Genomic DNA, 280,051 nt, shown 5'->3' on the forward strand with positions numbered 1-280,051 from the left:
GACACACACAGGTGTATGCTGTCACTGGCAACCAAGAAGACAAGCAGGGGCACATACAAAGAAATGGACAGATAGATATGGGATGTGACAACCACACACACGAGTCAGGAAAAGGACCGGGTGCTGAGAGGATAAGACAGAAGCAGAGACACCCAGGGAGACAGGCAGGAGGCAGAGACACCCAGGGAGACAGGCAGAAGCCAGGAGGCAGGAACCTGGGTGCCAGGGTGGGAGTGGAGAGGAGAGGCAGGAAGGGGCAGAAGTCTTCAGAGAGGCAGGAAGGGACAGAAGGTCCTTCTGGCCTTGAGCCAGAACCCTGAGCCCAGGTTCCAACAAGGGGGCTGCTTCAGTAGTGGGTGGGAGCAGTGGGCACACCCAGGCCTAGGCTGTCCAGGACAGAAGCCCATTACCAGGGTCCTGGTCTTCTGGGGGCCCAACCCACAACATCTCTCCTCCTTTAGCTACAGTCACAGGCCACCTGTTCTCTCTCCAGTTACACACACATACGTGTGCGTGCTCGCACAAACACAAGTGCAAACACTCACATGCACACTACTCGCCCTGTCTCTGGGTCTTTGCCTCTGTCCCCCTGTCTCTCCACCTCTGGGTCTCTGCCTCTCATTCGGTATCAGCCTCTGTCCCTGGTTCTCAGCCCCTGTCCCTGGTTCTTCATATCTCTCAGGCCGACGTGAGGGCTTCCCACCTGCCTCCCAGGTGGGTAGTTTGAGAAACTGCCTCCTGGTGGACCCTCTCCTAGCAGGTCCTGATGGGCGGAGGAGGGATGCTGACTGGAGGGGTGTGCCTTCCAAGCTGCAGCAGGGGTCCTTTGTCACTCTGCCCAGGATCTTGAGGTGACAGGCAGAGAATCAGTGGTTCCCGTGGGGGGCGGGGGCGCCAGATGCGTGGCTGGCAGAGGGGCTGGGGTGGGGCTGGTGGTGGTGGGAGCGGGCAGGCACTGGGGGAAGGAGGGGAGCCAGCTGGCAGAGGGTGGAGGGGTGTGGCAAAATAGCCGGAGGGAAGGAAACCAGAGGCTGGGCTGGGGTCCCAGGTGCATAATGAGGGCTGAGGCGGGGGCTGTGTGGGCCTTCAGGATAGGCAGTGCTGTAGGAGTACAGACACCACCTGGTGGCCAGATTGGGACACAGACCTCCCAGTTGGAAAACACGGATTCTGTTTCCCCGCAGAGTTGCCCATCCAGGGCCCTTGGGTAGGCAGGGGAGGATCTCAGAGTTGGCTTGGAGGATGAGGTTGGAGAGGGCTTCTCAAGGCTAAGAGGGAAGGGGAGGGCTCCTGTTTCCACAGGTGCCTAGACTTGTAGCTTCCCCAAGTCAGAAAGAAGCCTGGGAGGAATCTCCTGGATTTTTTTTTTTTTTTTTTTGAGATGGAGTCTCGCTCTGTCACCCAAGCTGGAGTGCAGTGGCCGGATCTCAGCTCACTGCAAGCTCCGCCTCCCAGGTTCACGCCGTTCTCCTGCCTCAGCCTCCCGAGTAGCTGGGACTACAGGCGCCCGCCACCTCGCCCGGCTAGTTTTTTGTACTTTTTAGTAGAGACGGGGTTTCACCGTGTTAGCCAGGATGGTCTCGATCTCCTGACCTTGTGATCCGCCCGTCTCGGCCTCCCAAAGTGCTGGGATTACAGGCTTGAGCCACCGCGCCCGGCCGGAATCTCCTGGATTTGAACCAGTGAGAGAGGAGGAATGAAACGCAGTACTCCCCCGTTGGGAGTTGGGTAAAGGATCTTCAGGCGTTTGCACCCACCCTCCCTGAGCTCATATTTGCTGTCCTGGGACTCAAACCCTCTCTCAGTCCTGGGCAGTGTAAACTGTGCAACTTTCTGCAAGAAGTTTCCCCCTCTAGCAGGGGTTGAAATGAACCTGGACGCCTTTGATTGACAGTTTTTTCCTGTTACCCCCTGGAATGACTGAAATGATTGGTGAGCTGGAGCTGCTGGGGGCCTAGGGGGCCTGGCAAACTGGTCTCACCAGCTCTCCTTCACCGCAGAAGACACCCCGCTCTGGAATGCAGCATTTTACTTCGCATTTCATTCATTAGCCTCCACAAAGTGAGATGTCAATGCTTCAAGAGCAAACTCAGGCAGACAGAACCGCATGGGAGCACCCTGAAGGATGGGAAAGCCTACAAAGCGTCAGTGTATTAACTTCTTACAGTGGGGCTTCTCACTGTGGGAGATCATTTTGGGTAGGGGGGTGGTGTCCGGTAGAAGTGAACGCAGATAAACAGATCTGAGTTAGTGTCCTAGAGCCAGAAGGAACACAAAATCCGGAGACACGAAGTCACGGCTGAAGGTCACACAGCCAGGAGAAGCAGATCTTCCATGTCAGGTCCAGTGCCACCCGCTTCCCGGGCGCAACAAGATGGAGAGAGGGAGAGGGCCCTGGGAGAAGGGCACTGAAAACCACGAGCCAGCCTGCCTCCAGCACGGGGCAGGTCTCCCTCTGGTGGCCGAAGCAGGAAAGCGCAGCCCCAGGTCCCAGCGTCTCTCACACACAGGCAGACACCAGCGGCTTTTTTTCTTTCTTTCTTTCTTTCTTTTTTTTTTTTTTTGACTTTTTTTTTTTTTTACAATTTTATTTATAACAATATCTGTGTTATTTAGTTGTAAAGGAATTCAGCAAAAATTATTAAAACGTTCACATCCCCAAAACGGGGCTGCCCACTTGCCCTTCCTGGGTGTGGCCCACCTCCTCGATGTCCCCAGGGGAGGGGAGGCTGGGGGAATGTTTACCAGAGGAAGTCTCCAGCCCTGGAAACCTCGGTGGGGGCCCTGGAGACGGGAAGGGCCTGTCTGGGAGGGGGATTCAGCATGGCCATCTCATAGGTGCCCCTGGAGTCGGGGCTGGGCTTTGGGGTGGCCTCCCCCAAGAACTAAAACACTCCATCCTTTCCTGCCTACCTCACCCAGAGCCACATCTTCCAGACAGGGGCAGCAAAGAACTCTCCCTCCCCAGAATTAGCCCTCCGGGAGCTGTGGGAGCGGGCAAGCAGGGGTAGGGTGGAGAAGGGAGAGCCTTGGCAAAGTGTCTTATACAGGGAGGGGGAGGCTGCACCACCAGCTCTCCCGGTGGGGTGTGTTCTGGTGGGAGAGTAGGAAGTGCAGCCCCAAGCCCTCCCTGCCTGCCTCCCTGAAGGCAGCATGGGGGTGCCGAAGAGCAGGCAGGGAGGGCATGGAGAAATAATACTGTGCTCGCTTGCTGGCTTGCTCGCTCACATATAAAACGTAATTCCTTCATTTTTACATTTATACATCCGGCGGGGCCAGGGAAGGGCTGGCTGGGGAGGGGCTCACTGAAGGACTTCACTGGCAGGGGGCAGGAGGCTTTCTGGGGGAAGTGCGACGGGGCAGGGCCCTATGCCAAGGGGTCCCCTATCTCGTCCTCAGGGCCCCGGCCCAGGAGTTCTCGCTTCTCGTCCGTGCTGGCCAGGGAGTGGCGACTGCCGTGGCCCCCCATGTAGAGTGTGGCATACACGGGGTTGGTGAAGTTGGTGGGCTGCAGGGTGACAGAGGGTTCAGGTAGGGCTCAGGAGCTGGGCCTGTGGCCCAGGTCACCCCACCCCCACCTCCGTCCCTCACCTAACCCAACACCTTTGGTTAGGCCACCCACAGCCTCTTGGCCCTCCACCCTGCCCGCCTTCCAGCCCACCTTGTCAGGGTCCAGGGCAAAGTCGGCGTCCAGTAGGCCTCCCACATCATCAGGCTCTCCGCCTTCGTACATCTTGTAGGTGGGGTTCCCAATCTCCACATTCATGGCCCCGTTGGTCATCCGCTGGTGCTGGAAGCCCTTAGCCCTGGGGAGAGGCAGGAATATAAGGAGGCAGAGATTATTGGGGGGAAGGTTAGGATGGCAAAATAATGGCCAGAATGTTCCAGATTCCCTGTGACTCACCCTTGGACTCGCCGCTTATACCAGAATACCACTCCGGCCACCAGAAGCACCAGCAGCAGCAACAGCAGAGGGATTAGGATGGAGGCTATATCTGGAGGGAAGAGGTGGGACACTGAGTCACCAAGGCTCAGGGAAGCAGGAGGCACACGGTCCCCCTGCTCTAGGTCCTGGTGGCCCTGCCTGCCCCACCCCCTGCCACCTACGTCCTGGCTGCTGCTGGCTGAAGACGTGCTCCTCACACCGGGGCCCTGTCATGTGGGGTGGGCACCTGCAGAAAGGAGGGACACAGCTGAGTAGGCATAACCTCCATAGCCACTGCTGCCAGGGAAACGGGGTGGCGGGGGGTGGGCGCTGACGCCTGACGGTCCTCCTGCTCAGGGAAGGGAGGGATGATCTATGCCTGGGTGAAGCCCGGGCCCAACTCACTGGCACTCAGGCATCATTTTGCTGTTCATGGTGCAGGAGCCGCCATTGCTGCAGTGGCCGATGCAGGTCAGACAGCTGGGGGCCACCCGGCCGTCCGTGCAGCTGCGGGAAGGAATCAGAGGCTGGGGCTGGCAGAGGTGTGTCTGGGATGCTGAGGAAGGGGCAGGGCAGGGCTAGGACAGGGCAGGGGCTGGGCTGAGTGGAACTGTGGAGGAGGGCTCCACTCACTTGCAGGTGACATCCCCACTCTGCTTGTTGACCACACAGACCCCTTCGAGACAGCGGCTGCACTTGTTCACCTCACACCTCAGTCCCTCAAAGTAAGCAGTGCAGCGACATTGTCGGGAGCCATCAGCGGCCATCTGGCATGTACCAAAGTTCTCACAGTAGCCAGAGCACTGCCCTGTGTTTGGGGAGGGAGAGAAGTGCCTCAAGCCCCACCCTCATGAGGGCTCTCCAAAGGTTGAACAGAGCTTTTCTGTTTGCATAATCTTGGTGCCGTGGGTGCACTGCCTCGGAGGAAGTGTGCCAGCACCTTTGTGGGGAAGCGCCAGCAGCTTGGGTCTGGCTCAACTGCTTAAGGCCTCTTTTTCTGAACTTGACCCTGTGCGTCCCAGGCACAGGTTGAACATCACCCCATGCTCTGGGGTCCCCCATCACCCGTCACCCTCCTGCCTGCCCTGGGGCCCAGGGAAGTCTCACTCACGGTACTGGCAGCGGTCGCCCAGGAAGCCGGGTAGGCATCGGCACTGGGGCTGGTTGCCCTGGTTGACAGTGCAGGTGCTGTTGTTGGCACAGTAGCCTGCACACACCTGCTGGGTGCATTTGGGGCCCGTGAAGCCCGTGGGGCACCGGCACGTGGGCATGCCTGGTGGGAGAGGATGTGTGAGCGGGACTGTGGCCCTTGGGACCACCTGGCCCTATAGCAGAGGAATGGGCTGGGGGGACCTGGGCGAGAGTCAGAGACTGGAGTGACTGGATGCTGGGTAATGGAAAGGAGGCTGGAGGCGAGGCAGGGGTGGCCATCTGCCTAAGGTGGGGTGGTGGGTGGTGGGGCTGGGACCCGGGGCAAGGAGCAGGCGTTGCAGGATGAGGGGGCATACCAGAGGGGGAGGCAGCACAGGTGCCCCCATTGCGACAGTGCTCCCAGCATTGGTCCAGTTCACACTTGTCACCCGTGTAGCGGGGCTGGCAGCGGCACTTAGGCTGCCTCCGTGCATTGAGGAAACAGCTGCCACCGTTGAAGCACTGCAGGTTACAGGTTCCAGGCCGGGGAGCTGCAGGAAGGGCCCGTCAAGGGGCAGAGCCAGGGGAATAGGAGGAGAGGTACAGGCAACAAGGTCAGGGGAAGTCAGGAGCCACAGGAAGGAGAGGGTCCTGAGGCATGGCTGGGATTGGGAGGGCATGAGCGTACCATCTGGGGGTGGTGTTGGAGAGGGCACAGGCACGCATGTGCCGTTGTCCAGCCGCTTCCCATTGGGACAGGTGCAGACAGGCCCACTGGGGCTCAGCAGGCAGAGCCACTCACATTTCTTGCGGTCACATGGGTTGGTCACTGCAGGTATGGGTGGGGTGGGGAGGATGCTGAGCAGGACCCTCCTCTGAGCCCTATGAGCCCAAGGTGACCCCCTCTCCACCAGGTCCTAAGGCCACAGCTTGGAGACTCAATGCCCACAGGCCTCCCTTCCCCAACCCAGGCTCCCCTCCGCCCCCACCTTCGGGCTGCTTGTGCTGATGGTACAGGACCACATCAGAGGCGTGGCTCAGGCCCCCTGTCAGGTTGACCAAGGGGCTATGGCCAAACTTATGGATCTTGAAGACACGATTATTGATGTAGGTGACACCATAGATGTAATCCTCAAAGACGTCGATGCTGAAGGGGTGACTTAGGCCTGGAGGAGGAGGTGGAGTCAGAGGGGACCTGAGGGGCACTCAGGCCCTGGCCACGCTGTCCAAGACACTGGCACCCATGGCTCCCAGACACCTCAAACTCAACACATCCAGACCAAATTCCCCTCCCCACGCCTGTTCCTCTTCCTGTGGCCACTACTGGCAAAAGGTCCCATCACCCCCAGACTTCCGGGGTCATTCATGGCTGACCTCTGTTCCTTCTCCCCCCATTTGCTACGTTCCTAATGTACCTATGCCGCCTCCATGAAACCTAACCAATGAATGGACAAGTAGGCCAGAGGGTCAGGGTGGGCCTCACGCCTGCAGGGCAGGTTCAAGGGGAGGCCAGCTGGAGAGGCCTGGAAGGTGCTACCGCATTGCTGGGGGTCAGTGACAAAGGATGGGAGGCATCGAAGTGAGGCCTCTGGCTTAGTAGGGAGGATGTCAGGGTTGGACAGGGCTGGGGACTGCGACTGCTACGGGGCTCTGACCTCGTTTGCTATCAGCAGCCACAATGGGGTCCGTGCCATTGAGCCGGATGCTGCCGATGACTGAAAGCTTGGCATCTGCCCAGTACAACCGCTCATTGTGATAATCCACGGCCAGGCCTGGGGAGAGAGAGAGCACTGTGAGGGCTTGGCCTCCCCAACCCAGCCTTGGGGTGGAAAGAATTGCCTCCATGCCTGGGACAGTTCCACCTGGACAGTTCTCCATGCCTGGGACAGTTCCACCCTGTTCTCATGCCACTCACAGTCGCCTCTTCTGGGAAAAGCCTCCACGGCCAATCCGCCCCGTCCCAGTCCAAGCCCCATCCCATCCTTCGCATCCTTTTGTGTGACTTCAGCAGTAGCTGGGCTCTGTGAGCCGGGCCCCCTCCACACCCCGTCCCTCCCGCCCCCCGCCCCATGAACCTGTGGGCCACTGAATGTTGTCCTGCACCAGTGTCTCCCGAAGGGTCCCATCCATTGCTGCCGTCTCAATCTTGGGGTGGTTGCCCCAGTCTGACCAGTACATGGTGCTGGGGAGGGAGAAGGGGTGAGTGTGGGCAGGCCGGAGGGCCAGAGGAGGCAGGCCCAGGCAGGACACCAGCTTCTTGGTCTGGGCACAGGGACTGCTGGGGACTGGGAGGAGGGCGTTCTGTCCTTCTACAGAGAAGCAGGAGGGAGTCCGCTTCTGAGCAGGTTGAGGGGCTTTTCCTCTAAAGCCACAGTGTGCTCATTCAGAGCCACCGACACTGGCAGAGCTGTTCCCTGGGGCAGAGTGTGGCTGTGCATGACAGCCGGCCGAGCAGAGGTCAGGCCCCTGCCCGAGCAGGCCCAGCTGGGGGCCCTGGGCAGAGGCAGCATGGGGAGGGCCAGGCAGGGGTGGCCAAGAAGGCCCAAGGGCCTGAGAAGGACTCTGTCCTCAGGCTGGCCAGGGAGGAAAGGGCACGCCTGTGGGTGCAGCCCCCAACCCTGTCCCCAGGGCTTCCTACCACCAGCCCAGAGGCCTCCCCCCAGGGCCCCTGCCCACCCCCTCAGTGGGTCCACCACAATGGCGTGGGGCTCATCAATCATGCCCGAGATGAGTGTCTTGCGGTTCTCGCCCTTCATCTGTGCCACCTCAATCACATCTCGGCCCGAGTCGGTCCAGTACACGTTTCCGGCCACCCAGTCGATGGCAATGCCTCTGGGCATCTTCAGGCCTGAAATCTGAATGGAAGCCACAGGTTCAGGGGCCACCGCTTTGTCTTCCTGCCATTATCCCCTCATCACCACTCTGCCAGCCTGTCCCTGCTGGGACACCACCCCAGGCTCACAGCCAAGCCCCTGGCTTTAAAGAGATTCAAGTAGCATGGAGCTTATGCACCAGACTTGCAGCTCTCACACGGGGCTGGTGAGCCCTCCCTGAAGCCTGCACGATGGCGATGATCACCTAATTTTATTGATAAACAAAGTGAAACCCAAAGAGGTTAAGTGAGGCAGCTAAGACGTACACAGTGAGTGGTGGCAACGATGGGGGACTGGTGCCGGAGGGCTGTCTGCCTGCCCATCGTGCCCTGCACCCTGGGCTGCCTACAGCACAGCCAGCTGCTGACCATTCCCACTGCTCTGTCTTCCCGCCGGCCATGCCGCAGAACACAATCCTAAGACTGCCCCCTGCCCCACTCTCACCCTTGGCCCCTCACACTGCCCTTTTCTTTTCTTTTTATCTTTTTTTTTTTTTGAGACGGAGTCTCACTCTGTCACCCAGGCTGGAGTGCAGTGGTACTCTGCAACCTCAGTGCCACTGCAACCAAGCGGCACTCGGCTCACTGCAAGCTCTACCTTCCAGGTTCAAGGGATTCTCCTGCCTCAGCCTCCTGAGTAGCTGCGATTACAGGCGCCCGCCACCATGCCTGGCTAATTTTTGTATTTTTCGTAGAGACAAGGTTTCACCATGTTGCCACGCTGGTCTCAAACTCCTGACCTCAGGTGATCTGCCCGCCTTGGCCTCCCAAAGTGCTGGGATTGGAGGCGTGAGCCACTGTGCCCAGCCAGCACTGCTCCTCAAATTCTGCTCTGAACCGCTTGCTTTATGGAGCTCTTCCACTCCCTCCACGCCAGTGTGGGCACTCACATTGAGGTGGGTGACACCCCGGTCAATCTGTCGCCGGTGGCGGTTGGAAGTGGTAGGAGGCGCAGCAGGTGGCAGGCTGCGGTAGGAGATGGTGCCCGTGTGCCAGTTGGTCCAATAGACACGGCCAGCCTTGACATGGACATCCATGGCATCAATGCGGACGCTCTCGTCGCCCTGGAATGCCTGCTCGTAAGCCGAATGGGGGTGCCCAGGGAACAGGCTGCGGATCTCATTGTCATCAGCAATGTACAGGACCTGGTACTCAGAGCCTGGAGAAACAAGAGGTCAGGGCTGGGGCTGTGGGATGGAGATGTGCACCCCACCCAGCTCAGCTCCTTTCACATGAACGGTGTCCTCTTTCCTAGTAGAACAATCTGCTCTGGCCAGAAGCTGCTGCTTACCCTCCCTGCTCAGGGTTGCAGGCTCCAATCTCAGCCTCTGGAACTCCTCCTCTCCTCCCCTGAGCTGATCCACTGTGACCTGCTCCTTTCAGCCAAAAAGCTGTCCCTGCCCCTCCAGACCCAGAGACTTCTGCCTCCTCAAGGCTGCTGGATGGCATCACTATGCTCTCTGCTACAAACTGCCTGGCACATGCTCGGGGGTGCATAGGCACATGGGGTGTGTTTGCTTGGCATGGAGCATGTGGGTGTGCATGGCAGTGCATGGTGGGGGTGTGTGTTCCAGGGGTGTGTGTGAATGTGCACAGGCATGAGGAAGGCACAGGTGGGCATCAAAGTGTGTGGGGAATGTACAGGTGAGGCCCCCATGACTGTGAGTGTGCACTGCGTGTCTAAGTGTGCTCTTGTCCTGGCAGCGGTGGGTGAGGAGGCGTGTGTGCAATTCAGAGCACTGCTGCATCCCAGACTCCTTCAATGAGCCAGCCCCAGGACCTGCTCCCTCTGCTTGGGCCAGCCCTTTGCTCAGGCAGCTGCACCTATGAGTATGGGGCTTCCTGTCCGGGCAAGATGTCCACAGGAAGACATTCCATTCCAAGTCAGCCCCGTTTGATAACCCCATCGCCCTGCCCCATCCAGCCTTTCTGCCCTCTGGCGGCTCCGGCACCTTCGGCCTTGCAGGTGTTGTGCGTCTTCATGAAGTTCCGAGCGCAGCTGCAGAGATGGCCGCCCTTGGTGTTGTTGCAGAGCTGGGAGCAGGTGCCGAAGCGCAGGCACTCGTTGATGTCTAGGGGTTACAGGGAGGGTCATGGGGGTCCACAGCTGGGGTGTCTGCCCCTGCTCTGCCCCGCTTTCCTACCTTGGCATCCGGGCTGGCCGGGCACGGTGTGGAAGCCTGAGCGGCAGGCACAGTAGGCTGCTTTCTCGGTGCGCACGCAGCGTGCCTCGTCCCCACAGATGCTGGCGTTGGTGGCGCAGCTGGTCAGCTTGGGGTCTGTGGGGGACAGAGAGTGGATGCCCTCCCTTGAGCCACCCCAGGCTGGGGCTCGGCTCTCCCTGCTCCCCACCAGCATCCGGTCTGCTGCTGGGCCTCACCGATGCTGCAGTCCTCCTCGTCAGAGCCATCCCCGCAGTCGTCGAACATGTTGCAGCGCAGGGAGGAGGAGAGGCAGTGCTGGTTCCGGCACAGGAACTCCTTCTTGTCTTTGCAGTGGGTGGTCTGGGCCGTGGGGTGCTCTGAGGAGGGCAGAGGCTTTAGACCCTGGGTATTCACCCCTGCCCCCTCCTCCCACAGTGACCCCATAGATACCAGTGGCTCCCAATTCCTAACTGACAAGGCTTGCGGGGGGGGCAAGTCAAACTTTTGGGTTCCCAGCCCCACCTCCAAGACCTAACGCATCAGGCAGCCCCCAGAGCCTTCCGCAGGGGCTCTCTTGAAAGAGCCTCCAGACTCCTAGCAATGGATCCTCCCCTTCCTGGGCCAGTCCTCCTGGTTAACCCTAACCCCAATGCAGCTCCCACAAGGCTCACACTCACCCCACTGTGCACTATCCGCCCCCTGCAGGCCTTTGTCGGCCTCCTACTCACCACAGTCCTCTTCATCAGTCCCATCCCCACAGTTGTCCGTGCCATCGCATTGGCGCCCGATCCACAGACAGACACGGTCATTCTTGCAACGGAAGGGCCGGTTGGGAGGGCACACGAACCGGGCTGCGACAGCCAGGGGAACACAGAGCTGGAATTAGTCTTGCGGGTGGGGTGGCTGCTGGCCACTGGGGAGCCCGGGAACCCCGCCCCAAATCTCACCACACTCCTCAGGGTTCTCATCTGAGTTGTCCCCACAGTCATCCTCGCCATCGCACTTCCAGGCCAGCGGCTTGCACAAGGTGTTGTTGCACTGGAACTCGTCCAGGGGGCAGGTTCGCACTGGTGCCAGGGGGAGCCAAGAGAGAGAATGAGCCATGAGCCCACCCAGACCCCTCTCTCCACAGGTGGGGGTTCCAGGCTCAGAGAGGTCACCAGGCAAGCAGTGGCACAGCCAAATTGGAACCAGGTCTCTTAATTTTCTACTTGGTGGGGCCAAACTGCCTTTTCTGGTATTCAGGGGAGAAGAGGTCATTTTTCAGGGGTGTCTGGAGGAGTTCAGAGGGCACTCCTTCTCTGGTATGTGGCAGGGCATGGGGCTGTGTAGTTCCACAGCAGGGACGTGGGAATGGAAGACCAGGGCTGGGAATGGAAGACCAGGTTCCCATCCCTGTGCGTAGCCTACCAAGGCAGAGCCAAGACATCTGCCCACACAGTTGGGATTTCCGCTCCAAGTCCCAGTCTTTTCTCACCCTGGGCTTCACCTGCCCCCTCTGTGCTGCCGAGCCCAGGCAGGTCAACAAGGGACAGGCACTGTCTCACTGCCCCAGAAAGGGAAAATAGCAGGGCTTTTCCTCTTGGGGCAGCAGACTGTCTTGGAGGAATTTGTGGGGTGGGGCCTAGACAGGTACAGCCCTCAGGGTTTGCAGGATTTCAGCTCAACTGGTCCCCTAGACTAGGGGGCACTGAGCTGGGCACAACCCGCACAAAAATGTGTATTCAGGGGTCCTGTGTCTTGTTTACTACTATGTCCCTAACACCTATGGCAGTGCCTGGTACATGGTAAATGCTCAATAAATATTTGTTGCATGAAGAATGAATACAGAAGAGAAAGATCGAGTGAATGACTGGGCCACGTGACAGGGTGGGCAGCAGAGGGAGGACCCAGGGAGACCAAGCCAAGGGGCGCACCGCCAGTGCCGCAGGCCTCCTCGTCGCTGCCGTCCATGCAGTCAGCGTCTGCGTCACAGCGCCAGCGCAGGGGGATGCAGTGGCCGCTCTTGCACTGGAACTGGTCCATGTCACAGCGGGGGGTGCAGTCTTTCTGTGGGCATGGGCACAGGCAGCCGGTCAGCTCTTGGCACCCCTAAGCCCTGCCTGAACTCCTCTGAGGCCACCTCTTTCCTTCTCATCTCCCTGCCCACCTCGTCTGAGCCGTCCGCGCAGTCGTGGTCTCCATCGCATTTCCAGCGCCCCGCGATGCAGCGGCCGTTGGCACAGGAGAACTCACTCTCGGAGCAGGGTCGAGGGGCTGGGAAGGACAGGGGGAGACAGGCCCAGGAGGGTGGGCACAAGGACTCCAGGCCTCAGCAGTGCCACAGTCCTGAGCCCAAGGCCCATCCCCATGTCTCTGAAGACCACAGCTGACTGACCCAGAGGCCGGGCCAGTCCTGGCAGAGCCCACTGGCTGCCCCTATGGAACAGCTTGGCACAGGCAGGCTCACACTTACCCCATGGGACAGACACCAGAGAGGGCACAGGTCCCTGGCCTTGCCCTCAGGACAGACTGTGTTTGGGGAGGGGAGCAGGGACAAGACCACTGAGACAAGCACCAGGGTTTGGGGAGAGGTCAGTCAAGGATGATGGGTAGAGGCACGGCACAGGGATGGGGGGCTCTGGGGCAGAGGTGGGGGTGTGGTGGGAGCACGGGCACATCAGAGACACCTACCTCTGCAACCCCGAGAGGACAGTGTGAAAATGGAGAGAAACATGAGATGAGGTGAAATGGCACAAACTCAAGTACACAACATGGAGTGGGGTGGGTGAGGAGGGCGGCTCCTGCCCCCGCCCTGGGAGGTGGCTGCCAGCTCTGGCGCGGCCTGTGGCAGGAGGGCGGCGCGGCAAGGGCCAGGCCTGGGAGGGGCTCCCGTGGGGCTGGCGGGTGGGACGTACTGCAGCTCTCCTCGTCTGAGTTGTCGCCACAATCGTTGTCGTAGTCGCACTGCCAGCGGCCGGGCACGCAGCGGTTGTTCTTGCAGCGGAACTGGTATGGCTCACAGGTGCGCTCATCTGGAGGAGGCAAGTGTCAGGGCAGTCAGGGACAGGGCTGGGGCAGACATTAGGATCCAGGCAGGCATGGTCAGGCTGGCCTGGTGGGGAGGGTGGGCATCCTGGCTTGGGAAGTGTCAGCCGCGGGGAGCCCAGGCAGTGTTTTGAGATGTGGGGTCTATAAGGAGGTTTGGGGACAGGAGACATGATTGGGGGTGTGTGTGTGGGCAGCTGCCTTGGGGAGGAGATGAACAGGTCCCATAGGGTGGGCAAGGAAAACTCCACACAGGTATGCGCAGATGAGGCGTGGGCAGGGGCAGGGATAGGGAAACAGGGAGGCATGGGGCACAGGTGGATGTGGGGAAGCGAGCTCCAGCCAGGCCTCCTTCCCCAGCCCTACAGCAGGCCCAGGAAGCCCAGCACCAGGGCCACACTGAGAACGGTAAGCAGGCGGCCCCCAGTCCTCCACCTGCCAGGGGCACCATGCCTCCCACCCAGGTAGACCGTCTTCCTCCTGGAGTGGGGTCTCGGCTTACCACACTCTTCCTTGGGCTCATCTGAGCCATCCCCGCAGTCATCCTCTCCGTCACACTTCCAGCGCGCTGGGATGCATCGGCCCGAATCCTTGCAGCGGAACTCATCCACGCCACAGGTCATCTGGGCTGCAAGTGGGTGGGCATGCGGTGAGGATGAGACTCCTTCCAGGAGGGTGGGGAAGGCCTGGGAGTGGCCACTGAGGGGGTCACATGTTGGGGTGGTGTGAGCAGCAGACACTGGGGAGGGAAGCTGGGCTCCAGGCCAGGCAACTCACTGCAGTTGGCAGGCTCGTCACTGCCATCCACACAGTCATTGTCCCGGTCGCAGACCCAGACCCGGGGGATGCACCGTTTGGTAATGGAGCACTGGAACTGGTTGGGGGCGCAGGTCACTTCGGCTGCGGGGTGGGCAAGAGAATGAGGGCCCTCCCTTACACCTGCCACTCCAGTTCACCATCACCATCTTCTCCCTCTTCCAAGCCCTGGCCTTAGTCCTGCCAGCAACTTCTTGGGAGGAAGGAACAGTTTACCCCCCGTTTTGGTGCTTTTTGTTTTCTGGATCTCTATGTCCCTATATCACGCGTGGTGATTTTTATGAGCAAAGCAAGTTACACCCAATATAATTTGTGTTGCCCATCTACTAAAGCTATTTGAGAGCCTCTCAAAGCTGTGGGGGGGATTCCGCCTGCCCTGCTTCCGTGTCATCTCCCACCGCTGCCCCCCCACCACCTCTGGCACTCACGGCAGTCCCTCTCGTCCTCCCCGTCTCCGCAGTTGTCCTGCCCGTTGCAGCGGAAGATGCCGGGAATACAGCGGTTGGTGTTGGTACATTTGAACTGACTGGGCAAGCAGACGTGGATGTCTGTGGGGGGAGGAGGGGGTGACTCGTGGCAAAGGGAGGACTCAGGGGCAGGGAGAGGGTACCCATCCCTCAGCAGGGAGGGCAAAGGCTTGAGCCGCAGGAATCCAGCCTGGAGAGCAAGCTGCAATGGGCTGCAGCTTCCCTGCCCTTGAAAGCCCCAAATCCTGGGGCGGGGAAGATGCTGGGGAAGGAGGGAGGGTGGCCAGGCAGCGCTTTACCACAGTTGGCCTCGTCACTGTTGTCCTGGCAGTCATTGTCGCCATCGCAGATGAAGGCAGGGTTTGTGCAGATGCCTGTGGAGCACTGGAACTGTCCGGGCCGGCACTTGAACTCGGCTGCCAGAAAGGGAGGCTCAGGGTCAGAGCGGCTGGGGTGGACACAGCCAGGTCCACTTGCAGCCTCCAGCCTCTCCAGTGGCCATTCAAAGCCTCAGGAGTCAGGCCACCTCCGACACAGCTGGGGACCCTTGTGTCACCCCCAGCAGGCACTCACGGCAGTCCGGGGGCTCATCTGAGTGGTCCCCGCAGTCGTCCTCGGTGTCACACTTCCACCAGAAGGGGATGCACTTGTCGTTCTTGCACACAAACTGGAGGGCAGGCGGGGGCAAGAGGGGTTGGTGGGGATCTGGGAGACTCAGAAGTCCTTCTTTTGAGGGGGTTGGATGTTTCAAAGAAGTTGAGGCAGGGGTCAGGGTATTCTGGGGCAGGTTGGGCTATAGTCAGTGCAGAAAGGCCAAGTGTGGCGCTGCGTGGGGTAGGGTGGGGAAGGCAGCACTGGAGCATGGCGAGGAGGGTCAAGGTTAGGGTGTGGAGGTGTCTGTGTGAGGTGACGGGGGTAAAAGTATTGCTGTGGGGAGACAAGAGGTAGGCAAGAAATGTGGGGGTGTTAGCATGGGAAAACCGGATGCGTGAGGACATTAGGACAGAGCAGGTGTTGGGGTCCAAGGAGGACTGGGGGGTCAGGGAGCGGGCACTGGTGATGGGATCTGGGGGACAGCCTCACCTGGCTCGCTGTGCAGTTGGACACACAGGTACGCCCATCGCTGCCCAGGTAGAAGTTGGTAGGGCAGGCACATTTGTGCCCTCCCCCGGGGGACAGCAGGCACAGGTTGCTGCAGCCACCATTGTTGACCTTGCAGGGGTGATTGGGCACTGCCAGAGAAAACGTCGTGAAATGTGGTGACATTTTCTGCCTTACCAAAGGCTGCCTCACTCACTCCATCCTGGACAGAGGTGAGTGGCCTAAACCCTGCCTCTTTTAGGAGGGAGTTGAAGCCAGAGACAGGAGAGGATTCTCTCAAGGTCCCAGGATCAGGCCAGGCCTGAAGGCCAGCTCCCCACCTCCTCTGTGCTTACCCCCCAGGGGCCTGTCTTCCTTCTGGGGGCCCGGCACCCAGACCCCCACTTGATCGGCCTCAGGGCCTTGCTGCTGCCAGATTCCAGGACTGGATCCAGGCTTGGCTGAAGGTTCCGGGAGCCAAACCATCCCCTGTCTAGACCCTCCTGGAGTCTCCCAGTGTCTGGCCAGGAGAGGGCTTGGTCAGTGCTGGAGAAGGGATAAGCAGGAATTCCCAGGGACCCCGGTGCCCAGCTCACCCTTCACCTGCTCCCACCCCTTGCCTGCTCACCGTCCGGCTGGCGCAGGGCGTGGAAGACGTGCAGGTCCATGGGCCGGTGCAGTGTGCTGATGAGGAGCGTTTTGTTGGTGCCCGTGGTCTTGTGGGCTCGGTTGATGGACTTTGTTTCCCAGTCGGTCCAGTAGACGTAGTCCTCAAACAGGGTCAGTGCAAAGATGTGCGGGATGTCCTGGCTCAGCACTGTGGGGCCGAGGGGCAGGCACGGTGCCAGTCAGCCCGAGCTCGGACAGGGTGCCAGCCCACTCCACCTCCTCAAGCCCCACCACCGCCCTGTGAGGTGGGTGTCAGCCCCAGTTCCAGATGGTTCAGGGGCCCCCCATGGTCTCACAGTTAACAAGTGTCAGAGCTGGAGTTCAAACCTAGACTGCCTCATGGCAAGTTCCTGCCCTGCCAGTATATGGTTCCCCTCGGGAAGTGGGGAGCACTGCAGTTCCCAATCGCAGGCCTCCCACCCCCACCCTCCTCGAGGCCAGTCCTCCAGAACTGTGTATATAAGGGAAGGGCCTCTCCTCTTCCTTCCCAAGGGAGCTGGGTGGTGGCCAGGCTGGGGAAGCCCCTGGGTGCTCTGAACCTCACACCCCAGCGAGTGGTGTCCTGAGGCCATGTCCTCTGCTTTTTATGTCCACTCTTGCCCCCAAAACTTGATCCCCTGTCGCTTCAGACTTCCATCCCCACCGAGTCTGCTGTGCCTGGACAGCCTCACTGGCACACTGACCAACGTGGCGATTGGAGCCATCCAGGCTGGCAAACTCAATGTAGTCCTCGCGGGCATCAGCCCAGTAGATGCGCTCAGTGACATAGTCCAGCGTCAGGCCGTTGGGCCATGTGATCTTGGTGTCCACGATGACGCTGCGACTGGACCCATCCATGCCGATGCGGCCAATCAGTGAGTGGTCACCCCAGTCTGTCCAGTACAGGTACCTGGTGATGGGTAGGCAGTGAGCCCCGGGAGATCCCATAACCCATCCCACCAGTGGCCTGCAGGGAGGCTGGGCTTGGATGCTGCTTTCAAGGGCTTCCCCAACCCTCCTCAGCCACATACCCATTCTGCACATCCACTACCAGAGCCCTGGGCTCGCGGAGGCCAGAGCTGACCAGCACCGTCCGATAGGCCCCATTGAGCTTGGACACCTCAATGGTGTCCCGGCCTTTGTCGCACCAGTACAGGTTGCCACCCACCCAGTCCACAGCCAGCCCGTCGGGGTTGCTGAGGCCTGTACGGTGTAGGACCTGCAGGAAGAGGCAGGGGAGGGAGAGCTCTGGGTGACCTGGGGGAAGACCTGCAAGCCTCTGTGAGGCTCAGCCTCCCCATGTGTAAAATGGGGTAGAGCTCCCTCTGCCAGCTCTGGTGGGAGAACCATGGAAGTAAAATGCCCAGTCCTGGGCCTGACACTATGTACGTGTCAGCAGAGCCTCTAGGAGAGGGGGCTCTAGGTGGTGAATGGGACCACACTCCAAGCCTCACAGTGCTTGGCCAGACCTCAGGGGGAACTTCCTGATAATTAGGGAGACGTAGGGCTGGCAGTGAGGGGAAGAGCAAGAGAAATCTCCCGGTCCTTGCTGTCTGGGCCCAGAGGAGAGTAAGCAGCCAGAACAAGCAGTCACACAGTGACTAGTGGAGTGAGAAGGAAGCAATTTGGGTTGGTGGGACGGGAAGGAGAGACGATCTGAAAACAGCCATCTGGGGTGGGCCAGTGTCGGTCGCTGAGGGCCGCCCGCCTCACCTGCACATTGCTCCCGTTAAGGTGCATCCTTCGGATCATGCTGCCCTGGGTCGTCACATCCGTCCAGTAGATCATTTGCTCTCGGTAGTCAAAGTCCAAGGCAACGGCATTGTTCAGGCCCTGGATTAGGGGAGTGAGGGAGAACAGAAATCTGTTGTGGCAGCAGGGGCCACATTTACATCTGGGGGAGGGATGGTTGGATCTAAGTGGGGAGACTTGCAGGAGACGCTGTGCTGGGTCTGGGAGATGGGCAAAGGGGAGGAAGGCCTGGGTTTGGTACCTGCTTAAGTAACGTGTAGTTGGACCCATCCAGGTTGAGCTTGCGTAGGTAGTACCGGTTGGCAAAGATCAGAAACGGTTCCTCGTCTGCAGACAGAGGATCTCGCCTCAGCTCCTGGCACATTCTAGTGGCCCTGGTCTCCTGCCTGTCTGGAGCTCTGCCACCCGGGCGGTCCCACACAGCCCCCAGCTGCCTGGGTCACCTCATGCCCTCCAAGCGTGAATCTCACCAGTCACAGCCTTGCAGCTGTGGGGGTCGCCGCCGCGGGGTGCGTAGCCCTCCACACACAGACACTTATAGCTGCCATGGGTGTTGATGCAGCGCTGGCTGCAGGGGAAGGTGGTGCTGCACTCATCCACATCAGCACATGTCCGGCCGTCGTCCTTCAGCCGGAAGCCAGGGCGACAGCGGCACTGCAGGCACAGGGAGCCTTGGGCTGGGCGTGTGGCAGGGTCTGGGCCTCCCACCCTGGAGACCTGGCTCAGAGACTCCAATTCCTTCTACCCGGCCTCATTAGGGGCAGCAGCACATGGGTACTAAGTCCACCCAGCTGCCTGTCTGGCCTTCGCAGTCCAGGCCTCCTTCTGTGTGCCCCCGAGTGTCATTTGACAGAGCTGCGTGTGCCCTCCCCCTGGAAACGCTTTCTTCTCATGGCTGTTCTCCTGCCTCAGCAGCTGCTCCTTCTCAGGCTCTTCTGTTGGTCCCCTCACCTCCCTGCTCCTGGCTGTTGCTCAGCTTGGGGCTCAGACTTTGGACTCCTCTCTTCTCCACCTACACTGCTCCCTTGGGAATCATATCCAGGCTGATAGATTCAAATAGCACCTCTATGGTGATAACTCCCAGACTTCCCTCTCCAACCTGGGCCTCTCCTTGAACTCCAGACCAGTGTATCTCTTGCCTACTTGACGCCTCACTCCTCCTTTCCTCTCACACTCCGTATCTCATCTGTCAGCAAATCTGCTGGCTCTCTACCTGCCAGATAGAGGCAGATCCCAACCAAGCAGATTTCCGTCTCATTCACTGCTGTATCCCCAGTGTCTAGGGGATGAATGAATGAATGAGGCAGTGGAAAAAGGCGCTCCTGGCACGTGTGGGGTGTGGAAGCTCCTCCCCAGGGCTGGGCATACCTTGAAGCCGATCTTGAGGTCCTCACAGTCCTGGCTGCAGCCACTGAGCTTGTGGCTGAGACACTCGTTGATGTGGCAGCCACGCTCATCCGAGCCGTCACCACAGTCATCCTGGCCATTGCAGAGCAGTACCTCAGCCACACAGCGCCCGCTGCTGCACAGGAACTGAGACGAGGCATTGCACTTGTGCTCTGCAGAGGGGCGGAGGCAGCAGGTCAGCAGGGTCTCAGGCAGTCTGGGGAGGGGGCAGAGGGGAGCCGGGTCTGGGGCCCACCTGGGCTGGTGCAGTGTGGGTTCTTGGGAGCCTCGTCACTCTGGTCGTGGCAGTCATTCTCACCATCGCACTCCCACTGGCGGGAGCTCAGACAGCGCCCATTGGCACAGCGGAACTCGCTGGGGCCGCAGGTCGGGTACTCTGGGGGAGGAAGGGACCTGTGAGGCTGATGCCCTGGCCCAGCGGAGGGCAGGGCCTCCTCCCACCACCGCCGAGGGCTCACCACACTCGGGGGACTCGTCGGAGCCATCTGCACAGTCACGGTCATGGTCACACACGAAGTGCTTGGGGATGCACTGGCGGTTCTGGCACATGAACTCACGGTCGTCACAGGTGCTGTTGTACACTGTGGACAGAGGTGGACACAGCCCTTCAGCCCTGCTCAGCCAGCAGCTGACCGTCCCCCACCCTGACCTCCTGTGGTTCTCCTGGTAGAGTGGGCAGGGCACTTGATGAGGAGTCTGGACACCTGGACTACAGCTATGGCTCCACCCCAGCGGACCCCGCTGAGGCATTTCCTCTCCTGCACCCCAGCTTCCCCATCTGCAAAGTGAGACTGGGGTCATTTGCTGTCCACCCGGTCCACACAGCCCCGCCACTCACAGCAACCAGCTGCGATGCTCTCGTCTGCACCATCAGCACAGTCTTTGTCACCGTCACAGAGCCAGCGCTCGGGGACGCACACGTGGGTGCCAGGGCAGGAGAAGGAGGAGGGGCCACACGTCTTGCCTTCTGTGGGGGGAGAGGGGGCCACCAAGAGACTCAGGAGGGGTGGATGAGGGCCAGCAGCGGAGGTGATGCACTCGCTGCTTCGCCGTCGTCTGCAGGGGTGTCTGAGTGTGGGGTGGAATTGGGTGGAGTCTGTCTTTCCCTGGAGAAACCTCCCCCAGCTGAATCCCAGCTTCCTCACCACAGTGAGCAGCCTCGTCTGAGCCGTCCCCACAGTCATCGCTGCCGTCACACAGCCACTGCTTGGAGATGCAGCGATGGTTCTGGCACTCAAACTGGGCCTCTGAGCAGAACTTGTCTGGGGCAGTCGGAAGCCACAGTTAGATGGGGAAGGGCGGGGGTCACCCACCTGGGGAGGCTGATGCCATGGGAAGGACAGGAGAAATGCCCACAGCAATCCTCTGTTGGGGGGCTGAGCAGCAGCTAGAGGCAGAGTCTCTGAGTCTAACCTCAAGAGTTGGGGTGTGGGGCAGGGGGTGAAGGCCCTGGGTGCCCTTTTCCAAGGGGGCATTTCCTGGGGGTGACTAAGAAGTGGGGCCCAGCAGGTTCTTGGAGCACTGAGTAGGTGCTGTGGTCACTCACTGCAGTGGGTCTCGTCCTCGCCGTGTTCACAGTCATCCTCCTTGTCACACGTCCAGCTCATGGGGATGCAGCGCCCACTAGGGCAGGCGAAGTAATTCAGGGGGCATCTGGGGCGTTTCACACCTGGGGGGCGAGGCAGGTGTGAAGGCCCTGCTCACCGCAGGCCACCGCCCACCACACACCTGCCCCTGCCCACCTGGGCAGTCACGCTCATCACTGTAGTCCCCGCAGTCGTTGGCGCCGTCACACACCCAGCTGGGTGCGTAGCAGAGCGAGGTCCGCTCACAGGGCTGGAAGAGCACGCCCTTCACGCCCAGGCGGAAGTAGCTGCTGCAGTCGGTGGCACCTGGTGGGGGCAGGGGTGAGGGTGATTCCTGGTTCCCCCCGATCATCCCCCACTGGGGCAGCTGCTAGCCCTACGGTGCCTTCATGCTTTTCCAAAAGTTGAACAATGCCCTTCCAGTGGGGTGCTGTCTGCATCATCTGCTCACTGCCCCCTCTCGGAACCCCATGGGAGCCCAGGAGCAGAGGCAGGATGGGGACAGGGCCTCAGGGAGATGGAGGCTATCAGTGGGGACGAGGCAAGGCGGAGAGGAATGTGGGCAGGTAGGTGCAGGAGGGCCTGAAGGCGGCAGATGCAGTGAGCGATGGGGAGGAGCCTAGGAGGTGCCAGCAAAGGGTGTCACTCACTGCAGTTCATCTCATCTGAGGCATCCTCACAATCCACAAACTGGTTGCAGCGGCTGGAGTTCCCGATGCAGGTCCCGTCCCGGCAGCGGAACTCGCCCACACCACAGGCTGTCTCTAGAACAGTGCCCGCCCCGTACCGTCAGGCCAGAGTTTTCTCTGTGTGGGCCAGGAGGACGCAGGACAGAGCTCCTGGCCCACAGCACCTGCCCTGGCCTGTCACAGAGTGCCTTAAACCAGACACCACGGGGCCCAGGGACAAAGCTCGGCCAGGGAAGGGTGGGGCAGGAACTGAGGTATAGATGGGTTATGCCATTGCGCCTCACTCACTGTTGCAGGGGATCTCATCAGAACCATCCCCACAGTCATCCGCCCCGTTGCACCACAGCATGTTGGACACACAGCGCCCGTTGCTGCACTGGCGGAAAGTCTTCTTGCAGCGGCGGGAGTCTGCAGATGGAGGAGTAGGCTGCACATCAGCCACAGGCACAGGGAAAGGGCTGCCTCCCTGAGACGTCATGCACCTGTCCAGCTGGCCGCCCCCCAACCCAAAGGCCCAGTATAGGCTAACAGTGGTTCTGCCCTTCATGAGCTCCCAAAACTCATGGTCAGGAAGCTGGGTCCCGATCCTGCTCCATCCTGCAGGGGCTGAGGCTGTTGCCAGAGGGCCAGGGACCTGGGGGAGGAGGACCTGGGCTTTGGACCTAGAAGAGGCAGGGGCTGCAGAGGGCTCCTTACTGCAGTAGGATGGCTTCTCATCGGACTTGTCCTTGCAGTGGGGGACGCCGTCGCAGGTCAGGCTGAAGTTGATGCACTCACCATTGGCACACTCAAACTCATCTTGTGCTCGGCAAGAGGAATTCACCGCTGGGGAGGGAGGTGGAGGGAGCTTTCTGAGCCAGGGTTGTGGGCCCCAGTGCCCACGCCTCCTCCCCCCTGGAGCTGAGGTCATCAGCAGCTTCTTCTTGGCAAAAGGCTTTGAGGAGCTGGGCTGGAGCGCGTTGGGGAGATGGTCACCATCCCCCGTGTGTGCTTGGGTTCCCTGCCAGCCCCTCCCCCGCCGCCTGTCTCACCTCGGCAGGTGAGGTCATCCTGGAGGATTCGGCCCCCTCGGCACGAGCAGTTGACATGGCCCTGGTGAGTGAGCAGACACAGGTCCTGGCAGCCACCATTGTTGATTCGGCATGGAGAGAGTTCACCTGAGCAGGGACAGGGCGGGCGCAGGGCTGCAGAGTGTTTGCTATTGTGCATGTACCCAGAGTGCCCACCCCACTCACTGACTTCACGGAGCTCCCAAGCCTCTGCTCAGCCATGGCAGGCACAGCGGCTTGCAGCCAGTGGGAAGGGCATGGGGATGGCTGCTGTGGAAGGGCCAGGTGCATGGGGTTTTTGGCAGCTGTGCTGTTGAGGATGTGTATGCTTTTAGGCAGGGCACGGTGGGCTTTGAGTGTTTCTGAGAGATTCCAGTCTGAGGGCCCTGAGATTATGGGTGCAGTAGTGAGCCCCAGGGCGCATGAGAGATGCCTGGGAAAGCTGCAGGTCTGTTGTGGGGGGTGGTGGGGCATGTACTTGTGCCCACTGAGGGCACATGCACCCAGGCTCTCAGGTGTCTGTGTTGCTCCAAGTGAGGAGAGTGACCAGGGTGGGGGTGGGGGCACCAAGGGCGTGGATGAGCCCTGAGGGGCGGGGGTGACATGAATGTGTGTGTGCAATGTGGAGGAGACGCCAGGCATGTGCAGAGTCCATCTGTGTGCATAGATTGTCTTGGGGGGAAGGGGTACAGGAGCACTGAGGGTTTTGCAGTTTCAAAGGTGTGTACAGCTGTGTGTGTCTGTGTAACGGAGGCTCAGGGACAGCAGGACCAGGCAAGTGTGTGTGAGGTGTTTATAGTATGTCTGTATGATGTGTGTGTGTGTGTACTATGTGGTGTGTAATATGTGTTGTGGGTGGTAGGTATGTGGCGTGTGTATGTAAGTCCTATGTGTGGTGTGTATGTGTCATGTGTGGTGTGTATGTGGTATGTGTGTGTTGGTGTGTGGTGTGTGGTGTGTGTGTGGTGTGTTGTATGGTGTGGTGTGTGTCTTGTGTGTGCTGCAGTGTGTGTGGTATGTGTGTATGTGGTGTGTGTGTGTGGTATGGTGTGTGTGCTGTGTGTATGTGGTACAGTATGTGTGGTGTATGTGTATATATGTTGTGGTGTGCGTGTGTGTTGGCTGGGTGTGGTGTGTCCTGTGTGGTGTGTATGGTGTGTTGTATGGTGTGGTGTGTGTCTTGTGTGTGCTGCAGTGTATGTGGTATGTGGTGTATGTGTGGTGGTGTGTGTATGTGGTATGTGTGGTGTGTGTGGGGAATGTGTGTATGTGGTGTGGTGTGTGGGGGTGTGTGTGGGGTGTGCAGTGTGTGTGATATGTGTGGTGCGTGTGGTGGTGTGTGTATGTGATATGTGTGGGGTGTGTGGTGTGTGGTGTGTGTGTGTGAGGGGGGTGTATGTGTGGTGTGTGTGGTGCGTTTGTGGGGGTGTGTGTGTATGTGGTGTGTGGGATATGTGTGGTATATGTGGTGTGAGGTGTGTGTGTGTGGTATGTGTGGTGTGTGTGGTTTGTGTGTGGGGTGTGTATGTGTGTGTACATGTTGGGGGTGTGTGTATGTGGTGTGTGGTGTGGGGGGGTGTATGGTGTGGTGTGTGTGTTGTGTGTGTGGGAAGAGTGTGGTATATGTGGTGTGGTGTAGTATAGTATGTGTGGGATGTGTGTGTGGTATCTGTGTGTATGTGGCGTGTGTGTGTGGTGTGTGTGTATGTGGTGTGTGTGTGGTGTGGTATATGTGGGGTGTGTATGATATGTGTGGTGTGTGTATGTGGTGTGCAGTGTATGTGTGGTGTGGTGTGTGTGTGTGATATATGTGGTGTGTGTATGTGGTGTGCAGTGTATGTGTGGTGTGGGGGGTGTGTGTGGTATGTGTGTGGTGTGTGTGTGGGGGTGTGTGTTTATGTGGTGTATGGAATGTGTGTGTGGTATGTGTGGTTTGGTGTGTGTGTGTGGGGTGTGTGTGTGGGGGGGTGTGGTATATGTTGTGTGGTGTGTGTAGTATAGTATGTGTGGGATGTGTGTGTGGTATGTGTGTGGGGTGTGTGTGGTATGTGTGGGGGGGGTGTGGGGTGTGTGTTTGTATGTCCAGGCAGGATAGGCAGGAGGGCGAGGCAGGTGGCGGCAGCTCCACTCACAGCTGTTGGTGTCGTTGGCCACGGCGATGATGCCCATGGGCTGCTGGGGGATGTCCACGCGTAGCAGCTTCATGTTGCTGCCCACGTGCTTGTTGGCCCGCTGCACTGCCCGCCGCACCCAGTCGGTCCAGAAAATATGCTCCCCATACACGGCCAGCCCGAAGGGGTGGACAGGCTCTGACTTTAGGATCACCTGTGGAGACAGCGCCATCACTGTTACAGCATCTCTTGGGCCTCTCGCCCAGTCTCCACTGGACCACAGCCTGGCCTGGCCTCTGACAGCCACAGAATGAGGGCCCGCAGAGTCATCCTGCCATCTCCCTCATCTAGCTGATGAGGAGCAAGCTGGACAGGGTGGGGTTGCCCGAGGCTGGGGCCTGGAAGGACTCACCTCCTCCCAGCTGCTCCCACCATGTCTGTGCCTGGATGGTCTCAGCTGATGGGGCTGACCCTGGCCCTGGCCTCCCCTCAGCCGCCCGCCAGCTCACCCACCCCGCAGACTCACATAGCGGTGGGAGCCGTCATACTCGCACCGCTCAATCTTGTCCAGGGTGGCGTCAGAGAAGTAGAGCTTCTCAGCACGGTGGTCGATGGCCAGGCCGTTGGGGGTGCGGATATCCTTCTCGATGAGGGTCAGGACATTGGCTCCCGAGAGTGCTGCCCGCATGATGCTGGGATGCTGCTCATTCCAGTTGGTCCAGAACATGAGGCTGGGGGAAGAGGGTCCAGGGATCAGGAGGCAAAGCCTGAGAGTCTACCACAGAGGATACAGGCCAGGACACGTAGGCACCTGGAACCTGGAGGCCCGCCAAGGCAAAGCAACCTCAGAGTCATCGAGGCCAACAGTGCCCCGATGCCCATGAAGGGCCCCGCTATTGCACAGACATTTCTCACACGAGGTGGCTGAGTGTGAGGGGATGAGGGCCAAGTGTGAGATATTCACATTGCAGTATCTGGGCAGTGACCGTCTACTTCCTAAGAAGTGAGCCAAGTGAGACAGGCTCTGGGGTTCCAGCCCTGGCTACGCCACCCACCAACTAGGTGCCCTTAGGTAACTTGCTCAACAGCCCTGTCCCTCAGTTTCCTCCTCTATGAGGTGGGGATGGTAGCACCACCTGCCTTGCAGGGTGGTTGTGAGAGTGGAAGAAGTTAATCTCCATCTTAAGGACAGATGGCACACGCTATGTGAGTATTTCCCAGGAGTTTATTCTTAACTGCTCTCTTCTGTGCAGGGAGGCTGGCTGTCTTCCAGACCATTCAGGAAGCCCTTGTGGAGCTGAGTGTGGCGTGTGTCCCTGGTCCTGGGGTATGTGGGTCCTATCCTCAAGGAATTCTCAAGAGTCCCCTTCTCCGTACTTTGAGGCCTTTGCATGTTTGGGGTTGGAGCCACCGTTCTGCCTCATAATGGCTCTGACCTCGAACGAGCCTGTCACCCCTCTCAGCCTTGGTTTCCTCTCAGTAAAGGAGGCAATGGGAACAGCCAGCCCCCAGTTATGCTGTGCTCCTTGTGGGGTGGTACTGAGGCTGGAGGAAGGCCTCAAGGCTGGTCAAGCACTACCCTGGGTGTGACAGAGTGGTCCTCGGACCACCGGCATTGGATGGTGAGCCCTGGGCCCTCAGTCCCAGAGCTTGTCACTCAGCTAGGACCAAGGCAGGGCAGAGGACTCCAAATTCTCTTGCTCCCAGGCGATCCTTACGCACAGTGGAGTCTGAGACCACCAAGCCACACGAAAGCCAGCTCCGTTCTCCAGTTCCCTAACAGGACCTGCCCCTGCCCCCACCCCAGTGCCTCTGGCCCCCTCCCACCTCCGCCCCTCACCGTTCTGCCCACAGATCTCTCCTCTGGCCTGTGAACTTGTCTCCTCAGACCTCTCCAGGTCACACCCTTCTTGTCCACCCCCAGCGTCTCCAGCACCATTGAACTACCGCGCCTTCTGCTGGGCTCACGTAGGAAAATGGTGCTGCTCTGCCCCTCGGGAGACATTGGCTGCCCTGAGCCTCCACGAGCTCATGAGAAGCTCTGACCTTAAGGGCCTCATCCTGGAGGAGAGCAGGGGTGTGTGATGGCTCTGGAATCAGGATGTAAGTTGGGAGGGAGGCGGCGTGTCCCTCTAGCCTCCACAAGGGAGAATGGGTGTCCTGGGGCAGCGACCGGTCATCTTCCTGGCTTGTCAGGATTCGACTTGGCCTGTCAGTCCCCACCAGGGACTCCCACACCTCAGGTGAAACCACTCACACCTGCGGTGAGAAGTGGTTTTCCTCCTGGCGTCAACAAACTCCTCCATGTGACACAACTGTGGTCTGGGTGAACCTGCTTCCCAGGAATGTGGCGGGAGGGAAGAGAGAGGCTTTCCTGGGGCAGGTGCTCAGTGTCCAGCAACATGGCAGACCTTCTAACTATCCGACTGTGACTCCACAGGGTCATCAGTGCCCCAGGGCCGACTGCAGGGAGGGCTCAGGGGGAGGCTGGGTTGTTGGAGTCTCCACTGGCCCCTGCCCCCTCCATTGGGGTCCACATCGCCTCCTTCCTATTCCCTGAAAGTGCCTGCTCCTTCTGACCAGGGAGAGGGCCCCTCCTGCTGGCTCAGCTCTTTCTCCTGGGCGCTGGGACCATGCTCCCATTCAGCCACTCCTGCCATCCTCAGATGTCGGCTCACATGCCTCCTCTTCAAGGACATGTTCCCTGACTTCCAGGCAGGGCCAGTCCTCAGCACACAGCCACGAAGCTCTTCATGACGCCCCTCACGCTCCCCACTGGGTCCTCTGCACCTTCTTTGCTCTCAAAAGCCACTCGCTGAATGTGCAACGGAATCCCCTTGGCTCATAGGAAAGGAGCTTGGTGGGCAGCCAGGAGGACATGTCCTCTGGGACGAGGGCATGGCAGCCCTGCTGGACCCTCCATGGAGGCTCCAGACTCATGAGGGACAGGCCCTGAGGCCATCCCCAGACAGGTGAGGCAGCCAAGGTTTATGGAAGCGGGGACTGGACCTTCGTCATCAGCTGCAGACGTGCCAGACAACAGAGGCAGGAGGAAACAGAGGGCCCTTGAACCAGGCTGGATGTGACTGACACTGGGGTACAGGTGGGGGGAATCTGGGTTCGGGACGCTCACATATCTGTACAGCTGCTTTGGGTTGTGTTTACTAGTTTCCTAGTAAAGCTTTTGAAAAACATTCCAAGCACTGCTGAATTGGCAAAAAAAATGTTGCTCACATGTGGGCCAGGATCCCTAAGGCGAGGGGGTGGCTCACTAGAGGCCCAAACAGCCAGGATGAGGGCTGCCCTTGTGGGAGAACAGAGCAGGCCGACTGCGGGTGAACCCTCCAGGGGGAGTACCCACCGCCAGGTGCTTCCTGCCACCTGTCCTGGCTTGTGCTCCTAACTCCTCCGCACCCTGACCTCACTTCCCGGCTGGGTTCAGGCCTGCCTACGTCCCATGGCGTGCAGAGGTCCCCTTCTGTTCTCCCTGTCTTGAATTTGCCTTTCTTCAGGCTTTTGCTCAAAGCACTTGCCCTGTCCAAGCTGGCCTTCCTTGTCTTTCCACTTCCAGGCTCTGGGCCAATCTACTGCCTTCTTGAGACCTGTGGTCACCCGTATACAGCCCTGTGCCAGTTACCATTGCTTCCCACAAGTATGACTTCTCAGCCCAGGTAGGTGGCTTGATAGGCCCAGCCTGAGGCTTCCATACGACAGGTTCAACAGACATTCTTTGCCTGAAGCTTTGGATCCCAGAGCTAGAGGCCCTACCCTGTGCCTCCAACATGGTGTTCTGATGAATGAATCAACCACAGAGGCAGAGCGTCCCCCACACTCCTAATGCTCCCCTTGGTGCAGGCAGCTGAAATCTTAGCCAGCTTGTACCACAGAAGAGGAACCTGAAGCTTAGGAAGCTTTTGCAACTCCCCCCAGATCACACAGCAGGGAAGGGTGGAGCTCAAGTGAGGGCTTGCCTCTCCTGCACCCCCACCTGGGTCTGCCTGGGGAGTTTCTGCGGCCCCAAGTCCCACCTCTCCCCACTATCCCCATCCCCAGGCAGCAGCTCACTTCTGGCACTCGTCCAACACGAAGGCCCGTGGGTGGTCATCTCCAGACATAGTGATGACGGTCTCACGCTCAAAGGCCCCCGGGCGGGTCTGGTCCACTGTGTGGCGCGTGATGGTGGATGTCGTGTAGCTTGTCCAATAGAGAGTGTCCCAGCCACGGTGATAGGCCAGGCCTTCCACGGAGCCCACATCTGTGAAGAGACAGGAGCAGCCATTGGGCGGGAGGGAGCCAGAGGGCAGCCTGCACAGGAGCAATGGGGGACAGCCTGGGACACGTGCTGTCCTGGCTGGAAGGGGAAGTGTGGCGCATGGGAGTGCATGAGGTGCAGCAGAGGGGGCTCGGGGGCACCAGGGTCTGACTCAGTGCCCCCAACCTCTGCTGTCCTCACCCAAATGACCCGTGGTCACCTCCCAACCCTCTCCCTCGGTCTTCCCAGTCAGGGCGATCGGGCTTCCTGGTGTGGTTGCACTTTCCTGGAGCTGTAGTTCCGCTGAGTTGAGTGCAATATAGATTCCAGTAAATCAAAGCCTACTTGGGCTGTACCGGGGAGCCCCCGACTTAAAAAGACCCTGAGCTGGATTGATTATTTTATAAAGCAGACATCTTAAACTCAGGTTAAAGAACCAAGGCACAGTGAGAGACACAGCTGAACAGCAGTGTAAGAGAAAAGACGTTAGTGGCTAAAAGCGATGTGGCTGCCAAAAGGCCATGCTGTGGTATGGTCTGCAAACAGCCAGAGGGGAGGGGACATCCCTTCCAGGGGACTGGGGATTGATCTGCCAGTCTGTCCTGATCAAGCTGCGAGCATGGAGTACCGGGTTTAGCTTCAGATGCTACATTTTTAGACAGACATGTGGGCTGGACTAAGTTGCAGCAGAAAATGTCCCAGAGAAGGCTGAAAGGACAGGTCTGAACATGCAGCACCTAGTTCGGTGCCTGGCAGGTCTTTATGGACCAGCTGAATGAATAAATGAGCAAATGAATGAGTCAAAGGACCTGGTGGTAACCAGGCTGAAGAAGAAAAAATGTAGTGGGATGCAGTTTTCAAAGAGCTGAAAGGCTGTCCTATGATGACAGCCCTGACACTGTAACTGCTCTTTCCAGAGCACACACTCCATCCCCAGCATCACTGAGCTAGGCCTTCATGTGCAGCAGCTCAAGGAATTCTGTCTCACCATGCAGATGGGAAGGCTTAGGTTTGGCAAGAGCAGGAAACTGACCCAAGTTACTGAAACCCCAAATGACTGGAGCTCAGCCCCGTGTCTGCAGCCTGGGTTTGTGAGCGCTGGGCTCCACAGTGACCTCTGGCTTGTTCTGTGCAGCCCGGAAGGCAGAACTAGGACCAGTGGCAGGAGGAAGATGGGAGCCGACACTGACTCCAAATCAGGAGTCATGTAACTGCGGGGGTGCAGTGGGATTTGGCTGAGTTGCGGCTGCTGGGATTCAGGGTAGAGTGCCTGGTTGGGGTCTGAGAGTCTGTGCTGCTCCCCGCCCCACGTCCCACTTCCTGGGAAGACTTGGGGTCTGGGCTCACTCTCCACAATGGTGATCCTCCTGGAGCCATCATCGTTGATCTGCTGAATGTTCCCAAAGTGGATGTCGCTGAAGAAGATGCGATTGGGGGTGCCCGGAGAGGTGCCTGCCCGGTAGTCAAAGGCCAGGGCAATGACGTTCTTCATGTGCTCAGGGTCCTCGAAGGGCTGCACGGGCGCATTGAGGTTGCGCTCATCGGACAGGTGGATGCTCTTGAGAATGGTGCGCTCCGAGTAGAGCAGGTAGCCGGCGTACTCGCGGCACGATGCTCCGTCTTCAGCCAGCATCCCGTGGGCACAGGCGCAGGCCCGCTGCCCACGGCCCCGGTACAGACACAGCTGCTGGCACCCACCATTGGCCACCGCGCACACGTTGGTGCCTGGGGGAGGGGAGGGTACAGAGGGCAGGGCCTGCCTTGGGAAAGGCTCGCTAGTGCCTTTGTCATCCAGGCTTTGGCAAAAGTGCTGCCCTCTGCCTCGGTATTCCCAGCTTGGACGACCTTCCAGGGCCCAGAGCCCAAAATCTAGATCTGTCCCGGGGCACCTCAGGCTTTCCTCCCCATCCCTGGGTCTCTTGGGCCATCGGAAGGTGCCCCATGGGTCTAACTTGTCTCCTGGCCCTCTCACGCTGGGTTCCCTGGGGAGCGCCCTCCCAGGCCAGAGTCCCCCTCACCTCTCCACCTCAGCCCAGAGCCCCGGCCTCACCTTTCTGCCGGTCCCGGTTGAAGACTTTGATATCTTTAAGCTGGACGCCGATGCCGGTTCGCAGGGGCACGGAGTCTGTGGCATTGTCTTTGCTTCCGCGCTTGATGGAGCCGTTGGCGTGAGTCCTGAGGGAAGGACAGGTCACAAGCAGAGCATCAGTGGAGCGGGGAAGGAAGGAACAGATCAGCTGAGGAGGCCAGGACAGAAGCCCTCACCTGTCACTCCAGTAGATGAAATCCTCAAACACAGACACTGAAAACATGTCCATGTTGTTGCTGGACAGAACCACCTCGCGGTTCTCACCCGTCTCCAGGTCGATTCGTTCAATCTTGTCTGTCCGTGCATCACACCAGTACAGCTTCCCATCCTACAGGCCAGAGGCACCCACCTCACCTCCAGAGCTGAACCCACTGCCAGCCCCATGTCCGGGGCAGCAGGGAGTGCGTGGGCCAGAGTGGGGCCCTCAGTTCAGCCTCCCCCCTCACTCCTGCCTCCTGCACACACTCCTGCCCTCTGCCCTGCTGATAAGGCAACATCCAGGCATCCCTCCCCTCCCCTACTCCCCACTTCTGAGCGATCCCTGCCCATCATCTCTGTGGTAGCAGGAGTCCTACTCTGGGTGCAGGGCTGGGCCGGGAGACCCCGTGACCTCCCTTGGGCTTCATGTCATCCCAGAATGGGCTCATCACAGGGAGGAGGGGTCTGGGTCAGGGGTCTACCATCGGCTCCAGGGCCAAGTTGGCGTGCGAACCTGGTAGTCCACTGAGATGCCATTGGGCCAGCTGATGCTGACATTGACCAGCACCACACGCTCCGTGCCATCTAGCCGAGACCGCTCAATACGCGGATACTGACCCCACTCAGTCCAGAACAGGTACCTGTGGGGTAAGGGGGAAGTGGGGGTCAGTCCCCAGACCCTGGAGGAGACAGGGCCTCATCAGCATGGGCCATGGGCAGAATGACAAGGCCAGACCGGAGCCAGTCTGTCCAGCTCCTCACCCTTTCTCTGGGTGGACGGTGATGGCCCGGGGCTTGTCTAGACCCTGGGAGATCACCACGTAGCGGAAGGAGCCATTGAGCCGGGCGACCTCGATGACATCGAAGCCCTGGTCCGTCCAGTAGATGTTGCCTAAGGAGGAAGTTGGTGGGGCTCAGGGAGGTTGGGTGAGGACAGGTGGACCTGTTGTCCTCCAAGCCCCCAGGCACCTCTGCAGCTCCTCTTCCTGCTCCCACCAACTCCTCCTCCCCCCACATCCCCCAGTCCTCTGCCACACCTCAAGCCCCACAAACCCACCCACTGCTCACCTGCGATCCAGTCCACTGCGATGCCCTCCACGCGGCCAATGCCATTGGTCACCACGTCTTCACGCCACGTCTGGTCCCGCTTGGCCCGGCTGATCGTGCTCAGGCCCATGTCCACCCAGTAGATGGTGTCATTTTCTGGAGTTGGAGGAGGTGACATGGGGATGACCAGTAAGGCAGGGGTAAGGCGAGGGGTCAAAATCTCACAAGGCTCAGGACAGGTGAGAGAGTGCGGGAGGGGTCAGGTGCTTGGAAGGGGAGGTGGAGTCGGGGTGGCAGCTGTAGCAAGTGCCCCACCTAGGGCCGATTCAGGCAGCCTCTCACTGGACCCTCAGGGCACACCACACTACCCCTAAAGCTCCCACACCACGCCCAACTCCCTCCACCACGCCCAACTCCCTCCACCACTAAATGGCTCACCAGCATGGAAGTCGATGCCGACAGCCAGTGAGGTCCCGGACACTGGGACCAGGGCATCTGACTTGTCATTGGGATCCAGAGGAATTCCCCTGATTCCTTCGTGCACAGAGTACAGGAGAAAGGAACCCACGCCTGAAACGCAAGGACACTTAAGGCATGGGTATGGCCAACACTCTCCCCTTAAACTTGGTTGCTGTCACCCTCCAACCGTTCTCTGCTTCTCCTTTGATGTCTTCCCCCGCCATCATCCCTATCCTCCACCCAGCACACACACCCTAGTCTGAGGTCGGAGCATGGACCGGGAGGAAGCTCACCTGGCTGGTAGCTCTGGGGAACCACCTGCAGGACTCCTAGCCACCATGAGAGGGCAGCAGAGACCCAGATTTCTTGCCTTGTGCTCTGCCCTCCTCCACCCAGCACAACCCAATCTGCACCCTGCAAGTCCCTTAGGGAAAGTCTGGGAATTCAGACCATACAATCAGGACTAGGTGATTCCAAAATCTAGACTTCCAGTTTGGCGCTCAGCCTGATTCTAGTTTCCTCTTTGTCCTCCCTCTGTCTGGTCCATGCCACACCCTCTCTCCAACACTTAAAACTCAACCCTATAAGGTCACTCCTAGGCCAGTCTCATTATCAGTTATCCCATTTCTTTTTCTTTTCTTTCTTTCTTTCTTTCTTTTTTTTTTTTTTTTTTTTTTTTGTCTTTTTGAGACGAAGTTTTGCTCTTGTTGCCCAGGCTGAAGTGCAATGACGCAATCTTGGCTCACCGCAACCTCCGCGTCCTGGGTTCAAGTGATTCTCCTGCCTCAGTCTCCCGAGTAGCTGGGATTACAGGCATGTACCACCACGCCCGGCTAATTTTGTATTTTTAGTAGAGACAGGGTTTCTCCATGTTGGTCAGGCTGGTCTCGAACCCCAGCTTCAAGGTAATCTGCCCGCTTCCGCCCCCCAAAGTGCTGGGATTACAGGGGTGAGCCACCACGCTAGGTTCTTTTTTTTTTTTTTTTTTTTTTTTTTATTAAGGTGGAGTCTTGATCTGTTGCCCAGGCTGGAGTGCAGTGGCGCAATATTGGCCCACTGCAACCTCTGCCTCCCCAGTTCAAGCAATTCTCCTGCCTCAGTCTTCTGAGTAGCTGGGATTACAGGTGCCCGCCACCACACCCAGCTAATTTCTGTGGTTTTAGTAGAGACAGAGTTTTGCCATGTTGGCCAGGCTAGACTCAAACTCCTGACCTCAAGTGATTGGCCTGCCTCGGCCTCCCAAAGTGCTGGGATTACAGGCATGAGCCACCGTGCCTGGCCCAGTTTTCCCATGTCTTGAGGCACCACTACCCATGCATCTCAGAATCCTCCCTTGCCTTTATCCCTTTGATACAGCATGTCCCAAAGTGAATCCCCAAATGGGCCCTGGTTGCTCAGACTCCATGAAAAAAAGAATGAAGGTCAAGTGAGTTTTGGAAAACCCCAAACACTTGAAAAATTCTTAGCACACATAAACATATTCAAGGCTCTGAGAAGTTCTGCAGCACAAAACACTCTTAAACTTTGTTCAACTCAGAATTTCTTTTGGTAAAATCTACCCACATAAAAGAGGGAGGCTCCTAGGAATGCACATTTGGGAAATGCTGTCCCCGCCCCCCCCACCCCCCCACCCCGCAAGCTCATAAATCAGTTAGCAGGTTCTTGTGAAATGCGTCTGAGTTTCATTCCTTTTCTTCAACCCTTGCTGAGCCCAGCCCAGGCCCATCATCTCCTTACACTCCGATTACTCCTAATAGCCTCCTAACTGGTTTAACTGCCTCTGTTTCTTCCCCATCACCAATGTGGTCAGGTTGATCTTCCCCAAACATCACTTTCCAGGCACTCCTGGCTGAGAACACAGGAGCCCCGCCTAGCTCACAGCCTTATCTCCGGGACTTCCCCACACTTTGCCCACCACTCTTGGCTGGGGCCCCCACACACACCTTACATTGTGTATAGTTCCCTCTTCTTTGAGCCATGCATCCAAATCCTACTTGCCCTATAAAACCCAGCTCAGCCGGGCGCGGTGGCTCAAGCCTGTAATCCCAGCACTTTGGGAGGCCGAGGCGGGCGGATCACAAGGTCAGGAGATCGAGACCCTCCTGGCTAACACGGTGAAACCCCGTCTCTACTAAAAATACAAAAAACTAGCCGGGCGTGGTGGCGGCGCCTGTAGTCCCAGCTACTCGGAGGCTGAGGCGGGAGAATGGCGGGAACCCGGGAGGCGGAGCTTGCAGTGAGCTGAGATCCGGCCACTGCACTCCAGCCTGGGCGACACAGCGAGACTCCGTCTCAAAAAAAAAAAAAAAAAAAAAAAGGCCGGGCGCGGTGGCTCAAGCCTGTAATCCCAGCACTTTGGGAGGCCGAGACGGGCGGATCACGAGGTCAGGAGATCGAGACCATCCTGGCTAACACGGTGAAACCCCGTCTCTACTAAAAATACAAAAACTAGCCGGGCGAGGTGGCGGGCGCCTGTAGTCCCAGCTACTCGGGAGGCTGAGCCAGGAGAATGGCGTGAACCCGGGAGGCGGAGCTTGCAGTGAGCTGAGATCCGGCCACTGCACTCCAGTCCCGGGGACAGAGCGAGACTCCGCCTCAAAAAAAAAAAAAAAAAAAAAAAAAAAAAAAAAAAAAAAAAAAAAAACCCAGCTCAGAGCATGCCTCTTCCATGCAGCTGCCAGTGATCTGCCTGCTGACATCTATTTTTCCAAAATCCTACTGGAGGCACTGGAAACTCATAGCCACTTCATGGTCCAGTGTCCCCTACACCATGAATGTAGTCTTGTCCCCAAGGTAAGAAGAGGAAGGTGGGGCTGTAGGGTAGGAGGGGTCAGGGTTGGGGAGCTGGGACAAGGCTGGGAGGAGAGCCAGGCACTGACCCTCACAGGCCTGCTGGCCACTCCGGAGGCTATAGCCGGCTGTGCACATGCAGGAGCGGGTCGTCTCTGACGTGGGCAGGCAGAGCTGGGAGCAGTCACCGTTGTTGACACTGCAGGGGTTGGTGCCCTTATGGTCTGGGGGCAGGTGGGAGGCAGAGGGAAAGGGTTAGGTGGCCCTCCTTGGGACCTCAGGGTCAGGCTTGGGCTGCTCAGAAACAGAATGGTCACTGCCTTTACCCTGGACCTAATGGGAGTCACCACCCCACCCGGCTCTCAGGTTTTCTGTCCTCCTGGGCCCCTGGCCTTATGAATAGGGCTGCTGGAAGCCTATAAGGTGCCTTTGTGAGAAGGAAACAAGGAATCCCTTTGGGTGGTGGGTGCAGCCTAACCTACTTACTCCCTTGCCCCGTGCAGCCTAACCTACTTACTCCCTTGCCCCATGGACCTGCAGCCTGCAGCTCTGGAGCCTCCCCTGTTACCCCTGAGACCCCAGCGGCCGCCCGGCCTCACACTTACCCAGCTGGATGCTCTCATCATAGACCTTCATGTGCATCACCAGGGTGGTGCTGTTCCGCAGGACGACGGAGCCCAAGCCGTCGGCCTTGCTGCATGTGCCCATCTTCTCCGACACCTGATCTGCCCACCACAGCTTGTCCCCTGGGGCAGTAGGAGGGGATGAGACCCTTGGGAAGGCCCCACACCCAGCTCTCCTGAAGGGCCCATTGGCTCTAAGTCATCAGGCCCCCCCACATGGTGAGATTCTGACCCAAGCCAGCCCATCTCCCAGTAGGTCTGGCCTGGCCTGCTCTGTGTCATCTCTGCTTCACCCAGCAGCCCTCACCCATGATGGCCAGGGCGGTGGCCTTGCCCAGCTGGCTCCGCATGGCATCGATGACCTCCAGCCCACTCCCATCCAGGTTGCAGCGGTTGATGGTGTGGTTCCCGGAGCTGATCCAGTAGAGTTTGCTTTCAGGGAAGTCAATAGCCAGACCTGGAAAAGGGGGTGTCACTGCCAGGGAGTCTAGCCCAGGGCTGGGGATCCAGGGATGGGAGCAGAGGATGTGTGTAAGGATGTGTGGCTGTGCGTGGGGGGGAGGTGAGGGGGCAGGTGGTGAGAACAGGCACTAAGCTGTGGCTCTGGGGAGGCTGAGGGGCACCTGAGAGACCCTGCGAGCACCTCCTGGTCAAGGAAGTAGGGAAAGGCTGTGGGGGTGGGCAGGGAAGCTCGTACCCACGGGGCCCTTCTGGCCACTGAAGAGCAGGGTGCGATTGCTGCCGTCCATGTTGGCCATGCTGATGTTGTCACCATCGGTCCAGTAGAGCTTCCTGGGGGGAGAGTACCAAGAGGGAAAGGTCAGGGTCCTCTTCTTCCCAGCCCCACACCCCATGCTCCCTGGCCCTGGGCCCTAGACTGACCCACGCAGAGGGTGGACGACAAGGCCATGGGGCTGCTCCAGGCCCTGCACCACTGCGTTCTTGAAGGAGCCATCCAGCCGGGCCACATTGATCTGCTTCTTATTGGTGTCATAGCTTGTCCAGAACAGGTTTCGGGAGACCCAGTCCACAGCCAGCCCATGGGCATTTGGCAAGTCTGAGGGCACAAGCAGGGAGTCGGTTGTTGGGTGTCTGCAGGGCAGTGGGTCAGGAGGGGAGCCAGTGTGCTTTCTGGAGAAAAGGGATCAGGAAACCAGGCTGGAGAACTGAGGGGCAACAGGACTGGGAGAAGGACCACTCGGATCAAGGAGACCAGGGTTGGGAGCAAGGGGTGGGTGGGGGTGCCCATGTCCACTGGTGGGCATCCAGGGCCAGGAAGAACCTGCAGAGACGACCGTCTCCACGCCTGTGCCGTTGATGAAGGCCCGCTTGATGGCCTGTGTCCGCACATCAGACCAGTACACACGCTGCTCACGGGCATCGTAGTCTAGCACTGTGACGTTGTCGATGTCGGGCACCGTGAAGGAAATGATGTAGTTGTAGTAGGGGGCATCCAGGTCCACACCTCGGATCTCCATCTGACGTGCGTACAGCAGGAACTTCTTAAACTCTGTGGGGCACGGGCTGGTCACTGAAGGCAGTCCCTGCCTCTGTGCTTCCCACCCACCTGGTTTCAGGCCCTGCCTTCTTCTGGATCTGTCTGTTTGCTACTGGCCCTTGGTTCCATGGACACACCCCACTGGGTGCAGCCTCCCTGGCAGACCTGTAGCCCCTTCTCACAGTGGCTGTCTCTGGAGCCTCTCCTATTGGGACCCTCCTGACTGGGACTCTGCCTTCGGTGACAACCAGGAGCCTGGGGCCTGCAGCCTTCCCTCCAGCCTCAGTTGCTCACTGGCTCTGGAGGGAGGGGCTCCTACCATAGCAAGTAGTTTTGTCCTTGTGGAGCTTCATGAGGTGGGGGCAGGCACAGGACACGGTCCGGTTGTAGTTGATGAGACACAGGTGGGAGCAGGGGCCCCGGCCCCCATTGGCCTCACAGGGATTGGGAGCTGGGGGCAGGGTGGAGAAGAGAAGAAGCCAGACAATCCTGTGACTTGCTGCTCCCTACATGGACCACCCCTCCCTCACCCACTCTCCTCCCCCTGTTCCAGCAGCCACTACTGCTAGACCCTCCTCTGCTGCTAGACAGTGCCTCTGTCAACAGCCGGCCCACCCCTGCCGTCCCAGCACACTTGCTCCTGTTCTCACTGCCCTCTCCTCTCCTAAGAGCTTCTAGAGCTTCTGAAGAGGCTGCTGGCTCCCTTCCGGCTGCTCGAGGCCCTGAGCCCCTTACCCATGGGCTGGCGGGAAGGGTGGTACACCTGCAGGTCAAAGGGCTGGGTGTTGGTCCTCTGTACCACGGTGACATTGTGGCCGGTCCACTTGTTGGCCTTAGCCAGCGTGTTTGTTCGCCAGTCAGTCCAGTAGACCTCCCCCCCGTACAGCGTCACTGCAAACGGGTGTGACAGGAACTCATGTCCCCGAAGCACCTCCATGTGGCCAGAGCCGTCGTAACGGGCTGAGTAAATGGCATCTGACCTGAGAGCATGATGGAGCAGAATGAGGATGCCAGCCGGGAACTCAGCCCTCAGAGCTCTGCCCAGGCGCCCATCCTCTGGGCCCTGGCCACAGCCCTCCCAACGAAGAGCACAGGACCGTTCCCTCCCCTAAGCCCTGCTGGCCAGAGCAGATAGACAGAATGACCAAGGTGTGAGAACCCAACAGGTCCAGGTTTCAGCTCTCAGGCCCCAATTCCCAAGCCCCGAGGGAATCTTTCAGTCACTTCTCCCCAGGGCTGCTGTCAGCACTAAGGGCTTTGATGAAAGTCAGAAAAATGCACCCTCCCAGGGCAGACCAATTAGAAAGAAGTTTCCCCTCCCTCTGGGCAGACACAGCCCCAGCAGAGGGAACACAGGGAGAGGACAGGTAAGTGGAGAGGACGGTACAGTGTGAATAACCACAGCTGAGGGCCCTGCTTCCGCCTCCTCTACCCGCCCCCTCCCCTCAGCCCCGGTCTCCCCACGCCCCTCTGTCCTTCTCCTGTGCCCAATCCTTTGCCACTGTTCCTAGTTCTAGATCCCTTGGGCCTTCTCACCATCCTTGTGACCACAGTTCCCTCCCCACCCTGTCCTGGTGCCACAGACTTGGGCCTCCCCAGGGCATAGAGGGCACTGACCTGGCATCAATCCAAAGGATGCGCTTCTCCAGGTAGTCCACAGTGAGCCCGTTGGGCCAGCCCCCGGAGCCGGTCTCCCGGTGCACGGTGCGGCGCCCGGCCCCACTCATGGAGGCTGCCTCGATGCGGGGCAGGCTGGCGTCCCAGTCTGTCCAAAACAGGATCCTGGGGAGTGGGGAGGGGTCAGGAGGGCTAAAGTTGGGGCCCTCGGGGAAGGACTGTGGTGGGATCCTAGGTAGAAAGTAGGAGGAGACAAAGGGCACTGAGAAGTAAGGTGTCCCTGGCCAACCTGAATGGGACTTCAGGTGGGCCATGGGGCCAGGAGAGGGCTGGGCAGGGTCCTCACCCATCCCGGGGATCCAGTGCGATTGCCCTTGGGTGCTCAATGTCACCGGCCAGCAGAGTGGTCCGGAGGGTCCCATCCAGCTTGGCCACCTCGATCTGGTCCAGGTTACTCTCCACCCAGTAGATGTTGCCTGCAATCCAGTCTACAGCCAGGCCCTCGGGTGTGGCCAGGCCGTACTGAATCACCACCTCAAAACTAGTCAGGGCTGGAGAAGAGAGGGCAGTGAAAGGTTAGCCTCTCCTGGGGAGCTGTGCATGAATGTGTGAAATCCTGGGAGCCCTCAATGACCCACCCTCAATCCTGGAACCTCTGCCAAAGTTTCTGATGTGCCCATATTCAAGAGTAGGACTCCTATTGTCTCCCTAACCTTTTTTTTTTTTTTGAGACAGGGTCTTTTGTCACCAAGGCTGGATACAGTGGCATGATCATGGCTCACGGCAGCCTCAACTGCCTGAGCTCAAGTGACTGCCATAAAGATTTTTCCACCCTAACACATTATTCGTGTGCCTCATTGTTTTAGAGACTGTTGCACAGTGTGAATATCATCACAGTTTCCTTAGCCTCCTCTTGTTGATGGAAATTTGTAATGGTTTCAAGTTTTCCTTATTACAAACAATACAAACTTCTCTAGTAAAACGTGCCTCTTCCAAGTCTTTGCTCAGATGTCACCTTCTCAGAGGACCTTCCTTGACCACACAACTGAAAACAGCCTGTTTTGATCACTGCTTCATGCCCACTGCCCAGTGTGTACAGTGGGCACTCACTATCGTGTATGACTGAAGGAAGTCTGGAAGTCTGGGGTGCGCCAAGCTGCCTGGGACAGAAGGCAGGGTTCAGGTACGCCTCTCCTAAGTGGCTTTTTTCTTTCAAGCCTGCAATTCCAGATCTGGGGAGCAGAGCTCCAGGCCATTCCAAGGTAAGGGTGATCATTTTGTTAATTATCAGGCTGGCAGTTCTGCTGACGATAATTACGGGGCGTCAGGCATGGAGACCTACAGCAAAATCTAACCCAATTAACAGAAGTGTGGGGGATGGGGGAGCTAAGCCTCTGCTTTGGGGCCACTTGGATGGGACCTGTGCCCCTAGCGCCTAAGTGCTCCGCCTGCGTGCATCCCGCCGGGCAGCAATCGGTAGTCAGCAATGGGTAGTCACCTCCGTTGTCCAGCAGCTTCCCGCGATAGATCTTGTCCTCCACCACGTCGGTCCAGTAGAGGGCGCTCTGGCTGAGGTGAAAGTCCAGGGCGATGGTGTTGCGCAGGCCGGGCACCAGGACGCTATAGTCTCCTTTGTGAAGATCGATGCGCCGGATCTCATGCCGGTTGGAGAAGATGATGAACGGCTTGAAGGGGTCTGGGGTGGGAGGGATGTGACGGGGTCAGCAGGGGGCTAGCTGCCTGCGTGCCACCCGTTCGGGCGCAGGCAGGTCTCTGCTGGTCCCGGCACTGGGGGCTAGGGTGGAAAACTCAGCCTTTGGCACCTGGCCACCAAGCCCAACCCACTGCAGCTCAGAGGCCTGCCTGCCTCGGCCTGCCCCGCCACACCTCACTGTTGTCTCACCCAGGCTGCGGCAGCTCTCCCCATCAGGTTCCAGGACCCAGCCCTCGTAGCAGGAGCACTTCACGCTGAACTTGTTCTGGTCGCACTTTTGGCTGCATTTGAGATGCTTGGCACAGTAGCTCTGGATCTGGCAGGTGTGGTTGTCGGGCCCCAGCTCCATGCCCAGAGGGCAGGAACACACAATGCCTTCGCCAGGTGCCACTGAGCAGTTGTGGCTGCAGCCACCGTTATTCAGAGAGCACTGGTCTGGGGGAGGGGCAGGCAGGGAACAGACCCAGGGTCAGAAGCTGAGACGAGGCAAGACCGCAGCCCTGCTGGGCCAAGTTCTGGGCAGCCTGGACCGAGTCCTCGTGCCCTGCCCACGGCCCCATTTGTCTCCATTCCTGCTGAGCTTCAGCCCAAGACTTCCTGGGCTCCCTCAGGACCAGAATTGGGACCCCTGCACCCACCAGCTGGCACCATACCTCCGCTTCCCACAGGGAGCACCCCTCAATAGCTCTGTCTGGTCTCAATATGTCCCCCCCTTCTTGGGCCCAAGGCGGGGGACCCCAGCTTTTTGTCTCCCTGGGAGGGACCCTGGGAGGTCCTTAGGTCCAGTCTCCTTGTGCTGATCTCTCCTGATCTGGAGGGGTTTGGGGTGGGGTGCAGTAGGGCCTATCCTGCCCTGGGTCCTCTGGCACACCCTGGAACCTGCCAGCCTGACAGATGGCCTGTAGGCAGTTCTCCCAGTCAGTCCCTGTGGCCTTATCTTCCACTCCTCCCTTCCAAGGAACTGGGGGCTCTGCCTAGCTAAGAGGACCAGATAAAGCTGCTCTGCTCCTTATCCCCAAGTCACATCACATCGTCCTCCCTGACTCCTGGACTCCCCCAACCTCATTTCTTTTGGTCTTGAATGGGCACCCTCCTCCCCTTGCCTTTGTTTGTTTGACACAGGGTCTCGCTCTGTCGCCCAGGCTGGAGTACAGTGGCAGGATGTTGGCTCACTGCAACCTCTGCCTCCCAGGTTCAGGTGATTCTCCTGCCTCCTCTGCCTCCCAAGTAGCTGGGACTACAGATATGTCCAGCTAATTTTTGTATTTTTAGTAGAGACAGGGTTTCGCCATGTTGGCCAGGCTGGTCTCGAATTCCTGAGCTCAAGTGATCTGCCTGCCTCAGCCTCCCAAAGTGCTGGAATGCCAGGCATGAAGCCACCGCACCTGCCCCCATGCCTTCTCACTCACTCTGCAAGTTCTGCCTGTCCTTGGGAACCCCATGCAATCCCCACATCCTCCAGGAAGCCTGCCCTGACCATCAGCACTCAATCCTGGTGTCTTTGTCTCCAAAAGACCACTCCACACCTCTCTGTGGTATGTATGTGGGCGAGGGGTCCATGTCTCCACAGCAGTTTAGGAGCTGTGCGACCTTGGCCCAGGTCTGGGGGACCACTGTGGAACCCCTCTATGCCTCAGTGCTCCCATCTGTAAAATGGAGAGAACAGAGCTCCTGGCCCTCAGGGATACCTTGGGAATAAACTGCTCTAATGGTGTGGCTCGCTCAGCACAGCGCCATGGGGAGTGCCAGGTCCACACAGGCTGCTGGTGACCACTCTGGGTGCTGCTTGCCTGCCCGGCTACCAGAGCTGCTCTCTCCTAGACTCAGGTACCCCCCAAGACTGGCCTTGGCCCAGACTCCTACCCAGCCACCCTCCCCACCCTTCTCCTGGGACCAGGTCTCACCGCAGAGCTCGCCCTCATCTGAGCCGTCGCCGCAGTCGTCGTTGCCATCACACAGCTTGTCAGGGGGCAGGCAGACTGAGGTGTTGTTGGCACAGGGGTGTGAGGGTGGCCTGCAGGCCAGGGACTCGCAGTTCTCCTCATCTGAGTTATCCTCACAGTCGTTGTCGCCATCACACACCCACGCTTTGCTGATGCACCGAGCTGAGGGACAGGTGCATTATGAGGGCCCAGGCCTGGGGACTGGGGCTCCCCCTGCCCTTCCTTCCAGGCCCCATGGGCTTCTCTAATAGGGTCAGGATTGCAATGCTGTGGGGTCCACGAGGAACCCTGAGGCTTTTTGGGTCAAATTCACATAGGCAACAAAGAAGGCAGGAATCTACAGCAGGAGGTGCTGAAGCTCAACTCTGGCAAGGGTTTTGGCTCCTGGGGTCCTCTGTGCGGGCCCTGGCCCTTCATGCCCTCCCCCACCCATGATACACAAGCTTCCTCTGGACTGCCTTTTGCCTTGCACTGTCCCCAGCCCCATGCCACACAGCACAGTGCCATCCCCCTTGCCGCTACTCTGCTCTCAACAGGGTCTCCTCCTGCCCACATTGTGCTGTTCCAGATGCCCTCCAACCCTCCTCTTCACCTGAGTCCTTGCAGCCAAACTTGACACTGGGGTCGCAGACGTGGGTCACTCCCTCACAGCTCTTCTCGTCGCTGGAGTCCATGCAGTCAGTGTCCCCATCGCAGCGCCACCGCAGGGGGATGCACAGTCCATCCAGCCGGCACTGGAACTCATCAGTGTGGCAGCCACCAGGGGGCCTCGTGGCTGCAGAGGGACAGTAGAGGGCCTCAGGAGGGAGGGGTTGCCCAGGTCAGCCCTCCTCATCCCTGCGCCCTGCAACCCGCCCTGCAACCCCGGTATGCCCAGCCTGGGGCTATGAGCAGAGGCAGGCCTGGAGAGTCTGCTGAGTTTTGCTGACACTCCTTGGAAGCACCAACTCGGTAGTAGATTCAGGAGGCTTCACACCTCCAAGGGCCCACAATCATCTCATCTAATCCCCCCATTGACACAGGAGATCTCGACTGGAGAAGCAATTCACTAAGGCCTGAGCCCAAATGCCCACCACCTTAGCCTCTATTTCATTCGTTCATGCCACAAATGTTTACTGAGTGCCTCTTGTGTGCCAGGCACTGTCCTGGGGCCAGCACTGAACCAGACAAAGTCCTTACCCTCACGGAGCTTAGGTTCTAATGGGGAACAGAGACAAGATATAACCTATAAATCTCGACTGTAATTTCAGGTATTGATAAAGCTATGGAGATAAAGCTGGGTAAAGGCTGAGAGCGATGGGGGTGATCCGTCAGGTAAGATGGTCAGGGAAGGCCTCTGGGCAGAAGGCATCTGAGCAGAGGCCTGCATGAAGAGTGAGTGAGCCCAGAGGATCCCTGGAGGCACACTCCAGGCAAAGAGAACAGCCGCTGCAAAGTCTCATCTCTGAGACAGGACTATGCTGGCACTTCAGAAAACGCTACACAGGCCAGGCGCAGTGGCTTACGCCTGTAATCCCAGCACTTTGGTAGGCCAAGGCAGGCGGATCACGAGGTCAGGAGATCGAGACCATCCTGGCTAACACGGTGAAACTCCATCTCTACTAAAAATACAAAAAATTAGCCGGGCGTGGAGGCAGGCGCCTGTAGTCCCAGCTACCCCGGAGGCTGAGGCAGGAGAATGGCATGAACCCGGGAGGCAGAGCTTGCAGTGAGCCGAGATCGCGCCACCGGACTCCAGCCTGGGCAACAGAGTGAGACTCCATCTCAAAAAAAAAAAACAAAACACCACGGCTGGAGTAGAGCGCAGGGGAGGGGAGGGCAGGAATGCAGGTCAGAAGGGTAGGGTAGGGGGCCCTGCAGGCCATGCAGAGGGGCTTGGCATTCGTTCCAAGGGTGCAGTACAGGCTCGAGGGTAGGGCTGGGGCATGATCTGACTTATGTTGTCAGGATCACTCTGGCTGCTGTCCTGAGATCTGACTCAGGAGGCCTGGAGAAGAGCAGGAGCACTGCCTGGTGGAGTCTCACACTCATACACTCATGCTGCCACAGGCACCCCGCTCCTCCCCCTTCCCTACCCTGGACCTGGCTGATGCTCTCATCTCATGCCGGGACTTTCAGCAACAGTCTCTGAACTGATTTTCCTTTCTTGGGGCCCCTGAACCTCTTCTCAATCTAATCTTCCTGCAGGGCTGTGTTCCGAAATCACCTCCTACATCGCAGCACCTTCCAGCTTGGAAATCCTTCAAAGGTTCCCTGTGCCTCCCAAATCAAGCCTCTTACTGATTTACACCTGCTGTCATCATCTGCCCCCTTTGAGGACAGCCTCATTCCCCACTGTCCCTGCATTAGCCTTTCCTTCGGTTTGAACGGCCCCACTTGGCACCACTGTCACCCTACAGAAGTGCTCAATTTCACCCTGTAAGTCTTGACAACAGCATTCTCCAGACCATGCCATCCCCACTGGAAGACCCTCCCTCCTGTCCATTTACCTGCAGTCTAAACACAACTCCTCCTGAATGGTCCCAGATCATCCAGCTCATACCATAGTTAACAACTGCTACCAGTAGTGACATCCTGCTCCCCCACGCCAGGCCTCACATACCTCAGCTCATTTCATACAGGAGGATGCCCAGGCTCAGGGGAAGCAACTTGTCCAAATTTGCCCAGCTTATCTGGGAGGGGCAGGGAGCTCTTCTCACCATACCACGCAGCCTCCAGAGGCCCCTTCTCAGAACCCCAAGGGATATCACCTGTGCCCCTTACCCTCCCCTTCACAGAGATGGCCCTGGAGACTATTTCCTGAGCTTCCTGTAGACTTAGCTGTCCTCCCTCTCAGGGCGGGGCTCAAGGTGGGCACTCAAAGCTGTCCAGTCTTCTCCTACTAGGGTGGGAATGTGCCCTAACTCTGTAAGGCAGAGGCTGTAATCTGATGATCCATGGGTCAGATAAGGCCTGCAGGAAGAGTTTGGTCTGTAGTTTTTTTTAAACTTTTTTTTTCTTTTGAGACAAGGTCTGATTCTGTCACCCAGCTTACAGCTCACTGCAGCCTCAACCTCCTGGGCTCAAGTGATCCTCTCACCTCAGCCTTCTGAGTAGCTGGGACTACAGGCATGTGCTAATTTTGTTTATTTTTTATAGAGAAAGGGGTCTCACTATGTTGCCCGGGCTGGTCTTAAACTCCTAGAAACAAGTGATCCTCCTGCCTTGCCTCCCAAAGTGCTGGGATTACAGGTGTGAATCACCACACCCAACTCTTTTTTTTTTTTCAAGATGAGGTCTCGCTATGTTGACCAGGCTGGTCTTGAACCCCTGGCCTCAAGTGATCCTCCCACCTCACCCTCCAAAAGTGCTGGGATTATAGGCATGAGCCACCATGCCTGGCCTGCACCCAGCCTTTTAAAATTTCTAAAATCAACTGCCAGTTGGTATGGCTTGAATTGTATTCCCTAAAAAGATATTAGTCCTACCCCATAATACCTGTGAATATGACTTTATTTGGAAATAGTGTCTTTGCAGACGCTCAACTTAAGATGAGGTCATAAGGGTGCATCCTAATCCAATATGACAGGTGTCCTCACAGAAAGGGGAAATGGGGATCTGGTGACAGACATGCCCACAGGGAGGACACCGTGTGAAGATGAAGGCAGAGATCGGGTTAAGTTTCAACAAGCCAAGGAGCTGCAAAGATTGCCAGCAAACCACGGAGGCTGGGGAGAGGCCTGGCACAGAATCTCCCACACGGCCTCAGAAGGAACCCACCCTGCCAACAGTTGGGTCGGGGACTTCAAGCCTCCAGAACTGTGAGACGAGAGAAACTAATACTGTAGTGTTAAAAGTTTGGTAGTTTTCACATAAAAATCTGCACATCTGATTTCTCCTGAAGTCAAGGCAAACCTGGGTTTACATTCCTCCATGGTAATAATAGGCCAGAGCTAGAAAGCCAGCATCCCTTGAGAGGAAAACATCCCATCCCTCCAGAAAACTAGGCCTCCACCACCCCCGAGGCTGGGCTCCAGAGGCCGGGGCACTGGGAGCCTGTGGAGCCAGCCCCTCTCTCCTCTGTCTCCTCATGCTCATTCATCCCTGCCTGCAGCATCCTTTTCTCAAGCTACTATTTACCAAACACAGGCTGTGTGCTGAGCACTCTTCGTGCATGATCTCACTAAACCCCCACATCAACGCTGTGATGTTGGTGCTATTATTACCCCACTTTGCAGACAAAACTCACAGAGGCCCATGGAGATTAAGTAACTTGCTCAAGGCCACCCAGATAATAAGCTGCAGAGCTGGAGCTCAAACCCAAGGCCACCAACTGCAAAGCGCATGATATTAACAGTGTGTGACAATGATTTTTTGGCAACCTCCCTCTCCCACAGGACCGGGAGCTCCTGAAGGACAAGAGCCATGCCTAGGCTACCTCTGGCTCCCAGATGGTGGCCGACACACCGTGGGTCTGAAAGATGGATGGGCTGGGTGTCTGACGCAGGGGGCTTGATCTCATCCCCGCCCCATGGGCCCCCGGTGCCCACCCTGGTTGGTGCAGTTGGCATGTGTCTCATCACTATAATCTCCGCAGTCATTGTCCCCATCGCAGGTCCAGTGCTCAGGGATGCAGCGCCCGCTGTTGCACTTGAACTGGGTACTAGAGCAGGAGTGGCTGCAGCCGGCTTCGTCACTGTTGTCCCCACAGTCATTGTCTGGGGGGAGGGAAGAAGGGGACAGGCAAAGAGGGAGTTGGTGGAGCAGCCTTCTCTGTGATCCCAGCTTGGGCCCCCTGCCCAGAACCCACCCTCGGCCCACCCCAACCCCCCCGCTGGGAAAATAACAAACAGAAAAGACACAGAAACTGCATAGACTGCAGCATGCACCATGGCCCACGTGGTCGGAATGGGGAGGAGGAGAAGGCTCCTGGAGGGCCCCTCACTGAAGCTCAGAAAGGCTGGGTGTAGGGAACATTAAACATTCCTTTCCCCTTTCTGGCAGGTGTGGGAACAGGGGTCTGCTTGCTTTTGGGGAAAAGGCAGGGGTTTCTCTAGTTTTGGAGGGAGAGAGGTAGGTGGGGTACAGGTAAGGCCTCTCTAATGGGGTGAGACGAGCTTTACAGGCCTGCCCTGAGCCTGGCACTGCTGAGTACCATGCTCTGGGTGCCTGGCTCACAGGGGCCCTGCCTGTGGTTGGCAAGGGTGGGGGCCACTTCTGGACCAAGCTTACTGAGGCTGACTGAAGGAAGCTCCTGCTTTCTCAGCCTTGGGTGGGGGCTGCTCAACTTCACCCTCCACATTTATGGGACACATGGTAGAGACTGCGGTTTGGATTATGTTCCTGCCTCTTTTCCAACTAGATTTGCTTCTCTAACTCTCTCCTCCCCCTACATCTTGGCCTTCTTGTCACCATCTCTCTGTTATCTCCTTTCCTGAGAGGCTCCCTCTGCCCTCTCTGCTTCTTTCCTGTCCACTATTTGCTTTCTCCCTGTTTTCTGCTCTCCCTCCTCTCTGTTGCTTTTTCTTCACATCCTAGCAGCTCTGGAATGGGGGCCTGGAGAACCTGCAGGGGGCTGGGGCCAGCTGGGCTCTGGGTGATGGTGCATGTGCTTCTATGCACTGACCGGCAGGCTCAGGACAGGTCTGTTCGTCAGAGCCGTCCCCACAATCCTTCTCTGAAACACAGAAACCGCCGGGGCAACCATTGGCACGCGAGACACAGCAAACGTGAGGGGCAACGTGGCACTGACCCAACACATCCGCTCACACATCAGCTGGGACAGGAACCAATGGGGCAGCACGTCACAACACAACGCAGACCCAACAGAGCCCTGAGACACCACACATGGCGGTCACCTGCCCGCACATTTACACACACAATAGCCCCAGTGGCTCGAGGTTGACATCACCTGGTCCATGGCTAACTGCCAGGTGGGCTTCCGAGCCTCAAGCCCAGAGCCTGAGGGGTGCACCAAGGACTCCAGGAGATGGGGGTTTGCAGGGAGAAAGGAATCAGGCACTAGTTTCTCCTCACTCTGCCTCTCTGGCCCATCTCACTCGTCTCTCCCTGGCCCCCGAGCCCTACTAGAGGGTGGGCAGCTCAGGCCCTGCCTGGGGTAGGAACAACACTAAAAGGTGATGGCTGGGGTCTCCCCTGGGTCCATCGTGACTCCTCCTGGCATTTCTGACTTCTATTTTCTCCCAGGCAACCCAGCAGGGCTTCAGTGTCCTGGAGGGAGGCCCCGCTGGATTCTGAAGCCCTTTGCCTTCCCTGAAGGGCCTGGCTGTAGCCTCCAGCTGTCTTAGGAATTGGCAGGTGAAGAGAGCAAGCTCTTACCATTGTCGCATCGCCAGTTGATGTTGATACATCTGCCATTGTTGCAGGTAAACTGAGTCAGGGGGAAGCAGGTGGGATAGGCTGTGAGGAAGAAAGTAGCTGAGTAGGGCCTTCAAGATTACACAGCACCACAATACTGGGCAGGTGAGTGCAGGGGCCCTCCCATAACCAGCAGCCCTTAGCCCAGTCAGGAAGGGTGGGGAAGGCCCCACAGCAGTGCCTCTGCTGGAAACTCCACTCACTCACTCATCCCCATGAGTCAGCAGACACAGGACCTGTGCTGAGTGCTTTTCCTGCATGAGTTTGCTGAGACACAATGCTGTGATGATGGGGCTCTCCTCTCACAGAGGCCACCGAGATTAACTTGCTCAAGGCCACCCAAGTACTGAGTCGCAGGTGTCTCGGGCACCCCCAAGTGGCATACTCTCAGGATGCCCCTTCCCCAGGCCCAGCCTGACTCCCTCTGCCCATCCCTCTTACCACACGAGGCGGACTCGTCAGAGCGGTCCCCACAGTCGTCATCCAGATCACACGTCCAGGAGATGGGGATGCAGCGGCCACTAGCACAGGAGAACTGGTTGGGGGGGCAGGTGCGGGCTGGGGGGCAGGGATGGGCGTGAGTACTCGTTGTCCTGACCCTCTCTTCACTGCCTCTTCTTCCCTATTATTCTCTGCCTTTGGTGTCCCTTATTTCCAAGGATCCAAAACCATTTCTCTTAGAGAATTCAAAACCGTCTCTGGTCTTACTGGATGCTTTACTCTTTCTCTCAAGGGGTCTCTGGTATCCTCCCAGGAGGAGATCTACCCTGCCTTGTTCCTGCTCTCCAGTCTAGAGCTGTGCTCCATCCCCTGTAAGCTCAGCCCTCTCAGTTTCCCAGGCTGGGAAGGGGATAGCAGACCCCCCTCCTGCTCAGGGCTCCATCCCCTCTGCCCTAAATTCTTTTCCTCCTTTATTTTATTTTATTTTTAGAGACAGGTCTCGCTCTTGTCTAGGCTGGAGTGCAGTGACATGACCATGGCTCACTGCAGCCTCAACCTCCCAGGCTCAAGTGATCCTCCCACCTCAGCCTCTCAAGTAGCTGGGACTAGAGGTACACGCCACCAGGCCTGGCAAATTTTTTAAATTTTTTGTAGAGAGTGGGAGGTCTCACTATGTTGGCCAGGCTGGTCTTGAGCTCCTGGGCTCAAGTGATCCTCTCACCTCAGCCTCCTAAAGTGCTGAGATTATAGGCATGAGCCACCGAACCTGGCCCCTGGGTTCTTTTCTCTCTTTCCCAGGCCTGACCCCTCGTCTCCCCTGCCTCCTTGACTGAGGGGTGCCTAGTGTGGTCTGAGCCCCATTCCACACCTGAACAAGTGGCATTGGACTCATCTTCACTGTTCCCACAGTCATTGTCCCCGTCGCAGAGCCAGCGGTTGGGGATGCACCGGTTGTTCTCGCACTTGAATCGGTCCGAGGGGCAGGTGTGCTGATCTGGGGAGGGAATGAGTCAGGGGTCAGCGAGAGGTTGGGTGCCCCCAGCTTCCTGCTCGCTCTGGGATAGGCACTGCCAGAGCTGAGCTGCCCTGCAGGTCTGCCATCCAACAGGGTGGGGCAGGGCAGGTGACTCACGGCAGAGGGCTGGGGCCTCATCACTGTTGTCCAGGCAGTCGTTGTCTCCATCACACTTCCAGCGCTCCTGGATGCAGCGGCTGTTGGCACAGGCAAACTCGCCCGGCTGGCACTGGGGTGGAGGCACGTAGGATGGGTTCGCTGTGGGCACCACAGGAGCATGAGGGGGAAAGTCAGACCCCAGTTGTGGGACAAGTGCTAAGCCCTTTGTACCATTTTTGTTTGTTTTACTATTTTTTTTTTTTTTTTTTTTTTTGAGACGGAGTCTCGCTCTATCGCCCAGGCTGGAGTGCAGTGGCCGGATCTCAGCTCACTGCAAGCTCCGCCTCCCGGGTTTATGCCATTCTCCTGCCTCAGCCTCCCGAGTAGCTGGGACTACAGGCGCCCGCCACCTCGCCCAGCTAGTTTTTTGTATTTTTTTAGTAAAGACGGGGTTTCACTGTGTTAGCCAGGCTGGTCTCGATCTCCTGACCTCGTGATCCGCCCGTCTCGGCCTCCCAAAGTGCTGGGATTACAGGCTTGAGCCACCGCGCCTGGCTGTTTTACTATTTTTTAATAATACAAAGTAATTTTTTCTAGTACAAAATTCTTCATGAACAAATTATCTGGATGGAAACTGCAATTCTTTCCCAAGCAATAATAGTAATGTTTACTCTACTTAATACTTGCTGTACTTCAGTGTGACCTGAGAATCAAATGGTGTCCAAGAGAGCCCACCGCCTCTATACTGCTGTCACCACCAAACAGGCTCTCCCCACTCCTTCCCTGCCTTCTCCATGAACTGCCCCTTGGAAGTCATCTCCGGGAACCCCAGGGCCCTGCCCCGGTCCCTGGACTTTTTCTTTCACAGTTTCATCGACCCCACCAGCAGGAGTGAAGACAGGCACCAGAACCGCACAGGCTCCACCCCTCCTGTCCCCAGCATGTACACCTCACCATCACTATCTGTCTTGGCCCATTAGCAGCTAAATCACGACATCCTTTGTCTGTGCCTTGGTAACCTCCACAAGTGCAGGCTCCTGTGTGAGCCCGGTCTCCAGAAATCATAGCTGTGCGCTTGCCTGGTCTGACTCATCTCTCACTCCTCTCTAATCTCTTAAAATTCCCATGGCCCCATGGGTGGCGATTTCCCCTCCCGTATCCAGTGGACAATGGGTCTGGAGGCTGGTATGTGTCCTCCTTGCTCCTCACTGCTGTTCCCTGGACTGTTCTTACCCTTACATCATGCTTCTATACCAACCTCTACTTCTGGAAGGCTCCCAGGCCACACCCTGTCATCTGTAAGGGTTTTTAGCTCCTGGCTCACCAGCACTTTCTCCAGAATCACTCCTGGTTCAATTCTTGGTGATTTCAACTTCCATGTGGATGATCCTCCCATTACCTTGGCCCCTCCATTCCTTAACCCCCTCAGCCAATGCCCTCTCCTGACCCCAGCCACTCCCTCTTAGCTGTACACTATGGCTGCAATGACCCATTTTCACTTCCGGGATTCTATCCTAAGGAAACCATCCAGAATATGGGCAGGCATGATGATGTGAGAAATAGCAGAGGTATGATTACAAAACAGGCTCTGGGTCAAACTTCCTGGGTTTAAATCCTGCTCTAACTTTGGGCCTCAGTTTTCTGTAAAATGGGGATAATAAAACCACCTTTCCCACCAGGATGTTTTTAGGGGTAAACAAATTACTGCGAGGGAAATGTCTATGACAGTGCTGAGCACATAGTCCATGCTCAACAAGTGTGGGTTGGGATTATATCAAAAAACTGGAAACAACCTAAACATCCAACAGTAGAGAAACAGTTGAGTAAATTACATTATATTTACCAAATGAAAGATATTTTAGCCATTAAGAATGCTGCTTACATACTCGTTACATACTGTCAAGTGACAAAAGCAGGAAACAGAACAGTATGTGCAGCGCCCGCCTCGGCCTCCCAAAGTGCTGGGATTACATACAGGTGTGAGCCACTGTGCCCGGCCTTACTTATTTAGTTTTACAATGAACACAACCCACTTTTATAAAAAACAAGGCTTATTAAAATCATGCAATAATAACACAGAAAATGCGGTGACACTTGAACCAAAAAGGGCAGAAGACATTTTATAAACAGATGATTATAGCTATGTAAAAAACAACATAATCCCCCTGAGGAAAAAAGAATGGTGTTCACTTTACCACAGTGCCAACAATGTAGTGCTGCTCACTGGTGGGATTTGGGCTTTTTTCTCCTCTCTAATTTCCAACATATATATTATATATATTTTTTAAATTTAATTTAATTTAATTTTTTTTGAGATAAAGTCTCCCTCTGTCGCATAGGCTGGAGTGCAGTGGCATGATCTCGGCCCACTGCAACTTTCGCCTCCTGGCTTCAAGTGATTCTCCTGCCTCGGCCTCCCGAGTAGCTAGGATTACAGGCGCCTGCCACCACGCTTGGCTAATGTTTGTATTTTTAGTAGAGACGGAGTTTTGCCTTGTTGACCAGGCTGGTCTTAAACTCCTGACCTCAAGTGATCCGCCTGCCTTGGCCTCCCAAAGTAATTTCCAATATTTGGAACTATTATTATTTTACTTGAGTAATGGAGAAATACATTTAAAAGAAGTAAAGGATAATTTCCTGCTTCCATCCATAGCTGTCCATTCTTCACTCAGTTTCCCCTAATCCCCATCCCCTCGCAAGTCCCTCCCAGCCTCCCATCTTCCCTCTACTCCCTCCTAGCCCCCAGAGCCTTTGCTCACCCCCTCCCTTGATTCCTGTTGGCCCCCTCAGGGCCCCTCATTGCCTCCTTAATTTCTGACTGGGACCCTGGAGCCTCCCCACCCCTCTCTGCGGCATCCACCTGCTGGGGTCTGCTTCCCACTCCCACCTGGCCAGGCCCCTCATACCCAAACAAGTGACGCCGTCTGCGTCCAACACCTGGTCCTCAGCACAGGCGCACTGGCGGCTCCCAGGGGTGGCCAAGCACAGGCTGCTGCAGCCGCCATTGTTCACCCGGCATTTGTTGGTGCCAACTGTGGGGAGGGGCCATGGAGAAGGGCAAGGGGAGGAGGAGGTCAGGAGAGGCCAGAGAAGGGATAGGGGAGGAGACACATTAAGATACGGGGACAGAAAGAGGAAATATGGAGAGGAAGAAGATCATGTTGAAGAACAGGAGACACAGACATGGGGCAGGAAGGGAAATGGGGAACAGAGAATCAGATTGTGTTGGGGGAGTTCTCTTCTCAGGATCCTCAAAAGTCAGAGCCTAGGATCCCTGGGAAGTGCCTTCACCCACAGGGAAGTCTCAAATCCCTGCCTAGGTCCCACCACCCCTTCCAGGTCCCACGCTGCCCCTAGCCCCAAGGGGGTACCTTGCTGCTGCTGGGCATCATACATTCGGATCTCAAAGATGGGGGGCCGCTCACTGCGCAGAAGGGTCACAGTGGGGGGTGCACCTCCTACACCCCGTTCCAAGCGGTAGACACTGCCACTCCGATACTCAGTCCAGAAGAGGTAGTTGCCATGGTGACACAGGCCAAAGGCGTGGTTCAGCTCAGGACCTTCATACACAATCTAGGGATGGAGAGGATGTTACTAAGGAGTTGGAAGAAAATTGAGGGAGGCCTGTGAGATCACTGTTTTGTACATTCATTTGTCTATGTCCTGGGCATGGGTTTTGCTTTGTTTCCCCCATTAGCCTGGGAGCCCCTGGGGGTGATAGCTTTGCACACAGTAGGATGGTAGAACCTGAAGCCAGCAGATGATCAAGTGATCCAGCAATGATGCTGATGGTGAGGTTGGTCACCATCCTCACCATCCTCTCCTGGGCTCATTCATATTCATTCATAGTCCCCAAACACACACACGCACACACACGTGCACACACACACACATACAAATGAGCAGATGGTCAGTATTCATCTATTCATTTCTTCAACATTTACCAGGATCTATTATGGGCTGAGCTGTAGTAGGTATTAAGAGGTGAAAACGACATGGTCTCTGCCTGTGAGCTGCCCACTGTCTCATGCAGGGCACATACGGGTGATTCAGTGTGAAGAGGGGTCTGGGGATGACATCCTAGAGGAGGTGGCCCCTGAGCACTCTGCCAGGGGAAGAGGAGCTGGGGTGAACATTCCATGTGGAATGAACTGCATGAGTAATGGCACAGAGGGCAGATGCTCTGTGACGTGTGCTGGGAGGAACAATCTGCCTAGTGCTGCTTGTTCAAAGAGTGTTGGGATGCAGGAAGTGGGCGGGGGGGAAGAGACCAGAGAGGGGGTCAGGGGCCATATCATGAAGGGCCTTATATACTAGAACATGTACATGACTCATGAAGCACATGACAACCCAAATGACCAAGTGTAGAGATATGCCGCCCCTAGGCACTCACACTTGCAGAGAGTGCAGACACACACCAAGGCAGACCGTGTATCTATGCACATACGAGGAGGCGCACATGATGTGTATGCAGAGACTGGCACGTGGACAGTCAACTTCACAGACAACACAAATAGACACAAAGAGACACAAATGGAGGCAATCCTCAAACAAATAACACAATATATAAGATATGCAAGCACACAGATGTACACATCTATAGACGCACAGATAAACATACACAAGGCACACAGGCCTGGACACACACAGATACCCACATCCTCACACAGAACCTCAACCATGCACAAGCATGGTCTAGCAACGCACACGGACTTCCACACACAGGCACATGCCTGCCCACCTTCCGGTCTGTGCCATTGAGCAGTATCGTCTCAATGCGGTCGTAGAAGGCATCCACCCAGTAAAGGCGCCCAGCCGGGATGTCCAGGCTTAGCCCATTGGGCCAAAGCACTGTCTTGGAGGTGACAAAAATGTCTCGGTGTGAGCCGTCCATCCAGGCCCTCTCCAGCCGCCCACGCCGACTGTCCTTGGGGTCCTCCTCCCAGTCTGTCCAGTACATCCACCTGTGGGCAGTGACTGGTCAGCACCACGTGGGCCCACCCTCCCATCAACAGCCTCCCCTGTGATCCCAATCCATGAGTGCTGTCCCAGAGCTCCTCAAAGGGGTCTCCTGTCCTGCTCATCCCTGGACCACACATTTCATTCATTCACTCCATTCAACAAATATTCGTTGAGTGTCTATAAGTTGGGCACAGTTTTGGCATTCAGGGATGCAGTGGAGACCAAGGCAGCCAAGGTCCCCGCTCCCATGGAGCTCCCATCCCACAAGAAACAGGTCAATCAAGGTTACATGGAGAGCAATAAAGGCCAAGAGGGAAATAAAGCAGGGTGATGGGGTGGAGAGTGACCGGGCTGCAGGTGGGGGTGAGTGTGAGCAGAGTGATGGAGAAGGCCACCATGAGGAGGTGGCATGAGTGAGACTTGATGTAGAGAAGGAGCCAGTCCTGCAAATATCTGGGAGTTCTAGGCCGAGGAACTCCAAGAGCAAAAGCCCTGAGACAGGAGGAGCTGGGGTGCTTGTTTGAGAAAGAGACAGCAGGCAGTGGGGACAGAACTTCAAGTGTGGGAAGTGAGATGCAGATGAGGTCAGACAAGGGCCAGGCAGACGCTGTGGGGCTGTGCAAGCCTGATGAAAACGTGGGCCTCATTCTCAGGGTAAGGGGAGCTGGTGGAAGGCTCTGAGCTGGGAGTGACAGGATCAGATTTCTTCTATGTTTAAGGAATTACTCCTATTTCCCTGAAGACAGGGACTCCTTCTCCCCTTGCAGCCTCCCGTTCCTGCTCAAGTATCCTGCCTCAGCTGCCTTCTCCTGCTTCCCTGTCCATTTCATCTTCTAGTTCTCTGAGGCCCACACACTCCCGGCTCCTCCCACCCCCAAGGCCTGGGAGGACTCACCCATTGAGCGGATCCACCACAATAGCCCTGGGGTGTGTCATTTTGCCCTCGATTAAAGTCTTGCGGGTCTGAGCAGCTTTCTCCAGCCTGGCCACGCTGATTGTCTTTTTGGGCCCATCGTCTGTCCAGTACAGATTGTCCCCCATCCAGTCCACAGCCACACCCTCCACATTGTGGATGCCTGTTGGGGGAAGAGGGACCAGTGATGAACAGCTTCAAAGGAAGTTCAAAGCTGCCTGCCTCTGGCCCTCCCGGACTCAGGTACCTTTGAGCAGCCTGGGCTACATAGGGGTGTAGAGACCCTCTGGGGCCCTAGACAGGTGGGTGGGGGCAGGAACACGAGGCTGGAAGAGGAATAGGGGAAGGCCCTGTGTGCTGCCATTTGTATTGGGGCCAGCCTCTCAAAACCACCCATTGCAGACAGTAAACTACATGGCTAATGTGGGCTCTTGCATGAGGGCATCTGGCCTGTGCCTGAGTGGAGAGCTGAAACAACGGGTATGTGGCTCTGGGCACAAGTGTGACATCATATCCTAGGCCTAAAAATCCTGAACTAACAAAATGAATAAATTAGGAAGTGATTTTTCACTTAGCCAAAGGCTTCACTCCAAGTGTCCTTTAAATAGCAGTTCCCTTGGTATAGGGATCCCCAATCTTTTCCTGATGAGTTACTTTTGATTTCCCCAAAGTCTTATGATATGATTGCTGACTGTTGGGTTTTCTCTGAACTGCAGTGTGGATGGGGTGCAGGGCAAAGGTTATAACTGGCATCCGCCAGATTGATGAGGAGGTGGCCTGATCCTGGGGCCCAAGTGCAGATTTGGGGCAGAACTCGTACAGCTCAGAATCCTTCACATAGACATTAAAAAGACGATGCACTGTGAACCTGCCCAAGCAGCTAAGAGGGAAGACCTGGATGCAATTCACAAAACACAATTTTCTCAGGACACAATAGCATGCAGTTTTTGGCAGCTGTAAGGTCAGCTGCACAGACCCTGTGTGTGCACATACGTGTGGGTGTGCCCTGTTTTGATCTGGCAGGCCTGTCTCCAATTCAAGACCTCAGTTGTCTCCTGGCTGTCTGCTGTGTGCAGCTCCAGGGCTCTGAGCCAATGCAGAGAGACCCTGAGTTTTCCCAAGGGCTGGCAAGGACGGCCCATGCTGCCTAACCCATCCATCCTCCTGCCTCTTCAGCTCAGCCAAGAAGGGGGTCACACAGGGGTCAATCTGTCTATCCCCTCATCTCCATGCCAACCAGTGCAGCCAGCCGGTCATCAGGGGACCATCCTGCTGAGAGGGCACCGAGAAACAGATGTCTGGGCCCCAGCCCCTTTCCATCCCCATAGGCCACATCCCTAGGAGCCTGTACCGTCCTTCAGGATGGTCTCCCGCTCAGTGCCATCGATCTTCTGGCGGCCAATGAGGTAGCTGGTGGTGTCAGCAAAGTAGATGAAGCCGGTCTCAGCGTGGAAGTCCAGGGCTCGGGGGTTCATGAGGTTTTCAATGGGGATCATGTGCTCGTCCGGGACCTTGGCCCCCATATCCATGCCCCGGATGATGCCTGGCCGGCCCTTGCCATACACGAGGAACAGCTCGTGCTCCGGCTCTAGAGCAGGCACAAGCCAGGGTACAGTTAGACACACACACGACCATCATCCCCACCCAGGGGCTGCCGCCAAGGGGCTGCAATGCCCTAGCTGTGATGGGTCAGGAGATGTTGGGGAGGTGAGACTCTGGGTCAGACGGACTGACCACACACACACTAACATGCAGGACACTGGGTCTTGGCCGCAACACACCAGGGTCTGACCTCTGCACTCCAAGGGTAGGAAATGAGTGAAGAATATCAGGTTTTCAGCTAAGTGCCACCGATCAGTCATGAAATCAGTGGTATAAAAGGAATACCTTCAAAATATGTTGGAGTCACATCATTGTTTACCACTTCCTCTGCTGCCATCCTAGTGCAAACCACATCACTTCTTGCCCACTACACTGAAACAGTCTCCTGGCTACTTCCCTACTGCCCATCCCCACCCAGCAGCTACGTGACTTTTATACAAATGTGAATCCAATCATGTCACTTCCATTCTCAAAAGTGACCATGAGCTTCCTATCCCAGTTATTATAAAATCCAACCCCTCCCTCCTTCTCTGCCCTCACACTACTCAGTCCCGCTGGCCATCATGCTGTCCCTCTGGCTTGCCACGCTCACGCTGGCCTCGGGGCCTTTGCACTGTTGATTCCCTCTGCCGGACATGCTCCTCCCTCAGGGAGTTACATGGTTGCCCTCTTCATTTCACAGAGAGCTTGGCTCAAATGCCACATCCTCAGAGAGGCCCTCGCTGTCCTCATTAACTTTATTATCTGCTTTATTTATTCATTTATTTTTAATTTTTGAGATGGAGTCTCGCTCTGTTACCCAGGCTGGAGTGTGGTAGTGCCATTTCAGCTCACTGCAACCTCCACCTCCCAGGTTCAAGTGATTCTCCTGCCTCAGCCTCCCGAGTAGCTGGGATTATAGGCATGCACCACCACACCCAGCTAATTTTTGTATTTTCAGTAGAGACGGGGTTTCACCATGTTGGCCAGGCTGGTCTGGAACGCCTCACCTCAAGTGATCTGCCTGCCTCGGCCTCCCAAAGTGCTGGAATTATAGGCATGAGCCACCACGCCTGACTATTCTCCGTTTTATTGTCTTCATAACCACTTATTACCCGTAAAGTTACATATTTATTTGTTTCCCCAACTAGACTATAAGCTCCATGAGGCCACGGACAACATCTGTCTCGTTCACTGCTTAATCCTGGTGACCAGAACAGTGCCAAACACGTAGTGAGTGCTCACTGCTCACTAGACACTTGCTGAATGAATCAGTTTAGTTTTCTGCAGAGTCCAGTGGGCGAGTGAGAAAAGCACGTTTTTCAAATGTGGATTCGAGTCCCATCTCTGCCCTCACTAGCAGGTACACTCTGGGACACTTCCTTCATCTCCCTGCATGTCAGACAGAGGTAGCCAGGCTGTGGGGGACACCTGAGGATAGCCTCCTGCCGCCTCCCAACGGGCACAAACCCCCTTCCCTGTCACTCACTCTTGCATGACTTCCCATCACTGCCCAGGCTGAAGCCGGAGCGGCAGCGGCAGGTCCGCGCCTTGTGACTGTTGGCCAGCAGGCAGATGTCAGAGCAGCCACCCGGCTTCCCGTACTGGTCGTTTTCACAGGCATGGCTCCTCACTGGGGACAGGGTGAAGAGCTGTCAGGACCCCTCAGAGCCCCTGTGCCAGGCCTTGAGAAGGCTTCCTGAATCTGACCACACCCCCTGCTGCTGTGGTCTTTGTGCTTGCCATCCCATTTTAGAATTTGGAAGCCACAGGGGTGGAAATCCTCTGACCCCTCCCCCAACAACCCAGCCTTCAGACTCTTGGGTGGGGGCTTCAGTAGTCAGGGGAGAGAGTTCCAGGGTTGTCCATGGCCAGGTTCTCCTGCTCCAGACTGGCAAGGGGAATGGGAGGGACAGAGTGGGATCTAGAGGCTGAGTGGGTAGACGGGGGCTGGCAGCGGAAGCTGGGGGGCCAGGGCAGGTAGCCCGAGTGGATGGCTAGGAGAATCAGCCATGACACGAAAGAAGCCAGGGTCCCCACAGGAGGGCCCATAGAGGGGCTGTGATCCCAAGGGCCCAGAGCCGTCGTGGGGTAAAGCCAGCTTTGGAGAGGCCATGGAGCCCTGCTCACCTCGGGGCTGACGCCGCTGGTGGTAGATGTGGAGGGCACCACCCTTGTCCACCCGGGTGACAACCTGGTACTCGGTGCTATTAAAGCGGTTCACACGGATCACACTCGTCTTCTGCTGGGCATTGGCATTGTCCGAGTTGGTGGCATAGAGGTAATTCTCAAACACGGTCAGGCCATACAGGTGCTCGATCTGAGATGGGTGGGCAAGAATGGACAGCATGAGATGACAGGGGTTCCTCCCTCTGCCCTGGAGATCCCCTCAGCTTCCTCCAGACTTCATGACCTGCATTCCCGAATTCATCCTGTAGTTTTTAATTTTTATTTATTTATTTTGAGGCAGGACCTCACTCTGTCACCCAGGCTGAAGTACAGTGGCACGATCATGGCTCATTGCAGTCTCCACCTCCTGGGCTTAAGCGATCCTCCTGCTTTAGCCTCTTGAGTAGTCGGGACTACAGGCACATACCACCACACCTGGCTAATTAAAAAAATTTTTTGTGTAGAGATGGGGTTTCCCTATGTTGCTCAGGCTGGTCTCGACTTCCAAGGCTCAAGCAATTCTCCTGCCTCAGCCTCCCAAAGTGCTGGGATTACAGGTGCAGGCTACCATACCTGGCCCCATCATTTTTTAACTCCATGCTTTACTCCTGTCTCCTCTGGTTGGACTAACCTATTCTGAAGATTTTTGCTTGCCCAGATCCCACTCATCCTCTACAGAGCATGTCTTTGAAGAGTTTCTGGGATCTTCTAACCAGAGATGTTTTCTCCTTCTATACGTCCTCCGTGACACTGCTATCTATCCATGTCTGGCACGGTGATTTGTGGACTTATCTCACCCACTCTACTCAGACCCCTTGAGGGCAGAAACCCTGTCCTTCACAGAATTAGGAACTCGGTAGACACTTTAGTGATTTTAGATTGAATTAAAGTTGGGCTCTAAACTCTGTCCACAGAGGACATTCTTAGCCTGTTATGAGGGCTAAGAGGACACGCTTGCCCCAAGCAAGCCCTGTAACACCCTGACTACCCATATAGCTTATCTGTGGTGGCCAACTGTCCTAGTTTGCCTAAGACAAAGGTAAGGGTTTGCTGGCTTACCAGACTTTCAGGGCTAAAACTGGGATAGTCCTAGGCAAACTGGGCTGGTTGCTCACCCTAATTATCCCAGAATGGAGATGCTACCTCCGAGCCAGCAAGGCTTCTAGACCAGGTTCCAGTGCTATCACCTGGCTTTGCAAACACAGGCAGATCACCTAACCTCTTTGATCCTGCTTTTTCATCTGCTGAAAGGGAACTGAACCACCTCCCTGTTCATCAACTAGGGGTTATTATAAGGGTCAAATGAGAAAAAGGAAGTAAACAGAAGTGGTGTCTCTAAAATGACTGTTCCCATCACAGTGGAAGACATATCTTGTCCTTTCTCTGCAGTATTCACGCCCACCCTACTCCCACTAGAGGCCTGGGTCATCCACACACTTTACCAGGAGACTCAGAGAACGGTTCCCCTACAGAGGCTTCCCCCTCACCAGAAGGCCCTGGATCACGGTTCCCCCACAAAAGCCTCAGACAGCAGCTCCCTCACCAGGATGCCCTGGATGATGGTCTGGCGGCCCTTGCCCTCATAGTCCACCACTTCAATATAGTCCAGGTAGGCATCTGCCCAGTAGACAAGGCGGCTGACCAGGTCCAGCGTGATGCCGTGAGGAAACACAATCTTGCTGTCGACAAGCTTGGTGCGGTTCTGCCCATCCATGTCACAACGTTCCACCTTTGGGATCTGCCCATAGTCAGTGAAAAACACCTTCCTGTGGGAAGATGCGTGTTAAATGGGGTCTGGACATTGGGCACCCTCCTTACCACTGTAGCCTCAGCCTCCCACCTTCCAGGGCCAGAACCCCGCCTGCCACTCTCACCCCATGGCAGGATCCAGGGCAATGCCCTTGGGGTTGTAGAGTTCCAGGTCTAGCAATGTGACACATGTGTCCCCATTTCTGTTGCAGACAAAGATCCTATCATCGATGTCATCCACAAAGTAGAAGTTGCCTGTCAGCCAGTCGATGGCCATCTGTTCCACGTCTGGAGAGTATGAATGAAAGAGCCATGGGGTGGGGTAGGCCCTCTTGCAGAGATGCCCACCCTTTGCTGGTGAGAACCCACACCTGGAAGCCCACCTTCTCTGGATGACCTCCCACCCAACACCCCCATGCTGAGCTCAGGGTGGATATACAGGAGGCCTTGCATAAATGCTGGCTGGCCGGTTGACTGACAGGCTTCCCAATTCTAGCCCATCCTTGAAAAGGGACCATCTTCTCAGGGCACCAAAAGGTAGAGAGCACAGGTCCACTAGCTCAGTCCAGTATTCTTTTTTAACTTTGCTTTTACTTGGGATAAGAGCATTCAGGCTACCAAAACATTACACATCTTTGCTTTTCACTGGACTTTTATCTACTTTCTTTCTTTTTTTTTTTTTTAGAGACAGAGTCTCGCTCTGTCGCCCAGGCTGGAGTGCAGTGGCAGGATCTCGGCTCACCGCAAGGTCCGCCTCCTGGGTTCATGCCATTCTCCTGCCTCAGCCTCAAGGGTAGCTGGGACTACAGGCGCCCGCCACCACGCCCAGCTAATTTTTTTGTGTTTTTAGTGGAGACAGGGTTTCACTGTGTTAGCCAGGATGGTCTCAATCTCCTGACCTTGTGATCCGCCCGCCTCAGCCTCCCAAAGCGCTGGGATTACAGGGGTAAGCCACTGAACCCAGCCCTTTTATCTGCTTTTTATGATAAATCTAGTTATCTCATGCTAAGCAGAAGCACTGACTGGAAGCTGGACATAAGGCATAAATTTTTGAAGTGGAAAAGCAGGGTACATGCTAATAAATCCAGTTTGAGAGAAAAGTATTTTAAAATATGAGCTCTACAGAGATGCAAAAGGGAAGATCCATGGGGGCAAAAGGTTGGGCACCAGTGACACGGACCAAACTTCCTCTACTCAGTCCCAGTCCCCTGTTCCTGCAATGTCTTTATTGCTCAATGTCCTCATGTCCTGGGGAGGGTCAGAAGAGGTGGGGAGTAAGTCACAGGGCAGGAGGAGAGAGAGTCTAAGAGGAGGGCCATGAAAGAACCCTCAGGGTAAACTGAGGTATGGCTCAGAAAAAGGTGGGCTTAAGGAGGATGGGAGTTGGGGAAGAAGATGGAGCCCTGCTGCCTAGACTCAGTTTCAGGCATGGTTCTGGAGGAGATGGAAGAGTCCAAGAAGGGCCAAAGGAAAGAGAGGCAGGGCAAGGGTGGCTGGAATTCAGGGAGGCAGGAAGTCTGGGGACAGGGACACCTGCTGGCCTCCTCTGGGCTCCTCCTCTCCAGGACCACTGGCTTCCTTCCATCTACTCACTGCCCACTTTAACTACCACCATCAGAGATGATGCCTCTTGCAAACTGGGAAACTCCTAAGGCAGTGACTTTCTGGGACCCCTGCCTGGAACTCCACTTCCACTAGTTTCCCTAACAGCTAAAGAAATCGTTGGGCTACCTGCTTTGGGCTGAAACTCATCCTCCATTACCCATACTCAACCCAACAGGGATTCTTCTGCCCCCACACAGCTACAGGTATAATGACTTGCTGTTCTGCTTGACTGCTCCCTAATTTCCCCCTCCTCCCCACAGGAATTCAGGGGCTGCTCCCTAACAGTGGGTGGGGGTGGGGTGGGGGCAACAAGAACAGGAACACAGCTCTCAAGGAACTTGGCTAGGCCCTGAAACTGACTCAGAGTCACAGGACAGGAAGGGAAGGAGCCAACTGAGGGCTTCACCAAACTAGTTTCTTCTTCAGGTCCCCTCTACTAAATCCCACCCCAATGCCTGGAGAACAAGGCCACAGAGTCGATATATTACCCCCGTAAGCATTCATGCATCCCCAAGCCCAGCCACTCTTTCCTCTGGGCCCCCAATACTGTCCCATCCTCACAAGATTAGAGAAAGGGGGACGAGTAGCTTGAGGAGGCCAAGGCCCTGTAGGAAGAGGGCCCAGTGCAGGGGTAAGGCAACCAAATTCTTTGCCCCACACGCTGTAACCACAGAGAAAACAGATTCAAATGAATGCTGCTGGGCTGTCTCCAAAGGAAATCGAAGTCTCAAAGCGGGGACCTGCCTGCAGCCCCTGGCAGCCAGCAGGGTGGCTGGAAGTCAAACAGGGCGGCGTGCCCTTTACTTGGTGGGCACGGCAGGGGTCTGGGGGCTGCTGGCATGTATATGAACTTTATCAGTGAAAGCTGTTTTCCCAGCACCAGCTGGCGCAGCTACGGCCGGCCTTCTCTCCGACTTCCTGAGGCTTCCCTGAGTCACTGCCCAGCCCTAGGGCTGGCAATAACCTGCCCCTGCTCCCCCTATCCACCCTTGGCAAGAGGGAGGAGGAAGAAACCTGCAGAGATCTGATGCCACCATCCCAGGTGCAGCTCCACAATCAGCCCCCCCAGCCTCAGGATGTGGCCTGGATTCCCTCCCAATTCCGGGAAGGAAGGCAGAGAGATCATCCCTGCTCTCAGATATTTACCCTTGGCCGGTCTCCCTTCCACCTCCCCAAAGGCCAGGCAGGGCCCCACTCAGCAGGCCGGTGAGGAGTTGGCAAGAATTGGAGTCCTCAGCCTGCCTGGCCTCCCCTTTGGTATTTTTGCAGCTGGAGACTATTAGTTGCAAGCAAAAATCCTTTGTTATCCAACCCCCTGCACCACATTATTTTTCTCTCTCTTAAAGTTCAGATTCCTCTGCCTGCCCCACCACACACGCACATATGCACACACACACATGCATACACAGTCACCCGCACACATACACTTGGCCACCATGCCAAGGCCAGTGTAGAGAGATGGGCTCGAATTGAGAGGAGGAACCTTGCCTCCAGGGCTGCCCTATAGGCAGTATCTGGGCCACCCCTCTCTGTCTTATGAATTGGGGTCCAGGTGGAGTCCTGGGCTTCAGCCCAGAGATGCTGATCATTCTGGCTCCACCAACCCTGAGGGGAGCCATCCCCTTGCGGCCCAGCCTTCTAAGGGCCAACTCACCCCAGCGCACCTTCTGAAAGGGGCTCTGGCCAAAGACCGAAAATCCTGAAAACGGGAGAATCTCAAATAAACCCAAGGGGAGAGAGGGAGGCTGTGTTGTGGGAGGAGCTGGGGACGGTCTAGGGGCAGAAGGGCAGGGGATTCCAGCTTCAAGAGGGAGGCTAGGAAGCAGGGAAGAGGTGCAGGAGTCAGACGAGAGACCGCAGCTGCCCGTGATGTCACAGAGGACTTTCAGTTCCAGGCCCCAGAATAGACCTGGTGTCCTTGCACCCCATCCCACTGCTCAGCATCTGCACTCACTACAACTCCAGCTTTTCTCAACTTCTTCATTGCCATTGTTCAAGAGGCATTTCCGTACATGGTGGCTGCTTTCTCAAACACACAGGCCCCACCCCATGCCCAAGAAGACTCTAGCTTCAGCTGTAGGATTCTAGTCATCTGCTCTAAAATAAGGAAATCTGAAGGAAGAAGCCTTTATGCCCTGAGAAAATGTCACCCAACACATCTACACACCCAGAGAGTGTATACACATCCAAAGAGGTCCCTGGACCTCTAACCACATCCCCAGGGAGCACACTAGATTCTGGCCCTTGTTCCAGGAGCCTCCCCACCTCTCCTCCTATCATTCTGCTCTGCCCTGGGTCCAGCTGGGCCCTAGACACTCACAGCCTGAGTTTGAATTCTGGTTCCGTCACCTTCCAACTGAGGCTATAGGCAAGTTACTTAATGTCTCTGAGTCTCTGTTTCCTCATCTGTAAAACTGGATGGTGGACTAACAGCACTTAGCACTGGGCCTGGTGCATGATAAACACTCCCCACATGGGGGCTGCGGTTCCCACCATGTCCTCCCCTCCCCAAGCCCATCCTTTCCCATCTTTTCCACCAAGTCGCCCTCTGTGCCTCCAGCCAGAGCCCTGTGGTCTCCTGACTCTGGATGGGCCCTCCAGGTGGGCCATTTGGGGCTAACACCTACTATTCATCAAGACTCAGCTCAGGCTCCCAGAAGGAAGCTTGCCCTATTAGAAGGACATTTTCGAGGCCAGGCGCAGTGGCTCATGCCTGTAATCCCAACACTTTGAGAGGCCGAGGCGGGTGGATCACGAGGTCAGGAGATCGAGACTATCCTGGCTAACACAATGAAACCCCGACTCTCCTAAAAATACAAAAAAATTAGCTGGGTGAGGTGGCGGGCACCTGTAGTCCCAGCTACTCAGGAGGCTGAGGTAGGAGAATGGCGTGAACCCAGGAGGCGAAGCTTGGAGTGAGCCGAGATCACGCCACTGCACTCCAGCCTGGCCAACAGAGCAAGACTCTGTCTCAAAAAACAAACAAACAAACAAACAAAAAAAACAGAAGGAAGTTTTCCTGTTACAGGCTCCATAGGCCTCTGGAGCTTATTTGATCATGGCCTCTTCACCTGACTACAAATACTGAAAGGAGGGCGCTGCCTTTTGTCTCTGTCCCAGGCGCCTGACACACATGTATTGATCCGTTGAACAAATATTTACTGAAGACTGAGTCCCCCAGTCTGTTGTTCTAGAGCTGGGACATCATTTCCCCCCTCTCTTCTACTGCCAGGATCCTCCCTCTCTGGCCTTGGGACACTCCAAGACAGTGGGAGAGGACAGTCTGTCTGGTAATCCCACTCAGGGATCTTGCCTGGGGGCTGGGAGAGATGGCGGAGAGTCTGAGGACTTCGAAGGTGGAAAGGAGGCCTCGTGGTGAGCCTGGCAGCTCTGCTAAATGACGTGGCCTCATGCTCCTTGTTTCCTGCTGGGTCCCGACTTCAGCTCTTCCTCCTTCCACCAGCCAGTCTGGAGCTTAGCCGTGTTGTGTCACCTCCTTCCCCTGGGCTCCCTTCCTACTCCTGCCTGTGATTTCAGTCTGAAGTTATGTACCGCTACCTTCCCCTGCCTGGCTTAGGTCCCCAAGAGGCATTTCAACCTAGATCCCAGGGATGACGCCTGGATTCCGCTCAGCCCATCCTAGGGTCTTCCCTCTATTGAGAAATCCTTGCCGGGCTCTAAAACACATCTTTCTTGCTTAAGTTACTTCCTTTGGCTGGAAAACAGCGAGGGGAGTGCTGGGAGCAGTCTGGGTGGAGAGGCAACTTCAAGGAGACAGCGGGGGAGGAGAGGACAGGGCTGGATCTGGGCCGGGAGACACAGGGCTGGCCCTGGCCAGGAGAGAGGAGGAGCAAGAGTGAGCTGTTAAATGATTAGGAAACTCAGAACAGGAATGGGAAGCAAAAGTGCCAGGATGCAGGGGGCCCAAGGCCAAAGAGTGAGGTGGCTAGAGCCACCCCTTCCCAAACAGCCTGTCATCCTGTGGGTCAGAAAGGGAAAGGAAGGGCATGGTTAGCTTTCACATGTGAAGTCTGGAAGTGCTCTGTAGGCACGGGTGGGAGGCTGAGAGGGTCCAGGGGTGCCCAGCACAGTGAGGAGGTAGCACCCCTTCCAGTAGCAGCAGCCAGTTCATTAGACTCAGAGGGGCAGCTGTCTGCCCCTTCTTTGCCTCCCCTCTAGACAAATCACTACCCCATTTCCTGTTGTGATTTCGAAAACACACACACTAAAAAAATAAATAAAAGAAAGAGAGAGGAAGGGAAAAGTGAAGTTGGCCAGCTGGACTTGGGGACCCATTTCGCAACCTTGCTGCCTGCAGCCTAGGGGGCCTTTGCTGAGCTCCCCAGCCACCTCCTTCTTCCCCATGCAGCATGGTGCAGGGAGCGGAACCCTGAGACCTCTGAGGGCCCCTTCAGACCATCCTTTCACACACAGTCCAAACTCCTGAGTGACTTCAGCAAACCCGATTTCCTTTAAGGCCTCTATTTACAACCTCAGAACCTCCCCTCACCATACACACACATGTTCCCAGGGCCCTACTCTTGCAGTCTGCCTCATTCTTTCTACAGTGGTGGCATCCTCCAAGGTGAAGGGAATACAGATCAGAGGAGCTCAGCTTAGGAAATGCAGGGCTCGGCTGGGGTGGGTAGACTGCACTACCAGCCCTGCCCAGGGGCAGCCTGGCAGGAGGCTGGACAAAGCTGGGGTTACAGGCTCCATAGGCCTCTGGAGCTGAGAGACTGGTCAGAGGTGGGGGCGAGAGTGCGCAGGCCTGGTTCCTGACTCAGGGACTATCAGGCCTGTTGATCCCTCTGGGTCTCAATTTTCAGAATTTTAGTCTTTTGTGTATCACTTTCAAAATGTCTGCCATGCTTATGTACAGCTTGTGCTACTGTTTATTGCCAGTTATTTCAATTAACTTACTTTTCTTATTTCACTGCATCCTAAACAATTGCTGAAATAACAGATTTGATGTGCTAGTTACAGGAGTTTCCTAATGTATATCAAATAAAAACGTAACAGTTAAAAAAAAAAACAAAAAAAAAAAAAACTTGTGCAGGTACCACCTACAATCAAATCAATGCATAGCCCCTTTGAGAAAGCAGTAGTGAAAGCCAGGGCTGCTCTTGGTGCTGGCCAAGGGTCTTCCCTCCTCTTCCAGCTTTCACCATCGAGTTCTCTGGTCTTGGAATTCGAGCCTCATAGACCTCCCCAAACCACTGGGCCAGTGGCAGAGGGAAAGGGGAGGTAATCTCAGGTGGGAGGAAAAGAGATGATCCACCCCATCCAGGGGGATGACACTGGGCCTGGGGCAGGAGGGTCAGCAGCCCTGGGGTGTTGAAGAGGAACGTGCACACGCTGCAGGGCCTCGGGGGGGCCCTCGGGGGCTCTCAGGACTCCACAGCAGGTCTGACTCACATGGCCCAGGACACATGTGAACCAGGCTCATTTCCTGGCCTCCTTCCTTCTTTCTATTCTATTTCTGCTTCCAGAGTTTTCTCTGGGGCAGGCTCCCTCTTCTGCCTGCACCAGCGGGCTGGTCTCGCTGGTTCAAACACCCCTCAATTGTTAGAGACTCCTCCCTCTGTGTGCACCCCTGCTGCATAAGGCTCAGCCCCAGGGATCCAACAGAGGTCACAGTCACATCACAGAATGGAAGGCTTGCAGGGAGGGCTGCCCCAGAGGGCAGAGTGAAAGCAGGAGAAAGCTGTAGCCTTTCTTTGTCATCCTCCTTGGGGAGCTAATTACAGGCCAGCAGCTGCTGTGCAGGTGAGTGCCTGGGACCAGCCACCCCACACACCAGGACAGGCCAGTCAGCGTCTCCTGGGGAGGGGGATGACCCGGGAACTGGGGGAGGGGCCAGGGGAGAGACACTGACATCCTCAGTTTGGGACCCATAATTAGTTTGTGGGAGAGAGCAAAACAACCATCCTCAGGGTGACAGCCAGACATTCAGGCGGCAGGGGTGTGGAGCAGGGGGAGGGCAAGGAGGAAGGGACAGAAGCTGGGACAAGAGAAACCCACTCATTTACCCCACAAGCATTTCCCCTTGGACTCCTCTAGCCTCCTGGACTCTGCCCCTGAGAGGCCCAATGAGTTTAGCAGACTGGGAGGCAAGGCAAATCTGTTTGCCAAGGGAGGGGTACCGGCTTCTCCTGGGGAGGAAGTCAGATAAGGAGACGAGGCCAGAGTAGAAGTTGAGAAGGTTCCCTCCAGGACACCCCATAGCCACTTACCCATAAGCTCACTGTATGGCACAGATGCAGGGCTGGGGAGGGAATTGACAGGCTGTCTGCCCAGACAGGCCTGTTAAGTAGGGCAGTAGACATGGAACAGGGGGAGGGCAGCTGCACAAGAGGGTCTAGTGCCAATCCCACCCTATCGGCCACGGGGTTCCCTGAGCCACCCACTTGTTAAGAGCTCAGCCAACTAGGCTTGAAACCCCCAGCTCAGCACCCCAAGGAGGACACATGTCTGATCACAGGTGAGCTGTGGACACCAGCAGCCCAAGTACGCTATCGGGGATGCTCTGGAGGAGCCAAAGGCCGAAATGTGTACCTTAAGCTGAGGCCACAGAGAGTGAGGGCTCTCAAAGGGACCCCTGCTCTCCACCATCCCAGGGAGGGGCCTTTCTCTCTCCCAGAATGAATCCTTTGTAATCTCCTGGGATCTTTCTTTTCATCACAAGAACCAAATAAAGAAACTTGAAGATCTTCTAGAGAGGCCCAAGGTTCACAATCCTCAATTCAAAGCGTGCTGTCCTTTACCACTGGCTTTCACTCTAGTTAATCTGATCTGGACAGATAAGCTCAAACCCATTATGCAGATTAGGAAACCAAGGCAGAGATGGGAATTCTGGTTTACTAAACAGTCATGGATCAAGTTAGTCTCCCTCAGGGGGTCAGATCAACCATAGGCCAGATTCTTCCTCTCAGCCCTGTGGTGCATTTTGTTGGAAATGTGATGCTGCCAGATGTTGACTGTAAGGCTGCTGGTGTAACAGCATCTGAGATGGGCAGGGCTGTTCCTGGCAGTGGGTCTACACTCAGCTATGCTCGCGCCCCTTCCTGTGACACCCCTTCTTCCACAACTAGGACAGCAAAGTGTAGCCTAGGGAGGAGCCTGAATGGAAGCATCCAGGATATTCTAAAATCTCATGTGGCTCACACTCCTCTCCCAGCCTCATTCACTGCCACAAAGCCACAGAGAAATAACCTCAGTACTGCCCTCCCCCGATGGCAGCAGAGAGTCCATTGGCAATGGTCCCCGAGGGAAACGATGGCCCGTGGAGACAGAGCAGCTGGGCCCCAGCTCCTTTACCCTCAGCTGCAGCCTAACAGGGCACCTCAGGCTTCCGCTCCTTCTTTCCCTAGCCTTGGCTCCCACCGCACCGGAAAGTCCCTCTGCAGTCTAGTCAACACTCCCCTCTCAGAGAAGGGACAGTCCCTGGTCTCTGGAGATTGACCATTCATTGCCTCCTTAGCCCTTGGCCAGAAATGCAGGGACCATCCAGACACTTGCTCAGAGAGCTGGGAGGGAGCTCTGCCCCTGCCTCAAACACACACCATTGTATCCAGCCTCCTGCTTCTCCTGCCCCAGACAGGAGCCATCCTGTGTAACTCCCGGCCTCTGTTCCAGACAGCGTCCAGCTTTCCTGTCTCCCCTACCCTCCCCAGCCCTCCAAGCTGACAGCAGGTGACTCACGGTGCAGACTGAGGGAGATGTTGATGGTGTGCTCATCCACGAAGCCCTTTAGGCCAGGCATGCGGGCACACTTGAGCTGCGTCTGGGCAGCATTGTCCCCAACATGCACCCAGCATACGGTCTCATTGGCGTAGCTGAAGTCCATGGCTGTGGTCTGCCGCGTGCTCGTAGGCGTGATGGTAGACACCTGGGCCCCACTCAGGTACGTGGCCAAGATGTTCTGGGAGTTGGCTATCAACAGCACAGGGGGCCGGTCTACTGGCTCTGGGAATGGGAAAGAGAAGAGTCAGTGTAGCCAGGGCTCTAGGACCACCTCTCAGGCCACCACCCGTCAGGGAATAGCGTTGAGGGGGCTTAGTTAGCACTGTGGCCACAGGCAACCCCACCCACCATTCTTGGCCTTGCAGGAGCGGTTATCCGGCTGCAGCAGGTATCCTTCGACACAGCCACATATGAAGGAGCCGTCTGTGTTGGTGCATAGCTGGCTGCAGGTGCCGTACACTGAACACTCATCAAAATCTGCCGGGGAAAGGACAAGAATGTGGTCATTTCCAGTGTGACAAGGGCAGTGAAGTGGGTGATCATCAGACATGACCAACGTGTCCATCCTTACAGCCACCTTAAAGGACAGTTCGGCAGAATCTATTACAGCATGAAATGTGCAAATCTTATCACCCAGCAAGTCTAGTCTTGGAATCCACTCTAGAGAAACACACATGTACATATCATTCATTCATGCAGGGAAGATTTATTGAGTCCCCACTATGGGTCAGGTGCCAGGGGTACATCAGTGAACTTTAAAATAGACCCACATTGCTATCCTCATGAAACTTACATTCAGATAATAAATGAAATATAGTTATTATAATAACAAATGAAACAAAGTAAATAAAGTATATGTTAGAGGTGCTAGTGCCATGGGAAGAGAACAGGGATAGAGAATGCAGATGGCAGGGGTGTGATTTCAGAGGAGTCGGGGGACAGCTTCACTGAGAAGGTGGCATTTGCGCAAAGACCCGAGGGAGGCAAATTTAAAACAGAAAAGTTTGCATTGCTTGTAGCAGTGAAAAATTGGGAACATCTTACTCATCAACAGGGAGGTGACCAAGTAAACTGTGGTAAAAGTCATACGTCACAGTGGTTTCTAAAAGAATGATGTAGATCTCTACATATTAACACAGAAAGAAATTGTGGAACATACTGATGCGTGAAAAACATTGAAAATAATACATACAGTATAGTATCATTTACGCAAAAAAGAGCACACAGTACTCTTGAGCAGTACTTCCAATTAGATTTTCTGTGAATACACATAGACAAATGCACAAAAAAGGGCCTGAAAGAGAGAGAGCAAACTAATAATAGAGTTGAACTCCAGGGAGAAGGAAAGGGGACCGGAATTGAGGGGGATTTGTGAAAGGGGACTTTGGTTTTATCTGTTAATGCTTCAATTTTTTACAACAGAAAAATTTACAAATAAACTACAATTTTAAGGTGAATTTTTAAAAGTCTGGTGGAAGCAAATGGTTAGAGCTCACAGTCATGCCCTGGAGTGGTGGCACCCCCTCTCTTGCACCTTCCTTCTAGTTTCTTATTCCAGCCAGGCTGCCTACCCCTCTCTGCCCCTCCCTGCCCACCTCAACTGGCCACTGGCACACACACATGCACACAGGCATATGCACTCACATACCTTTGCAGGTCTTGCTGTCTGCCTGAAGCTGAAAGCTGCTGTTGCAGTAGCAGGTGGGCCCATCGAGTGTGGGGACACAATGGTGCTGGCAGCCCAGGCGAGAGCAGTTGCCTCGCAGCTCTGTGTGGGGGCAGGAGAGACACATTCAGGTCACCAGATCTGGCACCCGCACACAGGCCTAAACCCAGTCAACCTTCAGAAACCACTTCTAAGGGCTGCAGTGTCAGAGATGGAAGGGGCCTTAGGAAGCATCTACCGTATTTCACAAGTGAAGAAACTGATGCCCAGAGAGGCTATAAGAAAAGCCTAAGGTCACACAGCAAGTGATGGCTTAGAACCCACATGTCCCTGTTCTGGATGTTCTGGGCTACCTCTGTCCCCATGGAGAGGGGTTCTGGCACTTTGTTGGGGTCAACAGGAAGAGGGGACGGTGAGTCTTATCCCTCTCATATGCCTCTTGTCCACACTGCCTGGGGATTACAATGTTGGCTTCAGCTGGGGCTGAAGATTGGGCATGGAATTGTGTCTGTCCCCACAGGATCCCAGCTCTGGCCTGGAAGCACCCGTCTAACTCATCCCCGGAGCCCTAGAGGCCTCAGAGAGAAGACCTAAGGCCCAGGTAGAGGACGGGAAGGAGGAGCAAAACTGGTTCCCTCTGGATTCTTTTCTAATCTTTCTCCTGCCACTGACCCACTTCCACAGGGGAGACAGAAGGGAATGAGACAGGAGGGGGGAGAGGTGGGAGAGCAGTTGCCCCCCCTAGACCAGCGACCCAGTTAATGGCCTTGCGTGGGGCCAGGCAGCCTGGCCACAAAGACCCCTTTGTCCAGCGGCCTCACACCCTGGCTTCCCCCTCCACCCCCACCTAGGAGAGAGAGCCGCCCAAGATGCTAAGACGTTTAGAGGCACTAAGCCTGCCAGGAAGAGTTGGGATGGGGGGCCAAACCCCAGCAATTCTTTCTCCTCCCCACTTCCACCCGAGAGCCATTCGTGCTGCCTGCCCAGCCTTTCTCCACAGAGGAGGAAAATATCATTTGCTCTCGAAAACCTAGAAAAGAGTAACTTTTCTGGGTATAGGGTGAGGGGATAAGGAGGCCAATTTCTGTAATATCAGAGAAGGAGGTTCAGATCTGAGGTTTTTGAAGTTCTCTGTTGTTTTAGAGACTGTAAAGGTACTCAAAAGGAAGCAAACTTGAACACACACCACCCGAGAGGAAGGGGTGCGCGTTGTCATTTAAGTCAGCCCCCAGGCCCACATTCTGCATCCTGTCCCAGGAGCTTCAGATGAAAACATGCAAAAACAACCAAAGAAAGGGAGAAAAATCTTCCACAAACTCCCTTGCTCCATCCTCCCTGCTCCTAGTGAACAGGATCCAGACGAGTCTCCTCCCACAGACAGATGTTTTCTCGGGCACACAGCACAGGACGCTGCCCCCACACCCAAGCACAGCCCCTCCCCTAGGGCCACGCTCATGGCCTCTCAAAGCTGGCCTCTTGCTCTGGGCCCAGACCCCAAGGACAAGAAAAGGGAAAAGTCACTATTCCCCAACACGCAGGCTTGAGGTTCTTCCTTCCCCCACGCAGGCTTGAGGTTCTTCCTTCCCCGACACGACTCTCAAATGCTCACGCTGTGACCAGACTCTCCATGGCCCACAGGGCCCTTTGCGGTAAAGACTATAGAGCTGGTGACCTGAGCCACAGGCTGGAAGCAGTCTGACTTATCATCCTAATGTTCCCACCTCAGCCTGAATGGTTTTCCTATCAACCACCTCAGACAGTCCAGACTGTCAGAGAGGGAGGGACCAAGGCAGCTTTAGGGCCCCCCAAAGATCTGCAGCTCCTGGGGGATGCCTTCTAGGGCACCCACAGGGGTGGCAGGTAGACTAAACTAGATTGCTAAGCTTTAGTCACAGCACCTCTGCTCCTCCCTGTGTTCACACTCAGGCTTCATGCAGAAAACCTTTTGAGGAAAGGATCATACTATTTTAAAAAATGTATGAAAACACTGATCTCTCATCTCACAGAAGAAAAACTGCAACCTGGAGAGAGGTAGTGACTAGTCCAAGAACACAGAGCCAGAGGGAAGTGCCCAGGCTAGGGCCCACGGCTGAGGCCCACAGGGCTGTCTGACCAAGCTCCAGGCCCACGGGGCACATCAATTTCATCTGCTCTCTGAAGGCACATCTAGGCAGGGGACCAGGACAAGGCCTCATCCCCACTGAAGGTGCCAGGACAGTCCTTGGAAGGTGGGCTGGCAACATGCTGCATCCACACAGGAGAGTAGAGAGTGGAAAAGTCCTTACCTCGGCAGTGGGGCCCCTCATCTGAGCCATCCATGCAGTCCTGGACTCCATTGCAGAGGCGAGACATGGGAACACACAGCTCGGTACCCAGGCAGTTATGCTCGTTTGGCTGGCATCGCTGGGCCTTACTCTGTGGACCTGAGGGCAGACAGAAGGGTGGGTATGAACAAGCTGGCTATGGTAGCTCTCTGGCCAGCTGTTCTCTGGGGATGAGGGGAGATAAAACTGGGGTTTCAGATCTCAGGAGGTCTCAGGGCTAGTTAGACTCTTCCACCTAGAACTCTGTTACAGCATTCCCCACAGTAGCCACACACCTGTAGGCAAACAGGCGGAGGTAGAAACCAGGCCTTCAGCAAAGAGTCCACCCCCCAAATGTCCCATACCTATGGACCCCAATGCCTCAACATTCTATGCTCAGGAGACAGGCTGAGGACAGCCTGGTTTATGATGACTAAGGTCAGTAAAAGGTTTTGATGATGCCGGGAATGATGGCTCCTGCCTGTAATCCTAGCACTTTGGGAGGATGAGGTGGGCAGATCACTTGAGGTCAGGAGTTCAAGATGAGCCTGGCCAACATGGTGAAACCCCGTCTCTACTAAAAATGCAAAAAATTAGCCAGGCATGGTGGCATGCACCTGTAGTCCCAGCTACTCGGGAGGCTGAGGCATGAGAATCGCTTGAACCCAGGAGGCAGAAGTTGCAGTGAGCTGAGATTGCACCACTGCACTCCAGCCTGGATGACAAAGCGAGATCTGTCTCAAAACAAACAAAAACAGATTTTGATGAGCTGAGGGAAGCAGAGTCCATGGCAGAGAAACTCCAATGATAAAGAAAAACTCCTTCCTGTAGCTCCCAGTTTGCAGAACCCAGAGCCAAGAGTGGTACCAAATCTTGTAGACCTTCACTGTCCAATACGTAGCCCAATCACATGTGGCTATCAAGCACTGGAAAGGCAACAAGTTCAAATTGTAAGTATAAAATGTACACTGGATTTTGATGATTTACCAGAAAAATGCAAAAGATCACTAATGATTTTATATGAATATACTGTACTAAAGAGATAATAGTTTGGATCCATTGGATGAAATATTCAAATTAATTTCATCTGTTCATTTTTACCTTTTTTATGTGGCTACTAGAAAATTTCAAAATAGCACATATGGTTTTTAATACATTTCTGTTGGACAGCACTATTCTAGACTTCCAACCCCACAGCAACAGGCCTGATAGAAGGATTTGGGAAGAATCAAAGGTTGTGGTCTGGCCAGGCATGGTGGCTCACGCCTATAGTCCCAGAACTCTGGGAAGCTGTGTCAGGAGGATCAGAGGATCACCTGAGGTCAGGAGTTTGAGATCAGCCAAGGCAACATAGTGAGACCCCACCTCTTAAAGAAAAAAAAAAAAAAAAGGTTGTGAAGCCCGGACGTGGTGTGTGAGTGACAGTGTCTATGATCCATGTGTGCCTGGACAGGAGTCCACGTACACAACTGAGGGTGTGGCTGTATAGCATGCAGGGGTGTGTAGTGGGAGTGTATCTGTGTGTCTTTCTGTATGCTGGTGTTTCTGGCCTCGTATGTGAGTTTCCGTGTGAATCAATCTGGGTTTGTGTGTCTGGGGACATCTGTCTGAGTATACAGTGTGTTTCTGCATCCACATTTGAGTGTGACTCTGTGTTACTGGGAGAATGTGTTTGTGCCTTTGGGTGGGAGGTGGGCTCATCAGTGCCAGGTGGGCCTGTGTGTGACGTCATGAGTCCAGGGGGTATGAGCGTGAACAGAGTGGTAATGCATATAAGGTGAGGTTTACAGCAAACTGAAGGAAGAATGAACAAAAAGAGCCAGATCTGGCCCTTCTGCATGACTTTCTTTACTTCTAATGCCCAAGAATCAGGGTCAAAAGTGTGGGGGAGCAGGTGGCATCAGACAAGAAGAGACTCCAGGCTGAAGCACCCCGCCATACATATACTCGCTGAATACCCCTGGCCCCCACTCTCCAGGGCAGAGTGTAGGGGTGAGGCAGAGCCCACTTGTGGCTCCCTTTCCAGCCCTAAAATTACCCCTGATAATTATGGGTGGGGGTGTGGGGACAGGACACCAGATAGGACTGGAGCAGGATAAAGCCCATGAGAGAGAACAGAGACAGACCTAGGAATGCAGGGTCGCTTTGACCCTGGCCCAGATTAACCAAGCAGGGGAGGGGCTAAAGGTGGAGCCACCAGGACTGTGCCAGCTATCCAGGACTCTGGGGTCCCACCAACAAGTTCTCCACCTCCCTTGGCAGGGCAAAAGCTGGGCGGGGACCTTTCTCCCAGTTAAAACAGCTGCCTCTGATTACACCACTTATTGGGGGCAGGGGAAGGCGGAGGTGGCGGGAAACGCACAGGGGTGGGGCTTCTGGTATGGGGCTGAGCAAGTGCCAGTGGCCTCTGGCCTAGGAGCCAAAGGACAGAGGAAGATCTGAGGATCCGACAAGACCTGGGGACAATCATCAAGGGTCAGGGAGGATGAGAGGGGGAACCAGTGAAGAGCTGGAAGGAAAGGGAGGCCAGGCCATCTTCTAGCAAAGCTGTCAGCCCAGAGAACACTGTCTTGGGGTGCAGCACCTGAGGGAGAAATCTCAGGCGCCATTTCTAAGCCCAAAAGGCACCACGCCAAGCATTCTGAAGGGGGTAAAGGACAGTTTTAGCTGTGTCATGGACAAATACAATCACCGTGCAAGGTCCATGCCAGGCTAGGGATCAGCTGTCCTCCTCCGAAACATCTGCCAAAGGAAGAGAGATAAGTTAAGGGTTTGGGGAGAAGAATCCAGAAAAGGTACTTACAAATCTCAGGGGCCTCGTCAGATCCGTCTGGGCAGTCCCTCTCACCATCACACCGCCAGCCCTTTGAGATACAGGTGATTTGATCTCTGCAGGCAAACTGCTTGGGGCTGCAAGTCTTAGGGGCTAGGGCAAGGAAAGAAAGGGTATATAAATGAAGGGTGGAGGCCGACTCTGTGGCCCTAAAGTTCCTTAGGACTCCTCTTCCTTCCCTAGCATCAGTTTCCATCTGGCCCAGACCCTGAGCCATGCATGGTCTATGTGCCTGGGGGTGTCAGGGGGTGGCTTTGGGTAGTTCCTACACACTGTGTATCTGTGGTGGGGGTGGGAGGATCCAGAAGCACATTTTACTGCACCCCTCCAAGTCCTCTAGGCTGCCTCTTCCTAGGAGTCAGGGTCAACCGCTATTCTCGGTTACTGTGATCAGACATCAGCACCCCCTGGCTTTGATGACAGAGTGATGGTGAAGGGGGGTACATTTAGGCCTTGACATGTTTTCTCTTTATCTTCCTCTAACTACTACTACAGGTCCAGAGCTGGTCTTATCTAACCTCTCTGCTTCTCTGCCTTCTGGGACGCTCCTGGTCCCCTGACCCATCACCCCATACTTCCCAACCCCTAATAACTAGGCCCCCAGCTGGGAGCAGTGTGGAGGGATGCCCTTGGCACATACAGTAGTTGGAGATGGTATTAGCAGAGGCACAGGAGGGCAAGGCTGGGCAGGAATGGGCAGGATGGAGAGCCCTGCTTCCATCTCCGTTTCCTAATTTCTTTCTTTCTTTTTTTTTTTTTGAGACAAGGTCTCACTCTGTCCCTCAGGCTGGAGTGCGGTGGCACAATCTCAGCTCACTGCAACCTCCACCTCCCGGGCTCAAGTGATTCTCCTGCCTCAGCCTCCCCAGTGGCTGGAACTACAGACATGCATCACCATGTCCAGATAATTTTTGTATTTTTAGTAGAGACAGGGTTTCGCCATGTTGCCCATGCTGGTCTCAAACTCCTGACCTCAGGTGATCCACCTATCTTGTCCTCTCCATTCTCTAAAGACACAGCCTCCCTTGGTTAGACCTCAGGGGTACTTTCAGTAGACATCCTTAGAGGGAAGAAGCACCTAAAGATTTTCAAGATATCAGAATTGGGGAGCAGAGGAAGGGGGATGGCTGAAATGAACTCTAGGAACTGGTTTCAGTCCAGTCAACCTAGTTAGCTACTATATTCAGGACCTCTTGGCCCTACCCTCCCACCCCAACCAGCCTTCTTTCACTCCTACCCCATTCTCTTCCCTCATCCCCAAGGAGGAATTAAGAGTGGTGACAACTAACTCTTTTTTTTTTTTTTTTTTTTTTGAGATGGAGTTCTGCTCTTATTGCCCAGGCTGGAGTGCAATGGTGCAATCTTGGCTCACCGCAACCTCTGCCTCCCGGGTTCAAGAGATTCTCCTGCCTCAGCCTCCTGAGTAGCTGGGATTACAGGCATGCGCCACCATGTGCAGCTAATTTTGTATTTTTAGTAGAGACAGGGTTTCTCCATGTTGGTCAGGCTGGTCTCGAACTCCCGACGTTAGCTGATCCATCTGTCTCAGCCTCCCAAAGTGCTGGGATTACAGGAGTGAGCCACCGTGCCTGGCTGACAACTAACTCTTATTGTGGGCTCAGTATGTGCCAAGAACTGTGGTAAAGCAGTTTTTTCCATGTATCATCTTATTTAATCCCCTCCACAGTATGACAAAGTGGGGACAACTAATACCACCATTTCACAGATGAAGAAATTGAGCCAGGTGACTTGGCCAGGGTCAAATAGCTGGCAAGTGACAAAACCAGGACTCAGACCAGCTAAGCTGACTCCAAACTCTGAACCAGTGAAATCCGCACCAGATCTCCCATTCCCACTCCTCCCCAACCTCTGTCACCACATCCTTCACGGGAGGAACAGTCACCCACCTCTTCTCCCCCACTCAAGCCTGGGCTCCCAGTCTCCCAGCCTTTCGTGCCTTTTCCTCAGCCTATGCCATCGCATTTCTATTCTGCTGGCACACACTGAAGGCCAGCTCTATGCCAGGCACTGCACTAGTCATCAGGGTGCCAAGGAGGGTGAGATGACCCTCTGCCCTGCAGAAGCCAGAGTCGCCTGAGAAGACAGCTGTACCCAACTAATGCAAATGCAGGGCAGAGACAGAAGTATAAGGAAAATGTCAGGGGGATTCAGAGGAGGGAGGGAGTCTGATGGGAGCCACACTGAGATGTCCTCCCTCCTAACCCCCACCGCTGGCAGGGGGGACCGCACTCAGGCCCCTGGCCAAAATGATCAAGTTCAGGAAACACATCAAGGATGGCCTAGCCAGGCTCCCCCTTCAGCCCCCCTCTCCTGGCCCCCACCCTGAGCCTGGAATAAAGGCCCCTTGAGGAGGTGGATAATGCTGAGTTCATTGCCCCACTGGGCCAGCTGTGAGGTCTTCCCGGGAAACACAGCCCGCCAGCCTAGTTAGCATGCCGGAGAACTGTCCGCTTCCCCTGACCAGCCGTGGCCGGCTGAGGGGGAAGAGGGGGGCTGGAATGGGACTCAGAGGCAGATGGGATGTTTGGAGCCCAGAAACAGACCCCCGTACCACCCACCTGGGACTTGGTCCATGCCCTGGCTCCTCCCAGGGGCAGAGCGCACAGCCGAGGCCTGAGGTCACCGGGTGGTCACCTAACCTCCCCTCCATTTCACATCCCAGCCATGGTGCCCCCTCCTTTAGCCTTCACTGAGTCCCCCTGCTGTCCCCCACCCCCATTTTTGGCCTGAACTCCACAGAGGAAACAGCAGCTGGCAAACTCCAAAAGCTGGAATGAGAGAGATTCACAAACCAGATGTGCTCTTGCAGGGAGGGGATGGGGGATGGGGCAAGTGAAAGGAAGAGGAGGGACCAGGCCCCTATCCCACAGCAGCACCAGGGGAGGGGGCCACATCTCCTGAGGGCCTGGCCAGCACAAGGACTGCAGAGAGATACGTGAAAGAACTTCCTGTCAGGGCTGATGTTGAAGGCCCCAGGAATCTGGAGTGAGAAGGCTAAGGCCTGTCTTTGATTTCCTTCAGTGGGAGAGGGAAGAAAGAAACAAATAAAGGACTTTGGGGCAGTCTACACAGCCAAGGGAAGCCTCACTCAGAGCCGGGAGGGAGCTGTGATGGGGGTGGGTAGGACACTTATCATCTGCTTAGAGGGAAAGCCAACCCCACTCCCCTCAGCAGAGCCTTCTGTGTCTGAATCCAGCACCCAGAAAACCCACCTTTGCGGCCTGCTGTTTAGATGAGAGAACAACATCGCGCTAAGGTCAGAAGCAACTAAGGCCTTCCTGCCTCCTGGCCCACATGAGAGAACCTGGCGGTCTCCATGACCGATAGGAGCTAACCCTTTCACCTTGCTAACCACCAGCCACTGATTGGAAATACAGTAACTATTAACTCACTTTGTTCCTACAACCCTGTGAGGTAGGTGCCCTTGCAACCCCCATCTCACACATGAGGAAGCTGAGGCACAGAGTGACGGTAACTGAGCAGGTGGTTTCCTCATTGGCCATGGAATGGAGCCAGGTTAAGAAAGGAAACCAGGCCAGGCACGGTGGCTTACGCCTGTAATCGCAGTACTTTGGGAGGCCAAGGCGGGTGGACCACGAGGTCAGAAGATCGAGATCATTCTGGCTAACGCGGTGAAACCCCGTCTCTACTAAAAATACAAAAAATTAGCTGGGCGTGGTGGCGGGCACCTGTAGTCCCAGCTACTTGGGAGGCTGAGGCAGGTGAACCAGGGAGGCGGAGCTTGCAGTGAACTGAGATTGCACCACTGCACTCCAGCCTGGCAACAGAGAGAGAGAGAAAGAAAGGAAAGAAAGAAAGGGAGGGAGGGAGGGAGGAAGGAAGGAAGGAAGGAAGGAAGGAAGGAAGGAAGGAAGGAAGGGAGGAAGGGAGGAAACCAGCTGGGCGCAGTGGCTCCCGCCTGTAGTACCAGTACTTTGGGAGGTAGAGGCGGAGATGGGCAGATCACTTGAGGTCAGGAGTTCGAGATCAGCCTGGGCAACATGGTGAAACGCCATCTCCACTAAAAATACAAAAATTAGCGGGAGGTGGAGGTTGCAGTGAGCAGATATCGTGCCATTGCACTCCAGCCTGGGTGATGGAGCGAGATTCTGTCTCAAAAACAAAACAAAACAAAAACAAAAAACAAGGAAGGGAAATTGCAGGGAGCACGCTGTCGTTCTCCAGCCCTGGCAGTGGGGAGAGGATTATGAGGGGTGGCCTTCAGGGCTCCTCAGAGAGGAGGGAAGGGCACAGAGGAGATAGAGAGGAGCAAGAATGGGGCAGAGGAAGGGGAAGACAGGCAGGAGAAGAAGGAGGAGAGAACTAGAGAGGAAGGAGAGAGAGCGAGTTTGGAGGAAGAACACCAGGACACAGGGGCCGTCTGTTCTCAGCTTTGCCTGAAGATGAATGTGACTGCCATGCTAACTTGGCCAACACCCTGCCCCACCCCCCCAAACCCAGGCACCCAGCCCAGCCATGGCCCCCAGGGCCACCAAACTGGAGCCAGGGCAGGAGGTGTAGAGTTGGGTGTGCATCCAGACACAACACAGACCCCACTGCCCTGCTTGAGCCTTGGCTGTCAATGTCCTCTGTCCCATTATGGGACCTTAGGGGTGGGGAAGTGGGGTGAGAATTCCTGGCCAGAGAAGGTGACAGCGAAGTCCAACCCTGAAGGAGTCTTCTCCAGAAGAGGGGAACCCATCCTTTGATACCCCTTGAGGGAGCGAGGACGAGGGCGAGGAAGAGAGCTAAGACCTTAGAGGTGCTTCTTAAAGGACAAGGAGACTCGGGGACTGCAAAAGCATGACAGGGACCCTTGGGGCCCTTTTTAAGAGCGGACACAGCAGAAGGAGAGAGGCTCCCCTCTGAGATAGGTGAGGGGGGGGTTTCGAAAGGGAACCACATGATATAGCTAAGGGAGTTGGGGGAGGATGCTCAAGGGGGTGGGGACAGAGCCTGCAGGAATCTGAATTTTCAACCCTATGGGGGTGGGGCAGCAAGGGCCTCCCAAACCCAAACCGAGAGGTTTTCATTGAATTTTATGTATTTTGGGTGTTGCCCGGTGGCTCCTTCCTGAGGCTCAGACACATTTTTGTCATTCCTGAGTCTGGGCCTCTGCTTTGCGGCCTGGACAGACAGACAGGGTGGCTTGGACAGCCAGGGGAGGGAAGGGTCTCCGCTTCCATTCTGAGTCAATATTGACGCAGCAGGACATTAGCCTGACCCGTGACCTCCCCCCCCAGCTTTTCCTTTCCCCACAAATAAAAGCCAGACCCCCAGAAGGCCTCCAGAGGTCACTATATCACTCACCAGGCATTTCTGAGCCTCCCCTCCTTCTCCCCCCACCCCAGCCACACACGGCTTATGCTCACCAGAGTAAAAGCTCCAAGCTCTTGACTCACTCCTTACATCTTTCTCCAGTTCTTAGGCTCCTGGTTAGGAGGAAGTTCTGCCAGAAGTCTAACCTCCCTCCTTCCTTCTGAAATACCTCCTTTCTCCCTCCTAGCCCACAAAGGGTATCAAGTTCTTTTCTTCCAGAAACATTCTCTCCAAAACCCATTCCCCAAATTAGTCGGGGGGGGAAGAAGAAAGAGGAAGTCGGAGGAAAGTGGAGAGGAAACTTTTGGTGCTGAACTGGACACTGGGTCTGGCCAGGAAGGGGGAAAAATAGCCAAAACAGAGGGGAGGGAGCTAGGGGGTAAGTAGGAAAGCCCTGAGAGACTCTTGCTCCCAAGAAGCTTTTGGGATACCAAGAGGCCTAGACATGGGTAAATGGAGATAGGCAGAGAAAAATAAGACAAGTTACAGAGACGCAGAAAGAAGGGCAGATAATGTCACAAAGCTTGGCAGTAAGAGATGAACCGAGAGGGTGAGAGACAGAGAGTTTCTAAAAAGCCAAGACAGTGCACACTAATGAGAGACAGACAGAAAGACAGACAGACAGGCAGAAAAGCCAGGAAGGGGGCTCAGTCCAGAAATTGCCAAGGCGATGACACAGTTGTCCTGGGATGAACCCAGAGAATGACTACCCCATTGGGCCTAGGGTAGGGTGGGAGCAAGAGCTGTCCTAGCTTGGGGAGATAGAGTGTCAGCCCTAGGCAGTGCCCGATGCAAGGGAGACCCAGAATAGGGACCACTACCACCCCTCGAGTCAGAAGGGTAGAAAGGAGGAAGGAAAATGGAGCTCTTCAGTCAGGGAAGCTAAGGCCTGGGGGGAGAGGCTCTTATCTCCCTTGGGGGAACAAGAGGGACCACTCTCCACATACACCCCTCACCTCTTTCCCAGGGAGGGTTTATATTGGTGCCTGAGGCCATCGCACCGGAAACACTCCAAAGCCAACTGCTTCCTTCTCCAAACAATGCAGGATCCTGCTAACCAGGCTGAAAACTGGGACAGAAGGGGGAGGCAGGTTCTCTACCGCTCAAACCCAGCACCACCGAGTCAGGGGCCTTCCCACAGTACCATTCAACTGCACCCAGATGCCCCAAGAGCAATAAGCCCACACCCAGAGCTGGAGGACCTGAAAGGTGGAGAGTCTAAGGAGCAAGGAGGACCCTGAGAAGAGAGTACTGGGAGGGAATAAAACTAGGCTTTGGGGTTCTGATGTGCAAGGGCTCACACTGCAGCAGGAGGAGAGAGAGTTAGACTTGAGTAAGGACGGGCTTCCCAAAAGGTAAGGAAGGGGTTTTGAAGAATGGGGGCATCTGGACAGGAACTGACTGGCCAGAACCTGGGCTGTCATCCTTTGGGAGGCTCAGTGATGGAAGGGTGGTTGAGGGTTAAAAAAAAAAAAAAAAATGGAGAAAATGAAGAGAGGAGAGAGAACAAAGAGAACAAGATTGGAAGAAAAAGATGTCTAGTGAAGCAGCCCTAAACATCAAAATATCCGTCCAACCCCAAAATGAATTTCTTACACATTCTTGCTTTAAAAGACAGCGAGGCAAAGGGAGACGTTTAGGATGTGAGTCTGATCAGGGAGAAAGGAGTTTGGAACTTTCTCTCAGGGATCCAGGACGCTAACACCCCAGCTTCATAACTCACTTCCACTGTACCTAATCTAGTAACTGGTAATATGCTGGCTCAAGGGGGTGGGTGGAGAAAGGTCAGGAAAAAGGGAGGGAGGAAGTCAGCCTTATTCTGTGAGCTGTATCTGTCTGGGGGTACCCTCCCCACTAGAAAATGTTCCCCAATCTCAGCAGGGCCCTCAGTAGTCCCTCTTCCCATTCTCCACCCCATCTTTCTCCAATCTCTCCAGCAGCAGGGACACTCAATTTTGTCACTAGTGGGGAGTGATGTTACTCCCCAAAGGGCAGGGGACCCCAGAGGCAGATTCAGGCATAGAAGAGAAAGTAGAAGAGGTAGGAAAGCCCCTAGGATTGCTGCCCTGGAGAGAAAGCAGCAAGGCTGTGATAGCAGGAGGAAGATTACATACTAAGTCAGGTGAGCTGGTTCATTTTCATTCTCTGGAAAGTAAACAAGAAAGTTCAGTGTTGATGGACCCCGAGGCAAGAGGGCAGGGGTTAGGGATAAGGGATCCCCCAGGCTGCCTCTGGATGGAGTTGAACTTACATTTCTATGCAATTCTCCTTTCTCACCACCCTGTACCCAAGAGTGGGGTGGAGCTGATTATTTATATTCCCACTCCCAAGGCAGAACCACTGGTGTGTGTTTCGGGAGGGGTCCTCTCCTGGAGTTTCAGATAGTTTGATCTGAGCTGGAGATACAGAGGGGGTATGAGTGAACATTTTAAGAAAGGGTAGGGAGATAGTTAAGGAGAACATGTCCAGTCTCTCTCTTCCACTAACTTGGTGTGGCAAATAGAACTCCTTTAGGGCCCTGGGAGTGACACTGTCTGGGGTCCCTTCCTGACCTTTCTTGCTCTCCACAGAAACCCTCTTGCTTCTGCCTAACTCTAGCCACCCTCCTTCATGGGGCTCCTGATGGGTCTCTCTCTCTCAATTTTTTTTTCTATTCCTCTCAGAAGCAGCTGCAACTCCAATCTCCCTGCCTCAGTTTCCCTTCTCACCTCACAGGGCTGAAAACAAGAGAAAAACACATGATAATGACAGGAGTTATGCGCAGATAATGACTGGCTGTGCGATGTCTGGAGGATATTCAGGCAAAGCTCCTCTCCTACTCCGGGGCAGATAATTGGTGGGGTGGGGGTGGGGGGTAGACAGTCCCCAAGATGGCATAACTGAGGGCCACTAAATATGTTTTTTGGGGGCACAGCTGCTTCCTGACCCTGTAAGTCTCCTCCCCCAATTGAAGCAAGTTAGGGAGAGGGAGGGAGATAATCTGGTTTGAGAAAAACTTTCCCAATCCCACTCTGGCAAGACAGAGGAGGGGGTGTATGATGGTATTGGGCCCAGTTTTGTCTTTGGATGAGAGGGCTAAGATGACAGGAAGGGATGAGATCCCACCCCGTCTCAAATCAGGGACCCAGCCCAGCCCAACCCCATGACCCCAGCTTAACGCTTAAAGCTTGGGCAAGACTTGAACCAGTGACTCACAAGTAAGAGAAAAAAACAGCTGACAAGAAAAGGGAAGAGAGGCACCCCATTTCCCCAAAAGGACGCAGTTCTAGCCTAAGCCTAACTCTGCAATATACAAAATGTGTGTATATGGGATTTTGGACTTGGAGGGGTGCAGGGAATAAACACATTTACTAAAGGAGTGTGGGGGCACAGCCATAATCCCCATCCAACCTCCAACTCTTCTTCCAATCCAACTGCGATGAAGCCAGAAGTCAGGGAGAAGGCAGCCTCCCCCACCCTCCTACCCCAGCATTCCAGGCCATTCTCCAGTCCCCTTCCCCAATGATGACATCTGACGTTTTTTCATCTCAAAGCTCCCAGGAATTAAGAAGGAAAATTCAAAGTCACATAGTATGGCGAGCTCCCCCTCTCTGCCCCCCAACACAGCCCTACCCCAGGCCACTGACAGAGGCCCTGAGAGGGGGAAGAGCCCACTTCAGCACCCAGGCCTCCAGCCGGGGCTCTGGGGTCGATTTCACGCCCAAGCAGGGGGCCCTCCCTCTCCCCATCCACAGCCTTCCCGGGCCTGCCTGCCCTGTTCCCAGCAGGGTACCCCTGGCCTGGCTCCCCCTTCGAGCTACAGAGGTCACTGCAAAAAGCCCCCCCACTCCCACCCCCCCACCCCACCCCCACCCCCTTTTGCAGCCGAACATTGCAAACCCGGATTCCTTCACAATTCAGATGGGGGGTGGGGGGGTTGGAGGATGTAGGGGAGGCGGAGGCCCTCCCCGAACAGAGATAGGAAAAGAAGGCCTCTCCTCCCCAGGATCAGAAAAATGGGGATCCCTCTTCTCTGCACCCAGGCCTCTGGTCTTTGTTTGTGCTGGGGGGCCCCGGAAGCATCATTTGCCCAGGGCCCCCATCCCCCAAATCGGACCCCCATCCCCGCCCCCAGTCGGGCCGCTGCTGTGTCAGCTGGACTGGGATAACAAAAGGCACCCCCTCCCGCGTCTCCCTTCCCCATCCGTATGCAGGAGTGGGGGCTGGGGAGAGGGTGCCCCCAGGGGTCCAAGGGGGACGCAGAATCTCACTCACCGTCGACAGCGGCCGCGACCAGAGCTGAGAGCAGGGGCAGCAGCAGGAGCAACGGCGGGGTCAGCATGGTGTGGGCTGATGCAAGCAGCAGCCCCTTCCCCTCTGGTCCTGCTACTTCTCTCCTTCACCCCCCCCCAATTGGGGGGTCCCCCTTTTCCTCCTTTCCCCCTCCTCCTTCTCTATTCTTATTCTTTCCTTCGGCAAAGCGCACCAGGGGCGTGGGTGAAGAGGTAGAGTTCCGAGCCCCTTGGGGAGGGCCTGCTGACGGGGGTGCACCCCCTGCCCCCAAATCCAAACCCTTCACCCCACCCCCCCGCTTCACTCCTCGCTGCTCTTTCCCCCTCCCCGGGCGAAGCTCACAGCCCCATCTCGGAGCCGCCTCCGGCTGCAAAAATGCACAATTGGGAGGAGGCGGGGAGGGGGGTGGGGGGCGTGGACCGGGTAGGGGAGCCTTTGAAGGGGGCTTGATGGAGCTCTGGGGGTTCCCCTCGTTTCCGCCTCCTCAGTGCATGGGCCTGGAGCTCGCACCGCTGTTCCCCGGACTGAAGTGCCGAGGAGGGGGCTGATGGGGGAGAGGGAGGGGACGGGTAGAGGAGGGAGGGAGGGAAGGGGCGGGGAAAGAAAAAAGGTTGGTGGGGGGGGAGAAAGAGCTACGCGGCAATCCAGTGAGTGCGCATGCGCCGGTTTGACGCGCTGCCCGGGGGAGGGGGACGCGGACCCGCGACAGGGTTCGGAGTTCTGGAAAGCGGTCCGAGAGTGGGGGTCCCAGGGACTCGCTAGCTAGTTTGGGGCCTGGGGCGCCCTCTCCCCTGGCTGGGCCCTTATTCCTGGTGCTCCAGAGAGCTGAAGGGGCCGAGGGTGAGATTGGGCAGTGGGCGGAGAGCTGAGCGGCTCCCCTTTGAAACTCAGTGTCATACTCTAGATTTCAGGCTCCCTCCGGGGGCGTCCGGGACTCGGTGGTCTGGGCCGAGGCCCGATTTTCTAGGGGAACCCTGAAGGTGCCTCCTCTGCCGGGGTGGGGACAGGGGCAGCCAGTCCTTGGAGAAGGTGCAGGGAATGGCTGAGCTTTGATTTGGAGACTTTGGAAGACCGGACTGGGATTGGGGCCTGCGGAGGAGGGGGCGGGGTGGGGGAGGGACCGAGAGGACCCGCCCCCACCTTGCTCCCGGGCTCGGAGTAAACAGGGACACCCGCGGGGACACGCCGGAGCTTGTCCGCCCGCGTGGGACTCGGGGATGGAGCCCACCTTAGTACCCGCCCACCCTGCTCGCCCAGCCCTGGGCACGGGAGGGGCAGGCCCCGGTTTAGAGGGAGGTGAGTCACCAGCGGGTGGGGTTGAGGAAGGGCCACCCCCTTTCGCCCAAGAAGTCAGGGCTCATTTATTTTTCTGCTTTTTCTTTTTTTTAAAAAAATACCTTCTGACTGGCTTGCCATAAAGTCAGGGTTCTAGATTCCTAGAGCCAGGATTTGGAATAAGATGAGGGACTCTGGACCTTCATTTCCAGGCCTTGGGTTCCAAAAAGGTGTCTGCTGAGTGCCGGACCTTTGTCCCCAGGCTCAGCCCACACGGGAATGATACTTTGCAGAAGGCAGGCGCCGGGCGGTTCCCAGGGGCCAGTGAACGTGCTTCTGGCCACTGCCCCCTTCTGGGCGGCGTTTTATGGCTGTTCCCTTAGTGTCTGACTTTCTGGGTGTCTGCATATCAGAGTTCAAGGAGCCAGGCAGACGACGTCGGCTGCCAAAAATTGACGCTGGAGAGGAGGGACGATTCCCCCTTTTACGTTCTAGTCACGGAAAGATCCCCACTCCAGTCTGTCCTCGGCAAAAACAGGAGCAGCACAAAGGACTTGCCTCCTAATGACAGTGATCTCAACCTTTAGCTTCTTCCAGCCGGCTTTGCTCAGCGCCCTGGCCACCTGCCTTTAGTCTCCCGTGCTAGAAACCTCAGACTTTTTGCCAACTCAAGGGGGCCTTTCCTTCCTATATCCAATCTTGCCAGCCTATGCTCCAGGCTTGTCGTTTTTTTTCTTTGAAATATATCTCAGATTTCCTCTATTTCCACTGCCGGAGAGTTGCTCCAGGCAAGAATAGGGTCTTATTTCTCCTTTTATCCAGCTCCCATAGCCCAACAGTGTGAGACGCACTGTGGGGACTCACCAAATGCCTACGAGGTTCCTCCCAGGGCCCCTCCCAGTATTGGGATTCAAGTGAAATCAGGTTGAAACAGACTTTGGACAGCTTGACAGCTTTGAAAGGAAAATGGTATCCGGAGCAACCACATGTAGCCTGAGAGGGCTTGAAGGGGCTTTCCTCCCTCCCCCTACCCATCTGTCAGGTGAATCTTCCAAAAACTGCTCTCCCTGTGTCTCTTCCTTGCTGGGGAACCTCTAGTGGGTGTCTATAGACCAGAGTCAAATGTGAACTCCTCTTCAGTCATGGTCTTCCAAAACCTGGCCTCAGTCGGCATGCACTTCTCACTTGCAACCTCCCATCCCCTGCTATATCCTGAATGTGAATGTGTATTAACTTTATATTGTTAAAAAAAAGTAATACCTAGTGGTTAAAAAAAGTACAGGAAGGTACAAAGTAAAAGGAAACTTGATGCTCTCCACTTGATCCTCCCCCATTTTTCAGCTGCACCCTTAGAATAACTTCTATTAACAGTTCTTCAGGTCTCCCCTACCAGCAGAGTTTCCCCCCCCCACACTCTGCCCCCAGCGTCTTGCCCTGTTGCCCAGGTTGGAGTGTCGTGGCCTTATCTCGGCTCACTACAACCTCTGCGTCCCGGGTTCGGCGATTCTCCTGCCTTGGCCTCCCGAGTAGCTGGGATTACAGGCACACGCCACTATGCCCAGCTAATGTTTTTGTATTTTTGGTAGAGACGGGATTTCACCACGTTGGCCAGGCTGTTCTCGAACTCCTGACCACGTGATCTCCCCTCCTCAGGCTCCCAGAGTGCTGGGATTACAGGCGTGAGCCACCGTGCCCAGCCAGGAGAGTTTTTAAAACAGTAACATACAGGCCAGGTGTGGTGGCTCACGCCTGCAATCCCAACACTTTGGGAGGCCAAGGCAGGGGGATCACTTTTCAAGAGTTCGAGACCAGACTGGCCAACATGGCGGATCCCCATCTCTACTAAAAATACAAAAATGAACCAGGTATGGTGACGCATACCTGTAATCCCAGCTACTGGGGAGGCTGAGGCACGAGAATCGCTTGAACCTGGGAGGTGGAGGTTGCGGTGAGCCGAGATCATGCCACTGCACTCCAGCCTGGGCAACAGAGGGAGACCCTGTCTCAAATAAATAAATAAATAAATAGATAGATAAATAAATAAAACCGTAACATACAAATATAAGTGAATATCCTTTAAAACCACAAAGGAACTCATATGATATATACTGTTCTGTAACTTGCCTTTTTTTCAATTAACTTAGCTTGATCCCTTTCCACATTGCATGAACGCATTTAGCTTACCCTTTTATCTTGGCTACTTGGAATCTCCTTGCTTGGATGTTCCACAGTTTGCTGGGATTGTTGGGCACTTGGGTTATTCCAGCAGGTGAACTGCTCCGGGTATGTCTGTAAGGTGAGAGAATGCGTATTTATGTCTTTTTTTTTTTTTTTTTTTTTTTTTTGAGACGGAGTTGCACTCTTGTTGCCCAGGCTGGAGTGCAGTGGCATGATCTCGGCTCACTGCAACCTCTGCCTCCCAGGTTCAAACGATTCTCCTGCCTCAGCCTCCCGAGTAGTTGAGATTACAGGCGCCTGTCACCATGCCTGGCTCATTTTTGTATTTTTAGTAGAGACGAGGTTTCTCCATGTTGGACAGGCTGGTCTCAAATTCCTGACCTCAGGTGATCCACCCACCTTAGCCTCTCAAAGTGCTGGGAGTACAGGTGTGAGCCACCTCGCCCTGCTGAGAATGCATATTTCTACCTGAGCCATTAACTATACAGTTCGCCTGCTCCTCTACCCTCCTCAGAAAAGCCCTCCTGTTATTCTCGCTCTGTCCATCTCTCCTGTTCCAAACTTGTATTCAGGATAGCTTCAGTATCCAGAGTGTAGCACTTTATTACTTTATTTTGTGGGCTTTATATCCACCACTAGACTCCTTAGTGGTGTCCTTGAGGGCAGGAACCATGTCCTTTTTCTTCTTTGTTTCCACCCAGCGTGAGAGGCTCTTGATTGGTAAAAGGAATGTTAGGACTAGAATTGCCTTCCCTGGAACAGGATGTGACTTCAAGCATCTTCTTCCCTCTATTTCTCCTATAGCATTCATTGTTTGATCCTCTCTGCCTCAGCGTCTTCTCTTCCTCCCCACATCTTTTTTTTTTTTTTTTTTTTTTTTTTTTTTTTTTTTTTTTTTTTTTTTGAGACGGAGTCTCGCTCTGTCGCCCAGGCTGGAGTGCAGTGGCCAGATCTCAGCTCACTGCAAGCTCCGCCCCCCGGGTTTACGCCATTCTCCTGCCTCAGCCTCCCGAGTAGCTGGGACAACAGGCGCCCGCCACCTCGCCCAGCTAGTTTTTTGTATTTTTTAGTAGAGATGGGGTTTCACCGTATTAGCCAGGATGGTCTCGATCTCCTGACCTCATGATCCGCCCGTCTCGGCCTCCCAAAGTGCTGGAATTACAGGCTGGAGCCACCGCGCCCGGCCCCCACATCTGTTCTTAAGAGGCATTTTCAAATTCTTGGGTTGGGATTATAACCAAAATAGTAGGGAATCATGGAGGAATTCTCTGCAATTCATGATTGATACCTGGAATGGTGATGAGGGCAAAGAAGCTAGTGTGGGGAAAGGGTATCTCCTTTTTCAGGTCACTCAGCAAATTACAAAATACTCCCTTTTCTAAGTATAACAGGGCCTGGGCTGGGGTATTAATTGGGCAGCTCTGGAACTGAATGTCAAGCCAGAGGCTAGCACCACCTAGTGGTCAGTTAAGGAAGTGTGCGTAGGAAGGGTATCTCGGAAAAGTCTGACGGCAGGTGGAGAGAGGGAGAAGGACCAGTATTTATTGAGCGCTTACCATGTCCTAGGCCCACGCAGTGGACTTTATTTACAGTATCAGCTCACTTAAGTCTACCTTTTGTCATGGGTGTTATTTCCAGTGTGTATAAGAAAATAGAATGTTCTGAGAGAGTAAGGAATCTGCACCAGATAATGGTGCAGATCCAAGCCCAGATTTCATTCACTTAATAAAAATATTAGGTACCTCGTATAAGCAAGTACATTGCTAGGCACTAGGCATAAGAGATGGAAACACACAGTCTCAGCCTTCAAGAAGCTTGCAGGTTAGCTGGGTGCTCAACAAGTGACAGACAATGACAACACAGTCAGTACCTTAACACCCGTGATGAAGGCATGCACAGAAGGGCATGGGAACCCAGGAAGGATACCTCTTCCAGGCAAGGTGGTCAAGAGAGAAAGCAGCAGGTGATGCCAAGCTAAATGTTGAATGAGAGGAAGAAAATGACAACCGATAACGAAAAGAAAGGGTGTTTTAGGCTGGATGGTAGGCAAAGGCATTGGAGGCATGAAAAGTTTAAAATATGTGAAGAACATCAAATATGGTATGATAGCTGAAGTTTAAGGTACTTTGAGGGGAGGGTGATAGATGAAGTATCAGAAAGCCTAATGACAAAGTGTGATGTTAGCCACAGTAAGGACTTAGAATTTTTTTCTAGAAGTAGTGTAGAGCCAGTAGAGAAATTGGTGAAGTCCTTAATGCATGAGCGATAGAGCTGGAGAGGAAGAGGATTCAGAAACAATTAAAAAGTAGGATCTAGTATACTAACCAGTTAACTGTATAGGCCTGAAGATAGTGACAGAGAAATCTGAGTCTAGAAAATTTGGCTCACATTAGAATCACCTGGAGAGTTTTTAAAAATCCCAGTGCTGTGGTGGCATGCATCTGTAGGTCCAGCTACTCAGGAGACTAAGGTGGGAGGATGGCTTGAGCTCAGGAGGTTGAGGCTGCAGTGAACCATGATCATGCCACAGCACTCCAGCCTGCGTAACAGAGTGCAACCCTGTCTCAAAAAGAAAAATAAATGTATCAATGCTGGAGGATTTATGCTACTTGATTTCAAGACTTGTAAGTGACAGTAATCAAGACTATGTGGTGCTAGCATGAGAATTGATAAACAGATCCATGAAACAAAATAGAGAACCAGAAATAGACTCACAATCATTTGATTTTTTAAATAAAAATTATATATGCATTTATTATTTTATAATGTTACTTTTATACACTTTTATCTTGGAGTTGTTATTTTTCATTTGATTAGTTTTCTATGCATCTATCATTTTCCCCAAATATCTCAACATAATTTTTAAAAATCAGATGGTTGTTCGATTTCTTATTGCAATTCCTTCGTGTTTACCACCCCTCCACCCTGCTCATCCCTATCTCACCCTGTGCAACTTCTGCATTCTTGCTTCAATGTTGACTAGGCACAGCCTTCGTTTTTCTTTTTAAGACAGAGTTTTGCTCTTGTTGCCCAGGCTGGAGTGCAGTGGTATGATCATAGCTCACTGCAGCCTCAACCTCCCAGGCTTAAACTATTCTCCCCTGTCAACTTCCCGAGTAGCTGGGACTACAGGCACATGCCACCATGCCTGGCTTCAGCATCCATTCTTTTTTTTTTTTTTTTTTTTTTTTTTTTTGAGGCGGAGTCTCGCTCTGTCGCCCGGACTGGAGTGCAGTGGCTGGATCTCAGCTCACTGCAAGCTCCGCCTCCCGGGTTTACGCCATTCTCCTGCCTCAGCCTCCCGAGGAGCTGGGACTACAGGCGCCCGCCACCTCGCCCGGCTAGTTTTTGTATTTTTTTTAGTAGAGACGGGGTTTCACCGTGTTAGCCAGGATGGTCTCGATCTCCTGACCTCGTGATCCGCCCGTCTCGGCCTCCCAAAGTGCTGGGATTACAGGCTGGAGCCACTGTGCCCGGCCAGCATCCATTCTTAAATTCCTCTTCACCATTGATCTGGAATTTTACTCGGAGCTGGAACCTGTCTGAGACCAGACTATTGGAAGTCTCTTACTGCTGGAGGATGGTATCGCTGGGAAAGCCCCACTCCCAGACCCAGGAATGCAGGATCCATCTCAGTGCAACTGTTCTCAGCTCTCTACTTGTCTGGGGTACCACACTTCTCAACTGGATTCTGTACTTCTCATAAAGGTATTTTGATCAACAAATTGTTAAATCTGTGTTTCTGCAAGGGGATGAGAGGTGGGACTTCCTATTGCACCAACTTGCTGACCCCACTGTAAAGGTCATTTGATTTTGACAAAGATGTCAAAGCCAGCCAGTGGAGAAAGGAATGTCTGTTCAATAAATAGTTCTGAAACAACTTCACATCTATATGGGAGAAATAAATGAACCTTGACCCCTACCTCCCACCATATGCAAAAAATTAATTCGAGATTGATTATAGGCGGGGCCCGGTGGCTCACACCTATAATCCCAACACTTTGGGAGGCTGAAGCGGGCAAATCACCTGAACTCAGGAGTTCAAGACCAGCCTGGCCAACATGGCAAAACCCTGTCTCTACTAAAAATACAAAAATTAGCTGGGCATGGTGGTGCATGCCCGTAATCACAGCTACTCAGGAGGCTGAGGCAGGAGAATCGCTTGAACCTGGGAGGCGAAGGTTGCAGTGAGCTGAGATCACACCACTGCACTCCAGCCTGAGTGACAGAGCAAGACTCTGTCTCAAAAAAAAATAATTAATTTAAAAACATAGGCTGGGCGTGATGGCTCACGCCTGTTATCCTAGCACTTTGGGAGGCCGAGGTGGGCGGATCACGAGGTCAGGAGATCGAGACCATCCTGGCTAACATGGTGAAACCCCGTCTCTACTAAAAATACAAAAAATTAGCTGGACATGGTGGCAGGCACCTGTAGTCCCAGTTACTCAGGAGGCTGAGACAGGAGAATGGCGTGAACCCGGAAGGCGGAGCTTGCAGTGAGCCGAGATCACACCACTGCACTCCAGCCTGGGTGTCACAGCGAGACTCCTTCTCAAAAATAAATAAAATAAAATAAAATACAAATACAAATACAAAAATTAGCTGGGTGTGGTGGTGGGTGCCTGTAATCCCAGCTACTCAAGAGGCTGAGGCAGGAGAATTGCTTGAACCCAGGAGGTGGAGGGTGGAGTGAGCCGAGATCGCGCCACTGCACTCCAGCCTGGGTAACAGAGCGAGACTCCGTCTAAAAAAAAAGATCGATTATAGACCTAAACCACAAATGCTAAAATCATAAAGCTTTTAGGCAAAAACACAGAATATCTTCATAACTTGGAGGAAAGCAATCCCTTCTTAAGCTATAGAAAGCAATAACATAAAATAAATTTCCTGATAAGTGAAACATCAAAATAGAAAAATTTGCTCGTCAAAAGACATCATTATGGTGCAATCCCAGCACTTTGGGGGTCTGATGTAGAAGGACTGCTTGAGGCCAGGAGTTTGAGACCAGCCTGGCCAACAAAGCTAGACTCTGACACTACAAAAAATTTTAAAAATGAGCTGAGTGTGGTGATGTGCACCTGTAGTCCCAGCTACTCCAGATCCTGAGAAAAGACGATTGCCTGAGCCCAGGAGTTAGAGGCTGCAGCGAGTTATGATTGTGCCACTGCACTCCGGCCTGAGTGACAGAGTGAGACCCTGACTAAAAAAAAAAAAAAAAAAAAAAGATGTTATTATGAACGTGAGTAAGTCAAATAGATAGACAAAACATTGATCTGAGAGGGGACAAAGGAATGTGAGATATATTAAAAATTCCTATAGCATAGTAATAAAATGACAATCCAATAAATGGACAATAAGCATATGAAAGGTACTCGAGGCCGGGTGCCGTGGCTCACGCCTGTAATCCCAGCATTTTGGGAGGCCGAGGTGAGCAGATCACCTGAGGTCAGGAGTTCGAGACCAGCCTGGCCAACATGGCAAAACCACGTCTCTACTAAAAATACAAAAATGAGCTGGGCGTGGTGGTGGGTGCCTGTAATCCCAGCTACTTGGGAGGTTGAGGCAGGAGAATCACTTGAACCCAGGAGGCGGAGGTTGCAGTGAGTTGAGATTGTGCCATTGCACTCCAACCTGGGCAATGAGAGCAAAACTCCGTCTCAAAACAATAAAAAAATAATAATAATAATAAAATAAAAAATGATCTAGATATGGAGATGCATTCCTGTAGTCCTAGCTACTCAAGAGGCTGAGGCAGGAGGATTGCTTGAGCCTAGAAGGTTGAGGCTGCAGTGAGCAGTGATTGTGCCACTGTGCTCCAGTCTGGGCAACAGAGTGAGACCCTGTCTCAAAAATAAAAAGAAAAAAGAAAAAGAAAAGAACTCAATATCTTTAGTTATTAAGAAAATGCAAATTGGCCGGGCGCAGTGGCTCACGCCTGTAATCCCAGCACTTTGGGAGGCCGAGGCGGGCAGATCACAAGTTCAGGAGATTGAGACCATCCTGGCAAACATGGTGAAACCCCGTCTCTACTAAAAATACAAAAAAATTAGCCGGGCGTGGTGGCGGGCACCTGTAATCCTAGCTTCTTGGGAGGCTGAAGCAGGAGAATGGCGTGAACCCGGGAGGCAGAGCTTGCAGTGAGCGGAGATCGCACCAATGCACTCCAGACTGGGCAACAGAGCGAGACTCCGTCTCAAAAAAAAAAAAAAAAAAGAAAAGAAAATGCAAATTATGCCAGGCGCAGTGGCTCAAGCCTGTAATCCCAGCACTTTGGGAGGCTGAGGTGGACAGATCACGAGGTCAGGAGATCGAGACCATCCTGACTAACACAGTGAAACCCTGTCTCTACTAAAATTACAAAAAATTAGCCGGGCGTGGTGGCAGGTGCCTGTAGTCCCAGCTACTTGAGAGGCTGAGGCAGGAGAATGGCGTGAACTCAGGAGGCGGAGCTTGCAGTGAGCCAAGATGGTGCCACTGCACTCCAGCCTGGGTGACAGAGTGAGACTACGGTCTCAAAAAAAAAAAAAAAAAAGCAAATTATAACCACAGTATGATGCCTCTCCATACTCACCAAAATGATTAAACTTTAAAAAACTGACAATACCAAATGTTAGTGGGAATACAGAGCAACTGGAACTCTCATACATCATTAGTGGGAATGTAAAGTATACTATCAATTTGGAACAATATGTAGCAGTTTCTCATAAAACTACACATACACCTACCCTATGACTCAGCAATTCTATTCCCAGTTATTTATCCGAGAGAAATGAAAGCATATGTTCACACACAGACTTGAACGTAGAATATTGATAGCAGTTTTCTTCACAATAGCCAAAAGCTGGCTATAGCTCAGGTATCCTTCATTTGAAAAAGGATAAACAAACTGTGGTATAGATCCACCATGGGACACTACTCAGCAACAAAAATGAAAGAACTATGGATACATGCAGCAACATGGATGAACCTCAAAACATGTTGCTGAAAAGAAACCAGACATAAAAGTACATCCTACATTACTCCGCTTTAAAAAAAATCAGAACAGTAGCTTTCCCTGTGGGTTGGGGTGAGGGTAATGATCCACATCTTGATAGAAGTTTGGGTGCCACAAAGCAACCTCCTGGTAGGGCAGAGATTTGAACACATGTGGTCTGCCAGGGGCCATGGTTTTAATCACCATACTATGTAGCCTTGCCCAGGCTATGGAGTCTCAAATGTGGACGAGATCACACAGAAAAAGTATCCCGTGAAGACAGGAGACTGAGAGGAAGGACCCGGAGAGGTAGGCCAAAGACCAAGAAAGGAATCATGAAAAGTAGTTGGGGGAGAACTTACTCAAGAATGGCTAACAGTGTTGAGTACTGCTGAGAGGTCCAGCAAGAGAGAGACAGGAATGTGCCATCATTCAAGGCCCCTAGGAGGGTGTATGTGACATAGGCCAGGACAGTTTCATGACTGGTGGGCGCAGCAGCCAACTGGCAGTGTAATGAGGAGGTAAGGAAGAGAAGACTGAATATGAGTAACTTTCCCAAGATGCTTGGCTGCACAGGGGAAGGGAGAGAGGCAAGACAGTAATTAAAGAGCTGAGATTTCCTTGCAGAGGCATAATCCTGACCACAGCTGACTCCATCCAGAGCTGCTTGACTTTGCCCATTCACCAGGATGGCTACTTTGTCCTTCTGTGAAGTAAAGATCCTTTCACCACAGTAAGCCTGTGACAGCCCGAGGGCTCCGTTTGAAGCCTTGAGATCAGCTGACTCCACCATTGCTCACATCCTGTCATCCTTGGCAGGACTTGATGGGCATCCATCCTTCTCCACTCAGCCCAGTCCTTCCTCTTCCTACCACTGTTATACTGCTCTCCACCCCTCTTCTTGCTTGAAGCCTGGAGCCACCCCTGGCTCACATTATCCTTGACCCTCTTGACTTATCTGGAACTTGATCCTTCCTTGAGAACATTCTTCCTTTAATGAAGTATCACTTACTCTCTCAAGTGTATAGGGCGGGTGGTAGTGGGAGGATAGGCAGGCAGCCCACCTCAGAGTCTCCGTTTCCTATGGCCATGTGGCTTCACCATGGCCTTAGTTAGGGATGCATTTAACAGCAAGTAATGGAAGACCCAATTAAAGCAGTCTGAACAATGAGGAGTTTTATAGCAGGTCCAGGGCTGGTTGATTCATCAAGGGTTTTCCAGTTCTTCACACTCATACTTTATCCTCATTGGTTGGTGGTATCTCCCCTCCCAGTTGCAACGTGGTTGCAGCTATTCCAATCCTAAAAGGGAGCATGGCAGTGAAGAAGAACAAAACTTTTCCCAGAAGCTCCCTAAGTCCTATTGACCAGGATTGGGTCACTGGCCAAGGGAATAGAAATACTGTGATTGGCTAGGCCAACTGGATTCATCTCCTGAATATATAGGAGGGGGACACCTGTGTGAAATCCAGACTTTGCTAGCAAGAGAGAAAAGCTTGGCTGCTGAATAGGCACCGCCAGTGCTTGCCTCAATAGTCATATCAAATTCCTCTTCCTTTAAGAACCAGCTATTTCACCTTCCACTGGGATATGCAACATAGGGTTTAAGGGCAACAGTTCTGGTGCCAAACCAAATGGATTCGAATCCCACCTCTCTCACTTTAACCTTGAGCAAGTTGCTGAACTTTCCATGCCACAGTTTCCTCATTTGTAAAATGAGGGTTATCAGCACTATCCAATAGAATTTTCTGTGATGACAAAAATGCCCCATGTCTGTTCTAATATAGTAGCCACAAGTCATACATGGCTATTGCACATTTGAAATATGGCTGATATATCAGAGGCATTGAATTTTAAAACTGAAATAGCCACAAGTGATTAGTAGCTACTGTATTGGGCACGTACTTACTTCTAGCTCATATTATTATTGTAGGATTAAAAAGTACAGTGCTGGCCAGGCGTGGTGGCTCAAGCCTGTAATCCCAGCACTTTGGGAGGCCGAGACGGGCAGATCACGAGGTCAGGAGATCGAGACCATCCTGGCTAACACGGTGAAACCCCGTCTCTACTTAAAAATACAAAAAACTAGCCGGGCGACGAGGCGGGTGCCTGTAGTCCCAGCTACTCGGGAGGCTGAGGCAGGAGAATGGCGTAAACCCAGGAGGCGGAGCTTGCAGTGAGCTGAGATCCAGCCACTGCACTCCAGCCTGGGTGGCAGAGCAAGACTCCGTTTCAAAAAAAAAAAAAAAAAAAAGTACAGTGCTTCAATTTTAGAGGAAGAATTGAAGCAACACATAAAGTCCCACTAAGTGTTAGTTATTATTTTTGCTGTTATCCACTGATGTCCTGGTCACTTTACTCTGTGAAGGCTTTGTTTATTTTATTTTTATTTTTTTGAGACAGGCTCTCACTCTGTTGCCCAGGCTGGAGTGCAGTGGTGCGATTATGGCTCACTGCAGCCTTGACATCCTGGGCTCAGGAATCCTCCCACCTTAGCCTCCCCAATGGCTGGAACTACAGGCACACACCACCATGCCAGGCTAATTTTTGTATTTTTTCTAGAGGTAGCAGTTCACCATGTTGCCCGGGCTGGTCTCAAACTCCTGGCCTCAAGCAATCTGCCCACCTCAGCCTCCCAGAGTGCTGGGATTACAGGCATGAGCCACCACGCCTGGCCTTCTGTGAAGACTTTAGCAGCCGACTGTTTTCTTGTCCAGCTCAGGTTTTCCACAAACCCAGATGGTTTCAGTGCTCATGCAGGTAGTCCAGCCAACACCCTGGCCTCTTGGTTCCTTGTTCTCTTTGACGCCAATGACTTACCTCTGTGTTGCTGTAGCCACTCACTCTCATAGCCACCACCTTTACTACACCCTTGCAGGAGAGCTGGACTGAAATCTCACTCCCTAGATTCTGACCACAACATCCTACCCTTACAGTTCTTTCTTTCCCTTGCCTCCAAGAAGCCTGGTCTTTAAGTCTGTTGAGACTTCCAGTTTCTTGCCTTTCTTTCCTTTGACACTGGCCCCTCGTGTCTTTACTTTTCTTCCTAATCAGTCTCCGTTCCACAGTGCTTCACCTCTGCTCTTCAACTGTATTGTCTCCCTCTCTGTTGTTATTATCCTTCTGAATGGATCTCCTTGCTTCAGGACTTATCTTTTAAATCCATCCTCCACATTGCAGCTAGGCTGATCCCTCTACTAAATCTTATCATATGACCCACCAGTCTAAATCTTCTAATGCTCCCCATTGCCCACTACTACCCGTTCCCAGAAGGTACCATGATCCCACAGGTATCCGTGCCTTTGCATATACTAAACCTTCTTCCTGCCTCAATGCTCTCCTTGTTCTTTGCCTGAATAATTCCTATGTCCCTTCAAGATTCATTTCAGGCTGGGCACGGTGGCTCATGGCTATAATCCCAACATTTTGGGAGGTCGAGGCAGGAGGATCACTTGAGTTCAGGAGTTCAAGAGCCTGGACAACATATTGAGACCCTGTTCTATGAGAGAGAGAGAGAGAGAGAGAGAGAGAGAGAGAGAGAGAGAGAGAGAGAAGGATTCAGACATGCTTTATGCCGAAAGTATACAGCTGTCATAACTACAGAGCAGGAGGGTGGAGATTTGGGGAATCTAGGGGATAATAAATGGAACAAGTGCCTGAAGAGGCAGAAGGGAGGTGTTTCCTAATTAAATGATGAGTTGGTATGAAGATGGATGGAAACTTGGGGAGAACAGTGAAGGCTTGGGAGATAGAGTTGGCTAGGGGCCCTCAGCAGCTTTCCACAATTCTTTTGTGACCTCCTCCTCGTTCCCCTCATCCTCCACAAATCATGGGCCACTATTCAGTGTTCTTGAACTGTCTTGTCTGTGAAATGTATTGAGCTCCAGCAATCAATCCATAAATCAGTTTAGTCCTTATATAGGAGACTATGTGTAAAACATTTAGCTTAGAACCAAGTACACGGGAGACACTCAGTTAATTGTAGCCCTTGGTATCTTTACCAGCAAGAATGCATATTGTCTTTTCTAGCTGCTGCACAGCAGTGTGTACAGTATGATATGAGTCCTTGCCCTCCTTGAACTTGTGTTATTGTTGAGGAAGAAAGATGTACCCACAAAATAATTAAAAAGCAATACAAAGGAACATGTAGTGGCCACCAGTATCCAAATTGTGCTTCCATTATTATTTTATTTTATTTTTTTGAGGCGGAGTTTCGCTCTGTCGCCCGGGCTGGAGTGCAGTGGCTGGATCTCAGCTCACTGCAAGCTCCGCCTCCCGGGTTTACGCCATTCTCCTGCCTCAGCCTCCCGAGTAGCTGGGACTACAGGCACCCGCCACCTCGCCCGGCTAGTTTTTGTATTTTTAGTAGAGACGAAGTTTCACCGTGTTAGCCAGGATGGTCTTGATCTCCTGACCTCGTGATCCACCCGTCTCGGCCTCCCAAAGTGCTGGGATTACAGGCTTGAGCCACCGCGCCCGGCCACTTCCATTATTATTATTATTGTTATTATTATTATTATTATTATTAATTATTATCATCATCATCATCATTGTTATTATTGAGACAGACCCTCACTCTGTCACTGAAGTGCAGTGGTGTGATCCTGGCTCACTGTAACCCCCACCTCCTGGGTTTAAACAATTCTCATGCCTCAGCCTCCCAAGTAGCTGGGACTACAGGACAGTGCCACCATGCCTGGTTAATTTTTGTATTTTTAGTAGAGACAGGGTTTCACCATGTTGGCCAGGCTGATCTCGAACTCCTTACCTTAGGTGATCTGCCCACCTTGGCCTCCCAAAGTGCTGGGATTGCTTTTTTTTTTTTTTATACAACCAGCACTAAAAAGTATGCTTTACATCATGACTTAGAATTCAGATACATATAAGGCGGGCAGTGGTGGCTCATGGCTGTAATCCCAGCACTTTGGGAGGGTGAGGTGGGTGGATCACCTGAGGCCAGGAGTTCAAGACCAGCCTGACCAATATGGTGTCTCTACTAAAAATATAAAAATTAGCTGGGTGTCGTGGCATGCGCCTGTAGTCCCAGCTACTGGGGAGGCTGAGACAGGAGAATTGCTTGAACCTGGGAGGCAGAAGTTGCAGTGAGCTGAGATCACGCCACTGTACTCCAGCCTGGGCAACAGAAGGAGACTCCATCTCAAAAAAAAAAAAAAAAGAATTCAGATACATATATAAAACTGAAACAAAAGTTTAATTAAACAATACTTATCCTTACTTCACATGATGCCTTCTGATATTTTCTGTACTGTTCTATTCTACTTCAGTTTTATTTTTTAATTTTATTCACTTTTTTATTTTTATTTTTTATTTTTTGAGATGGAGTCTTGTTCTGTTGCCCAGGATGGAGTGCAGTGGTATGATCTCAGTTCACTGCAGCCTCCGCCTCTTGGGTTCCAGTGATTCTCCTGCCTCAGCCTCCCAGGTAGCTGGGATTACAGGCACGTGCTACTGTGCCCGGTTAATTTTTTGTGTTTTTTAGTAGAGACGAGGCTTCATCATGTTGGCCAGGCTGGTCTCAAATTCCTGACCTCAGGTGATCCACCCACCTCGGCCTCCCAAAGTGCTAGGATTACAGGCATGAGCCACTGCGCCTGGCCTTTACTTCAGTTTTAAAGAGTGATGGTCAAGACACTGTTTTTTTTTTTTTTTTATGTTTTGGTTTTTAATTTTGTTTTAAAATTTTTTCATAGACATGGGATGTTGCTATGTTGCCCAGGCTGGTCTCGAACTCCTGGCCTTCAGCAGTCCTCCTGCCTCAGCCTCCCAGAGTATTGGGATTACAGGTGTGAGTCATTGTGCCTGGTCAAGATGCTGTTATGGGCTGAGTTGCGTTCCTCAAAAATTCTCTTGAAGTCCTAATCCCAAGTACCTCAGGATGTGACCTTATTTTGAAGGACCCACTTATAGGGTCTTTACAGAGGTAATTAAGTTAAAATGAGGCCATTAGGGTGGTGCTTAATGCAATATGACTGGTATCCTTGAAAGAAGGGGAAACTTGGAGGCTGACTTGCATACAAAGAGAATACTGTGTGAATGTGAAAATGGCCATCTACAAACCAAGGAGGGAGGCCTGGAACACAGCCTTCCTTCACATCCCTGAGAAGGAATCAATCAACCCTGCTCATGTTAACCTTGATCTTGGACTTCTAGCCTCCAGCATCCTGAGAGATTTCTGTTAGGTCATACAATTTGTAGTACTTTGTTACAGCAGCCCTAGCAAACTGATACACTCATCAAATTGATTTTTTTTTCACTATTGGGTTGTAAAATTGATTTTGTGACTCACTATTGGGTTGTAACCGGCAGTACACAGACGTGAAGTTATTTTTTCCTTATGCTTTCTCTTTTTTTTTTTTTTTTTTTTTTTTTTTTTTTTGAGACGGAGTCTCGCTCTGCCGCCCAGGCTGGAGTGCAGTGGCCGGATCTCAGCTCACTGCAAGCTCCGCCTCCTGGGTTTACACCATTCTCCTGCCTCAGCCTCCCCAGTAGCTGGGACTACAGGCGCCCGCCACGTCGCCCGGCTAGTTTTTTGTATTTTTTAGTAGAGACGGGGTTTCACCGTGTTAGCCAGGATGGTCTCGATCTCCTGACCTCGTGATCCGCCCGTCTCGGCCTCCCAAAGTGCTGGGATTACAGGCTTGAGCCACCGCGCCCGGCCTCCTTATGCTTTCTCTTGTGCAATCTTGTGTGTGTGTGTGTGTGTGTGTGTGTGTGTGTGTGTGTGTGTGTGACAGAGTCTCGTTCTGTCACCAGGCTGGAGTGCAGTGGCATGTCTCGGCTCACTACAATCTCTGCCTCCCAGGTTCAAGTTATTTCCCTGCCTCAGCCTCCCGAGTAGCTGGGACTATAGGCATGCACCACCACGCCCGACTAATTTTTTGCATTTTTAGTAGAGACAGGGTTTCACCATGTTGACCAGGATGGTCTCAATTTCCTGACCTTGTGATCTGCCTGCCTCAGCCTCCCAAAGTGCTGGGATTACAGGCATGAGCCTCTCTTGTGCAATCTTGACCACCACTCAATGGGATGGCAGGGCCCAGGGGAGGGTGATACAGTCACCCTCACAGTCATGCAGGTGCAGATGTCATTAATGAAAGTCTGACAGACCCTGCAATTGTACAATCTGAAGATGAGTATCTCCTTAAATTTCATACTCTAGGCACTTTACCCTAGCCTAGACTCTGTTGAAGTAGGTATGACTATTATTCTCATTTGAGGGATTGACACCTGATTGAGAACCTCCTAAATGGAATCAGACCCAAGCCAGATTTGCCTCTAAATTCTGTTTTTTTTTGTTTTTTTGGTTTTTTTTGGAGACGGAGTCTTGCTCTGTCACCCAGGCTGGAGTACAGTGGCCGGATCTCAGCTCACTGCAAGCTCCGCCTCCCGGGTTTATGCCATTCTCCTGCCTCAGCCTCCGGAGTAGCTGGGACTACAGGCGCCCGCCACCTCGCCCGGCTAGTTTTTTGTATTTTTTAGTAGAGACAGGGTTTCACCATGTTAGCCAGGATGGTCTCGATCTCCTGACCTCGTGATCCGCCCATCTCGGCCTCCCAAAGTGCTGGGATTACAGGCTTGAGCCACCACGCCCGGCCTAAATTCTGTTTTTTCCCCCCCTTACATCACAGTGTTCCCATTGGTATAATCAGTTAGAGAGGGAGACAATAAATACCATTTTTTCTAACAGTACTTGCTCCTTGCCTTCCTACCCCTTAAAAGAAGCCAAAGTCAGAGAACACATTTACTCTTTTCCCTCCTGCTACCCAAGTCTTTGGGGACTTGTAGCTCTGACACCCCTAGGTGGTGAAACCTGGCTTCATCTACTGTCTGTGGATGTCTGCAGGCAGAGTGGGCACCCAGGAGCACATACAAAGCACGTGTGCCGTGAACACGTATGTGCACACACCTTGATCCTAGCATGGCTTGTTGGGCAAGCCAATGGACAGAGTCCCTGCCTGCTACCTCCAGCCGTGCCTCCCTTCTCTTCCATTCACTGCCCTGCAGACACAGTGGACACATATGCACACACACTCTCAATAGGATTCTTTTGGCAGTAATATGACCCCCAAATCTGGGGACTTCTATGTAGGATGGAGACCTTTCGCCTTTCCTCATACCTGGTTTATTAGGAACCATAAAAATAGTGCCTGACAGTTACTGTGTGTCAGTCACTGTTCTAAGCCTTCAGATGTATTACTGCATTTGATTCTCACAACATTATGGGTTAAGACTTATTTGCTCCACTTTACAGATGATGAGAATGAATCACAGAGTAAATTGCCCAGGGTTGTGTGGTTAGCAGCATTAGCAGGATTTGAACCCAAGCAGCCTGTATGCACAGTCCAGTCTCTTAACTGCTATATGCTGCTGTGTTCAAACCCTCTGCTGCCTGGCTGGATACACACACATGCACTCATGCACAGACCTGCGGGGTACCAAGGGATGGAGTGGGAAGAGCTGGTTCTGGAAATCAGTTCAGGCACCAGGGGGCAGCATAGGCCTAGCTTTGGCCCCTCAGCCCAGCCCGGCTATGGGAGGGAGGAGGGGAGCAGAAACTTCCTCCCGCCGCCCCTCAGACACTACCTCTTCCACACACCGGGGCTCTCAGGTGTCGGGGAGTAAAGGCCTCTCTGGGTCCCTTGGTCTCCTCCAGCTCCTCCCCCAGCAAAAACTGCAGAACCCTCCACTAGTTATGATGATGACTCAGAAGCTGAGCAAGACTGTGTGTGTGTGTGTGTGTGTGTGTGTGTGTGTGTGTGTGTGTGTGTGTGGTGTTGTGATTGCAGTGGGCTCTAAGTGCGGATATGTTTGTGAGCCTGCCTGCACGTGTGTGTGTGTGTAGTCTTGTGGTCAGGGAAGTTGTGCATGTGTGTGTTTGTTTCTTGGCGTGTCTCAGTGTTTACCCCAGAAAGAGATAGGAACTTGGCACATAGGAACACAGCAGATTCGTATTCAAACTTGTCCCTTGTGAATCTGCAGGCAGCAGCTCCGGCTTGTGCTGGTTCCCCCCACAGTCTCAGAAGGGGTGCCCTGTGAGGAGAGGGCAAAGACCAGTTTCAGTCCAAGGGACTCCTGGAGTCTTCCAGAATTCTGAGCTGAGGGTTCCCCTCCCCCACTCCCTCCCGTCAGTGGTCACGAGACCGACCTCTAAGGCGTTCCCTGCCAGAAGGGAGGGGGACCTAGGAGTTGGCTGGCATCGAGCTCCCCGGCTGCTTTTCAGGGTCCTCCACTGGAGGGAGCGCAGAGTCCAGAGGGATTTACTTTTCCTGAGGCCCTGGGGAGCCCAGTCCCTCATGGGCCCAAACCCCAGCCCTTGGCAGAGTTTGAGTTTGGGAGTCAACCAGTTAGGGGTGGCATGTCTCTGTTTGATATTGGGTGACTTTCTGGAGAAAAGCTGATGCTTTTGAGGGGTCCGGAGTAAGTGGGGGTCAGCCTCCGCCGGAGCCTGGCTCCAAGGCCTGGACCCCAGTCCTGATCCCCCACGTGCTCCCCCACTAGGCACAAGAGGCACATATATTCACCCCACTTTCTTCCTCTTCCTCCTCCAGCCCACTTTCTCTTCTCTGTGTCGTCAGAGCTCCAGGGAGGGACCTGGGTAGAAGGAGAAGCCGGAAACAGCGGGCTGGGGCAGCCACTGCTTACACTGAAGAGGGAGGACGGGAGAGGAGTGTGTGTGTGTGTATGTATGTGTGTGTTTTATTTTATTTTTCTTTTTGGTGGTGGTGGTGGAAGGGGGGAGGTGCTAGCAGGGCCAGCCTTGAACTCGCTGGACAGAGCTACAGACCTATGGGGCCTGGCAGTGCCTGCTGAGAAAGGGAGAAGACAGCAGAGGGGTTGCCTCCGAGGTGGGTGCGGGGGCCTCTTTGAGTGTGTGGGGGTGGATTCGGGGGGGTAGCTCTCGGGATCCTCCCCTGGCTGGGTGGATGGTCCCCAAGAGATGGTTTCAGCTAGTGTTGGTGGCTGGTGGCACTGGGTTTTGGCAGTTTCGAACTCCTGGAGGAATCTGGGAGGGTCCAGGCCTCAGTACTCCCCTCCCCCATGGGTCACGTTTTCACAGCCTCACCCCTGCACCCCCAGGGCCATGGAAAGTCAGGGAAAGAAGGTAAAGGAGTGCTCCTCTGCCCTGGGTCGGGGAAGTGGCTGCCCCTCCCTGGAAGGTTGATGCCAGAGGGCAGTGGATCCTCGTTAAACCCTATCCTGCCCTCCGCTTAAGGTTCCTGTTCAAGGGTGTGGCTGGGGGGTGAGCGAGCCCCAGATGTAGACCTCATGGTGCCCCAGAGGAGGGGGAATTTCCCCCTCAAAACTGCTCCACGCTTGGCTGCTGTAGACGCTGAGATTTCCCAGCGGTGGCGCCGAGTTAACCCTCCTCGCGTTGAACTGGCTCCACCTCCTCGCCCGCCCCCACCGCCACATCCACACATTGGGCAACTCAGAGAAGCTGTTTTAACTTTCGATCCAGTGGTCCCACAGTCAGAGGACTCCGGGAGGTAGGGGTTGAGATAAGCGAGTTTAGGCCACCAAGCGGGCGGACAAGGATCCCAGACCTTGCGCTTCCCTTCTGGGTTTGGGAGGGAACACTGGCCCCGCCCCTCACGCCGTGGTTCCTCCCTCCCTTCCCCTTCAGCGGGCTGAAGGCTAAAGGAGCCCCTGTCCTGGTCAAGCCAATCGACCCAGCCTTGTTATGAGTTGGGGTGGGGAGAAATGTGTCCTGCTGATGTCTGGGGAAGAAGAGGGGTTGGATATTTCTAGCCAGGGCCATGCCAGGAGGCTGGTCACTTTGCAAGGGGATGCAGAGGAAAGCGGTGCCCACCCACTCCAGAGGACCTTTCTCTCTTGGGTTAGAGAAAGGCCTATTGGAGGAACCTGAGCAGGAGGGGTAAGGATTCGCCTTGAGGAGAAAAGAGCTGGGGGAAGTGGGAACTGGAGGAAAGAGGGGCATGAAGATCTTGGAGCAGGAAGGTCCAGAGAAGGGGCCTCTCCATTTTCCATCCCTTTGAGAGTCCTGGGAGAAGTGAGAAGCTGAACGTGGAACAGGAGGACTTGGGGTTACTGGGTTTTGGGAGACCGGGGGAGTTGTCATCCCATCTTCTCCCTCATCTCTAGGAGAGGGATATTGTGAGAAACGTGAACTGAGAGGCCCCTGGGAAACCACTGGTCTACCCAGTTCCCCCTGAACCTGGAAATGGGGATGCAACCCCCTCCTCTACTTCCCTGTCCCCTTCTCTCCTTTCTCCCTCTTTTCGTCTCTCTTCTTCGCCTTCTAGCCCTCCAGCTTCCTCTCTCTTCTAAGCTCTTTCCTCCTGGCTTACTAAACCTGCCTTTTTTTCCAGTCTCTCCCATCCTCTTCCTTAGTTCTCTCTACTTTCCTTTTCCAACTTTCCTCCTTCAAGTCTCCTCCCATCTTCCCCCACTTCTTAGGATGATCAGATTTGCCCCTGGAAGGGATCCTAACAACACAGTGCGATGGTAAATCCCCACTCAGATTCAAAGCCTGCTTTCCAAACTCACCTACTGAGTGACCTTGGGCAGGGTAGAGAACTCTTTAAGCCTCAGTTTCTTCATCTATAAAATGGGATATATTTTTTTTTTTTTTTTGAGACGGAGTCTCGCTCTGTTGCCCAGGCTGGAGTGCAGTGGCCGGATCTCAGCTCACTGCAAGCTCTGCCTCCTGGGTTTATGCCATTCTCCTGCCTCAGCCTCCCGAGTAGCTGGGACTAAAGGTGCCCACCACCTCGCCCGGCTAGTTTTTTTGTATTTTTTAGTAGAGACGGGGTTTCATCATGTTAGCCAGGATGGTCTCGATCTCCTGACCTCGTGATCCGCCCGTCTCGGCCTCCCAAAGTGCTGGGATTACAGGCTTGAGCCACCGCGCCCGGCCAGGGTAAAATGGGATATTATATATTTTCAAAAGTGTCATGAGGCCTGAATGAGATAATGCACTGACTGTAATGCCTCCTACGTGGTAAGCGCTTAACAAATAGTAGCTGTTATTACTCTCCCATCCTCTTCATCATCTAGCCTTGTGGTTTTCATTTTTATTTTATTTTATTTATTTATATATATATTTTTGAGACTGACTCTCGCTCTGTCGCCCAGGCTTGAGTACAGTGGTGTAATCTCGGCTCACTGCAAGCTCCGCCTCCCGGGTTCACACCGTTCTCTCACCTCAGCCTCCTGAGTAGCTGGGACTACAGGGGCCTGCCACCACGCCCTGCTAATTTTGTTTTTGTATTTTTAGTAGAGACAGGGTTTCACTGTGTTAGCCAGGATGGTCTTGATCTCCTGACCTAGTGATCCGCCCACCTCGGCCTCCCAAAGTGCTGGGATTACAGATGTGAGCCACCGCTCCCGGCCGAGCCTTGTGGTTTTCAAATTATCTCATGGAGTCCCAGAATTTTGAGAGGTTTGTCTAGGGACGCCTTTGGCGTCAGGAGATGGGGAGAGGGCAGTAGAAGCAGTCAAGTTTCAGGCTTTCTATGCTTGCTTTCAACAGGGCATCTTCAGTTTCGTACCTTTTATGTAATTTAGATTCCACAGATTAAAAGCTGACATTGCCTACTGCTTTAAAAAGTTTGGAAAGTTTACCATTCATCTAACACTCATATTTTATAGACGAGAAAATCGAAGCCCACACAGGGAAGGCTCCTTGCCCACAGAACCAGAGTCAGGTCTAGAGCTGCAACCAAATTCTCTGCCATCTTCAAGAGAGCTGTCTCCCTACTGCCCTGTCTCCCTTTGCCTCCCCACCCCTCTGGCTACAGCTCAGCTCTTTCCACCCCTGTATCTATCACTGAAGGGGTTACCCCCATCTCAGGCATTGACCCAGGATGCCCCTGGTTTAAGGTGGTCTGGCCGTGAGTGATGGTGGGGATGGTCCCTAGGAGGGCTATCTATAGGAGGCCCCTGGCTGCTCCAGAAGATAGGCCAAGTTTCTTGGGCACCCCTCAGAGTGGCCTTATTTTTCTCCTCCAGGCAACCTCCAAGTCCCAGATCATGTCTCTGTGGGGTCTGGTCTCCAAGATGCCCCCAGAAAAAGTGCAGCGGCTCTATGTCGACTTTCCCCAACACCTGCGGCATCTTCTGGGTGACTGGCTGGAGAGCCAGCCCTGGTGAGTCCTGGCTGTTCCCTGCTGATTCCCCAAGTCTTCCCTGACTCATCTTCCTTCTCCTTAGATTTTTTTCCCCCTCAGCCATGGATTCAGAACTTGAGACCTGTTATTCCGTGTGTAGTGACCTAGACTTAGCAGGGAGTCTGTGCCCCATCAAGACCAGCCTATGAATGTTGACAGATGGAGACCCCATCTCTTAGAAGGCTGAGCCAAAGAGGAGGGAGGTTTGGGCTGGGACAAAGGCACTTCTCATAACAGCTAGAAGACTGGGGAACAAGGAGCATGGGTGAAAGCTACAGAGGGCCTAGATGGAGAATAAGGAGCGAGAAAGGAACTGCTGAGCTTTTGGCTGTGGGGTAAAGGGTCAGGAGAGCTGAGGAAGCCCTGGCCTGAGGTAGCCTCATCCTGATCTTCCTGCAGGGAGTTCCTGGCCGGCTCAGAGGCCTTCTGCTGCAACATGGCTAGTGCCCTACTTTCAGACACTGTCCAGCGCCTTCAGGCCTCGGCGGGAGAGCAGGGGGAGGGGAGCACCGTCTTGCAACACATCAGTACCCTGGAGGTGGGGAAGGAGGGGAGGGAACAAGGCTGGGTGGGGCTGAGGTTGAACTGGGTTGAGCATTGGGCCCTGGAAGAAAATGGGTTGGATGCTGGAAGAAAATTTGTGTTCCTGTGGTTAGCTGCTAGCTAGCAGGCAAATTAGATTTTAAAAGCATGCAAATGCACAAAAACTTCTGGAGTCTACAGTTGTGCTGCCTTATAGTATATGTGTGAATGGGGGCCTGGGGATTGGAGGGATTGAAGGACATGGGTAAGAGCCACGCTCACTGTTTACCACTCTCATTTCTATAGAGCATATATCAGAGGGACCCCCTGAAGCTGGTGGCCACTTTCAGACAAATACTTCAAGGAGAGAAAAAAGCTGTTATGGAACAGGTATTGTGATATTCCACTTCCCACCCCAACTCAATTCCCTGAGACTTTGGCCTAAGCCATGACAAACTACAAAGAATTTGAACCTCAGTAAAGGCTCAGTGTTCTAGGCCCAGGAATAACCAAAGGAGGTTCTTAGGATCAGAGTGAACCCCAAGTCAAGCTCAGGGAATCTTTCTATGAGGGACTGAGGGTAAGAGGCCTGGAGAGAACACAGCAAGGGATAAGGAGCTGATTCTGCTAGGAGCAAGGTCTCACGATATTCCAAAAGGTCAGGAAGAACTGCCAAAGGGGAGAGGGGAGCAAGAAAACGCTATCTGCAGAGCAGAGAGTAGAGGCCAGGTATAGAGGGATGAGCAGAGTGTTTCACCTCTTGGCATCTGTCCTTCCTGCATAGTTTCGCCACTTGCCAATGCCTTTCCACTGGAAGCAGGAAGAACTCAAGTTTAAGACAGCCCTGCGGAGGCTGCAGCACCGAGTAGGGGAGATCCACCTTCTCCGAGAAGCCCTGCAGAAGGGGGCTGAGGCTGGCCAAGGTGGGGGCCAGGGTGGTTCTGGGGAGTGTGTAGGAGTGGTCCCCTCTTGGATCTCAACCTTAACTGAACCTCTAATCTGTCTGCACCCTTGATTTCTGCTCCCAACCCTCAGTGTCTCTGCACAGCTTGATAGAAACTCCTGCTAATGGGACTGGGCCAAGTGAGGTGAGTAATGGGCTGAGAGGTGGAGACTGAGGTCAAAGGGCAGCTGGAGGGATGGAAGCCAGACCTCAGAGAGACACAGGCTGAAGCAGGGTAAGGGAATTCCAGAGGAGTGAGAAAAAGAGCCGTATCCCAGGAGCTAGATGCGGAGGCAGCGTGAGGCCCTGGCTCAGGCCCCTTTCTGCCCATAGGCCCTGGCCATGCTACTGCAGGAGACCACTGGAGAGCTGGAGGCAGCCAAGGCCCTAGTGCTGAAGAGGATCCAGATTTGGAAACGGCAGCAGCAGCTGGCAGGGAATGGTGCACCCTTTGAGGAGAGCCTGGCCCCACTCCAGGAGAGGTTGGGCCAGGGCTGATGGGGAAGAGGGCATAAGCTGGGGGTGGGCAGCTGACACTGCTGGAGGCCCTACAGGTGAGAGAGAGAAGCCAGGCGGGAGGGCCTTGGAGTGGACCAAAATGCATAAAAGCCGGTTCCAGTGGGGCTGTGCACACTGTCGTTCAGGTCGAATCCTGTACAAGTGGGCCCAGTCGAGGGGCACAAACGGGGACTCACCCAGCCCAGGCTTCTCTCCATGCCCAGAAGAATAGGAGGGCTTTTCCATTTGGTTTATTGGGTGGGAACACTTTCCAATTTGCTACAAAGCACTGTAAGGGCGGGTAGCTGTCCTGGGTGCAAGAGCCATCGGGGGAGAGGCGGCTGGGTTTCCACAGGGGTGTAGGCACTGAGAACGAACCTCCCACCCAGACCCTAGGCCAACAGATCACAGAACCCCCTTCAGCCCAGGTGCCTTGCAGCCACACCCACTACCTACCCCACTCCTCCACGCATGATAGCCTTTCTCCCTGGGTATAGTGAAAGGGGGTCTGGGCCGGAGCAAGCAGCCTTAATCCTATGCCCCCTGACCACTGTCCTGGCCCCAGGTGTGAGAGCCTGGTGGACATTTATTCCCAGCTACAGCAGGAGGTAGGGGCGGCTGGTGGGGAGCTTGAGCCCAAGACCCGGGCATCGCTGATTGGCCGGCTGGATGAAGTCCTGCGAACCCTCGTCACCAGGTATGCCCCGGGAGTCCCCAGTCTGGCCTAGAACAGACCTCAGGAAGAAAAGAAGGGGGCTAGAGCTGTGGGAAGGGCACCAGCAGGGACCTAGCCCCCAACTCCCCTTGTGTCCTCCTCACTCCCAGTTGTTTCCTGGTGGAGAAGCAGCCGCCCCAGGTACTGAAGACTCAGACCAAGTTCCAGGCTGGAGTTCGATTCCTGTTGGGCTTGAGGTTCCTGGGGGCCCCAGCCAAGCCTCCACTGGTCAGGGCTGACATGGTGACAGAGAAGCAGGCGAGGGAGCTGAGTGTGCCTCAGGGTCCTGGGGCTGGAGCGTAAGCTGGGATTGGACCTGGGGTTGGAGAAGGCATGTTAGGGTGATGGAGGCAGCTTGGGGGGCTGGCACTGAAAAGAGCAAGGGATGGGGAGGGAGGGCCATGGGATGTGGAGACCCTGAATGGTCAAGGCAGAGGAAAGGGAGGGACCCATTTAGGGCTGGAATGGGGTGGGGGCATCATGACTTGGCCAAGATGGGGACTCCTCCCTTAAGAACCCAAACAGAGATGTGGAGATTTAGGGCTGGCGACAATGGGTAGTCTACACTCACCCATGCACTCAAGCGCGTCGCCACACCTGGCCACAGTGAGATGAGCGCATTCACACTCTGACCTCCCCTGGCAGAGAAAGCACTGGAGAAATCATCAACAACACCGTGCCCTTGGAGAACAGCATTCCTGGGAACTGCTGCTCTGCCCTGTTCAAGAACCTGGTGAGGGGCTTCGGGGTGCAGTGGGCAGTGAGGGGGGCACCACTAGAAGACTGTGGGACTCTCCTTGGAGAGGATGTCAGGAAGCCCAAGAGGAGCGGTCTCTGTCCTCATGCACTCGCCCTTGTTCTCTCTCACCCCACCCATAGCTTCTCAAGAAGATCAAGCGGTGTGAGCGGAAGGGCACTGAGTCTGTCACAGAGGAGAAGTGCGCTGTGCTCTTCTCTGCCAGCTTCACACTTGGCCCCGGCAAACTCCCCATCCAGCTCCAGGTGAACCGTGGCCCAGCCCTACCCCAATCTGGGACCCCGAGTCCTTCTCTAACGCCACACACAGGGTCCCTGGAACCTCACCTCCTGTAACTGCCCCATACCCCATGTGTCTGGGATTCATGCACACTGGGGCCCGGGTGAGTGGGGTGGAGCAAGAGCATGGAGCGCACGGGGCAGGGAATAGTAGCGGATAGCAGCAAACACTTAGGAAGCACTTCCTATAGACCAGGTCTCTCTATTAAATGATACACACGCACACGCGTGCCAGCACACACACGTTTGGTTTTCACAGTAACATTATGAGGTAGGCAGTATTATCAGCCTCATTTTATAGATAAGGACATTGAGACACAGAGAGTTTAAGTAGTTTGTCCCAGTCACACAGCTAAGTGTTGGAGCTCGTATTTGAAACCTGGAGGTCTGGCTCCATAGCAGTGACTCATAACCACTTCTCTAGAGTGAGGCCCTGACTGAGCTTCAGAAAACTTTTAATAACATGGCATGAACTTTTTGATTATGATGTGTGAGTCCAGTAACTTCTCTGAGTGCTCAGAGCCAGCCTCCTGAGGAAACTTCTTGCTTTACTAAGAAACCCCTGTCTGGCTGGGCGTGGTGGCTCACCTCTGTAGCCCTAGCACTTTGGGAGGCCGAGGTGGGTAGATCACGAGGTCAGGAGTTCGAGACCAGCCTGGCCAATATGGTGAAACCCCGTCTCTACTAAAAATAAAAAAATTGGCCGGGCGCGGTGGCTCACGCCTGTAATCCCAGCACTTTAGGAGGCTGAGGTAGGCAGATCACGAAGTCAGGAGATCAAGACCATCCTGGCTAACACGGTGAAACCCCATATCCACTAAAAATACAAAAAATTAGCTGGGCGTGGTGGCGGGCACCTGTGGTCCCAGCTACTTGGGAGGCTGAGGCAGGAGAATGGTGTGAACCCAGGAGGCAGAGCTTGCAGTGAGCCGAGATCATGCCACTGCACTCCAGCCTGGGTGAGAGTGAGACTCCGTCTCAAAAAAAATAAAAATAAATAAATAAATTAGCTGGGTGTGGTGGTGCAGGCCTGTAGTCCCAGCTGCTCAGGAGTTTGAGGCAGGAGAATCGCTTGAATCCAGGAGGCAGAGGTTGCAGTGAGCTGAGATCACGCCTCTTCACTTCAGCCTGGGTGACAGAGCAAGACTCTGTCTCAAAAAAAAAAAAAAAAAAAAAAAAAAAAAAAAAAAAAAAAAAAAAATTCTTAGCACTTTGGGAGGCCAAGGTAGGAGGATCGCTTGAACCTGCAAGTTTAAGACCAGCCTGGGGCCGGGCGCGGTGGCTCAAGCCTGTAATCCCAGCACTTTGGGAGGCCGAGACGGGCGGATCACGAGGTCAGGAGATCGAGACCATCCTGGCCAACACGGTGAAACCCCGTCTCTACTAAAAAATACAAAAAAGTAGCCAGGCGACGTGGCGGGCGCCTGTAGTCCCAGCTACTTGGGAGGCTGAGGCAGGAGAATGACGTAAACCCAGGAGGCGGGGCTTGCAGTGAGCTGAGATCCGGCCATTGCACTCCAGCCTGGGCGGCAGAGCGAGACTCCGTCTCAAAAAAAAAAAAAAAAAAAAAGGCCGGGCGCGGTGGCTCAAGCCTGTAATCCCAGCACTTTGGGAGGCCGAGACGGGTGGATCACGAGGTCAGGAAATCGAGACCATCCTGGCTAATACGGTGAAACCCCGTCTCTACTAAAAAAAAATACAAAAAAACTAGCCGGGCGAGGTGGCGGGCGCCTGTAGTCCCAGCTACTTGGGAGGCTGAGGCAGGAGAATGGCGTAAACCCGGGAGGCGGAGCTTGCAGTGAGCTGAGATCTGGCCACTGCACTCCAGCCTGGGCAACAGAGCGAGACTCCATCTCAAAAAAAAAAAAAAAAAAAAAGAAGACCAGCCTGGGCTACACAGGGAGATCCAATCTCTACAAAAAATAAAAACTTAGCTGGATTAGGTGGTCCATACCTGTAGGTCCAGCTATTCAGGAGGCTGAGGTGGAAGGATCACTTGAGCCCTGGAGGCTGAGGCTGAGGCTGCGGTGAGCTGAGATTGTGCTACTGCAGTCCAGCCTGGGCAACAGAGTGAGATACTATCTTAAAAAAAAAAATAAATAAATAAATAAATGGCCGGGCGCGGTGGCTCAAGCCTGTAATCCCAGCACTTTGGGAGGCCAAGACGGGTGGATCACGAGGTCAGGAGATCGAGACCATCCTGGCTAACATGGCGAAACCCCGTCTCTACTAAAAACCACAAAAAACTAGCCAGGCGAGGTGGCGGCGCCTGTAGTCCCAGCTACTCGGGAGGCTGAGGCAGGAGAATGGCGTGAACCCGGGAGGCAGAGTTTGCAGTGAGCTGAGATCCAGCCACAGCACTCCAGCCTGGGTGACAGAGCGAGACTCTGTCTCAAAAAAAAAAAAAAAAAAAAAAAGGAAAGAAAGAAAGAAAAGAAACCCCTGTCCTCACCCTCTTCAGGCCCTGTCTCTGCCCCTGGTTGTCATCGTCCATGGCAACCAAGACAACAATGCCAAAGCCACCATCCTGTGGGACAATGCCTTCTCTGAGATGGTGAGGAAATTCCTGGAGTTGGAGGGAACAGGGGCAGGGTGGGTTCTAATATGGGCAGTGGTGCAGGCCTGTTGACGGGGTGGCAGGCATGTTTAAATGGGTGTGACCTTAACACCTTCTCATGGGCCTACTTTCGTACTTCTGACCTCTTTTCACCCCAGTCTTAACAACTATCAGGCCACAGCACTGTAACCTAGAAAAAGCAGCATGTTCGTGAGCGATATCAGGTGCTGTGGATGGGCAGGCCACAGGCAGGTGGGAGGGATGAAGGCCGGCCTGAGGAAGAATAAGATGGTAGCCTCTGATGCTCTCTTCTTCCCCCTTCTTCTCAGGACCGCGTGCCCTTTGTGGTGGCTGAGCGGGTGCCCTGGGAGAAGATGTGTGAAACTCTGAACTTGAAGTTCATGGCTGAGGTGGGGACCAACCGGGGGCTGCTCCCAGAGCACTTCCTCTTCCTGGCCCAGAAGATCTTCAATGACAACAGCCTCAGCATGGAGGCCTTCCAGCACCGTTCTGTGTCCTGGTCACAGTTCAACAAGGTCATTCTCCTGCCCTTTGGACCTCCCACCACTAAGCTCTTCATGCCTCGGGCACTCAGGGCCTGCTCAGCCTCCACGCAGGGACCTTCCACTGGAGTCTCCACAGTGCCCTCTCAGGTCCTTTAGGAAGGCCTGTCATGGACCAGGGAGGAAAAACCCCAGGTCTGGGGGTTGGCTCCAGAGATGCATTCTCTGACATCCCTGTGGTTTTGGTCTGGGGGTCATCTGTCCTTCCTCTTTACCAGCGACTTGCATGACTCACCCAGGTTGTGTGTAAGCAGAGCTCTGATTCAAAGTGACTTTGACCCATTGGAAAAATTGTTCCTGGCTGGGCACAGTGGCTCATGCCTGTAATCTCAGTCTTTGAGATGCCGGGGTGGGTGGATCACCTGAGGCCAGGAGTTCGAGACCATCCTGGCCAACATGGTGAAACTCCATCTCTACTAAAAATACAAAAATTAGCCAGTTGTGGTGGCACATGCCTGTAATCCCAGCTACGTGGGAGGCTGAGGCAGGAGAATCACTTGAACCCGGGAGGCGGAGGTTGCAGTGAGCTGAGATCACACCGCTGCACTCAAGCCTGGGTGACAGAGCAAGACCGTTTCAAAAAAAAAAAAAAAAAAAAGAGGGGGGCCAGGCATGGTGGCTCATGCCTGTAATCCCAGCACTTTGGGAGGCCGAGACGGGTGGATCACCTGAGGTCAGGAATTCGAGACCAGCCTGGCCAACATGGCAAAACCCCGTCTCTACTAAAAACGCAAAAAATTAGCCAGGCATGGTTGTTTGTGTCTGTAATCCAGCTACTCGGGAGGCTGAGGCAGGAGATGAACCCAGGAGGTGGAGACTGCACCATTGCACCCCAGCCTGGGCAAGACTCCATATCAAAAAACAAACAAACAAACAAACAAAAAAGGCCCAGGCTGGCTCACACCTGTAATCCCAGCACTTTGGGAGGCTGAGGAGGGCGGATCACAAGGTCAAGAGATCAAGACCATCCTGGCCAACATGGTGAAACCCTGTCTCTACTAAAAATACAGAAATTACCTGGGCATGGTGGCGCATGCCTGTACTCCCAGCTACTTGGGAGGCTGAGGCAGGAGAATCACTTGAACCTGAGAGGCAGAGGTTGCAGTGAGCCAAGATTGTGCCACTGCACTCCAGCCTGCTGACAGAATGAGATTCTGTCTAAACTGAACAAAATCCCAGAGGGACATGTGCAGTAATACCAGCTACCACGTGTTGACAGCTTATTATATGCCAGGCACTGTGCTTAACACCTTATGTATGTTATCTCACTTAAGCCTCCGGACATCCCTTTGAGGTAGATACTATTATTATCCCCATTTTACAGACGAGGAATCTGATGCTCAGAGGGTTATGTAGTTTGTTCAAGGTCCCAAAGCAGGTGAGTGCCATAGCTAGGACAGAACCACACATTTCTGACTATTGCTCTTTGATTTTATGTTATATTACATTATTTTATTTTTTGGTCTCCCTTCCCCTTCCTCTTTCTTTTCTTTCTTTCTTAGTGTGAGACAGAATCTTTAAAGAGAAGAAAGAAAGGCTCATGTGACCAGAGGGTGTGTTAGCAAAAGGGAGCAAGACAGTCACACCCAGCAGGTTACCATCCTTTGGGCTTCACCTCTGCCACACCTCCTCAGGGAGAGGGTGTAGCATAGTAGTTAACAGGGGCTCCAGCGCCAGAATGCCTGGGTTTAAATCCTAGCTCTGCCTCTTACCAGCTGTGTAGACCTGGGCAAGTCATTCGACGTTTTTGGACTTCCATTTCTTCATCTGTAAAATGGAATTATTGTAGTCCCTACCTCCATAGCCTTATAAAGAGCGAACAAATATATGGAAAGGCTTGAAATAGTGGCTGGCACATGTAAGCATGAGGATTGGTCGTTGTCATTGATGGAGTCTCAGGTTCGGTCCGATCCCTCAGCCCTGTGATTCTGTCATGAGGGCACTCACAGCTCAGTGCCTGCCCTAAACAGGCTCCAGCTCTGGCCCTCCCTTGGCTCACACCATTTCCCTTCTCCCGCTAGGAGATCCTGCTGGGCCGTGGCTTCACCTTTTGGCAGTGGTTTGATGGTGTCCTGGACCTCACCAAACGCTGTCTCCGGAGCTACTGGTCTGACCGGTGAGTCCCTGCCCTGGGTGGTCTGAGCAGCCATACCCCAGTCACCTCCATACTCACTGCCCAGGCCCCATCCTCTCTTTCATCCCGGCCAGGCTGATTATTGGCTTCATCAGCAAACAGTACGTTACTAGCCTTCTTCTCAACGAGCCCGATGGAACCTTTCTCCTCCGCTTCAGCGACTCAGAGATTGGGGGCATCACCATTGCTCACGTCATCCGGGGCCAGGATGGTGAGGCCACCCCAGCCAGTCCTCTGTCTCTGTGCCTGTGCCCTCTGGGGTTTCTTCTGGGAATGAAACGTCCTGACCTTCCTGATGCTGATCCTGATCTTTAGGAAGTTCTTCTCTTCTTCCTTCTGTGGTCTAAATGTTCACCTTCTCACTGTGACCTCTGTGGGAATGGAGACTAGTGGATCTCGCTCCCTCAGGAGCCCCACCCTAGGTCCTCTCTCCCTTGCCTTGGTGGAGTGAGAACAGGTCTTGTGGTGAGGGTTGGGGAAGGGGAAGAAAGTCTGAACAGGGGGATCTCAGGGTCTCATTCCTACCATAGGCTCTCCACAGATAGAGAACATCCAGCCATTCTCTGCCAAAGACCTGTCCATTCGTTCACTGGGGGACCGAATCCGGGATCTTGCTCAGCTCAAAAACCTCTATCCCAAGAAGCCCAAGGATGAGGCTTTCCGGAGCCACTACAAGCGTGAGCTGGAACTGGCAGTTCTGATTCCTTCCTGTCACACACTTCCTCCCTGCTCCCCGCTGCCCTCATCTCCCTGCCTGCCTGTGTCATCCTGATGTCACTCCCTATTACACAGCTGCGCTTCTCTTACTTCCCCATCATCCATGCCCACCTTTTCCACCTCCCTTCCTCCCTAACTCCAGAGCACTCCATGGCTCTCTTTTCCTTCTCACAACAGCTGAACAGATGGGTAAGGATGGCAGGGGTTATGTCCCAGCTACCATCAAGATGACCGTGGAAAGGTGAGTGTGGTGGTGTGGACAGTGGGTAGGTTAGGGGTCTAGTGCTTATCTGCAGGAAGGAGAGGTGGCATCAACTCTTGGTCAGTCATACGTACCTCCTTCCCTCCTCCAGGGACCAGCCACTTCCTACCCCAGAGCTCCAGATGCCTACCATGGTGCCTTCTTATGACCTTGGAATGGCCCCTGATTCCTCCATGAGCATGCAGCTTGGCCCAGATATGGTGTAAGGAGCTGGAAAGACAGGAATGGGAGTGGTCTGTGCAGATGGGCTTTTAGCATGGGCAGCTGGGAGAGCTGGCACTGGGGGCTGAACAGGGAATTTTCCTTTCCATGAAAGGGACACCCGTTCAAAAGCAGGGTGTGGTGGTGTCCAGGAGAAGGGCTGGCATCAGGGGGTCTGTTTTCTTTCCCCAGGCCCCAGGTGTACCCACCACACTCTCATTCCATCCCCCCGTATCAAGGCCTCTCCCCAGAAGAATCAGTCAACGTGTTGTCAGCCTTCCAGGAGTAAGTGAAAAACCTCATGGGGATACCATCCCACTCTAAGGGGGTGGGCATTTGAATTGTTAGAAGAGGCTCTTCTGTGAGAAAGGAGCACCAAATGCTAACAACCTTTCTTCTCTTCTGTTTACTCTAATGAGGAGATAGTAGTTAAGATCCAGACTGCCTAGGTTTGAATTTTAGCTCCACCACTTACTGGTTTGGGGCAAATTACTTAGCCTTTGGTGCCTTATCTGCCCAATGGGGGATAATAATGCTAATAATAATAACCTACCTCACTGCATTATTGTGGAGATTAAATGAGTTCATAACACTTGTAAAGCTGAGCATAGTGCCTGGCTCATAGCAAAAGCTGTGTAAGTCCAGTCGTGGATCACTTAATGAAGGAGCATTTTCTGTCCTTAGGCAGTTTCATAGTTATGCGAATATCATAGAGTGTAATTACACAAACCTAGATGGTATAGGCCACTATACACTGAGGCTGTATTGTGTAGCCTGTTGATCCTAGCTTTAAACCTGAGCAGCATGATACCGTTCTGAACAGTATAAGAAAATAGTTACATAACGGTAAATATTTGTGTGATACGAATTTTCAGCTTATAATTTTCTTTTCTTTTTTTTTTTTTTTGAGACAAGGTTTCACTCACTGGAGTGCAGTGGTGCGATCTTAGCTCCCTGCAACCTCTACCTCCTGGGCTCAAACAATCCTCATGCTGTTGTGCACCACGATACTCGGCTAATCCTTTTTTAAGGTTTTTCTGCAGACAAGGTCTCACTTACTGCCCAAGCTGGGTCTCAAACTCCTGGGCTCAAGTGATCCTCCCACCTCGGCCTCCCAAAGTGTTAGGATTACAGGCGTGAGTCACTCTGCCTGGCCTTGATTATAATCATATGGGACCACTGTGGTCTGTAGCTGACAGAAATGTCGTTATGTGGTGCATGACTGTTTCTGTCCTGCCCCTGAGAGCCACTGTCACTTCTCTGCTGTGTTGATTTTTGTTTACTCATCTGTTTTGGCCTTGAAATGGCCTAGACATTTTTCTTCCCCAAGTATAACACTCAGGTGCTTATTAACTCTTAGTCAAGGCACAACATCTCCCCTCCCAGAAGGTGAAGCGGGAGTGAGGACTTGGGGACTTAAGAACTATCAAAGTTCAGAGTCTAAAGAAACATTAGAAATTGGCTAATCCACCCCCGTAACACACACATTTTACAGAAGACTGAGCTCAGAACATAGAAATAGCTTGCCCAAGGCCACTACTAAGTCAGGATAAGGAGCTGGAGCTTGTTTCCTCACTCAGTGGTCCTGCCTTTGCACCACTTTGCCTTTGCCTAGCCTGCCTTCCTCTAACTGTGCTCTCCCTAATTCCAGGCCTCACCTGCAGATGCCCCCCAGCCTGGGCCAGATGAGCCTGTCCTTTGACCAGCCTCACCCCCAGTGAGTGACAAGGCCCCTCCTGACCCCATGTGCCTCTTCTTTCCTGGCCTTGCCCCGCCCTCCTTATTTCCGTTGCTGGTTCCTGGCAGGGGCCTGCTGCCGTGCCAGCCTCAGGAGCATGCTGTGTCCAGCCCTGACCCCTTGCTCTGCTCAGATGTGACCATGGTGGAAGACAGCTGCCTGAGCCAGTCAGTGAGAGCGTTTTCTCAGGGCACTTGGTGAGTGGCAGCTTAGTAGTGGAGGCTGGGTGGCATCTAGGGGAGTGGGCGCCATGCCTACTCCACTGCTTCTCCCATCTCCTTGTAGGATTGGTGAAGACATATTCCCTCCTCTGCTGCCTCCCACTGAACAGGACCTCACTAAGCTTCTCCTGGAGGGGCAAGGGGAATCGGGGGGTGGGTCTTTGGGGGCCCAGCCCCTCCTGCAACCCTCCCACTATGGGCAATCTGGGATCTCAATGTCCCACATGGACCTAAGGGCCAACCCCAGTTGGTGATCCCAGCTGGAGGGAGAACCCAGAGAGACAGCTCTTCTACTACCCCCACAGACCTGCTCTGGACACTTACTCATGCCCTGCCAAGCAGCAGATGGGGAGGGTGCCCTCCTATCCCCACCTACTTCTCGGTCGGGAGGAAAAGACAACCAGGAGAATGCATGGTGGGTGGAGCCAATCCACTCCTTCCTTTCTATCATTCCCCTGCCCACCTCCTTCCAGCACTGACTGGAAGGGAAGTTCAGGCTCTGAGACACGCCCCAACATGCCTGCACCTGCAGCGCGCACACGCACGCACACACACATATAGAGCTCTCTGAGGATGATGGGGCTGAGCAGGAGGTGAGCTGGGTAGGAGCACAGGTTAGGGCATGGAAGGCTTCTCCGCCCACTCTGACCCAGGGCCTAGGATGGTTAGGCAGGAACATACAGACACATTTACACTAGAGGCCAGGGATAGAGGATATTGGGTCTCAGCCCTGGGGGAATGGGAAGCAGCTCAAGGGACCCTGGATGGAGCACAGGAGGAGTCTGGACATGTGGTTACCAATACAAGTTTTGCCCTGATTAAAAAATCTCCCAAAGCCCCAAATTCCTGTTAGCGAGGTGGAGGCTTCTGATATGTGTATGAGACTATGCAAAAGTACAAGGGCCAAGTTTCTTCATGTATAGCCGTGTGAACGTGTATGTACCTAAGATATGTTAATGTATAGCTGGCATGTTAGTTGCATGACCACATAGAACATGTGTCTGCTTTTGCCTGTGTGACAACACAAATTTGGGAGTGTGAGACATTGCACAGAAGACAGCAGCAAGTGTGCTGGCCTCTCTGACATATGCTAACCCAAAAATACTCTGAATTTGGAGTCTGACTGTGCCCAAGTGGGTCCAAGTGGCTGTGACATCTACATATGGCTCTATACCTCCAATGCTGCCTGGGAGCCAGGGTGAGAGTCTGGGTCCAGGCCTGCCCTTGTGGCCCTCCAGTGTATGAAGGGGCTCTGCCTGCTATATCTTTTCTGTTGCCCTATCCACTGCCAGCTTCCCTTCACTCCCCCATCCCATGCTACCCTTTCTCCCTCTGGAGGCAGGGGTCATAGATCCTAAGCCATAAAATAAATTTTATTCCAAAATAACAAAATAAATAATCTACTGTACACAATCTGAAAAGAAAGACGCTCTAACTGCTCAGATAGGTGCTGCGGTCCAGCCCCCAGCTGGAGGAGACCCTGAGTCCAACCCAGGCCTCCCAAGGGGGCCGGTGAAGGGATCCCACACCCACCGCCCCCATATAGGGCAGGAGGGAGGAAATTGCAAAGGACTTGGGGGATAGATGGGAATGGGAGGGCAAACTGCAGCACTTGTTAAATTAAAGAAACAAACCAGAAGCACAAAAACGGGGAAGGAGAGGGAAGAAGGAGCAGGTCCAGTGTTCCCAGGCCCCCAATTCTGGGGGCAAATGTTGCCACTTTTAGCTGCTGGACCTTCCCAGGGAAGTCCCCCTTTCCCCCTTGTCCAAACTGAGTCCAACTGCTCACACCACTGGTGCAAACCTAAAGAGAATGGGAGTGTGTTGTGTGAGGGAGGGGAGAACCCCAGATGCCCTGGAGGCAGAGTCCTTGCCCCCTCGCTCTGGGCAGGGGTGAGGGCACCACGCACCCTCCTTGTGTCCTCTCTCCAGGCCCCTGCTTGTTATTGCTTGAAGCCCCACAGTCTTATGCCCATGGAGCAGGTGGGGAGGCAGGAGAAGGGCAGAGGAAGGATCCAGGGTTGTGACTATATTCTGGGGATGGAGAACATGGGGGTCTGTGTGAGCCAGAAGTCTGAGGTCCTGGGTCTGAAGACACCAGTCCACCCCTCACTGCCGGCTGGCCTCAGCCTCCACTTTCACGCTGCTCCTGCGACCCTCCACCAGTGCGGGATGGGGTCCTGGGGCAGGACATCTGTCCAGCAGCCCTTCCTCGAACTCTGCAGGGAAAAGGGGGCAGTTAGGAGACTGAAGGGTGACTGGCTGCAGACAGAAGTGGTTGGGAACAGAAGCAGGGGCAAAGAAAGTTGTGAAGATGGGCTCCGTTTATTGAATTACTGCTTCCTGCCCACTGCATGTGTATGGGGGGTTCCATTCCTGTGTGTGTGAGCCCCCTCCCCTCTCTGGCTATGTGTAGCTCTGTCTCTGTCTGTGTCTCTCTCTTTCTCTGTCTCTCCCGCCTCCTCCGTTGTGCTGGAATTTCTGGTTCTGTCAGGAGCTGCGGGGGTGGTTTGGCTCTGACCTCTCCCCTCCCCCCCTTCCCAAGCTTTGCCACCCCCACTCATCCCTGGCCCCCTCCCAGGCCTCTCCCAGGTCACCCTACCATGGCCCCCCAAGTGTTTTGGTAGCCAAATCAGGGGGAGCACAGGAAGCCAGCCTCCGAGCTCCTCCCTCAAGAAGAGCCCCCCTTCCAGTCCCCGCCCCCACTTCCCACCCACGCACAGTTTAAAAATACCAAGCCAGGGTTGGTGGCTTTGTCTGCTGCGTCACTCTCAGCCCAGCGGCTGCCCAGCCCTCTGCCTGCCCACTCCCTCTTCCCCCTTCCACACACAAAGCATCACTGCTTTGGGCTCCTCTGCTTCCAAGCTGGGCATCCCCATCCCCATCCCCGCAACTCCTAGCCTGCTCCCCACTCCTGGGTTGGTGGAAGTGCCATCTGAGCTTCCCTTATTGATGCTCCTCCTTCCTGCGCTTTCATCCTCTTTTCTCTGTTCCCCGTTCCCCAGTTCCCCTTTCACAGATCTACACTAGGACCAGACTTTCCATGGTGGGAGCAGCCCGGCAGGGTCTGCCTCACCGCACCCCAAGGCCTGGCTGGCTGGAGCCCAGCCCTCCTACTGCCCTCTGATGACTATATCCCTCTTCCTCCCACCTGGCCCCAGGACACCAGAATTGCTGTGTGGGGCCTGGGTGGCCGGGGTGCTTGGGGACAGCACTGCTGGCTGCCTCACCTGCGAGAGGTGGCTTCGCAGGCACACAGGGGCTGAGGCGGCCCACGCGGTCGTGTGAGACGAGGCGGGCGAGCCGCAGCCCCTCGTCCATCAGTGTCTGCTGCAGGATGTGGCGGCTCCATAGCCCATGGGCTGGCAATGCCAGAGGCAGGTCAGCAGGGGGCGGCGTCAGCCTTGGACATGACCCCACAGCTGTGGGCACGGGCACTGGTCAGGTAAGGGGCTGCAGCCAATGGAACCCCCACCCTCAACCACACAGCCAGCCCACAGGCCCTTCTGCCCCCCTCCAGCCAGGCTTCCCAACCCTGTTCCAGGCACTGCCTCCTGGCTCACTCCTCCCCCCAACCCCTCCCCTACTCCCCCACCCTCAATGAAGAGAAAAGTATTCTGAGGCACACTCACCCTGCAAATGTCCATCCAGACTCTCCCCAGACAGGCTGGCGCTGTCCTCCTCCAGGCTGGGGCGGTATGGGGGTGCATAGGACTCAGGGCCTGGGGGAGGCTGCTGGATTTCAGGGTGACTCTGTTCTCCAACCTGTGGATGCCCAAAATGGGGAAATGAAGACCTGGCAAGAGAGGGGATTGGGGAAGGCTGCCCAATGCCCCTACATGCACCCGGGAAAACATACCTCTTGTTTCAGCTTCTTCAGTGGAGGGCCTCCCAGTTCTTCAGGGTGGAGCCTGAAAAGATGGATAAGAATAAAGTGGGTGAGGCTGATGAGGGCCACGTGACGGGCAGAGCACAGAACCCGGCCAGAGACACGTGTTATTTAAAACCTTTGTCAAGAAGCTGGCCGAGAAAGAGTCTCTAGCTCAGGCACTATTGTTGTAGGGGGTTGGGGGGACCCGACATGGATGGGAGGAGAGACCAGACCTGAGACAAGCTGACTTGACCAAAAGCAGGACATCCAGGTGGGCAGGAAGCAGGCCTAGAGCTGCCTGAGCTGAAGGTTAGGACATGATCTAACTCCATAGCAGGATTCTAGTCCAGAAAGGATCTGGGGAAGGGGTCTCACCTGGAGCCCTTCAAGGAGGACAAGTAGGTGCTCTCTCGGGCTACTTGGCGGGACAAAGAGAAGAGCTCCACTCTCCGCAATAAGAGTGTGTTGTCCCTCATGCAGAACTGGGCAGCAGCCTCATTGATGGTGAGCTGTGGAGAGAGGGCAGCCAGGAGAGTCAGAATTTGAACTCCCCCACTGCCTCACCAGACCTCCTCACACCCCTTCACCATCAGACAAATGAGGCCCATCCATCAGATGCTTGCTTTGGTTTTGACACTACATGGGAGCTTTCTGAGGAAGAAAGACAGAGGTCAGCACCCACAGCTTCCTAGGAATGCCCAGGGCCTCTTCCACTCCTGTGGGGTCCTGAGTGACAAGGAGCTGAACAGCTTGGTGCTGCCTGTATCTCTGCTTCCCCCTCAGCTGAGGATGGAAGCACTGCGGCTGCTGGGGTGGGGGCCTGTCAGTGAGGGGATCAGGGCCTGGGGTCCTGGTCAAGGGGTAATGAAACAGAGTTGGAGACCGTAGAAACTTGCAGAGGTAAGCGGCTGAAGGCCCGGGAGTTAAGGGCAATCCTAGGAGGCCTGGGGGTTCTCACCTCGTGCAGGCTGAGCTGCTTGCCCTCCCGCCGCTTAGAGTCGAAACGGCCATAGATGATGCTGTATTTGCGGATCTCCTCTTCCTTCTGACTGTCATTATCATCCATCTCAAAGATGTGCCCAACGCTCCGTGCCAGCTTCTTATTCAGCTTTAGCAGGGATGTGACCTCTCCAGCATCCCCCCTTGGGAAGCTCCGGAAGATCCTCTCCACACTTTCCACCACCATGCGTACCATCTCTGGCTCCAGTCGGTCTGGTCCACCCCCAGTCCCACCTGCTGCCAGCCCCCCAGCCCCAGTCCCCTCAGGGACTCCTCCCCCTGCAGGGGGGGAGAAGGGGGGCGAGCCAGCCTCCTCTTCTCCTCCTGCCCCAACGTCCGACTCTGGAGTGCTCCGGCCTGGCCAGATCCGGGGGTCCCCTGCCCCAGGTCCCCCAGGCAGTGGTGATAGCTTCTCTCCAAGTTCAAGGGGGCTCTTGGGGCTAAAACTGCGGGCACTGCCTGCCTTTTCCCCTGGGCTGCCATGCCCATTGCTCATGCTCCCTTTCCGGGTACCCGCAGTCTCAGAGATCTTGAAGAGCGGGATGCTGGAGACGGGAACAGCAGGCACTGGTTGACTGAAGAGCCCTGGATTGGTGGCCCACTCTCTCAGTGCCTTCTGCAGGCGCCGGACATGGAGGGGCTTGGTGGCCATGCCCACAAGTGCCATGATCTCCAAAAACTCCTCCTCACCCGCCTCACACAGCTGCTGCACGTCGTCCCCTCCCTGCTGGATGAAGGTCTCATAGTAGGAAAGGAGGTTGGCGCGCTGCAGGACCCGGTACAGCTGCAGCTCCCCCAGCGTCCGAGGCAGTGCCATGGCTCGGGCACTGGGCCTGAGAAGAAGGGGCACAAGAGAGAGGCAGTCGGTGCAAGTCCCCCTACTGGGTACCAACCCACACTAACAATTGTTCCCTCTTTCCTGCCTGCTTTTCTTCCCCTCTCTCATTTGGATGCTGTCCTGCGCAGTGCCCAGGTCTGAGTACAGACTCTGAGAATCAGGCACTGCTCAGAGGCATGGACAAGCCAGTGCTGTCCTAGACTGGCCCGAAGCCCCCAAAATCAGTGCCCTGTGTCTGCAGGAGTCGAATCCTCTTAAACCTTATCTTCAGCTTTTATCTTTTTGGTCTGTGGTAAGAACTTGAGCGCTGAGGCTAACCAGCACCGACCTCGGATGGCTGGAATTCCCTCTCCCCCAAAACAATCCTCACCTTCCACTCTAAACACTCAGCAGTCTCAACACTAAAGTGAAGTCGCCTAAAGTGAATGTAGAACCCCTGTCTCCCCCACAGTGGACACTGCTGGCCAGCTTCATTCCCTGTGAAGGAGCCACAGCCTCAGGTGGCTAGAAGGGAGGGTGTGGCACCTTCCCTGGCTTTCCCACTCAGTGAGCCAGGTGGTGCCTTGCTCTTCTCCGCTCAGCTTTTCCGAGGGATTAAGCATTTTTTTTTTCTTTTTTAGACGGAGTCTCGCTCTGTTGCCCAGGTTGGAGTGCAGTGGTGCTATCACTGCAACCGCCGCCTCCCGGCTTCAAGCGATTCTCCTGCCTCAGCCTCCTGAGTAGCTGAGATTACAGGCGCCCGCCACCACGCCCAGCTAATTTTTGTATTTTTAGTAGAGACGGGATTTCACCATGTTGGTCAGGCTGGTCTCGAATTCCTGACCTCGTGATCCAACCGCCTTGGCCTCCCAAAGTGCTGGGATTACAGGCATGAGCCACCGCGCCCGGCCTGGTTAAGAATGGCCTGGTTAAGCATTCTTAACGCATGCTTCCTCTCTCCCCCCAGCACCTCTCCACCCTTCCAGGCTGCCCAGTGCTCCTCAGTGGCCCCTCTCCTAGCAGTGACACTCCCCACTTCCTCGGTTGGCCTTTTCCTTCAGCTCAGGGGCTGCGGCAGGGGGAGGGGCGCAATTGTTCTGCTCCGGGGCCGTTCCGCCCACACACACTACCACAGTGGTAGCGTCTGTGGGCGAAAACCGCCCAGGAGCTCCCGCCTACTCTCCTCTCCCTTATTTTCCACCCGCATCTTCAAGTGGAGTAGGGGAGAGGCTCAAGGCCTCTTGCTGAAGGGGCTGCACACTGAAACTCCCCTCCCCACTCTGTGAATAAAGGGACAGATATAGGAAGGAACTGCCTAAGGCCTCCCTGCCTCCCTCGTCACCCCCTTCCCCCCGCTGATGCTCCTTTAACTCAAAGGCACCGCCTTCTCCTGGACCCCGGGGGCCCGCGCGCTCCATGCCAACGAGGGACTGAGGCAACTGAGCGTCCCCCCACCTTCCGCACTGACGCCAGCTCGAGCTCCAGGGCATCCCCTGGTGTTAGGAGGCTCCCACGTTCTTTGCAGGGGGCACTTAGGCCAAATGGAGCCCACAGAGTAAACCAGGAATGGAGATTTAGGTACTACTCTTTCATATCCAGCTTCATCAGATGTTTGCCTGCTCCCAGGGCCCCCTAATTCGAAGACGCACCCCTTTTTCCATCAGTCTCCACCCCCCACCCCCGTCCCGCTTCCCCACGTCCTCCCCTCGACCTCCGCCCTCTGGACCCCATTCCCAAGTCCAGCTCCACCCATCTCCACTCCCCGCTGCCTCCCTTTGCCCACTCACTAACTTGAGTCTGGGCTGCAGGGTCCGGCGGGCGCTGTCCCCTCCGCCCGGCGGCTGCTCGGCTGTGGGGGAAGGCGCTCTGTGCATGGACGGCCGGAGACCACCCGGGCTGCTCTTCTCGGTGCTCAGCGCTCGGCGCCTGCTGCGTGCTGCACTCTTCCCCGCGCACGATGCCGTGTCCACCGCTGTCCAGGCTCTGTCCCTCCCTCCACGTCTTCTCTCTCCGAGCCTCCGCGCCTCTGTCTGTGTCTCTGCCCCCCCACCCTCCCCGGCTGCGCTCGCCGCCTCTCCGCGCCTCCACCCCCGCAGGACGCACGGGGAGCGAGGCCCGGCGCTGCGCTGGCTGCCGGGCTGGCGGGCGGAGGGCGTGGGCAGAGCCGGGGGCGGGGGTGGGGGCGGGGACCGGGGGGCGGGCACCAGGGCCTCTCGGCCGCGGAGACGCCGCGGCTTAGAGACTGGGAGAGGCGGAGACTGGGGGGAGGGGGTGTGGAGAAGGAGGCGGGGGCGGGGATTCAGAGCCGAGGTGCCGAATTGGGGACCGAGGTGACCGAGGCCCGGCTGTGGAGGGCGGGCTTGGGGACCCAGCGGGCGGGGCGAGGTCGCTCTGTGCCGCCCACGCCGGATGCACAGCCGGCCCTCTTGGCGCCCACGTACCCACGTGAGCGCCCCGCCGGCGACATTCCTAGTCTCCCTCACTCCTCCGAGTTGAGAGGAGTTTCACAACCACGCACAAGTACACAAAGACAGAAGCGCACGGACGTGCACACGCGCCTAAACAACTACGGGGACGCCCGTTGCCCACACTCAGGCCTTGTGGTGCTGGACGTGTGAATGTTAGGAGTCAGTCGGGAAAAGTTCGCGAAGGCTGGGGTATGCGGCTCCTCCTGTGCGTGCATCTGACTCCCATAATATGTATGCACTTAAGGCAGGCCTGAGAGCGTGGGGTTCTGCAGGGATCCCCTAGATATCCCCGCGCCCCTCCCCAGCCCCCCAGTGGAGTAATCTGAGGGGGCAGCTCTCAGAAACCGAGGCCTCCATGCTAGCCTGGAAAGTTTGGGAAACAGGGATGGGAGGGTTATGCTGCACGCCACCACTTAGGTGCGCGTGTTGATAAGACGCATCGGGTTTTGTCAGCGCGTAGGTCAGGCAGGGATTCCTGCACTTGTCCTCTGTTTGCTGAGGATGAGGCCTTGCTTGGGAATTTTGTGTGGCAAGGCTGTGACAAAGACGATACCCTCCCTGGGGCCGTCTATTAGGGACGTCGCCGGAGAGTCAAGTGGAAGATAAGAGGTCGGGAGCCTCCGACGTGACTTCCTGCGGCGGAGCTGGAGGGAGGAGCGCCTTGAAGGAGCTTAGTCCCCCATCCCCTGCAACCCACCACCGTCTCCCCCTTTGGTTTCTCCTAGCCCCATCTGGTTCGCATTGCACTCCCGCCCACGGCTGGGAGGGCTGTTGGGGGAGGCGGGGGCTCTCAGGGCCCGGCCCAAAGGCTCTAAGCCCCAGGGAAAGGGGGGCTGGTGGGGGACAAAGGGAAGCCAGCGGACTGGCCACAGGTGAGGTTTCCCCTAGTCCGAAACCTGAGCCCCGCCCCGCCCCTCTGTCCGCACTTCTGAGGGGCTGGGGCGTGGAGGCTGTGGGCTGGGGCTGGTTCTACATTCTAGCCTAGCGAGGAGACCTTTCCGCCTTGTGGGGTCCGGGGAGAATGAGCGCGTTGTTGGTGGGGGGATTTCAGTTGCTCAGGTCCCCTTCTTCATCCTATTAAGCGCCCAACACAGTGGGGGTGGTGGAAACGAGCAGAGTCCCGTCTCCCAATCCCCCGCCCCGCAACTGGAGGGCGCGGCTAGACGGGCTCCCCTAGGGGGCACTCCCGACCCCGTACGGGGTGTGGGCGCCCCCTCCCTCCCTCCCTCCCCATCTCAGGTTATTTTGGATCCGGGGCTGCCAGCCGCTGGCCCCGGGTTTCCACGTGCCCCCTCCCTCCCCCAGCCCACGCTCCCCGTGACGCACATCCTCCGCCCACGCAGCCTCTGCTCGAGGCGCCCCCCTCCCTCCCACCCCGGCCCCCTTGGGGCGGTGCTGAGCCTTAGGATCTGGGAGACGCCCGCCCAAGGAGGAGGCGGAGTAGGGCGTGAGCAAGTGGGTGGCAACCTACCGGGCGCCGGGCGCCCGGGTCGTGGTCCTGGTCCGGGAAAGAGGAGGAGGGAGGAGCTGATTTTGAGTTCTCCACTCCCCGGTCCTGGGAGAGGGGGTGCTCGGCCAGAGAGGGACGAGGGAAGAGAAATCCCGCAGAAGGGGCCTGCCCACTCCCCTAGGGGAGCCCGCGGGGGTCCGGGTGCGACCCGGTGTGTGAGAGTGAAACTACTGGGTGTTTGTGTCTTTGTGTCCTTGTTTCTCAAGATTGTCGTGAGATTCGGATGAGAGAATGTACAGGAAAACTCTCTAAATTGTAGAATGCTAAGCATATTTAAGACGCTACTGCCACTTTGTGTCTGTGTACCTGAGATTATGTATTTATATGTTTCTTTACATCCACTTGTATATCTGTGTCTCTCTCTCTCTCTCTAGGTTTGTATATGAGCCCCTATTTAAAAAATCATTGACTTGTCAGGGCCCGCCAGAGGCCCAGAGCGCCCCCGCAGCCCGCAACCAGAGCTGCCGAGATGTCTGTTCTTCCCGCCCACTCCTGCCACCCCCAACTCCCCTCCTACTCCCTTCCGTTGAGAACAAGGAATTTCCAGCCTTTAGCAAAGGGAAAGAGGCAAAGACAAAGACGGAGACCATGGGAAACTATAGAAAAACATAAAGAGACAGGTGTGTTGGGGCGGGGGGCGCCGGGCGGGGAGTGGTGACAAAAAGGGAGTGGGGACAAATACAAAAATTTTCATTTGTTTCCTGCATGGGCCCTATTCTCCCGTGTCCCCTTGGCTCACTCAAAGAAGGACCACTTCTTTGCCTGACTCACCTGCTCCCTCCATCCCCAGTGCTCTCAAAGACACACAGAGCAGAGCAACTGATCTCGTGATGAAAAGGATTAATATTCCCTTTATCTGTACTGGTCTCCTCCGTGAAGGGAAACAGTATCCTCAGTCCTAGTTTTCCAAGAAAAGGGGAAACGATTGCGAGGAAAGGGAGGAAAGTGGGCGGAGGAGGAGTGCAGAGACTGTCGTCCCTACGCACGTGTAGATTTTCATCTAGCAGATTGCTCACTCCTCCCCCAACGTCTCCACTGGGCCAGATCCGACTCACTCAGCAAGGTTTGGCTCACCCTCTCCTTCCTGGACCCCTTCCACTCCTTCAGGCAGAATTAATTCCTCCCACCCCTCGGTGGCCTCCTCATTGCTCTTTGTACACATTTCCAATTATAGTTGCTTGTTTCAGCCAAAACCCAGGAGCTCTCCAGGATAGGCCTGTTATTTGGTGGACCCTCTGAAATGAATGAATTGATCCTATTCACAGGCCTGTGCAACTCTGAAAGGGCAGGTGACACAGATTTTACTCCCAAAGGTACTGAGCCTGGGCAAAACTGTTTAAGTGGAGACATTTGTTTTCCATATCTCTTTCCCTTGTAAAGTTTCCAGTGAGTCCCACAAGTCTGGCTCCTTGGCCTTCTAAAATGTCCACCATTCTGGTAAATTAATTCAGAGTCAGATGTGAAAGGTAGTAGGCTGAAATCCTGGCTGGTAATAGAAAAATATAAAATAATGATCCCTTTTTTTCTCTTTCAGTAACATGCCAGAATTTATCATCTAAGGAATGTTGTCCTTCAAGTTAGTTATTTTACAAGAAGTGTTTCAGTCCTGAAAGACAGATAATCCTAACCACTGCCTTTTTTTTTTTTTTTTTTTTTTTGAGACGGAGTCTCGCTCTATCGCCCAGGCTGGAGTGCAGTGGCCGGATCTCAGCTCACTGCAAGCTCCGCCTCCCGGGTTTACGCCATTCTCCTGCCTCAGCCTCCCGAGTAGCTGGGACTACAGGCGCCCGCCACCTCGCCCAGCTAGTTTTTTGTATTTTTTAGTAGAGACGGGGTTTCACGGTGTTAGCCAGTATGATCTCGATCTCCTGACCTCATGATCCACCCGTCTCGGCCTCCCAAAGTGCTGGGATTACAGGCTTGAGCCACCGCGCCCGGCACCACTGCCTTTAAGGAGCTCACAGACTAATAGGGAAATAGACCTATAAACAAATAATTACAACATAGTACAATAATGGGGGTACAAACAATGACAGAAGTATAAGAGGGTGAGTGATCTGTTCTGCTTGGAGTTGTGAGGGGCCTTGGTTTAGACAGGCATCCAAAGGAGGTGATGATGCAGTCAGTTTGAGATTTCCAGGAGTGGCCAGGGCGGTGGTTCACACCAGTAATCACAGCACTTTAGGAGGCTGAGATGGGAGGAACATTTGAGCCCAGTAGTTGAAGGCTGCAGTGAGCCTTGATGGCACTACTGCATCCCTGCACCACAGAGCAAAAAGTAAGTCTCAAAAAAAAAAAAAAAATTTTCCAGGAGGAAGGGAAGTCAAGTCAGAGAGGCCAGAAAGTGCATTTCCATAGAGGTGGAGATATGAAACAGAGTGATATGTTTCAGAAACTATAAAAGGTTGTTCATTATTGCTGGGTGGTGGGTGGAGGTGGTTAGAAATGAGCCTAGGGAGGTGTACAAGTACATGACATTAAAAATATTATGGACCAGTGCTTCTCAAAGTATGGTTAAGGACCAATTTTTAAAACATTTTCAATCTATTATTGTCCACTACTTTTATAGAATGCACTAAAAGTGAATTATTCAAAAAACAAACTACCATTTTGTTAGATTCAATAAATATAAAATTTCTCTGTCAAATTCCTATAAAACTTTCTAAATGCTTACACTTAATTTTTTTTTGAGACAGAGTCTAGCTCTGTTGCCCAGGCTGGAGTGCGGTGGCGCGATCTCGGCTCACTGCAAGCTCTGCCTCCTGGGTTCACGCCATTCTCCTGCCTCAGCCGCCCCAGTAGCTGGGACTACTGCTAGTAGTCCCACCACGCCGCCACGCCTGGCTAATTGTTTTGAATTTTTAGTAGAGGCAGGGTTTTGTGTTAGCCAGGATGGTCTTGATCTCCTGACTTCGTGATCCACCCGCCTCGGCCTCCCAAAGTGCTGGGATTACAGGCGTGAGCCATCGTGCCTGGCTACACTTAATCTCTGAAATTGTTTCATTACAGATTGGTAACAAACATTGAATAACATAATTATAGCTATTTGTGTCTTTGCATCTGAGTTTTAGATCATACTAAGGATGTTGGACTTCATCCTGTGGTGTTACTGGAACCATAAAGACTCTGGAAGCAAAGACTCATGGCATGGTCAGATCTGCACTTAGGAGCAGAGTGGAGGAAGGATTTATGGCTGCAAAAAGAGTAGGAAGGTCAGCTAGAAAAAAACTGAAGGACCCTCTCAGTTGAAAGATGGCAAGGCACTGGCATGGGGGGAAGAACAGATTCAAAAGATAGAAAATAAGATCAACAGGACTTGATGGATTGACTGAGGGTTGAGGGGAGAGAATGAGGGTTTAGGGTGACCCTCAGGCTCCTAGCTTGGGTGACTGAGTATATGGAATGGAGTGTTCCTTCTCAAAACTCTGGAATTGCCTTCATCAAATATTCGTGGTCTGCAAATCCTTCATTCACAATTCCTAAATTTAAAAAAATTATGAAAACCAAAAGCTTGGCTGGGTATGGTGGCTTATGCCCTTAATCTTAGCACTTTGGGAGGTTGAGGTGGGTGGATCACCGGAGGTCAGGAGTTCAAGACAAGCCGGCCAACATAGTGAAACCCCATCTCTACTAAAAATACAAAAATTACCTGGGCGTGGTGGCACGTGCCTGTAGTCCCAGCTTCTCGGAGGCGGAGGCATGAGAATCGCTTGAACCTGGGAAGCAGAAGTTGCAGCGAGCCGAGATCGCGCCATTGCACTCCAGCCTGGGTGACAGAGTGAGACTTGGTCTCAAAACAAAACAAAACAAAATGAAACAAAAATTAACTGGGCATGGTGGCGGGCGCCTGTAATCCCAGCTACTCAGAAGGCTGAGGCAGGAGAATCACCAAGATCACGCCACTGAACTCTGGCCTGGACAATAAGAGCAAAACTCTCTCTTAAAAAAACAAAAACAAAAATGAAAAACAAAATCTTTTTCATAACATATTTGACAATGAAACCTAATCTGAACTGAATTTATTTTGTGGCAGAACCTGACCTAAACTTACATAAAGTTATTCATAGTTTTCACTTTTCCATCTTTCACTTATCATGATATGAATAGTCATATATGTCATTGCATAAATATTAATTTGTTTGATTACTGGGTGCTGTCCAGATGCGTTGGGATTGTTGCTTTATATTTTGTATATGCACCATACTATCTTTCAAAAATCCAAAAAATTTTGAAACACATTTACCATCCAGATTTCCCAGCCCATTTACTCATCAGTGTTGGCCTGAGTTCTTTTGGCTATTTGCATAAATCCAATCCACCTGCAGATAATGAATATTCATTGCATTGTGTGTTATAGACTCTGAAGGAGATTCTTGTTGTTTTGAGCAGTGTCCTCATTAAAACAAGGCTAAAACCTTCTTGAATGACTATTTTGAAGTGACAGCACTCATTTGGATGATAGGTTGTAATGTTTTTATGGACAGCCAGTCTCATTACTATACACTTCATTTATACATTTCAATAGTCAATGGTCAGTGATCTTCTGAAATTCGTTTCCCTGGATTTGCCTTTAGTGAAAACTAAAGAGCAAGCTCCAAATGGTGAGGATGGGGCCTGGTAAAAAAAAATGAAGCATGTGCTTATATATGTGTATATATACCTACACATAAAAAATACACATACATATCTATACATATATACTTTTAGTAGGCTTTATTTTATTTATTTTGAGACAAGGTCTCACTCTGTCACCCTTGGCCTCCCAAAGTGCTGGGATTACAAGCTGCACAGTGGTGCAATCACAGCTCATTGCAGTCTTGACTTCCCAGGCTCAGGCGATTCTCCCATGTCAGCCTCCCAAGTAGCTGGGACCACAGGTGCATGCCACCACACCCAGATAATTTTTTTCTTTTTTTTTGTATTGTTTGTAGAGACAGGGTTTCATTTCACTATGTTGCCCAGGCTGGTCTCAAACTCCTAGGCTCAAGTGATCCACCTGCCTCAGCCTCCCAAGACGTTGGGATTACAGGCGTGAGCCACCGCGCCTGGCCAATTTATTCATTTTTTTAGCAACAGGGTCTTACTCTGTCACCCAGGGTGGACTGCAGAGGCATGGTCATGGCTCACTGCAGGCTCAACCTCCCAGACTCAAGTGATCCTCCCATCTCAGCCTCCTGAGCAGCTGGGACTATAGGCATGTGCCAACACACTTGGCTAATTTTTGTATTTTTGTAAAGACAGAGTCCTACTATGTTGCTCAGGCTGGTCTTAAACTCCTGGGCTCAAGCCATCCTCAGCCCCGGTCTCCTAAAGTGCTGGGATCACAGGTGTGAACCACTGAGCCTAGCCAACTTAGAAACATTACGTGTACAGAAAAACTGAAAAGATAATATGGTGAATTCCTATATACCCTACATTAAATTTCCCCAATTATTATCTGACATTAGTATGGTACATTTGCCACCATTAATGAAACAGTATTGAAAATTATTATTAACTAAAGTCTACAGTTTATTCAGATTTCCTTTTTTATTTTTATTTTTGTTGTTGTTGTTGTTGTTTTAGACTGAGTCTTACTCTGTCACCAGGCTGGAGTGGAGTGGCACTGATCTTGGCTCACTGCTGCAACCTCCGCCTCCCAGGTTCAAGTGATTCTCCTGCCTCAGCCTCCCGAGTAGCTGGGATAACAGGTGCCCGCCCCTATGCCCAGCTAATTTTTTGTATTTTTTTTTTTTTTTTTTTTTTGAGGCGGAGTCTCGCTCTGTCGCCCGGACTGGAGTGCAGTGGCCAGATCTCAGCTCACTGCAAGCTCTGCCTCCCGGGTTTACGCCATTCTCCTGCCTCAGCCTCCTGAGTAGCTGGGACTACAGGCGCCCGCCACCTCGCCCGGCTAGTTTTTGTATTTTTAGTAGAGACGGGGTTTCACCGTGTTAGCCAGGATGGTCTCGATCTCCTGACCTCGTGATCCGCCCGTCTCGGCCTCCCAAAGTGCTGGGATTACAGGCTTGAGCCACCGTGCCCGGCCAATTTTTTGTATTTTTAGTAGAGACAGGGTTTCACCATGGTGATCAGGTTGGTCTTGAACTCCTGATCTCATGATTCGCCCGCCTTGGCCTCCCAAGGTGCTGGGATTACAGGCGCTCAGCCTCCTTTGTTTTTTTTGTTTTTTGTTTTTTTTGTTTTTTTGAGACAGAGTCTTGCTCTGTCACCCAGGCTGGAGTGCAGTGGCGTGATCTCAACTCACTGCAAGCTCTGCCTCCTGGGTTCCTACTATTCTCCTGCCTCAGCCTCCCGAGTAGCTGGGACTACAGGCACCTGCCACCACACCCGGCTAATTTTTTTGTATTTTTAGTAGAGACGGGGTTTCACTGTGTTAGCCAGGATGGTCTTGATCTCCTGACCTCATGATCTGCCTGCCTCAGCCTCCCAAAGTGCTGGGATTATAGGCATGAGCCACCGTGACCGGCTTCGTTTTTCTAAACTAATGTGTTTTTCTGTTCCAGGATCCCATCCAGACAACTACATTATGTTTAGTTCTCAAAAACGTAATGGGCTGGGCATGGTGGTGGCTCATGCCTGTAATCCCAGCACTTTGGGAGGCCGAGGTGGGCGAATCACCTGAGGTCGGGAGTTCAAGACCAGCTTGACCAACATGGAGACACCCTGTCTCTATAAAAAATAGAAAATGAGCTGGGCGGGGTGGCACACGCCTGTAATCCCAGCTACTTGGGAGGCTGAGGCAGGAGAATCGCTTGAACCCAGGAGGGGGAGGTTGCGGTGAGCCAAGATTGCACCATTGCACTCCAGCCTGGGCAACAAGAGTGAAACTCTGTCTCAAAAAATCCATAATGATGTTTTGATGACTTTGACGGCTTTGAGGAGTACTGGTCAGGTATTTTGTAGGATGCCTCTATTGGAATTTGTCTAATGTTTTTCTCATTTTTAGAGTGGTGTTACGGGTTTTGGGAAGGAAAACCACAGAGTTAAAAATGCCATTTTCATCTCATGTTATCAAGGGTACATAGTATCAGTATGATTGATGCTGACTTCCCTAGGTCAGGTGAGGGAGTGTGTGTGTGAAATACAGGATGACCATATCAGCACTGTTGGCCTAGACTTTTCCTTCTGAGAATTAAATTTCTTCTCTTGCCCATAGCTCAGCCCCATTTTGACTTTTTTTTTTTTTTTTTGAGACAGAGGCTCGCTCTGTTGCCCAGGCTGCAGTGAAGTGGCGTGATCTCGGCTCACTGCAACCTCTGCCTCCTGGGCTCAAGCAATTCTCCTGTCTCAGACTCGTAAGTAGCTGGGATTACAGGAACCTGCCACCATGCTGGGCTAATATTTGTATTTTTAGTAGGGATAGGGTTTTGCTGTGTTGGCCAGGCTGTTCTCGAACTCCTGGCCTCAAGTGATCCTCCCACCTCAACCTCCCAAAAGTGCTGGAATGAGCCACCACGCCCAGCCCATTTTGACTTTTTTTTTTTTTTTTTTTTTTTTTTTTGAGACAGAGTCTTGCTCTGTCACCTAGGCTGGAGTGCAATGGGGTGATCTTGGCTCACTGCAATCTCCGCCTCCTAAGTTCAAGGGATTCTCCTGCCTCAGCCTCCTGAGTAGCTGGGGTAACAGGTGCCTACCACCACGCCTGGCTAATTTTTGTATTTGTAGTAGAGACAGGGTTTTGCCATGTTGGCCAGGCTGGTCTTGAACTCCTGACCTCAGGTGATCCGCCTGTGTTGGCCTCCCAAAGTGTTAGGTTACAGAGCTGAGCCACCGTGCCTGGCCCATTTTGACTTTAAAAAAATTCCTTGTTTTAGACCAGGTGCAGTGGCTTACGCCTGTAATTTCAGTAATTTGGGAGGCCAAGGTGGGAGAATCACTTGAGGCCAGGAGTTTGAGGTCAGCCTGGGCAACATAGCTAGACACAGTCTCTACAAAAAATAATTTAAAAAATTAAGCCAGACATAGTGGCTCATGCCTGTAGTCCCAGCTACTTGGGAGACTGAAATGAAAGGATCGCTTGATCCTGGGAGTTTGAGGCTGCAGTGAGCTGTGGTTACGCCACTGCACTCCAGGCGGGTTACAGAAGGAGACCTTGTCTCAACAGCAACAACAACAACAACAACAATGAAACAAACAAATAGCCAGGCATGGTGGTGCATCCCTGTAGCCCAACCTATCTAGGAACCTTAAACCATCTTCCTAGATGGTTTAAGTCCAGGAATTCAAGGTTACACTGAGCTGTGATGGTGCTGTTGCACTTCAGCTTGGGTGTCAGAGAGAGACCCTGTCTCTAAAAACATAAAAAAAAAAATTGTTTTGAAAGCTTGAACCTTCCCCAGAAGATACCCCCTTCCTTGAATTCTTCAATTCATTTGGCTCTATCATCTGTAGTTTTCCTACCCACCACCATCAGATCCTCTTAAAAAAGGTTTCAATTTCTACTAACAGTTTCAGAACACCTGGCTTTCTGCTGGGCCCTGTGTTAAATCATTGAATGGGAAGCAGCTAATCCATATAAAGAACTCGGGCTTTGGGGTCAGTAGGATTTAGGTTGGGACCACAGACCAGATGAACTATGAAATCTTGGGTAGGTTCCTGTGGCTGTCTTGGCTTTGGCTTCTTAAATGGAGAGAATTATATTTGTCTCACAAGATCATAAGAGGAATAAATAAATATTTCTTAATCCTAACATTAATTTTACTTCCAAAAATAAAAATCCTATGAATACATTTTTAAAAGCTAATATTTATGCTTATAAAATATTGACAACACACACTTTTTTGTGACTTCTATTTTAAATCCTTTAGGACTTTGGAGAACCACACTTTTGTCAGTCGACTTTAAAAAATGGCCTATCAGGACCCTACTCATAAAGCGATCTCAATTGTAGGCGTCTCATAACAGAAAGGTCGTGATAAAAAGTAACCGAAAGAAAACCGAAGGAACTTCAAACAGCTTCGATGGAAATACCGAGTTTGGTCAAGAAGGCCTCTCCCATTCCGATTTTCTATTGGTTAAGCTTACCATCAATCACACCAGTTGTAAATAAACTGAAGACGGAAGCGTGTTGTTAGCGGGGTGGGATCTTCCTGTCGCCACTGCTAGGGTGAGAACCCATTTTCTAATAGGCTGACAGCTGCTTTTCCCGCCCTCTCTCTTCAGTTGCTAAGGGGCGGGACTCGTACGGCCCTTGGGGAGCCGGGTGCTCGAAGCTCTGCCCATCAGATTGGTTGATAGGGGCGGGTTTCGTAGAAGATAGGCTCCTGGTGCTGCCCGTTCAGAGTTAGTTGCCGGGGTAAGGCACGTGAGGAGGAGGCGGCTTGAGGCAACCATGGCGGGAGGAATGAAAGTGGCGGTCTCGCCGGCAGTTGGTCCCGGGCTCTGGGGCTGGGGTGTCGGGGGCGGTGGGACAGTGCGGCTACTCTTGATCCTCTCCGGCTGCTTGGTCTACGGCACAGGTACCGCCCGGGCAGCAGCTGCCAAGGGGGCGGGTGCCGAGGGGGTTATTTTTGGAAAAGGGATTGTCCGGAGGGCGCGGGCCGTTACTCTGCAGACGGGCGGTGGCTCTACCGAGGGGCGCCGGCGTAATGTGGAAGAAACGTGGCGGGCTAGTGGGCGTCGGGGCTGAGGGTCTGGGCCCTGGAGCGGGCTGGGGCAGCTTCCCGGAGTGGGGAGGAGCCTGAAGCCTTTTGGCGGAGACAGGAAGGGAGGCCTAGACTCATTGAGAAGCAATCCTGGGGGCTGTGTCGCGCCGCAGAGGCCCCTTCGAGTTTCTCGGTTAAAAGAGAAAACCAGGGGACCATTCTGGGCAGGCAGAGCTGCCGCGGGAAAAGGACCATCTCATTCATTCGTCAAATTAGCAAACACCATCTGAGCTTATGCTCGGTCAGGACGCAGGGCACGGGTGGCAGAACGAATGTGGTTGACAGAAATGCAGTGATCTCTACTATCTTCTCTTGTAAAACTTTGACTCCTTCCCCCCACCCCACCTCCGCCCGCAAATGGCGTCTTGCTCTGTCACCCAGGCTGGAGTGCAGTGGTGCGATCTCGCTCACTGCAACCTCCGCCTCCCGGGTTCAAGCAATTCTGCTTCAGCCTTCCGAGTAGCTGGGATTACAGGCGCCTGCCACCACACCTGGCTAATTTTTGTATTTTTAGTAGAAACGGGGTTTCACTACGTTGGCCAGGGTGGTCTTGAATTCCTGGATCTCGTGATCCATCCGCCTTGGCCTCCCAAAGTGCTGGGATTACAGGCGTGAGGCGGTGCGTCCTTCCAAGATCTTGACTCTTAACAGCCCTGTAAAACGGAACTGGAGTTATTCCACTTTCCACTTATAAGTGAATTATAAGTTGTTCCACTTTCCACTTACATTATATTCCACTTATTTGGTACCTGCTGCTGGATAATGACGTTTGGACTGGAAAGGAAACTTCTGCTCCAATCCAGAAAATTTAGAATGTGTTTCTGAAAACCTTCTACCCCCTTAACATTAAATTCAAAACAAAAATACGTGACGTTTTCTAGAATCCACTGGAGGAAGTTGACGCTCAAGAGAATAAAGATAATAGTATCTCATAAACACACATTACCATCTGTCTTTTTTTTTTTTTTTTTTTTTTCCTGAAACGGAGTTCGCTCTGTCGCCAGACTGGAGTGCAGTGGCAGGATCTAGGCTCACTGCAATCTCCACCTCCCGGGTTCCAGCAAGTCTCCTGCCTCAGCCTTCCGAGTAGCTGGAGCTACAGGCGTGTGCCACCACACCCAGCTAATTTTTGTGTTTAGTAGAAATGGGGTTTCACCGTGTTGGCCAGGATGGTCTTGATCTCTTGACCTCGTGATCCACTTCCCTGGGCCTCCCAAAGTGCCGGGATTACAGGCGTGAGCCACCGTGCCCGGCTTTTTTTTGTTGTTGTTGAGACGGAGGAGTTTCTCTCTTGTTGCCCAAGCTAGAGTGCAATGGCCCGATCTCGGCTCACTGCAACCTCCACTTACCGGGTTCAAGCGATTCTCCTGCCTCAGCCTCCGAGGTAGCTGAGATTACAGGCACGCACGCCGTTACGGCCGGCTAATTTTTTGTATTTTTAGTAGAAACAGGGTTTCACCAAGTTAGCCAGCCTGGTCTCGTAACTCCTGACCTCAGGTGATCCACCTGCCTCTGCCTCCCAAAGTGCTGGGATTACAGTAGTGAGCCACCACATTTGACCACGCTCTCTTTCACCTCTCCCTTTGGTTCCTGCCTGTCTCATGCTGCCACTTGATGATTATCCTTACAGCTTTAAGGTGGTCTCAGCATCCTTAGAAGAGGGCCCAGGATAGCTTTCGAAGGGCCATTGTGTGAATAAACTTCTCAATAAATGGGGTAGTGAGTTGTGAAGAAAAGAGAAAATATAGGCAAAAATGCTCCTACATAGTAAGCACTCAATTAGCAGTCTGTCTCTAAGTTTCTTAAATGAGGAGAGGAACAGAGACTTCTTAGCTTGGAGAAGAGTAAACTCGGGGTTACATTTGTTCAGTACTGCCTGATAGACTGGTGGCAGCTACAAAGAGCAATCGTGGAATTAGAGAAGAACTTTCTAAAAGTCAGACGTTACCTAAAGTTAGAATGGAGTACTTCCAAATGTAGAGAGTTCCTTCTCACTGAAATTTTTTTTTGAAAAATTTGATTGTAGCTGGGCGCGGTGGCTTACGCCTGTAATCCCAGCACTCTGGAAGGCCAAGGCGGGCGAATCATCTGAGGTCTGGAGTTCGAGACCAGCCTGACCAACATGGAAAAACCCCGTCTCTACTAAAATAAAATTAGCTGGACGTGGTGGCGCACACCTGTAATCCCAGCTACTCAGGAAGGCTGAGGCAGGAGAATCACTTGAAACTGGGAGGCAGGGGTTGCGGTGAGCCGAGATCACACCGTTGCACTATAGCCTGGGCAACAAGAGGGAAACTCTGACTCAAAAAAAAAAAAAGAAATTTGATTGTAAAAATAATGCATGTTTGTTTGTTTATTTATTTTGAGATGGAATCTCGCTTTGTCACCCAGGCTGGAGTGCAGTGGCACGATCTCCGGTCACTGCAAGCTCTGCCGCCTGGGTTCATGCCATTCTCCTGCCCCATTCTCCCAAGTAGCTGGGACTGCAGGCGCCTGCCACCACGCCCGGCCGCCTCGGCCTCCTAAAGTGCTGGGATTACAGGTGTGAGCCACCGCGCCCGGCCAAAATAATGCATGTTTATTTTAGATGATTTGGCAAGGTACAATTAAGTATAAAGAAGTAGGCAGAAACCTCACTGTTAATCCATTCAGAAGCAATCTATTTTAAAATAGCACATTTTCTTCTGATCTTTTCCCACATATTTTTAATTTTTTATGAATTGATAATTTGTATCCAGTCAGTACTCTAGTTCTCTTCCCTGGAGGCTGCCAGTCGTTACCAGAGATAGTTTTATCGTTTGATTTTGTAGTACAATAATTTTCCCATGTAATTTAAAATCTTTGTTTTTTGTTTGTTGTTTGGTTGGTTGTTTTTTTTTTTTTTTTGAGACGGAGTCTCGCTCTGCCACCCAGGCTGGAGTGCAGTGGCCTGGATCTCAGCTCACTGCAAGCTCCGCCTCCTGGGTTTACGCCATTCTCCTGCCTCAGCCTCCCGAGTAGCTGGGACTACAGGCGCCCGCCTCGTCGCCCAGCTAGTTTTTTTTGTATTTTTAAGTAGAGACAGGGTTTCACCGTATTAGCCAGGATGGTCTCGATCTCCTGACCTCGTGATCCGCCCGTCTCGGCCTCCCAAAGTGCTGGGATTACAGGCTTGAGCCACCGCGCCCGGCCTGGTTGGTTGTTTTTTGTTTTTTGATTTTTTTTTTTTTTTTTTTTTTTTTTTTTTTGAGACGGAGTCTGGCTCTGTCTCCCAGGCTGGAGTGCAGTGGCCAGATCTCAGCTCACTGCAAGCTCCGCCTCCCGGGTTTATGCCATTCTCTTGCCTCAGCCTCCGAGTAGCTGGGACCACAGGCGCCCGCCACCTCGCCCGGCTAGTTTTTTGTATTTTTAGTAGAGACGGGGTTTCACCGTGTTAGCCAGGATGGTCTCGATCTCCTGACCTCGTGATCCGCCCGTCTCAGCCTCCCAAAGTGCTGGGATTACAGGCTTGAGCCACCGCGCCCGGCTGTTTTTTGATTTTTGAGATGGAGTTTTGCTCTTGTTGCCCAGGCTAGAGTGCAATAGTGCAATCTCAGCTCACTTTAACCTCCGCCTCCTGGGTTTAAACGATTTTCCTGCCTCAGCCTCCTGAGTAGCTGGGATTACAGGCGCCCGCCGCCACGCCTGGCTAATTTTTTTTGTATTTTTAGTAGAGACGGGGGTTTCACCATGTTGGCCAGGCTGTTCTTGAACTCCTGACCTCAGATGATCTGCCTGCCTCGGCCTCCCAAAGTGCTGGGATTACAGGCGTGAGCCCCCACACCTGGCATTAAAATTCTTTATAAATGTTGTCTTACTTGTATTACATTTCAATATATGGGCAAATCTTCATTTAATTTTTTCTTTTTTTTTTTCCCCTGGGACATAGTCTTGCTCTGTCTTGCCCAGGCTGGAGTGCAGTGGTGCGATCTTGATTCCAGTTTCAAGCCATTCTCCCATTTCAGCTTCCCGAGTAGCTGGGACTACGGGCGTGTGCCACCACACTTGGCTAATTTTTTTTTTTTTTTTTTTTTTCAGATGGAGTTTTGCCCTTGTTGCCCAGACTGGAGTGCAGTGGCACAGTCTCGGCTCACTGCAACCTCAGCCTCCAGGGTTCAAGCAGTTCTCCTCCCTCTGCCTCCCGAGTAACTAGGATTATAGGTGCATGCCACCGTGCCCGGCTAGTTTTTTGTATTTTTGGTACAGACAGGGTTTTACCAGGCTGGCCAGGCTGGTCTCAAACTCCTGACCTTGTGATCCACCCGCTTCAGCCTCCCAAAGTGCTGGGATTACAGGCATGAGCCACCACGCCCAGCCACACTCAGCTAATTTTGTATTTTTAGTAGAGATGGGGTTTCACCATGTTGGCTAGGTTGGTCTCAAACTCCTGACCTCAGGTGGTCCACCCGCCTCAGCCTCCCAAAGTACTGGGATTACAGGTGTGAGCCACCACGCCTGGCCTTCATTTATTATTTTTTAGTGACATGGTTTTGCTGTGACATCCAGGCTAGAATGCAGTGCACAATCATAGCTCATTGTAACTTCCCATCTCGGTCTCCCCAAGTAGCTGGGACTACAGGCACGTATCATCTGTCTGATAAAAATCTTTATTAATGTTTCTGGATTAAACATTTGGTTGGATATTGGTGGTTTGTACTGTTGATTGGATATTTGTGGTATTTCTAGTTTTTCAGTGTTGTAAGTTTGTGAACATCTTTGTGTATAAATTTTTATTATTTATTAATTGTTTGAGATGGAGTCTTGCTCTGTCGCCCAGGCTGGAGTGCGGTGGCACCATCTCGGCCACCTAGATTCAAGTGATTCTCCTACCTCACCCTTCCGAGTAGCTGGGATTATAGGTGTGCACCACCATACCCAGGTAATTTTTTTGTATTTTTGGTAGAGTCGGGATTTCGCCATGTTGCCCAGGCTTGTCTCAAACCCTGACCTCAAGTGATCTGCCTGCCTCAGCCTCCCAAAATGCTGGGATTACAGGTGTGAGCCACCATGCCTGGCCATATATTTTTTTTCTTTTTTCTTTTTGTAGAGATGGGATTTTGTCATGTTGGCCAGGTTGGTCTCAAACTCCTGAGGTCAAGCAATCCCCTCACCTTGACTTCCCAAAGTGCTGGGACTACAGGCGTGAACCACCATGCATGGCCCCAACTTTTTATTTATTTATTTTATTTTATTTTATTTTATTTATTTTTTTGAGATGTAGTCATGCTCTGTCACCCAGGCTGGAGTACAGAGGCACAATCTCTGCTCACTGCAGTCTTCCCCTTCCAGGTTCAAGTGATTCTTCTGCCTCCGCCTCCCGAGAAGCTGGGATTACAGGCGCCTGCCACCACGCCCAGCTGAGTTTTTTGTATTTGTAGTAGAGACGGGGTTTCACCATGTTGGCCAGGCTGGTTTCAAACTCCTGATCTCAAGTGATCCGACTGCCTTGGCCTCCCAAAGTGCTGGGATTTCAGGTGTGAGCCACCATGCCCGGCTGGACAGTGGTCACTTTTAAACCTTGAATTAGCTGATACTAAATAGAAATTGAGAGGAGAATCTTCTGTTTTGGTATATCAGAGGGACTGCATGTAATCATTGCCTGCTCTTAAAACTTGAAGTGAGACAAAACAGCTGGAAGGAAACAACCTTGAAATCTTTTAGTATCCTCCTAAAGTACTATATATTAAAAATATTGCTGGCTGGGCTTGGTGGCTCACGCCTGTAATCCCAGCACTTTGGCAGGCTGAGGTGGGTGCATCAGTTGAGGCTAGGAGTTCTAGATCAGTCTGGCCAACATGGTGAAACTCCATCTCTACTACAAAAATACAAAAAAAATGTTAGCCAGTTGAGGTGGCTCATGCCTGTAATCCCAGCTACTCAGGAGGCTGAGGTGGGAGAATCGATAGAACCTGGGAGGCAGAGGTTGCAATGAGCCAAGATCGCACCACTGTATTCCAGCCTGGGTGACAGAGGGAGACCCTGTCTGGAAAAAAAAAAAAAAAATGCTCGCTGGGTGTGGTGGCAGATCTGTAATCCCAGTGCTTTGGGAGGCCATTGTGGGTGCTTTGGGAGGCCAGTGTGGGAGGATTGCTTTAGGCCAGGAGTTCAAGACCAGCCTGGGCAACATAGTAAGACCTTGTCTCTCTAAAAAAAAAAAACTAGCTGGGTATGGTGGCATGTACCTGTAGTCCTGGCTGCTTGGGAGGCTAAAGTGGGAGGATTGTTTGAGCCCAAGAGTTTGAGGCTGCAATGAGCTATGATCACATTACTGTACTCCAACCTGAGCAGCAGAGCCAGACCCTGTCTCAAAAAAAAGAAAAAACTTGCCAATTCTGTTCCACTCAGGAAAGGGATAGAGAAAATCAACAGATGGAGTATTTTAGCTTACTTTAACTATTCCTTTATAGGACAGGAAGTATATCTAGACCATAGTCAGACCTGGGGGTGAATCTCAGATAGGCTATTTACTACTTGTGTGATTTTGGAGCAAATTAATCTTTCTTAAACATCAGTTCCTCATTTATAAAATAGGGATTATGAGAGTGCTTACCTCGTAGCATTGTTGGGAGCATTAAATGAGACAGCATACTGTCTTATTTATTTATTTATTTATTTATTTTTTATTTATTTGAGACAGAATTTTGTTCTTGTTACCCAGTCTGGGGTGCAATGGCATGATCTCCGCTCACCGAAATCTCTGCCTCCCAAGTTCAAGCAATACTCCTGCCTCAGCCTCCCAAGTAGCTGGGATTAGAGGCATGTGCCACCACGCCTGGCTAATGTTTTTGTATTTTAGTAGAGACGGGGTTTCTCCATATTGGTCAGGCTGGTCTCAAACTTCTGACCTCAGGTGATTCGCCCACCTCGGCCTCCCAAAGTCCTGGGATTATAGGCATGTACCACCGCACCTGGCAGCATACTGTCTTAATAGGTACTTAATAGTAGTTTTTATTATTACTTGTCTGACTGAATGACTGTGTAGTATTTAAATAATTAAACAACAGAAATAAGACTCTGCCTTAGTTCTTCTTTCTTCTCAGTTTTTTTCCTTATTTCTCAGTCTGGCTAATGTTTTAACCCAAAGTTTAGGAAAGTGGTTAGTTTAATCTTTTTCATGAAATGAGTTGTAGTTATTAGCTTGTTATGTTTAATTCTTTTTTCCTTTCTTTGCATAAAGCTGAAATTGATATAAATGTGGTCATGCTTCAGGAATCCCAAGTTTGTGAAAAGCGTGCCAGCCAACAATTCTGTTACACAAATGTGCTTATTCCAAAATGGCATGATATATGGACACGGATACAGGTAATAATTTGGAATCCTCTGGCAGGGGCAGCTTCTGTAAATTTCTGTCTGTCGGTGATTAATGAGTATTTTGACACTTTTCTCCCTTTCACATACTTAAAAAAAATGTTAACAATCTTGTTAGGGTTGAGATTATCCTGAGTTGTATTTTCATCAATAAGCATTTATGCCTACTTTGTATTCCCCTCTGCTCCCTCAAGTAGATTACAGTATTCCAGGGTAAACTTCCTTTCCTCTTCCCTCCTTTTCCCAAAGAAACTGCTTCATTTTCTTGTCCTTCATTTTGCAGTAAGTGTGTGTGCACACACACACACCCTTCTTGCTTTTTTTATTTTTATTTTTTATTTTTTGAGGCAGTCTCCCTCTGTTGCCCAGGCTGGAGTGCAGTGGCACCATCTTGGCTCACTGCAGTCTCCGCCTCTCGGGTTCAAGTGATTCTCCTGCCTCAGCCTCCCGAGTAGCTGGGATTACAGGCATATGCCACCACACCTGGCCAATTTTTTTGTATTTTTTGCAGAGATGGGGTTTCATCATGTTGGCCAGGCTGCTCTGAAACTCCTGACCTCAAGTGATCTGCCCGCCTCGGCCTCCCAAAGTGTTGGGATTATAGGCATGAGCCATCACACCCAGCCCTCCTCTTTCTTTTTAAAGGCCTTATGCCTTCTTTGGGCTGGAAACTGTTATGTGCCTATCAGGATGTAAACTCTTTTGCCCTGCTGTTCCTATTCTGATTCTACATGAGGTATTTCACAAACCCCCAGAGCTGAAGAATGACTTTGGTCTCATTTGTTTCATAACACTGTTAAGTCATCTGGCAAACAGGAGTGTCTGGCAGTAACAGTGATTGAACAAAATGAGTCCTTTCAGAAATGTCATAGTTGTTATAAGCATAGTTACTGATAAGGGCATTTGTTGTTCACATCAAAAACATAGGGTGGACTTGTGGATTTTGTTTTTTTTCAGATGGAGTCTTGCTCTGTCACCCAGGCTGGAGTGCAGTGGCACGACCTCGGCTCCCTGCAACCTCTGCTTCCTGAGTAGCTGGGGGCCGTGCCCGACCGACTTGTGGATTTTTTAAAAAAATTATTAAAAAAAAGTCTGATAAGCTGGGCACGGTGGCTCATGCCTGTAATCCCAGCACTTTGGGAAGCTGAGGCGGGTGAATCACTTGAGGTCAGGAGTTTGAAACCAGCCTGGCCAATATGGTGAAACCCTGTCTCTACTAAAAATACAAAAATTAGCCGAGGGTGGTGGCACGCACCCTGTAGTCCCAGCTACTCAGGAGGCTGAGGCAGAAGAATCACTTGAACCCAGGAGGCGGAGGTTGCAGTGAGCTGAGGTCATGCCACTGTATTCCAGCCTGGGCGACAGAGCAAGACTCCGTCTCAAAAAAAAAAAAAAATTATCTGATAAAAAAGTGATACTCCATCTGGGGCACATTATAACCAACATTTACTCATAATCAGTGACTTGTGACAATGGATTGAACTCAGCCTGTCATTATGGAAAATGTTTTTAGTTTTCTGAGGCAGTTTATGCCTGGCAATTTTCTTTTTTTTTTTTTTTTTTCTTTTCTTTTCTTTTCTGAGATGGAGTCTTGCTCTGTCGCCCAGGCTGGAGTGCAGTGGCCGGATCTCAGCTCACTGCAAACTCCGCCTCCCGGGTTCACGCCATTCTCCTGCCTCAGCCTCCCAAGTAGCTGGGACTACAGGCGCCCGGCACCTCGCCCGGCTAGTTTTTTGTATTTTTAGTAGAGACGGGGTTTCACCGTGTTAGCCAGGATGGTCTCGATCTCCTGACCTCGTGATCCGCCTGTCTCGGCCTCCCAAAGTGCTGGGATTACAGGCTTGAGCCACCGCGCCTGGCCCAATTTTCTTAATATTATAGACCTTTGCTTTGTGTGATCTCTAATAAATAGCTGTATTGATAACTCTTTCAGCTTGGAAGTCTTTTTTCCTCTATGTTCTACGTTCTAGGTCAGAACGACCTAATAGTAGATTCAGATCGTGTTAACAAGAAGGTATTCTAACAGCTGTCTCTGTAACATGTGCAGTGTTACTTGCCCAATTATGTTTTCAGCCTCTGTATTTCTATATTTCTGATAAGCCTGTGGAAAACTGACACTATTACTGATTTAGTTGTTTACTCTGAGGGTTTTAAAAAAAATTGTATTTGTGAAAAATTAAAATTCCTGCTTCCTTTTTTTTCATCCTGATTTTATTTGTGTTACAGATCCGAGTAAATAGTTCCAAATTGGTTCGAGTCACACAGGTGGAGAATGAGGATAAACTGAAGGAGCTAGAGCAGTTTAGTATCTGGAACTTTTTTTCCTCCTTTTTAAAGGAGAAATTGAATGACACCTCTGTTAACGTGGGTCTATACAGCACGAAAACCTGCCTTAAAGTTGAAATTATAGAGAAGGACACCAAGTACAGTGTCATTGTGATCCGGAGTAAGTCTCACCTCTGTTTTTCTGATGGATTCTGTAGTGATAAGGACTGAGTTCTGAAGGGTATAATTAGTGAGACTGAGAAGTCAGCCCAAGACATCTCCAGTTGGGTTCTGATTATAACCCTGAGTATACCACTGCTCCAAACAGTTCATGGAGACTTCACCCCATATCAGACACTTTAGGCGTAGAATTGAAACTCCACCTCAGGAAATTCTGAGTACTTCCTTACCTGGAACTGTGAAGACTTTTATTCGTAATTACAATGTGCTGCTAGTGGCCCTGAGCATATATGCCAAATACTCTTAGAGTAAATCAGATAGATGTGTTCTGCCTTCTGGACACTTCTAGACAAAGGTAACTATCCGATGTGTACATGCCTATATTTAAAGACATGAATGGTTAATAAAAATTGAAGAAAGGGCCAGGCGCGGTGGCTCAAGCCTGTAATCCCAGCACTTTGGGAGGCCGAGACGGGTGGATCACAAGGTCAGGAGATCGAGACCATCCTGGCTAACATGGTGAAACCCCGTCTCTACTAAAAAATACAAAAAACTAGCCGGGCGAGGTGGCGGGCGCCTGTAGTCTCAGCTACTTGGGAGGCTGAGGCAGGAGAATGGCGTGAACCCGGGAGGTGGAGCTTGCAGTGAGCCGGGATCCGGCCACTACACTCCAGCCTGGGCGACAGAGAGAGACTCCATCTCAAAAAAAAAAAAAAAAAAAAAATTGAAGAAAGGTAAAATTGAATATTAATCATTCACAAGTAAAAAGTGTATTCATGGAACTGTAAATAAAGATGAAGACCACTGCAGTTTAAAACTTATTCAGTGGAACTGGGAGTCATTTTCTCTTTTCTGAAGATGACTGAGAAAGTTTCAGAGGAGATGGATCCTGTTGAATTCTCTCTGACTTTGTTTCCCCTTGGTTACTACACAGGGTCCTGGGATGTTGTAAGTAGTAGAAATGTTTCTAGGTTTAGTATGAAATAGGTTGTGCCCTTCCATTTGTCTTAGGGTTCTTTGGTTATGTAGGGTTGGCTTGTTTTTTGACGTTCCTTCTACATTTACTGATTCCTGCTGCTCATGTTCTGTTTGTGGGCCTCCCGTAGAGCTGTTGAATGTGAAAGCTGTGGGAGTATCTGGTATGCCACTGAGGGGCCTTTGCTAGGGCCCCCCGGTCCTGAGTGAGATGTATTTGCGTGTAGGCTTTTCCAGCACAGTGCTCTGTAGCAAAGAGAAGTAGGTGGTATTGTTGGGCAAGAAAAGCGGCCAGTTAGAGAACAACACAAGGCCCTGACCCACAGTTCTGGGCAAATCTGCTGAGTTCCATGACTGTGAGTGACTTAAAAGCTTGAAAGCCAGAGTGATAGAGACCCCTAGTGGGTGACTGCATGAATTGCTGATGGTACTGTCTAGCTTTGTCCAAAACGAAGCTTGAGTTTCTTTTAACCTTAGCTGAAATAAAAGTAAGATCATCAGGCAAATACAGGTTAGACAGAGACCTAATTATACATTGGAAGGGTGCCCAGGCTTTAGGTGGAATTTAAATGCTTTTTAGGTGGGCTGTTCGCATTTATTTTTACTGTAGCTGACCAGTAGTGCCAACATTGTCTTTTATTCTATAATGCCTTAAGCTGTTTTGTTCCCTTATTAAGCAAAAATCTTTATTTATTTCAGGATTTGATCCCAAACTCTTTCTTGTTTTCCTTCTTGGACTTATGCTATTTTTTTGTGGAGACTTGCTGAGCAGGTAGGTTCCAAGGCTAGTGTGTAGAATGACACGGCTCATACCTATCCTGCTTGGGTTTTATAATAAGTATTAAGTACTGCCATTCCCATTTCCAGGATCTTTATGGCTTGGCTGTTGCCTGCTTGGATAGTTTAAAAAATACTTTAATGTGTATTATGATTTTTGTTTTTTCTTATTTGAACAATATTGACAATAATGAAATTCCCACATTAGGTTGGCCCATCATTAGGTTGATAGGAGTTAGCCAATATAGTGAAATGGAACATCATCACCCTTTCCATTGCTAGAAGTAGTGTGTTAAGGTGTCATCTTTACAGGTCCATGGGTTGATGAGTTTCATTTTGTTCAGACATAGAGAGACAAATATCGGCTGGGTGTGGTGGCTCACGCCTGTAATCCCAGCACTTTGGGAGGCCGAGGTGGGTGGATCACGAGGTCAGGAGATCGATACCATCCTGGCTAACATGGTAAAACCCCATCTCTACTGAAAATACAAAAAAATTAGCCGGGCGTGGTGGCAGTTGCCTATAGTCCCAGCTACTTGGGAGGATGGGGCAAGAGAGTGGTGTGAACACGGGAGGCGGAGCTTGCGGTGACCTGGGATCGCGCCACTGCACTCCAGCCTGGGCAACAGAGCGAGACTCCGTCTCAAAAAAAAAAAAAAGAGACAAATATCAACTGCTTAGCCTGGGCAACATGGTAAAACCCTGTGTCTACAAAAAATACAAAAATTAGCTGGGTGTGGTGGCATGTGCCTGTGATCCCAGTTACTCAGGAGGCTGAGGCACGAGAACTGCTTGAGCCTGGAGGTGGAGGTTGCAGTGAGCCGAGATCACACCATTGCACTCCAACCTGGGCCACAGAGGGAGACCCTGTTTCAAAAAAAAAAAAAAATCAAGTGCTTATTCATTTTCTTCCTTTAGTAACCTACTATTTAAGACAGGTGAGACTGACATGTACAAATATGAAGAAAATATATAGCTAACTAAATAAACATTGAGTGAAGGTAAAATCAGCATTAAGTTTGTATACAAGTAAAAAGTATTTGTGGAGTAGTGAATGAAAGATTAGCAATTGGAGTTTGAAGTTGGGCTGGAGTGGGTTGCTGGAAGTTGTTCCTTATTTTGGGGATGCTGAGAGAAACAGTGAGGGAGGAATAACTGGTAGAAAAAAATCTGGAATGAGGGGCTGGTTGTGGTGGCTCACACCTGTAATTCTAGCACTTTGGGAGGCTGAAGGGGGAGGATGACTTGAGCCCAAGAGTTTGAGACCAACCTAGGCAACATAGTGAGACCCTGCCTCTACAAAAAAATACAAAAATTAGCCAGGCCTGGTTGTGCATGCCAGTAGTCCCAGCTACTTGGGAGTCTGAAGTAGGAGGATCACTTGAACCCGGGAGGTTGAGGCTGCAGTGATCTGTGATCACACCACTGCACTGCAGCCTGGGTGACAGAGTGAGACCCTGTCTCAAAAAAGAAAAAATAATAATAATCGGGTTGGGAGAGATGATGGAGATGGGAATAGGACATTACACAGAGGCTCATTATTGGGAAATATATGAGGGAAGCCCTTGAATACTAATCTTCATAATCTGATAGTAACTACATAGCGTCAGTCTCTACAGTTCTCTGACCTCAAGTTTTGGGCAAATATAGGCACACATCAGTTTATTGTACTTTATTGTGGTTCACAGATAGTGCATTTCTTTCCATATTGAAGGTTCGTGGCAACCCTGGGTCGAGCAAGTCTACCACACCATTTTCCCAATAGCATGTGCTCACTTGGGGGTCTCTGTGTCACATTTTAGTAATTCTTATAATATTTCAGACTTTTTCATGTGATTATAACTGTTATGGTGATCCATGGCAGTGATCTTTGATGCTACTGCTGCAATTATTTTGGGGCACCACATGTCCATGTAAGACACTATATTAGTTCATCCTGTTGATAAAGATACCCGAGACTGGGTCATTTATAAAGAAAAAGAAGTTTAATGGACTCATAGTTCCTCATGGCTGGGGAGGCCTCACAATCATGGCAGAATGCAAAAGGCACATCTTACATGGCGGCAGGCAAGGGAGAATGAGAGCCAAGTGAAAGGGGAAACCCCTTATACCATCAGATCTCATGAGACTTATTCACTACCATGATAAACCGTATGAGGGGAAACTCCCCCCATGATTCAATTATCTCCCACCAGGTCCCTCCTACAACATGTGGGAATGATGGGAGCTACAATTCAAGATGAGATTTGGGTGGGGACACAGCCAAACCATATTAGACAGTGAACTTAGTAAATGTCATGGGTGTTCTAACAACTGCACCAGTTGGTTATTCCCCTGTCTCCCTTCTTCTTGGGCCTCCATATTCCCTGAGAAACAGCAATATTGAAACTAGACCAATTAATAACCTTAGAGTAGATAGTAAGTCTTCAAGTGAAAGGAAGCGTCATACAATACAATCTCTCTGATTATGCTTAGTGAGGACAGCAAAAGCCAAGATAGACCAAAAGCTAGACCTCTTGTCCCGAGTAGTTAGCCAAGTTGTGAATGCAAAGGGAAAGTTCTTGAGGGAAATTAAAAGTGTTACTCCAGGCAGCACACAAGTGATAAGAAAGTGAAACAGCCTTATTGCTGATATGAGGAGAGTTTTAAGTTGGCTGTTGAGAAGATTAAACCAGATACAACTTTTTTAAAGCTAAAGCCTGATCCAGAGCAAGACCCTAACTCTCTTCAATTCTGTGAAGGCTGAGAGAGGTGAGGAAGCCTCAGAAGAAAAGTTTACAGCTAGTGAAGGAAGGTTCTTGGTTCATGAGATTTAAGGAAAGAAGCTGTCTTCATTACATTAAAGTGCAAGGTAGGCTGGGCGTGGTGGCTCATGCCTGTAGTCTCAGCACTTTGGGAGGCCGAAGCGGGCAGATCACTTGAGCCCAGGGAGTTCAAGACCAGCCTGAGCAACATGGTGAAACCCTGCCTTTACAAAAAATACAAAAAAGTCAGTCATGGTACCAGCTACTTGGAAGGCTGAGGTGGGAGAATCACCTGGGCCTAGTAGATCAAGGCTGCAGTGAGCCATGATACACCATTGCACCCCAGCTTGGGCAACACAGTGAGACTTTGTCTTAAAAAAAAAAAAAAAAAAAAAGATGAAGCAAGCACTGATATAGAAGCTGTAGCAAGTTGTTTGGAAGATCTAGCTAAGATCATTGTTGAAAGTGGCTACAATTAAAGAGCTCCTCAATGTAGACAAAATAGCCTTATACTGGAAGAAGATGCCATTGAGGACTTTCATGGCGAGAGAGAAGTCAGTGCCTAGCTTCAAAGGAGGGGTGATTCTCTTGTTAAGGGTTAATGCTGTTGGAGGATTGACTCCAATTTTGAAAGAAGTTCTGTGGTAAAATGCTATCAGACAGTATTGCATGCTTTAGAGAAATCTTTGAAAGGAGGAGGAGCCAGTGCAGCAAACTTCATTGTATTTTAAGAAATTGCCACAGCCACTCCAGTCTTCAGAAACTACCACCTTCATCAGTCAACAGCCATCAACATGGAAGTGAGACCCTCCACCAGCAAAAAAATGATGACTCACTGAAGGCATAGATGATCTTTAGCAGTTTTTAGCAAAGCATTTTTAATTAAGGAATATATATTTTTAAGACATAATGCTGTTGTACACTTAATACACTCTAATATAGGGTAAACATGATTTTTATATGCACTGGGAAACCAAAAAATTTGTGTGACTTACTTATTGCAGTTGCAGTATTTGGTTTGTTGCAGTGGTCTGGAACCAAATTGGAAATGTTTCTGATGTTTGCTTGTACTGCTCTAATCTTGTACCTTTTAAAATCTTTTGGCTAGGTTAGTTGTCCTAGTTTCAACAGTACTATGTATGAAATATATACATATGGTCATGAAATACATTTTTTTTTCTGCAGAAGTCAAATTTTCTACTACTCCACTGGGATGAGTGTGGGAATTGTGGCCTCTCTACTAATCATCATTTTTATACTATCTAAGTTTATGCCTAAGGTAAGTATCAGAATCTTCATGTGCAGCTAGAATGAATTTGGGTAGCTGAAGGACTGTTTTCCTGGGTAATCTTAGAAAACTGAAAATGTGTATTGATGGCTGATGAGTCAATGTCCTACTCTCCTTGATTCAGAAAGGTACTTTCCACGATGAAACTTGAAGCTTGATTACAAATTCTTTCTTTTTATATAAAATCCTGTGCTCGGAGGGGGATTAAAGTCTCCTTCCTGTTTTTTAATTATATAGCCAGGTTTTTAAGTTATTTAGCATCTCATCTTCCCAGTGTTCCTTGCAGACTGTACCATTTTAAGTATAAAGGACATCTTTTTAAGAGAAGTGTTTTTTGTGCATTTTGAGTAGGTTGAATTTTTTTTTAAAAAAATCATAGTTCCATTTTGCTTCTTTTATGTATGGAAAGCCTGTTGTAACTTTTTGCTTTCACTTCTACTCTCTGTCTTAGAAAAGTCCCATTTACGTCATCCTGGTGGGAGGCTGGTCTTTTTCTCTGTACCTCATTCAACTAGTTTTTAAAAATTTACAAGAGATCTGGAGGTGTTACTGGCAGTATCTTTTAAGTAAGTATTGTCAGTTTTGCTTTCCTTTTGTATGTTTATAGGCTGTTTCAGTTAATTTAATCATGAAAAGATTTTACCTGCTTATGGGATTTAATAGTTCATGTCATTTTTTAAAACTTTTAAAAATCATAGTTTTTCACCTATTTCTAACCCCTCTACGATTATCACCTTCTCTTAAATTAGAATGGTGCTGTTAAGGAGAAGATGTTCATTTATTGGTATTCATAAATATACCTTTCTTTACACCATAAACATCTCTCTGAAAAGCTGTAAATTGACCTTTTTAATGGAATCATATTTTAAATATACTTGGGGACCTTAAGTAAAGGACTCTGCAGTAAATTTTTTTCTCCTTCATTTCTGAATGAACTGCTGTAGATTTTATTTACAAAGTAAAAATCCTTGGTCATATAGATAGTAACCTTTGATTTATCCTTTGAGGGGTGATTAATCTGGATTTCCATATATTGGTTTTTAAAATAGACTATTTCAGGGTTGTTCGACATATAACTTCAATGTTCTGTTTCAACCAAATAAATTTAGGACAGCAGAAAGGATAGAAACTTAAGAGAAATGTATTCTAAGAAAAAAGTGTGAATAATTAAGTAAAAATCTGATTTCCTGGTTCAATTGGTGCTATATAGTAAATTTACTACTGCTTCCCACACAAATTATTTTTACCAAGTATAGATGAAACAGAATGTCTTCTGATAACTCTTCTCATAGGTTATGTCCTCACTGTTGGATTCATGAGTTTTGCAGTGTGTTACAAGTATGGGCCCTTGGAGAATGAACGAAGTATCAACCTGCTGACCTGGACCTTGCAGCTAATGGGCCTGTGTTTCATGTATTCTGGCATCCAGATACCACATATTGCCCTTGCCATTATCATCATTGCTCTGTGTACTAAGAACCTGGAATACCCTATTCAGTGGCTGTACATCACCTACAGGTGACTGAAAGGCAATGTAACTTAATAATATCGACAGGTACAGTGTGGGATGCAGTTGCAGCAAGAGGATACAGAGGTGTTGACCTGGGAGCTTCTTCGTTAGTGAAAAGTCATTGTGTTGTACTTCCGCTTTTGTTCCTTCCCGAGTCTTTTTTTTTTTTTTTTTACTTTCTATAGGAATTTTTATATTTTTATTCTAGTCATTTTATATAAAATAAAAAATGTCTAGTAAAATGTCATGTGTTCCTGTTACCACAAGGTGGTGCAAATTATATCACTTTTTTTTTTGAGATGGAGTCTTGCTCTGTCGCCCAGGCTGGAGTGCAGTGGCGTGATCTTGGCTCACTGCAACCTCCACCTCCTGAGTTCAAGCGATTCTCCTGCCTCAGCCACCTGAGTAGCTGGGATTACAGGCATGCGCCACTACACCCAGCTAATTTTTGTATTTTTAGTAGGTTTCACCATGTTGACCAGGCTGGTCTCGAACTCCTGACCTCAAATGTCAAGGGTTCCGAAAGTGCTGAGGCACTTCCAAAGTGCTTGAATTAGAAAGTGCTGGGATTAAGGCCGGGCGCGGTGGCTCAAGCCTGTAATCCCAGCACTTTGGGAGGCCGAGACGGGCGGATCACGAGGTCAGGAGATCGAGACCATCCTGGCTAACACGGTGAAACCCCTTCTCTACTAAAAAAATACAAAAAACTAGCCGGGCGAGGTGGCGGGCGCCTGTAGTCCCAGCTACTCAGGAGGCTGAGGCAGGAGAATGGCGTGAACCCTGGAGGCAGAGCTTGCAGTGAGCTGAGATCCGGCCACTGCACTCCAGCCTGGGTGACAGAGTTAGACTCCGTCTCAAAAAAAAAAAAAAAAAAAAAAAAAAGAAAGTGCTGGGATTACAGACGTGAGCCACCACACCTGGCCACAAATTGTATCGCTTTTATACTATATGCTCATTGAGGTCTCCTGGGTTCAGATTTTTTTTTTTTTTTTGAAACAGAGTCTCGCTCTGTCACCCAGGCTGGAGCACAGTGGCATGATCTTGGCTCACTGCAACCTCCGCCTCCTGGGTTCAAGTGATTCTCTTGCCTCAGCCTCCCGAGTAGCTGGGACTACAGGCGGGTGCCACCATGCTTGTCTAATTTTTGTATTTTTAACAGAGGTGTGGTTTCACCATGTTGGCCAGGGTGGTCTCAAACGCCTGACTTCAGGTGATCTACCCGCCTCAGCCTCCCAAAGTGCTAGGATTATAGGTGTGAGCCACCTCGCCCGGCCCATTTCAGACTATTTCTCAGTGGGTTTCCGATTGCTCTGGAGGTCTTAGTCTTATTTTAAGATGTAATTCGTAACATGTTTTGTCACCTTGCAAAATAAATATGGAATGTTCCTAGATCCTGAAGTTGTCTATTATAGATATTCAAGGTGATACCTTCAGTTTGGGAAATCAAGTTATTGGACCACAATCTTTTTTTTTTTTTGAGACGGAGTCTTGCTCTGTCACCAGGCTAGAGTGCAGTGGCACAATCTCAGCTCACTGCAACCTCCGCCTCCCGGGTTTAAGCGATTCTCCTGCCTCAGCCTCCTGAGTAGCTGGAATTACAGGCACATGCCACCACGCCCAGCTAATTTTTGTATTTTTAGTAGAGATGGCGTTTCACCATGTTGGCCAGAATGGTTTCAATCTCGACCTTGTGATCCGCCTGCCTTGGCCTCCCAAAGTGCTGGGATTACAGGCGTGAGCCACCGTGCCTGGCCTTTTTGTTTTTGAGACGGAGTTTTGCTCTTGTTGTCCAGGCTGGAGTGCAGTGGCATGATCTCGGCTCACTGCAACTTCTGCCTGCCCGGTTCAGGCGATTCTTCTGCCTCAGCCTCCCGAGTAGCTGGGATTACAGGCATGCATCACCACGCCTGGCTAATTTTGTATTTTTAGTAGAGACAGGTTCCTCCGTGTTGGTCAGGTTGATCTCCAACTCCTGATCTCAGGTGATCTGCCTGCCTTGGCCTCCCAAAGTGCTGGGATTATAGGCGTGAGCCACTGCGCCCGGCTAGGACCACAATCTTATAATTTTCTTGTTATTTTCCCATCTATTAAAAAATAAGTATTTTATCATTTATTGAAAAATAAAATGAGTTAATTCACATTAGTGGATAATATTGACTAAATAATTTTTCACTTTCTATAGGCATTTTTATATTTTTATTCTAGTCATTTTATATAAAATAAAAACATCTAGTAAAATGTCATGTGTTCCTGTTACCACAAGGTGGTGCAAATTGTATCACTTTTTTTTTTGACATGGAGTCTCGCTCTGTCGCCTATGAGTTGTCATTCATAGTCTAATATGTCAGGCGTTCATTATAACTAAAGATGTCTATGGAATTTTTAGGAGTGATGACTCTTAATGTTCAGTCTGTCTGCTGTGTGCTTGGCCCACTGAAGGGAGCTAGAAGTAAGATTACTGATTAATGATTCATAATGTTATTTTGGTGAGCACAGAAAGGTGTATAAGGCAGCAGAAAAGCCTGTCCCCCCTCGTCTCCTGACAGAAGAAGAATATCGGATACAAGGAGAGGTAGAAACCCGAAAGGCTTTAGAAGAGCTCCGAGAATTTTGTAACAGTCCAGACTGCTCTGCTTGGAAGACTGTTTCTCGAATCCAGTCTCCAAAAAGGTACACTCTTGGCCAGATATGCCAAGCATCTATCAGGGTAATTGCGACTTTGAGTTCTACCAGAGATCGTACCTCTAGAGAATCATGCACTTGTGACCTTTGTTTTCCTGTTATCTTCAAGTAGTCAAGAGAAAGGTAGATATATAATCACACATTAAGCAGTAACCTGTTTCCTCAGGGAACTATCTACTCTAGCTTTGATTGTAGCATTAAGATGGGAAGACTCCAGTACCATATTAAGTTTCCTTTCTGAAAGTTTTGCATTACTCTCTGAGTTGGTAGGGTTCCTCTCCACCCACTTTTTAGTTGGGGACAACTGTACCAATGAGTATGTGAAGCTTCAATTTGGAATCATGATGGCATAAAGTTTATAGGGCCATAAACTTGAATAACTGTGTAATGCCCCGTAATCTTCTCTTATCGGGATTACAGATGACTAAAGGAACCTTGGCACTTTCATAATTAGAAAGGATAGGCAAGTGCTTATTAAGCAGGATGGAGTTGCAGGGGTATTGGCTTATGATCCCAGCTTTCCTTTTCTCCTTAACTTCATGCTTTAGTGTACTTACCTGCCAGAGTAAGGACAAGGATGTTGGCTAGACTCAATATAATTTGTGTTGTGAGCATATCGAAGGCTTTAATTTGTTCTTATTTTGAAAGAAAACCAGAAAGGACAGAAGGCATATTTCTAACGAGTATTATCTTCTCTCTTTCAGATTTGCTGACTTTGTGGAAGGCTCTTCCCACCTCACGCCAAATGAAGTTTCTGTCCATGAGCAGGAGTATGGATTAGGGAGCATTATTGCCCAGGATGAAATCTATGAGGAAGCATCCTCTGAGGAGGAGGACTCATATTCTCGGTGTCCTGCTATCACACAGAACAACTTTCTAACCTAGGTGGTGGTCAGTTATCTTTATGTGGACTGACTTGGTGCCTTGGTCCCTGTTGCGTGTGTTGTGCAATTGCTTTCAACCCTTTGAAACAGTGAGATAGGGTAGAAATTCTCCCACTGAAATAAGAGGCCTAAAAAGGCCTCCCTTTGGAAATGGGAGGTCTCTATGGGATCCCTGAGGAAGGAGAGTGGATAAGGTAGTGAATGCTGTGGTAGTTCACTTCCCATTGGTTAAGCTAACAGCCCACTTTTATGTTCCCAGAGAAATTGGATGGCCACAGCTAGCATGGCATTCTAGTTCCTTTTTGAAAGTTGATTCAATCGTGGCATTTCTTTTTTTTTTTTTTTTTTTTTTTTTTTTTTTTTTTTTTTGAGGCGGAGTCTAGCTCTGTGGCCCGGACTGGAGTGCAGTGGCCAGATCTCAGCTCACTGCAAGCTCCGCCTCCCGGGTTTACGCCATTCTCCTGTCTCAGCCTCCGGAGTAGCTGGGACTACAGGCGCCCGCCACCTCGCCCGGCTAGTTTTTTTTTTTTTGTATTTTTAGTAGAGACGGGGTTTCACCGTGTTAGCCAGGATGGTCTCGATCTCCTGACCTCGTGATCCGCCCGTCTCGGCCTCCCAAAGTGCTGGGATTACAGGCTTGAGCCACCGCGCCCGGCCAATCGTGGCATTTCTTTCACTGGCTCTCCAAAGTAAGAACTGTTAAGTGCAGGAATGCTTTTTGATTATAGGCTGCATCTTCCAGAGAGAAATCCACAAATCTGAGCCTCTTTCACTCTAACTTTTATTTCAGTGACTTTAGAATAATTATTGATTTAACTGTTTTGGGAGGAAAATATATTTTTATTGTTTTGTTTTTTAAATGAATGTCTTTTTAAAACCTAACAAACTCATGTTCCAGAACCAGCAAGTGCTCCAGAGTGACACGCCCCCTAGGCCTCTACATATTTATTAATATGGATTATCCATTAAAACCCCAGGAGCTGCTGTTTTAAGCTTTGATTTAGTTCTCATACATATGATGGAAAGTCCTATTTGTCTTTAGGAACATACCTGTAGGCTCTTCTGCAGGTGAGGTGTGTTGGGCTTTTTATTATATTCAACTTTCAATTCCATCTTAAAAAACATTCATATTCTTCTCTTCCCATTCTTCCTTGCCCTGCCTTTGCCCTTTCAGGAAGGATCAGTTCCCTTACCTGTGAACTATGTATGTTCAGAGTAGCATTATTCCTGCTAGCTAGGAGAAGTCATCTTGTTTAGGGGATTTGGATGCTTTTTACAAGTTCTCCATTTTTCCTATCATTGGGTCACATATCTTTGAGTTGCTGTGAAATCAAGAAACTATCTCCTTTTCCTTTCCCTTCCATTGTCTACATGTTCTGTCCATTCCTTTCAGCCTTTTCTCATCACCCATACTGCCCCAAATCTGGGTAATTTTTAAGCCCTGGAACTATGTAGTTTCTTGATACAGAATTTGTAGTTATGCAGCAGCCACAATTTGCATTGCCAGGAAATAGGCTCCAGGTTATCTTCATGCCTCTGGGGTGCTCATTCAGCTGTCAAGTTTCCATGAACTTACACTTATTTGTGATTGCACTTCTGACCTGAGATTTATGCTGCCTGTTGTTGTAGTAGCATTAGTTTCAGATTATTTTGCCAGTGCAGAGTACCCCTTATAAACCAGCAGTGTCATCTGTGAGGAAGCAAATTTTCAAGTGTCTGTCATTTACTTGGTTCTTTTTCTTTGCAGTCTTCACCCTCATACCCTGGAAAAATCTGTAATTACTTTAGCCAGGAAAATAGATGGTCATGGCAAGCGGACAGCATCAGACTTACTGGCTCACCATGATCATGGAAAAAGGCAGATGGTTTTTTAAAAAGCCGTAATGACTCCTTTAGACCAGCCATTTAGCGTGGGTAATTTTGAAAGGCCTGGCTCCATTGCAGACTTCCAAAGGCTCAGCTCTGAGACTGCCCTCCAGGTGGGCAGTTGATTATTTCCGCCAGTGTTTTCCACAGCCTTAAACTGTCCTAAAGTGACAACTACCTCAGTTGGCAGGAAAGAGACATATAGTAGAAAGTGAAAAATGAGCAGTATTTGGGCAGATGCTATGGGTTACAGTTGAAGGGTAAAAGGAACTTTACATTGGGAAACCTTTATATCCTTGTGAATTATGTACATGGTAAAATGTTATCTCTCTACAAAGAACTATTAAAACTTCTGAGATATACTATTTTTTACCTTATTTATAGAAATTGAGACCTAGCATATTTAAGCATAAGTTTATTTTAAAAAATAATTAAACTTGTGCAAGTGGTCTCAGGATTCTCTGGAGATTTTGGTGCCTCCCCTACTTAGGGAGGTGATAGCTTGCCTCTAAGGGTGACTTTTCCTGATCATATCTTTATTTCAGTGAGAAAACACTGTGAAATTGTGAAAGATTCTCTTCTTTCTCTGTTTAATAAACCCCCATGAAATATAGTTTCCATCTCTAGATCAGTTTTTTCCACCGTGTTTAGATTTGAGGTGAGTAAAATCAAACTGTTTTTTACTCCCTGTCTGGTAGTTGGAGACCTGAGCTGTAGGCAGTGGAGATGGCAATTGGTTCTGCAGGCAGAGAGTTGCTCTCAGACAGTGAAGGACGGTGCTTCTCTGGTATGCTGTGTGTCCTTGCCCTGCCTGCCTGTGGCTCTGCTCGGATGCTTCAGATCGTCTGTGTACCCGGAGATTGCTTGACTTCAACCTTCTTTAGGAGCTGCTCTTGTCTCCCTCTTGGCCACTTAGTTTGCTGGCTCAGTCACTACTTGAAGACCCCATTTAATTTTTCTCTGGCAGTTATAGCTCTTGTGATTTCAGTACAGTCTCATCTCTCAGACCAATCTCATCAAGAAGGATTGAAGGGATAACTATGAGGTAAGCTGGACATCGGAGCCATGTTTGTTGCCATATCAGCATCTTGCTCGGCAAATGTCAAGCCGTAAATGGGCTCCAGGGCTCCGGATCTCATCGGCATTGGAAATCTATTGCCTCTCATCAGTCTGACCAAATTATGTAGAGCATTAACGTAGAGACTCCCATTAATGGGAATACAAGAGGCAGCTGGCATAAAACATTTCTCTTTCACTTTCCTTTCCCACTTAGATTGCTTCAAGAGACCAACAGAACACAGGATCAAAAACAAGGAAAATTTAGCAACTTTGTTACCTTCTTTTTTTTTTTTTTTTTTTTTGAGGCAGAGTCTCACTCTGTCGCCAGGGCTGGAGTGCAGTGGCCGGATCTCAGCTCACTGCAAGCTCCGCCTCCCGGGTTTACGCCATTCTCCTGCCTCAGCCTCCCGAGTAGCTGGGACTACAGGCACCCGCCACTTCGCCCGGCTAGTTTTTGTATTTTTAGTAGAGACGGGGTTTCGCCGTGTTAGCCAGGATGGTCTCGATCTCCTGACCTCGTGATCCGCCCGTCTCGGCCTCCCAAAGTGCTGGGATTACAGGCTTGAGCCACCGTGCCCGGCCTAACTTTGTTACCTTCTAATTAATTCCTGTTAGCCATTGCATCCCACCAAAACTAGTTTATTTTTCCCCTCAAATTCATGATTTTTATGTCTGTTACAAAGGGAATTTTGCTGATGATAGCTCTTTGGGTCCCACTGTTCCATTTTATGCTAATAGATTCTATTCTAGGACCCAGCCGTCTCTTCACTGATGGTGTTCCCTTTAACCTTTGGCATGTATAATAGAATTTTGGTGAATGAATAGGCCAGATAGTCCCCCCAGGTCCTGATATCCATAAAAGGCTTGGGAATGCATTATGTAATTGTCCTTAGTCTTTTTGTTGTTTTAGAAAAAAAAAAAAGATGGGCTCAGATGGATGCCTACGTAAAAATGGTTCCTAGCTGTGTACTCATAACTTTTCTTTGAATTGAGTAGTGAAAGGAAGTAGGAGGAAAGGAAATTAAATGTCCTTCTGGTATTCTTTGGACTCAAGTCTGACATATGAGATAACAACCTATATTGAAATGCCAAGAATTGTATCTGAAACAAGAGAACAGTTTGACACATTTATCATACCTTCATATTACATATTAACTGAAACCAATTAATAAACATATGAAATATCCATTGAACAAGGCAAATGCACCTAAACCTTTTGTTTCTGTTTCTACATAGCAAAAATGGTTTTTTTTTTTTTTTTTTTTTTTTTTAGGGGAACCTATATAATTATGACCCAGTGATGTCTTTTGGTGATTTAAGCTTACGGATTCAGGTTACAATTGAGTTGGATTCTAGATGGTTACTACCTTGAAAAGGATGTTTGTGCCTTATGTGACACGAGCCAGAGCCTGCTGGGAATAAGCAAAGCAGATTCATGCCAACACCAACTCATAGCTTTAGTGGGGGATGGGAGTGGTCACAGACTTCCAAAATGTGGGGCTTTGGATTTCCATACCACCCCACGTGTGTGTCATCTTCCTCTCACACTCTTGATGATAATTTGAAAATGGTGAAATCACCTCTGAATTTGCCTGTAGCATGAGTACATTCCTATGACAACATAACAAATAGTTGAAAATGTGAATATTAGAAGCTGTTACAGCCTACAATTGCCGTAATTTTCCATGTTTGTGGAATTGAAATAGCAGGGGCTAAGGAATTACTGGCAAGTTTTAGCCTGTGGGTAATACCTTAGGGTTGTTTAAATATTTGTAATTTTATTTAAATGTTCATGAATGTTTGAAAGGAACAAAATTATCAAGGATGGCTCTTTGCCATGGGTCTTATTTTTACCCTCTTTTCTGTAAGAAAAAAAAAATGTCTTATGTATTTTTAAAGTTTTTGGTATAGTTTCTAATTCCAATTTTAATAAAAGTTTTATAGATATATCGTGGTCTTTCTTAATGAACATATTATTTTCTTGTTTGGATTTCTTGTTTTCAGGTATCAGCAATTAACTCCTCAGTTTCCTCTTTCTAATGAGATGGTTTTGCATGCCATTTATTTCCCTTTTTTTCTTAGCCACCCCTTCCTGTCCTGAGTCTGTACTGGTCTACTTTCATCCTTGGACTCAATGATTTCCCAGGATGCAAAATCTCTAAGGGGTATTCTTTCAGGAGCAGCAGGTTATACTACCATGCTGTCTCATAGAAAAGCAAAATACAGGTTATTCCTGGCCCAAGGAACTACTCTGATTACACTTTAATTCTTTTGTTTTTTTATGGCATAAAATATCTCTTTTGTTTGTCCATTGGGATGGAGGGAAGACCTATGGCTCCAGCTATGGGATCCCTACCAAGAGCTAGTATAGGATGGAAGAGAGAGTAGGGCTATAGTGAGCATTATGAGTACTGAAGAAAAACCTTAATTATGTCTAGGCCCAGCTTCTACCATAGCAGTCTGGTACCTTTCATTTTATGTATTGGCTATCTTCTTTGCCCTGGGAATCCTTTGTAATATTCATATTAACTCTGTACCTGTCTTTTTTCATCTAATTAATTAATTATTACTTTTTTTTGAGACAGAGTCTTCCTGTTGTCCAGGCTGAAGTGCAGTGGCATGATCTCGGCTCACTGCAATCTCTGCTTCCTGGGTTCAAGTGATCTTCCTGCCCCAGCCTCCTGAGTAGCTGGGATTACAGGCATATGCCACCACACCCTGCTAATTTTTGTATTTTTAGTAGAGACGAAGTTTCACCATGTTGGCAAGGCTGGTCTTGAACTCCTGACCTCAAATGATCCGCCCGCCTCGGCCTCCCAAAGTGCTGGGATTACAGGCATGAGCCATTGCACCCTGCCTATTTTTTATTATTACTTTTGTTTTGTTTTTTGAGATGGAGTTTCACTCTGTCACCCAGGCTGTAGTGCAGTGGCAGGATCTTGGCTCACTGTAACCTCCGCCTCCTGGGTTAAAGCAATTCTCCCTGCCTTAGCCTCCTGATTAGCTGGGATTACAGGCGCCCACCACCATTCCTGGCTAAGTTTTTGTATTTTTTGGGTAGAGTTGGGGTTTCACCATGTTGGCCATGCTGGTCTTGAACTCCTGACCTCAGGTGATCTGCCCACCTCAGCCTCCCAAAGTTCATCTCAGTTATTTGGACTGCATGGAAATCCATTGTCTATTTTTTTTTTAAGACAGAAAGTTGGCAAAGTAGGAAGAAAACAGGATGTAGAACATACATAAATTTATGTTAATTAATGCACACTAATGACATCTTTTCTCCTCTTCTTTCCATAACTACCACTAGGTAAATAAGAGACATAGGTGATCGTTAATGGTTGAACTAATAAAAACTTAAAGCATAATTGCTAGATGTACATCATAGAGTTTTAGTGAGGATAAAAAAAGATGGTAAGTTGTGTTAAGCAGTTCTCCAACTTTAAAGTGCATGGGAATCACCTGGGGATCTTGTTAAAATGCAGATTTTGATTCAGTAAATCTTCAGTGGTGCCCAAGAATCTGCATTAATTTTTTTTTTAAGAGATAATCTTGCTCTGTCACCCAGGCTGGAGTGGAGTGCAGTGGCACACTCATAGCTCAGTGCAGCCTGGAACTCTTGGGCTCAAGCAGACCTCCTAATTCATCCTGAAGATTCTGGATTTCTGGTAAGCTCCCAGGTGATCAGATAGTGCTCGTCTGTGGACTTCATTTTGAATAGCAATGATGTAAAGCACTAAGCTTGTTACCTGGCACATCTTAGTCCAGTCTAAGTATGATAAATGTTATTAATACCAGATAGTTTATGAGAGCCAAGGAGACCCTCTACCACCAAATATCTTCCTCAGCATATCTGAAAATATCTGCCTTTTTATTGTGTAACATCTTTTTAAAAGTATCTGTGGGAGGATTAATGAGTGAGTTGGCTTAATCAGATTGCGGCTCTCCCAATTTGTCAGAAATCAGCACCAAATGATTTGGAATTTTTAATTATTATTTTTTTTTTTGAGACTGTTTTGCTCTTGTTGCCCAGGCTGGAGTGCAATGGTGTGATCTCGGCTCACTGCAACTTCCACTGCCCAGGTTCAAGCGATTCTCCTGCCTCAGCCTCATGAGTAGCTGGGATTACAGGCACCTGCCACCATGCCCAGCTAATCTTTTTTGTATTTTTAGTCGAGATGGGCTTTCACCATGTTGACCAGGCTGGTTTCGAGCTCCTGGCCTCAAGTGATTGGCTTGCCTCTGTCTCCCAAAGTGTTAGGATTACAGGCGTGAGTCACCGTAACTGGCCTAGCATTTTTTTTTTTTTTTTTTTTTTTTTTTTTTTTTTTTTTTTTTTGAGAAGGAGTCTCACTCTGTCACCCAGGCTGGAGTGCAGTGGCCAGATCTCAGCTCACTGCAAACTCCGCCTCCCGGGTTTACGCCATTCTCCTGCCTCAGCCTCCCGAGTAGCTGGGACTACAGGCGCCCGCCACCTCGCCCGGCTAGTTTTTTGTATTTTTTTAGTAGAGACGGGGTTTCACCGTGTTAGCCAGGATAGTCTCGATCTCCTGACCTCGTGATCCGCCCGCCTCGGCCTCCCAAAGTGCTGGGATTACAGGCTTGAGCCACCGCGCCCGGCCCATTTTTTTTTTTTTTTAACCACTTTGTTGAAGTACAATTTACGTAACAATAGAATTCACCAGTTTTAAGTGTACAAATTTGCTGAGTTTTGACAAATGGAGACAGTTGTATAACCACTACCACAATCAGGATATAGACCTTTTCTGTAATCCCAAAAAGTTCCCTCTTGCCCCTCCAAGGTCTAGAAATGTTAATGGGGGAAAAAGGAAGGTGATTTAGGAGTCAGAGTAGAGGAAGACTAATAAGCTCTGGTTGCTTTAGTTTTGCCTAGAAAGCAGGAGATTAGAAAATCCCAACTGACTTGGATGTGTATTTCATATCTTGTTAATTTAGGGTGACCCACTGGCTCCAGTTTGCTGGGACTTTCCAAGTTTTAACACTCAGATTTCCATGTCCAGAGAACCCTGCTGTGTCCCACAGGCAGATCAGTATAGTTGGTTGCTCTAGCTGTGATATTCATGTCATTGTTCTTACACTGGAGAATGCCATCTCGTTTTAGAGTCACTTTGCTCATGAGTAAGCACATAGTAGGCACTCAATTGACTGAATGGGTGGACATGCAGGTAAACCCCACATGGCTGCAGATTCCTGGCCTAGAGAACATGAGACTTGGGTTTCGGTGCCAGCTCTGCCAGGTTTGCAGTGGTGTGACCCTGGAAAAGTGGTTTTCTCACTCTGGATCTGTTTCCTCCACGGGGAAATAGGGGATATTTGTCACTTCTGCCTCTAGGACATGGATACTGCTCCACCTACACAGAGCATTATGTTTTGATGTCACTTCCACTCAGCTTTCTTTTCCTTGCCCCCCTCCACCTTCAAATATATGTAGTAGATCAATAAATTATGTAAAGGCAGGTTGATAATAGAACTGCTGATGGGCCAGGCTTATGCAGACTGCTTCTGTGAGAGCAATAGAATTTGGACCTTGCACCAAACAGTCATAGCTGAGAGTTGGAGAACCAAGTCTCTTCAGTTAAGTTACTATAATTACCTAATTTGTTCTTTGTGCATCCCTGGGAGAGAGTGTGGTAGGCAGAGAGGACTTGGCTGTTTTTAGGAATTTTCCTGGCTGGATGAGGGGGTACTTCTTATCTATCAGAGGGAGCTATTACAGCAACTCAGGGTCTTAGTATCCTAGTGCTGAAGAATTAAAATTAGAAACATTAGAACTTGGGCTGCAACTTATGGCAAACTTAGGGTTAGGGAGCTGCATTCTGTTCCTGGTTCTGCCATGCACTAGTGTGGAACTGTGGGCACATTGTATAACCTCTCTTGAGTCTGGTGTTTGTCCCTAGCTTTCCATTTTAATGTATCTGTATTGCCTTCCTCAGGGTGGTGCTATTCAGTGAGGCAATGATGGGGGAGTTCAGTGAAACTGGGACATCTATACACATGTGAGGTATTACTACTAATCACTTTAATCTTTGGGTCCCTATGATGGGGTCTGATTCATGGGGGAAGGGAAGTGGAGAAGAATTTGGGGATTTTGTCTGCTTAGCTCTCCAATTAATCTCATTAACATCCCCTGACTCCCAATAAGATAGGAAGATTAGGTATGAGGGAGGTACTGTTTTTATGCTAGGAAGACACTCTTTGTAAAGACGTGTCTCGCCATGTTGCCCAGGCTGGTCTCGAACTCCTGGGTTCAAGTGATCCTCCCGCCTTGACCTCCCAAAGTGCTGGGAGTACAGGCATGAGCAACCACACTTGGCCCTACCTGCCCTTGACAAAATTCCTGGCTTCTCTTTGAGAAATATTTTCCTTGGCTATGAATTCCATTCTTCCAGCTTTCGTTTCCAAATTTGGGAGACAATGGAGGAAGAACCCTCCTTTAGTTAAGCCTCTCAGCTAATGCCAGCCAGATACCCTTTCCTACCTAGAGGGAGCTTGAGTGTCTCCCTCTGGGGCTTCAGGCCTGTGAAGGGTTAAGTGAGCCACACCCTCAGCAGGAGCAGTCTGGACTTTGTGCTGATCAGCCATCTCCGGCCTCTCCTGGTTTGACTGGCACAGGGAGCCTGGGCTGGAAGAGGCAGCAAAAGGGAAGATCAGAAGAGTGGACACTGGCAAGAGGAGGCCAGCCTCTTTCCCAGCTTCCCTGCACCATGGACAGCTCCCATTAAACCACCTCTCCAACCTGGGGCTGGGACTCCTATGCCCCATTCCTGTCAAATTGAGATTTCATCCACCATTCTCCAAAGGACAGTGAAGTTATACCCTAGTTCCAGTGCTGGGTGAGTACTGCCTTGACCTGTCACTGCTTCTCTTTAACACCTTGGGGTGCCCCATCAGGGGCCTGTTGTCTTTTGCCCTTCACCACCCTCAACCAGTCACATTCCCACTCCCTTCAAATCCAAATCCAAAGAAGATGCCTGCTCCCAACCCACCTTCTGCTTCTCACCCTTCCCTGCCAAGTTAGTTAAAAGACTTAGCTTTTTGTAAAATCTAGAAAATACAAAAATAGTATCTACTTCATGGGGATATTGTAAGCACTAAATGAATTAGTGTATTTACAGTGCTTAGAGCCCTGCCCAGTTCATGGTAAACGCTGCATGATTCTTAGAGACCGCTATTATTGATATTTTTATTACTTCCTCAGTTGTGTCCTTCTGAGAGGTGACAAGTACTCTCTTTTCCTAGAGCTTGGGGAAAGCCGAGTGAAGGGAGAAGGAAGCCTTTGCCCCTTCTTGCCCCACTTCCATTCCTGCTTCCTCCCCTCTCCGACCCGGGTTCAGAGATGTAATAGCATAGGAGGATGTGTCTCTTTCATTCCTGTTTGGGAGTGGCATTGACCATTGTACTAATAATTCTGTCCTGTGCCTGGCCACTCTGCTTACTCAGTCTCACAGGAAAGACTGAGGAGGGCTGGGTTTCCTCCTTAGGGAACACCTGCCATGTGCCTACTGCGTGGGGGCCAAGCCCCACCACCCTCTCTGTAGTTCCAACTCTGCTCCTCCTTGCCCACTCCCCCAAGAAGCTGGGTGTGTCCATCTGGGGCAAAGTCCATGCCAGAAGCTTATAGGAGTGGGTGTAAAAGCTGGAGATGGAAAAATAAAGACAGACATGTAACACATCCAGAGGTCCTGACAACTGCCTGTTTGTTGTGGAAGCAAACCCCACTTTCATTTTCTTTGGGAAATTCGTCTCTTATGGAGGAACTCCTGCCTCTGACTTCTGTAATTCTGCCTTGTCCTGTTCCCATTTTAAAAATGAAGCTCACTGTAGCAATGACAGGGGAGAAGACACCTTTGGAAGAACTTCTGAAATGGGTATGGGTAGGTTGGGTGTCTTTAGTAGGGGCTGTGAGAAGTAAAGTGTTGAGAAGAAGCACTGAGGGGAGATGGGAAGTCTGGACCATGGCCAGGGCCCAGTGCAGGAGAGAGGGCTTTCTGTACTTGGCAGCAACACAAGTCTTCACTTACACTTTCCTCCTCAGCCCTCTCTCCTTCAGTCACAACTTTGCTTCCCCAGTTGTAGCCCACTGGGTGCCTGCCTTCCCCTGGTGGTCAGAGGCAGGTGTTTCTGTCCCGCCTCTGCCCCACCCCTACCAACTATAACCCAGAGGATCCCCCCCCCACCTCCTGCTGAGAATTTCAGCCTCCCTTAGCTTGGGCTGGTCCAGAGGCCTCTCCTAGGTTGGAGGCTCTCTTTAGGGCCAGGGTAGGAAGAGAGGAAGGCTCTTTTGGTCCTTCTGCCATCCTCCCCTCAAACAGTTATTGGTCCCTAAAGCTGAGTGGACATCAGCAAACTGTGCCTCTTATCCCCAGGATCAGTGGCCCCTCTGGACATGCCTCTCCTGGACGGTTCTGTGGGGGTGGAGGATCTTGTCCTCCTGGAACCCTTGGTGGAGGAGTCACTGCTCCAGAATCTGCAGCTTCGCTATGAAAGCAAGGAGATTTATGTGAGTGTCATATGGGTGCCTCTGGCTGTGGATATGTGGCTGGAGAGGTCACAGGCTCCCACCTCACCCTCCAGCTCATTCCCTTCACCTTCTTCCTGGCTCCAGACCTACATTGGGAATGTGGTGATCTCGGTGAATCCCTATCAGCAGCTTCCCATCTATGGGCCAGAGTTCATTGCCAAATATCGAGACTATACTTTCTATGAGCTGAAGCCCCATATGTGAGTAGGGGGACCAAGGGAAGACTGACAGGGCCCCAGCTTCTTGACACTGAGTCATCCTAATTTCCTTTGTCCCTTCCCCTGAATGGGCTTCTCCAGCTGCCCCTTCCCTCCCTGGGCTTCTGGAGGCCCCTTCCAAGGCCTGTCACATCTTGCCCAGTCTGCTCCAAGTAGAGAGAGTGGATGAACCTGCGTGCTGGAGATTGAGTGAAAGATGGTGTCTTGAACTGGTTCCACAATAGTCATTGCCCACTTCCTCCCCACAAGCTACGCATTGGCAAATGTGGCGTACCAGTCACTGAGGGACAGGGACCGAGACCAGTGTATCCTCATCACAGGCGAGAGTGGATCGGGCAAGACTGGTGAGGCCCCTGGCTAGGGGAACACATGGAGTCACCTCTGGAACTGCCTCCTTGTCTCTTTCCAAGCCAGACGTAGACCTGAACCTTCACCCCACAGAACTTCCTTCCCACTTTATCTGACTCCAAGGGGTGGTGAGGCGCTGGGGTGAGGGAAGAAGTTAAGGAGGTGGGGGGATGGGCTAGTCCTGGGTAGGGACCCACGAGAGTGTTTCTCCTGCACAGAGGCCAGCAAGCTGGTGATGTCTTATGTGGCTGCCATCTGTGGGAAAGGAGAGCAGGTGAACTCTGTGAAGGAGCAGCTACTGCAATCTAATCCAGTGCTGGAGGGTGAGAATTCTGCTCTCTGCCCTCTCCACCCTCCACCTAACCTCCAGAATCACTAAGCCCTAGACCCTCTTTCCCAGTGCTGCAAAATCACTTCTCTTGTTCAGCCCCAAAAAGTCCGAGATTGTCATGAGGACTGGAAGCCCTTTCTCCTTTCCCTTCTCTAGAGTTTCACTTCTCCCCTCCTCATCTTTGTAGCTTTTGGCAATGCCAAGACCATTCGCAACAACAATTCCTCCCGATTTGTGAGTAAATGTCTCCCCACCTGGGAGGAAATGATGTGGGGGCTTGAGAGGGAGGAATGTGGCACAGACCCCTCCCGGGCAGGGTGGTGAGAAGAGGAAGAAGCTAAGTCTTTCTCTCTCTGGTCTCTCTCTGAAGGGAAAATACATGGATATTGAATTTGATTTCAAGGGATCCCCCCTCGGTGGTGTCATCACAAACTGTATGTGTCTCCCCAGTTCTACTCACCTGTCTTCCACCTGCCTCACATGGCCCTTTCTGCTAATCTGTTCCTGTAGAAAGGCAGAATGTTAAATGTCAAGGGGAATTCCCAACCACTAGGAATGCCAGCGATGGGGGCAGAGTTAGAGGGAAGCTACGGCATCTCCCAGGCCCTCAGGATGTTATTTTCTAATTCTCTGCCAGATCTGCTTGAGAAATCCCGAGTAGTGAAGCAGCTCAAAGGAGAAAGGAACTTCCACATCTTCTATCAGCTGCTGGCTGGAGCAGATGCACAGCTGCTGAGTATGTGCTTGCATGGGGAAAGTGTTCTCATGAGTGACACATGGCAAAGTCCCCAACCTCCATTCAGTCCCAGAACCCCTGTTACCTCTGGGCCCCTGCAGCCCTCTTTCCTTGAACCTCCCAGGTTTTCCTTGCTGCATTTCCCATTCTGAGCCTCACCCACTCATTGTTGGGAACAAATTCCTTTACCCCTGTGTTATCTTTCTTTTCTGGAGTTTTATTGCTAGGGATATGCCTTCTTGCCTCTTCACTGTTCTTGTTCCTCTTTTCTGCCTGGGTTCTGCTTTTCCTGAACTAGCTTCAAATATGAAACACTTGTCTCCATCTACTTTCCTTCCTACCTTCAACTTAAGGGGATTTAATTAAAGCTGGGAAGCAGGCAGAATGTTGTAAGTGTTCAGGAACTTTCAGTGAGCTCCAGTTGAAGCTGTCCTGGGTCTACATTTGCCTCACCTAGGACCCTGTTCCTGATTTTCTTTTCATTCATTCATTCATTCATTCATTCAACATCTCTTGAACACCTATGATCGAATATTATGCTAGCCTCTAGGGATACAGATTTGAGTAAGACATGACCCTGTCCTTGAAGAACATATAGTCTTCTAGGGATAACAGGTGTGTGAGCAGATCCATTGTAATATGGTGTGATCGGGGCTGTCAGGCCTGTGCATCTGGCTATAAGAGCAGAAGACCTACAGCCCCTTGGCTTGGTCTGGGGAAGGGTCCATTACAGCCTGGACACTGTACTGGCCTGAAGTGGCTCTGGATGGGCATCACTGGAGGGTCTGGTGGACTTTAAGCCTACTAGAGTTTGCCTCCCATTCTCCCCTCTGGCTGTGAACACCGTGGGTGTCTGGCCCCCAATAATGTCTCTTTGGTTTCTGGTGATTCTATGCTAGGCCTGTGCTATCTCCTTTTCCACTCTTGGAGATCTCTATGATCTTCAGGAACCCCTGCAGATCTCATGCTCATTCCTGGCTTAATAGTTTTGGTTGTGTTCAACTTGTCTGCATCATGGGCATTAGTGTCTTGTTCTGGTTGGTCTGTCACCTGTTGGTTTAAATCAGATCTAGATGAGGTCTCCCAGGTATCATCATCCCCAGACTTTCTGACTCATTCTGTCTCCAGATATCCCTCCTTAGCAGGCTCTTGTTTCAAAATTTGTGTGCCGGGGGAGCTACCATTAGATTATAGTTTGAGGGATGCTCCCTGATTCTCAGATCATTTGCATACCAGATAATTGACATCCCTCAAACTCCATGATTAACCCAATCCCTCCCATCCTAGGGAAACAGCTTTGATAATTCACTGGATTCGTTTATTAAAAAGAGAAAAGTTCCTGCATGCCAGAAAGGCACACAGAATATGGAGATGAGAAACACAGTCCCAACACACAAGTTGCTCATTTGTGGGAGAGACAGAAAAAAACAAAAGCTAGCCCATATGATATGGGCTGGGATATATATTCACCAATGGGGAATGCAAGAGAGTCATTTGGCTCAGTGCCTCAGCATCAGAGAAAACTTTTCAGAAGAGGTGTCAGGGTCGGGGAACATGCTACCTGCCACTTTATTGGTATTTGGTGTTCAAACAATGAATGAGCAACCCAGGCCAACAGTTGAGGCTGGGGGCAGGCAGGAGATATGAGCTTACCTTTCTCCCCTTTCCTTCACCCTCCAGAGGCACCTGTGTAGGATGGAAGGGTTGCTTGTTTATTTTTATTATTTAGAACCCTGAGGGTAGGGAGAAGAGTAAAATGAGGGTTTTAGTTCATAAAAGTTGGGGGAAAACCCAACCAATATGAGCATCAAAACCCTAAACACTACTTAAAAGTGTACTTAAAATTTTAGTTTATCAGGCCGAGTGCAGTGACTCATGCCTGTAATCCCAGCACTTTGAAAGGCTGAGGCGGGTGGAGTCCAGGAGTCGAGACCAGCCTGGCTAACATGGAGAAACCCCATCTCTACTAAAAATACCAAAATTAGCCAGGTGTGGTGGCACTCACCTGTAGTCCCAGCTACACAGGAGGCTGAGGCACGAGAATCACTTGAACCTGGCAAGTGGAGCTTGCAGTGAGCCGAGATCGCACTACTGCCCTCCAGACTGTGTGACGGAGTGAGACCCTGTCTCAACAACAACAAAAAATTAGTCTATCATCACAGGAATTAATGATCCCAAATCAAACGAGGCAGGGGAAGAACCCAAAACAAAAATGACTGCTTTGAATAAATGAATGAATCCATTAGGGCAAGGGCTGTGAGGTGTCAAGGCTGGAGGGCTCCAGAGAGCCTGGGTACTAACCCTCTTCCCCAACACTGGCCCTCCCAGAGGCCCTGAAGCTCGAGCGGGATACAACTGGCTATGCCTATCTGAATCAGGAAGTATCCAGAGTGGATGGCTTGGACGACGCCTCCAGCTTCAGGGCTGTACAGGTGGGTGCCCAGGGTGGGGCAGGCTTGGGCCTTTAGGTCATCCTCTATTCTCATTGGACTGGCACCAATAGTTCAGCTTTTGATTTCTGCTTTCTGCCTAAGAGTGCAATGGCAGTGATTGGGTTCTCGGAGGAGGAGATTCAACAAGTGCTAGAGGTGACATCCATGGTGCTAAAGCTGGGGAACGTGTTGGTAGCTGATGATTTCCAGGCCAATGGGACACCAGCAAGTGGCATCCGTGATGGGAGAGGTCTGCATCCCAGCCTGCTGGAGCCCCTGCCCAGATCCTTAATCTCCTACTGCAAGTCGTGTCCTTCTACCATCTCTAGCATAATTGATCTCACCTTGATGCAGTCCCACTCAGCCCACTCCCGAGTTCTCCCCTAAACAGACTCACTGAGAGCTCCCGATGAAGCATATGGGAATGAGCTTTTGAAATTTGATGTATCTAGGTCTGGAAATTCTCTGAGTCTGAGTTGATCCTTCTGCAGAATGGGGATAATCACACCTAATTCAGGAGATTCTCATATTAAAGTAGATGATACATGCAAAATGCCCAGATCCCCTTTCTCCTGCCCCCCAACTCCCTGAGATTCCTCCAGGGCCATGTTCTGGGTTGGCTGCAATGACTTCTCCAGTGAGACCCCAGGACACCAGTCTCTCAGGCAGTTTCACTTATCAGATTGCACTCCCTCCCCTGAGAGAAAACTGCCTTTAAGGACATGCTGTACTTTCTTATTATCCCAGGTGTTCGGGAGATTGGGGAGACTGTGGGCTTGAATTCGGAAGAACTAGAGAGAGCTTTGTGCTCGAGGACCATGGAAACAGCCAAGGAAAAGGTGGTCACTGCACTGAATGTCATGCAGGTAAGGGGCTCACTGGAGTGGAGGGGGTTGATTTGACCTTGTTCTGTGATGCCACCCTAACCAGCTGGGCCTCACCCACAGGCTCAGTATGCTCGGGATGCCCTGGCTAAGAATGTCTACAGCCGCCTCTTCGACTGGATAGTGAATCGAATCAATGAGAGCATCAAGGCAAGTGGCTGCTCTCCTTTCTCCGTGCTCTCCTGTCTGCCTCACCTTCTTGCCCTGTCACCAGCCCTATACCTTGGTTTCTGAGATGAGCATAGTAGGGAGGATGATGGGAGGGTACAGTTCCTTCCAACAGTGTGTTGTCATGGAAACATCGCTGGCTTTTGAGTTAGACGATCTGGATCTATCATCTACTTACTTAATTGAAAGTCATGTGGACTTTCAATATCACAAAGATTCTGGGCCTCAGTGTCCTGATTTGGAAACGCCCACTAAGAAACACTAATATGCTGGGCGTGGTGGCCCATGCCTGTAATCCCAGGACTTTGGGAGGCCGAGGTGGGAGGATCGCTTGAGCTTAGTAGTTCAAGACCAGCCTGGGCAATATAGTGAGACCCCAACTCTATATTTTATGAAAAAAAGTAAATTAAATAAAAAACTATTTAAGAAACACTAATGCATGCCTACCTGCTTCACAGGGTTTAATGAGAATCAGATAAATTATGTAAATAGTTACCATATGATACCACAATTCCCACTCCTAGGTATATACCCAAGAGAACTGAAATTAGATGTCCTCAGCTAAAATTTGTACACAAATGTTCATAGAAGCCTTATTTGTAATAGCCAAAAAGTAGAAACAGCCCAACTGTCCATCGCTGATGAAGAGATAAACAAAATGTGGTGTATCTGTACAAAAGAATGTTATTTGTCCATAAAAAGAATGAAGTACTGATACACGCTTCAAGATTGATGAGCCTTGAAAACATTATGCTGAGTGAAAGAAGCTTGTCACAAAAGACCACATTTTGTTTGATTCCATTCATATGAAATGTCCAGAATAGGCAAATTCATAGAGATGGGAAGTAGATCAATGACTGCCAAGGGCTGGGGAAGATAGGGGTATGGGGAGTGACTAATAATGGGTATAGGATTTCTTTTGTGGGGTGATGAAAATGTTCTGAAATTAGGTAGTGGTGATGGTTGTACAACCTATTGAATATACTAAAAAGCCACTGAATTGTATGTGGTATGTAAATTATATTCAGTAAAGTTGTTATTAACAAATTATCCACATGGAAGTGCCATCTATTTAGAAGCTATTACTGAAAGGTAGTAGAATGAGAAGGGATTTGAGTCTAGGCTTGAGTAAGTACCTATCCTTCTGAAATTTGACTTTTTCATCTGTAAAATGGGAATAAAAGCACCTTGTAAGATTATGATAAATAAAGACATGGAATCTTTTGTAAAATGCTCTACAAATATAAGAGATGGTTATTGTCCTGAGAGGTTTTATTGTCTTTCTACCTGGTACCATTGTAGCACCATCCTGAAATCTATCTGTATCTTCCTTTTCCTTCTTTCCTCCCTCTTTGCTTGTTCTCTAGTGTATGGAGGAGGGAGAGTAAAATCACAACAGTTCCTTTTCAGTTTGGCAAAGCTCTTTCTAGTTCTGTTTGCCCCCTACTCCAACCCCATCCACTCCAGAAGGACCTGGCGTGGTGTGCAGAGGGGGCCTGTCCTCAGATTTATCTTTCTGTCCTCTTCAGGTGGGCATCGGGGAAAAGAAGAAGGTAATGGGAGTCCTTGATATCTACGGTTTTGAGATATTAGAGGTGAGAGTGCCTCACCTCAGAACCCTGCTCCCCTAGGATTAGAGGTGGACAGGCTCACAGAGGGGATGCAAAGGGGGGAGGTAGGGCTGAGAGGGAGAAAGAGTCTTGGAGTGAGCTCTCTAACCTGTGCTCCCTCTCTCAGGATAATAGCTTTGAGCAATTTGTGATCAACTACTGCAATGAGAAGCTGCAGCAGGTGTTCATAGAGATGACCCTGAAAGAAGAGCAAGAGGAATATAAGAGAGAAGTAAACTAAGTCTTTTCTACTTTCCCCTCTTAAACAACTTCTAGGCATATGCCAGAGCTTCCTTTCTTCTTGATCACAATTTCCTCTAAGTCATCCCCAGATGGGAACACAGAGGACAAAATGTTTCCCTTGCAGAGTAGATCATTCCAGCATTACCAAGTAGCCCTAATCCTCTGCTCTCCATTCTGCATTTCCTTGGCCTCCCAGGGTGCACGTGTGGAAAGTCCTGACAAGAGGGAAGTGACAGCTGTGCTTGGCCTATGGCAGACTGTGAGCCAAATATAAAAAGGACATTTCTCCTGGGCTTGGCCCAACCACATCTCTTTCTGCGCCTTTCTCTAACATCTCAGAGTCCTTGGTCTCCCCCGGGCCCTAGCTACAGTTGCTGTCCTTTCTTGTAACACCATGATCCCAGACTTCCTTACCAAAAATGCCACATGGCTCCAATTTCTGTGGCTAGGTGTTAGAAAAGCTCTCTGACTGAGCTCATTCCCTTCAAAGTGTGAATGGCTGAGAGTCTCACTCATCAAAACCCTCCCAGGGATGTTCCCTTGTGAGCTCTCAGGAATCATTTGTAACAGAATTTCAGGCAATGTGGTCACAATGTGTGAAAAAGTTTTTTTAGTTGTTTTGTATGTTTTAATTTTAATGATTTAAATGATCAAATACATAATACATTCCCATGCTTCAAAATTCAAAAAGCTTAGAAAATATATAAGAAAACGTTCCCTCCTACTTCTGCCCCTAGCCTCCTAGTTCTCTTCCCTACTCAGAGGCAACCAACATGGGCCTCCTTCCAGAAGTCTCTTACGCATATGCAAGCAAATTTGTAAATATATTTCCCCATAAAATCTATACAAATGGCAGTATATACACTCTGTTCTGTACCTTGTCATCATCACATAACAAGATCTTTCCATATCAGTATGTAAGGATGCTTTTTTACAACAACATAGTATTTTAAGAATATCATAATTCCTTTAACTGGTTGGGGAAGGTATATGGGGGATGAAGTGGGAGGGTAACTTAATTTAATTCTGTTTTCTCTAAAGACCTGTGATAGAGAGAGGAAAGAAAGACCTATGCTTCCCAGCCATACTTGAGAATGTCCTAGCCTGGAGCATCTGACCCTTGGGTGGGGTCAAGAACTGTCCTGTCTGTAGACCTGATGCCCAGCAAGTCCCCAAAGTAGAGAACAATTATCTTTGGGTCTTCTGCTTTTGCACCATTCTTGCTTTTCAAAACATTATATAGTCTAAAAGTCTCATGTAGATAAAGTGGTTCCTAAAGGGTGGTCCTGGACAAGCAGCATCAAAATCACTTGGAAACATGTTGGAAATATAGATTCCAGGCCCACATCCCAGACCTGTTGAATCAGAAACTTGGGGAGTGGGACCCAGCAATCTGTATTTTAACAGCCCTCCAGGTGATTGTGATGCACACTGAAGTTTGAGAATCACGGATGTAGATCTTTGAAGATGTACCAAATTAGCCTTGTTGTTTGATGATAAACTCTCACTCACGTGCTGTGATTTTAAAGAGCACAGAGTAGTGTGGCCGCTGTTCCACATACACATGGATCCTTTCCCACTCCCATACGGGAAATCTCTATCCTAATCTTCACTCAACATCTCCACCCTACAGGGATCTCTGCATTGTCTCACCCTCTGTCACAGCTGCTCCAGTTCCTTCCGTGTGTCTGTATACCCACCGCACAAATTCTCCACCAACCTTGGAGGGATGGGGACATAAATAGAAATCATACCAAGGACCCCTCTGAATTATGGGACTTTCTGATGTCCTTTGTTGGGTGGGTGAAAGGCTGGATCTGGTGAGGTCTCTGGAGGCTTGTCTTGGACCTGTTCTCTGTAATTTGTTTCCCCTGACCAGGGCATACCATGGACAAAGGTGGACTACTTTGATAATGGCATCATTTGTAACCTTATTGAGCATGTGAGTTACCATTCTCTTATCTGTGGGACTTCCCCTTCCAGACTGCCTGAACATCCTTCCCCTGTCTCTCTCCCTGACTCCCCACTTGGTAGGGACAGTAAAGAAGGCAGAAGATAAGAGTGGAGAAAGGGGGCAGCAGTGAGAACGTGGACATCTTGGAGGACCAGATTTAGGTTGGGCTTCTTTTGTTCCCCTGGCCCAGAATCAGCGAGGTATCCTGGCCATGTTGGATGAGGAATGCCTGCGGCCTGGGGTGGTCAGTGACTCCACTTTCCTAGCAAAGCTGAACCAGCTCTTCTCCAAGCATGGCCACTATGAGAGCAAAGTCACCCAGAATGCCCAGCATCAATATGACCACACCATGGGCCTCAGCTGCTTCCGCATCTGCCACTATGCGGGCAAGGTGAAATGGCAGGGCTGGAGGGCAGAGATTAGGGCCCAAGCCCAGGCTGAAGGCAATGGGGGAGGAACCCGGGGAAGGTGAGAGTCTGGAATACTTCACAATGAGACTGGGAGGGCCAAGTGCTGGGACAAGGTTGTGGGGTCTCCAAACCGATAGCTGCTCCTTTACAGGTGACATACAATGTGACCAACTTTATTGACAAGAATAATGACCTACTCTTCCGAGACCTGTCACAGGCCATGTGGAAGGCCCAGCACCCTCTCCTTCGGTCCTTGTTTCCTGAGGGCAATCCTAAGCAGGCATCTCTCAAACGCCCCCCGACTGCTGGGGCCCAGTTCAAGAGTTCTGTGGCCATCCTCATGAAGAACCTGTATTCCAAGAACCCCAACTACATCAGGTGACATGCTGGTGTGCAGGGGAACATGCTACATATGTGATGGCATGTGCAGGGTCCATGCGTTATACAACATGTCCATGTGGGGGTGCTTCTGGAATAAGGATATCAGAGGTCTTTTCCTCACAGAAAACAGTCAGATAAGGAGCTGAGAATCCCACAGTGAGAGAGCATCAGATTCAGTAGGGAATACATAGAAGCGAGTGAAACTGGGGAAGCCAGCGTGTCTACTTTCTTTGAAAATTTTCAATGAAGTGGACTGTGCAGCATAGGGGAACATGATGGGTTACACTGTCAATGGTGTCAGCTCCTGAAGCCTGTGCCTTATGCTGCCTCCCACCAGGTGCATAAAGCCCAATGAGCATCAGCAGCGAGGTCAGTTCTCTTCAGACCTGGTGGCAACCCAGGCTCGGTACCTGGGACTGCTGGAGAATGTGCGGGTGCGACGGGCAGGCTATGCCTACCGCCAGGGTTACGGGCCCTTCCTGGAGAGGTACCGATTGCTGAGCCGGAGCACCTGGCCTCACTGGAATGGGGGAGACCGGTAAGACCCCATGGGGAGACTGGGCATCAGGAAAGGGCAGTGCAGAAAGCATCTCTGGAGGAAGAGACCTGGAGGTGCAGTGCACATCTGCTGAAGCTGGGTGAATGGATACTTGGAAGAATGAATTGAATGATCACTTCTTGGAGGCTGAAAGGATTGGGGGAAAGGTGGAAGAGGACTCTCTCCTGAGATACCCCTCTGCAGCTTTCTGTCATCTGCTTCCATAGGGAAGGTGTCGAGAAGGTCCTGGGGGAGCTGAGCATGTCCTCGGGGGAGCTGGCCTTTGGCAAGACAAAGATATTCATTAGAAGCCCAAAGACTGTGAGTTAGAGAGTGCACTTGCATTTGGTGAGGGTGGAAGGTGGAAGAGTGAAAGCCCACTTGAGAAAGGCTGGAGGGGGAGGGAGCATGGATAACCTGGAATGGATAGTAGATGGGAAGCTTCCTGTCTGTAGGAACCGTATCCCCGGGAACTGAACTCTTGGGTTCCTACACTGCCCTGAGCCTGGGGAGCTCGGTGCTGCAAGGCTCTAAGAGCCTCTGCCTGAGGCAGAGCCCTTGAGGGTCAGAGTGATCAACGTCTAGCTACAAAGTTAGAGTTCAGTAGATACTTGTTTACTGAATGAATAAATGAATGAACTAAGAAGACAAAGGAATGATCAAATAAGGCCTAGTTGGGAAGCCTCAGTACTGTGGGGTATAGGAGAGGACAGCACTGTTCCCCTGAGCCAGTCTCTGTCACACCCTTCCACCTCTCCACAGCTTTTCTACCTCGAAGAACAGAGGCGCCTGAGACTCCAGCAGCTGGCCACACTCATACAGAAGATTTACCGAGGCTGGCGCTGCCGCACCCACTACCAGCTGATGCGAAAGAGTCAGATCCTCATCTCTGCTTGGTTTCGGGGAAACGTGGTATGGTCACCCCCAAAATCCCACTGTGTTTACTCTAATAGGGAGGATGGAAGGTGGCTCAGGAGGTGCTGTTTTCTAACAACTCCCATGTTTTCTACAGCAAAAGAAACACTATGGGAAGATAAAGGCATCCGTGTTATTGATCCAGGCTTTTGTGAGAGGGTGGAAGGTAATGGAGAGTGGAAGAGAGGTTTCCTCACATTGTTCCTCCTGGATTGTGCCTCCTGCTGGCGAGAGCAGCAGAGAGCTAGTCCTGCCTGCACCCAGGCTGTACTTCTGTGTATCAGTCCGTCCATGTGTGGGTGGGTATCTGGGAGTGAGAGGCCTATAGGGGAGACCTGTGTAGGTGTCTGGGTGTGTAGATGCCTAACTTGGCAGCAGAACTTTGCCTTCTGCTCTAAGTGTCCTCACTGTCAACTTGTCTGACTTTACTTCCTCCTTCCAGCTACAGTCTCAGCTCTTTATCTTACTCAGGTCTTTGTGTGGTTAAAAAATAGTAGAACCTCTTCTAGAATCTGCCTATCTTCACTTTGGCTACTTTCTTGTACTTTTCTGCCAGGCCCGAAAGAATTATCGCAAATATTTCCGGTCAGAGGCTGCCCTCACCTTGGCAGATTTCATCTACAAGAGCATGGTAAGTGGTAGGGGTTAGGGTGGATGTTAGGGATGGAGCAGGGAGGCACAGGTTTGGGAGAGGGGTTTGAGAAGAGGCAACCCAAAGCTTTCCCCCAAGAGTTTCCTCAGTCTGCATGTAGTTAAGTCGTAGGAGAAGAGGGCAGCTACCTGCAGGGACCAGGCCCCAGTGCCTTGTACTCAGGGGCAGAATCACATAGCATTTTGGCATGAGTGGACACTCCAGGCAACCTTGTGGCAGGAAGGGGTCTCAGCACACCTGTCATCTGGTCTATGGTCAAATAGGCTTGTGAAGAGCTTGGGGGTGGATGTTTAACAACAGTTGAAGAGGCTAAGCCTCATTGAAGAGTAGAGTGATCTGCACATTAACTAGCCCAACCTCCCAAGATACATTTTACGGTTGGGGTGAAAGTGGGGGAATTGTGTCTTCCTTCTACTTCCTCTGAAACTATTGTTGGCAAGTCAGAAAGTAAATCTGAGGAAGGACCTATCCTAATTCTGGAGGACATGGGTCAGGCTGAGTGGGAAGACCCACTTGGAAGGCCTACACATTCAAACTTACAGCCAGTTCCCAGGGGGAGAAAAACAGGGACAGAGAAGAGTAACTTCTGGAGACATCAGTCAGATAGCAATAGTGCTTCTGAGAAGTGTCAGGGAGGAAACCAGGGAGGGAGAAGCACTTCCAGTGAAACCTTGGGAAAGGCCAGAGAGAAGGAGGAAGAGCATGGGATCTTGCACAGAGGCTGGAGCAAATTGCAACTGACCTCTGCTGATTGGGTTTTTGACCATAGTTAGGACCCTGACTGTGCTCATTCAGACATAAGACATGCTTGCTTGCAGCCCCTCTTTGTTGTTTGAGAGTCTGGATCCCTCAGCTCAAGAGAGGAATGGGGGCTCTGAAGCTCTGGGCCTCTTTTTTGCCTTCCTGAGACTTTGTTTGCTCGTTCTCTTCCCCTCCCCAGGGAATTTCCATCTTCCAGGTCTCTTCAGTTGCCTGATTACCTCTTGTGCTGGTGCCAGAGTATTTGCCTTCCCACCATACATGCGTCTTACTACACACCTGAGACTTGTAATCTGATTTTGCTGTTACCTCCTGACTGCCATTCTTCCTCCTTTTCTTTCATCTGTATATTGTCAGGCAGCTACTAATTGTCAACCCAGAAGCTGCTGGGTTTAGACCAGGGTCTCAATAAATCACACCCCCATAGAAGCCTGCGGCCACTGGGCACTGATCCCCCCAGTGTTTCTGACTATTCCAGTTTGCCACTGCCTTGACTGTAACTAATGCCAGTATTCATTATCATTTGTTATTTATTTATTTATTTACTTTTTGAGACAGAGTTTCACTCTTGTTGCCCAGGCTGGAGTACAATGGTGTGATCTTGGCTCACTGCAACCTCCGCCTCCCAGGTTCAAGCGATTATCCTGCCTCAGCCTCCCAAGCTGGGATTACAGGCATATACCACCATGCCCAGTTAATTTTTATATTTTTAGTAGAGACAGAGTTTCACCATGTTGGCCAGGCTAGTCTTGAACTCCTGACCTCAAGTGATCTGCCTGTCTTGACCTCCTAAAGTGCTAGGATTACAGGTGTGAGCCACTGCGCCCAGCCTATTTTTTTTTTTTTTTTGAGATGGAATCTTGCTGTGTCGCCCAGGCTGGAAATGCAGTAAGCATGATCTTGGCTCACTGCACCCTCCATCTCCCGGGCTCAAGCCGTCCTTCAGCCTCAGCCTCCCCAGTAGCTGAGACCACAGGCACATGCCACCACGCCTGGCTAATTTTTTGTATTTTTGGTAAAGATGTGGTTTCACCATGTTGACCAGGCTGGTCTCAAACTCCTGAGCTCAAGCGATCCGCTCGCCTTGGCCTCCCAAAGTGCTGGGATTACAGGCGTGAGCCACTGCACCCGGCCTTACCCATTTTGAACATCTACTATGCATTAAGCTCTTTACGTGCATTAACTTTAATACTTTCACCAACCCTGTGAAGTAGGCTCTTTTCTTTCTCCCATTTTATAGTTAAAAAGCCAAGGCTCAGGGAAGTTAAATAACGTGCCAGGGGTTCCACAGCTGTAAGTGGTAAAGCTGGGTTACAAACTATTTGACTCTAGAGCTTTTAACCACTGCTGAAGACTACCCCTCATCAATAGAGGCCTGGGCAACCCATGGCCCTAGGCAGACCTGGGAGCAGGAGGGCTGCATAGGAAAGGGCAGAACTTTCTAATCTAGAAAAAACAATAAAAAGAAGAAAGCCTTCAGAGGCTCCACATTAATTGGAACAAAGGGGATTATGACAGATGCTTAGGCATGTTTGTTGAATTATTAATAAATAAAATCAGACCAGGGACTGGGGACTCCAGTCGTGGAGGCCTTTCGAGACCCAGATCCCAAACCCACCAAACCCACCAGACCTGTAGTGGAAGCTACAATGAGCTTGGATAGTTCCTGCAGTTACAGCAATATACTATGTGTTCTGCCTCTTTCTATTTTAATTTTTTAACCGGATATCTTAGTAAAACATTTTCATAAAAATTTCAGCCGGGCGCGGTGGCTCAAGCCTGTAATCCCAGCACTTTGGGAGGCCGAGACGGGCGAATCACGAGGTCAGGAGATCGAGACCATCCTGGCTAACACGGTGAAACCTCGTCTCTACTAAAAAATACAAAAAAAAAACTAGCCGGGCGAGGTGGCGGGCGCCTGTAGTCCCAGCTACTCGGGAGGCTGAGGCAGGAGAATGGCGTGAACCCGGGAGGTGGAGCTTGCAGTGAGCTGAGATCTGGCCACTGCACTCCAGCTTGGGTGACAGAGCGAGACTCTGTCTCAAAAAAAAAAAAAAAAAAAATTCAGGCATTTGGAAGTGCCAAAAATCAAGTCTTTTTTTATATCTTCAGTAATTCTGTGCCATAAACAAACAGGTTGCTAAGTGCTCTATGGGATGTAAAACCTTGGCCAGGCAAGGTGACTCACTCCTGTAATCCTAGCACTTCGGGAGGCTGAGGCGGGAATATTGCTTGAGCCCAGGAATTTGTGACCAGTCTGGGCAACATAGTGAGACCTAGACACTACAAAAAAAATTAAAAAATTAGGTGAGTGTGGTGACTCGTACCTGTAGTCCCAGCTACTTGGAAGGCTGAGGTGGAAGGATCACTTGAGCCCGGGACGGCAAGGCTGCAGTGAGCTGTGATGGTGGCACTGCACTCCAGCCTGGGCGACAAAGCAAAACCCTGTCTCCAAAAAAGAGACAAAGACAAAAACTTAAGAATCCTCATTCTAGATTGGGGGAGACTAAACAGTCAGTCGCCATGGATGAAGTTTCACTGGATCCTGGAAAAGGAAAAATAAAACAAAGCTTAAAAGGACATGTTTATAAGTTTATAAAGGACATGTAGAGAAATCTGAGTGTGGATCGCTGTTGGATGAATGATGTTGCTTTTCTTAGGTGTGACGATGGAGTTATGATCATGTAAGACAATGTTCCAGTTCTTGGGAGAGGCATGCTGACGTTTTAGGGTAAAATGTCATGATATCTATAACCTACTTTAGGATGGTAGCGTGGCAAGGATTTGTGTAAATGTGTGTATGCATGTATTTATATGCACACATATGGATGTGTGTTAGAGTACACAGATAGTGCAAGGTGTTAACATTATCAGTTGGTGAATTTAGATGAGGAGCATACAGTATACAGATGTTAATTGTATCTTTTTTTCAACTTTTCTGTAAGTTAAAAAATCTTTCAAAATAATAAGCTATATTGAATTTTAAAAACATCGTATTATGCTACTCTTCTGCATGAATTCTCCAGTGGTATTCCATTTCACTCCTTACCACAGCCTACAAGGCCCATCATGATCTGCCCCGACCTACTCTGTGATACTCTCTTCTTGCTCAAGTGATTCTGGTCACCCTTTTTTTTGTTTTTAGACAGAGTCTTGCTCCATCACCCAGGCTGGAGTGTAGTAGTGCGATCTCGGCTTGCTGCAACCTCCGCCTCCCGGGTTCAAGTGATTCTCCTGTCTCAGCCTCTAGAGTAGCTGGGAGTACAGGCATGTGCCACCATGCCCAGCTACTTTTTGCACACCCTGGCTATTTAATGTCTCTGGAATATGCTGCCAGTTATTCCTGCCTCAGGGTCTACTTCTTTGCATCAGAGCAGATGCCATTATCTGACATCACCCTCTATATTTATTTGCTTGTGTAGTTGGTCCCCTTCTCCACCCTACAGTAGAATGTAAGTCCAGTGAAAATGAAGACTTTGTTGACTGTTATGTCCCAATACCTAGAACAGTGCCAGGCACTAAGTGGACACTCAAAAAATGTTGAATAGTGAAAAAAAATGTGAGACCTGGGATCCTGCCTTATAAGGACTCAGTGTCTAGAAAAGGGAGCCGTTTTCCATGCAAATAGCTATAGTACAAAGACGAGTGTAGGCAAATTGCTATGGGGCTTCAAAGAAAGGAGAGGAAATCTGGGGCTTGGGGAATCAGGGAGGGCTTTGAGCTGAGCTTCCAGGTTGGCAGAGTTGAGTCAAGAGAGCATCGAGAGCCAAGGCACACAGTGATCATGCGTGGGCTGGGTAGGGGCATGGGAAAGAGTCCTGTCTGGGTGGTGTGCCCAGGGAATGCGGAAGTCCTACGACATGAGGCTGAGGTCTAAGTGTCAGGGAGGAAAGCAGGGAGAGAAAAGCACTTCCAGTGAAACCTTGGGAAAGGCCAGAGAGAAGGAGGAAGAGCATGGGATCTTGGACAGAGGCTGGAGCAAATTGTAACTGACCTCCACTGATTGGATTTTTGACCGTGGTTAGGACCCTGACTATTGCTCATTCAGACATGAGACACATTTGCTTCCAGCCCCTCTTTGTTGTTCGAGGGTCTGGATCCCAAAGCTTAAGAGAGGAATGGGGGCTCTGAAATTGTGGGCCTCTTCATTGCCTCCCTGAACCTTCATTTGCTCTTTCTCCTTTGCTCCTTTATTTGTTCCTTCTTCCTTTGAATGGAGGCTGACATGTTTGGACTTGACTGATTTGAGAGGAGGGGAAATTTGGTACCTAGTCAACAGCCGACACAGACAGTGGCTGCCACCTGTAGGTAATTGTGAACAGAGGGAATAGAAAGCTATAGGAGCAAAACTTTGAAACCAGCTTTCATATTGGTTCCTCTTACCTCACTGCCCTGGGTAGCAGGTCTCTGGTTGGAACTAATCTTTCTCTCCCTCCAGTCTCCTATTCATGCTCTAACCTCCCAGCCTCAAGCTTGCACCTCACGCAGAAAAAGATCCAGGAGGTGACTCCCTTCCATCTCTTCAGCTCCACCCCTTGCTTCTCACTGTGGGTTAACCTCCTCCTTTGAAGTGGCAGGATCTGGGTGCCAGTTTGCCTGTCAGGAAGTGTTTCTTCTCATCACTCCACTCCCAATCCCCCTGCTCCCAAACCAGGTACAGAAATTCCTACTGGGGCTGAAGAACAATTTGCCATCCACAAACATCTTGGACAAGACATGGCCAGCCGCCCCCTACAAGTGCCTCAGCACAGCGAATCAGGAGCTGCGGCAACTCTTCTACCAGTGGAAGGCAAGTGGAGCCCAGGCACCCCTCCTCTCATTTCCTCTTTTTTTCTCCCTCACCCTGATTTTCCTCTTTTGCCTCCCTCTTCTTTTTTTTTTCCCATTAAAAAAATTGTGGTAAAATGTACATAACATACAATCTACCATTTTAACGGTGTTTAAGTGTATAGTTCAGTGGCATGAGTGACATTCATGTTGTTCTGCAGCCATCACTGCCATCCATCTCCATACACGTTTTTCATCACCCCAAACTGAAACTCTGTACCCATTAAGCAATAACCCCCTATTCTCCCATTCCCCTAGCCCCTGATGTCCTATAATCTACTTTCTGTTTCTATGCATTTCACTTTTCTAGGTGCCTCATATAAGTAGGAATCATATCGTATTTGGTCTTTTGTGTCTGGCTTATTTCACTTAGCATAATGTAATTTGTTCTTTTATTCAGGAAATGCTTATTCAGCACCTGTCTGGCGCTAAGCCTTGCCCTGAGAGCTGAGCATAGAGCCCTCCTGGTGCTTTTATTTGATGGTGCCCATTCCCTACCCCAGCCTCCCTCAGTTTCTGCACTCCTCCTCAATGGTCCTCCAGCCCTGGCCTCTCCCTGAGGTGTCTAGTGCCTGTCCTTTCTCCTCAGTCTCTCTCCTCTCCTAGTGTCTTCTAGTCAATGTTTCTCACCTCCCTCCCCAGCCCTGCCCTCCCACTCCATGATTTTAGCTCCTGTTCCTCCTTCCTCACAGTGCAAGAGGTTCCGGGATCAGCTGTCCCCGAAGCAGGTAGAGATCCTGAGGGAAAAGCTCTGTGCCAGTGAACTGTTCAAGGGCAAGAAGGCTTCATATTCCCAGAGGTGAGGGCCTCCCAGACCCTGCACAGCCAGTTCCATCAAGCAGTGCTTCTCAAACTTGAGCCTGCCTCAGAATCACCTGGCAGGATTGTCATCTCCAGGTGCTGTGTCCCTCCTCAGAGTCTCTGATCCAGCAGGTCTTGGGGTGGGGACCAAAATTTGCCTTTCTAACAACTCCCCAGGTGGTGCTGATGTCTTGGTCCTGGACTGTGCTCTGTGGACACTGACAGAGGATACATGGACATGGGGGAAGGGCCCAGGAGGACTAGAATGGGAACTCTGGGGGTGGGGAGAGGCCTGTGGGCTTGTCTCTGCTGCACACCTCCCATGTGTTCTCAGTGTCCCCATTCCATTCTGTGGTGACTACATTGGGCTACAAGGGAACCCCAAGCTGCAGAAGCTGAAAGGTGGGGAGGAAGGGCCTGTTCTGATGGCAGAGGCCGTGAAGAAGGTCAATCGTGGCAATGGCAAGGTAAGGGCCTGCAGGCTGAACTCCTCCCACAGCTACTGCAGAGCTGTGGGCTGGCATCTGAAGAGTGGATAGCAGGCTGGGTTTGCGCCCTGCCAGGTGGAGTGGGGGCAATTAATCCTGCCTTTCCTTACACTTTCCTGTTCCGTCCCTAGACTTCTTCTCGGATTCTCCTCCTGACCAAGGGCCATGTGATTCTCACAGACACCAAGAAGTCCCAGGCCAAAATTGTCATTGGGCTAGACAATGTGACTGGGGTGTCAGTCACTAGCCTCAAGGATGGGCTCTTTAGCTTGCATCTGAGTGAGGTATCAGAGCTGGGTGGGGCAGGCCTTGGACTGGAGAAGGTGGTATGCATCCCAGATCTGGGGAAGGCTGGAGGTGATGGGGACCAGACCTTTCGCTCTGGGCCTTTGATGTCCCTCGGGTACTGCTGGAGAGAAAAAATGAATCCCTTTCCTGCTATTTTTCCCTCTTGCTAAGATGTCATCGGTGGGCTCCAAGGGGGACTTCCTGCTGGTCAGCGAGCATGTGATTGAACTGCTGACCAAAATGTACCGGGCTGTGCTGGATGCCACACAGAGGCAGCTTGCAGTTACCGTGACTGAGAAGTGAGGCCATGAGTTGGGGGCGAAGGGCGGCTTAGGGTAGATGGCCAGGCTGATGGTCATTGTGACCGGGATCAGAAAGCGAAGCATGTAGGGCAGAGCAGGGTGGGGCTTGGAGGTGTTTCTCAGGCCCCCACCCAGGTTCTCTGGGGCCTCAAGCCCTCTGACTTGCATGATAGGGGAGCCATCATGGAAATGCGGGAGTCGGGGTGAGGGGATGGGCACTAGATTTGGTTTTTCTGTTCCCTCTCCAGGTTCTCAGTGAGGTTCAAGGAGAACAGTGTGGCTGTCAAGGTCATCCAGGGCCCTGCAGGTGGTGACAACAGCAAGCTACACTGCAAGAAGAAGGGGAGTCGTTGCCTGGAGGTGACTGTGCAGTGAGGAGGGGGCACCATGCACAGACTGCAGCTGCTTCCTCCCAAACCAGCATTAACCCCCTCTGCCCTCCTGTGTGGGAGGGTCTCTAACCCCTCTGATCGTGGGGCATGGCTTGGGGATTAAACTACCCTTGAAGAGGACCCTTGTCCTAAACCCTTCCTGTTCTCTCCTCCAAAAGTAGCTTCCTCCAACCCTCAGCCTCTTTGCTCACTAATAAAACATGTGGCTTGGAAAGGTTCAGTCAAAGGTTCAGTCAGGGTGGGTGGGTCCCTGTTCCCCCTATCTTTTCACCCAGGTGTACTTAGACCCCTGCCCCCATGCCCTTTTTCCTCCTCAGGCTCCTTGGAGCCAGCTAGTGAGGTAATGAGAAAGGAAAAGAAGGGAAATTGTCTCTGGGCTCCTTGACCGGCTGAGCTCTGGGGGGTGTTTAGAGAGACTGTGGTGGGTGGAGGGGCTGCGGGGGGAGTTAAGGATGGGGCTTAGGTCTCAGGTGGCCAGTAGACTGATTCATTAAGTGTGTCCCTGGAGGGAAGAAGTGAGCATCCCTGTCTTGGCAGAAACTGGGATCCTTTGGCGATTTAGCCTGAAAAGTGGCCCAAGGCTGGAGGGCTTATGTATGCTAGGAGTGCTGCGGAATGCAGGGTCTCCTGAACGTGGGAGAGCGCCATCACCCCCTCTACTCCCACACACAGCACAGGGCTGCATCACACCAGCCTCACCAACACCCCCTTCCTTCTCACACACCCGAGATGCCAAACTGCTGCCAACAGTTATCTTGCTCGTCGCTGTCCCACAGCTGGGGTCTGTAGCAGGTGGCCCTTCACTGGGAGGCTCCCTCATCAAGGCCCTCCCATCCCTGTGACCTGGCCCTTTCCTCTCTTCTTCCTTTATTTTTCCTACATCATCGTCATTATCTTTTTCTCACCCTCCCAACTATCTCACACCATCTTATTGTCCCTGTTTCTGTGGGCTCTGACTGATATCAATATGTAATATTTTGTAAAATGCTTTAAATATTTTTCTACTCCCCCTCATATCTATTTTCTCATAGATTCTGTCTTGTCTCAGCCTCTCACCATCCTGGCCTCTACCTTTGGGGAACAAGCTGCTCATATATTCACAGTAAAATTTAGATCTGTGGTCTTTGAGGGGCTGCCTTTGTTTTTGTCTCTGGCTGTCTCTTCTTCCTTTTGAGATCTCTACCTTGCCTACCTCTTCCCACTTCCTTCCCTGAACTCACTGTGCCTTGAAGCTGGGGTCTCCCTCCACTTGACTTCCATCTGTAGGCAGCTCACGGCCCGGCTATCATGCTGGCCAGGGAGAACTGATTAACTTCTCTTCCTGCCTGCAGATTAATCTGCTCTCTGAGCACAAGCCACTTGCTTCTGGCACACCCTGCTCTAAGCTGAGATAGGACCTGGGGAATCATCTGTTTTCAGGCGGGTGAGGGGCTAGAGGCTACCTTGTTTGGGAGAAGGGTGGCTCTGTTCAGAATAGGGGTAACTCAGGTTCTGACCAGCCTTCTCCCACCCCCCAACAGCTCTCCCCATCCTTGACTTCTCAGAATCAGGCTGAGAAGAGCCTATCTAGCCGAGAGGGGGGTGGTGACCTGCGCCTCATCGCCCCGCTTTCCATCTCATCTCCTGCTCCCAGGGCCCAAATTGTCGTCACTTTCCCGGTGAAGTGGTCATTTTCAGAAGCAATTTCAGGAGAACATGCAGCTGCTGCTCCCTATCTTGCATTTCCCTTCACAGGGCTGAAGGCACTGTCAGCTCCCTGAGCTGTGGGTGGTGGGAGAGGGGAAGGGCTAGGGCCCTCACCCCTGTGCTCACTGTGCCCATCATGTGGATGGACTGGAGTTCGAGGAAGGGAAGGCACTCCCCTCCTCCTTTACTCCTCTGTCTCTTCCTTCCTCCTCCTTTTTCCTGTCTCTGCCTCTTTTCTGGAGCCCGAGTGTGTGTTTTCATCCCCTGAAACCAATAGGGACTCAGTTTCCCCACCTGTGTTTGTTACAGGGTTGGAATTAGCTTCATCACTGCGGGAGAAGCTGGAGTTCTGCTACCAGTCCTCCCCTCCCCAGCCCTGCCTCTTCTCTCCTAGCCCTTTCCCTTCTGCCAGTTCAGCGCTGTCAGAGTCTGGGTTGTTTCACCCTCTGAGGGGCACAAGCCATCCTGGATTCCCCTAACCCATGAGGAGCCATCCTAGCATCTCACAGCTTAAACCAGCTCTAGCTCAGTCCTCCTGGCTTAGTCCATTTCTTCCCCAGGCTCTGAGGGCCTCTTGTTCCTTGCTCTGTGGGGTTTTCTTCAGCTGTCTCCTGGCTGCAGGACATGGCAGGACGTAGAATGCTGTCATCCTTCCACTCTTCATTGGTATCTCCACCCAGTGTCACATATGACCCTAGCCCTGCCCTCCCCTCGCCATTACCTGTCTGGGATTTTGAGAGAGTCCACAAGTTGTGCGTGTGGTGGATATATTCAGGCCATCTCGTGTGCACAAGCTAGAGGGTCTGCTTCTACCTCTGGCCCTTAGTGAATTGCTGACTAACCTGTCTCATCACAGCACAACTGTACACACCTTTTCCTGGCCCCATCCCTAACCCATCGTAGCGGCAAAGAGGGGAAGTTGCAGGGGAAGAGCTGCTAAGGACCCTGGACTCCAAGTACCCTGCTCCTCTAGGCCAGGGACATCATCTGAGATGTGGCTCAAATAAAGGGTGGGTGTTCAAGAAAAAACACTTGGGCACTCTATAGCTGCAACACCCACTTTACATGTCATTTCCATATGATTTGTAGGCAAAATGAAGCCCAGGCTGTCCTAGCCCTCCAATACCTCCCTCCCTCATCATTGCTCCAACATAGCCTAGCATTAGCTCTTTCAAGTCTTTGCTAATCCCAGAGATCAAGGGGTGATCAGCTCTCCCTGCCATCCCCTTGTTCCCTGCCCCCCGCCACCATCCTTGGCTCCTGCCATCCTCTTTGAGATGCTGCATCATCAAAGGAATTATTTATGGTGGACCTTTGCTGAAGCCCTGCTTCCCTGGTGCCAGGGCTTGGGAGCAGGGATGGATGGGTTGGTGGGGGAGAGGGCTGGATGCAGAGACCCAGGAGGCTTTTGGTTCTCAGCTCTTGGCTTAACACCTCCTCCTCTTGCACACCCAACTCCCTTCAGCCTGCTTAGCTTGGGCCTCCAGCTCCAGATTGGTGGGGTTAGGAGAGGAGGAGGAGGGAGATGGATGGATCCAATTAGGAACAGCAACTGGGCTCCTCATAGGAGTGAAACAGTCATGCCATTTGCATGTAAACAGCTTCCCACTTCTCTCCTCATCCTACCAAATGCTCCCAACCCTGGGTCCTGGCCCATGTTCTTTGCCCATATAGCCCAGTAATTAGCTGGGTAATGAGAAGCTTTTAATGAGTCCCATTAGCATCTCGTGTAATAAAGAGGCCTTGAGACCCAGCTGCTGTCCTCACTTTGGGATGAACATGGGTCCCTATGTAGCCAGTGACTTCTGTCAGTACAGTCTAAGTTCTTGGGTGGGGTGGGAGACAAACATTTCAGGACCCCAGCAACACTTGAGAGGTTCCATGGTGGATTCATGTTTTTGACTGTGATACAAGAAACTTGTCTCTGGCTTCCTTGTTCATTTTGTAAATAACATTTTTTTTTTCTTTTAGGAGACAGAGTCTTACTTTGTTGCTCAGGCTGGAGTACAGCAATGCAGTTATAGCTCACTACAGCCTCAACCTCCTGAGCTCAAGTGATCCTCCTGCCTCAGCCTCTGGGATAGCTGGGACTACAGGCATGCGCCACCATGCCTGGCTAATTTTTAAAAATGTTTTTGTAGAGATGGGGTCTTACTTGCTATGTTGCTCAGACTGGTCTCGAACTTCTGGCTTCAAGCAATTCTCCCACCTCACCCTCCTAAAGTGCTGGGAGTATGGGCATAAGCCACCATGTCCAGCCTTGTAAATGTATTTTTATTGAGCACCTGTTATATGTCAAACATTATAAAGTGAGGGATACAGTAGCAAGCAAAACAGACAAAAATTCTTGCCATCATGACACTTGTATTCCTGGGTGGGAGTGGTGGTAGAAAGACAATAAGTAAAATACTTAGCATGGTGGATGTAATAAGTTCATGAAGGGAAAAATGGGAGTGAGATAAATGGAGTTTTGGGGTGGTGATAATTTTAAATAGGGTGATTGGGGAAGGGCTTGTTGCATAGATTGTTTTTGTAGTAAATATGTGATAAAGATACAGTTCTTTCCCAATCTCAAGATGTAGAAGAGCAGAAGGTCCCAAATATTCAAGTCTCTTGGAGAGGGGGCTCCCCATTCCCTCTGGGACAGTTAACTGTTCCCTCACAGGTCAAAGTTTATGCCAGTGCAGTAAAAAAAAGTGGGAGACCTGGGGTGAGACAAACCTGGATTTGAGGCTGTTCTTCACTGATTAGTAGCCATATGTACTAGAGCAAGTGACTGAACCTTCTGGGCCTTTTTCTCATATGGAAAATCAGAATATTTCCTACTTACATGGTCATGGTGATGAAAACCATATGGACTGCTCCACACCGAAGCACCCTGCAAACATTCAAACCCTGTACCCATTACAAACACTGGGCTGACGGATGGCTCTGGCTTTGCTTTTGCATCTCCGCTGTCTCATTCAGCAGCAGCATCTGGCTCTGCCTCTTGGCTCTGATCCTGGCTCTGACTCTCCCCTGGGGCTCTCTCCCTTGGGTGAGAAATAAGCAGATAATCTCCCTCATCTGTGTGGGGTGTGAACAAGAGGCTTGAAAGGTTAGAGAAGAAGATGCCTGAACTGCAGGGAGACAGATTAGAGCGGGGAAAATGTAACTCTGAGGAAAAAGGGAAGCAATTAAGAGATCAAGGCCATGGGCGGTGGCTCATGCCTGTAATCCCAACACTTTGGGAGGCTGAGGCTGGAGGATCACGAGATCAGGAGTTCGAGACCAGTCTGGCCAACATAGTGAAACCCCATCTCTACTAAAAGTACAAAAAAATTAGCCAGGTATGGTGGTGTGCGCCTGTAATCCCAGCTACTTGGGAGGCTGAAGCAGAAGAATCGCGTGAACCTGGGAGGCGGAGGATGCTGTGAGCCAAGATTGAACCGTTGCAGCACTCCAACCTGGGTGACAGTGTGAGACTCTGTCTCAAAAAAAAAAAAAAAAAAAAAAAAAAAGAGATCAAGGCTGGGGAGGGGACAGGGGCAGCACAGTTATCGAGTTCTGTTCATCCTCTCTGAGATTACATCAGGAGGCATAAAAGAACTCTAGAAGGATGCAGGTAAGTCCAGCTAATTCAGGGGTCAAGAAGGATTGAGGTGAGAGAGGCATGAGCACTGCTGAGGAGTGGAGGGAGGCCGACACTGGAGCTTTCTTTGCCCAACAGCAGGGGAGGGGTGTGACACTCACAAGGACCAATGTGATGGGGCAGCTCCCTCTGGGAGGAGGACAGGAGAGGACTGGAGGGGATGCTCAGCTCACCTTGTAACCCTCAGGGGCCTGAGCCTGGTGGTCCTGGGTGGGGAGGGGCGCCTGCCTGAAACTGTTTTAGCCCAGGAGTCAAGCCTGAAGGTTAAAAGGCAAGGAGCTGTTGGATGAACAAGGTGGGGAAAGAGGCCCAGGGTCCATATCTACTGAGCCGGACTCAGACATGGGAATTGGTGTTGTGAGGGCCAAGACACGTGGCCTCCTAAAAGTTTGCTGAAAATCACTGACATGAGACTAATTGATTCATAGGAGAAAAGGTAGATAAATTTGTTTAATATGTATATATGAGCGCCTTTAGAATGAAGACCCAAAGATATAGGGGAAATTGCCATATATATATATATATTTTTTTTTTTTTTGAGACGGAGTCTTGCTCTAGTCTCCCAGGCTAGAGTGCAGTGGCACGATCTTGGCTCACTGCAACCTCTGCCTGCTGGGTTCAAGCAATTCTCCTGCCTCATCCTCCTAAGTAGCTGCGACTACAGGCATGTGCCACCATGCCTGGCTAATTTTTTGTATTTTTTAGTAGAGACAGAGTTTCACCATGCTGGCCAGGCTGGTCTCGAACTCCTGACCTTGTGATCCGCCCACATTGGCCTCCCAAAGTGCTGGGATTACATGCGTGAGCCACCGCGCCCAGCCTGAAATTGCCAATTTTTGTGTTTATATTTTACAAAGTATGGACAGCTGTGTAGAAATATGACTGGACAGAAGGGCATACTGTAATGTTAACAGACTGAGTGGGGAAACCCAGGAAGGCCTGTTGAGATTCTTCCCAGCCTCTCACATTCCTTCCTTCTGGGTATGGGGCAGGACCCTCTCTGGACGGGGGAGGCGGGGAGTCTTAGGACCTAAATCAAATAAGGTAGGTCAGATAATTTTTTATGGCCAGTTTTTACATAGAGTAATTTTAGGTTTTATGGCTGGCTTTGGGGAAAAGAGGTTCTGGTTTGTATAGCTGGCCTTGGGGAAGAATGGGACCCAGCGACAGGAGGACAGGAGAGGGTCAGAGAAAAACTTCTGCTTTTGAGGTTGCTACTGAGGCCTTCATTTTAGGGTATTGTCTTCTGAGCCCCAGATTTCCTCGGGGTAAAATTTTAAAAGAAGTGTTATAGTCCAGAAATTGAGTTGGTGAATTGTCTTATAAGCCATGGAACTAGTCTCTTAGTCCTGAGAATAGGCCAGTCTAGTTAAATAGTTATTAGTTGTGTCTCATTTTAGGCAGTGGTGTTGCAGATGGACTTCCACCAAAGCCAGGCCTCTATATGATATGAGTAATCGGTTATTTAGTAAGAGGCATTTTTGTCTCAAAAAAAAATAAAAATATACGAATAAATGAATGTATGTTTCTTATCAGACTAAGTCTGTTCTATCATTAATTCCAAAAGGGAGGAGGGTCTGGTTCCCCATTCCCATCATGGCCTGACCTAGTTTTCAGGTTAATTTTAGAATACCCTTGGCTGTGAGGAGTCGTCCATTCAGATGGTTAGGGAGCTTTAGAATTTTACTTTTGGTTTACAAAGTCATGTGAATTAAACAGACATTTGAGTTAAAGTTTTTATTTTTTAACAAAATACTTGAAGTAGAGCTTATAGGTTTATCCTTTTTTTTTTTTTTTTATGAGTCAGGTTCTCCTTCTGTCACCTAGGCCGGAGTGCAGTGGTGCCATCACAGCTCACTGCAGCCTCGACCTCCAGGGCTCAAGCAATCCTTCTACCTGGCTGACTAGCTGGGACTACAGGTGCGTGCCACCATACCTGGCTAATTTATGTATTTTTTTGTAGGTATGGGGGATTTTGCCATCTTGCCCAGGCTGGTCTTGAACTCCTGGGCTCAAGCAATTTTCCCAACTTGACCTCCCAAAGTGTTGGAATTACAGGCGTGAGGCACTACGCCAGACCAGATTTTTTATTTGTCAGTTTCTAGGTAGTTTTCCCCAACTTCAGACTATCAATTTTGTAATTATCTGTTTTATGTCTTAATTATTAACTAGGCAACTCTAAACTTGTATCTCTAAGACATGACTTTTAGGTAAAATGAGGTAGAAAATGTATATTTCAAAGGCATAGAATTTAGATCTAAATAAAGATAAAGTTATCTAAATTTTAAGCCATTGTCTTTTCTATTCTAAAAGGTTTTGGAGGTTTGGGTGAGAGAGGGAGATGCCCTTAGAAATGGAGTTTTTGTTGTTGTTGTTTTGTTTTGAGATGGAGTCTCGCTCTGTCACCCAGGCTGGAGTGCAGTGGCACGATCTCCACTCACTGCAACCTTCACCTCCCGGGTTCAAGCGATTCTCCTGCCTCAACTTCCTGAGTAGTGGGGATTACAGCTGTGCGCCACCACATCCGGCTAATTTTTGTATTTTCAGTAGAGACCAGGTCTCACCATGCTAGCCAGGCTGATCTCGAACTCCCAACCTCAGGTGATCCGCTTGCCTTGGCCTCCCAAAGTGCTGGGATTACAGGCATGAGCCACTACGCCCGGTCTTCTCTGAGTTTTTTAAGGAGTCTGAGTCATTAGAAGTCTTTTCTAGATTTTTTAAAAATGTGGTATTGAAGATGGCAAAGAGGAAGGAGGAATAGGGTGGAGTAAAAGTGAACGGGAGAATAGATTTTAAGAAAGGAAGTGAACAGAGACATTAAGCACATTTAAAAAAAAAAAAGATTTTAGCCTACTGAACAAAATTTATTTAAATAGGATTTAAAGAGAAAACACAGGAAGGCTTTAAAAATATACACATAGCTTGAATATTAGCTTTTAATTAAGTTGACTTCTAACCATGGAACTTTAACAAAAATTCTTTTGAATTTCTCTCTCTCTCTCCCCCTTTAAAACTTTTTGAAGACACGGGGTTTCGCCCTGTTACCCAGGCTAGTCTCAAGCCCGCGGAACTTCTGGGCTAAAGCGATCTGCCCGCCTAGGCCTCCCAAAGTGGTAGGATTACAGGTGTGAGCCACTGTGCCTTGCCTTAAATCTCTTGTTACCAGATTTTAGTTGGGACAAATGCTGATATTTTAAAAGTCACATAAATTTTAAGCCGAAAAGGACTGATTTCTTTTTTTTTTATTTTTTAATTTTTATGTATTTATTTTTTTTGAGACGGAGTCTCGCTGTGTCGCCCAGGCTGGAGTGCAGTGCCGGATCTCGGCTCACTGCAAGCTCCGCCTCCCGGGTTCACGCCATTCTCCCGCCTCTGCCTCCGAGTAGCTGGGACTACAGGTGCCCGCCACCACGCCCGGCTAGTTTTTTGTATTTTTAGTAGAGACGGGGTTTCACCATGTTAGCCAGGATGGTCTCGATCTCCTGACCTCGTGATCCACCCGCCTTAGTCTCCCAAAGTGCTGGGATTACAGGCTTGAGCCACCGCGCCCGGCCTGCACTGATTTCTGATTAGGAAGGAAACCCTAAGCTGCGGCGGGAATTTTAATTATTAAACTGTAAAATGGAGCAGCCTCCGTTGTTAATTTTGTATGGAATCCAAAATGGCAGTTTGAGTGTAATTGTTTTAGGTCAGGTTTTCGTGCTTTAATCAAGACAAGTTTTAAGGATAGCTATGGCACTATTATGTGTCCTTTTAATTTGGTCTTTCTATCAATTCTTTAGAGCAAGTGATTTTTTTTTTTAATTTAGGAATTTTAGTCTAAAGGATTTATCTTTTGACCATTGACAATTAGATTTTTTAATGGGGTATTTAATTCCAATAGCGACTTAATCCAATGGTTTCTTTATGTCAAAGAAGACAGAAGCCCAGGAGGGATGAGACCTTGTGAGACAGAACTCCTCTAGGAGCTTGGAATGTTTGAAAAAACATGTCTTGGGCTCCCAATCTTTTCATACTGCTTGTGATGTTACCCGAAAAATCACATCCTTCACATCCTTTGGATGGTGGAGACCAAGCGGGAATATCCCCATCTAGTCACATCATGCTCTCAAGGACATGAGACAAGAGGGAAACCTCTCACCCTGTTTTTATTTCAGGGACTGGCAGCAAAGTTTGTCATAACAGAAATCAGTCTAACCAGAACCATGAAACTGACTGGTTTGCAGCGCCTGCTCAAACAGTGGGTTGCAGGCCTCTTCTAGCCTAGGGTACCCCCTCCTTATGACAACACCAAAAGACAAAGACAAAAACAAAGGAAAATGGCAGCAGCAACAACAAAAAAGCTATTTCTGAAAGGAACGGGGTCAAACAATATGAACACTCATACCACAAAATACTAAAAAGTATATCAGACTCACTATACCAAGGTTAGTCACACACAAAACCTGTTCTCTCATTAATCTTACATTTGGAAAGGAAAAGGGAAACAATGATTTTTACTGTTCACTCATCCAGAGTCCACAGAGAGAGAGCGGAAAACTGGAAAACTGGGAGTCTGGCAGGAAATACTTACTCTTCTGCTGGCTTGTCAGGTTCCTGTATTTCCTTCTCTGCGGCTTCCAGAAAAGCACAGTAGCTTTGGTGGTCTTATTTGTGATGCCAAACTGTGGTCTTGGCCCCCTAGAGTTTCAGTGAAAATCACTGACATGAAGCAGATTAATAGGGAAAAAGGCATACACATTTATTTAATATGAATGGGAGCCTTTAGAATGAAGCCTTGCAGCTATAGGGGAATTGTCTATTTTTATGTTTAGGTTTTACCAAGTATGGACAGCTGTGTAGAAATATGACGGGACAGAAAGGGCATGATCTAATGTTAACAGGTTGAGTGGGAAAACCCAGCAAGGCCTGTCTGTTGAGATTCCTCCTGGCCTCTCTCATTCCTTCCTTCTGGGTGTGGGGCAGGACCCTCTCTGGAATTCTGGAATGGAGGTCTTATGACCTAAGTCAAATAATGTAGGTCAGATAATTTTTTTTTTTTTTTTTGAAACGGAGTCTATCTCTGTCAATAGGCTGGAGTACAGTGGTGTGATCTCGGCTCGCTACAACCTGTGCCTCCTGGGTTCAAGCCATTCTCTTGCCTCAGCCTCCTGACTAGCTGGGATTACAGGTGTGTGCCACCACGCCCAACTAATTTTTGTATTTTTAGTAGAGATGGGGTTTTACTATGTTGGTCAGGCTGGTCTCAAACTTCTGACTCCAAGTGATCCACCTGCCTCAGCCTCCCAAAGTGCTGGGATTACAGGCGTGAGCCACCACGCCCTCCATGCTTAGCCTATTTTTAATGGGAGTTTCATCCTCACTGGTGAGTGCTTTCATTGTCCTTAGGTGCCCCAAACCATGTGTTTAAAAATTTAAATGCACAAAGAAATAAGTAGCCGTGTATAGTAGTAATAATTTGTTTTGAATAACTGTCATAAGTCACCTCTAAAACTGTATTTTTTATCTAGTTATTATATATGACTAACTATATGTCTAGTTTTTTAAATAATACAAAGTAATTTATTTTTGGCAGCCTCAAAAACCAAAGAGATTAGGTAATGTAGTGTAGAAGAGAGCAGAGTTTTAGACCTGAGAAGAATCTGCCCACGACTCTTGAAACTCCACAACGAAAGTAGGAGACCCCAAAAAAGGGGTGAGTGCCATCTTTTCTGAGGGTTTTTTTTTTTTTTTTTTTTAGATGGAGTCTTGCTCTGTCACCAGGCTGGAGTGCAGTGATGCAATCTTGGCTCAGCCTCCCGAGTAGCTGGGACTACAGGCATGCGCCACCGTGCCCAGCTAATTTTTGTGTTTTTAGTAGAGACAGCATTTCACCATGTTGGCCAGGATAGTCTTGATCTCTTGATCTCGTGATCTGCCCGCCTTGGCCTCCCAAAGTGCTGGGATTACAGGCGTGAGCCACCACTCTCGGCTGGTCAGATAATTTTTTTGGCCAGTTTTTACGTAGAGTAATTTTAGGTTTTATGGCTGGCTGTGGGGGAAAAGGGGTTCTGGTTTTTATAGCTGGTCTTGGGGGAGAATGTAACTGAGTGACAAGAGGACAGGAGGGGGTCAGATAAAAACTTCTGCTTCTGAGGCTGCTGTTGAGGCCTTCATTTTGGGGTATTGTACAGTGTCAAACCATACACAAACCAGACACAGCAGCCAGCTCGGGTGCTGTTAGGAAATGGGCTTATTGCTGGGTCTGTGGGGTATGTGTGTGTTGTGATGTGTGGCTGCTTCTGCATCCTCCTCCCCCCGACAGCCCCCCCACCTCCCCTCCAGCCACCCTGGGATTGGTGACTCTCAGCCCCTCCCCTCAGCTCCCCTAGACCCACCCAGAGCCTTTATCAGGGAGGTGGGACTGAGTGACTGCAGCCTTCCTAGATCCCCTCCACTCGGTTTCGCTCTTTGCAGCAGCACCGGCAGCACCAGTGTGTGAGGGGAGCAGGCAGCGCTCCCAGCCAGTTCCCTGATCCTGCCAGACCACCCAGCCCCTGGCACAGAGCTGCTCCACAGGTAGGCGGTTGGGAGAATGCTGGATGGACTGGAGCTGGCACCGGGGGACAGGAGCCAGCATCAGGAGGGAATAAAGCAGATGGCAGCCTCTGATAGGGGAGCAGGGGACTGGGAAGGTGAGCAGAAAGCACGTGTAGGGCCGAGAGCTGGTTAGTGTTTGGAGCCTGTGGCTATAGACTCATTCTTTCATACCAGAAAGTTTTTGCCTAAGTCTTGGGATTATCTAGTACTGGAAAATAGCATCCAGGATCCCTCCTCCAGCTCACTAAGGAAACAAACCAGTCCATGTCCTATAAATCTACCATCTTCCTTGGGAGCTAGAGTCCCCTGGCACCACTATAGCACTGCACATCTCCGGGCGAGATGTCTGATGGGGGAGCAGGGAAGCTAAGCCCAAGGGCTGTACCCCCTTCTCAGAAATACTTTCCACCCTCTCTCCAGACCAGGGCTTGGACAGTGGAGTTGGAGGCTGGGGAAGCAGGGTCAAGCCAAGCTGCTGGTAATGAATGTCTCTTGTGCCTTCACCCACGCTGTATCTTCCTCTTCTCTCCCTTACCTGAGTCCTGTCCCTTTGCTCTCCCAGGCACCATGAGGATCATGCTGCTATTCACAGCCATCCTGACCTTCAGCCTAGCTCAGAGCTTTGGGGCTGTCTGTAAGGAGCCACAGGAAGAGATGGTTCCTGGTGGGGGCCACAGCAAGGTAAATCTCCCCAGGCAAAGTACTGGGGACATCACGGGAACCCGGGACTCTGCCTGTCTGGACAGCTGTAGTGAGGAAGCTGGGGTGGGTGGGTTGTCCATCAGAGAGCATTTTTCCTCCCTTTGGATTTCTGTGTTTCTGTGGTCCTCTCATGTTCCCACTGTCTCCAGGTGTGTTTGTGTCTCTGTATCTCTGCGTGTCTTTGACACATTGTACATAAAAGGTGCCCTACAAATATGTTGTTTGGTGGATTGATTGATGGGAGACTTGGTGATTAGATGGTACTGCGAGGGGTGAGCTAGGGTGGTCTAAGGCTCTCTATGGTCTACCTCAGACCCCTTTGCAAGGGACAGATCCCTTCTACTTCCTGGATGGTATGAAACAGTCAGAATTTCTTTCCCAAATGGTCATTTGTGTGCTATTTTACCTATCAGTTATATGTATTGTTTTATTTTCAAAATGCAAATAAATTCCCTTATCTTTTGCTCATCCACCCCCAGTAACCTCAGGTGCTTCTAAGATCCCAAGCCCTTCCTTCTTCTCTTTTCTCCCTTGCCCGCCTCTATCCTTTGCTTAGTCAGAATAGGAAAACAACAACAGCAAAAAAACCAGGTTGAACCTCGATTTCCACAGTTCCTCTACGAAAAAGCATAGGAATTGTCAGGGTAGGGATACAGGGGGAGAATAGGGAGGGAGTCTTTTCAAGGTTTTGAAATGACAGCAATTACATCGGTACAAATGCTTTTAAGATGATTACGGGTGGGACTTATCACAAATTCAATGCATGAAGTTTAACTGCCTCTTCAGCTCAAATCTGTTTAGCATTTCATTACAGGAGGCGGGCAGAGTATTCAACAATTTGGGAAAAGTGGCTGCCTGAACGCCACATGCTGGGCCAAGGGAGATATCGCCAGGGTAGCCTTGCAGGTGGCAGCGGTTGTGCCATATCCAAAAGGCCAGAACCATTAAAAAAAAAAAAAAAAAAAAAAGAAACACCCAAGCCCAGGGAGTGCCAAGTATGGGCTGGACACCGTTTGGAGCCACAAAGTTCCAGCCCAGGATAGTTAGAGTATCTGGGTTCTTCTGAGACAAACTTGTTTCAGGACTTTGGCCAATGAGATGTCCCCTCTGCCCCTCTTCGTCAATGAATGAGAGGGATTGCCATCCTACCCCTCCTCCCTGAGAGTCTGTAAGGATGAGAGAAATTGGGGCAGGAAGAGGATAGTATATAAGTGTGCCTAAGCAACTGCGTTGGTATGTGTGGGGGTGCGTTCTGTGTAAATGCACTTCTGTGTGTGCACAACAGCCCAAGGATGCATGGGTTCTGGAAAGAGAGGCACTGCCAAGACTTGAGATTTGAGGTGAAAATCTCCAGCCATGATCATTGTTATTGTTTCTCTGCAGTTACAATTAACTGGCTGTGTGGTGTGTGCCCACCACCCTGCTGTGCCCAAGTTGCTAAAAAATAAAAAAAAAAAAAAAAATCACAGGGACAATCAAGAGCCAGTGCTGGGCAACAGCTCTAGAACTTGGGGTTCAGTTGTGGAGAGAAGACATGCCTTCTGAGCATGTTGCCTTCGTGGAATTCTAGACCCAGGGCCGAAAAGGGAGAGGGAGAGAAAACTAGAGGCAGAAAGCCATGGAGAATAGAGAAAGAGGCGGTGGAAAACAGGGAGGGAAACATCCGTGGACATCATGCAGAGTAGGGGAATCACAGGGGCAGATGTGCGCCTCTAACCTCACCATGCCTGTGAATCACCTGGGGGGCTGCTTAAAATGCAGATTCTGTCTCAGGAGGTCTGGGGTAGGACCAAAAATCTGCATTTCTAACAGGCTCTGCGTAGTGCTGGTGTTGCTGTTGGTCCACAGGTCACTCCTGGAGCACCTACTTCTCGTCCAGTGTGAACCAGAGGAAATTCTGAAAGAAATTGGATGTTGGATTCAGGATGGGCTCAGGAAGAGGCTGTTTCTTGTGGGAAAAGGATGAGTGGATCTGGGTGGGAACCTCCTGCCTCAGCCCTCTTTGTTTCTTCCCTAGAGGGATCCGGATCTCTACCAGCTGCTCCAGAGACTCTTCAAAAGCCACTCATCTCTGGAGGGATTGCTCAAAGCCATGAGCCAGGCTAGCACAGGTAGGAGGCAGCCCTAGGAGAGAGGGGAGTGAGGGGCAGGATTCTGAAGATGAGAGGCCTGGGAGATCCTTTCAGATGGGAGGGAGATGGGGGATAGCTTAGTGAATCGGTGAGGGTTGTGATCTGAACCCCTTCTCATCACTGTCCAACTTCACTCCCCATTTAGACATTTGTTCTTGGTTTCACAGATCCTAAGGAATCAACATCTCCCGAAAAACGTGAGTAGCCTCTTCTCCCTCCTCATTTCTTGCCACTTTCCCAGAGCTCTGTGGGGTATTGGGCCCGGGGCCATTTTGTCCAGCCCCTTCTCACCTGGTACAAACAATATGCCAGCTCCCACTGCTCAGCCAACCTTTCCTGAAAGGGAGAGGCCATCCGGAACTAGGAGGAAGCTGGTGAGAGGGGCATAGTGGACTCTCCCTCTGCTGGTTGGTCATTGGAAAACAAGAGGACCTCTTGGTGGCCCTGAAGATTCCAAGTCGGGCACCTGCTAGAGCAGAAAATTCTTGAAATGTGGAGGAAGGAAAGGTGGGCAGAGAGAGTGGATTTAGGGGAGACACTTGCTAACTGTAAGGAGTCATGCTTTGACAGGAAAAAGGAACAGAGACCAGAAACCCAGTCTCAGAAGTGTTGACCCATGTCTGGGAAGATGTATCACTTTCTCATAGTCACTGCTGACAATGTTGGCCCTTTTCTGCAGGTGACATGCATGACTTCTTTGTGGGACTGATGGGCAAGAGGAGTGTCCAGCCAGGTAGGAGTGTGTGGGGGTACGGTGGAAGGGCTTAGGGTACTGGCAGAGTATGATAGAAGTCACATGCCCCATATTATTCACCAGAGGGAAAGACAGGACCTTTCTTTTTTTTTTTTTTAATTTTTATTATTTTATTTTATTTTATTTTATTTTATTTTATTTTATTTTTGAGACGGAGTCTCGTTCTGCCGCCCAGGCTGGAGTGCTGTGGCCAGATCTCAGCTCACTGCAAGCTCCGCCTCCCGGGTTCACGCCATTCTCCTGCCTCAGCCTCCCCAGTAGCTGGGACTACAGGCTCCCGCCACTGCGCCCGGCTAATTTTTTTGTATTTTTTTAGTAGAGACGGGGTTTCACCGTGTTAGCCAGGATGGTCTCGATCTCCTGACCTCGTGATCCGCCCGTCTTGGCCTCCCAAAGTACTGGGATTACAGGCTTGAGCCACCGCGCCCGGCCCATAAGACAGGACCTTTCTTACCTTCAGTGAGGGTTCCTCGGCCCCTTCATCCCAATCAGCTTAGATCCACAGGCAAGACTTCCCTGGGAACAGAGGAGCAGAGACCTTTATAAGGTAGACCTGCTGCAGTTGGGAGGAAGGACAGGGAGACTCTGCTTCTCCCCAGTCTGCCAACTCTGTCTTTGAATGCTGCCCTTCATAGCCAGCCCTTTGCTGTTGGATCAGGGTGTAGTTCACATTCAGGAAGATCCCTCTTACTTACACTGTTTGCTTTACCCTAGACTCTCCTACTGATGTGAATCAAGAGAACGTCCCCAGCTTTGGCACCCTCAAGTATCCCCCGAGAGCAGAATGAGGTAAGGATTGTTCATTAGAGAGGGGAGAGGGGACTGGGGAGGGGGCTGTGGGGGTTGCCAGCTGTACATTTCCTCACATGCTACAGGTATTAAAGCTCATAGATTTGCCCTGAAATACACTGCCAGTGCCCAGCACACTGTCGGTCAAACACAAAGACACTTAGAGGCACGTGTGTGTGTGTGTGTGTGTGTGTGTACACATCCTCCCATCTTTCATCTTCTTCCTCTGGATCATGGACCTCAGCTGACTATTGAGCAGGAGTGAGTGCTGGGAGATGAGGAGAGAGGGGCTTCTCTGATGGGTAACTTCTGTTGTTTGGACTTCATTCTTTTGTGATCTATGCAAAAAGATGGAGAGATTATTATCTGATAATTACAAATACCACAACCAATTCACAGGCAAGCATTTGCCTCCCAGGCAGGCTGAGCCTTTCAGATCACTCAGAATCCTGGGTTACTGGGTCCAGAGGGTAGTCATACACAAGGATGATTCAGGAAGAAATGCAAGGAGCTCTGAAATCTAATGGGAGTAGCAGGAAACCATATCTGAATCTCTCTCTTTAGCGTAATGAATAGGAACATGGCCTCAATGTGAATCCTGGATCTGCCACTCTATCTGTATCTTTTTGGCCAAGTTACATGCCCTCCTGTGCCTCAGTTTCCTCATCTGAAAAATGAAAGTGATAATAGTATCTTGCGGGGTTGTGGTTTTGAGGATTGAGTATAGGTAAAGTGTTCAGAACAGTGCCGGGTGCATAGTGCTGTGTGCCAATTTTATAATAATTGTCCCAGTTTAGGAGGTGTGGGGGATGTCCTAATGTTTCCCCTGACTAGCTCTGTCTGGACCCCAGGCCTGAGTGGGCTGACAGATTCCTCACTTAGTATGCGAGTGTGAGAGTCCCCCAGGGAAGTGTCTAGTCAAAACACGAACCTTCTGCCTTGACACTGTCTTCCCACACACAGCAATAGCAGCTCTGCCAATGGCTTTCTTTTCACTAGCTTCCAAAGAAGTGGGGCGAGGGGAGTGAAAACGAGAGGGAGAGGGATTGGGAAGGCTCTTAATCATGGAAAGCCTCCTGCCTTTCTCCCTGTGTCCCTGTTACCCATACTCATTGGTCTCAAGGTGGCACGCCCAGGACCCAAGGAGCTGGCCCTTGATGATGCTGCCTGTGCATGAATTCCTGGGACAAGAGACTGGGTCTGGCCCCCCCATTTAGTGTTGGGTGAGAGGGCACAAAGAGCTATAATAACTGTAACTCGCTGATTACATGGTAGTTACTGTATCATTTTGCTCTCATTAGATGGTTATTTCAGTCCTGCCAATGGCCAGATAATTATACAAGCAGCTATATCTGGATGACATACTCTCCTCCAGCGTTATGCACTGGCCATAAAGATAATTACAGTGCAATTTTGCTATAGCATTTTATACAAATGGCAAAAACAAGTGTATTGTGGAAATCTACTTTTAATGCTTGTTTGTGCATCCAGGCTCTTTCAGAGGGACCCATAATTGCAGCCTTCATAATCTTACCACTGAGGGAGCATTCCCAACCTGTTAGGTGTCAGGCAGAATAGGACATAAGGTTTCTGGGAGCCGGCATTTAAACATTACATGAGATGGATCAACAAAGATCATTGTGTCATCTGATTTCATTCATGTGAAACTGTTGAAAAAGGAAGTAATCCCTGGGCCTGTCCTTTCTCTAGGAGGTTTCTGGGAAGAGGAGGAACTGGATAAGGCAGGGGAAGCATTCCTAGTAGGGCACCTTGAACAGGGCTGTGTGTATGTCTGGCTCATGGGGGTGCTAGGATGGCATGAACTTAGTTCCTACTTTTTGGTCCGCATGGGCCCCACTGGCCATGCACACAGGTGTGTAGAGTAATGTAAATATGGCAGCCGGGAAGGTGCAAGTACCTGCTGCTAGGAGAGTTCCATCCTCAGTCCCAAAGCCTGGAGGGCAGGCTGAGGGTCAAGACTCTTGTTCTTTCCTCTCGCACAAACGCCCCTCCCCTTCTCTCCTGCTGCCCCAGCAGGTTTTAGTGGGGTTTTTTTTTCACAGGACATAAGATGTGATTTCAGTGTTTTTTGTTTGTTTGTTTGTTTTTTTGTCCTCAGCGCTCCACTTCCGGACTCCTGGACTGCATTAGGAAGACCTGTTTCCTTGTCCCAATCCCCAGGTGCACACACTCCTGTTACCCTTTCTCTTCCCTGTTCTTGTAACATTCTTGTGCTTTGACTCCTTCTCCATCTTTTCTACCTGACCCTGGTGTGGAAACTGCATAGCGAATATCCCCAATCCCAATGAGCATTGACTACAGAATCCCCTATAGTTCCTGTAGTGTCCTACATTAAAAATATAATGTCTCTCTCTACTCCTCAACAATAAAGGATTTTTTCATATGGATGATGTGATGTGTGTGTTTACTCATTTGGTTAGTGGATTTTCTGTTCCTTGACTCTTCCAGCTACATGGTAAATACACACATACTTATGATACACACACTTCATATTTAAATGTAAATAACTTTACATATCTTTTTGTATATATCTATTTCGTGAACAGTGCCTTACACAGTGCTTTGCATGATGAGTATCAGATTTATTTAGTGATTAAAATAAACACACGAATTTGGAAGATGGTTTCTAACACATAAAGATTTTCACGGCCGGGCGCGGTGGCTCAAGCCTGTAATCCCAGCACTTTGGGAGGCCGAGACGGGCGGATCACGAGGTCAGGAGATCAAGACCATCCTGGCTAACACGGTGAAACCCCGTCTCTACTAAAAAAAAAAATACAAAAAACTAGCCGGGCGTGGTGACGGGCGCCTGTAGTCCCAGCTACTCGGGAGGCTGAGGCAGGAGAATAGCGGGAACCCGGGAGGTGGAGCTTGCAGTGAGCTGAGATCCGGCCACTGCACTCCAGCCTGGGCGACAGAGCAAGACTGTCTCAAAAAAAAAAAAAAAAAAATTTTCACAGACCAGTTTTAGATAAAAAAACAGGCTAGACCTGGTGGCTCATGCCTGTAATCCCAGCACTTTGGGAGGCCGAGGCGGGTGGATCACGAGGTCAGGAGGTCAAGACCAGCCTGCCCAACATGGTGAAATCCCATCTCTACTAAAAATACAAAAATTAGCCGGGCGTGGTGGTGCATGCCTGTAATTCCAGCTACTTGGGAGGCTGAGGCAGGAGAATCGCTTGAACCCAGGAGGCGGAGGTTGCAGTGAGCCGAGATCACGCCACTGCACTCCAGCCTGGGCAACAAGAGCAGAAAACTCTGTCTCAAACAAACAAACAAACAAACAAACAAAAAACAAAAAAGGAAAAAGAAAAAGAAAAAATATATTCAGAATGACTTGTATTACTAGGATAGGCCTGGGAGACATCCATTCCTGAATCTGACCCTACTTAATTAGAGAAGGAGGTGGGGACCAAGGCTGTGCAGAGACCCAGCCACAGAGGAGGATGAATCTATAACACTATACAATTTTTCTGTCTCCAAATGCTGAGCCTGGGTTCTGTGACAGATCCTGGGGATGAAATGATGACTCATACAGAGAGTTTACACTTTAGCAGGGCCATGGACAAGCAAACAGAACTTGATCCAGCTAGGACAGGGTGTGGACAGGGAAGTTACTACTGAGGCCAAGAAAGAGAGGAGCAGATATCTTCACCGTTAACTGGCTGTCTTAGTTATTATAAAGGGAAAACATTATTTCCTCCGACTCCTCTCTAATGTGCCTGTTACCAGCCCCTGCAGCTCTGACTTAACAGTCCCCAGAATGTGTAAGTCAATTACATGTGGTATATACATGAGTATGGGTGTCTTTTATTAATCTGAGATGTCAACTATCACAGTCCATCATCCCAAGGGGGGTTCTGTACCCTAATGGAACAACCAGTGAAATCCTCAGGCTCTTTATGTTAGCCTGGTACAGGGGCCTTGGTTATGCCCCTGAATTGCACTCGTAAAACATCAACACAGATTTCCCAAAGCAGTGTAGGGACAGGGCCACAGAGCCAGAGGCCACTTCCTGTAGTCCTTTCATTCTAGTGAAAGTTCTGTCTTCCTACAGTCTGACTTGGGGCCACTTGGGAATGACAGCTGTAGGTGGGGGGTGGCGAAAGGAGGGAATACTCACTTTAGTATTACTTATGTCAGCTTTATAGCCAGAAGTCAAAGAATGCCCCCACCCCAGAGCCTAGACCCTTTTTCCAGTGAGTCTTCTCTTTGACTTTTCAAAATTATCTATCTATAGGGCTTAAAACGGGGGACACTTAAGCAGAGTCTAGGGACTTTCTTTGGGTCATGAAAGCTATGAGAGTTGGTTCTGCTCAGACTTAGTGGGAGTTAGGCATATAGGCTGAGATAAGAAAATTGCTTTGCAAGTAGGAACGTAAGTGCAGAAAGATTGCTCTCTAGTGGGACTGACAAAAATTGCAGTACTGGGGACTCCAGAAAAAAATGAAGACAAATGTTAAGTTAGATTCCTGTGTTTGTACTTGAAGAATGTGTGAAGGGATCCTGATCCTCCCTTTCCTGTTGTAAAATGGTTGATGCCTAAAGAGATCTGGTCCACAAGACCTTGACTAAATTCCTGGCCCTTTCTTCTCCATTTAACTTTGTATATGTTTGTTATTGTGACTATATGGTGATTTACTTTAAAAAGACTTCAGTATAAGTGGTATATACTTTCACCTGTGTCTTTTGGATGCTTTGTTTTCATGTGAAGTTTATTGCGGTCAACCCTCCAGAGATGGCTGGGGCAGTTGGTTAGAAAGACTGAACAGGCCCAGGCCCTTGCAGGCCCAGCAGCCCTCTGTCTCCAGAGTCATGCTGGAGACTTTAGGGAGACTCGGTTACCTTGTACAACTGTGAGAGCTGGGCCTGCCACTGAAACATTGTGTCAGCCTCTAAGTGACCCTTTCACTAGATGGTAAAGTGAGATGCCTCATCCCCAAACTATAAGAACAGTTGTATGGCTGTTTTTGTGTCTCCTGGCTAACAAATGTTACATGTTTGGCAGCATTTGGTATAGTGCTTACTTTCAGTATAATCTACCACCAGTTAGTGAGGTTGTGGAAAGAAGGACACACAATCTCCCAAATTCATCAAGAGAACAGACAATTGCTGAATGGCCAAACTGGCTTAGATCTGTTGGCGATATTCAGTGTGTCCCTTCCTTTCCATTTATCCATCAAGGAATTACTGAACCCTATCATGCGCCTGTCCTGGGAGTTTGTCCTTGGCTGCAAGCTATTCTCAGGCAGTGACTGGGATGGGATGAGTGAGAGGATGAAACTGAAGGGTCTTGGAGTCTAAGAGCTTCCTCTGTACTGAGGGAGGGAGGGTGACATGACCAAGACTTCTAATGTCTTTGGTGGTGGTGGGTGGGGCTGGCAGTGTAGGTGGTTTTGGTTTGATGACAATTTTTGGGCAGCAGCATTTGAGAAGATGATTTGGGAGAAGGGTGGGGAGGAAGAGTGATCGAGTTCTACACAGAGTTGGGGAGGGCAGGCTTCAGGAAACAGGCCTGGGGTGCCAACGTACAGTGAGATCCTGTGACTTTCTTCATTTGGCCACCTAGGTGGAAGGAGGGACAGCAGTGGATTACCAGAAGGGTCCAGTAGTAGCAGTCTAGCCCTCAAGTGCTCCTTCATTCGTTCAAGCAGGCTTCATGTATTAAGCACTTATTGTGTCAAGAAGTGTGGTAGCGGCCGGGCGTGGTGGCTCAAGCCTGTAATCCCAGCACTTTGGGAGGCCGAGACGGGCGGATCACGAGGTCAGGAGATCAAGACCATCCTGGCTAACATGGTGAAACCCCGTCTCTACTAAAAATACAAAAAACTAGCCGGGCGACCTGGCGGGCGCCTGTAGTCCCAGCTACTCGGGAGGCTGAGGCAGGAGAATGGCGTGAACCCGGGAGGCGGAGCTTGCAGTGAGCTGAGATCCGGCCACTGCACTCCAGCCTGGGCGACAGAGCGAGACTCCGTCTCAAAAAAAAAAAAAAAAAAAAAAAGAAGTGTGGTAGCAGTCAGTATGGACGTGCCGCGGTGTGCAAAGCCACAGATCCCTGATCCAGGAAGCCCACAGCCTAGTGGAGGAGATACATAGTGATCAATCTTACAACTTTTTGTAAAAAGCCCATAGTAGATGTTCTGAAGAGAAGCTTTTGGAACTGTGAGCGAAGAACAGGGGAGTGGAAGAGAGTTTGGACGGGGTTTTTCACTCTTCAGGCACCAAGTCCCCCACACAGTGGATCAGCGCTTAGAAAAAGCCAGGCCTGGGGACTTGGAAGCCCCTGCACCCCTAGCGCGAGTAGGGCCCCGGCCCCGGCCCCGCCGTCGGGGGGCGCTGCCTCCTCCCGGGCGGCGGGGGGCGCTGCGGTCGGGCGGCGGGGGGCGCTGCCTCCTCCGGGACGGCGGGGGGCGCTGCGGGCCGGGCGGCGGGGGCGGCCCGGGCCGGCGCGGCGAGCCGCGCGGCGGATGGAGAGTCTGGCCGCGGCCGGCGGCGCCGCCTCCTTGTCGGGCCGGGCGCGGCGGGCCGGGGCCTTTGTGTGAGGCGGCAGCGGCGATGGTGCTCGGGGCCCCGCGGAGCCGGGTAAGCGCGGCCAGGCCGAGGGCTGCCCCTGGTCGAAGCCCGACCCCCGTACCGGCATTTCTCTCGCTCTTGCTGGGGTTCTCTTGCCCGCTCCCTTTGGCCGGACCCATCTTCCCCGCCCGCGCGCCGACCCCGGCCGGCCCCGCCGCCCCTCCCTTGGCCCCTTATTCAGCCCCGTGCCCCCGCCAGGCTCACCCGGGTGAGCCCTGCGCTGTTTGTGGAGGGACCGAGGCGTTCGGTGCCTCCGGAGGGAGCGCCCCAGCAGATGCAGCGCCCTTCCCTCCCAGATGCGAGTCTCCGGAGCGGAGACCGCGGCGCCCGGAGATTGTTGGGGTGTCCTCGGAAGTTCCCAGCCTCCGCGTCTCGCACCCTCCACTCTGGCTGCCCAGCGCTGCGACCCGCCGATCGTTCAGGGGTGGCTACCAGGGCCCGGGAGATGCTTGGCCGGTACCCCACAATACTCAGACTCTTCCTGGGCCCCAGAAAAAGTTGGGAGTTGTTGGTAGAATCTGGAGAGGTGGAGAAAGGGGCTGTGTTGCACAGAGTTGTGAGACTGAACAGGAATTCAAGTACCTCTTCTTCCTTAGTCGTGCAGGAGTCAGAAAGGGCAGAAAGTGATAGTGAACAAGCCTCTAGGAGTCTTACCTGTATAATTAGAAGTCTTTCTTGCGGCATCAAGTAAATATATGTTAGTGAAGGGCAACAAAATATAAACCCCGAAAAGGGTGGCCAAAAAGAATACAACATATTAAAGTAATATTAAATACTACCACAGTTGTGTTCTGTTTTGCTTTGCTGTGCATTCTGAGTGTTTTAACTTCACAGAATACAGGGACTGTGATGAAGCAGTATCTGGAGGGGCTCTGGGTTATCGAAAGGCCAGAGAGCAGGTATGTAGTATAGGCAGAGAGAGATGGGGATTCAAGAACGTGAGATTTATTTAGAGATTGATTGAGAGGTTGAAGACACAGCAATGACATAGCTAAAAGATGGAACTACCTTATCTGTTCCTCAGTAGCTAGTGGAGCTTTGATAGTTGTGTTCAAGCATGTGCGTGGCATTTGGCATCATGAGGGAAAAGAATATGCTCAGTGAAGTAGGAAAGCTTGTATTTGGGAGGAAATTAATAGAGAAATTTGATCCAGTGGCTCTGGTAATGAAGTATAAGATTGTGTCCGAGGGAATGCCCCTAGTTCGTCTCTAGGGACCAGCTTAAGACGAAGCTATCAGATTGTCATCAATCGTTTTGGTTTTTGTCTTAACTCTTTGAGTATATACAGGGGGAGATGTCGTTGTCTTGTCATAATGGAGGAACTCTCCATGCCAATTTACTCCTGATCCCCACCCGGGGCTTGGAAGCATTCAGAGTGGTGGTATTTTCTCCTGCATAGCCCCTCTTTTGCACGGATGTGTTTGGCCATCCATCTTTTTCTCTTGCTGTCCACAGATTAACTGTGCTGATAAGGAGGTAATTTCATAGGAGCTGCTAAGATGGGCATGAGGATCAAACTGCAAAGCACCAACCACCCCAACAACCTGCTGAAGGAACTCAACAAGTGCCGGCTCTCAGAGACCATGTGCGACGTCACCATTGTGGTGGGGAGCCGCTCCTTCCCGGCCCACAAGGCTGTTCTGGCCTGTGCAGCTGGCTACTTCCAGAACCTCTTCCTGAATACTGGGCTTGATGCTGCCAGGACCTATGTGGTGGACTTCATCACCCCTGCCAACTTTGAGAAGGTTCTGAGCTTTGTCTACACATCAGAACTCTTCACAGACCTGATCAATGTTGGGGTCATCTACGAGGTGGCTGAGCGTCTGGGTATGGAGGACCTTCTCCAGGCCTGTCACTCTACCTTTCCTGACCTAGAGAGCACTGCCAGGGCCAAGCCCCTGACCAGCACCAATGAGAGCCACTCTGGTACCCTGAGTTGTCCTTCGGCAGAACCTGCCCATCCCCTTGGAGAACTCCGAGCTGGTGGGGACCACCTTGGTGCTGATAGAAACTATGTGTTGCCCAGTGATGCTGGAGGGAGCTATAAAGAGGAAGAGAGGAATGTTGCCAGTGACGCTAACCATAGCCTGCTTCTGCTGCAACCGCCACCACCACCACCAAAGACAGAAGACCATGACACCCTTGCTCCCTTCACGTCCATTCCTAGCATGATGACCCAGCCAGTCCTAGGCACTGTCAGCACGGGCATCCAGACCAGCACCAGCTCCTGCCAGCCATACAAAGTTCAAAGCAATGGAGACTTCAGTAAAAACAGCTTCCTCACCCCTGACAATGCAGTAGACATTACCACTGAGACCAACTCTTGTCTGAGCAATAGTGAGCACTCCAGAGATCCAGGCTTTGGGCAGATGGATGAGCTGCAGCTTGAGGACCTGGGGGATGATGACTTGCAGTTTGAAGACCCTGCTGAGGATATAGGCACAGCTGAGGAGGTGATTGAGCTGAGTGATGACAGTGAGGATGAGCTGACTTTTGGAGAGAATGACAATCGGGAGAATAAGGCCATGCCCTGCCAGGTGTGCAAGAAAGTTCTAGAGCCCAATATTCAACTGATCCGGCAGCATGCTCGGGACCATGTGGACCTGCTGACGGGCAACTGCAAGGTCTGCGAGACCCACTTCCAGGACCGAAACTCCCGGGTAACCCATGTCCTGTCCCACATTGGTATTTTCCTTTTCTCCTGCGACATGTGTGAAACTAAGTTCTTTACCCAGTGGCAGCTGACCCTTCACCGACGGGATGGAATATTTGAGAACAACATCATTGTCCACCCCAATGATCCCCTGCCAGGGAAGCTGGGTGTCTTTTCAGGAGCAGCCTCCCCAGAGCTGAAATGCGCTGCCTGTGGGAAAGTATTGGCCAAAGATTTCCATGTGGTCCGGGGCCACATCCTTGACCACCTAAACTTGAAGGGCCAGGCCTGCAGTGTCTGTGACCAGCGTCACCTTAACCTCTGCAGCCTCATGTGGCACACGCTGTCCCATCTCGGTATTTCAGTCTTCTCCTGTTCTGTCTGTGCCAACAGCTTTGTGGACTGGCATCTTCTAGAGAAGCACATGGCTGTGCACCAAAGCCTGGAAGATGCCCTCTTCCACTGCCACTTGTGCAGCCAGAGCTTCAAGTCAGAGGCTGCCTATCGCTACCACGTCAGCCAGCACAAATGCACCAGTGGCCTTGATGCACGGCCTGGTTTTGGGCTACAGCACCCGGCTCTCCAGAAGCGGAAGCTGCCAGCAGAGGAGTTTCTGAGTGAAGAGCTGGCGCTGCAGGGCCAACCTGGGAACAGCAAGTATAGCTGCAAGGTCTGTGGCAAAAGATTTGCCCACACAAGCGAATTCAACTACCACCGGCGGATCCACACGGGCGAGAAGCCATACCAATGTAAGGTGTGCCACAAGTTCTTCCGAGGCCGCTCAACCATCAAGTGCCACCTAAAGACACACTCGGGGGCCCTCATGTACCGCTGCACAGTCTGTGGGCACTACAGTTCCACCCTTAACCTCATGAGCAAGCATGTTGGTGTGCACAAAGGCAGCCTCCCCCCTGACTTCACCATCGAGCAGACCTTCATGTACATCATCCATTCCAAAGAGGCGGAAAAGAACCCAGACAGTTGACTGGGTCCCGGCAGAGCCGCGGGGAGCTCCCACGCAGCAGCCGGGATGCTGATATCTAAGAGCTGTTGGTCCCTCCCCAGCTGAAGTTATACTTTTGCCTTGGTAGGAGTTCTGTTCTGTGTTGTGTTTAAAGAAGAAAAGAAGAAGAAATAGCACATAAGCTGTTACTGTTTTTGAGAAGCAACAGCCCCCTATCACATTTACCTCCATACCTGTTCTTGCCCATGAAGGGCTGTGTTTTTTATTCTTTTGAGGCTGGTTTTGGGATCTAGTCAAGCAGTTGGTGTCCACTAGACCCCCTTCCCCAGCCTCTCTAGTTTTAGTTTACTGATAGGTTTTATGCTGCTAAGAATCCAACCAACAGCCTCACTGAACAGAGGGAGTAAAGGGAGGTTTTCACTGTGGGTGTTACTGCCAGGCCTCCAGCTGGGATGACCAGCTATGAGAAAGATTTTGGGAATGTGGTCATTCAGAAAAGACAGGTCAACAGGGCAGTCCCCTCAGGTTCCAGCCCTCAGCAGGGACAAGGTATCAGGGATGTAGGTGTCTGCTTATCTACGGCCCTAATCTGCTGATTGGACAGTGAAAATCTTTTGGCAGCTAGATCCATACTAGAGACAGAGCTTTCTATTTAGGTCAGAAAGCTTTGGGATGAATTCCTGCCAGCCAGAAGAGGTGTCCTGCGGTGCCGCCAGAAGTGGCAGCCTGGATGGACAGGAGAGATTTCTCTTTTCTCCTAATTTCCAAAGAAACAGGATTTTATGGAGTGATGGCCCGGGAGGTCTGACCTTCTGTGGGGCAGAGAGGATAGGGAACCACTTGATATAGTCATCTGTTTTGGCCACTTCTGTTGGCTGTGAGTGTCCTGGTGGAGAGGTGGGGATGTCTCTGACAGCAGCAGCCTTGCCTTAATTTATATCTGGTCTCCTGCCCAGAAGTGTTTGGCCCGTGGTTTAGATGAGCTGACTCCATGAAGTGGTGGAGTCGCAGACCGCGAGCCCTTGAGAATTAAAGGGACCTGAGTAACTGGTGGTGTGTAGCAGGGTGTGCGTTCTGACTGTCTGTCCTAGTCGGGTAACCTGTTGTTTACTTTGTGCTAACAGTGCCGGAGCTTTGGCAGCTCACCTTTGACCTGCTGGAATTTATCCTGATCTGTTGTTGCCATTACCTCCAGGGGTCGCTGTTGGATGGCAGCTGGTTCAGGCCCTCCCTGGGTGGCTGCAGAGTGTGCCGGCCCAGCCCACGCAGCTGGTTAGCTCCACTCTTACTTGGTTTTCTAAGGGGCTTTGCCCAAAGAAGGCTTGAGGGATAGGGCCCTCGATCTTGCATACTTGTGAGGTGCCACCTCAGTAGCTCATACTACCTCACCCTGCTCAGGTGAGCTCTGGGAATCCCTGGCTTCAGCCCTGACACTGCCCCTGGTGGGATTCGGCAGCACCCCGGGCTGTTTCACAAGCAAGTAGTTTTCATTAACTCACAAAGCCTTTTTGGACATTAATATTTATTTATTTTTGTTTTTGTATACACATTACCCAGCATGTCTTTTGTATAAGAGACTTTAGGAAAATGAATTTTTCCCCAGCAAGTAGCCATATTCCAGAAAACAACCTTGACCAGAGATTTGGAGAACCAGGGGTATAACTAAGGGAGGACGTGTCAAGCCCTTAAGCAAATTCTTTTCTTCTCCAGATTGTCTCTAGCATAATAAACCCAGGGAACACTTTAGGCCATGGGTATGTGTTCTAGAAAGTTCGGGCCAGTTAAATTCCAGGCCTTTCATCCCCTTTCTATCCTGTGATGGAGTAGATTGGGGACAGGGTTGAGGGGAGCAAGTGACATGAAGGACCTATTTGCACAGTTTGGAAGCCTCCTGTCCTTATTTATATTGAGATGTCAGACAAACCAAAGCTCCATCCCTGTTGGTCCTGCTGCTTCTCCCCAGCCCTGAACTGATAAAGCCTCAGAGTCAGAGTGCATGGCTGTCTGGTGGGGTGACCATTAGATGAAGGGACTTGTACAGTGGCCAGTTTAAAGGTCCACCTTAGACCATCTAAACCCACCTTGTTCAGTGTCCCCTCAGGACATCCTCATCAGTAAAGCAGTGTTGAGACTCTTCGTTGCTGACTGGCTTCTTCCTTTCTTACTCACACTGACCATTAGAATTTAAGAAGGAGATGTGTAACAGACTACAATCAAGTGTCTGCTACATTTTCAAGCATGAGCAATCCCTCCCAGACTGTTGGTGAGGACTGATTTTTGAAATGCTGGCGTGAGAGAGGTGGTAATTACTGGAACCAGCCAAGTGACTGAGAGCAGATAAATGTGCTGGAGAAACCTTTTTCCTTAACAGAGGGCATCATGGATGCTGGGTGGTCTGTGTACTTAACCTGAAACTGTGAAGTTTTCCTTTTTTGCCAGTAAACCAAAAAGCAGATCCTTGAAACTGTGCCCTTGAAACACAAGACAGAAAACTGCATTCCCTGATCCCCCTGGGGCTGATCACATTGATCAGGGTGGCCCAGTTGGTCCCAGTCAAATATGTCATAGGATCAGTAGCTCATGAGATTTGTTGACCAAACCCTTTCCCTGTTGGGGACCCTTATATTCACACCTGAACTTCCCCGTTTCTCTCCACCCCGCCAAAGTCATGTCTGCTTCCTCTGCCTCTAGCTCACCCTCTTCTGAATGGTTTTACTTGAAACACTATATTGTGGCATAGGGCACCCTGGGATACCTGGTAGAAGGTATTCGTTTTGTTTTGCATTTTTAATTGTTTTGACTTTCCGTTCATTTGATTTTGTTGCTCCCTCTCTCCTGGAGCCTAGTTTAGTACTATCTTCTGTGTTACTCTGAAGTTCTGTTAAAGCCTTGAACATCCTCTTCTCCTGTTTTCTTGGTATGTACTCAGGACCAGCTACATCATTTGTGGAGCTCTCTTATTCACAAATTATTAAGAATGATCATAGAGCATTAAACCAAATATGAGGCCATTCCCAACTTGTTTTCTGAGGGGAAAATGGTAATACTTGTGTGGGACCTGGGGTTAAACAGCAGAGGCTCCATGTGGCCAGAGGCAGAGATTAGTATCCTGGCACTCCAGTGATTCACTGGTGACTTACAGATGCCACAGCACCTGCTGGGAAGCTCTGCTGAACCTTAGTATTTGGTCCTAAATTTTATGACTCCATGGAGTTCCCATCGTCCATGGCTAGTTAGGAAGAAAGGAGGTGGGATAGGGGTCAGGCCCAGGTGACCTTTAAGAACCAGGAGATGGGTAAAAGTTTTTTTTTTTAATATCCTTCTTTTCTGATCTATGAGTACCCATTTGTCTCCAGGCCAAACCTTTGGGCTTAAATATCTTTTTCCTAGACAGGTTTTTGCTAGTGTTGAATTTTCTTCCTCCTCTGGCCTCCTTCTGTGGCCCTTTCCCCAAGCCCCAGACTACTTCCAAAGCAAATTCTAGATGGACGCTGTATTTGTTGGTATGGGAGTGGGCTCTATGGAGCGGTCTGCACCCATCTGGGACTCTTTTCCCTAAATCCTGCACCAAATGAGTCAGGAGGCAGGGTGCACAGCATTAGTTTCAGTGTGGTTATGCATCATAAGCTTAACATCAGAAAATGAAACTCGATTTTGATGTTTCTTTAAAATCCTTCACCTGTTCAGTCCACTCGCCGCTCCCACCTTGAATAGCTAAAGTCTTTTACGAAACAGAGAAGAGTTGTTGACGTCTAACTCCTTCCATTAAATTAATAAGTACTGACCTCCTAATATTTAAGTGTTTACTATCTATTGCTGTAAAGTTTTGTATATTTTGTAAACTTTTTTCCCCAAATAGTAGATGTCTAAAATCATTGTACATCTGATTCTTTTATATTCCATTGTTCAGCACAAAGTGTGGTTTTTATTTAGAATAAAAAAAGAAATTTGAAATGAGAGTTCTCTTCCTACCTACTATGAATATGCTCATACCTGGAGTTCAGAATATCTGGGCTCATCACCCTTTCAGTAGCACATTTCTGCCCAGCAGATGCCAGAATTCTTTCAGGTAGCACATTTTCCTTTTCTGTAGCTGGAATTCCCCAGGATTAACTTGTTGACCTGTTTTTAGTGGGAAATTAAGTCAAAGACTCAACCTTTTCACGGGGTATTCCTGAGAGGATCCTCCATCAGCCCAGAGAGAGTGGTGGGTCCCTGCCTGTGTCTACTTGGACTAACGTTACTAAGTGAGAGATTTGGCTACAATTTGTTTTGCCAATGCCATTTGATTTGCTGGGACATGGTGTGTCTTTGAGTGGAGTGAGACAGATTGAAAGAGGGAGGAGGCAAAAGTTTGGCATAGTTTAATGAGATTGATACACGGGTGTTTCCACAGAGGAGACAGACCTCAAGAAGTTAGGAACTGATGTCCATTTGGCCCCAGAGCACATGGCCCAGGTGGGGCTCCCATCAGTGCTCAGTAGATGCTGAGTGTAACAGCTGGTTCCCGCTCTTCCCCTCCATGGATGGGAGTCCTTAGGGAAGTATTCATACTGCCAGGGTGATAACTAACCTTGGGAGAGTGGCCTCTGAGGTGACCTGGAATGTGACAGAGATGTAAAATTAGGTTTCCTTTGGGAAACTCCTGTAGCCCAAGTCAGAGGAGGCAGTGATGGCGCATCAGATCTTGGCTTGCTTCTTTATGTTGGGACAAGAGAGGAAAGTCTTTTTCAATGTGAATTCTGCATTGGTAGGCTAAGCCCTTACTGCGACCCAAGCCACAACCCAGACTCCTGATTCAAAAAGCCTTCAGCTCTGTGCTACTGAGCAGCTGTCTGCAGCGTAAGGCCCTTTCAGGTTTGGGCCCAGTGAGCAGGGAGATGCAGGTTTCCTTCCATGCTCCTGACAAACCTGGGTGCGTATGCAATTGGAGCACATGGTCAATGCATCCACAGAACAGGTCTGATTTCTCAAAGCAGAACAGGTGGTCTCCAGGTCAGTGAGTAGTTGCTCCAAGTTAAACATTCCAGATATATCAAGCACTTGAGCAGGACAGAGGAGATGGCGAAGAGGTTATCAGTGATTCCATCTAGTCCCCTCACCACGGGCAGGATTAAGAGGCAAAGGACGTGGAATTGGAAGATGGAAACTAGATCCTGTTCTTAGGCCTTTACTTCAGAGTTCTTCATGGACAGGGTCCTAGTCTCCCAAACATAAGTGATCCTTTTCCAGAAGACCTACTTGTTAACAGAGGACTTCTTTGCTTCATCTGTAGAAGTGTTAAGGAACCTAAGTTGTGGGACAGGAAAATTATGAAAAGACATGGCCAGGGAGAACTGACTTATAACAGTGTCAGAGCTCTGCCCTGTGACGGAATTGGGAAGTTTCCACTGTGGCCTTCCCCATCTGGTGCTGGGGACAGAGGGTGAAGGACAGAGCATCTGTCAGCACCTGCTGCTGGCTGTCCCAAGGGCTGCTCCCAGAATGACATCCCTTGATACTTTCCTATGATCTGGAGAGAAAGAGATGGGGGTGGGTTGGGCTTTCTGGTGGCTCTGTGTCTCCCTAGAAGAAGTCTGGAAGTTTCCTAGATCCGAAGCTGGGAGAAGGTCAGCTATGAGGAGCTGACTCTGGGACAGCTCCTCTGCTTGTGGGGAGGGAGCAGGATGATCAACGGGGAGGGGAGGGTGTCAACAAGGAAATGGAGCTGTGTTTCCTGGATAGCCGAGGGTGGAGATACCCTGCAGCTGACCTAGCTGCAGGGTGCAGGTCTCAGACCTTGGCTTCGCCCCCACCCCTGACATCCCCATCCCCCTTCACTTATCATAGCTGTGCATAGGATGCACAGCTGGAGAACGTCCTGCTGGGGTCGCCTGGTTCCTTGGCCTCTGGCCTCTTGTCCCCATAACCTGCATAGTGAGCTGGAAGATCAACAAGCTCACACACACAAAAGGAGTTTTGTGACGTTCTTGCAGAGCTCACTCTTTCCGGCCAGAGTGATTTATGAAATGAATGTGTCTAGTTTCCTCTGCCGAGCACCTCTTTAGCCTCAGCTCCCTTCCCAATCCCAGCTGGAAGTGCAGATTTTTAAAAGATCCAGAGTCCATGACTATCTCTCCCATTTATTTCACCTTTTTTTCTGCATGGCTCCTTAGACACAAGGACCGAGACAAATAGTACAACACCGAGGGCCCGCTCTCTATCCCTCCCGACCGTGTCTCCCTCTCCATACCTCAGTATTTTAAGATAGACACAAATTTGACCCTCCCCTCTACATCCCCCCAAATCTCCCACCTATACTCTTACCTGTGCCTTTTCCTTCACTGTTGAAGGAGTCTGGCCATTACCTCAGCTGGATGTAAGAGGCTGAGGGGGAGAGAAGGGGGAAGTGTTTGGAAGCAAAGGGGATGCCTGAAAGCTCAGGCTTGGCTCGGGGTCGGGGGCTACTGCAGCGGGCTGGCTGTCCCCCTTGGTGATGATGATGGAATGCTGGGTGGAACAGGAGGAAGAGGAGGAGTGTGCGCCTGCCCTGGTCTGGTCCTTAGGAAGGTAATGGACTACAGCGTTCAGGAGCCGGCCCCGGAAGTGTGGGCTGAGAAAGTTGTAAAGGATGGGGTTGATGACACAGTGCAGCATGGAGAAGCAGTCGATGACATCATAGAAGAAGTAGAGCAGGTGGACCAGGTGGCAGTGGAGGGAAATGTGGGTCCCATGCAGTGTGAGCAGCAGCAGGGTCACATGATAGGGCAACCAGCAAATAACAAAGACGGCCACATAGGCACACATCAGCAGGCAGTGGCGCCGGCTCTTGGGTTGTTCTGGCTGCCGCAGCCGGCAGGCCGTCAGCACGTTGAAGACTGCGATAAGAGGGAAGGGCAGCAGGAAGCCCAGGATGGTGGTGGACAGGGCCACTGCCAGGGCCCAGGTACTGTACGTTTCAAAAGGTGCCATGAAGAGGCACATGGGCTCAGGGCCCTCCACCAGCTGGATGTGGACCACCTCAGGCAGCGGGATGATGGCCGAGAGGACCCAGATGCCTGCACACAGGGCCCGCCGCACTCGGTGCTGGTAACGCTGCCAGGAGGGGGAGGCACTGGTGAGGGTGACATAGCGGTCAACGCTGAGGCACACCAGGAAGAAGATGCTGCTGTACATGTTGACAAAGTAGAAGTAGTGAGTGAAGCGGCAGGAGAAGCTGCCCCAGAGCCAGGTGTAGTCCAGCGTGACCTCCAGCATCCACACGGGCAGAGACAGGACAATGCCCAGGTCCGCGATGGCCATGTTGAGGATGTAGAGGTTCAGCAGCCCCGCCCGGCCTGAGCCACGCCAGTTGACGCATATCACCAGGAGGTTCTCCACCAGCCCAACCACAAACATGGCCAGGTAGAGGGCAAAGAGGATCACGCGCTTGGTGCTGTCACTGAGCTCCACGTGGCACTCAGACAAAGTGTGGTTGAAGAGGTCGAGCAGCTCGGTCCAGTTGTGGATATCTCCAAGGTCACTGGCGGGCACTGCGGTGACCCCCTCCGAGGGGCCGGGCCCCCAGCTGGGTTTCACTGACATTGGGACCAGCACACACCTATTGGGATGAAGGGAGGGTTGGAAGGGAAAGCAGACCTTGAGAGCCTTGTGTCCTCAAGGTAGAGGCCAGAGGGAGTCGGGGGCTTTGGGGAAAGATTCTGGGGCTGATGAGGCAAGAAAGGGAAGTTTAGCTTTCAAACTGTGAATAAATAATACACAACTTACTTGCTACCTCTGACCCAAGAGCAGAGATACTTTCTTAAGGGGTTTCAGGTGGAAGAGGCCAGGGCTGTTGGTGTCTACCAACATTTCTTCCCACCCCCAGCCAGTTCTCCCTCAACAACCCCTTCAATGCCCCCACACCCGCCATTCCTTGGTGGTCTCCAACCTCCACCTCTCTCCTGGCACTTCATTACTCAGCCCTTTTGCACAGATCTTCATTGCTCTTTTTCTGTCTCGTTTGGACCTTGAGTATGGAACACACACACACACACACCACACACATCTGATTCACCCCTAGGAAAACCTATGGATCACACGGGAAAGCCGGTTGTCTCCAAGCCCTGATTCCCATCTTCCCTGGGAGAGGGCGACACTCACCTAAATTTCCCTTGGGAGCCCCTCCGTCCTGGAGGGAGGGCCGGCAGGTCCAGGCTGTGGGGAGCTGTGAGGAGGCTGGAGGGCCCTTGGCTGTGGGGCTGGCTTCCGTGCTGGCTTCACGGCCGCCCTTCCCATCCGGGAAGTAGCTGTCACTGCTGAGGCTCTGTGGAGAAGGCGGGGGTTTTTCCTGCATTCCCCCAATCCGGTTACAGGGGACGTCCCAGCAAAAGACCCGGTGTGCCAGTGGCAGGGAGGTCATACTGCCAGCATTAAAATCCCAACTCCTCCCTCACTCACTGAATGAATTTACCTCTTTCCTTAGCCTCAGTGCTCTCCTCTGCAAAGTGGGGTCAACAATATTATCTACTAAAAGGGATGCTGTGAGAATTAAAGGTGCTGTTGAGGGAAGGAAAGTGCTTAGCTCACATCGGGCCTGTGGCAAATGCTTCACATATATATGTATTTTCCTCTCCCTAAGTCAGCTTGGAATCCCTCTCTCCCCTGTCTTAATTCCTACTAGAGTGAAATTGGATGTGGAGGTGTAGGGGAGGGTTAAAATAAATCTGAAAATCAGTTTGGCTTTTAATGACTCTGGCCCAACCCTGCCATTCTCCCCAGCCCCTCACAGGGCTGTGAGCTCCCTGCCTTCATCTTGTGACTGGAGGTGAGAATCTGGGGAGAAAGATAAGATTAAATGGCTGGGCATGGTGGCTCACACCTGTAATTCTAGCACTTTGGGAGGCTGAGGCAGGAGAATCGCTTGAGCCCAGGAGGCAGAGGTTTCAGTGAGCTGAGATCAGGCCACTGCAGTCCAGCCTGGGTGACAGACTTTAAAAAAAAAAAAAAAAAGATTGAATGTGGGGGTGTCAAGGGGGCTTTGTCAAAGCTTCAGGGAGATTCCTAAATGGGGAGGGAGAGAGTGAATGGCGCCCTCCCCTGTGGCTCTATACTTCTCTGCGTGAAGGGCGTGGTGGGTGGCTGGGAGGGAATGAGCAGGGGATGGGGTGTGGGGGAGGGAGAGCAGAGTTGTCTCTCCCTCCAAACTAGTGGGTAAGGGATTCTGAGCTGCATGTTATGGGTGAACATTTTGTGTCAGCAGAGCTTCCTGCCTCTCAGAGGGCTTTCACCTCACTTCATACCGTTTGATTCTGGAGATACCCCTCTGGGGAGGATGGATTTGAATCTTCACTCTCTTTGAGGCCCAGAGAGGTTGTGTGTTACACAAGCCACACTTGGCAGATGGCAGAGCTGCCTAGGCCTGAGCCAAAGGTATGTCGCCTGGAGGGGATTGAGTATATATTAAGTCAAGGTGAAATTCTCATAGCATAAAATTAACCATTTTAAAATGTGTGATTTAATGGCATTTAGACATGCACATTGTGCAACCACCACCGCTGTCTAAGTGCTAAACATCTTCATTACCCCCAAAGAAAACCCTATAACCATTAAGCAATCAATCCTATTCCCCCGCCCCCAACCTTCTGCTACCTGTCCCTATGGATTTACCTATTCTGGATACTTAATAGAAAGGGAACCATGTCATATGTGACCTTCTGTGTCTGTTCCTTTTTTTTTTTTCACTTAGCATGTTTTCAAGGTTCATTCACATTGGAACATGCATCCATACTTCATTTCCTTTCATGGCTGAGTAATATTCCTTTATGTATGTGTGTATATATATATATATATATATATATACACACCACATTTCATGCACTCAAAGAGAACATTTTTAAAAAGTTTGCTAATTGATTCTTTTATTATGGTAAAATATACATAAGATTTACCATGTTAACCATTTTTAGGTGTATAGTTCAGTGGCACTAAGTGCATTTACACTGCTGTGCAACCATCAGTGCCATTTATCTCCATTAGAGGGGATATTTTTAATTTTGCAGTTTTCTTAAACCTTCCACTTACATATCAGATCACTCTGAGATCACAAAATCTATCATGGCCGGTGCAGTGGCTCATACCAGTAATCCCAGCACTTTGGGAGGCCGAGATGGGAAGACTGCTTGAGCCCAGGAGTTTGAGACCAGCCTGGGCAACAAGATGAGACCCCTATCTCTACAAAAAAATAAAATAATTAGCCAGTTATGGTGGTGCAGTCTGTACTTGGGAGGCTGAGGTGGGAGGATCACTTGAGACTAGGAATTCAAGGCTGCAGTGAGCCGTAATCACACTGCTGCACTGAAGCCTGGGCGAGAGAGCTAGATCCCATCTCTTAAAAAAAAACAAAATAAAACAAACAACAACAACAAACAAACAATCATGGGCTAGGCTAGGTGGCTCACGCTTGTAATCCTAGCACTTTGGGAGGCTGAGGTGGGCAGATCACCTGAGGTCAGGAATTCGAGACCAACCTGGCCAACATGGTGAAACCTTGTCTCTACTAAAAATGCAAAAATTAGACAGGCGTGGTGGTGCATGCCTGTAATCCCAGCTACACAGTAGGCTGAGATGGGAGAATCTCTTGAACCCAGGAGGCAGACGTTGCAGTGAGCTGAGATCACGCCACTGCACTCCATCCTGGGCCATGGAGCGAGACTCTGTCTCAAAAAAACAAAACAAAACAAAAACAAACCATCATGATGAACCAAGACAGTGTGAAATGTTGCTTACTTCAATTTTTCAGTTAGTTTTGCTCTCATTTTCTCTCTAGGATCTTAGTTTCTATCCCATTGATATTTTTCTTCAGTAAGGAGCCTTCTGAGAATTTCCCCTTCCCACTACATGCTTTTGACCCATGCAAATGAAGCCTGTCCTAGACCAAGCACCCTCCAAGGAAGACCCTGGTCTGGTCTTTGTCCTCTCCAGATGGCCACATCTGTGACCATTTCTGTTCCTCACAAGACTGCCCTTTAGTGGTTCCTATCTCCTGGGTCTCTGAATTGTACTTCCCACATGCAGACATCCCCTGTGCAGCCTCATCTCTACCTGCTCCCTGCTCCCACCTACTCCTGTCGCCCAATGTGTATTTGTAGAAAGAGGAAGTGATGGTGGTTCCTTCTGGCAGAAGGGAAAGCTCCTCCCTCAGGAAGAAATAAGTGATAGCTCTGCAGTTTTCATGTGGGGCTTTTTTAGGGGGTGGGGGTGCAGCTGGAAAGAGAGAGACTGGGAGGAAGAGAAAGAGGGAGGAGCAGGAGGCCAGGCTCCTCGCCAACCTGGGCAAAAGGAGCAGGCCAGCAGCTTTGCCCTATGCAGCAGGAACAGCAGCAGTGGAACAATTCCTGGAAATTTACTCTTTCTCCTCCCCGCCCCCTTTTTTCCCCCAAAAAATTGTAGACAAGACTTTGTGATCAACAATCAGAAAGGAAGGAAGGTACCAGGGAGGAGGTATTGAGAGGCAGAGATAAAGGCAGACGACTTCCCAGAGTCGGGTTGGGAAAAGGGCTGTGCCTGGACCCTGGCAGAAGGGATGAGGCAGGCTGTCCCAGGGATCAACCCATGTGCCTGACTTACGGGTGGAGGCAGGTGCCTTGTGGACAGGTTAAGGCTGAGGCATTTGGCAGTGATTGCACTCGTGTCCACAGTGTGAACTTCCAGAAGGCCACTGAGTCAGGAAGCCAAGTCTAGTCATGGAGGTTGCTCTGCCCTCCTGCCACAGCTTCCCCAAGCTAGAGAGGCATCTGGTTTGCCCAGCAGTACCAGATTGATTAGGAGCTTTCTAGTCTCCTCAAAGCCTGTGCCCCACTCCCCTGTCCTTGGCTCTCTCTGCTCAGTTTTTCCCTGTTCACCGGGTCTTTACAAAACACGGTGGAGATAACACCAGTTTTTGAATCAGACCTGTTTTTGACACTTTTTTCCACCACTTGGTAGCTGTGTGATCTTGGGCAGGTCACTTAACCTTTCTGAATCTCAGTTTCTTTTCTTTTGTTTTTAAATATTTATTTGTACAGATTGATGTGGTACATGTGCAGTTTTGTTACATGTATAGGTTATCCATCACAAGAATAACATGCATTGTACCCATCGACTAGTTTCTCATCATCCACCCACCTCCCATTCCCTCTTCCTTCCAAGTTGCCACTGTTTACCATTTCACTCTCCACATCCATGTGTACACATCTTTTAGCACTCACATATGAGTGAGAACATGCAATATTTGATTTTCTGTGCCTCGTTTGTTTTACTTAAAATAATGATCTCCAGTTCCATCCACATTGCTGCAAAAGACATAATTTCATTCTTTTTAATGGCCAAATAATATTCCATTGTGTATATATACCACATTTTCTTTATCATTTTATTTGTTAATGGACGCTTAGGTTGATTCCATGTCTTTGCTATTGTGAATAGTGCTGTGATAAACATACTAGTACAGGTGTCTTTTTAATGTAATGATTTCTTTCCCTTTGAGTAAATACCCAGTAGTGGGATTGCCGGGTTGAATGGCAGTTCTACTTTTAGTTTTTTGAAAAATCTGCATACTGTTTTCCGTAGAAGTTGTACTAGTTCACATTTCCACCAGCAATGTCTAAGAGTTCTCTTTGCTCCACATCCTTGCCAACATCTTTTATTTTTTTATCTTTTTAATAGTAGCCATTCTGACTGGGGTAAGATGATATGGCGTTGTGGTTTTTATTTGCATTTCTCTGATGATTAGTGATGTTGAGCATTTTTTCATATATCTGTTGGCCATTTGTATATCTTCTTTTGAAAAATGTCCATTGGTGTCATTTGCCCACATTTTAGTGGGATTACTTGTGGGTTTTTTTTTTTTTCTTGCTCGAGTTCTTTGTATATTCTGGATATGTCCCCTGTCAGATGAGTAGTTTACAAACATTTTCTCCAATTCTGCGGGTTGTTCATTCTGTTGCTTATTTCTTTTGTTGTTCAGAGCTTTTTAGTTTAAGTCCCATTTGTTTGTTTTTGCTTTTGTTGCCTGTGCTTCTGAGATCTTAGTCATAAATTCTTTGCCTAGTCCAATGTCCAGGAGACTTTTCCTTATATTAGATACTAGATTTTCCCCCCAATACTAGATTTTCTTCTAATATTTTAATAATAGTTTTGGGTCTTATATGTAAGTCTTTAATCCATCTTGAGTTGAATTTTGTGTCTGATGAGAGATAGGAGTTTAATGTCAGTTTCTTAATATGTAAAGTGAGGATAATGATGCTTCCCTTACAGGTTATTATATGGGATACATGAGATAATATATACAAGCATGCCCTTTTTCCACTTGTTGAGGATAAGGAAAAAGGAATCCCCTCTTGTGGAACTGACATTGAGAGACTCTCTAGTCCTATTACCACCGGCCATTTTTTCCTCTCTGAATTAGATCAACATGAGCTAGGTCTTTTGTCTGTCTTGGGTTGTGTTTTTTACATAGAAGGGTGGGAACATTCCCAGATGTCACTATGAATTACCACAGAGAGATGTAGTAATAGTAACAGCGAATGTTTATTGAATACGCACCATTGGCCAGACACAGCTGTAAGGGGTGTTATCCATATCACCTCATTTAATCCTCATAACAACTTCGCGGAGTGGGTACTACCATCGACAAGGAAACCAAAGCACAGAAACTTTAAATAACTTGCCCCAGTCACACAGCTAGTAGTTCAATCAGCCCATATTACAAGGATTCTTGAGCTGGATTCCATGCAGCTAATGGTTTTAGGTGTGAACTCTATGAAAAGTATAAGCAAGTTTTTGATTGTTGTGTTATGTGCATTTTTGTGGGGGCTTATAACCTTTCTTAGATTCTCGAAGGGGCCCATGATGTCCAAAAGCTTAAAAAAAAATGACCCGTGGAGAGCTTCTCCTAGACTGGGGTCAGGATCAAAAAAGCAATGTTGGGTATCTGCTTCTGTGGAGCTGACTCAGCCCTAGGAATTCTAGGAAATTTCTTGTGTGAGGAAAGAGGTGTCTCCATGAAGGCTGAGGGATTTGTAGGATGATCGCAGAGGGATTTGAGAAGGGGAAAGTGAATGTCTTTGCTTCCCACCCCCTATCTTTCACGAGATGAAGGACAACTGTTTCCTCTGTGATTTCCCAAGTGTGAGAAGGGAGAGGGTGTGACATTAGTCTAAGGAAGAGGAAGCTTGAAAAGACTGATAAGAGACTGGAAGGGACCCAGATATTATTAATATCCCTCTGCTGCCTACAGCATTGGCAACCTCCCCGCATGCCTCCACCCTTCCCCGCGCCTTCGGTCTCCTATCTCTCCCAGCTTCTGTTTCTCCCTCACTCTCCCATCTCCTGATCTGCACCCCTCCCCCAGCCTCTCTGTAGATGTGGTAAGTCTCTTATTGATTCCGGATTTCTTCTGTTTCTGTTAACTTTTCTTGAGCACCTAATGTATGCTGGTCAGAAATTCTGCAGTGCTTCCCAAGACCCTATCTTTCTAAGTTTTCAACATTTTAATAAAGGCATATGGATTCTTCGACTCCCTGAAATTGGAGTTGGGAGGACTTGACAAAGTCATCGGGATTCTCCTCCCTCATTATAAAGATTAGAAAAATGGAGGCTTTAGGAAATCTCATAGTGTCGCAAGATGTAAGAAATAGTGATGAAAATGGAAAGCGAAGCCAGATGTTGCAGTGTCAGCTACCTCAACATTCATTATCTCTGCTAGAAGCTAGTGCTGCCAGGGGCTGGATATAAAAAAATGACAGGACTCAGTCTCGGAGCCCCTGCGAGTCTGTCAAACCTCTAGTATGCAGCACACTCAAGGCACCATCCATATTGCTTAATTAACACGAATCCAGTCTCTTACCAGCCAGCAGTCTTGCTGTTTCCCTCCTTCTTGGAGGATTCGTGCAGGGAGATATGGGGGCGCCCTGATGCTGGAGAGCGTGGCCATTGGTATGAGCTGAAGAGCCTTGGCCCATCCCAGGCAGATGTACACGTTGTGACTGCAGGGCTAGAGAAGAACCACCAGGGGGCGCGCAGCTCTTTGCTAGCCTCTGGTTTCTGCAGGAAACCTCTCCTTCCCCCCTCCCAGTCCATCTCCACTTCTTCCTTCAATTAGGGGACAGAAATTGGGCAAACATGGACAGTGGGAGAGATGCCTAGTGCAAAGAAACCCTGGATTATTCTGTCCCACCCCTACTTCCCCAGCTCCCTGCCCCTCTACATCCTGCCCACCAGTTATGAAATAGTTTCCTCGACCTCACCTGGAGGGACCTTCCTTGGACAGCAGTGAGGTACAGTCTGTACCCCTTTCTGTAGTCTCCTGAGGAGAAGATCCCTCCTGTCCATCAACACCTTGATACAAACTAAAGTAATACCTTTCCAGTTACTAGGGTTCATATCTTTCCCTGCTTGGACAAGGTTTTGAACGCACCATCCTCATTGTCCTTGTTCAAATGAGCAATGTTTTTAGCCTCTCAGTGTCTGAGGGGTCCAGATTCTAGATGTGGGCTCTGACAGGGGAGGGCAGAGGACAGTGGAGCCAGCACCCAGGGCATATCAGGAGGTGAGCGGGTGAGCCCTGTGACACCTGCATAAGTCATTCCATTCCCCCTCCCAGCAGCCCTGGATACTTTCTTCCTGTGGGTTCCAAGGCTCCATTCCCTTCTTTCCCCTTTCTTTACCTGTGAGGTTGGACTCCCCCTGTGGGTCTTCCACTTCTTTCTGCCCCAAAAAACTACTGTAGCAGGAGGGGACCTGCTCCTGTCCACTCTTTTGCCTTCTCCTTCTCATCCTAGAGAGCCTGATCATGCCCTACTTTTCTGGGGAGTGATTGATTCTACATGCTGAGTGGGATGAGGAAACTCAGGCTCAGAGCAGGATTTCCACCGAATGTGCCTGCAAACCAGTAACTTCCCAGTAAAGTCTGTGTTCTGGGAGACCATGGTTCAGGAGTGCTGGTATACAGTGTGTGTTAGGCCATTCTTGTGTTGCTATAATAAATACCTGAGACTGGGTAATTCATAAAGAAAACAGGTTTAATTGGCTCCTGGTTCTGCAGGCTGTACAAGCATGCATCTGCTTGGCTCCTGGTGAGGCATCAGGAAGCTTACAATCACAGCAGAAGGTCAAGTGGGAGCTGATTTGTCATATAGTGAGTGGGAGCAAGAGAGAGAGAGCTGAGGAGGTGCCACACTTTTAAACAACCAGATCTCATGACAACTCATTCCAGTGTCTCCAGGACAGCATCAAGCCATGAGGGATCCACTACCATGACCCAACACCTTCCACCAGCCCCTGCCTCTAATATTGGGGACCACATTTCAACATGCAATTTTGGTGGCACAGATATCCAAAATGTATCACAAGATATGTAGAGAAAAGTTCCGACCCTTGTTTGTAGATCAGAGTGGTGTGTATCATGGTGTGTGTCTGTGGGCATCTGTGTGGATACTTGTGTGTACACCTGAGTAGGCACAGCAAGGCAGAGAGACATTGATGGACTAGGGAAACATTGCTGAGTAGTGATAACTACTCACTGGGCAGGACTTGGGATTTGCAGTTGCATGCATGAGTGCCTGCAAAGGCAGTTGAAAGAGCAGAGAGATGAAGCCAGGGTAAAAGATGGTGCAGAAAGACAGTGATCAGGGAAGAAAATGAGGACTTTCCGCTAAAATGCCTGAGGAGGCCGGGCGCGGTGGCTCAAGCCTATAATCCCAGCACTTTGGGAGGCCGAGACGGGTGGATCATGAGGTCAGGAGATCGAGACCATCTGGCTAACATGGTGAAACCCCGTCTGTACTAAAAAAAATACAAAAAAGCTAGTCGGGCGAGGTGGTGGGTGCCTGTAGTCCCAGCTACTCGGGAGGCTGAGGCAGGAGAATGGCATAAACCCGGGAGGCGGAGCTTGCAGTGAGCCGAGATCCGACCACTGCTCTCCAGCCTGGGCGACAGAGCGAGACTCTGTCTCAAAAACAAAAACAAACAAACAATAAAATGCCTGAGGGCCTCCCTGCCTACCATAGCCCTCTGTGTTCTTAAATCCTCCTGTCTGAACAGAGGCCAGACTCTCATTTCACCCCAGCCCGTCTGGGTCTGTCCTCTGCAAAGTAATGTGGCTCTACCTGGCAGTCCTCCTGGGCCTGTACTACCTTCTGCACTGGTACAGGGAAAGGCAGGTGGTGAGTCACCTGAGAGACAAGTACGTGTTCATCATGAGCTGTAACTCACGCTTCAGGAACCTGCTGGTGAGACAACTGGACGCACAAGGCTTGCAGGAGCTGCATGTAGGACAGAGAAGGGGGCCGAGCAGCTGAGGGCCAGATTTCAGACAGGCTGGAGATGGTGACCATGGACATCACCAAGACAGAGAGCATTGCTGCAGCTGCCCAGTGGGCGAAGGAGCGTGTGGGGGACAGAGGTACCACCAAAATCCCTCCTCATGCCTGTTTGTTTCTTCTCTCTGTGTGTCACTAGGGGAGACCTAGTGTCTGCTAACTGGGAACATTCCCAAGACTTTTATTTTCAGGGGCTTGAGCTTTCCATTTTCCAGAGCAGAAGTCCTAGAGTGGTTGTGGCTGGGCCCAGGGTTAGAGGAGTCCAGCCTGCGGTTAGAGCCCAGTCTCTGGAGAATGTGGGGTCCTGACAGTTGGCATGAGACCATCGGGGATGGGGCCGGGCAGGATCCAGGCTTCTGATCTCAGCATTCTCTTACTGGTTCCTTCACAGTTGTCCCTGTTGAGGGCTTTAAGATGATCCCCACTTGACTCACCAGGACACTGGGGCTTGGAGAGCTGAAGGGACTTCACATCAAACACCGAGTGATGAATCCTGTTCCTTTTGGGGAAAGGGAGATCATTGATTGCTTTGTTCTGATTGTAAATGGAAAACATGGAGAAATTATAGTAGAGGATAAGATTGGATAAATAGGATGATAAGAGAGGATTTCTCATTGGAGAAATGATAGAAGAGGATAGGAGTGAAACAACATTCACCGTAATCCCAGCCTCCAGGGTTAATCTCCCTCTACTTTACGCATTCTGGGGTCAGCATTTTCATCATCAAATTTCTTCCACAACATAACAATCAAGGTCTCCATATTCCAGCATGTGGAGAGACCATAATTTATTAAAGGGATTCTATATCGTTGAATGCTGAAGTTTGTTACCTACTTTTCCTGGCATAAGTAACATCTCAGTAACGATTCTCTACCAAGGTTTGTTGACAGGCTTAGCAGTGCTATCCAAGAAAAGTAAAACTATTGAATCAAAGAATCCTCATTCCTTCAAGTCCAGGAAAGGTTTCTGAGTGGGGGAAGGGCTACCATTGCAGGTCTTATTGTTTTTCCAATATTCCTAGGGTCAAGCTCTGTCTCCCGTACCCCCCAGCCGCCATCCACTCACACCCCTGCCCCTGCTGGCCTGGAATCCGTAGCTCTGTAGCTCCGACTACTCCAGATCTTTCATGCTATTAGTTTGCTCCCCTGTGTCTTCTATAGAATCTTCCCCAAAACTTGCTGGGCCCTATGGGGATAGGGCAGAGGTGGCCTTGTGGGATCATGGGAGGAGAGGGTGGTACTTCCTGGGGCAGAGAGTAGTCTGGACACCTGTGTGGCATAAGACCCCCTTCCCTCCTCCCCTCCTGCTCTGGCCATTCAGTCCACAGTGAGCTTTGGGATTCTCAGGTACACAGGGTGACCTTTTCTTCCAGGACAGATATTGCCTTGGCATTATTGCAGGTTGTAGCATAGCTTGTCCTCTGATGGCCAGTGCAGGCCTGTTCTCTAACTTCTGCCAGTCTTAGGATTTAAGTGTATCTCTCCTAACCAGGATACAGAAAGTAATTACTCATGTGTTTTTCTTATTCTTTCCTTTCCTTTTTCTTGTCTCTTCTGTCCTTTCCCCTTGGTTTCTCTGTCTTACCTCATTCCTATCTTCCTATTTCCTGTGTCTGTCTCTCTCCCCTGGAGAGATATTTGTTTGGCCCTCATTCTGTTTTCTCAAGTTCTGTCCATGCACTTCACAGCACTGGCTTTACTGCATGCTGGGTGCCAGGCACTAGGAGCAGAGATGGGAAGGACCACCCCTCACCCCTAATACCTTGAAATGGGTGCAAACCTTGAAACTCTGAAGCCACCTCATTCTTATTTCCTCTCTTCCACTCCTTTCCCTTATTTCATGTAGCACATTTGTTGACTCAACAGATACATTGAACTGGAAAATGAACTTGCACCCTAACTGTGTCCACCTGCACAAACACAACAGTGATGCTCTCATCTTCCTACCATCCCAGGACTCTGGGGCCTGGTGAATAACGCTGGCATCTGCCTGCCCTCCAGCTGCAAGGAGTGGTTGATGGAACAGGACTTTGTGACCATACTGTTGGGGGTGATTGATGTGACTCTGAACCTGCTGCCCTAATGAGGAAGGCCAGGGGCTGTGTGATCAACCTCTCCAGTATCGCGGGGCAGGTTTCACTTTTTGGTGGAAGCTACTGCATCTCCAAGTACAGTGTGGAAACCTTCTCCGACTCCCTCTGGTATTGGCCTGGGACAGGGCCCTACCTTGTACTCCTGCACCTGTTCTGTGGGAGCCCTTTGCAGTAGTTTTATGTAATCATAGCCTTAGAGGCCCCTTATCAAGATGCCTCTCTCTCATCCTGTGTGTTCTGTTGCCCTTATGGATTTAGCCAGTCACTTCTTGGGAACAGCTTCTGCATGTTCTGGGGAGGGAGGGGCCCCAGACCAAATGGTTCCTGAACTCACCTTTGACCCTATTGAGTGGGCCTCATAGGCAGAAAATGTCTGAAGCAGATTGGAAATGGCATATTTGGCTCCAGAGCCCAGGATGAAGCCACTGTGACATGCAGTTGCAGGGAGCCTAGGAGACATGGGGTGAGCATCTTAGTCCATACAACAGACTCTTTAGGCCCTTGGTTGAGTGCCCAATATACTCAGTCCAGGACAACAACAAGATTTTGGCCCTGACCGAAAAGCTCTGACACCTGAGAGAGGAGCAAGAGAGCTAGAAGGTTGGTTGCCAATTCTCATAGGGGTTATGACCCAGTCAGCCCTGCTGGCCATGGCAGCCACCTGAGTTGGGGAAGTTCCTGGAGATGGGGTCTGAGCTGGAGATTGAGGATCCCCACCTGGCAGCCTTGAACAGAAATGGGGGAATGACTTTTGTCTTCAGCCTAGGCCCAGGGGGAGCCTCAGCCATCTGCCTGTGCTGTGGGGTCCTCGTGGGGTGAAGCACAGGGCCAGACCTTGGGGAAGGCTGGGCAGGTGGGTGCATGTGGGCTCGTGGAGGCCCTGGGCAGGAGCTGTGCTTCATGCTGTTGGCAGTGGAACCCCCCAAAAAAGGATTTGCTCAGGAGAGCTCCTTGGTCTAGTTGACTTCTAGACACCCACTGACTGCAGGGAGCCCAGTGACTGTGAGTGTGGGGAACCAGACTGAAGGCAGAGGGATGCTCCTTAGAGGACAGCTGCCATCACCCAGCTCAGAGGCCAAGGAGATTCCTGGGGCAGGAGAAGAAGGGAGGGGACTGAGGACTGCAGAGGAGGTAGAATATGGGAATTCTGGTGATCCATTGGATGTGAGGGGCATAGGAAGTGATAGCACTGAGGTGCTGCCTTGCTCTTGAATTGGTAGGACTTAGGGTTAGTAAGCTTTGGCATGTAAAATGTGGAAACCCCAGAGAGAGGCAAGGCCGCCATCATAACTTTCATCTGCTATCTGCTGCCCTTCCCAACTCTCCAAGCTTTCTAGCCTCTTCCACTGCTGTTGCATGCTGGGTTTGTATTGGGTTTCTTTGTTTTTTGTATTTTGCCTCCTAATATTTCTGAAGTCCTTGCCCTTCTGTGTGTCTGCCATGCAGGAGGGAGCTCTCCCACTTTGGAGTGAAGGTGGCTGTGATTGAACATGGTCACTTCAAGACCAGCTCTGAGAGGCATTTACAGAACCTCAAGGAGCTGTCGGACTAGGCCAGCCCTGAGGTCAAGGAGATCCTATGGGGAGAGGTTTCTGACATCCCGTGAGTAAGCTGTGGACAGTGGGGAGATAAAGAAATCCTTGTCTAGAAGTCTGGGTCCATCACTAGTGCCTCCAACAGTGTGAGAGTCTGTCCTCCAGACTCTGCCTCCCCAGCAAAGTGAGGACATTTAGTCCATTTAGCCATGTGGTCAACTGGTCACCTAAAAGAAGAATCGAAGCTCCTATAATTGAAACCACTGGCTAATCTGAACCTCTCATTATTTTGAAGAGGAAACTAAAGCCAGAGAGGGTAGACACCTGTGGACTCATGGGCAGCTGGGTTTAGAGATAGCTTATTTTCATGTTCTTAGGCTGTTAATAGAGACCTTCAATTTATGCAGCCCAGATATCTCAAGAGAGGCCGAGGGGGCTTAGTGTGGAACAGGTTTTGCTGGAGTGAGGGTTGGGGCACTCCCTGGAGAATATGGATGGATTAGACTTGAGGCATATCATTGAGGGGCCTAGGGATTCTTAGACACTCTCCTCCCAATTCAGAGCTCTAAGTGGAAGGGGAGGGATGTGCTAGTACATTAAGGATCTTTTTTTTTTTTTTTTTTTTTTTTTTGAGACGGAGTCTCGCTCTGTCACCCAGGCTGGAGTGCAGTGGCCAGATCTCAGCTCACTGCAAGCTCTGCCTCCCGGGTTCACGCCATTCTCCTGCCTCAGCCTCCCGAGTAGCTGGGACTACAGGCGCCGCCACCTCGCCCGGCTAGTTTTTTTTTTGTATTTTTAGTAGAGACGGGGTTTCACTGTGTTAGCCAGGATGGTCTCGATCTCCTGACCTCGTGATCCGCCTGTCTTGGCCTCCCAAAGTGCTGGGATTACAGGCTTGAGCCACCGCGCCCGGCCACATTAAGGATCTTTTCTCATTCTGAACAGACTTCAAAAAAGCACGTAGGAGCCTTTGGTCAAAATGCAGTACAAATCTATCATTGGTGACTGACTGCATGGAGCTGACCACCTGCCACCCCTGCACTTGCTATGCAGCTGGCTGGGATGCCAAGCTTCTCTACCTCCCCATGACCTACATGCCCACCTTCCTGGTGGATGCCATGCTCCGCTAGGTTCTCCAAGGCTGGCCAAGGCCCTGTGAAGCCAAGACTCAGGTGCATGTTTTCATGGATTTGGGGTATGCCATGAGGGGCGATGTATCAGGGAGAGAGAAATAGGTTACAGGGAGGAAGCTCTTAATGTCAGCAGGTCATGGTTCCCGCCTCCTTCATGACCTCCTGGCTCAGATTCTCCTGGGAGATAATTCCATTCTCTGAAGATATTGGTAGGAAGGTGCCAAGTTATCCAGCTGAGTAACAAGGGACTAAATAGCCCTCCTGGGTTCATTGTCACCTTGGGTGTTCACTTAAGGCTCCAAGCCTCTTGGGCCATCCTTGGGCTAACAACTGGGGAGGCTTTGAGCAGTAGAAGGAGCCTCAGACCACTCCGTTACCTCCTGCCACCTCCTTGGGCTGTGCATTAATGCTGGACCAGTCTACACCATCCCACGGGGTGGAAATGGCCTGGAGGATGCGAGGGAACCTCTCCTCTGAAGATCCCTATGCACAAGGTGTGGGGTGGGGGAGGTGACTATTATGTAACCCCACAGGCCTCAGGAGTCATCCCAGCAGCAGTGACTAGAAGGTGGTGTCCTAGGTAGGGATCTCTATGAGGAGAAATAAACCAATGTTCTATTTGTCCTGAAAGCAAGAACTTCCTTTGATTCTTTTGTTCTAGAAAAAGTTGATAGGATCACCCATGTGCAGTGATTTGAATGTTCTTGTGAAGCTATACTTGGATTCCAGACACATGAGATTGCAATCCCTCTCTGAGTCTGGGTTCCCTCTGCTCAGTACCCAGAGTCACTCCAGAAAGCCAGGTCACTGTCAGCCTCTCTAGGACTACAAGTCAGAGGCAAAAAGAGTGAACAGGAATAGGTCCTCTCCTGATATTGGAATTCTCTGCAAGAAAAAGTAGGAGATCCCAAAGGAGAAGTCTGATCTCGGAGGCTAAGAAAGGGGAAAGAAGGGTAATAGGGCTGAGACCTCCCGAACGGCTGGGAGGGAGGAATGGAGTGACTTACATAAGTAGATACCTGAGTTTATACCCTTTCATCTCCTGAAGATACCCTTTCCCTAGCTTTGAGTGGCCTTGGAGAGCAGTGACAGGAAGAGGCAAGTGCCTTTAAGGAGGTCAGAGGATGAGAGGCATGGCCTGAGGATGGATTTGAAGAGAGAAGTTGGACTATCCCTGCCCTCTCTCAGCCCTTCCTACCACCAAGATGAGGGAAAATTGTTTTCTTTCCAGGGTTTCTGGAGTATCCTTGGGTCACAGAAATAGACCTAAGGACAAGCCAGCAAGGAGATGTCAATAAGGCACTGACAGGTCCCAGGTCCCTTCCCTGGGGCAACTGAAGCCTCCTCCCCTCACCTGTGCCCTCTCTGTGACCCTCAATGACCAGCCCTTACTTTAAAGTCATTTCACTTTCCCTGTGCCATCCCTCAGGTCCCCCACCATATCCTAACACACCCCCTCCTCCAGTGGCAGGGAGTGAGAGTCACATCTGGACTCATCTTTCTTGTTTTCTCTCCCTTTGTTGAGCCCCTGCTATATGCTGGAGAGAAATTCTCTTGAATTACCTGGTCCTCATCCTCTGTGTCTTCAGTTTTCTGAAGATGTTGCAAGTGTGGACTCAACACAGAAAGCATTAGGAGAAAGGGGTACAGATTCCTGGGCTCAGTACAAATTGTAGTTACAGGGTACCATCTCTGATTTCTCATTTTACTGATTTCAGGTTAAAAGTCCAGGATATGGGGTCTTTAGAGAGCCCTGTGTCATTGAACAAATCATGTTCAGTGTAAATCATGTTCATGTTCAGAGGTCAGATGTTGCAGGACTGCTGAATTTAAAACACGTAATGAGGCTGGGTATGCTGACACCTGCAATCCTAGCACTTTGGTAGGCCAAAGCGGGTGGATCGTCTGAGCTCAGGCATTCAAGACCAGCCTAGGCAACATGGCGAAACCTGGACTCTATCAGAAATGCAAAAATTAGCTGGGCATGTTGGTGCATGCAGCTACTCAAAAGGTTGAGGTGGGAGGATCACTTGAGCCCAGGAGGCAGAGGTTGCAGTAAGCCAAGATGGCACCACTGCCCTCTAGCCTGAGTGGCAGAATGAGACTCCGTCTCAAAAACAAACAGAAAAAAAACCCCAAACAAACAAAAGACACGCAATGAGGAGAGGATGGAGAAAGATGGTGGAATAGAAGGCCTCACAAATCCTTCTCTAGTCCCAACCCCACACCAGGACAACAAGTTAACATCTACACAGAAAAGAACACTTTCATAAAAACCAACAACCAGGTGAGCACTCATTTTACCTGGTTTTAATTTCATATTGCTAAAAGAGGCACTGAAGAGATAGGAAAAAACAGTCATGAGTCACGGACACTGTCCTTCCCCAACCCCTGGCTGCAGAGGCATGGTGCTGAGAGTGTCTGTAAGTGCTGGAGGAGGGAGAACACCGTCATCATGAGGCACTGACCTCAGAGTTGTCCTGTTAGAGTAGAGAGGAAAACGAGACCAAACTCAGCTGATGCCTGCCTGGGGAGGGAGCATTTAAACCACCCCTAGCCACCGGGGAATTGCTGATCCGAGCAGTCCTAACTTGAGTGCCCATGAACCTCACCACCAAGGGCTATGACGCTCTGTGTCTCCAAGTAAACTTGAAAGGCAGTCTGGATCATAAGGACTGCAACTCCTAGGTGAGGCCTAGTGCAGAACTAGGCCCAGAGACAGTGGATTAGGGGGACACATGACATACTGAGACACCTGCTGGGGCAGCCAAGGGAATGTCAGCATCACCCCTCCCCTAACTCCAGTCTGCACAACTTGAGGCTCCAAAGGAGACCCCTTTTTTCCACTTGAGCAGAGGAGAGGGAATAGTGGGAAGGGTTGTCTTGCATCTTGGATACCAGCTCAGCTACAGCAAGATAGGGCAATAATCAGAGTCATGAGGCCCCTATTTCAAGCCCTAGCTCCCATATGACATTTCTAGACAGACCCTGGGCCAGAAGGGAACCCATTGCCTTCAAGGAAAGGACCCAATGCTGGCAGCATTCATCACCTGCTATCTGAAGAGACCTTGGGCCCTGAATAACCAGTAATTCCTAGGTACTAATCAAGGGCCTTGGGTGAGCCTCTGAGACTTGATGGCTTCAAGTGAGACTCGGGACATTCCCAGCTATGCTGGCTATGGAGAGAGACTCCTGCTTGAGAAGAGCAGAGGGAAAAGTAAAGGGGACTTTGTCTTACACCTTAGGTGCCAGCAAGGCCACAGTGGGGTAGAGCACCAAGTGGGCTATTGTGTTTCCTGATTCTGGGACTTGACTCTTGGATGACATTTTCTGGACATACCCTGGGCCAGTGGGGAGCCTGCTGAGCTGAAGGGTAAGTTCCAGGCCAGGAAGCATTCACCACAAGCTGATTTAAGAGATGTTGGGCCTTAAGGGAACATCGATGGTTGTCCAGCAGTACTTCTTGTGGCCTAGGGAGGCGGTGGCTGCAGGTTGAGGTTCCTCTGCCTTTGGAAAAGGAAGGGAAGAGTGGGAAGTACTGTGTCTTGTGGTTTGAGTCCCTGCTCATCTGCAGTTTAGTAGAATACCAGGTACCCTTCTAAGGTTTTTGACTCTAGTCCCTGACTCCTGCACAGCACTTCTGGGCCCATACAGGGTATGGGGTACCTCATTGTCCTGAAGGGAAGGACACAGGCCTAACTGACTAGGGCCTTGAACAAACATAGGTAGTAGCCAGGGACTGCATACAGCAGGCCTTCAGGGAGACCCAGCACTGTGCTGGCTTCAAGTCTGATGCAATGCAGTCATAGTGGTGGTGACACAGGGGTGTTTGTGTCACTCCATCTCCAGCTTTACATGGCTCAGAACACACAGAGAGGGAGATTCTGTATGTTTGGGAGAAAGTCAGGGAAGAGAATGAGACTCTGTCTGATATTCCAGATTATTCTCTCAGATCTTGTCCAAGACTATCAAGGTGGTACCTCTACCAGTCTGCAAGAACCATAGCATTACTAGGTGTGGGGTGTCCCCTAAAGCAGATACAACTGGAATCACAACACTTATGTATTTTCAAGTATTTGGTAAGCCTTCCCAAGAACGACAGTTACAAATAAGCCCAGACAGTGAAGACTACAATAAATACATAAGGCTTCAATTCCTAGACACTGAAGAACATCTACTAACATCAACACCATGAAGGAAAACTTGACCTCACCAAATGAACTAAATAAGGCACCAGGGACCAATCCTGAGAAACAAATATGTGACCTTTCAGACAAAGAATTCAAATAGTTGTGTTGAGGAAACTCAAAGAAATTCAAGATAGCACAGAGAAGAAATTTAGAATTTAGAATTCTATCAGATAAACTTAACAAAGAGATTGAAATAATTAAAAAGAATCAAGCAGAAATTCTGGAGCTGAAAAATGCATTTGGCATATTCAAGAATGCAGCAGAGTTCTTTTTTTGTTTTTATTTTTTATTTTGCTTTAAGTTCTGCAATACATGTGCAGAACATGCAGGTTTTTTACATAGGTATACACATGCCATGGTGGTTTGCTGCACACATCAACCCATCATCTAGGTTTTAAGCCCCACATGCATCAGGTATTGTCCTAATGCTACCCCTCCCCTTGCCCCCCACCCCCTGACAGGCCATGATGTGTGATGTTTCCCTCCCTGTGTCCATGTGTTCTCATTGTTCAACTCTCACTTATGAGTGAGAATATGTGGTGTTTGGTTTTCTGTTCCTGTGTTAGTTTGCTGAGAATGATGGTTTCTAGCGTCATCCATGTCCCCGCAAAGGACATGAACTCATTCGTTTTTTATGGCTGCATAGTATTCCATGTTGTATATGTGCCATGTTTTCTTTATTCAGTCTATCATTGATGGACATTTGGATTGGTTCCAAGTCTTTGCTATTGTAAATAGTGCAGCAATAAACATACATGTGCACATGTCTTTGTAGTAGACTGATTTATAATCCTTTGGGTATATACCCAGTAATGGGATTGCAAGGTCAAATGGTATTTTTCATTCCAGATCCTTGAGGAATCGCCACACTGTCTTTTACAATGGTTGAACTGATTGACATTCCCACAAACAGTGTAAAAGCATTCCTATTTCTCCACATCCTCTCCAGCATCTGTTGTTTCCTGACTTTTTAATGATTGCCTTTCTAACTGGCGTGAGATGGTATCTCATTGTGGTTTTGATTTGCATTTCTCTAATGATCAGTGATGATGAGCTGTTTTCATATGTCTGTTGGCTACATAAATGTCTTCTTTTGATAAGTGTCTGTTCACATCACAGTTCTTTAACAGCAGAATTGATCAAGCAGAAGAAAGAATTAGTGAGCTTGAAGTCAGGCCAGTTGAAAACATATGGAGGAAATAAAAGAAAAAAAAAACAGCCGGGGGCGGTGGCTCAAGCCTGTAATCCCAGCACTTTGGGAGGCCGAGACGGGCGGATCACGAGGTCAGGAGTTCGAGACCATCCTGGCTAACACGGTGAAACCCCGTCTCTACTGAAAAATACAAAAAGCTAGCCAGGCGAGGTGGCGGGTGCCTGTAGTCCCAGCTACTCGGGAGGCTGAGGCAGGAGAATGGCGTAAACCTGGGAGGCGGAACTTGCAATGAGCTGAGATCTGGCCACTGCACTCCAGCCCAGGCGACAGAGCGAGACTCCGTCTCAAAAAAGAAAAAAAAAAAAAAGAAAAAAAAACAATGAAGCATGCCCTCAGGATCTAGAAAATAAACTTAAAAGGACAAATCTAAGAGTTATTGGCCTTAATGAGGAGGTAGAGAAAGGGATAGGGGTAGAAAGTTTATTCAAAGGGATAATAACAGAGGACTTCCCAAACCTGGAGAAAGATATTAATATCCAAGTACAAGAAGGTAATGGAACACCAAGCAGATTTAACCCAAAGAAGACTACCTCAAGGCACTTAATAATCAAACTCCTAAAGGTCAAGGGTAAAGAAAGGACCCTAAAAGCAGCAAGAGGAAAGAAAGAAATGACATGCAGTGGAGCTCCAATATGTCCGGCAGCAGACTTTCCAGTGGAAACCTTCCAGGCCAGGAGAGAGTGGCCTGATATATTTAAAGTGCTAAAGAAAAAAACTTTTACCCGATAATAGTATATCTGGTGAAAATATCCTTCAAGCATAAAGGAAAAAGAAAGACTTTCCCAGACAAACAAAAGCTGAGGGATTTCCTCAAGACCAGACCTGTTGTACAAGAAATGCTAAAGGGAATACTTCAGTCAGAAAGTAAAGGACATTAATGAGCAATACATAATACCTGAAGGTACAGACCTCACAGGTAATTGTAAGTACATAGAAAAACACAGAATAGTGGAACATTGTAACTGTGCTGTGTAAACTACTCTTATCCTAATTAGAAAGAGTAAATGATGAACTGATCGAAAATAATAACTACAACAACCTTTTAAGACATAGTACACATGATATAAATAGAAACAATAAAAAGTTTAAAAGTCAGAGAATGAAGTTAAGGTGTTGAGTTTTTATTAATTTTCTTCGTGCTTGTTTGTTTATTCAAATAGTGTTAAGTTGTTATCAGGTTAAAATAATATGTTATAAGATAGCATTTGCAAGCCTCATGGTTACCTCAAACCAAAAAACATACAATGGATACACAACAAGTAAAAAGCAAGAAATTAAATCACATCTCTAGAGAAAATCACCTTCACTAGAGGAAGACCAGAAGGAAAGAAAGAAGGTAAAGAAGGTCATAAAAAACCCAGAAGACAAATAACAAGATGGCAGGAGTAGGTCCTTACTTATCAATAATGACGTTGAATGTAAACTAAACTCTCCAATCAAAAAACATAGACTGGCTGAATGGATGAAAAAACAAGAGCCATTGATCTGTTGCCTACAGAGACACACTTCACCTATAAAGACACACATGGACTGAAAATAAGGGATGGAAAAAGATACTTCATGCCAATGGAAACCAAAAAGGAGCAAAAGTTTTATCACAGATAAAATAGTTTTCAAAACAAAAACAAGAAGAAAAGGACTTCTTTCCAAGAAGGTTGCTATATAATGGTAAATGGGGTCAATTCAGCAAGAGGATATAGTAACCACTTTAAATACGTAATGTGTGCACCCAACACAGGAGTACCCATATATATATAAAGAGAGAGAGATAAACCTCAATGCAATAATAGTTGGAGACTTCTGCACTTCATTTTCAGCATTGGACAGATCTTTCAGACAAAAAAAATCAACAAAGAAACATCAGACTTAATCTTCACAGTAGACCAAGTGAATCTAGTAGATATTTGCAGAACATTTCATCCAATGGCTGCAGAATACACATTCATTTACTCAGCACATGGGTCATTCTCAGTTATAGATCACATGTTAGATCATAATATAAATCTTAAAATATTCAAAAAATTGAAATACTATCAAGCATCTTCTCTGACCACAATAGAATAAAACTAGAAATGACAAGAATTTGGGAAACTAAACAAATACATAAAAAATTTAAAATATGCTTCTGAATGATCAGTGGGTCAATGAAGAAATTAAGAAAATTGATATTTTTTATTTTTATTTTTATTTTTTATTATACTTTAAGTTCTAGGGTACATGTGCACGACGTGCAGGTTTGGTACATATGTATACATGTGCCATGTTGGTGTGCTACACAGGTTAACTCATCATTTACATTAGGTGTATCTCCTAATGCTATCCCTCCCCCTCCCCCCACCCCACGATGGGCCCCAGTGTGTGATGTTCCCCATCCTGTGTCCAAGTGTTCTCATTGTTCAATTCCCGCCTATGAGTGAGAACATATGGTGTTTGGTTTTCTGTCCTTGTGATAGTTTGCTCAGAATGATGGTTTCCAGCTTCATCTATATCTCTACAAAGGACATGAACTCATCGTTTTTTATGGCTACATAGTATTCCATGGTGTATATGTGCCACATTTTCTTGATCCAGTGTATCACTGATAGACATTTGGGTTAGTTCCAAGTCTTTGCTATTGTGAATAGTGCCACAATAAACATACATGTGCATGTATCTTTTTTTTTTTCTTTTTTTTTTTTTGAGGCAGAGTCTCACTCTGTCGCCGGGGCTGGAGTGCAGTGGCCAGATCTCAGCTCACTGCAAGCTCCGCCTCCCGGGTTTACGCCATTCTCCTGCCTCAGCCTCCCGAGTAGCTGGGACTACAGGCGCCCGCCACTTCGCCCGGCTAGTTTTTTTTGTATTTTTAGTAGAGACGGGGTTTCACCGTGTTAGCCAGGATGGTCTCGAACTCCTGACCTCGTGATCCGCCCGTCTCGGCCTCCCAAAGTGCTGGGATTACAGGCTTGAGCCACCGCGCCCAGCGTGCATGTATCTTTATAGCAGCATGATTTATAATCCACTGGGTATATACCCAGTAATGTGATGGCTGGGTCAAATGGTATTTCTAATTCTAGATCCTTGAGGAATCACCACATTGTCTTCCATAATGGTTGAACTAGTTTACAGTCCACCAACAGTGTAAAAGTGTTCCTATTTCTCCACATCCTCTCCAGCACCTGTTGTTTCCTGACTTTTTAATGATTGCCATTCTAACTGGTGTGAGATGGTATCTCATTGTGGTTTTGATTTGCACTTCTCTGATGGCCAGTGATGATGAGCATTTTTTCATATGTCTGTTGGCTGCATAAATGTCTTATTTTGAGAAGTATCTGTTCATATCCTTCACCCAGTTTTTGATGGGGTTTTTTGATTTTTTTCTTGTAAAGTTGTTTAAGTTATTTGCAGATTCTGGATATTAGCCCTTTGTCAGATGGGTAGATTGTAAAAATTTTCTCCCATTCTGTAGGTTGCCTGTTCATTCTGATGGTAGTTTCTTTTGTGTGCAGAAGCTCTTTAGTTTAATTAGATTTCATTTGTCAGTTTTGGCTTTTGCTGCCGTTGCTTTTGGTGTTTTAGTCATGAAGTCCTTGCCCATGCCTATGTCCTGAATGGTATTGCCTAGATTTTCTTGTAGGGTTTTTATGGTTTCAGGTTTAACATTTAAGTCTTCAATCCATCTTGAATTAATTTTTGTATAAGGTGTAAGGAAGGAATCCAGTTTCAGCTTTCTACGTATGGCTAGCCAGTTTTCCCAGCACCGCTTACTAAATAGGGAATCCTTTCCCATTTCTTGTTTTTGTCAGGTTTGTCAAAGACCAGATGGTTGTAGATGTGTGGTGTTATTTCTGAGGCCTCTGTTCTGTTCCATTGGTCTATATATCTGTTTTGGTACCAGTACCATGCTGTTTGGGTTACTGTAGGCTTGTAGTATAGTTTGAAGTCAGGTAGCATGATGCCTCCAGCTTTGTTCTTTTTGCTTAGGATTGTCATGGCAATGCAGGCTCTTTTTTTGGTTCCATATGAACGTTAAAGCAGTTTTTTCCAATTCTGTGAAGAAAGTCATTGGTAGCTTGATGGATATGGCATTGAATCTATAAATTACCTTGGGCAGTATGGCCATTTTCATTATACTGATTTTTCCTATCCATGACCATGGAATGTTCTTCCTTTTGTTTGTGTTCTCTTTTATTTCATGGAGAAGTCATTTGTAGTTTTCCTTGAAGAGGTCCTTCACATTCCTTGTAAGTTGGATTTCTAGGTATTTTATTCTCTTTATAACAATTGTCAATGGGAGTTCACTCATGATTTGGCTCTCTGTCCATTATTGGTGTATAGTAATGCTTGTGATTTTTGCACACTGATTTTGTATCCTGAGACTTTGCTGAAGTTGCTTATCAGCTTAAGGAGGTTTTGGGCTGACGGTGGGGTTTTCTAAATATACAATCATGTCATCTGCAAACAGGGACAATTTGACTTCCTCTTTTCCTAATTGAATACCCTTTATTTCTCTCTCTTGCCTGATTGCCTTAGCCAGAACTTCCAACACTATGTTGAATAGGAGAGGTGAGAGATGGCATCCTGTCTTGTACCGATTTTTAAAAGGAATGCTTCCAGTTTTTGCCCATTCAGTATGATATTGGCTGTGGATTTGTCATAAATAGCTCTTATTATTTTGAGATACGTTCCGTTGATACCTAGTTTATTGAGAGTTTTTACCATGAAGGGCTGTTGAATTTTATTGAAGGCCTTTTCTCCATCTATTGAGATAATCATGTGGTTTTTGTCTTTGGTTCTGTTTTTGTGAGGGATTACATTTATTGATTTGCTTATGTTGAACCAGCCTTGCATCCCAGGGATGAAGCCAGCTTGGTCGTGGTGGATAAGCTTTTTGACGTGCTGTTGGATTTGGTTTGCCAGTATTTTATTGAGGATTTTCACATTGATGTTCATCAGGGATATTGGTCTAAAATTATCTTTTTTTGTTGTGTCTCTGCCAGGGTTTGGTATCAGGATGATGCTGGCCTCATAAAATGAGTTAGGGAGGATTCCCTCTTTTTCTATTGATTGGAATAATTTCAGAAGGAATGGTACGAGCTCCTCTTTGTACCTGTGGTAGAATTTGGCTGTGAATCCATCTGGTCCTGGACTTTTTTTGGTTGATAGGCTATTAATTATTGCCTCAATTTCAGAGTCTGTTATTGGTCTATTTGGATATTCCATTTCTTCTTGGTTTAGTCTTGGGAGGGTGCATGTGTCCAGCAATTTATTCATTTCTTCTAGATGTTTTCATTTATTTGCATGGAGTTGTTTATAGTATTCTCTGATGGTAGTTTGTATTTCTGTGGGATTAGTGGTGATATCCCTTTTATCGTTTTTTATTGCATTGATTTGATTCTTCTCTCTTCTCTTCTTTATTAGTCTTACTAGTGGTCTATCAATTTTGTTCATCTTTTCAAAAAACAAGCTCCTGGATCCATTGACTTTTTGAAGATTTTTTTTGTGTGTGTCTGTATCTCCTTCAGTTCTACTCTTAGTTATTTCCCACCTTCTGCTAGCTTTTGAATGTGTTTGTTCTTACTTCTCTAGTTCTTTTAATTGTGATGTTAGGGTGTCAATATTAGATCTTTCCTGCTTTCTCTTGTGGGCATTTAGTGCTATAAATTTCCCTCTACACACTGCTGTTAATGTGTCCCAGAGATTCTTGTACATTGTATCTTTGTTCTCATTGGTTTAAAAGAACATCTTTATTTCTGCCTTCATTTCATTATTTACCCAGTAGTCATTCAGGAGCAGGTTGTTCAGTTTCCATGTCTTTGTGTGGTTTTGAGTGAGTTTCTTAGTTCTGAGTTCTAATTTGATTTCAATGTTGTCTGAGAGACAGTTTGTTGTGATTTCTGTTCTTTTACATTTGCTGAGGAGTACCTTACTTCCAACTATGTGGTCAATTTTGGAATAAGTGCGATGTGGTGCTGAAAATGTATATTCTGTTGATTTGGGGTGGAGAGTTCTGTAGATGTCTATTAGGTTGCCTTGGTGCAGAGCTGAGTTCAAGTCCTGGATATCCTTGTTAACCTTCTGTCTCATTGATCTGTCTAATATTGACAGTGCGGTGTTAAAGTCTCCCATTATTATTGGGGAGTCTAATGCTCTTTGTAGGTCTCTAAGGACTTGCTTTATGAATCTGGATGCTCCTGTTTTGGGTGCATGTATATTTAGGATAGGTTAGCGCTTCTTGTTGAATTGATCCCTTTACTATTATGTAATTAGCCTTCTTTGTCTCTTTTGATCTTTGTTGGTTTAAAATCTGTTTTATCAGAGAGTAGGATAGAAATCCCTGCTTTTTTTTCTCTCTATTTGCTTGCTAGATCTTCCTCCATCCCTTTATTTTGAGCCTATGTGTGTCTCTGCATGTCAGATGGGTCTCCTGAATACAGCATACTGATGGGTCTTGACTCTTTATCTAATTTGCCAGTCCATGTCTTTTAATTGGGACATTTTGCCCATTTACATTTAAGGTTAAATTGTTATGTGTGAATTTGATGCTGTCATTATGATGTTAGCTGGTTATTTTGCCCGTTAGTTGATGCAGTTTTTTTCGTAGCATCGATGGTCTTTACAATTTGGCATGTTTTTGCAGTGGCTGGTACAGGTTGTGTCTTTCCATATTTAGTGCTTCCTTCAGGAGCTCTTGTAAGGCAAGCCTGGTAGTGACAAAATCTCTCAGCATTAGTTTGTCTGTAAAGGATTTTATTTCTCCTTCACTTATGAAGGTTACATTGGCTGGATATGAAATTCTGGGTTGAAAATTCTTTTCTTTACAAATGTTGAATATTGGTTCCCACTCTCTTCTGGCTTGTAGAGTTTCTGCTGAGAGATCCGCTCTTAGTCTGATGGGCTTCCCTTTGTGGGTAACCCCACCTTTCTCTGTGGCTGCCCTTAACATTTTTTCCTTCATTTCAACTTTGGTGAATAAGACAATTATGTGTCTTCGGGTTCCTCTTCTTGAGGAGTATCTTTGTGGTGTTTTGTGTATTTCCCGAATTTCAATGTTGGCCTGCCTTGCTAGATTTGGGAAGTTCTCCTGGATAATATCTGAAGAGTGTTTTCCAACTTGGTTTCATTCTCCCTGTCACTTTCAGGTACACCAATCAATGTAGGTTTTGTCTTTTCACATAGTTTCATATTTTTTAGAGGCTTTGGGATCACTGATATTCTTTCTTCCACTTGATCAAATCAGCTATTGAAGCTTGTGCATGCATCACGTAGTTCTCATGCCATGGTTTTCAGATCCATCAGGTCATTTAAGGACTTATCTACACTGTTTATTCTAGTTAGCCATTCATCTAGTCTTTTTTCAAGATTGTTAGCTTCCTTGTCATCGGTTCCAACGTCCTCCTTTAGCTCAGAAGGCCTCAGGTCAGAGAGTTTCTTGAATGATACCTCTTCCCTGGATAGATCTCCTGGTCAGAAACTGCCAGAGGCAGAATTGGACCTGGATCTTTGACTTCAGATCCTGCCAAGAGGAACACAGTACTGAGGTTCCCAAGCTCAGGATGGGGGAATCTGTGTATCAATGACTAATCCCAGGGAAGTACCCTAAACACTTCTTCCCATTGCACCTTGGTATTGGAGCCACAAAGGCAGGCCAGGCAGTCAGCACTGGATGGAAGAATGCTTTGCACTCTAGAGAAGGTGCAGAGAAAGATCAGCTACAACAGTTCGTGTTGGTCCCCTGGCCAGGGAGGCTTTCTCGGCAGCTGACAATGGGCATGTGGCTGGCTCACACCCCTCTCTTGCTGTGGTAGATGGCCCCCGATCGCTCTTCCCTGGAATCTGAAATACTTGTAAAGCTAGGGCATGTCTTAGTGCTGCAGAGACACATGCTCATGCAGATGCAGGAGCACTCACTGAGTCAGAAAAAGGGAAAGATATTTCCACACCAGGAGATGGGTGCCTGGCTTTGGGGCTCTTCCTCTCTAGGGAGAGAAATGCTTCAAGTGCTGAGATCGTTCCTTCGTGGCTCTCTGGAGCCCAAAGACAGCATGCAGGAGATGGTGTTTCCCAGCAGAATTCACGTCCAGAGCCCCTTTGACAATGGGTAGAGCATCTGAGTCCACACAACAGACACTTTAGGCCCTCGTCTAAGTGACCAAAAATTCATCCTTAGTCAGCAACATGGTTTTGTCTGTGACCTGAAACTTGATACCTGAGAGAGGGACAAGAGATCTAGAATCAACTGCCAATGCTTATAAGGTTGGTGACCAAGTCAACCTTGCTGGCCATGGTACCCACCTGAGTTGGGGAGAGTCATGGAGATTCTGTCTGAGCTGGGGATTGAGAACTCCAGCTGGGGATTGAGAACTCCACCTGGCAGCCTGGTAAGGAAGGCTGTGAAGGGATCCTGGATGAAGGAATGCCATCAGCCCAGGCCCAGGGTGAGCATTAGCCACCAGCATGTACTGCAGAGTCCTCTTGTGGTGAAGGTCAAGGCCAAGCCTGGTGGGGGATGCTGGGCAGGTGGGCATAGGTGGGCTCCTTGATGGCCTGTGGGTCCTGGACAGGAGCTGTGCTTTATGCTGTTGGGAGTGGAACCCCCCCCAAAAGGGATTTGCTCCTTGGTCTAATCAGCTTCTAGACACCCACTGACTGCAGGAAGCCCAGTGGCTGAAAGTGGGGAGCCAGACTGAAGACAGATGCTTCTTAGAGGACAGTTGCCATCACCCAGCTCAGAGGCCGGGGAGATTCCTGGGGCAGGAAGAGGAGGGAGGGGACTGAGGACTGGAGAGAAGGGAAAATGTGGGAATTCTGGTGATCCATTGGATGTGAGGGACATAGGAGGAGACAGCACTAAGGTGCTCCCTTTTTTTGGAATTGGTAGGATTTAGAGCTAGTAAGCTCAGGTATGTGAAATACCGAACCCCCATTCAAAGGCAACACCACCATCATCATTATGACCCCTTGATTGCTGGAAATTAAATATTCCAAGCTTTCTATCTCATCCGTTGTCCTCATATGTTGTGCTGTCATAGTTTTACTTTTATTGTTTGTGTTTTACCTTCCATGACCCCTGAAGTCTTTCCCCTCTGCTTCTCTTTCTTGCAGGAGGGAACTCTCCTACTTTGGGGTGAAGGTGGCTATGATTGAGCCTGGCTATTTCAAGACTGCTTTGACCAGTAAGGAGAGATTCTTAAAGAGCTTCCTGGAGATTTGGTACCAGTCCAGTCCAGAGGTCAAGGAGGTCTACAGCGAGAAGATTCTTGCAGTCTGTGAGTAAGCTGTGGACAGTAGGGAGAGAAGCAAACCCTCGTGTGGAATCCCTGGTTTACCATTGGTGTCTGAAGGGCATTAGCGTTTGATCTCCAGGCTCTCCCTTCCCCACAAAGTGGAGACCTTTGCCCATTTCCATGATGGGTGCTGTGTGGTCAACTTGTCATAAAAGCAAGTGTCCAGGCTTCTCAGAACTTGGGACCAGTGTCTATCTGACCCATCGTTATTAAGGAGCAAAGTGAAGCCAGAAAGGGAAGACATTGGTGACTGATAATAAGATGACATGAGAGACAGCTCGTTTTTATGTGCTGAGACTTCCACTGTGGTTGGAGACCATCATTTATGCAGTCCAGATATTCCCAAAGAGAGACAGACATGACTTAGTGTGGAACACTTGTTACTTTCCCATGGATGGGCTCCAACTCAGGGAATTTGGATAAAAGAGATTTGAGGCATTGCTTGACTGGGGGTTGTGGGGTGGCATGGGTTTTTAGACCCTTTCCACTCTAAGTTGAATCCTAAAGCAGGAACGGTTACAGATGAAAATATAAATGGATCATTTCTCATGTTTAACAGATAAGAAATTTGCTGAACAATTGGAACAGAAGTGCACACAGGATCTCTCCTTGGTGACCAACTGCATGGAGCATGCGCTGATTGCCTGCCACCCCTGCACTCACTACTCAGTTGGCTGGGATGCCAAGCTTCTCTACCTCCCCATGAGTTACATGCCCACCTTCCTGGTGGATGCCATTATCTACTGGGGTTCTGCACACCCAGCCACGGCTCTATGAAGCCAAGGCTTGGGTGCATGGTTGCATGGATTTGGGGTGTGCTATGAGGGGTGTTGTATCCTTGGGAGAGAAATAAAGTGGAGGGAGAGAGCTGTCAGGTCAGTAGGGCACCAATCCTGCCTCCTTCATTACCTCCTGGCCATGATTCTTCTGGGAGATAATTCTGCTCTCTGGAGATGTTGGTAGGAAAGTTTCAAGCTATGCAGCTGAGAAGCAGGGACCAAGTAGTGCTCCTGGGTGCATTGTCACCTTGGGTGTCCACTCCAATGTACAAGTCTCTTGTGCCATCCTTAGGCAACAACTGGGGTGGATGTGAGCAGGTGAAAGGAGCCTCAGCCTATGCCATTACCTCCTGCTTCCTTATCAGGCTGTGTGTTAATTCTGGGCCAGTCTGGGCCATGGGGTGGAAATGGCCTGGGGGACATGAGGGCACCCCTTCTTTGAAGATCCCTGTACATAGGGTGTTTGAACAGGGAGCACAGCCATTATGCAGCCCTGTAGGCCTCAGTAGTCATCCCAGCAGCAGTGGCTGGGAGGTGGTGGTCTCAGTAGGGATCTGTACAGAGGACAAATAAACAAGTTTTCTATTTATCTGGAAAGCATGGACTTCCTTTGACTCTTTTGATGTTGAAAAGTTGATAGTTTCACCCAAGTGCAGCGATTTGAATGTTCTTATGAAGCTCCACTTGGATACCAGACACACGAGATTGCAATCCCTCTCTGAGCCTGCGTTCCCTCCTTTGCTCAGTACCCAGAATCACTCCATCCAGAAAACTAGGTCGCTGTCAGCATCTCTAGGACTATAAGTCAAAGGCAGAAAAGAGTGAGCAGGATTAGATCTCCTCCTAATATTGGAATTCTCTGCTAGAAGGAGAACAAGATCCCAACGGGGAAGTCTGATCTTAGAGGCAAAGAAAGGGGAAAGAGGGAAATGAGGATGGGAACCCCCAAGCTGCTGGGAGTGAGGAATGGAGTGACTTACACAAGTGGGTATCAGAGTTTTTACACTTTCACTCCTGAAGATGCCCGTTCCCTAGATTTGTGTGACCTTGGGGATCAGTGGCAGGAAGAGGCAGGTGCCTTCCTGAACATCAGGGGATGAGAGGCTGACCTGAGAATGGATTTGAAGAGAGAAGTTGGACTATCCCTGCCCTCTCCCAGCCCTTCTGCCACCAAGGTAAGGGGCAATTGTTGTCTTTCCAGGAGTTGTGTAGTAGCCTGGGGTCACAGAAATAGACCCAAGGACAAGCCAACAAGGTGACCTCAACAGCTGTATTGACAGGCCCCAGATCCCCTCCCTGGGGCAACTGAAGCCTCCTCCCCTCACCTGTGGCCTCTCTGTGGCCCTTAGTGACTGACCCTCACTTTAAAGTCATTGCACTTTCCCTGTGCCATCCCTCAGGTCCCCCACCATATCCCAACACACACACTCCTCCAGTGACAGGGAGTGAGAGTCACTGCTGGACTCATCTTTCATATTTTCCCTCCCTTTGTTGAGCCCCTGCTGTGTGTTGGACAGAAATTCCCTTGAATGACCTGGTCCTCATCCTCAGTGTCTTCAGTTTTCTGATGATGTCACAAGTGTGGACTCAACATAGAAAGCATTAGGGGAAAGGGGTACAGATTCCTGAACTCAGCACAAATTGTAGTTGGGAGGTAACTCCCCAGGTTTCTCATTTTTCTTTCCTCAGGATAAAAATCTAGGATATGGAGCCTTTAAGGAGCCCCATGTTGTTTAACAAACCAGTGTTTATTGTAGAAACAGAGATTGAGGTCAGATGTTGCTGGGCCACTGAATTTAAAACACGCAACGAGGCCTGGCATGTTGGCTGATGCCTGTAATCCTAGCAGTTTTGCAGGCTGAGGTGGATGGATCACCTGAGCTCAGGAGTTAGGGACCAGCCTGGGCAACATGGTGAAACCTGATCTCTATGAAAAATACAAAAAAATTAGCTGGGTGTGTTGGTGTATGCCTGTGGTACAGATACTTGAGAGACTGAGGTAGGTGGATGGCTTGAGCCTGAGAGATGAAGGTTGCAGTGAGCTGAGATTGTGCCACTGCACTCCAACCTGGGTGACAGAGTGAGACCGCATGTCAAAAAAAAAAAAAACAAAACAAAGCAAAATGAGCAAACAAATGAAACACACACAGTGAGGAGCGGGTGGAGATAAATGTTGCAATAGAAGGCTTCACTGATCATTCTGTCTTCCCCACCTCACACCAGGATACCAAGTTAACAACTATCTCCGCATCAAAAAACACCTTCAGAAGAACCAACAGTCAGGTGATAACTCTTTAAGCTGGTTTCAACCTCATATTGCTGAAAGAGGCACTGTAAAGGTAGAAAAAACAGTCGTGAATCAGACACTACTGCTCCCCAAACCCTGGCAGTGGAGGCATGGTGCTGAAAGCCTCTCTGGGTGCTGTGGGAGGGAGAACACAGCTCCCTCCCACAGAAAGAAAAAACAGACCAAACTCAGCTGATGCCCGTCCATAGAGGGAGCATTTAAACCAGCCTTAGCCACAGGGGAATCACCGATCCCAGCAGTCGTGATTTGAGTGCCTACAAACCTCGATACCAAGGGCTACAATGCTCCATGTCCCCCAAGTAAACTTAAATGGCAGTCTAGGCCATAAGAACTGCAACTCATAGGCGAGGCCTAGTGCCACAGGGGAATCTCTGATCACAGCAGACCCTACTTGAGCGCCCACAAACCTTGGCACCAAGGACTACAATGCTCTGTGTCTCCAAGTAAACTTGAGAGGCAGTCTAAGCCATAAGGACTGCCCCTCATAGTCTAGGGGTAGTGCAGAACTAGGCCCAGAGGCACTGGATTAGGGGGTCAGGTGACATACTGAGACATAAGCTGGGGCGACCAAGGGGAATGTTAGCATTACCCCTCCCCTAATCCCAGGCTGTACAGCTTGAGATTCCCAAGGAGACCCTATTCTTCCACTTGAGGAGAGGAGAGGGAAGAAGAGTGGGAAGGATTTCATCATGCATCTTGAATACCAGCTCAGCCACAGCAAGATAGGGCAATGATCAGAGTCAGGAGGACCCCATTTCAATCCCTAGCTCCCATACGACATTTCTGGATGGACCCTGGGCCAGAAGGCAACCCAGTGCTTTCAAAGAAAGGACCAAGTGCTGGAAACACTCATCACCTGCTATCTGAAGAGACCTTGGGCCCCAAATAACCAGGACTGATAGCCAGGTACTACATCGAGGGCCTTGGGTGAGCCTCTGAGACTTGCAGGCTTCAGATGACACTTGGGACATTCCCAGCTGTGGTGGCTATGGAGAGAGACACCTCCGGTTTGAGATAAGTGGAAGGAAAAGTAATGGAGACTTTGTCCTGTACGTTAGGTGCAGCACGACCACAGTGGAGTGGAGGACCAAGTGGACTATTGTGGTTTGTGATTCTGGGACTTGACTCTTGGATAGTACTTTCTGGACCTGCCCTGGGCCAATCGGGAGCCCATAACATGAATGATGTGTCCCAGGCCAGGCAGCATTCACCACAAGCTGACTTAAGAGACTTTAGGCTTTAAGGGAATATAGATGGGAGTCTAGCGGTACTCCATGTGGCCTAGGGTGGTGGCGGCTATGAGGTCAGGCTCCTCTGTCTTTGGACAAGGAAGAGAGGAGTGGGAAGGATTTGTTGTGTGGTGTGAGTGCCAGCTCAGCTGCAATCCAGTAGAATACCAGGTACATTTCTAAGGTTTTTAACTCTAGCCCTTGATTCCTGCACAGCACTTCTGGAACCACACGGAGACTGGGGGAACTCACTGCTCTGACAGAAGGACACAGGCATAACTATCTTTGCTACCTGCTGATTGTAGATCCCTTGGGTCTTGAGCAAACATAGGCAGTAGCCAGGGACTGGCTACAACAGGCCTTGGGTGAGATCCAGCACTGTGGTGGCTTCAAGTCTGACCCAATGCAGTCATAGTGGTGGTGCCACATGGGTGCTTGTGTCACTCCACCCCCAGCTTTAGACATCTCAGAACAAACACACAGAGTTACTCTGTATGTACGGAAGAAAGTAAGGGAAGAGAACAAGAGTCTCTGCATGATAATCCAGAGAATTCTCTCAGATCTTGTCCCAAACATCACGGTGGTACCTCTATGAGGTTCTGCAAGAACCATAGCATTACTGGGTGTGGGGTGCTCCCTAGAGCAGATACAGCTTAGATCACAACACTCAAGTCTTTCCAAATATTTGGTAAGCCTTACAAGAAGGATGGCTAACAAATAAGCCCGGAAAGTGAAGACTACAATAAATACATAACTCTTCAATGCCCAGATACCAAAGAACATCTACTAGCATCAACACCATACAGGAAACACGACCTCTCCAAATGAACTAAATAAGGGACCAGGGACCAATCCTGGGGAAACAGATATGTGACCTCACAGAAAATTTTAAATAGCTGTGTTGAGGAAACTCAAGGAAATTCAAGGTAATATAGAGAAGAAATTAAGAATTCTATCAGAAAATTCTAACAAAGAGATTGAAATAATTAAAAAGAATCCCACAGAAATTCTGGAGCTGAAAAATGCAACTGGCATGCTCAAGAATGCACCAGAGTCTCTTAACAGCAGAAGTGATAAAGCAGAAGAAAGAATTAGTGAACTGGAAGACAGGCTAGTTGAAAACACATCGAGGAGATAAAAGAAAAAATAATAAAAAGCAATGAGGCATGCCTTCGGGACCTAGAAAATAGACTTAAAAGGGCAATTCTAAGAGTTATTGGCCTAAATGAGGAGGTAGAGAAAGAGAATAGGGGTAGAAAGTTTATTCAAAGGGATAATAACAGAGGACTTCCCACACGTAGAGAAAGATATCAATATGCAAGTACAGGAAAGTAATAGAACACCAAGCAGATTTAACCCAAAGAAGATAATAATCAAACTCCCAAAGGCCAAGGGTAGAGAAAGGACCCTAAAACAGCAAGAGGAAAGAAATGACTAACATGCAATGGAGCTCCAATACATCTGGCAGCAGATTTTCACTGGAAACCTTACAGGCCAGGAGACAGTGGCATAACAATTTAAAGTGCTAAAGAAAAAAGCTTTTACCCTATAATACTATAATAGTATATGTGGTGAAAATATCGTTCAAGTGTAAAAGAGAAAGAAAGACATTCCTGGACAAACAAAAATTGAGGAAGTTTATCAATACCAGACCTGCTGTACAAGAAATGCTAAAGGGAGTACTTTAGTAAGAAAGTAAAGGACATTAATGAGCAATGCATAGTACCTGAAGGTACAAACCTCACTGGTAGTAGTAAGTACACAGAAAAACACAGAATATTATAACATTGTAACTGTGGTGTGTAAACTACTCTTATGCTAAGTAGAAAGAGTAAATGATGAACGAATCACAAAAAGTAACTAAAACAACTTTTCAAGACATAGTCAGTACAATAAGCTATAAATAGGAACAATAAAAGTTAAAAAGTTGGGGAACAAAGTTAAAGTGTAGAGTTTTTATTAATTTTCTTTGTGCTTGTTTGTTTGCTTATACAAATAGTGTTAAGTTGTTATCAGATTAAAATAATGGGTTATAAGATAGTATTTGCAAGCCTCATGGTAACCTCAAGCCAAAAAACACAATGGATGCACAAAAAATAAAAAGCAAGAAACTAAGTCTTATCTCCAGAGCAGAATATCTTCACTAGAAAAAGACAAGAAGGAAAGAAAGAAGGGAAAGAAGTTCATAAAACAACCAGAAAACAAATAACAAAATGACAGAAGTCCTTACCCATCAATAACAACATGCAATGTAAGTATCCTAAACTGACCAATCAAAAGACGTAGACTGGTTGAATGGATGAAAAATCAAGATCCATTGATCTGTTGTCTACAGAAGAAACACTTCACCTATGAAGACAAACATAGACTGAAAATAAAGGAATGGAAAAAGATATTTCTTGCCAATGGAAACCAAAAAGAGCAGGAATTTTATCTCAGATAAAATAGGTTTCAAAGACGGTCACTATATAATGGTAAAGGGTTCAATTCAGCAAGAGGATAGAAGAATAACTTTAAATATGTAATATATGCACCCAACACAGAAGCACCCAGATATATAAAGGGAATATTATTAGAGCTAAAGAGAGAGATAGGTCCCAACACAATAATATTTGGAGACTCCAACACTCCACTTTCAGCATTGGACAGAACTTCCAGACAGAAAAATCAACAGGGAAACATCAGAATTAATCTGCACTGTAGACCAAATGAATCCAATAGACATTTACAGAACATCTCTTCCAATGGCTGCAGAACACACATTCTTTTCCTCAGCACATGGATCATTCTCAAAGATAGACCCCATGTTAGATCACAAAACAAGTCTTAAATCACTGAAAAAATTGAAATAATATCAAGCATCTTCTGTGATCACAATAGAATGAAACTGGAAATAAGAAGAAGAATTTTGGAAACTACACAAATACATAGAAATTTTGAAATATGCTCCTGAAAGACCAGTGGGTCAATGAATAAATTAAGAAGAAAATGGAAAAATGTCTAAAAACAAATGATAATAGAAACCCCACATATGAAAACCTATGTGATACAACAAAAGCAGAACTAAGAGGGAAATTTAGAGCTATGAGTACCTACATCAAAAAAAAAAAAAAAAAAAAAAAAAGGAAAATTTCAAATGAATAATTTAACAATATATCTTAAAGAACTGGAAAAGCAAGAGTGAACCAAACTCAAAATTAGTAGAAGAAGAGAAATAATAAAGATCAGAGCAGAAACAAATGAAATTGAAATTAAAAAATACTACACAAAGGATCAATGAAACAAAAAGTTACTATTTTAAAGTTAAACAAAATTGACAAATCTTTTGTCAGACTAAGCAAAAGTAAAAAAAAAAAAAGAAGAATATTCAAATAAATAAAGTCAGAAATGAAAAAGGAGACATTACAACTGGTACTGCAGAAATTCAAAGGATCATTAGTGGTTACTAGGAGCAATTATATGTGAATGAATTGGAAAATCTAGAAGAGACAGACAAATGCCTAGATGCATACAACCTACCGAGATTGAGCCAGAAAGCAATCTAAAACCTTATTATTTAAAACCAATAACAAGTAATGAGATTGAAGATGCAATAAAATGTATGCCAGTAAAGAAAAGCCTGGGACCTGATGGCCTCACTGCTGAATTCTACCAAACATTTCAAGAATAACTAACACCAATCATACTCAAACTATTCCAAAAAATAGATGAGGAGGGAATACTTTCAAACTCATTCTATGTGGCCAGCATTACACCGATACCAAAACCAGACAAAGACACATCAGAAAAAGACTATGGGCCAATATCTCTGATAAATTTTGATGCAAAAATTCTCAACAAAATGCTAGCAAACCGAATTCAACAATACATTAGAAAGACAATTCATCATGACCAATAGGATTTATCCCTTGGTTGCAAGGATAATTCAACATACCAAATCAATCAATGTAATATGTCATATCAACAGAATGAAGCATAAAAGTCATATATATGATCATTTCAATCAATGTTGAAAAGCATTTGATACAATTCAACATCTCTTCATGATAAAAACCCTCAAAAAACTGGGGATAGAAGGAACATACCTCAAGATAATAAAAGCCATATACAACAGGCCAACAGCTAGTATCATACTGAATGGGGAAAAACTGAAAGCCTTTCCTCTAAGATCTGGAACATGACAAGGATGGCCACCATCACTACTATTATTCAGCATAGTACTGGAAGTCCTAGCTAAAGCAATTAGACAAGAAAAAGATATAAAGGGCATCCAAATTAAAAAGGAAGAAGGCAAATTATTTTCATTTGCAGATGATATCATCGTATATTTGGAAAACCCTAAAGACTCTACAAGGAAACTATGAGTACTTATAAACAAATGCAGTAAAATTGTAGGACACAAAATCAACATACAAAAATCAGTAGCATTTCTATATATCAATAATGAACAACATGAAAAAGAAATTTAAAAAGTAATCCCCTTTACAATAACCACAAATAAAATTGAATACATATGAATTAACTTAATCAAAGAAGTGAAAGATCTCTATAATGAAAACTATAAATCACTGAGGCAAAACATTGAACAGGACACCAAAAAATGGAAAAGTAGCCTACATTCATGAATTGGAAGAATCAATACAATTTTATTAAAATGGCCATACTACCCAAAACAATGTACAGATTCAATGAAATCATTATCAAAATACCAACGACATTTTTCAGACATAGAAAAGCAATCTAGGCTGGTGTTGAGCATCTGTGGCTTTTCCAGGTGCACACTGCAAGCTCTCAGTGGATCTACCATTCTGGGGTCTGGAGGATGGTGGCCCTCTTCTCACAGCTCTGCTAGGCAGTGCCCTAGCACCCCACATTTCCCTTCCACACTGTCGTAGCAGAAGTTCTCCATGAGAGACATGCCTCTGCAGCAAACTTCTGCCTGGACATCCAGGTGTTGACATACATGCTCTGAAATCTAGCCAGAGGTTCCCAAACCCCAATTCTTGACTTCTGTGCACTGGCAGGCTCAACACCATGGTGAAGCTGCCAAGGCTTGAGGCTTGCACCCTCTGAAACCATGGACCAAGCTCTACATTGGCCCCTTTCAGCCATGGCTGGAGCAACTGGGATGCAGGGCACCAAGTCCCTAGGCTGCATACAGCACGGGGACCCTGGGCTTGGCCCATGAGATCACTTTTTCCTCCTAGGCCTCCTGGCCTATGATGAGAGGGACTTCCATGAAGACCTCTGACTTGCCCTGGAGACATTTTCCCCATTGTCTTGGAGATTAATATTTGGCTTCTTGTTCCTTATGCAAATTTTTGTAGCCAGCTTGGATTTCTTCTCAGAAAATGAGATTTTCTCTTCTATTGTATTGTCAGCCTGCACATTTTCTGAACTTTTATCATCTTTTTGGCTTTTAAAACTGAATGCTGGGGATCCAAGATGGCCAAATAGGAACTGCTCCAGTCTACAGCTCCCAGCGTGAGTGACGCAGAAGAGGTGATTTCCTCATTTCCCACTGAGGTACCGGGTTCATCTCACTGGGGCATGTCAGACAGTGGGTCCAGGACTGTGGGTGCAGCCCACTGAGTGAGAACCAAAGCAGGGTGAGGCATCGCCTCACCTGGGAATTGCAAGGGGTCAGGGAATTCCCTTTCCTAGCCAAGGGAAGCCATGACAGACAGCACTTGGAAAATTGGGTCACTCCCACCCTAATACTGCACTTTTCCAAGGGTTTTAGTAAACAGCACACCAGGAGATTATATCCTGTGCCTGGTTCAGAGGGTTCCACACCCACGGAGCCTCACTCAATGTGGCAGCGAGGCTGAGGGAGGGGCGCCCACCATTGCTGAGGCTTGTGTAGGTAAACAAAGCAGCCAGCAAGCTCGAACTGGGTGGAGCCCACCACCCCCCAAGGAGGGCTGCCTGCCTCTGTAGACTCCACCTCTGGGGGCAGGGCATAGCTGAACAGAAGGCTGCAGAAACCTCTGCCGATTTAAATGTCCCTGTCTGGCAGCTTTGAAGAGAGTAGTGGCTCTCCCAGTACGGAGTGTGAGATCTGAGAACAGACAGATAGCCTCCTAAAGTGGGTCCCTGACCCCTGAGTAGCCTAACTGGGAGGCACCCCCCAGTAGGGACAGAATGACACCTCACATGGCCGGTTACCCCTTTGAGATGAAGCTTCCAGAGGAATGATCTGTCAGCAACATTTGCTGTTCAGCAATATTCGCTGTTCTGCAACCTCTGCTGTTGATACCCAGGCAAACAGGGTCTGGAGTGGACCTCCAGCAAACTCTAACAGAGCTGCAGCTAAGGGTCCTGACTGTTACAAGGAAAACTAACAAACAGAAAGGACATCCACACCAAAACCCCATCTGTACATCACCATCATCAAAGACCAAAGGTAGACAAAACCACAAAGATGGGGGAAAAAACAGAGCAGAAAAGCTGAAAATTTTGTAAATCAGAGCATCTCTCCCCTCCAAAGGAACACAGCTCCTCACCAGCAATGGAACAAAGCTGAGCAGAGAATGACTTTGATGAGTTGAAGGCTTCAGATGATCAAACTTCTCCCAGCTAAAGGAGGAAGTTCGAACCCATCGCAAAGAAGTTAAAACCTTGAAAAGAGATTAGACAAATGGCTAACTAGAATAACCAGTGTAGAGAAGTCCTTAAATGACCTGATGGAGCTGAAAACCATGGCACAAGAACTAAATGATGAATGCACAAGCTTCAGTAACCAATTCGATCAACTGGAAGAAAGGGTATCAGTGATTGCAGATGAAATGAATGAAATGAAGCAAGAAGAGAAGTTTAGAGAAAAAAGAGTAAAAAGAAAAGAACAAAGCCTCCAAGAAATATGGGAGTATGTGAAAAGGCAAAATCTACATCTCATTGGTGTACCTGAAAGTAACGGGCAGAATGCAACCAAATTGGAAAACACTGCAGGATATTGTCCAGGAGAACTTCCCCAACCTAGCAAGGCAGGCCAACATTCAAATTCAGGAAATACAGATAACACCACAAAGATATCTCTCTAGAAGAGCAACTCCAAGACACATAAATGTCAGATTCACCAAAGTCGAAATGAAGGAAAAAAAGGGCAGCCAGAGAGAAAAGTCAGGTTACACACAAAGGGAAGCCCATCAGACTCACAGCAGATCTCTCAGCAGAAATTCTACAAGCCAGAAGAGAGTGGGGCCAATATTCAACATTCTTAAAGAAAAGAATTTTCAACCCAGAATTTCATATCCAGCCAAATTAAGCTTCATAAATGAAGGAGAAATAAAATACTTTACAGACAAGTAAATGCTGAGAGATTTTGTCACCACCAGGCCTTACAAGAGCTCCTGAAGGAAGCACTAAACATGGAAAGGAACAACCAGTACAAGACACTGCAAAAACATGCCAAAATGCAAAGACCATTGATGCTAGGAAGAAACTGCATCAACTAACGAGCAAAATAACCAGCTAACATCATAATGACAGGATCAAATTCACACACAACAATATTAACCTTAAATGTAAATGGGCTAAATTCTCCAATTAAAAGACACAGATTGGCAAATTGGACAGTCAAGACCCATCAGTGTGCTGCATTCAGGAGATCCAGCTCACATGCAGGGACACACATAGGCTCAAAATAAAGGGATGGAGGAAGATCTACCAAGCAAATGGAAAACAAAAAAAGCAGGGGTTGCAATCTTAGTCTCTGATGAAACGGACTTTAAACCATCAAAGATCAAAGGAGACAAAGAAGGCCATTATGTAATGGTAAAGGGATGAATTCAACAGGAAGAGCTAACTATCCTAAGTATATATGCACCCAATACAGGAGCACCCAGATTCATAAAGCAAGTCCTTAGAGACTTACAAAGAGACTTAGACTCCCATACAATAATAATGGGAGACTTCAATGCCCCACTGTCAACATTAGACAGATCAACGAGACAGAAAGTTAACAAGGATATCCAGGAAGTGAACTCAGTTCTGCACCAAGCAGACCTAATAGACATCTACAGAACTCTCCATCCCAAATCAACAGAATATACATTCTTCTCAGCACCATATCACACTTATTCCAAAATTGACCACATAGTTGGAAGTAAAGCACTCCTCAGCAAATGTAAAAGAGCAGAAATTATAACAAACTGTGTCTCAGACCACAGTGCAATCAAACTACAACTCAGGACTAAGAAACTCACTCAAAACCACTCAACTACATGGAAACTGAACAACCTGCTCCTGTAGGACTACTGGGTACATAACGAAATGAAGGCAGAAATAAAGATGTTCCTTGAAACCAATGAGAACAAAGATACAACATAGTAGAATCGCTGGGACACATTTAAAGCAGTATGTAGAGGGAATTTTATAGCACTAAATGCCCCCACAAGAGAAAGCAGGAAAGATCTAAAATCAACACCCTAACATCACAATTAAAAGAACTAGGGAAGCAAGAGCAAACACATTCAAAAGTTAGCAGAAAGCAAGAAATAACTGAGATCAGAGCAGAACTGAAGGAGATAGAGACACAAAAAACCCTTCAAAAAATCGATGAATCCAGGAGCTGATTTTGTGAAAAATCAACAAAATTGATAGACTGTTAGCAAGACTAATAAAGAAGAAAACAGAGAAGAATCAAATAGATGCAATAAAAAATGATGAAAGGGGCCGGGTGCGGTGGCTCATGCCTGTAATCCCAGCACTTTGGGAGACCGAGGCGGGTGGATCACAAGGTCAGGAGATCGAGACCATCCTGGCTAACATGGTGAAACTCCATCTCTACTAAAAATACAAAAAATTAGCCAAACGTGGTGGTGGGCGCCTGTAGTCCCAGCTACTCGGGAGGCTGAGGCAGGAGAATGGCATGAACCCAGGAGGCAGAGCTTGTAGTGAGCAGAGATCGTGCCACTGCACTCCAGCCTGGGCAACAAAGCGAGACTCCGTCTCAAAAAAAAAAAAAAAAAAAAAAAAAAAAAGATAAAGGTGATATCAACACCAATCCCACAGAAATACAAACTACCATCAGAGAATACTATAAACCCCTCTATACATATAAACTAGAAAATCTAGAAGAAATAGATAAATTCCTGGACACATACACCTTTCCAAGACTAAACCAGGAAGAAGTTGAATCCCTGAATAGATCAATAACAGGCTCAGAAATTGAGGCAATAATCAATAGCCTATCAACAAAAAAGAGTCCAGGACCAGACAGATTCATAGCCGAATTCTACCAGAGGTACAAGGAGTAACTGGTACCATTCCTTCTGAAGCTATTCCAATCAATAGAAAAAGAGGGAATCCTCCCTAACTCATTTTATGAGGCCAGCATCATTCTGATACCAAAGCCTGGCAGAGACATAATAAAAAAAGAGAATTTTAGACCAATATCCCTGATGAACATCCATGCAAAAATCCTCAGTAAAATACTGACAAACTGAATCCAGCAGCACATCAAAAAGCTCATCCACCATGATCAAGTGGGCTTCAACCCTAGGATGCAAGGCTGATTCAACATATGCAAATCAATAAACGTAAACTATCACATAAACAGAACCAAAGACAAAAACCACATGACTATCTCAATAGATGCAGAAAAGGCCTGTGACAAAATTCAACAGCCTTCATGCTAAAAACTCTCAATAAATTCGGTATTGATGGGAGGTATCTCAAAATAATAAGAGCTATTTATGACAAACCCACAGCCAATATCATACTGAATGAGCAAAAACTGGAAGCATTCTTTTTGAAAACTGGCACAAGACAGGGATGCCCCCTCTCACCCCTCCTATTCAACATAGTGTTAGAAGTTCTGGCTAGGGCAATCAGGCAAGAGAAAGAAAGAAAGTGTATTCGATTAGGGAAAGAGGAAGTCAAATTGTCCCTGTTTGCAGATGAAATGATTGTATACTTAGAAAACCCCATAATCTCAGCCCAAAGCCTCCTTAAGCTGATAAGCAACTTCAACAAAGTCTCAGGATACAAAATCAATGTGCAAAAATAACAAGCATTCCTATACACCAATAATAGACAGACAGCCAAATCATGAGTGAACTCCCATTCACAATTGCTTCAAAGAGAATAAAATACCTAGGAATCCAACTTACAAGGGATGTGAAGGACCTCTTCAAGGAGAACTACAAACCACTGCTCAATGAAATAAAAGAGGACACAAACAATGGAAGAACGTTCCATGCTCATGGATAGGAAGAATCAATATCGTGAAAATGGCCGTACTGCCTAAGGTAATTTATAGATTCAATGCCATCCCCATCAAGCTACCAATGACTTCCTTCACAGAATTGGATAAAACTGCTTTAAAGTTCATATGGAACTGAAAAAGAGCCTGCATTGTCATGACAATCCTAAGCCAAAAGAACAAAGCTGGAGGCATCATGCTACCTGACTTCAAACTCTACTACAAAGCTACAGTATCAAAAACAGCATGGTACTCATACGAAAACAGATATGTATACCAATGGAACAGAACAGAGGCCTCAGAAATAACACCACACATCTACAACCGTCTGATCTTTGACAAACCTGAAAAAAAAAAAAAAAAAAAAAAAAAAAAAAAAAAAACAAGAAATGGGGAAAGGTTCCCTATTTAATAAATGGTCCTGGGAAAACTGGCTAGCTATATGTGGAAAGCTGAAACTGGATCCCTTCCTTATACCTTATACAAAAATTAATTCAAGATGGATTAAAGACTTAAATGTTAAACCTGAAACCATAAAAACCCTACAAGAAAATCTAGGCAATACCATTCAGGACATAGGCACGGGCAAGCACTTCATGACTAAAACACCAAAAGCAATGGCCACAAAAGCCAAAATTGACAAATGGGATCTAATTAAACTGAAGAGCTTCTGCACAGCAGAAGAAGCTACCATCAGAGTGAACAGCAACCTACAGAATGGGAGAAAATTTTTACAATCTACCCATCTGACCAAGGGCTAATATCCAGAATCTACAAAGAATTCCAACAAAATTACAAGAAAAAACAAACAACCCCATCAAAAAGTGGGCAAAAGATATGAACAGACACTTCTCAAAATAAGACATTTATGCAACCAACAGACACATGAAAAAATGCTCATCATCACTGGCCATCAGAGAAATGCAAATCAAAACCACAATGAGATACCATCTCATACCAGTTAGAATGGCAATCATTAAAAAGTCAGGAAACAACAGGTGCTGGAAAGGATGTGGAGAAACAGGAACACTTTAACACTGTTGGTGGGAGTGAAAATTAATTTTGGGAGTGAAAATTAATGGGAGTGAAATAATAATCCCAAAGGATTATAAATCAGTCTACTATAAACACACATGTACATGCATGTTTATTGTGGCACTACTCACAATAGCAAAGACTTGGAAGCAACCCAAATGTCCATCAATAACAGACTGAATTAAGAAAATGTGGCACACATACACCATGGAATACTATGGAGCCATAAAAAGGATGAGTTTATGTCCTTCGCAGGGACATGGATGAAGCTGGAAACCATCATTCTGAGCAAACTATCATAAGGACAGAAAATGAAACACCGCATGTTCTCACTCATAGGTGGGAATTGAACAATGAGAGCACTTGCACACAGGGAGGGGAACATCACACACCAGGGCCTGTCATAGCATGGGACACTGCGGGAGGGATAGCATTAGGAGAAATACCCAATGTAAATGATGACTTAGTGGGTGCAGAAAACCAACACGGCACATGTATACCTATGTAACAAACCTGCACCTGCACATTGTGCATATGTACCCAAGAACTTAAATTATAATAATAAAAATAATAAATAAATAAATAAATAAATAAATAAGAAAGCAGAGAGAAGGGAATGGAGACTTGGAACCCACAGGAAGGAAACACCCAGGGCTGCTGGGAAGGTGAATGGAAGGACTTCCACATGCTGGAGTCCCAGGGCTCACCCGCTCACCTCTGGATATGCCCTGTGCCCAGCTCTGGGTGCTGGCTACACTGCCCTCTGCCCTCCCCACCCAGGGCCCACATCCAGAATCTTCTCAGTGACCAGGGTTTCCTTCAACTGTACGTTGTCAAGGGCCATGCACAGGGACATTTCCCAACCTTCACACCCACTGCTCCATTCTTATTCATCCTGAGAGTAACAGGACCCTTGCCTAGGGTGACAGCTGCTCCCCAGGCACTCCAGTTGGGAGCAATCCCAGGAAGTCCCAGAGGGGGCATTCAGAGGGAAGAGGCATCTGGGAGACACCCCCTTACCCCGAATGTGAAATCCCTCAGATTTGCCTCTGGTTTGCAGATTTCTTCCCTGCTACCTAAGTCCTTTGATAACTGAAATGAGTGACTGAGGCTTAAGTCTGAATCATCCAGGGTTACTAAGGCTGCATCAGGGTGTGTTGGAACTGCACCGAGGTTCTCTCGCCCTGCACAGCAAAGCCAAACACTGACATCAGGATAGCGGCAAGGGAAAGTGAGATATTTATTGCAGGGCAACAAACAAGGAGAATTGGGCAGCTCAAGCATAAGACCCTATGTCCCCTATGGCGCACAGGTAAGGGCCAAGATCAGGGGCCAGAAGGGAAGACTCTTGATGTTGGGACTCAAAGACCCCATGCTCCTGAGAGAGGACCAGGACAGCAAAGAGGAGTGAGGCAGCTTCTGTGGCTCCCCTGGCCTCTGTGGGATTGAGCCCCAGTCCCTGCACAGGTCCCTCAGACTAGACCTGGCTCCCTGTCTGAGGAAAGAGGCCTGGAAGGAGGAGAAAAGGAGAGACCCTTATTTTGCTAAGGGTCAAAAATAGGGGCCTTGGACTGGTTTTCACTAGACTTTTCATGGCCATTATTGCTCTGTGGTGACAATGCTCTACTATGGCTCACAGGAGATGATGTGGGCCGTGGGTCCAGTTTCGGTGCAGCTTCACCTTCAGGGGACCCCAGGCCAGGGTTTGTGCCCTCACCATGATCTGCCTCTCGGGAGAGGTCTCCTGGGGTGAGTCACACCTCCTGCACGCCTACCCAGTGAGTGATGAATTAAATCAGCAATCGTTAATTCATTTTTGTTTTGTGTGTGTGGTTGGCTTTGTGTATGTGTGTCTGCGCACAGGCAAGTGTATGTCAAGAGGGTAAAATAATCAAAGCCTCCACACTATGGAGGCTTCAGATTAAATATCAAGCTTTTGCTTTGCTTTGGGAGTGACAACATAGATTGACCTTGAGTGAGCTGGCACAAGGGCATTCAGGGACTTGGAGCCTCCTGAGGACTCTCCCTGGTCATATTTGTATTGTTGCCAGAAAAGACGGTGCTGATCCAGACCCCAGGAGCAGGTTCTTGGATCTCACATAGGAATGAATTCAAGGCGAGTCACAGAGCACAGTGACATAAGCAAGTTCACTGGAAACTACTCTGTTACAGAATAGGGCATCCTCAGAAAGCAGGAGGAGGAGAGTGCCAGCCTTTGTTAGTGCCTTCCTTAAGACTGGGCACTAGCAAACCAGCAGGAACTATATATATTCTGTATAACCATACATATTCTGTAATCATAATTGGTGGTCAGTTTGAAATGTGCCTATTTTCAGACTGTAAGTATTAACCTTAGAGGTGCTTTGTGAGTGCCAAGCTATTCGCTTCAAGATGGAGTCATGCTATCATGTTTTATTAAGCCAGAGACCTGGTAAGCAGGTGTTCCTCTAACAGTATCTTCAACATTTACATGCCTGACACCAACGTTCACTACATGTTCTAAATTGAACTGCAACATCTGACCTCACTCTCGGTTTTACAATGAACACCAATTTGTTCAACAACATAGGGTTCCCTAAAGGCTCCATAGGCTGGATTTTCATCCTGAAGAAAGAAAACTAAGATGCCTGGGAAGGTACCTACCAAATAAAATTTATACTGAGACCAGGAATCTGTACCCCTCTCTCCTAATGCTTTCTGTGTTGAGTCCACACTTGCAAGATCATCAGAACACTGAAGACATTGACAGCTGGGGTCCCTGAAAACAATGGCAATTCAAGGAAATTTCTGTCCAGCACACAGCAGGGACTCAACAAAGGGTAGCATAAAGTAAAAGATGAGCCCAGAAGTGACTCTCATTCCCTGCCACTGGAGGAGTGGGTGTGTTGGGATATGGTGGAGGACCTGAGAGATGGCACAGGGAAAGTGCAATGACTTTAAAGTGAGGGCCAGTCACTGAGGGCCACAGAAGGCACAGGTGAGGAGCAGAGCCCTCAGTTGCCCCAGGGAAGGGACCTGGGACCTGCGAGTGCCTATTGACATCTCCTTGCTGGCTCACCCTTAGGTCTGTTTCTGTGACCTGAGGATACTCCAGCATCCATGGAAAGACAACAATTGTTCCTTATCTTGGTGGCAAGAATGGCTGGGAGAGGGCGGGGTAACTTTCCTCTTCAAATCCACTCTCAGGTCATGCCTGTCATCCCTGGCCTCCAGGAAGGCGCCTGCCTCTTCCTGCCACTGTTCTCTAAGGCCACCCAAAATGTAGAAGCTACTTTGGAACTAGGAAACAGGCAGAGGTTGGAACAGTTCTGAGTGCTCAGAGGAAGACAGGAAAATGTGGGAAAGTTTGGTACTTTCTAAAGACTTGTTTCTGAATGGCTTTGACCAAAATGCTGATAATGACATGGACAATGAAATCCAGGCTGAGATTCTCTCAGATGGAGATGAGGAATTTGTTGGGAACTGGAGAAAAGGTGATTCACTACATTTTAGGAAAGAGACTGGTGGCATTTTGTCCCTGCCCTAGAGATTTGTGGAACTCTGAACTTGAGAGGGATGATTTAGGGTATCTGGCAGAAGAAATTTCTAAGCAGCAAAGCATTCAAGAGGTGATTTGGGTGTGTTAAAGGCATTCAGATATAAAAGCAAAAAAGATGGTAAAAGTTCAGAAAATGTGCAGCCTGACAATGCAATAGAAAAGAAAATCTCATTTTCTGAGGAGAAATCCAAGCTGGTACAGAAATTTGCATAAGGAACAAGAAGCCAAATGTTAATCCCCAAGGCAATGGGGAAAATGTCTCCAGGGCATGTCAGAGGTCTTCTGAATGGTATTGCCTAGGTTTTCTTGTAGGGTTTTTATGGTTTTAGGTCTAACATTTAAGTCTTTAATCCATCTTGAATTAATTTTTGTATAAGGTGTAAGGAAGGGATCCAGTTTCAGCTTTCTACATATGACTGGCCAGTTTTCCCAGCACCATTTATTAAATAGGGAATTCTTTCTCCATTTCTTGTTTTTCTCAGGTTTGTCAAAGATCAGATGGTTGTAGATGTGTGGTATTATTTCTGAGGGCTCTGTTCTGTTCCATTGGTCTATATATCTGTTTTGGTGCCAGTACCATGGTGTTTTGGTTACTGTAGGCTTGTAGCATAGTTTGAAGTCAGGTAGCATGATGCCTCCAGCTTTGTTCTTTTGGCTTAGGATTGTCTTGGCAATGCGGGTTCTTGTTTGGTTCCATATGAACTTTAAAGTAATTTTTTCCAATTCTGTGAAGAAAGTCATTGGTAGCTTGATGGGGATGGCATTGAATCTACAAATTACTTTGAGCAGTACGGCCATTTTCATGATATTGATTCCTCCTATCCATGAGAATGTTCTTCCATTGTTTGTGTCCTCTTTTATTTCGTTGAGCAGTGGTTTGTAGTTCTCCTTGAAGAGATCCTTCACATCCCTTGTAAGTTGGATTCCTAGGTATTTTGTTCTCTTTGAAGCAATTGTGAATGGGAGTTCTCTCATGATTTGGCTCTCTGTTTGTCTGTTATTGGTGTATAAGAATGCTTGTGATTTTTGCACATTGATTTTGTATCCTGAGACTTTGCTGAAGTTGCTTGTCAGTTTAAGGAGATTTTGGGCTGAGACAATGGGGTAACTAAGATCAGAGCAGAAATGAAGGAGATAGAGACACAAATAATTCTTCAAAAAAATCAATGAATCCAGAAGCTGGTTTTTTGAAAAGATTAACAAAATTGATAGACTGCTAGCAAGACTAATAGAGAAGAAAAGAGAGAAGAAACAAATAGATGCAATAAAAAATGATAAAGGGGATATCACCACTGATCCCACAGAAATAGAAATACAAACTGCCATCAGAAAATACTATAAACACCTCTACACAAATAAACTACAAAATCTAGAAGAAATAGATAAATTCCTGGACACATACACCCTCCCAAGACTAAATCATGAAAAAGTGGAATCTCTGAAAAGACCAATTGAACAGGCTCTGAAATTGAGGCAATAATTAATAGCCTATCAACCAAAAAAGTCCAGGACTAGACGGATTCACAGCCAAATTCTACCAGAGGTACAAAGAGGAGCTGGTACCATTCCTTCTGAAACTATTCCAATCAATAGAAAAAGAGGGAATCCTCCCTAATTCATTTTATGAGGCCAGCATCATCCTGATACCAAAGCCTGGCAGAGACATAATAAAAAAAGAGAGAATTTTAGACCAATATCCCTGATGAACATCCATGCAAAAATCCTCAATAAAATACTGACAAACCGAATCCAGCAGCACATCAAAAAGCTCATCCACCATGATCAAGTGGGCTTCATCCCTGGGATGCAAAGCTGGTTCAACATACACACATCAATAAACATAATCCATCATATAAACAGAACCAAAGACAAAAACCACATGATTATCTCAATAGATGCAGAAAAGGCCTTTGACAAAATTCAACAGCCCTTCATGCTAAAAACTCTCAATAAACTAGGTATTGATGGGACGTATCTCAAAATAATTATAGGTATTTATGACAAACCCACAGCCAATATCATACTGAATGGCTAAAACTGGAAACATTCCCTTTGAAAACTGGCACAAGACAGCAATGCCCTCTCTCACCACTCCTGTTCAACATAGTGTTGGAAGTTCTGGCCAGGGCAATTGGGCAATAGAAGGAAACAAAGGGTATTCAATCAGGAAAAGAGGAAGTCAAATTGTCCCTGTTTGCGGATGACATGATTGTATATTTATAAGATCCCATTGTCTCAGCCCAAAATCTCCTTAAACTGATAAGCAACTTCAGCAAAGTCTCAGGATACAAAATCAATGTGCAAAAATCACAAGAATTCCTATACACCAACAACAGACAAACAGAGAGCCAAATTATGAGTGAACTCCCATTCACAATTGCTACAAAGAGAATAAAATACCTAGGAATCCAACTTACAAGGGATGTGAAAGACCTCTTCAAGGAGAACTACAAAACCCTGCTCTATGAAATAAAAGAAGACACAAACAAATGGAAGAAAATTCTGTGCTCATGGATAAGAACAATCACTATTGTGTTAATGGTCATATTGCCCAAAGTAATTTATAGATTCAATGCCATTCCCATCAAGCTACCAATGACTTTCTTCACATAATTGGAAAAAATTACTTTAAAGTTCATATGGAACCAAAAAAAGTCTGTATTGCCAAGACAATCCTAAGCCAAAAGAACAATGTTGGAGGCATCATGCTACCTGACTCCAAACTATACTACAAGGCTACAGTATCAAAAACAGCATGGTAGTCATACGAAAACAGATATGTATACCAATGGAACAGAACAAAGCCTTCATAAATAATACCACACATCTACAACCATATGATCTTTGACAAGCCTGACAAAAACAAGAAATGGGGAAAGGATTCCCTATTTAATAAATGGTGCTGGGAAAACTGGCTAGCCACATGTAAAAAGCTGAAACTGGATCCCTTCCTACATCTTATACAAAAATTAATTCAA

General features: G+C 50.0%; 9 protein-coding genes and 1 long non-coding RNA gene across 24 annotated transcripts; 7 read left to right on the forward strand and 3 right to left on the reverse strand.

The window, feature by feature from the left end:
* Positions 1-2,560: 2,560 nt before the first annotated feature.
* LRP1 (LDL receptor related protein 1) lies at positions 2,561-88,516 on the reverse strand. The gene is made up of 89 exons (XM_030939380.1): positions 87,968-88,516; positions 78,344-78,466; positions 75,523-75,660; positions 73,220-73,339; positions 71,920-72,048; positions 71,530-71,793; positions 62,346-62,508; positions 62,015-62,237; positions 60,433-60,622; positions 59,792-59,935; positions 58,073-58,309; positions 56,704-56,884; positions 55,588-55,810; positions 54,218-54,419; positions 53,753-53,878; positions 50,865-51,005; positions 50,601-50,726; positions 49,733-49,849; positions 49,253-49,333; positions 47,464-47,631; positions 43,527-43,709; positions 42,896-43,096; positions 41,181-41,426; positions 40,776-40,973; positions 39,624-39,828; positions 39,278-39,442; positions 38,396-38,640; positions 37,980-38,111; positions 37,445-37,672; positions 37,045-37,219; positions 36,860-36,954; positions 36,470-36,619; positions 36,145-36,285; positions 35,629-35,763; positions 32,729-32,860; positions 32,312-32,446; positions 32,006-32,135; positions 31,758-31,884; positions 31,222-31,373; positions 31,007-31,131; positions 30,304-30,681; positions 28,770-28,959; positions 25,231-25,435; positions 24,726-24,918; positions 22,576-22,701; positions 22,241-22,369; positions 21,833-21,952; positions 21,506-21,619; positions 21,012-21,161; positions 20,816-20,938; positions 20,415-20,531; positions 20,108-20,236; positions 19,728-19,850; positions 19,505-19,645; positions 19,231-19,421; positions 18,333-18,516; positions 18,104-18,189; positions 17,824-17,943; positions 17,142-17,329; positions 16,815-17,020; positions 16,091-16,279; positions 15,466-15,614; positions 14,956-15,049; positions 14,682-14,798; positions 14,344-14,463; positions 13,877-13,999; positions 13,602-13,727; positions 12,970-13,086; positions 12,222-12,328; positions 11,989-12,121; positions 11,020-11,139; positions 10,801-10,923; positions 10,309-10,449; positions 10,073-10,207; positions 9,881-10,000; positions 8,819-9,087; positions 7,733-7,911; positions 7,132-7,238; positions 6,712-6,828; positions 6,046-6,222; positions 5,745-5,885; positions 5,434-5,607; positions 5,037-5,198; positions 4,559-4,733; positions 4,331-4,432; positions 4,108-4,172; positions 3,905-3,995; positions 3,662-3,806; positions 2,561-3,508 (listed from the first exon to the last, which is right to left on the reverse strand). Exons 1-89 carry the CDS (start codon positions 88,032-88,034, stop codon positions 3,368-3,370), a joined length of 13,635 nt encoding a protein of 4,544 aa, XP_030795240.1. The 5' UTR covers positions 88,035-88,516; the 3' UTR covers positions 2,561-3,367.
* LOC115899997 lies at positions 69,414-72,400 on the forward strand. Of its 2 annotated transcripts, none has more exons than XR_004059662.1 (2): positions 69,414-69,594; positions 71,937-72,400. It is a non-coding gene; the product is annotated as an uncharacterized LOC115899997 (long non-coding RNA). The 2 variants fall into 2 exon arrangements; XR_004059661.1 differs by lacking the exon at positions 71,937-72,400 and adding an exon at positions 70,310-70,543.
* A 19,475-nt stretch (positions 88,517-107,991) lies between the features above and the next one.
* STAT6 (signal transducer and activator of transcription 6) lies at positions 107,992-125,088 on the forward strand. 4 transcript variants are annotated; one of them, XM_030939381.1, is made up of 22 exons: positions 107,992-108,114; positions 111,404-111,540; positions 111,961-112,099; positions 112,390-112,473; positions 112,868-113,006; positions 113,119-113,171; positions 113,360-113,508; positions 114,090-114,221; positions 114,350-114,538; positions 114,885-114,972; positions 115,119-115,241; positions 117,736-117,828; positions 118,161-118,367; positions 120,416-120,510; positions 120,603-120,739; positions 121,059-121,205; positions 121,423-121,486; positions 121,599-121,709; positions 121,901-121,993; positions 123,360-123,425; positions 123,515-123,643; positions 123,732-125,080. In XM_030939381.1, the coding sequence occupies exons 2-22, from the start codon at positions 111,425-111,427 to the stop codon at positions 123,919-123,921; spliced, it is 2,544 nt and encodes an 847-aa protein (XP_030795241.1). In that variant the 5' UTR covers positions 107,992-108,114; positions 111,404-111,424; the 3' UTR covers positions 123,922-125,080. The 4 variants fall into 4 exon arrangements, with proteins under 4 accessions (XP_030795241.1, XP_010387297.1, XP_010387296.1 ...); XM_010388995.2 differs by having other exon boundaries at positions 108,010-108,110; XM_010388994.2 differs by having other exon boundaries at positions 108,056-108,276; positions 123,732-125,088.
* On the reverse strand, positions 125,020-131,599 carry NAB2 (NGFI-A binding protein 2). 2 transcript variants are annotated; one of them, XM_010388992.2, is made up of 7 exons: positions 131,146-131,599; positions 128,497-129,370; positions 127,914-128,047; positions 127,527-127,578; positions 127,300-127,432; positions 126,898-127,089; positions 125,020-125,886 (listed from the first exon to the last, which is right to left on the reverse strand). In XM_010388992.2, exons 1-7 carry the CDS (start codon positions 131,226-131,228, stop codon positions 125,777-125,779), a joined length of 1,578 nt encoding a protein of 525 aa, XP_010387294.1. In that variant the 5' UTR covers positions 131,229-131,599; the 3' UTR covers positions 125,020-125,776. The 2 variants fall into 2 exon arrangements, with proteins under 2 accessions (XP_010387294.1, XP_010387295.1); XM_010388993.2 differs by lacking the exon at positions 126,898-127,089.
* Positions 131,600-142,620: 11,021 nt separating this feature from the next.
* Positions 142,621-170,128, forward strand: NEMP1 (nuclear envelope integral membrane protein 1). Of its 4 annotated transcripts, none has more exons than XM_010388999.2 (10): positions 142,621-142,790; positions 150,172-150,296; positions 152,529-152,748; positions 154,422-154,494; positions 158,429-158,522; positions 158,983-159,097; positions 159,824-160,049; positions 162,538-162,711; positions 163,428-163,608; positions 170,098-170,128. In XM_010388999.2, the coding sequence occupies exons 1-9, from the start codon at positions 142,664-142,666 to the stop codon at positions 163,606-163,608; spliced, it is 1,335 nt and encodes a 444-aa protein (XP_010387301.1). In that variant the 5' UTR covers positions 142,621-142,663; the 3' UTR covers positions 170,098-170,128. The 4 variants fall into 4 exon arrangements, with proteins under 4 accessions (XP_010387301.1, XP_030795291.1, XP_030795292.1 ...); XM_030939431.1 differs by lacking the exon at positions 170,098-170,128 and adding an exon at positions 167,806-168,479 and having other exon boundaries at positions 163,428-163,614; XM_030939432.1 differs by lacking the exon at positions 170,098-170,128 and adding an exon at positions 167,806-168,479.
* Positions 170,129-173,139: 3,011 nt separating this feature from the next.
* Positions 173,140-194,965, forward strand: MYO1A (myosin IA). Its single transcript, XM_030939430.1, has 28 exons — positions 173,140-173,383; positions 174,917-175,050; positions 175,156-175,271; positions 175,539-175,633; positions 175,856-175,960; positions 176,156-176,202; positions 176,339-176,402; positions 176,606-176,704; positions 179,033-179,136; positions 179,239-179,386; positions 179,884-180,002; positions 180,084-180,170; positions 181,718-181,783; positions 181,926-182,030; positions 183,921-183,983; positions 184,186-184,386; positions 184,557-184,783; positions 185,124-185,324; positions 185,552-185,645; positions 186,087-186,236; positions 186,337-186,405; positions 186,796-186,870; positions 192,305-192,439; positions 193,170-193,276; positions 193,613-193,745; positions 193,898-194,050; positions 194,226-194,353; positions 194,605-194,965. The coding sequence occupies exons 2-28, from the start codon at positions 174,937-174,939 to the stop codon at positions 194,729-194,731; spliced, it is 3,132 nt and encodes a 1,043-aa protein (XP_030795290.1). The 5' UTR covers positions 173,140-173,383; positions 174,917-174,936; the 3' UTR covers positions 194,732-194,965.
* Positions 194,966-206,480: 11,515 nt separating this feature from the next.
* TAC3 (tachykinin precursor 3) lies at positions 206,481-213,427 on the forward strand. Of its 3 annotated transcripts, XR_004059675.1 has the most exons (8): positions 206,481-206,623; positions 207,207-207,325; positions 209,364-209,457; positions 209,646-209,675; positions 210,158-210,211; positions 210,947-211,021; positions 211,108-211,282; positions 213,141-213,427. XR_004059675.1 is itself a non-coding variant. In XM_010389002.2 (7 exons), the coding sequence occupies exons 2-6, from the start codon at positions 207,212-207,214 to the stop codon at positions 211,018-211,020; spliced, it is 366 nt and encodes a 121-aa protein (XP_010387304.1). In that variant the 5' UTR covers positions 206,494-206,623; positions 207,207-207,211; the 3' UTR covers position 211,021; positions 213,141-213,427. The 3 variants fall into 3 exon arrangements, 1 of the variants encoding a protein (XP_010387304.1); XR_004059676.1 differs by lacking the exon at positions 210,158-210,211; XM_010389002.2 differs by lacking the exon at positions 211,108-211,282 and having other exon boundaries at positions 206,494-206,623.
* Positions 213,428-217,482: 4,055 nt separating this feature from the next.
* Positions 217,483-257,844, forward strand: ZBTB39 (zinc finger and BTB domain containing 39). Of its 3 annotated transcripts, XR_004059670.1 has the most exons (3): positions 217,498-217,624; positions 219,072-221,356; positions 257,796-257,844. XR_004059670.1 is itself a non-coding variant. In XM_030939423.1 (2 exons), exon 2 carries the CDS (start codon positions 219,116-219,118, stop codon positions 221,252-221,254), a length of 2,139 nt encoding a protein of 712 aa, XP_030795283.1. In that variant the 5' UTR covers positions 217,483-217,624; positions 219,072-219,115; the 3' UTR covers positions 221,255-225,192. The 3 variants fall into 3 exon arrangements, 2 of the variants coding, with proteins under 2 accessions (XP_030795283.1, XP_030795284.1); XM_030939423.1 differs by lacking the exon at positions 257,796-257,844 and having other exon boundaries at positions 217,483-217,624; positions 219,072-225,192; XM_030939424.1 differs by lacking the exons at positions 217,498-217,624; positions 257,796-257,844 and adding an exon at positions 217,637-218,071 and having other exon boundaries at positions 219,072-225,192.
* On the reverse strand, positions 225,582-229,557 carry GPR182 (G protein-coupled receptor 182). Of its 3 annotated transcripts, none has more exons than XM_010389008.2 (3): positions 229,355-229,557; positions 227,540-228,812; positions 225,582-225,832 (listed from the first exon to the last, which is right to left on the reverse strand). In XM_010389008.2, the coding sequence occupies exon 2, from the start codon at positions 228,794-228,796 to the stop codon at positions 227,582-227,584; it is 1,215 nt and encodes a 404-aa protein (XP_010387310.1). In that variant the 5' UTR covers positions 228,797-228,812; positions 229,355-229,557; the 3' UTR covers positions 225,582-225,832; positions 227,540-227,581. The 3 variants fall into 3 exon arrangements, with proteins under 3 accessions (XP_010387310.1, XP_010387308.1, XP_010387309.1); XM_010389006.2 differs by lacking the exon at positions 225,582-225,832 and adding an exon at positions 226,389-226,522; XM_010389007.2 differs by lacking the exon at positions 225,582-225,832 and having other exon boundaries at positions 227,336-228,812.
* Positions 238,327-258,887, forward strand: LOC104682381 (retinol dehydrogenase 16). Its single transcript, XM_010389009.2, is given in 7 exon segments — positions 238,327-238,489; positions 238,492-238,527; positions 238,530-238,634; positions 240,506-240,628; positions 240,631-240,751; positions 257,796-257,959; positions 258,537-258,887. Coding segments are annotated over 7 exon segments (930 nt in total). The 3' UTR covers positions 258,755-258,887.
* Positions 258,888-280,051: the final 21,164 nt, after the last annotated feature.

The sequence above is a fragment of the Rhinopithecus roxellana genome, chromosome 10 (genome assembly GCF_007565055.1).
Source record: "Rhinopithecus roxellana isolate Shanxi Qingling chromosome 10, ASM756505v1, whole genome shotgun sequence".
Taxonomy (NCBI): Eukaryota; Metazoa; Chordata; class Mammalia; order Primates; family Cercopithecidae; genus Rhinopithecus; species Rhinopithecus roxellana.

What these genes read in the sequence shown, in the direction of transcription:
- GPR182 (XM_010389008.2), bottom strand. Translation starts at nt 228,796, where the DNA reads ATGTCAGTGAAACCCAGCTGGGGGCCCGGCCCCTCGGAGGGGGTCACC.
- LRP1 (XM_030939380.1), bottom strand. Translation starts at nt 88,034, where the DNA reads ATGCTGACCCCGCCGTTGCTCCTGCTGCTGCCCCTGCTCTCAGCTCTG. An exon ending in CAACACCTGCAAGGCCGAAG is followed by an intron (nt 9,088 to 9,880) that starts GTGCCGGAGCCG and finishes TTGTTTCTCCAG; the next exon opens with GCTCTGAGTACCAGGTCCTG. An exon ending in AGTGGGGATGTCACCTGCAA is followed by an intron (nt 4,433 to 4,558) that starts GTGAGTGGAGCC and finishes TCCTTCCCGCAG; the next exon opens with CTGCACGGACGGCCGGGTGG.
- NAB2 (XM_010388992.2), bottom strand. Translation starts at nt 131,228, where the DNA reads ATGCACAGAGCGCCTTCCCCCACAGCCGAGCAGCCGCCGGGCGGAGGG. An exon ending in TCTGGATGGACATTTGCAGG is followed by an intron (nt 127,090 to 127,299) that starts GTGAGTGTGCCT and finishes CCGTGCCCACAG; the next exon opens with CTGTGGGGTCATGTCCAAGG. An exon ending in TGCGAAGCCACCTCTCGCAG is followed by an intron (nt 125,887 to 126,897) that starts GTGAGGCAGCCA and finishes TTTTCCCTGCAG; the next exon opens with AGTTCGAGGAAGGGCTGCTG.
- NEMP1 (XM_010388999.2), top strand. Translation starts at nt 142,664, where the DNA reads ATGGCGGGAGGAATGAAAGTGGCGGTCTCGCCGGCAGTTGGTCCCGGG. An exon ending in TTACTGGCAGTATCTTTTAA is followed by an intron (nt 159,098 to 159,823) that starts GTAAGTATTGTC and finishes CTCTTCTCATAG; the next exon opens with GTTATGTCCTCACTGTTGGA. An exon ending in TGGCTGTACATCACCTACAG is followed by an intron (nt 160,050 to 162,537) that starts GTGACTGAAAGG and finishes TGGTGAGCACAG; the next exon opens with AAAGGTGTATAAGGCAGCAG.
- MYO1A (XM_030939430.1), top strand. Translation starts at nt 174,937, where the DNA reads ATGCCTCTCCTGGACGGTTCTGTGGGGGTGGAGGATCTTGTCCTCCTG. An exon ending in CTTGGTTTCGGGGAAACGTG is followed by an intron (nt 186,237 to 186,336) that starts GTATGGTCACCC and finishes TGTTTTCTACAG; the next exon opens with CAAAAGAAACACTATGGGAA. An exon ending in GCAGTTACCGTGACTGAGAA is followed by an intron (nt 194,354 to 194,604) that starts GTGAGGCCATGA and finishes TTCCCTCTCCAG; the next exon opens with GTTCTCAGTGAGGTTCAAGG.
- ZBTB39 (XM_030939423.1), top strand. Translation starts at nt 219,116, where the DNA reads ATGGGCATGAGGATCAAACTGCAAAGCACCAACCACCCCAACAACCTG.
- STAT6 (XM_030939381.1), top strand. Translation starts at nt 111,425, where the DNA reads ATGTCTCTGTGGGGTCTGGTCTCCAAGATGCCCCCAGAAAAAGTGCAG. An exon ending in AACACATCAGTACCCTGGAG is followed by an intron (nt 112,100 to 112,389) that starts GTGGGGAAGGAG and finishes TCATTTCTATAG; the next exon opens with AGCATATATCAGAGGGACCC. An exon ending in ATGGGACTGGGCCAAGTGAG is followed by an intron (nt 113,172 to 113,359) that starts GTGAGTAATGGG and finishes TTCTGCCCATAG; the next exon opens with GCCCTGGCCATGCTACTGCA.
- TAC3 (XM_010389002.2), top strand. Translation starts at nt 207,212, where the DNA reads ATGAGGATCATGCTGCTATTCACAGCCATCCTGACCTTCAGCCTAGCT. An exon ending in CATGAGCCAGGCTAGCACAG is followed by an intron (nt 209,458 to 209,645) that starts GTAGGAGGCAGC and finishes TTGGTTTCACAG; the next exon opens with ATCCTAAGGAATCAACATCT. An exon ending in ATCAACATCTCCCGAAAAAC is followed by an intron (nt 209,676 to 210,157) that starts GTGAGTAGCCTC and finishes CCTTTTCTGCAG; the next exon opens with GTGACATGCATGACTTCTTT.